The 224,073-nt window shown below is 42.6% G+C and overlaps 3 long non-coding RNA genes across 14 annotated transcripts, besides 10 other annotated features; 1 reads left to right on the top strand and 2 right to left on the bottom strand.

Annotated features, from left to right (window-relative positions):
- Positions 14,389-14,890: an enhancer, noted in NCBI's record as "H3K4me1 hESC enhancer chr6:14330461-14330962 (GRCh37/hg19 assembly coordinates)". NCBI's record gives its function as "activates a minimal SCP1, AML or CMV promoter by ChIP-STARR-seq in naive H9 embryonic stem cells {active_cell/tissue: H9 hESC(naive)}" and the evidence as "EXISTENCE:reporter gene assay evidence [ECO:0000049][PMID:30033119]".
- Positions 64,597-64,891: a silencer, noted in NCBI's record as "tiled region #8710; K562 Repressive non-DNase unmatched - State 21:Repr". NCBI's record gives its function as "represses a minimal TATA promoter and a strong SV40 promoter by Sharpr-MPRA in K562 cells {active_cell/tissue: K562}" and the evidence as "EXISTENCE:reporter gene assay evidence [ECO:0000049][PMID:27701403]".
- Positions 65,217-65,758: an enhancer, noted in NCBI's record as "OCT4-NANOG-H3K27ac hESC enhancer chr6:14381289-14381830 (GRCh37/hg19 assembly coordinates)". NCBI's record gives its function as "activates a minimal SCP1, AML or CMV promoter by ChIP-STARR-seq in naive H9 embryonic stem cells {active_cell/tissue: H9 hESC(naive)}" and the evidence as "EXISTENCE:reporter gene assay evidence [ECO:0000049][PMID:30033119]".
- Positions 65,759-66,302: an enhancer, noted in NCBI's record as "OCT4-NANOG-H3K27ac hESC enhancer chr6:14381831-14382374 (GRCh37/hg19 assembly coordinates)". NCBI's record gives its function as "activates a minimal SCP1, AML or CMV promoter by ChIP-STARR-seq in naive H9 embryonic stem cells {active_cell/tissue: H9 hESC(naive)}" and the evidence as "EXISTENCE:reporter gene assay evidence [ECO:0000049][PMID:30033119]".
- Positions 75,250-78,020, bottom strand: LOC105374943 (uncharacterized). 2 transcript variants are annotated; one of them, NR_187830.1, is made up of 5 exons: positions 77,960-78,020; positions 77,363-77,495; positions 76,463-76,541; positions 75,980-76,030; positions 75,250-75,663 (listed from the first exon to the last, which is right to left on the bottom strand). It is a non-coding gene; the product is annotated as an uncharacterized LOC105374943 (long non-coding RNA). The 2 variants fall into 2 exon arrangements; NR_187829.1 differs by having other exon boundaries at positions 75,980-76,064.
- A 26,812-nt stretch (positions 78,021-104,832) lies between these two features.
- Positions 104,833-146,095, bottom strand: LOC105374942 (uncharacterized). Of its 6 annotated transcripts, XR_926511.3 has the most exons (7): positions 135,656-136,011; positions 132,675-132,787; positions 116,341-116,425; positions 116,021-116,101; positions 110,817-111,173; positions 110,401-110,626; positions 108,416-109,543 (listed from the first exon to the last, which is right to left on the bottom strand). It is a non-coding gene; the product is annotated as an uncharacterized LOC105374942 (long non-coding RNA). The 6 variants fall into 6 exon arrangements; XR_926510.3 differs by having other exon boundaries at positions 104,833-110,626; XR_007059469.1 differs by lacking the exons at positions 108,416-109,543; positions 110,401-110,626; positions 110,817-111,173 and adding an exon at positions 136,413-138,159 and having other exon boundaries at positions 113,070-116,101; positions 135,656-135,820.
- LOC101928331 (uncharacterized) lies at positions 115,939-200,256 on the top strand. Of its 6 annotated transcripts, none has more exons than XR_001743997.3 (4): positions 116,096-116,233; positions 182,216-182,324; positions 192,982-197,029; positions 197,134-197,796. It is a non-coding gene; the product is annotated as an uncharacterized LOC101928331 (long non-coding RNA). The 6 variants fall into 6 exon arrangements; XR_001743999.3 differs by having other exon boundaries at positions 192,982-196,351; XR_001743996.3 differs by lacking the exon at positions 116,096-116,233 and adding exons at positions 158,423-158,760; positions 179,486-179,530 and having other exon boundaries at positions 192,982-200,256.
- Positions 125,575-126,273: an enhancer, noted in NCBI's record as "NANOG-H3K27ac hESC enhancer chr6:14441647-14442345 (GRCh37/hg19 assembly coordinates)". NCBI's record gives its function as "activates a minimal SCP1, AML or CMV promoter by ChIP-STARR-seq in naive H9 embryonic stem cells {active_cell/tissue: H9 hESC(naive)}" and the evidence as "EXISTENCE:reporter gene assay evidence [ECO:0000049][PMID:30033119]".
- Positions 134,116-134,706: an enhancer, noted in NCBI's record as "NANOG hESC enhancer chr6:14450188-14450778 (GRCh37/hg19 assembly coordinates)". NCBI's record gives its function as "activates a minimal SCP1, AML or CMV promoter by ChIP-STARR-seq in naive H9 embryonic stem cells {active_cell/tissue: H9 hESC(naive)}" and the evidence as "EXISTENCE:reporter gene assay evidence [ECO:0000049][PMID:30033119]".
- Positions 156,840-157,340: an enhancer, noted in NCBI's record as "H3K27ac hESC enhancer chr6:14472912-14473412 (GRCh37/hg19 assembly coordinates)". NCBI's record gives its function as "activates a minimal SCP1, AML or CMV promoter by ChIP-STARR-seq in naive H9 embryonic stem cells {active_cell/tissue: H9 hESC(naive)}" and the evidence as "EXISTENCE:reporter gene assay evidence [ECO:0000049][PMID:30033119]".
- Positions 157,341-157,841: an enhancer, noted in NCBI's record as "H3K27ac hESC enhancer chr6:14473413-14473913 (GRCh37/hg19 assembly coordinates)". NCBI's record gives its function as "activates a minimal SCP1, AML or CMV promoter by ChIP-STARR-seq in naive H9 embryonic stem cells {active_cell/tissue: H9 hESC(naive)}" and the evidence as "EXISTENCE:reporter gene assay evidence [ECO:0000049][PMID:30033119]".
- Positions 158,829-159,053: a silencer, noted in NCBI's record as "fragment chr6:14474901-14475125 (GRCh37/hg19 assembly coordinates)". NCBI's record gives its function as "represses an EF-1alpha promoter that drives an FKBP-Casp9 reporter gene in an ReSE screen in HepG2 liver carcinoma cells {active_cell/tissue: HepG2}" and the evidence as "EXISTENCE:reporter gene assay evidence [ECO:0000049][PMID:32094911]".
- Positions 192,598-193,797: an enhancer, noted in NCBI's record as "BRD4-independent group 4 enhancer chr6:14508670-14509869 (GRCh37/hg19 assembly coordinates)". NCBI's record gives its function as "activates an origin of replication core promoter dependent on BRD2, P300/CBP, MED14 and CDK7 cofactors, and independent of BRD4, by STARR-seq in HCT116 cells {active_cell/tissue: HCT116}" and the evidence as "EXISTENCE:reporter gene assay evidence [ECO:0000049][PMID:35650434]".
- Positions 200,257-224,073: the final 23,817 nt, after the last annotated feature.

Below are 224,073 nucleotides of genomic sequence, written 5' to 3' on the forward strand. Positions count from 1 at the left end.
TATTTGTCAACGACATTTTCTGCTAATTAGGCCCCTTAAAAACAAGCAGGGTTGTAAGTGAGGAACAAGGATCTATCCAGAAGGGTGGGTGGTCCATCCTGTGTAATGATGGGGCGCTCCAGTCTGTGAAGCGTGACACTCCCTTTATGTTCCTTCCCTCTGCCAAGAGTAACAAGTGTGTTTCCTACACGAGGATTAGAATTTACTGGAAGACCGTGGAAAGCCCTAGCACCAGAGACTGTCCGGCTAACATGAATTCCCTCCTGGACTGGTCTCATTTGGTCTTTTCTGACACCTGGAGCAAACTCTACCCCCACCTTTCCTTTTGTCAAAGGACCCTCTGTAGTCAGAAGAGCTCTGGACTGAGCAGGAGGCCTGCGTTGCAGGCCCCACTGTGCTACCAACAGGGGCTGTGTGTGAGGTGGGCTGTGGACGGTCACCTCGTGCTTCTGGACCAGATGCCTTCTCCCTAAAGTCCTTTCTCTTCGGTTCTTACAGCCATGGCATCAAGCATAAAGAGCAGGCATACAACGCATAGCCTTGTGCCATCACATGGGCACACCCTCACACATACCAATAAACACACACAAACACACACGCACACACACACAGACACATGCACACACACACTTCCTTTCAGTGCCCAAGTAAGAAGACAAACCTATCTTCAAGGTGAAAAATAAAGGCTCAGACTATCCTTTCCTTCAAATTCACCCAGGATGCCCTTTCTTGGGGCACATATGCTGCAGTGAAAGGAGAGCAGGCCGGGCTTGCTGGCTGTGTGGGTGCAGCTTCAGTGCCTGGCCCAATCCTTTCCTCCACGCCATGCTCCCTGCGTGTGTCCTTGGGCAAGCCACTCTCCAAGGGCCTCAGCATCCTCTGCAGTCCGGGTAGCAGCAGTTCCTGCCTCACAAGACTTTCGTTAGGATTGCTTGTGTCCATACATTGGTAGCTCCTAGAACAGGACCTGGCACCTGCTAGCAGCGAGAGTGATGTGGTGGCTCTCATTACCTCACCAAGCCATCTCTGGGTAAACCTCTGGCTTTTTTTTTCTGCTGAGATTTCTTTCCTTTTCATCTCAGCTCTTGGTCCTGCCAACTTAGGTTAAGAAATGTACTGACAAGAATCTTTGAAAATTCCTAGCAAAAGCCTCTTCCAGCACTGCATTAGTAAAATCACATTTCAGTCTCTAAAACAAACAAAAGCGGCCAGCCCAAACCTCCCCCGCCCCCAAAGTCACTTGGAAACACAAACATTAAGAGTGTGTACTCTGGTGTTGGAGGTGATTTATGATTTGGGCCTAGGGCTCTCCTCCCCCAATAATAAGCACAGAAGAGGAAGGGGTGATGGCTGGCAGGAGTTTCTGTTGGAGAAGTTTCTGCTAACAGTGGCTTTACTGTTAGGGTGCTGCCCGTTCCCCAGAACTGGGGGATGTCAGCCCATCACAGGAAACCACCAGGAGAAACTGCCTGGGACAGGCGCCATCTGTCTGCAGCTCTGTCATTTAGATAGTCGATAGATCAATCCACTGGGGCTGAGCCACAAACAGAGCTTGGCTTTGATATTTAGGAAGAGGAAAGATGCCTGACAGCTCCTTTCCAGGTTACATTTACACTCCTTGACTGTCCTTTGCTATTGTTTCTAGAAAAAAAAAATACTGATTGTGAAGTGTTCCTTTGGTGTTTTCTGTTAGCTTACAAATAAATTGGGTTTGAATCTAGTCTCACATTCACACACACACACACACACACACCCCCGAAAATAAAGCCCTTCCAACAAATTGCTTACATGCTGAGGCTCTGTGTTCCAGCAAGCCTTCAATTTATTTTAATGGACAAATAATAAATCCTTCCAAAGGGGGTATTTAGAATGGAAATGCTGATAGGTCCTTTAATTGTGACATGCTGCCAGGCACTGCTTTGACACGGAGTGCTGCAGTGTGCCCGGGGGATTGGATGGCATGCATCAGGACCACGGTGTTGGGGGGAGGGGGACGCAGAGCTCAGATGCTGTGCCTGGGCCCAGTAGTCTCACATTAGTGCTGGAATCAGCAGCACGGAGCTGTGGGTCCCAGGCTCATCAGAAACAACATGTTGTACAACTTGTTTTCAAGGAACTGACATTGTCATGGTGTTTGCAGTGTGTGTGCTGACTGATCCTCTGCCCCCCAGGTGGGTTCCTCAAGTCTTTCTTGGACTCTGTGGAACGTTGCTAATATTGCTGCTTCAAGTCATAGGATGTTAGGGGTGGGAGGTACCATCTGATTTCTAAAAGCATCAGGCTGTGGAGATAGAGTGGTCCAGAGAAACAGCACAATAGCCTGATGTCTCAGCTGTTGCCCCTCCCACGCAGGTAGGATCGCTGTCAAGGTCTCACCCTGTTAGGTCTGGACGGCCCCCATCTGTAGCGGTTTGTCACTAGCACCTGTCATTGTCTTCCTCTCTAGTTGCTCCTAGGTGGTGACAGCCTCTGCTCCCTAAGTTGCCTGAAGATTTCTCCCCACCTCCACTGCCCCCTGTTCCCTGGAGAATGCCACATCACCCAATGCTCCCTGAGGTCTGGGGGCTTAGGATGCCAGTGGGGAGCTCCCTCCCTTGCCTTCTACTGGGGACATGGACTGCAGGGTGTGTGCCCTGTGGTGTTACACAACTAACCTCTACCAACTCACGGCCACACTGACACAGTTGTGCACCCACTTATACCCTCACTTGAGTGCTGTATCCCCTGTTCCTTCTCTCCCCTTAGTTCAAAGCAAAACCTGTGCAAGTAAGATTCTGCAAATAGAATTATTTTGGATTTGCTCACAAGTGATCAGACACACTAAACTCTCCCTTTGGGTTCAAAATAGTATTCCTGAAACATCTGTAAGGAGTCCAAGGCCCAGAGAGGTGGAAATGTAATTTTAAGTATCAGGAACATCAAGTTTTTTTATTTGGACTGGTCTAAATATCCCTTTCCCTAAGCCCCTGGTGGCCTGCAATGCAGGGGGTGAGAATTAGACACCTGTGCACCCACTTGGGTCTGGTCTCTCCCCTCTGATCCCAGATTGACACATGCTTTGAGAGTGAAACCTCTTTCCCTCCTCCTTCAAGGTGGATCCCAGTGTACAGGCATGCTTGGGACCTATCTCCTAAGTTCCCAGCTTCCTTAACTTTTCCCTGCATGCTGAGGAAGGGGCATTCAACATCTCGGAAGTCTCTGGGCATTTGTTATTGGATTCTTGTGAGTTTCTGATTTAATCCATCAATAGAAAACATCACAACTGATGATGAAAAAGAGATTGTCCCAAAGAATACTTGCTATCTACAGAAGTACGAACGCTGAATGGACAGAGCACATGGATTGCACTGAACTAAGGGACAGAGGTAGGGAGTATGGCTGATAGACATGGCTTCACATCCCAGAATCACCACTTATCCAGGAGTATGGTCTTAGGCAGGTCATTTCTCTGAGTGCTAGTTTCCTTACCTGGAAACCTCTGCTCCAGGGTTATCACAGAAATCAGAGATAAGCTAGGTTTGTCCACTCACATACACCCATGTACACACATTTGTATATTCATATTCATGGTAGCATCATGCACAACAGCCAAAAGGTAGAAGCAACCCAAGTGGCCACTGGCCACTGACAGATGAAGGATGAACAAAATGTGTGGTCCGTACATACAATGAAATATGATTCAAATTCTGACATGTGCTGCAATATGGGTGAATGAAGAACTATGCTCAGTAGAATAAGCCAGTCAAAAGGACGAATATTGTATGATTCCACTTACATAAGGTGCCTAGAATAGTCAAATTCATAGAGACAGAAAGTAGGATGGTGAGTACCGGGGACTGAGCATGGAGAAGAGACAGTTATAGTTTAATAGGCACAGAGTTTCAGTTTAGAATAATGAAAAAGTTCTGGAGATGGATGGTGGTGATGGTTGCATAGCAATGTGAATGTAATTAATGCCACTGAATTGTAATTGAAAAAATGGCTAAAATGGTAAATTTGTTATGAATAGCTTACCGCACATATAATATACACTGAAAATCACTGTAGGTGGCACACTGAGAGTGTCTGGCACATGTCTGGAAGCTCAATAGATGGTTGCTACGATCATCATTTGCAGGAGATCGGACACAGGTCTGAGTCCACTGTGAACCAGCTGGAACCATTTATGATGCTCTGTGTTGCCCTTGCTCCATTTGTAAAAAGATGCCTGACACTTCTCCCATCTTTCCTTTGTGACCTCCAAATGAGATCGTTGATTCTTTATGGGATATTCAGGAAATATTTAGTTTAATAGACTCATTGAAAATAATGGAGCTAAGATCAATTTAAAACTGTCAATTTGCTCTTTGGAGAGAGAAATTTCTGCCCCTCTTCCGTCTGCCCCAAGCTGGATTTCTTAGACTTGCTTTAAGAAAATGGTAAGTAACATTGGGACCTCCAGAAGGACAAGTTACTCGGCCTGGGCTTGGAATCTACGGCCTCTCCTCGGACTGCAGAGGCCTTTTTCTCACAAAAAAGGTCCCCCGAAGTGAGAAAGCAGATTTTCTTCTGTCCTAAAAAATGCAGTTCCAGCCTGATCCTCCCTCAGAATGGTCACTAAGAAAGCAAAATGTGTCTAATGCTAACAGAGCCCCGATTCATTGCTTCCAGAGCCTGCAGCGTTTTATACTCACTCTGCAAGCATAATCAAGGGAGTGATTCTGAACCTTGTTAATCAGAAAGGGCCCTTTAAAAATGTCATGCTGTCAATATAAAACTTTGCTAAATTGCATTATAAATGCCAGATTCAGTCAACTAACACATTTAACACCGTTTCTTAAGTACAGTTTAGATTTTATCCATGCCAGGGAGAAAGAGAAAAATACCTCAGGAGAGCCCAGGCCTGCGGATTCATTGTGCTAAGCTCACTTCCCCCAGAGAGGGATTAGAAATATTTATTCCAAATCCAAGCTGTACTTCTGGCATTCTTGTCAATAAGGTGTCCCCCCAACGTTGCTGGCTTTAGAACTGGATGATTCTCAGTTATGAAGGTTAGAAGGGGTGAGCCCTTTACACTTGTTTTTTCATTAGCAGGCAATGCCTAAAGCTGTTGTTTTATACCAGAGGGGAAAGGTTTCTTGCAAGTCAAGAGCTAAACATCGTGTGCACACCTGTTAAAAATAAGACCTTATTTTTTACATCTGCAGAGTCCGAAATAGCCCTTCAATGTGAAACGACATTGTTCTTTGTTTTGGGGAGAATTCATTGTCAAGTTAACAGAGAACTAACCTTTCTCCTCCCCTCCCACCAAATGAGGCTATTTCTACACTATTTTGACTAATTTGATTATGTCTTTTTCTCTATGATCCTGTTCAGAATAGAAAAGGTTTAATTGAAAACTTATAGCTTGAAGTTTGGCTAAACAGCACTTTAAGGATCTGAAGATGGTGACCAAACATTGTGATTTCCTATTAAAAAAAATCTTAAGATAATGAGATGATTTTTTCCGTGTTACATGCGTAAGCTTATTCTGAGATGAAAGGGTCTAAGTACACACAGCAGGATAATATTTTAAAATATTAACCAATTTCCCCCCTTTCCTCCTGCCTGTTCTTCCTTTTACCTGTTCACCTCTTTCAAGCTAGACTGTTCCAAATTCATTATCTCAGGAAGCAGTGACCTAGGGGAAGCCTGGAGTTTTTTCCTGGCTTTTGAATTTCAAGTCTTGCCCTGAGAAAAAAATGCAAAGAACTTGTAAGCATTATAAAATAGCTGGCATTTCCTGAGAACTTTCTGTGTTATACGTAACATTTAAAGCATGCTTTTATGTGTGTGTGTGTGTGTGTGTGTGTGTGTGTGTGTGTGTGTTTGTTTTTCTCTACAACTCAGTAAGATAGGTACTCTTAATACCCCTATTTTACAGATGAGAAAACTGAGGTAGAGAGAAATGGAGTATTTTGCCCATCATAGCATCTCTGGTGAGCAGCAGAATTGGCTCACTATTCCAGCAGTGTGTCTCCAGTGCTCACATTTCAAACCACTGCACCAAGCTCCTTGTTAATGTGCAGGAAGTTCTTGGGAATGTACTCAGTATTTCCACCTGTGAAAAGGAAGGGACTTTAGCAGCATTGGATAGGAGAAGAAGTTGGGCTCTGGGGTGATGTCAAGAAAGCCTTTGGCTGACCAGAGGAGAGATCTGAGGCTGGAGTGACCCTTCAGAGCCATCTCAAACTGGGGCAACACATTTGGGTCTTCATATTCCTGCATGGACCAGTCATTGGATGCAGGCTGCCCTGAGACAGGTATGGCTTTGGATGGAGGTTACTCTCTTCAGTTGTGGGAATTCCCATGTGGGCGCCCAGCAGAGGGCCATCTTCCAGCAGCACTCCCAGTAGCTGAGGGAGAAGTCCTTCAGTCCTCAGGCCCAATCTGGATGGCACACCAGTGTCCTAGTACTACAGAAAGGGGAGAAGCCAAGCGGGGGTACAATTCCTCACTTCAGCCTCATCCCTCAAGGACATCTGAGTATAAATGATGCCTCAGAGTGTGTGCCAACCCGAGATAAGAGATCTGAGCTTTTAAACTCCCTTACCCATTAGTCTTAGGCTAAACATCACCCTGGGAGTCGGGAGATTTGGATCTAAACTCCGAGACACTTCAGGCTCTCTGCGTGTGCATGTCCAAGGGTAGAGCTCAGAAGAGAGTCACAGGTGCATGCCATTAAAAGCAAATGTACACAGAGGCCAAGGGATGGGCACAAAAGGGCAGTTGAAAGAATCCACGTGATCATCTGCTCCAGCTTCTATAAACCTGAGAACATTCCCTGAACTGGAGGTAAGCAGCGAATCGGAGGAGAGAGATGAGTCGCTAAGCAAAGGCATATGCATATGCATCTGCCAAGAGAGCACTGGGTCCCAGGCAGGCTTGAGGGACAGGAGAGCAGAGGGACTCTCAGCCTCCCTTTCACGGAGAGCCTTGTGGGGAAAGGGGACTCCAGAGGGAAGAGGGCTGTGTGGGGTCTACAAGGGACCTTGTGGAGCTTGTCAGAGAGGGGTGTACCCAAAGATTCCCATGTGCCTGGGAGAGGAAGAGAGGTGGCTGGGGTGTCCTAGAGTTCTGGACACCTAGGGTGGATAGGAGCAGCAGGACAATCCTGTGAATGGAGGAGGACAGAACATTAGAGCCACAGGGGAGGGTGCAGCCATCTGTGTGCGTGGATCTCTGAGGATGAGGCCAGGCAGTGGCACTCAGTGGATGCCAATGTGAACACAGAGCAGTGGGGACCCATATCCTGCCTGGCATCTTGGTAGAGGACATCATTACCCCTGAATTCACGTGGGAGATGACGGGACCCTGAACTGACCAAGAACACATTCAGTCACCTGTACAGATGGAGGCTGAGAATAGAAATTGAGTTCAAGGAAACTAAAGAAAGCTACATTTCTCATCCACATGCATTTATGGAATGAGTTTGCCACTGCCATAGGTAGTAACTATTAACACGATCTTGTGAAAATTTCTGAACTATATACACGATGCTTCTGATGACAGGTGTTAGCTTGGCCTGTTTTAGCTCAGCATAAGTACTGCTTTGTTGAAATTTTCTCTTTCTTACATAAAGAATGAATTAGACTCTGATACACTGTGCCAGGACTGAATCGACTGACGGAGGGATAGATTACGCAAGTAAAACCCAGGCCCCTAAGGAAGAGAATATACTTTACGGACTTCACTTTGATTCTGTGTCAGCGGTTTTGACATCATAACCCATGTGCCCAACACATAGAACCACAGGGGCACGCGCGCACACACACACACACACACACACACACGGACACTGTCTTCTGAGGCTTTTATTTCTTTTTCTTTCTTTTTTCTTCATGCTACAGTGAACTGGGAGAACAAAAAAAAAGCTAAAGAAATACATGCCCGCTTAGAGGCGTGTGTGCGAGTATGTGTGTGTGTGTGTGTGTGTGTGTGTGTGTGTGTGTGTGTGCGCGCACCGTGCCTTTTTCACCCAGGGTCTCCGAGCTGCAGTTTCCCTCTTGGAGCTTTTCTTGTCTATTTCAAAGCCCCTTCACAAGTTTAACACTGACAGGGAGAACAATGAAAAGTGAGCCGCAGCTTAGAAATGAACAGAAAGAAGTGACTGACTTTGGGCTACTCTGCTGGGGTAAATGGACTATAAAATGTAATTTTAGATTAAATAGGTGTTTTATGTACAACACGATATTGATTTTGTTTCTGCAGGCAGAGGCTGAAGAATTGTGTGCCGCCCATTTATGTGTATAACTGTGTGTGTGTGTGTGTCAGAGAACCTGGGCAGATTATGAGGGTGAGTTTTAATTTAACTTAACTGTACAGAAAGAGCTTGATGACTAATATCTTTGGCTTTCAATTCTTCTTAGTATTGAAATAATGCCTATTCTTCCTTCACCCTAACCTGTATGCTTTTATAGCCTTTGTCAACTCTTTTTAAAAAGTCCCCGCTCTCTCCCCAGCACTGGTGACTGTGACATCACCCATCAGCTCTATACTCCGCTGTTCCAGCCTCACACTTTCATCTTTGTCCTTAACGGAGTGGCGAGAAAGGCCACACTAATCTTCAGAAGCAGGAACATACGGGTGCTCTTCCATCATTTTACCGCTAATATCACTTCCACCTCTCCAGAAAAAAAAATAATAATAATAAGATGTAAAAGGTCACGTGGGATTCTTCCTCCAAATCACTGTTTGAAGGTCACCTTCAGTGATATATTGAAGAGATGTGGGAACACCCACATCCTCAAGGTGGAAGGGTCAGCAGGGCCGTAGGCACAACTGAGATAAGGGATGTTTGCCTTCACCTTCCTCCATGTGTATACTTCCTTAATCCTTGTAGCAAGTCCTGCGTGGTCCCCAAACTCAGGGCCTAATATTTTCTAGAATGTTCCATGGAGCAGAAAAAATGATCTGATCAACTCATTTACATGAATAACTTCATGCATTTCAAGTTAAGGAAAAAACCCTGAAAGATATTTTGTAGTTGTTGGCAAGGATGAGGAGAATAGGCATTCTCTTTTATACTACTTTGTAGGGGAGAATTTGGTCTACAAAAGTCTTAAAAATTAGTCCACCCATTGATTCAGTAATTCGCTTTCTAGGACCTTATCTTAAGGGAATAATTGGAAATGTGTACTAAAATGTATGCACTTGAATGTTCACTGTAGTATAATTTATAATGGCCACAAACTGAAAATAACCTATTGTGTCTGTTCTTCTTCATATAAGAACGCAAGTCATTGGATTTAGGGCCCACCTTAAACTCAGAACAATTTCATCTCAAGATCCTTAACTAATTACGTCTGTTAATACTCTCTTTCAAATAAGGCCACAGTCTGAGGTTCCAGGGGGACATGAATTCTGGGGAGGCAACACTCAACCCAACACAGGACTGAAACTGGAAAATGAAAAATTATAGGGAGTCCAAGGAATTTCTTTCCTTCCGTCTCTTGTCCCTGCTTCTCTCTAAAAATCTTCTCCAATTATCCGTATCTTAGCCAACTGTTCTGCTTCTTCTTTATCATGGGAGGATATGGCTGTTCCACACCTCCCCAAAATGGTTTATAACTCCACAAGAAACTGGGAGTCTCTAGGCTCCAAATTTCATTTCCTAGGAAGGATAATCTTCTTTGCTGAGCTTAGTTTATGGGTTCATTCCAGGCCAATATATTTTGACCAGAAGAATCGAGCCACAGTGTTATCATATCTTTGGAGCAAAGGCTATTAATTCTCTGGTTAGCTTGTGAGCTAAGTGGACACCCAAAGAATATCTTATACACAGAGAATGGGTTAAATTATGGCACAGTCATACCATCAGAAATTACTTTGCAGGCTGGGTGTGGTGACTCACACCTGTAATCCCAGCACTTTGGGAGGCCATGGCAGGTGGATCATGAGGTTAAGAGATGGAGACCATCCTGGCCAACATGGTGAAACCCCGTTTCTACTAAAAATACAAAACTTAGTTGGGCGTGGTGGCACACACCTGTAGTCCCAGCTACTAGGAAGGCTGAGGCGGGAGAATCGCTTGAACCCAGGAGGCAGAGGTTGCAGTGAGCGGAGATTGCACCACTGCACTCCAGCCTGGCGACAGAGTGAGACTCCATCTCAAAAAAAAAATTGTTTTGCAGAAGAAATGCAAATGTCAAGGTAACATACTGATAATTAAGTGAGACAAGCAAGTTATAAGACAATATATGTATATTATTCCCATGTGTCTAATATGCACACATACATACACATACACACACACACACACACACACACACACACAGAGTTAAGGATAGAAGAATGTACACTAGAAAATTTACAGTACTATCACTAGATGATAGATTATGCATAGGCTTTAATTTTTTTGTTTTTTTCCACCAATTTACTTTTAAATCCCATTTAAAATTCTTTTAAATAGATTTGATAAAGGATTTCTAACACAAAATAGTGACTTACCAATAGTGAAATTTAAGACATAAATTAAGTAAATTTGGAGGTAATACCATAGGGGATATTTATGGGGTTATTTGCCTAATGCACAAAGATTTCTCTTTCCCTGAATTTCAATGACACCATCTCCTGTAAACTCTGGATCCAAAGGGGTAGGCATATTCTACCATGTGGACCAGGGATGCAGGGAAACTCAATCTGCAGAGAAGAGAAATGATAATAAAACTGATGTCACAAGAGGTACAAAGACAAAACCACAGAGGGTCTGGACAACTCTTCAGATACGATTTAATCCCTTCCCAGATCTCTTGATATTTCTGCTCCTGGGTTCATTCCAACACTTCTTTATGTTGATAATAAATGTCTTTTTGTGTTTACATGAGCTTGATTTGATTTCTCTTTCTTGAAACCAAAGAGTTTTGACCAATACGAGACCCTTCACAGTTTCTGCAAAGCAAAACTTGCAGGTGAGCACAGAGAGGTATTTCCAGTTCTAAGGAGAGTTCAGTAAGCGAAATCCTCTGATATGAGGACCAACCTTCTGGAGACTGCTATGCCCCTGAGTGCATAAGGCACAAGCCAATGAATAAAGAAAAGTCATAAAAGTAAGCTGATGATGAGAAGGAAGAGGTGAGCAAGAGGCAGATGAAAGAGGAAGTCAGTAGAGGGGAAAGGAAGCCTAGAGGATGAGAGGGCCCTAGAATCTAGAATGTCAGTAGAAATTCCTTCAAAAGGCTCTCCTGACCCTGGGTCATATTTCATTCAGATTAGCTCACTGTTCACCTTGCCTTTTATGAAGGTCAAATTAGTTCCAAAATTAGAGAAGCCTTTACCGACTTGACCTTCATGGCCATTAGGTTGGCCAGCATACCCTCCAGTTCCTGGTTTCTGATTTCCATTAGGTACAGCAACCTTTTGAAGGTCCAAATACTGGGTTTCTGGAGGAGATGTTATCTCCTAATTCCACTTAGTATGGACAGCTGCAGGCTGGGCACGTGGGCTCAGTTTCCTTCACTGACCACAATCCAAACCAACATCTCACTTGTCTCACAACATCTCAACAGCTCCCAAGTTCCATTTCCCAGTTATCTCTAAGGAAACTGTATCCCAGGACTCTTCAAAAGTCAGGCAACGCTTCTGTACGGCCTTCCAGATCCCAATGTTTTACCGTCACTGTTTAAAAATCAATACCACATTAACAGATTATTATCTATTGAATAAAATCAGAATCTGTGGGTCCACATTGATATAAATAAAAATAAAAAATAAGAGAAAAGGAAGTGGAATGCCAACTAATAAGTGTCACAGGAATAATAAAATTAGGAAATTATCATTTGACAAATATCACGGTTATAGTGGATTGAGGGAAGAATTATCAGTGGGTGCTAAAATTGGTGAGCGAAAGTTTGATGACAAACAGGATGTTGACCTAGTTGTGAAGTATCTTGCAACAAGATTATTATTAATTACGAAGACCCAGTTGTAACTTTATAGTGGAGAAACCCGACAGGCTGAGCTTTAACCAAATGATCAAAGTTAACCTCATCACTTACCCAGCAAATAGGTGTCCTGTGCCTCCTGACCCAGCGCATGAGGGAGTCACATCTTGTGCGGTGGCCTCTCTGCCCAAAGCACATTATCTTAATCTAATCACAGGGAAAACAGCAAACAAATCCAAATTGAGGGACATTCTACAAAAATTTCAAGTTCATGAGAGACAAAGACTATAAAATACTCCAGAACTATTCTAGTTTAGAGGAGACTAGAAAGTCAAAACAATTAAATGTAACACACAATCCTGGACTGAATCCTGAGCCAGAAAAAAAAGTATTTTATTTTGCTATAAAGTATATGATTAGGAGAATTTAAAACTTTGAACGAAGTCTATGAATTACATGATATTAACTGAAGAATTTAGGAGTAAAAGGACATAATGCCCGTGTATTAGTCCATTTTCATGCTGCTGATAAAGGCATACCCGACGTTGGGTAATTTATGAAGAAAAGAGGTTTAATTGGATCACAGTTCCACATGGCTGGGGAGGTTTCACAATCATGACGAAAGGCAAGGAGGAGCAAGTCACATTCTCCATGGCGGCAGGGAAGAGAGAACTTACGCAGGGGAACTCCTTTTTATAAAACCATCGGATCTCATGAGACTCATTCACTATCATGAGGACAGCATGGAAAAGACCCACCCCCATGATTCAATCATCTCCCACTTTGTCCCTCCCATGACGCATGGGAATTGTGGGAGCTACAATTCAGGATGAGATTTGGGTGGAGACAGAGCCAAACCATATCAGCCTGCAACTTAATCAACAGTTCAGAAAAGAAAATTACATACTGCTTCTCGGCCTTTTGGCTAAGATCAAGTGCAGAAAAGAAAATTATATCTCTTAGTTGTATTATTAAAATTATATATATATGTATGCACACACACACAGAGAGTACGGCAAAGAAAATGTGGTAAAGGCAAAATACTAACATTTGGGGATGTGGGGTAAAGTTATTTTGGAAATATTTTGTTCTGTTGCAACTTTTTTCTAAGTCTGGAATTATTTCAAAATAATAAATAAATAAATACCACTCATTTTTCTTAGCATCAAGCAGCAGTAGCTTATTTTTCCAATAGTTGATAAACTGTCATTTTCTCCCTGCAGAGTTTTGACTTCAGCTTCTTCATGGGAGGTTCCTTCCCCAAGTCCCCTTCTTCTCTTCCAGCTGCTTGGTGTTTGTCACCGCTGGCCTTGTCTCGGGTTGTCAATGGGCCCAGGGGCCTTGCTGCTCTGTCTATGTAGACAGTCACCTGGGACGTAGCCATGGCTGGTGTGCATGGGGCTAGGCGCATCTGCGGGAAGCTGCGGGGTGGCTCAGGAAGCCAGGCTGTCTCCTTGCATCTTCCCAGCACTTTGGTGACAAGGAGCTGCCCTGAACTGGTGGGCACAAAAAGCACTCCCTACCAGTAAGGAGCTGAGTGTGACACTGAGGGAAGGAGAGGTGATGGAGGTGAGGGGACATCTCTGCTTTCGCTCTCCTCTCCAGGAACAGCGTGCTGACCTTCAGAACTTTTTAGGGTTTTTCTCCCTAATGATTGCTATCAGGTATGTCTTCGCCAGGGTTCCCTAGCCCTTCTGAAGAATTAATCCTTCCCTGCTAGAATACTACCCCTTCACACACACACACGTGTACCTGCACACACACACCACACACATATGCACACATACTAACGGAGACCATCTCCTTACACAAGATTTCCCTGGGCCTGTCTTGGTCTTACATTACTCAGTACTCAGAAACTGAACATCAACAGTTAAGTGTGACATCTGGGTACAATCGCCAGTCAGGAACACTCAGCAGGGCTCCAGGTGCAAGCAGGGCAACGCTGGCTTTCCAGGACATTATAAATGCCCAGTATAAGATATCTGTGTCTGGTTCTGTCAGACACATCATAAAACCTCGGAACTTCCATGCTGATGGTAAATGTCCCTAACAGCTAGTTGCCTTTCCGTAGGGGTTTCAATAGGGCATTCATTGAAGGTAGGAAAAAATATATTATTGATGTCCCTGAAGGGAAATAAATGCTTCAGATGTGATGCCAGACTGTGTGGTCATCACGTTGCGGCACACAGTTTAACTGGGGCAGTGTTGCAGAATGGTCAGGAGCCAGCTCTCAGATACTCAGGGATTGGAGTTCAGAGGGGACCTCAACGAAGTCACTGGCTGGAATGAGGATTGGCTTGAGATGGAATTGGCAGGGTGGTAGAGAGATGGTCACGTCTGGGAGCGCGCTCAGTCATGAGATGGAGCCTGCTGGTTGATGGGGACTTGGTCGTCTATAGTGCAGCAAGGAGGGGCTTGGAGACGCAATGCTGCCATTCTGGGTGGAGGTGGGAGGAAGATGCTAGGGGACCAGAGATCTCACAGGTCATTTGTGAGGGTGGTTGTTTTATAGGGACCTTTGAAGAAAATGCATTTTCTTCACTGAGCTCGCCTAGAACCGTGAGTGAGTGATGAATTAGCATGGTCCTCTGCCTGGAAGATGGCTGGGAACTGGGACAAACAACCGCCTCATTGGAAACCAACTACGGTAGACGTGGATGAAGAAATGCTGTGCTTGGCAGCTGGGAAAGAATTTGGTTTCTTCTGAAGACCAACAGGGAGAAACTGACTACTGATTAAAGCTGCGTGACGTACTGCAATTGCGTTCTCAGGAGGTTGTCCAAATCTTTTCCTAATTTAGGTTTGCATGGGTTTCCCTCCTAGTCATTCATTACATAAAAGCAGTTTGTTTCAAAGACAGACTCGGCAGGCCGGGCACAGTGGCTCACGCCTGTAATCCCAGCACTTTGGGAGGCCGAGGCGGGCGAATCACAAGGTCAGGAGATCGAGACCAGCCTGGCCAACACAGTGAAACCCCGTCTCTACTAAAAATACAAAAAATTAGCCGGGCGTGGTGGCGGGCGCCTGCCAGCTACTCAGAAGGCTGAGGCAGGAGAATTGCTTGAATCTGGAAACCGGAGGTTGCAATGAGCCGAGATCACGCCACTGCACTGCAGCCTGGGGAACAGTGCAAGACTCCTCTCAAAAAAAAAAAAAGAAAAGACAGACTCAGCAAAACTGCTGGGGTCTGCACCTTTGCCCCTGAACATCATAAAATCCCATCTTGGTGCCAAAAGTGGATGATGCTTTCAGAGGCTTAGATGAAGTTTCATTTTGAAACCTCGTTTTGAAATGCCTGGGAATGATAAGCCAGCTCAGGGCAAAGTTGGGAAATACCAATGCCGCTAGCAACTAAGCCAGATTTTGTTCACAAAAGTTTAGGCCCAGAGGTCTTCCTGGTGAGCAACTTATCCCTGAAGAGAGATCAAGCATTCGCCCAAACTGCAAAATCTCAAAACAGCAGGATACGAAGTGAATTCTGTAACTTAAGAATAATGTTTCAAAATGTTTGAGTAATTTGTCATGTATTTTTCTCATCTCACCCTCAGGATAATCTTAACAAACCTTTGCTGTCTTTCAACAAATATTTCTGAGTGCCTTGTAGAATTTGTAACTAAGCAAGGTACTTGGGACATCGTGGGAGAAGAGACAGGTGTGGTCTCTGGCCTCACAAATTTAGCTTGTGCTGGAAGAAGACACTAATTATAGATGTTACTTAATTCCAAGGTAGAATGACAATTTCTTTCCTTTATTTTACCAAGGAGAAAACTGAGGCTCACTGAGATTCAGGGATAATTCCCCATCCCCAGAACTACAAGCAAGAGCTACTGCTTTTTCCCATTATGTCTCCTATTTCTTATGATAAATAGTTTTGATTATTAGGTAACACTTCTTTGTCACACAAATGTAACTTCAGGTGAAAATCTGCTGTGCAATAATAACCAATAGGAATTTATTAAATCTAGACAATTTCCCCTACCTATTCTATGTTTTGGCCCATTTTCATTGTACTGGTAAATTCTGATAAAATATCAGAGTTTTCATTTCCTTTACATATAGTTGCACTAAAACTTTAAGAAGGCATGACTGAATGTGACTTCTCAAATCTATTTTTCTCTACAATGTGCTACCTATGTCAAAAATATCGTTACAAAAAAATTCACAAGATTAGATTGTTTTACTCTTTTCTGTCTACTCTGCACCTAGAACAATGCCTGGTACATAGTAGTTGCTTGATAAATGTTGAATGAATAAATGACTGGTTTTAGTTTTTTTTTTTTAATTGTGCACTTTCTCTCGTGCCCTCTCTGTCACGTGTGCCCCCTCTCTTCCTCTCTCTCTCTCCCTCTCTTCCTCTCTCTCTCTCCCTCTCTCTCTCTATATATAGCCTGTATAGCTTTACTATACAGAGTACAGATTTAGAATTTAGTATTGATCAAATTAGGTTTTAGTATTGTTTTAAAGAAATCCTATTTTCCTTCTTTCTTCACATAGAACATGAACTTAAATTACACAAACTGCCCTGCTTATTCACTTGAACTTATACAACCTATAAAACCCAATGTTGAGGTGAACATTCTTAATCTTATATAAGAAAATTTCAGTTAGCCAAGCTAATTAAGGAGAACTGGTTATCCAATAATTTCAGAAATTAATAGTACCAGAATTGTTATAATAGGATGTCTCAAAAGATCTTCCCCAAAGGGGATCGTTTAGGCTGGGCACAGTGGCTCATTCCTGTGATCCCAGCACTTTGCTTGGGCTCAGAAGTTTGAGACCAGCCTTGGCAACATGGGAAAACCCTGTCTCTACAAAAAATATAAAAATTAGCCAGGTGTGGTGGCACAAACCTGTAGTTCCAGCTACTTGGGAGGCTGAGGTAGGAAGATCACTTAAGTTTGGGAGGTTGAGGCTGCAGTGAGCCGTGATCATGCCAGTGCACTCCAGCCTGGGCAACAGAGTAAGACCCTGTCTCCAAAAAAAAAAGGGGGAATAGTTTAGTTGAGCATGAGTTGAATGATATGTAAACATATCTGGAGTCATCTTGAAGCATATTTCAATATGCCTGTTGACTGTGTGCCTTTTATATGGGCTTCATTTTCATTAGGCTGACCACAACATTCAGAATATATAGTCAATATTATCTGTAATGACAACAGTGCGATTAGCAAACTTCTTGCTTCTACTAGAGGAAATCGAAGACATGGGCGGAAAGGCATCAACTAAACAAATAGGAAAACTGTAAGTAAAGAGCTCCAACAGGAGCTGGACAAGATAACTGTGGGAAGAAAGTGATGAGTATATTTTGTGGACCTTTCAAGGGGTTCTGTACTTCCAAGTTGTCTCACATAATTGTGTATGAATGCTTGAGCATGTACATGGAGCTCTAAGTCATCTTCACATGGCTTTGGTCCATCCCAATGACATGCTTCTCTTGTCTAATAATGCCTTTCATGCTGTATGGTTGATCCACTTGGAAATCCAGGAAAGTGAGAGGATCAAGGTCCTGCACATACAGTGGTTGGCCAGACCTTGGAGCATCACACTGGGATTGGTCCCCACTGCTGGATTCCTTTTCACCATGGATGGATGGCAGCTTAAGACAGTTGGTGAAGTTGAAGCACCATGCTGTACATTTTTTCTAAATCTAAGAATTGGTTCCACTGCCAGCAGGGACTGCTTGGTGAAAGGTGACAAGAGTTATTGAAAATGACAGGCTGTATTTTGCAGAATGACCTTGTTTTCTTCTATTTATTTATTGCCCAGTAAATGGAATGTTCATGGGAAAGAATTTTTAGGCGCCTTCGTGTTTGTCTTTGGAATATATTTTCCTACATAGGATAGCACACAGCTTCTCCATAAAGGATCGTCAACAGAGATCATTTGTTGCAATTCTGTGGTTACAAGTACGAGGAAATAGGGACAAATATGAAAAATATGAGAACTTAAGTAACTTGTTCAAGGTCATCAGATCAGTTAGTAACCAAAGCTAAATCCAAGACTCAAGATTCCCAGTGAATTGCACATGTCCCCATAAGCAAATACAGACATTTCAAACCAGATTTCTCCCACCCTCCCTCCCAAAACTCATTTTTCATGAATTTCTTTTTTTGTTCTGGGACTAATTACAAACTTAGAGTTTAGGCACTGAGCCAAACCCGACTATTATTGCTTCAGGTTCGGTCAGGGTAAATACTTAAGGCAGAGATTTTCTGACTGTGCCCTGCGAAGCCTCCTCAAGAGCCACTGCACAGTTATAATCACATGTGAGTATGTGCTGTGGCTCATATGCACATGTGTGTGCATGTGTAATGGAGGCAAGGCTTAACATCTTGTCCCCCAACTTTGATAAGATTGCCTCTTTGTAACCCACTTACTCTGGTAAGATTTTGTTGGAAAAACAACAAAAATGCCTATGATGTCAGACATTCCTGGAAACACACATCATCCTATCCCATCATTACTTTTCTTTGAGTCCCAGAAGAAAAAAATTCTATTTTAATTGTAAAATTATCATTTACAGTATAGAGTCCAATACTGTTGACAGTTTTGTCACTTTGGGCTTTCTGGTTTTCATGCTCCATTCATTATTTATTGGCTGGTTTTTATTTGTTGGCTTGCTTTCTGTTTAATTACCAACATGACTAGCAGACATTTTATATGTAGTATCATTTTTTTTCATATGCATACTTGAAAGTCAAAACTTTGCAATAGAACAATATGCTGATGCACCAAATTGATCAGTATGGGCCACAAGCTTGGATCTTTCCAAAAGAATACAGATGCTCCTTGACTTATGATGGGTTACATCCCAATAAACCCATTGCTTCATAAGTTGAAAATGCATTTAATATACCCAACCTACTGATCATCACTGCTTAGCCTAGCCTCCCTTAAGCATGCTCAAACACTTACATTAGCCTACAGTTGGGCAAAATCATCTGGCAGCACAGTACACTGTAGAGTATCAGGTGTGTCACCTCGTGTTCACAGGGCTGACTGGGCAATGTGCTCACTACCACTGCCCAGTATTTTGAGATAGTGTCATACCACATATTGCTATCCAAAGAAAAGATCAAAAACCAAAATTCAAAAATCAGTTTATACTGAAGGATTATTGCCTTCACACCATTGTGAAGTCAAAAAACCAAAGCCGAACCATCGTAAGTTGGGGGTCATCTGCACAACTGATAAAGGCACATCAGAATATTACTTTTGATAATAAATGTACAAACTGTAGTATCCCCATGCCTAGTATGTAGACCTGAAATACTGTGGGGGGGATCCCCTCTCCTCCCTTCCACACCCACAATGCAGATTTTGGCCTGAAAGCAGGACATTTGGTGGAATAGAAAACGTAGAAAGTGTTAAACTTCAGACTTAGCTGCAAATTCAGATGGAAATTATTTGGTAGCTGTGGCTTACTCACAAGTAAATAATATACCTGAAGGTATCTGAAAATTATCTTTCTTTCATGAGCATACAGTTTTGCTGGCTTTGCCTCAAGGCAAATAACCACGGGAGAGTTAATACAGAAAGTTCTTATTAGAAATTCCTTATAACCAGGGTAGACTAATTAGCTCTTCCTAAGAGTTCATTTTGAGGTTGGAGAAAGCATGAAAGCAGTGGAAACTGGCATGGGAGATGGAATGTCACTGAGGGGGCACAAACAGAATCACATGGTGGTATGCAAGGGAAAGATGCTGAAGACCAGCTCTATCTGTGTTATAAACTAAAAAGAAGTAGGGGGAGCTAAAATTTGGAATCTAAAGCCATTATTTTTCTGACTTATCCAGTGCAAATAACCCAATACAGACATATAATATATGCTACAGGTTTTTAAAGGCAAAATTGTCTTACTCCTTTCTGCATATCCAACACCTAATATAGAACCTGACACACTGTAATTCCTCCTTAAATGTTTATTGTTTTTAGTAAATAAGTGAGTATTTAACACACATGTGTATATGTGTTTCTCTACCAGAGAAAATAATTTGTTTCTTAGATTGATGTATTCCATGGTAGTACATAGGAAATTAGATGCCCTTTTCATCTAATATGCATGCAATTGACCATTCTGAACTAAGAAATTGGACTTCTTTGAATTCTGATGCTCTCAGACAAAAATAGAGATAAATGTTTAACCATCCTTCTCTGTGCCCTCATGGAACTGTGTGGTCTCCCTGGGCTGGCTCATTTAACATTGAATGTATAAGTTAGAGTTCTCATCTCTCGGTAACAGAAGACACTAGAGTTAGTACAAAAAAATTCTTCCTCACCTGTAATGTAAAGCAAACAAAAATATGCAAGAATATTTTGAGATATCAGGTCTATAAAACCTTTGACATATGCATACTAATTTTGTGATGAATCTGTCATGTTTTTATAACTATGAGCTTATAAAGTTTTCTCAGAAACTGTTTAAGACAGCAACAAAAACCACACACACATTTTGCTGTTTTTTAAAAAATAGATCTGTATTTCCTAAGCCATGGAGCTTCCATTCACAGAAAGAGCTAAGTCAGGAGAGAAAAAGCCACAGAAGGAGATTATATCAGCCAAATGAACCAAATCAGAAAAAGAGAATACTATTTGCAATTTAACCAGCCAAGTTAAACATGACGTGATTAGAGCCAGTCTTTGGGGACCAAGTTAGTAGTAATTGTGCCTTGTTTAACTTGGCCAATTAAAGGCCAAACTTTCCTAAATTGGCTATTTTCAAAGCAATCACACCTTTGCACTTGGAACTTTTTTCAGATTGCCATTTTTAATTTAGGTATTTGACTAGTTAATGGATATATGTGTACATGGGCCCGTGCCTAAATATTTGCACATAATACAAAATTAATACACATTTGTATTGGGCAGAATAATTGGCTTCTGATTAATATGCTGTTTAATAAGATCAGGGTCATATGCATTTTTTCCTGTTCAATAACTTACAACATCTGGAGAAAGTATTGAAGCTAAGGGAAGAATTATTAGCTAAGTTAAGGGAAGAGTCCTAGAAAGTAACTATTATAACTATAATAGGAAAAAATAACCTAAGCAACTAGGGCTTTGATAGCAAAAGTACGCAAGAAGACTACATGTTAGTTTTTCTACCAACCCTGAGTACATCCTCATTTACTCATCACCATAGTCAGCTGATATTTATTGAATGCTCATTCTGCGCAGAGAACTGCTCTTGACTAGGCCCTGGATGACTCCAGCCAAAGCTCCGGAAATTATCCCTGTCTCAAGAAGTATCTACTCCAAGAAGAAAACAAGAAGAGACCCAAATTGTGTGAGACATAAATACAAGGTACAGAAAGCTGGAATCAGTTACCCAACTTTCCTTAGTGGGATAAAAGTATATAAATAAGTACTAAGACTTAGGACACAGAAGAACAGAAACGAGATGGGCATGGCTCTGTAAATGAAGCCTGATGGAGGTAGCCAAAAAAGGTTTTCTGGGGAAGCTTAGTAATCACTGGAAAAAAAGGGTAGGAGACCTCACAACTAAAGGAAATGACAGAACGGTAGCTTTGTAGAAGAAAAGCAATATGCGCTTTTCGCAATGCCACCAGGAAATAGGGGCAGATGTATTTTTACAGGAAATGTGGATTCATATATACAGGCTAGAGTAGACTTCAAGATCTAAGAACATTTTCTGCCTAACAGAATGAGCAGTTGCTTAAGTATTTCAACACCATGTTGTATGCATTATGGTTAATTTTGCAATCAGCTTTTCTTTTCTTTTCTTTTCTTTTTTTTTTTTGAGATGGAGTCTCACTCTGTTACCCAGGCTGGAGTGCAGTGGTGTGATCTCGGCTCACTGCAACCTCTGCCTCCCAGGTTCAAGTGAGCCTTCTACCTCAGCCACCTGAGTAGCTGGGATTACAGGCACCTGCCACCACGCCCAGCTAATTTTTGTATTATTATTATTTTTTTTTTTTTTAGTAGAGACGGGGTTTCACCATGTTGGCCAGGCTGGTCATGAATTCCTGACCTCAGGTGATCCACCCGCCTCGGCCTCCCAAAATGCTGGGATTACAGGTGTGAGCCACCACACCTGGCCGTGATTAGCTTTTCTACACATACATTCCATTCTTTCTCTGTGGAGATAGAAATCTTAACACTGTCACCTGCTTTGATCAAAAGAGGCACTTGCTTACAAAGGGAGGTAACCTGAGTGCATGGTAAAGGTATAGCAGAAGTAAAATTGCATTAAAACTCCTAATCTGAGGCAACATGGTGGGGATTGGTGCAAACTAAAAGGAGCACTCTATCCCATCTGCTTTCAGAAAAAGCTCAGAGCTCTCCCATTCCTTTGAAAACAGAGATATCCCCTTTTCTTTGAGTGGAGGAAAAATCTTCATTCCCAAAAGGAGGTGTTGCTGTCATTGGTCACATTTTGTGATATTTCATTGGCCAATGTAGGAGTGAGTGTCATGGATGAAGGCACTGTACATTAAAAGATAGGCTTGTCCCTGTTTTGGCACTTCCTTACCTCTCTTACTAACAATTCTAGATGTTTTTTCTTTCCCCATGGAATGGGAACCTGGCTGGCCTAAGAAAGCTTGGGGCGGAAAATTTAGGTCAGCTTCATTCTAGCATTGGGCCAGAGCTCTCATTCTCTGGCTCTCTCTGGAAGTTTGGATTGGCTTTTGGTCTCTCCAGGGTGATAAAGTTGAAAGCTTAGGTTTGGGGGAAGAAACAAATGACACCAGGACTCTCTGCTTTGATTCTAGGCAGAGCTCACTCAGGCAGGACCTGGCCCAGCTCAGGTAGGTGCATTGTGTTTTAGGGGCTGAAGTCTCAGCTAAAAACAAACTGTTGCTTGGCTTTGCATGTTATTTCTCCATGCATATATTGCTTCTGGGGGTCTTGTGGGGAGGTAAGACTACTTGAGGACAGAATGTGCACATTCTAAAAATTTCTGGCCCAAATACCGTCAAAACACCCAAGTGAATAATCATCTTTTCATGTCACTCCAATCTATAATTTCTAACAAGCATAGATTCTAACATTGCTTCCTCTACTATTTGCTGTGCAACCTTGAGCAAATTGTTTTTTTCCAAAAGATTTTATTTTCAATGATAAAGCTAGGAGATTGGCCAAAAATAATGTTGGCCTGATACTAATAGATATGTTATTTAGTCAACATTTATTTTAACAGACATGTATTAAGTCCTGACTATGTGCAAGGTACTGTGGAGAGTGTTGGGGTCACCAAAACAAACAAATCATGGCTTCTGCTTTCAGTCTAGGGAGAGGCAGGTCCACAAAATATGGTGCCTAAACACAACCATAAGCAAATTGACCCAATGGACCCGTGTCTCGTTATAGGGAACATTCAACAAGAGGTGGCTGAGTGAAGGGGGTCATGAGTTGGTAGAAAAGAGACCCTCTAAAAGAGAATTAGCTTTGTGACTAGTAAGAAAAAAAAATAGAGAAAGACAAGGATACCCATGGAGGAAAATGGTGTCCAATAAACTCTTTGTATTCCATGAAGAATATGTGCATATGAAGCATGTCCTTTTATTCTCGTGCTTTGGTATCTTGGGGCCTTGCCTGTCCTGAAGAGATTGCCCCTTCCAGGGCTAGCCAGCTCCTGGAGAGAGTAAAGGACTTGTCTGTATGTAAGTGCACCTTTCAAATGCAAACCAACCAATCCAGAGCCCATTCTCCCTATATTGGTCTATTACACTCAGGGCCACCTTCCACCTAGCCTGATCACCCCAAGACCAGCCACCAGACAACTAGGGAGAGCCCCTGTGTGCCAGAGCCCACTGGAATTATTCACACTAGCCAATCCTAATCCTGCTTACAATGCCTCCCACAAAACCATAGTCAAAGCTGTGATTTGTCACATTTCCCCTCACTCCCTCCTCCCCCTGACCCACCTGGTGCTTCTCTGGGTGCCCTCCTCTCCCACGGCATGGTGTTCCTCTCCTCTCAGGCTCTGACTGTAAAACAAACTATCTTTTCAATGACAGTTGTCTCATGATCAGTTGGCCTCACCATACGTGAATGATAATAAAACCTGCATCTTAAAACATCCAAGTGGAAGGTTATGAAAGGCCACAGGGAAAAGAAAACACAAGACACTAAAACCTCAGGAGAGAGAAAGAGTTTAACAGTGCAGCTGGAGAGAGTGTGGGCCAGGGGCCTGGTGGCAGGTGCCTGGACAACACAGGCCTCAGTTGCAGCCACTATGAATGAAGAGAAAAACACTTGAAAAAAGGAAGTTAGGTTTCAAGGGCAACTTCAGCTTTTATATCTCTTTTACTGCCTTATAGTTTGTTTTTTAAACTTTTAAAAGAAAAGTGTGATTTCCTTTTAAGTATGTTTCTATCTCCTAACCTTGTGGTCAGAATGCTGGCAAGAGAGTTGGCAGGCTTATTTGCACTATGTTCCAGATATTCCTGGGATTGTTAGGATAAAGAGAGGAGAAAGGGCTAGAGAAGGAAGAAGAATATGCTGACAATGGAAGTTTCCTGCCACCTGTCACTCTATCACACTAATGCTGTGTTCTTAAAAATGAAATCTGAACATGTGAGTCTCCTATTTTAAACATACTGATTCCCACCACTGCAAAATCTAGAATACAAAGGCATTTACAATTTAGTTGAAACCTACCTTTTCAGCACCTCTACCCACTGGACCTTATTGAAGCTTCAATGGCATGAAATTTCTTTCTACGTCTTAAGCAAACTATGTCTTTATAACCAGGCGAGCACTAACTCAAGAACAACAGAGAAATGGGAACGTAATCCTGTATTAATAGATGCACAAAATCCTGCTCACTGCAAAAGCAGGGCTCTCTGATAAAAGCATGACTGGAAAACATGGTTCCTTTTGGGGCTGAATCTACCCTTACCTTTCATTACAAATATCTGATTGGTAACTTACATACTCAGGGGGCACTTGCAGACAGAGAAGAATATACCTAGGCCTGCAGAGCCAATGCCAAATCCCTTTAAGGCAACCGCCTTTCCAGACACAGCCAACATCCTTCACCTAGTCACTGGCAGGAAGAGGAGGCGAGGTGAGGAAGATGGCCAGGCATGCCTACACGATTTGCTACAGGGAGGCTTATGTGCAAAAGTCGTTAGGACTTTACCTACAGAACTTTCACAGGGCCCAGGGCTAAGACACTGCTCAGGGAATGCCAAGTTCTGATTTATTGGGACAGAGAGGGAATTTGTAAATATAGCTGTGGTCCTCCATCCCCTGCGTCTGGAAGGTATGGTAACACCTTTCTTCGAGTCTAAGAGTAAAACATGAGAAGGAATGCAGTGTTCTTCCTTATCCTCATCAGATTGGGCTTTCATTATTTTTTATATCTGTTTTCCCCTATGGCTCTCCTCCTGGATCCACTAACGCATAACAGAGTTAATGGCTGGCAATAATAAATTTCCATTTAGTGAGCAATGAACAAATGAATGAACGAACGGATTTTGTAGGTGATAGTATGTATCTGGACTTTTACAGTTCTATAATAAAGGCTAAAAAATAAAACATAATGATAAATAACTCTTCACACATAATCTCATTAAGTCCTCATAGCAACCTTGGGAAGTAGGGTTATTCCCATTTTCCTTATGAAAAAACTGAGGATCAGAGAGATCAATCAACCACCCAACTAGAATGTGACAATATTAGGACCAAGGCTCCACATCTTTCAGTTCCAAGTAGACAATACCAGAGCTGTCTGTCTAGTCTCACAGAGAAATTCATCACATGAAAATGAGGAGACAGTTAGGGAGGAAAAGGCAGGAGTATTTATGGCTATCAGATTTTACTACACTTAAGAATGAATTAAGATTTAGTAGTCAAAGATATAAATGATACCTACTCATTAGTAAGAAAAAGACACATAACATAAAAGAATGACGAGCAAAAGGTATGAACATGCAATTCACAAAAAAAAGAAAGATTTTCAGCTTGTCTAGGAATTAGGGAAACACAAATGAATGAGATGTTCTTAACCCATGGTTGGTAAAAATTTAAGAAGTTCTATAATATCAAGTGTTGGTAGGAGAGGGCAGAAATGCAGTGGGTGCCACCCTACATTCTTGATGGGAGCATCATGTAGTGTAGCCCTTTAGGAGACAATTACCAGTTTCTATTAAAACTCTTTTTTTTTTTTAAATGGAGTTTCACTCCATCACCCAGGCTGGAGTGCAGTGGCACAATCTCAGCTCACTGCAACCTCTGCCTCCTGGGTTCAAGGGATTCTCCTGCCTCAGCCACCTGAGTAGCTGGGATTACAGGCACCCGCCACCACCGCCTGGCTAATTTGTGTATTTTTAGTAGAGATGAGGTTTCACCGTGTTGGCCAGACTTTAGTAGAGATAAGGTTTTACCACGTTGGTCTCGAACTCCTGATCTCAAGTGATCTGCCCACCTTGGCCTCCCAAATTTATAAGATTAGAGGCATGAGCCACCGCGCCCAGCCCCAGTTTCTATTAAAACTTAAAATGTATATTTTCTATATGCTCAGCATTGGTCTAGCCCAGCAGTAGTCTAAAAGGTAGATTCTGTATATCTTGGGAATATGCAAGATTTATTGATTATCAGAGAAGATTTGATAACTTCTGTGTATGTTTAACTTCATGCCAGCCCTTTAAAGTTTTTGATGAGGGTCTGTTTTTGAGGAGTCAGCTATAAAGCACCATCTAGATGCCCTTTCAGGACTCAGCTGGCGGGGCAGTTGGCTACCAATGGCTCATGGTTGAGCAGCTCATAGGAGATTGCCCTTGGCCAAGAGATCTGTTCATCCTGGGCAGTGTGTATGCAATGACTGGTCAGTGTGTGGGTAGAAAGCCTAGTCCTGGCCTCAATTCTGGACAGCTCTGAAGGCCATCCTGGCTCCTGTGCTCCTGAACTCTGAATCCTCTGAGCTCTCTGTGGCATCCATACTGCAGTTCACCTTCCTCTCCACCCCATTCCACTCTCCCCAGTAAAGTTTCTGCATACAAATCTCAGAGCCCCAATGTCTGTGCTCTGGAGAACTGATCTAAAGCAGTTTCTTAATGTACACATTAGTGCAAAAGCAAGTATGTGTAATTTGCAAATACTTAAATGCACATATATTTTGGTGCATGGGCAAACATACTTTTTACTGATAGCGTGGCAGGATCAGAGAAGTTTAGAGATCAATATCTGTCATAGGTTGAATTGTGCCTCCCTGCAATTCATATGTTGAAGTTCTAAGCCCCAATATCTCAGAATGTGACTTTATTTGGAAATAGGGTCATTGCAGACTTAATTAGTGAAGTGAAGATGACATCATACTGGAGTAAGGTGGACTCCTAATCCAATATGATTGGTGTCCTTATAAAAAAAGGGAAATTTGGGCATAGAGACACACATCGGGGTAATGGGAATATCATGTGGATGTTGGAGTTATGCTGCCACAGCCAAGGACTTACTGGAAGCTAGGAGAGAGGCTTGTAAATGACCCTTTACAAGCAGATTCAGAGGGAGCACGGCCCTGATAATACCTTGGCCTTGAACTTCGGCTTCCAGAATTGTGAGAAAATAAATGTAAGCCCCTCAGTTTGTGGTGCTTTGTTACAGCAGCCCTAGCAAACAAATACAATGCCTGAGAGCAACTCACATATATGCATAGGGATGTGTTCTTTGCAAACGTGTAATAGCAGAATACAATTATAAACAAGGTAAATGTTTATCAGTAGCCAAATAAAATATCACATATTCATATTATGAATATTTAGTTTAAAAAAAGTGGTAGATCCCATTATACTGACACTGAACATTCACCAGTAACTTACAGAATTAAAAAAGGAAGGTGCTGAATGACAAGCATAGAACAATATCATTTAACTTACGTTGAAGAAACGCAAAAAAATACTATATCCTTCAATACATTTGTCTGTGAATATGAATATATAGAAAAACCACTGGAAGGTTGTGCTCTAAATCTGTGACATTGTTTGCCTCTGGGGAAAGGGTTAGAAACTGGAGGGTTGTTAAAGGAGTTCTTTCTTCAATAGTAATATTTACATTTTCAGCCAGGTTTGGTGGCTCACAGCTGTAATCCCAGCACTTTGGGAGGCCGAGGTAGGCAGATCACGAAGTCAGGAGTTTGAGACCAGCCTGGCCAACACGGTGAAACCCTGTCTCTACTAAAAATACAAAAATTAACTGGGCGTATTGGTGGACGCCTGTAATCCCAGCTACTTGGGAGGCTGAGACAGGAGGATTGCTTGAACCTGGGAGGCGGAGGTTGCAGTGAGCTGAGACCGTGCCATTGCACTCCAGCCTGGGCAACCAAGCAAGATTTTGTGTCAAAAAAACAAAACAAAACACACACAGAGTAATATTTAAATTTTAACAAGAGAATATATTCATGTATTTATTTTATAATTAAAAATTAATTAAAAAAATAAACAAAAATCATCTAGGGACTGTAACATGTGATCCTGGAGGGAATTCTGGAACAGAAAGAGACATTAGGTGAAAACTAAGAAAATGTGAATAAACTATGAACTTTAATTAATAATAATGTATCATTATTAGTTCATTACTTGTAACAAATGTATCATACTAATGCAAGATGTTCATAATAGGGGAAACTGCGCAAGGAGTATGTGAGAATTCAGCACTAGCTTTTCAGTGTTTTTGTAATATCTAAAATTGTTCTAAAAAGTAAAGTCTATTCATTAAAAAAATTCATTTAGGGCAGTTGAGTTAATATGATGTAGATCTCTGGGCTTCGTCTCCAGAGATTCTAACTCAATAGATCTGGGGTGAAGCCCAGTCATTTTCATTCTTATTAAGCCTCCCAAGGTGGTTCATTGCTTTGGGTTACCACAGGCAAAGAAAGAATCAAAGAAAATGCAACCACACTCATTTGGTTAACACAGCTGATTACTAAAGTCTCTTCCCAGCTCTGATGGAGAAGAAAGGAAGGGGCAGCGGTGGTGAGGAGCCTGTTTCCACTCTGGGACGGCTGGTCCAGAAAACCCTAAGCCCCAGTGTAAGGCTGGGCTCAGGGGAGCAGCCCCAAGAAGCCGCCAGGACAGGAGGCCGCCGCCCTCACTACCCATTGCTATCATTTGGTGTATAGTTGTCCTGCGGTTTTTAGCTGTATTTAGGGAATTTGTATTACCCTAAGTTAAAATGTTTTTCTTTCCCTTAAAATTTTTATGTGTAACTTGAAAAGATGGCCTATTTTGACATGAGGTCTGTCTGCCCAGGAGGTAAATTCTGGCCTCTTTCTGAATTATGTAAATGGTCTTTCCCACCCTCCCCAGTCCACACACCACTCAATTCATTGATCCTCATTTGTGTTTCCAAAAGTCTTTACCCATCCACTATTATGATAGTTACTATAACAGATTGTAAGTGTGTGGTTATGTGGGCTTCCATTACCAGCCTTCTCATCTTGGTAAACCAAGGAGTTTGGCTTCATATGAAGCACACGTTATTCTCTTATTTATTCATTCTACAAGCATTTGTTGAGAGACTCTCATGCGCTGGCATTCAGGAGGTACTGAGAAGACAGTTTTCTAACAGTCTCTGCCCTTAGAAGTTTATACTCTGGTAAAACCGGTCATTGTTAGTTGGACTGAATTGTCTCTTCTGCCTCTACAATCTGATAAATGAAGTCGCAGTAAAGTGTGGTAAGTTATTTTAATTGTAAAATAAGACCCCTCTAGAACAGTGTTTAACATAGAAGGACTCAATTCCAAGAGTAGACTTTTAGATACTCCTCAAAACATACTATATTGAGCACTAAGATTTTGACTATGCCTAATGCCAGCCCTTGGAAACAACTGTTTCCAAATTGGTTTCGTGCTATCTGAACTTCACTGCCAGCTGCCACCATTGCCCAGCCAGATTGGGGATCCCATGGCCATAGAGCGCCTGGCGGCACTAGGACCAACATCAACATGTGTGTGGCTTCAGGGACCCCAGCCTCATTTTGGGAGAGTACACTGCACACACTAGGACTTTTGCTTTTGAAGCAGTTAGCATAGAGTTTCCAGAAGGAAGGAGGAAAAAAATCCACCATCTGTACTCTCATTTATCTTACCCTTAAAATGGAAGGAAGTTGGTAAACAAGAAAGAAAGCCAGAAAACTAAGGAAGGAGGAAGCAAGCTAGAATATTGATGTCAGGGGATAATTTTAGATGGACGACACAGCTGGAGTCTATGGGAACTGTTCAAAGGCCTGGATTCAGGAACAGAAAAGAGGAGAGAGGGGAGGAGGAAGGAAGAAACAGGGCAAAGGGGCTGGAGTGGAAAGAGTTGGAGGTGGATGATGAATGGTGGAGGGAAGGGAGCAATAGCTGGCACTTCTTGAGCAGTATGGTCATAACGTCCTCATATCTCACTTAATATACATGTCAGTCTTTGAAATGAGAACATTGAAGCTTGACTACTCTAAGCTGCCAAGTCCCCTGGAAGGCCAAGCAAGGATTCACCTCAGGTGTGCTCAATACCCGAGGCCACAGTCTTAAGGACTGCAGGCACTGCCCCTGGAAGGAGAGAGGAGAGCAGCTCCTATCTTTCCTGCTTTATGCTAACACGGACAACTTAGGGGCCACCTGCGCGCTGGAGCTCTGCAGTCCAGATGTCAGTTGCATTCAGGTATTTGCAAGGTCTTTGCAGCTATGACCCACAGAGTCTATGCAGGGACATTGCCTGGCCTCATATTTTCCCAAATTTTTTTACTTAGTAGCAAGACCTTTGCTAGTCTAGACAGTGACTTTGTGCAAATTTGAAAATGGCAGCTCCTAGGGGTGGACCAATTAGGAAAGACATCCCTTCCTTGGAGTCTGGGCCCTCAGCCCCAGGCAGGGCACAGGGCTGGGCTGGTCCTGACTGGGTTTTTATATTTATGCACAAATTGCACAGCCATTTATGGGACTGGTAGTACTCATTTGAGCAGCGAGAGGGAGAACACGGATGCCAGGTGGCTGGACCGAGATGTCCACCATGCTGTAGGGCAGCTCTGATTTTCTCTGTAATGGAGAAAGTAAACCATATCAGGCAGTAACGCTCCTCTTTTAATATCGGGTATTGCATTATTCAAAAGCACTTTGATTGGGAAGCTGTTCTCCCCCACTCCTATAAATCAGTTGACCAGAGCATAAATTGACCTTCAAAAGGTAGTTAGAAATGAATTTTTTCCTTTAAAAAGGAAGAAAAAAAGATGAAGTGCTAACCACAAATCTTCACAATGGAATACTAAGGAAAGATAGATAGTAATAATAAATAGTTAAGCCTTTGTATTGATATTATGCCTCTCTGTGAGTGGTTCCAAACCTCTTTCTGTATTTTTCAATGTGCTTGTGCCTCTCAACTGGCCTGTGAGACAGGGTGGGCAGGTATTATAATCCCCATTATTACAAGAACAGACACAGAAAAATGAAATGCCTTGTATAAGCTCACATAACACATTAGCCTCTGAGAGAGACTAGAACTCCAGCCTCCTCGTGCCCATCCCTGGAAAGATCGTGGTGCTGCAAAATGACCCAAAATGGCAGAGCAGAAACCAAGATCTAAGACCCTAGTCTGTTTGGGGATGAGCAGGTTTAGCAGCTGAAATGAATGATGTTCCCTTTATAATTATTAATAAACTCAGTGTGTCCGTCGTGGAGCCTCCTCTAAAACAGACTTCGCTGCTCACCCTACAGCACAGCACCAGCTCATAGCAAAAGCAGATGACACAGAGCAACGCGTCTCTCCAGGGAGGGCACCTCAAATGCCTCAGTGCCCGTTAATAATGATAACTATTTCCTTAGGAACTTACTGTTTCTGGGGAACTGTGCTAAACATCGCATGTAATTTACTTTTCAAAGCTCTTATCACAACCTTACGAAGAAAGCCTCATTATCCCCATTGAACAGGGACCTTAGAGGACTTGTCCACGTCTGTGCAGCTGCTTAAACAGCAATGCTGAGACTCAAACCTACAGCTATTGCTGAACTCCAAAGACAAGGGTCTCAACCACTGTCCTATGCTCTCTCTGATCAGTGTGTTGCTAAAATGTAAACACCCATCCTTCTCCATACCTTTGGGAATACTAACAAATGCTGCTGTCTATGAATGAAATGAATTTAGTTCGCAAGCAACATTTTAAATGAAACAGACCAGACTAGACTACACAGTATCAGTGCACCCCAGGTAATAAGGATAGTTATTATTTTTTGAAATGTGTATATGTACACAGACTACTGGGTGGTGATGTAAAGTGTATTTATTGCAGGTCACAACAGAAAAGTCTGAGAAGCACTGATTTAAGGGACCACTCCTCTATCACTTTGTTTCCTCAAGTTTGCCTTCTCCCCATTCACAGCCACTTCAAAAAGACACCCTGCATCTTGGGATAAACCTATGTGGTATTGGTGACATTTTTCCTAAAAGTGACAGCAAAAATGAAAAATCATCCTTTCAACTCCACATGCTTCCTGAGATTTAGTTTATTTAATTTTTGGGGGTTGCATGTGGGCCTTGTGTTGCTGGAGCTGCTTGTAGGGTCTGTGTGTCCTGAAGTTGAGGAGGCAAACCTAGAGTCCACACATAGGGTCTGTGGGCAAAACAGGGAGAGCAAGAGGCTAAAGCATCAGTAATGCAATTATTTTCACTTACAGAAGGCTAGGAACTTGCAAGAGTGGAAGGGGAAATTTTAAACTTTTAAATCAAGGCCATCAGAGGTATTTGTTTGGTGAGCAGATTTGTTTCTGAGCTAAGACTACCAAGAGCCCAAAATGCACTGTCAATGTGATTCAAGGGTGCCCAGTGTATGCCCCAAAGTTCTCTCTCCTACTATCATCAAGTTTAGCCACACTGGCCCCCAGCTGCAGATGAAAAAGGAGAAGCAAAAGTCCCAGTGTGAGGAAAGAGGCTAGGTTCAGACACGTATGTCTCTAAGAGGACACTCCTATTACCTCCACCCAGTCCTCCATTTTCAGAGTTCTAGGGACAGTAGGGACAGTAGGGTGACAGTAGGGAAAGAAATGTGAATGTATCAATATTGGGCAGAGGCAAGGATTTGTTGGGGGGCAGCTAGACCAGGTACAATACTCCCCACTCCTTCACGACTTCATTAGTCAGCTCATGTTACCATAACAAAATACCTCAGGCTGGATGGCTTAAACAATACAAATGTATTTTCCGCACAGTTCTGGGGGCTAGAAGTCCAAGATCAAGGTGCAAGCATGGTCAGGTTCTGGTGAGGGCTCTCTTCCTGGCTTGCAGATGGCCGCCTTCCTGCTGTGTCCTCACGTGGTCGAGTGAGTGAGCTCTCTCCTGTCTCTTCTTAAAAGGACACTAATCCTATTGGATCAGAGCCCCACCTTTATAACCTTAGTTAACCTCAGTTATTTCCATAAAGGATCCATCTCCAAATATAGCCACATTGGAGAGTCAGGAGAGCTTTAACATAGGAATTTACATAGGCGCTTTAACATAGAGCTTTAACATAGGAATTTGTGAGAGTCACAGTTCAGCCCATAGCACCCCATTTCAGAACATATCCTGGCCCACACTGACCCATTTGTCCTTTTTCCACAGCAGCCAAGATTCCTAGGTACCCTGCCTGCTGAAAGTAGGTATTTTTCTGAGAGGAGAAAGTTGTCACAGAGGCTAAAACTGTCCCCATTTGCAGGGAGGGAGGCTCAATGTGGTAGGCTGAGGAGAACTACCTGATTCTGTTTGTGGATTTCCTGTTGATTTCCCATCCAGACAGCCATCATTTTGTTTTCCCCGTGACTAAGATGGAAAATTAAAATAAAACCTCACACACATACATTACACAGGTGTTGGGAGGGTAGGATTACAGGGGTCTTTCAGTTCCTAAATCATACGTTTCATGAATGCTTGAATTTTTCACCAATGTCATGTATGATTTTGTGATTTAAAAAAAGGTAACACTTTATAACAACAGCATACAAACACGTGTAGTAACAGCACAAGGATTCACTGAGTAAATATACCAGGGTGATGAAAGCTCTTGGCTCACATTCTGTAAAGTGCTATCAAATGGTGGAATATGGAGAAAGGCAGACAGCTAATAGAGTTTCATTTCTGTTTGATTGCATGATTTCAGAAAGGAGAGTGAAAAGACAGCTTCTCTACACAGGAAAGTCTGGAGAAAAAGCTAGCTATGTTTTAAGGCAGGGAAGTAGCCCACATGGACTTTTGACTAAAGGTGAACTTGGACATGATCTGTGCTAGACATTTCTAGAACCTTCCAGACTCTGCAAAGTCCCTGGATGTGCTGTCAGTTGATTAGGTAGGAGCAGGGTTCTCAGGATGCAGTTCCACACCTGACTCTCTTTCCCATCCCACGAAGGGTGGCTGAAATCTGTGACCACTCTCAACTGCGTCCTAAGTACAAACAAAGCGTCCTTTCAGTTGAGAAAGCCATTTGCAGACACTGGGGTGGAAATGCAGCCTGGAACGACGAAAGGGCTTTATTAGAGCCCTAGTGTGGGTAGGGGGAGGCCGCTGGGCCCTGGCTTTATTAAACTGTAGCTCTTCCCTGCTGCCACCTCGATATTGCCAGGGCTATTGTTAGTCTGAATGAAGAGCACACAGGGCCGAGGGGAAAGCTTTAAAGAGGAAAGATGAGTCCAAATCAGGGAAGGAGAGCCTCTGCCTACCAATGCACAGAAATGCTTATAACTAATGTCATATAAAGCACACACATTACAAAGAAACACAGACCCAAGGGCTGGGATTGATGGGGTTGCTGGGGAACTGGGCCGCGCTCAGCTGCAGCCGGCACTTGAGTCCCATGTCTGAAAACAGGGCTCCCTTGTGGATTTTGAGAAATAACAAAGCTCTGGCTTTGAGGGGCTTCATTCCCTTTGAGGTTTCCAGCACTTATCTGCCAAGAGCTGTGGATCCTTTCAGCAAGGATACCACTGGCAACCCAAGGCAGCTCTTGGGTTCTGGGGTGTTTTCCTACAGAAAAATCCTCGCTCTGTTGCTGTGACCTCCTCACCAAGCAACAAAGAGCAAGAGCCCATCCAAGTGCACAACCCCAGGAGGGGAAAGGCTCTGCAAGTTCTGAAGGATCCAGAAGGGTCTCACCAACCATCCCATGCTGTCTCTGTCCCCTGGGCTCCTTTGACTCCTTTCTTCTGGTCTGTTGGCTCTGAGGAGTGTGTGAACTACATATAATCCAGGACTGTATGGTCTCAGCATCCTGCAACAGGGTCATGGATGGGCCAGGGCCAGTACCAGCAGGGAGCTTTCTCTGCAGGCAGCATGGCCAATGACAGCACAGTGGGGCCCCAGGGATCTAGCTGAGACTAGAAGTCGATGATTCCTGGACTCTGGCTGAGAAAGCCAAGCGTGGCCAGAGCATGTAGGAAACAGGAATGGAAACCATGAGCTTTCCCAAAGGCATTAGTTTCCTGAGGCTGCTGTAACAAATTATACCAAACTGGGTGGCTTAAACAACAGTCACTTATTCTCTAGTTCTGGAAGCTATTCTATTCTCTGGTTCTAGTTCTGGAAGCTAGAAGTCCAAAATCAAGTTGTCCACAGGGCCATACTCCCTCTTAGAGCCTCTAGGAGAAAATCCTTCCTTGCCTCTCCCAGTGTCTGATGGCTCCAAGGTTGCCTTGACTTGTAGATACGTCACTCCAATCTTTGCCTCCATCTTCACATCACATTATGCGTGTGTTTTTGCCTCTTCTGTGGGTCTCACAACACTCTCTGCCTTCCTCTTATAAGGACACTTAAGGGCAAAGATTGGAGTGATGAAGCCACTAGTCAAGGCGAGTCTGGAGCCACCAGACACTAGAAGAGGCAAGGAAGGATTTTCTAGAGAAAATGTGGGGAACCCTGCTGTCATCGTCCATTTGTGCTGCTATAACCAAATACCATAGATAGGTGGCTTGTAATCAACAAAAGTGTATTTCTCATGGTTCTGGAGGCTGGGAAGTCCAAAATCAAGGCACCAGCATATTTGGTGTCTGGTGAGGGTCCACTTCCTGGTTCATAGATGGCCTTTTGGCTATGTCCTCACATGATGGAAGGGTTGATGAGTATCTCTTGGGCCTCTTAGAGCACTAATCCCATTTATGGGGCCTCCACCTTCATGTGTCTAATCACGGCCCCAAAGCCCCACCTCTTGATAACATCACCTTTAAAGTTAGGTTTCCACATATGAATGTTGGGAGGATCACAGACATTTAGGCAATAGCACCTGGTACGGTCATTCTGTCAGAAGGCAGGGACTGTCTCCCAGCTTCACAGGGAAGAGAATCAAGTGCACTTGCTCCTACTTTTCAATGTCCTGCTTCCCAGGAGAGGCCACAGAGACAAGCGAAACCAGCCAAGGAACTCCAGGGGCCACAGGTGAGATTTCAGAAAGAGGCTGGCTAGAAGGGAATTTTCTAGGTCCATCTCACTGAAAACAGTCCAGCAATGTAAACACCCCTTTTCAAATCTCACTGTTATAGACTCCAGAGGAGCCTCCGTGAACCAAATGGGGTAGAGTCAAGAGCTCTGGACTAATTAGCAGTTAGCAGATCTTGGTTCTAGGTCGAGTTTTGCCACTCTGTCATTCGTGACTTTGGACAAGTCACTTTACCTCTCTGAGCATCAGGTTTTCTCGTGGTAAAATGGAAGTAATAATGCCTGAAAGAATCATGCTTCCTTAAGGTGCAAACGGGGCTGTGAAAGTGCTTGTCAAACTGCAAGTGCCAAGAAGACATGGGAGCATGGAGGCAGCATGGTTTCTAGGGTCCGGTGGGTGCATTGCAGCCTGAGTTTGCATCTTCCCTAAGCATGCGCATTTAACAGTGGGCTTCTGCCTGCTAGTAGCTACACAGATATAACTCTTCTGACAGGCTTTCCCTGTGGACTCGCTTGCTGCTGCAAACTGTTCCCTCTGCTTTGATTTTAAATTGCTTATTTGAACCCATGTTCGCAAATAGGGAAATAGTTCAAGCAGTTGCAGAAGATGGCACTTGGGGGTGTGGGTGGGATGAAGTTGTGGTGGGGTTGGTGCCTCAAGTATTACCCTGGTCACTGGGAAAGGAGTACCAAGCTGCTCAGAGGTTTGCCCCAGTGGGCCTGCCTTCCAAGCAGGGCTCCAGCACTGTAGCCTTCCCCCTGAGCCTCTCCTGGCCTGGGTCCCTACTGGAGACACGTGGCTTCAGGGCCTTGCTTCTAGACTCACACTGGGCTGAAAGGACAGAGCCATGGCTGTCCCTCTGGGACTAGAGGGCTGGTCCTTGACTCCACCAACTCTCAGTTTTCCTGATTGTATGGATTTTCAGGGACCTGAGCTGATGGAGCACCCAAAACCTGAAAAAAAAATTGAAAAGAAGCAAAAGGAAGGGAGAAATGGTGGAGACTGGAGACCACCTCCTGTTAGGTTTAAGGGCAAATGTGCTAGATTTGAATTGATGTGGGGAGGTATTCACAGTTTGCCGGAATATAATGTAAGATGAAGCTACTTCTCTGCATGCACTTAAAACCCAACAGGACCCTGTTTACACAATATCTCCTTTCTTTTTTGTCTCAGTTATATTTATTGAGCTCCTAGCCTATGCCGGGTACAGTGCCAAGCAATTAATAAATATTATCATGTAATCTGCATGAAATTCCATGAAATAGACATTTTATTCCATTTTACATTTGAGAAAAACAAAATTCAAAAAAGACAAGTAACTACTTGTTCTGAGTCACTGGGTAGGTAGGTGGTGAAGCCAGGATAGGAAACTCACTCTTCCTGACTACCTAGACCCTGAGCTTTCTACTTAACGCTATATCAGCCACCCTGTGCCCCACTTCCTTGCTCTCTTTCTTTGAAAGTTACCAAAAGGTCATGATCATTGCATTGTTTAAACTAACAAGATTTGAAAGTGTGCACTCAAAATTGGTTCAGTCAAGAGTCACTAAATTCTTGCTGTTATGTCAGGCATTGTGCTAGCGTGGAGACATGGTGAGCCACACAGAAAACTAGAGAGTGAGCCCCCCTTCCCCATTGCATGCATTTCCTCTTCTGTTAGGGCTGCCCCCTGAGGAACATAACCTGGACAAGTGCAGGCCGAGAAGATTAAACCTAAACTTCTTTCCTCTACCATCAGAATAGTAATGGGCCTTTTAGGAAAATATGTGATATCATTACAGATGAAATACAGAATTCTCCAGTGGCCAGAGTGCCAGAAAACCTGGGTAGTTGCACTAACTTTGCCACTAAATAAGTGGAATGACTCCCTGGGCCTATTTCCCCATCTGTGCAACCAGAGGTTTAGGCCGTATCATGTCTAGGTCCTTCTCATCTCCAGCACTTCATCAGTGCATCTGAGTTCCTTATTTCAATCCTGTTTCTAGACAAATGAATCCTGAGACCCATTTTGAAAGTTTAAGGTGTTGACTTGTGTTTCTCATCCTAGGCCCTAGGTTCTCCCAATGATATACTACTTAATCTATTGTGCTTGTTTCTCTGCCCCGATTCATTTGTCATTTGCAGACACTTTACCTTTGTCATTATTAGTAATATTCAATTCTGTAAGAGACATGCCCACATCCAAAATCTAGAGGTATACTTAATTACAAACTATATGCTTCCCTTGGAAAACAATAAACAAATCAAGGAACTGCAAGTTGAATCCTTCTTTCAATGTAGTAGGCAGCTTGTATTTTTATAAAGAGAGAATAAAAAAATGGATGTGACATATTTCTGTTTGGTAAATCTGTATTTTTATACATTCAGTTTACTTTAGCATGAGCCGCAGACAGTTTTTCAAAACCTACTCCAGTTGGTATAGTTTGTTTAAGATAGGGGCCAGGCCCAAAAGTTTTATTTTGTTTTGTTTTGTTTTCCTAGAAACTTGAAGAAAGGCATTTCTCTCTTCTTGGTGATTTACTGACTACATGTCCATACTCACTCTGTGCCAAGTATATAAATTAGACCATTTCTAATTCTTAAACAATCCTTCAGGAACAGCTATTGTTGCACCTATTTTATGGATGAGGAAATAGGAGCTTAGGGAAGGTACAACAGGCAGACATGGTCCTTTGGATGGAAAGCCGCAGATGTGAGATTCAATCTGAGTTCAGTCTGACTTCAAATAGTTACACTTTCTCCACCACAAACACTGCATGGAAGGGAGAAAAAAGATGGAATGATATCCAGATGGGTTAAAGCATGCCAGGGATACACAAGGAGAAAGTGGTTTCTGAAAGGCTTTCTCCACGAAACATGGAGGAAGAGTAGGCTAACACCAGCTCACATCATGATGCCTTTCTATGAATTAGAAAATGATACCTCTTCCTGGTAAGTGCAGCCTAACATGCAAACAGCTTGATGAGTGCAGAAGGGGCTGATTCTACCACCCCTCACCCAGCCACACCCTGACCTAGGGAACAAATTGTGCACAGCTACCCTATGGCTGGAGGAAGAGAGGCACAAGGACCTGAATGTGTGTGCAGACCAGAAGAGGATTGCATTATTTATTATTAGTAGCATTTATGATCTTCCAGTGTTTATACTTCTCATTCTCTTTTCTTTTGCAAATAGTGTAATGGGCAGGGGAAACTATTCCTACTGTCAAAGAGGTTTAACTCTATTTCTGGAGCCAAGTTCGGTTAGAGAGACTAACCGCACTTCCCAGGGCTGGCCTGGCTGAGAGCCAGTGCAGAAGTAATGCATCATTCTTATTGTGACTAACTTGTCCCAAAGAAAGTTCAAGTTGACTTATCTTAACAGTATTCACGTCTAATAACTTGGGGCCAATCTGATTTGCACCTTTGACTGGCTGCCGATTCTGTTTCTTCACCTCCACTGCTTTTGCCTCTTCTAGGTCTCTGTTTAAATTAATTAATCTGTGATATTGGACTTTGGTTAATAATAATAATATAAAGATAAAGATGAAGGAGGAGGAAGAGAAGAAGGAAACAAAATCATTAGGACTAAAATTATATAGCTCCATTACAAATGGGGGGATGAAAGAAGAGAGTAGGGAGTGCTAGGAAAGAGAAAGGTATTTTCTTTTTTTAATTTTATTTATTTTTTATTATTATACTTTAAATTCTAGGGTACATGTGCACAACGTGAAGGTTTGATACATAGGTAAACATGTGCCATGTTGGTTTGCTGCACCCATCAACTCATCATTTACATTAGGTATTTCTCCTAATGCTACCCCTCCCCCAGCCCCCCAGCCCCTGACAGGCCCCAGTGTGTGATGTTCCTTGCACTGTGTCCAGGTGATCTCATTGTTCAATTCCCATCTATGAGTGAGAACATGTGGTGTTTGGTTTTCTGTCCTTGTGATAGTTCACTGAGAATGATGGTTTCCAGCTTCATCCAAGTCCCTGCAAAGGACATGAACTCATCCTTTTTTATGGCTGCATAGTATTCCATGGTATATATATGCCACATTTTCTTAATCCAGTCTATCATTGATGGACATTTGGGTTGGTTCCAAGTCTTTGCTATTGTGAATAGTGCTGCAATAAACATACATGTGCATGTGTCTTTATAGTAGCATGATTTATAATCCTTTGGGTATATACCCAGTAATGGGATTGCTGGGTCAAATGGTATTTCTAGTTCCAGATCCTTGAGGAATCGCCACACTGACTTCCACATGGTTGAACTAGTTTAGAGTCCCACCAACAGTGTAAAAGTGTTCCTATTTCTCCACATCCTCTCCAGCATCTGTTGTTGCCTGACTTTTTAATGATTGCCATTCTAACTGGCGTGAGATGGTATCTCATTGTGGTTTTGATTTGCATTTCTCTGATGGCCAGTGATGATGAGCATTTTTTCATGTGTCTGTTGGCTGCATAGATGTCTTCTCTTGAGAAGTGCCTGTTCATATCCTTTGCCCACATTTTGATGGGGTTTTTTTTTTTCTTGTAAATTTGTTTGAGTTCTTTGTAGATTCTGGATATTAGCCCTTTGTCAGATGGGTAGATTGCAAAAATTTTCTCCCATTCTGTAGGTTGCCTGTTCACTCTGATGGTAGTTTCTTTTGCGTGCAGAAGCTCTTTAGTTTAATTAGATCCCATTTGTCTATTTTGGCTTTTGTTGCCATTGCTTTTGGTGTTTTAGACATGAAGTCCTTGCCCATGCCTATGTCCTGAATGGTATTGCCTAGGTTTTCTTCTAGGGTTTTTATGGTTTTAGGTCTAACAGTTAAGTCTTTAATCCATCTTGAATTAATTTTTGCATAAGGTGTAAGGAAGGGATCCAGTTTCGGCTTTCTACATATGGCTAGCCAGTTTTCCCAGCACCATTTATTAAATAGGGAATCCTTTCCCCATTTCTTGTTTTTGTCAGATTTGTCAAAGACCAAATGGTTGTAAATGTGTGGTGTTATTTCTGAGGCTCCTGTTCTGTTCCATTGGTCTATATATCTCTTTTGGTAGAGAAAGGTATTTTCACAAAGAGAAGGAGGCGTCTTAGAACTTCAAAGAAAACTCAAATTTGGCACATATTATCACATGTACTAGTAAGAACAGCCTTGTCAGATACGTGTTAGCAGATGCCCATTTTACAGAGGAGCAAACTGAGATTAGCAGGGTTAAATAACTTGTTCAAGGCACCTGGTATCCAGGTTTACACTCAAGTGTTCTGATTCCAAGTGCAATGAGTAGAGGAGGAAAGAGAATTCAGGGAGACTATGAGATTTCCTCAACCATATAAAGTTGAAGTATTGGTTCTCTCTCTCTCCCCATCTTCCTTTCTCTAATAATAGATCTGTTGTCCAATGTGCATGGCAAATCAATACAATGAGACACTGAGTTGCAGCAGAGATAAAGCTTTAAATGTAGGGCTGCCAAACGAGGAGACAAGATGAAACCTCAAAGCTGTCTCCCAGAGAAGCTTGAAGCTAGGGATTTTAAGGGTTTTGGAATGGGCTGAAGAGTGGTATCATTGATTGGCTGAAGAGTGCAAGGTGACGTCTTGGGACAGGGAGATGAAGAAACTGTATCCTCTTGCTGATTCAGTTTATCTGTAGGGGTTTCAAACAGATTGGTATCACCTGTTCCATGGGAATTCACAATCTGTTTAAGCAATTCTTAAGCAAAAGCCCTATAAACCTCATGTCAGAAATCCTAACTATAGGAACAATGGGATGCAAATGGACAGCATCTAGTGTATTGTGACTTTCAGTTACAAGGAAGTGTGTCAAAGTGCAGCCTGATTAATGCTTAATTATAACTATATTTATGTACAGAATTCTTGAGGGTGGCTTCCATGAGGATGGCTTCAACTGTACACAGCTGCAGAGACAGGAATCTGCAGTCAGCCCACCCAGTACTGAGGCTGATGACACCGCTATCCATCCACTTGCAGATTTTTAGCAACTTGGGGATAGGACCCAGTGCAGAATTTGGCATTGATAGGTGTTTCATAAGTGTTTGTTTAAGGAATAGGTGAGTAAAGTTATGCATCGATAAAAATAAATAAATTGTATTGTAAATATGGGGAAAATAGTTGTGTGGGTGCCAACAAGCAGGAAAGGGATTATGGGGAGAGGAAGGGGAAATTGGGAGCCATGAAGCCTACAGGGGAAATTAGCTCATCTGTCCAGCTGCAGAAAGTGCCTCCTGTAAGTAAGAGATAGGAAATAATCAGAAACTTTTAGCATCAAATTGAGACATGTGGAAAAACCTATCAAGGCCACTGAGTCAGAGTTGTGGCTGAGATGGAGGCACAGTTCTGATCTTTGTTAGAAAAATCCCATAAGTAGTTTGGAGGACACTAAGCAATTTGTTCCTTCCCTTCAGTTCCCAGTAGAAAGGGCCTCACCTTCTTATGTAGGAGGTGTGTGGGTCAGATCGCTGGGCAAATAAACTGTGCGGGAGGACACAGGCCTGGGAGTGGGGATGCAAAGAGGGTCCTCTTTCTCCATCCTTCAACTCTCCTTCTCATTAAGCTGGGAATTGAGACTGGTTTAAAAGGATTAACATAATTAAAATAAGGTACTTTAAAAAGCAAGTTCCAGCATAGAAAGCATTGGTTTTCTCTCTCTCTCTCTCTCTGTTTCTCTCCCCACCTTCCTTTCTCTGTTTCTGTTTCTCACCCTCACACTCCTCCTCCCTTGTATTCCTTTCTTTCCCATTTATCTGTGATCCCAGTGTGCTGTTTCAGCCAAAGCCGGAACCCTTCCTGATGGATGCATACTTCAGGTTCTATCTGTTTACAAAAGGCTGATTTTCCCATCCTTGATATTTCTCCTAGAAATTAGGTCCTGGAGAGATGGTGGGGGAATTCTAAGCCATTGTTATGTTCTGTAGGAGACAAGATCACTCCAAAAGATGCCTCTTTGGCATAAGGATTATTTTGGCCTGAAAGTAATTGAGAAGAAGCAGACGAAAAGCTCTCCGCCTCCCCCATTTGCCTAAAAGCAGGACATCCATTTATATAGACAACAGTGTCCCTTCTCCCCTCTCTGCCAGGAAGAACAAAGGTTGATCACTAAAGACAACTTAGGATCCTTACCAATGAGAGGATAAAAATAAGGATCACTTATCTGGAGACCACCACTAGAGGAATCTACATGACAAACTTCACTAACTAGCCTTCAGCTACCGTATGTAGTAATGCTCCCCATAATGATGCTTGGTCAACACTTATATAATGGTGATCCCATAAGATTATAATAGAGCTGCCCTATAGAGGTGTACCATTTCTTGTCTTTCACATGGTGTTTTTACTATACCATTTCTAGGTTTAGATGCATAAATACTCCCCGTTGTGTTCCAATTGCCTACGGTATTCAGTACAGCAGCAAGCAGTACAGGTTTATAGCCTGGGAGCAATAGGCTCTACCATACAGCCTGGGTTTGTAGTAGGCTCTACCATCTAGGTTTGCGTTAAGTACCTTCTATGATGTTCACACAATCAGGGAATTGCCTAGTGACACATTTCTCAGAATGTATCTCTGTCGCTAAATGCTGCATGACTGTATTTTCCTTCTCACACTTTGCTGCCCCTGGAGACTCAAGGTTCTTTTCCTTTGTCTTGCCACTTCTCTAAAAATCTTCTGTTCTTTGCTGAAGAGGCTATATAAGCCTAAAATCAAAGCTCTCTGTGAAAATGATGCATTCCTTGGGTATCTCCCATGCGTAGTTGAAAGACATGTTGATAAACTTCTGTTTGTTTTTTCTCTTGTTAATTTGTCTTTTGTTACAGGGGTCCATTCCAACTAAAAACTAAGGGTAGAGAGAAAATTCTTTTTTCCTTCCCCACGCTTTCTTTCAGTAGGATAGTTTATCTCTCTGTCCAAGTACAGAACTCACTGTCCAGGGAAAATGGGGCCATAGAAGAATGTGGATTGTGTGTTGTATATGCATTCAACATTTACGTGTGTGAGAGGCATGTTAGACTCTAGCACCTTAATGATTAGGCCATACACATACGTATAGACTTGATTACATGGTAGGCACTCAGGGACCAGTAAATAAAATGTTAAGTGGTCCCAGGGCAATTAGGGACTTCTGACACAATACAGCATATGCACAAAATCTCCCCCACTGATTTAAAATTTTTTTGATACCACTATTTTAAGAGGTCTTTCTTCATATTAGTACAATGTTACAACAACTCACCTCATTCTTTGCTGTATAGTAAAATTTCCCTAATTGGGCCCAGCATTTTGGAATTTATATTAATTACAACACAGTGATTGTATTGGGTAAGAAGTTTGAAAGAAGAGTTGTAATTTAGAAATCTGTACTTTTATGAGCACTATACATAAGCCACAGGGTTTTTATAAATTGTAATCTCAGGTTCGTTTAGGCAATTTTTCTTATTAGCACCCCATTTATTTCTGAGTTTATAGCATCTGTAACATGTAACATAATTATCGGTGTTTCTTTTAACACATCCTAGAGTTTGAATGTTTTATAAAAATTAATTCAATTGGGACTCACAGTCTCCCATCTTTCAAAATAGTAAGATTTTACTGTATTGGTTTTGGACCCCATTCCTCGGCAGCTTTCTTTAGCCATGGACAAGTGAGTCAGTGGAAGCTAATTCGGGAGGGAGGCGTGGTTGTTCAAAGTGTCAGAGTTGACTCGATATGGTTGTAGACTGTTGGCTATTACCCATGGACAGCCCCTTCTTTCCAGGCCTGCTATGGCCAAGAGATGCTTCACCTTTTCTCCCTACCGCAGCTGTCTCTTGAGCCCGCTGTGCCATCTTGCTGGTTATCGTCTTTGTTCCTTCCCTGACCTGGTTATGATTTTCCTATAGCAAATAAAGAAAGCTGGGATTGTCACCTTTCTTTTCCTACAACTTGGAAGTCTGGGCACACTGTTATGAGTCTTTGTCTAAAGAGTCATGGGGAAGGTAAGTCTCTCCCCTCCCCTGGGCTCTCTCCTCTTCCTCCTTATCTCCTTTAAAAACCTTCCCTGAGTCCTCCCTGAGTCAGGATTAGTTATCCTCACCCTCTGTCAGTGCATTTAGGAGCAACATGCAAAGAACAGGAGTTTTAGCTCCTTCAAGACCTGAGTTTAAATCCCAGTCCTAATGCTTGTAGCCTTGTAACCATAAGCAAGCTTCTGAATATCTGTCTATTTCCTTAGAAAAAGAGATAGCAAAACTTCTTGCAGCGTAGTAGGAGGATTAGAGATAATACACATCAGCATATGTAGTACCAAAAAAGCAAATGTTCAAGAATGGTAGCTATTTTTATTATTCTAGCACTTCCCACACTGTACAGTGATCATGCTCACTTGTCTGTCTTCCCCTCAGGACTGTGAGCTCTTTTTGAGACTATTTTTGTATCCCTGAACTTTGGAACAAAAGCTGGCATGGAGTGGACGTTACATAAATGTGTTTTGGATGAATGAATTAATGGGAATTAATGGACATCTTTAAATAGCCTGGCTTGGTTTGTGCATTATTAAGTGGGCCTGTTTCTTGGGACCTATTGGAGATTAGAGGCCATTCTAAACAATGAGGCAATCAGAACAGGGAAAAGAACAAAGTGAAGAAATTGGATTCAATATTTTGGTTCTTAAAACGTTGCATGCCTACAGATAATGAGAAAACTCACCATATGTAAGACTGAAGGTAACTGACATGCTTGGAATGTCGTATTCTCAACATTAGAATGATACATCACAGGTTTTCTTTCCCCCAACTACTGGGCCTTTCTCATTTATAGGCAGGACAATCACTATTTTCCTTCCAGGTACCACTCATGAGAAATATTCAGACCTTATAGGAGCTTGCAAAATAAACAGTTGTTGGTATCTCCTTGGGAAGAAGAGAAAACCCAAAGCTTTGATAGATATTAAACTGGAGCCCTCCTGGGAGATTCTAAATGGCTCATAAATACAACTGGTGGAATATTGCCTGCATGTATTTTCCACTTACACTCACCTTTGAGGTTCTGTTCTGGCCCCTTGAGAATCGATACACACAATAACAGAATTGCTGATATATTAATCTTTCTGCTGATCTTAGCATTTCTTTCTACCAAAGTGGGAATAAGGCTGGGAGAGGAAGTGAAATCCAGAGCACTGTGAAAGTAATGGGGGAAAAATTTCATTTCCAGAATTCAGAAAATATATGAAGTCGTTCTCTTTCTCTAACCTCAAAAAGGCACCTTGATAGAGTGCCCTGGCTGGACGAGAGCCATGGAATTCAGTTTATCATGAGCACCCTGCACCCTCCTCAGTCCTGGTTTTGTGACCTTTTAAGAACAAAGCCAACACTCCAGGTCACGTCTAGGCTAGAAGTTCCATTAGAACAATGAGCCACCCACTCCAGAGCCCTCACTGCGCCAAAAGGTTTTCATTCCCATGCTATAGCTTATCACAGTAAAGGGGAGGGAAAAATAATGCTTCCTCTGCCCTGTCTGAGTTCTTAATTAGGACAGACACCTGTAAAGACAGACTAACAAGAGAAAAACAAACAGAAGTTTATGAACATGTATATCTCATGTATACAGGAAACATGCAGGGAAAATGAGTGGGTTTCAAGAGTAAATCTCAAAGCTATGGCTTTGACTTCAGGCTTAAATATCATCATTTGCTGAAACAAGAAAGAAGCAGGTAGGGAAAGCCAGTTATGGGAAGATGACCAGAAAAGTACTATAAACAAGAGCAAGGTTTGTTATGCACATTTAACTTGGTACCTTCTCCCTTGATCAGAGTCTCTATTGACTTAGTCACTCTTCTGTTCCTTGTGCAAAGGGAGACACCTTTACAAATGGAGATTTCTCTTACACGTGAATTTCTCTTTTTTCTTTTTTTTTTTTTTTTTTTTGAGACCGGGTCTCACTGTCACCCAGGCTGAGTGCAGTGGTGTGATCATAGCTCACTGAAACCTTGACCTCTGCCTCCTGGGCTCAAGTGATCCTCCCATCTCAGTCTCCTGAATAGATGAGACTATAGGCATGTGCCACATTACTGGCAAAACTTAAAAAAAAAAAAAAACTTTTGTAGGGATGGGGTTTTGCTATGCTGCCCAGGCTTGTCTTGAACTTCTGGAGGCAAGCAATCCTCCCGCCTTGGTCTCCCAAAGTGCTGGGATGACAGGCGTGAGCCACTACACTTGGCCAAATTTATCTTATAAAAGGGTCACTTCTGCTGTTTCCAGAGCCTCTCCTGTGGCTACCATTTCTCAAAATAATGAGCTCAAAATAATCCTAATGCCAAAAGGACATTTTTGGGGGTGGCATATTCTGGTGCTTATTGTCATATTTTGGGTTGACACGTCCTGAACCCCATCATTAGCAAAGGGGTCGTTTTTAGGTATTCAGGACTGAATGCACTCCATAAGGTGAAACTGGTGGTGAACATCTAAGATTTACACCAGCTGCAGAAGGAGCCCCCGGGTTGGGGAGGTGGGAAGGGGATTTCCCTTGAAGATGAGCCTGAAAGACTAATACCATTACCTAAATTCTCCAAGTGAAGGTTATCAGAAGGAGGGAAAAAAATCAATTCCTTTATTTTTGTGTGGGTTTTTTCTCCTGCCCCCCTACTTAGAAAACAAATAAGATTATGATCCAAAAAACACACAGATGAATGGTGCGCAACTCTCTCCATGGCAGGGCGAAGAGTGGCACCAAGAGCTAGGAAGTGGGGAAGTACAGGCTCTGGGGTGAGACAGTGCTGGGTTAAATGGCTGGCCCTTGGCTTCCTGGGCAAGTCACCTCACCTCCAGGAGGTCCAGTAACATCTTCTTTAAAATAACAATTATAGCAGCCTTTCTGGTTTGGTGTGAGAATTAAACGAGATAATGAGAAGTGGTGGATGTTGTTTTGGATTCCTGTATTGTGTCAGTCCTGATGGGGATGTAGGATTCTGGCCACCATGGAAGCTGAACCTTTCATATTTCTTCTTCCAGGTTCTCCCTTCCAGGGGACAGCTGCAAAATTACCTGTGGTGTCTGTGTCGGGGCTCAGAATGCTGTACCCCAAAGTATGGCACCTTGGGGTGCTGATTATTTTTGAGCTGAAGGAGAGAGGAAGGCCTCAGAAGCAAGGAGGTCTCTCTGACCTTCTCCCACCTTCCTGTCTTCTGCCCCTCTCTCTCCTCAAAAGCAAGCCATAAAACACAGAAAGGTCACTCTCTGACCTACCGCTCCAAAAATAGGTCATAAGATCCTCATATGACAGGTGTCCTGCCCTATACCTGGAGGAAAGGAATGTTACACGGAGAGATTGAGAAGAATATGAACAAATAGTTTTGCTGGGATTCCCACTCAGTTTTATGTCATTAGATCACACCCTTCTTGTCCAGTTGAGTTTCTCCACACACTTCTTTCATCAGACTTAGCATCAAAATAGTTCTCCCTGTGTCTTTAGGCCTTCATTTCCGAGGGTTCGTATGTCACGTAAAACTTGATAAATGTGTTATGCATTTAGTCTGTCTTTTGTAATAGGGGTGTCAGCCATAAACCTTGGAATGGATAAGGAAGACTTATTACTTTTTCACCCACACAGCTGCGTCAGGGATCCAGGTTCTGATGGTGGTGAGGCTGGAAGCAGATCCTAAGCGGAGTGAACCTGTGACAAAATCCACACATTATCCCCACTCCCCAGCTCTTCTTCATGTTGACTCATGCTAACAGCTTGGTTTTCTAGCCCTTGGGTCAATTCTATGAATTACTGACACTTTTCCAACAAATTCCTTTTCTGCTCAAAATTAATAGGTATTGTCTTTTGCTTGAATCCAGAAGCTGTGACCATTATCGAGGGGAGAAAAAGTAATATGTCCTCTCACCTATTGCAAGATTCATGGCTAAGACACCCACAATAAAAGAGTAGCAAGAAAACAATTATACAAATGTATTTACGTTTTATGTAACATGGGAGGCTTTAGAAATGAAGATTCCCCCCCAGAAAAAAAAACAGAAAAATATGTATATTTTTATGCTTAGGTTTGGTGTTGGATGGACAGTTGTGCAGAACTGTGACTGGACAAAGGGGGTCTGATGTAATAAACAGGAGGGAACTTAGCAAGGCCTGTTTGTTCAGATTCTTCTCTGTGTCCTTGTGTCTTCAGAGTTAAGGACATTCCTTTCCTCTAGATATAGGGAGGGCACCTCTGGGATGAGCAGGGTCTTAAGACCTGCTTTAGAGGAAGCTCAGGGTATTCTTTTATGATCTGCTTCAAAAGAGAAGGGTGGGAGAAGGTCAGAGAGACCTCCTTGCTTCTGCAGTTTCCTCAAATGCCAAGGTGCCATATTTTTGGGTAGCATGTCCTGAACCCCATCAATTACAATATGTAAAGAGCATAATACTGCCAGAGCACCTAGCAGAATGCTCATGAAAGTAGGCACTCAATGCAAGGGAACTATGGTTATTATTAGCATTCCAGGGTTTCTACTATTAGCTTTGGCATTCCAGGATTTCACATTTGATTCAACTACAGTCATGCATTGCTTAATGGTGGGGCTGCATTCTGAGAAATGCATCCTTGTGGGAACATCATAGAATGTGCTTACACAAACCTAGCCTACTACACACCTAGGCTATATGATACAGCCTGTTGCTCCTAGGCTACAAACCTATATGGCATGTTACTGTACCGAATATCATAGGCAATTGTGACACAATGGTATTTGTGATATAAACATGGAAAGGTGAAGTAAGGATATGGTATTTTAATCTTATGGGATCATCGTCCTATATGTGGTTTGTTGTTGACTAAAACATGATTACATGGTACATGACTGCATTCAGTAATCCATGAAGTGTAATAATTTGCTGAAATACAAATTTAAATTGCCTTTGGAAGAATACACATCAGATTATTTCCTGTTTGCTTTTTTACAAGGAGCACATATTATTTGCAATTATCAGAAATAGTAAATATATTTTCATTTAAAAAAGAAACATGGCTTTGGTTTGAATTGTGTATACTCAAAGGCAAAAAAGTTTTTGTGATTTACTGATCTCCAAATTATTCTGCAATTGTATTCAAGAATGGTATCCCATGGATGGTCAGGATCTTCTATTAGAATAACCAACTGTAAAGAGACTTCATGGATAAAGAAACTCTAAGAAAATAAAATTTAATAATCTGTATTAAGGCCTGGATCATAATCTACATTCAAATAGTAATCAATATATTAATAGCCATTTGCCCCATTCACAAGCTTGACTATGCATGCTTCACTGCTAAAATATTTTGTCGGTCAGCAAAGTCTTTGTGACTCAAAGGATGGTCCCTGGACCAGCAGCATCGATATCACCCATGGAGCTTGCTAGAAATGCAGAATCTCAGGTCCCATCCTAGGCCTACTGATTTAGTATCTGCAGTTTACTTAGCCTGGTGCAGTGACCCAGGCCTGTAATCCCAGCACTTTGGGAGGCCAAGGTGGGAAGATCGCTTCAGCCCAGGACTTTGAGACCAGCCTGGGCAACATAGCGAGACCCCACCTCTAAATAAAAAAAGAAATAGAATCTGCATTGTACAAGATCCCCAGGTGACTCATAATAGCATCAAAGTTTAAGAAGCATTGATAAGTACCTTGGCCATTAGCAGTTGGAGGAGGTGTCAAGGCGTTTCCCCAAACCAGATTCGGATGAAATTTGTAAATCCATTTTCAAGTATCAAGGATTTACTTGTTAACCAAAGTGAGTACTATATTCTCTAAGGGAGTAGCCCAGGGAAATTTCTGTCTTACCTCCTGTGAAATTATCAAGGATTTTTGCTTGTTTATCAGATTGAGGGGTTGAAGGGAGCAGAAATCTCTTTTTCTGCTTATCTGCCTCTGGCTTAAACTAAGACTTTAGAGGGCAACAGGGAAAATAATCTTAAATTGTCTGCATTGCTGAAAGGTGGTGATTTCATCTTTTGGCGTGGGATTGGGTCAACTTGCACTTTGCTCAAGCCATTTGTTCAGGACAAGAAGTTCCTGCACCAGAAATAGCGAAGTGTAATCAGCAGAATGGATTAGATCCTGAGGAAGCCGTTATCATGGAGTGTCAGTGAGTAAAATTAACATGTATTTTTAATAAGTTTATAATTACTTATCCTACAATAGACCATATGACCTATTCACTTTTCGTGGACTCAAACACTTAAGCCCTCAAATGCCATTTAGTTTGAAACACACACACACACATACCCACACCCTCTTCCCTCAAAGAAAACAAAGGAATTGTGTTTTGAGCTCTAAAATAGTTTCTTAAGGAGGAGAAATTTGTATTGCTATCAAAGGCAGGAATTTTACACTTGTGTCTAGAAACACACAGTGACACATTTTTGCCCTACCTCGGGCCTTTCCTTTTAACTTGTTGGCTCAATTATCTGAGCTGAGGGGAGCATAGTTGTGCTGAGTTTTCAGCTTAAGTGTTGATTTCCTTGTTTTTGTGAATTTTTGCAGCAGACCTGGTATTGTTATTTAAATAATCATTGTACTTTTTTGTGTGTTAGAATTCCGTTAAATTGAGAAACAAAGGACCCTGTGCTGCTTTCAAGGGGAAAATGCCTCTATTTTCCCATTTCTAGGCTGTATTTCAGGAAGGTCTTTTGATGATATTCTTATGAACTTACTTTTAGAGACATGCATGCATTTTATGACTTCATTTGGGTCTTTAAAAACTGTCGATTAAGCAGTGCCCCTAAAAACAATTTTTTTTTCTTCACTAATAGGCTACAGGAAGTCTCATCTTGTTAGAGTTACCTTAGAGGGGTTCCACATAACATAAAATGACTATCTTTCAACACACTTTGAGGAATGGAATAATCTAAGCCAGGCTTAGGGGGACAAATCAGTCAATTCAAGATACCAGTGTATTTTTAAAATTTATTAATGGAATTTTTAAAAGTCAGCCTGGTCACTTGGAAAATTCTACCTTTTAAATAAGCAAAAGCTGTAGCTTTGATCCACAAGATGCAGATCACCCAGACTCGCAGCTTGCTCATCTCCATCTTCAACCTGCAAATTTAAGAGGAATTATCTGCAACTTGGAAAGGCCAGTTCTAGAAAAGCCACAGTGGGCAGGGCCTCCATTCACCTTTCCTAGCTTTTTAACCCAACGTTTTCTGCAATCAGTAAACGGAATTCAGACTTAGGCTTTCCTGTTATAAACTCCTTCTTTCCACTGAATCACATAACTCCCAGGTAGGAAGGAAACTAACTCTATGTATACCAACTCCTGGGTGGTGAGCACCTGGGGCCCTGACTCTTGGGCTTTGTCTTTGTGTCCTCAGCACCTGGGCAAGTCCGGGACTCATTGTGTCTATTCCCCATGAGCAGCTAGAGCATCAAAGCTGTAATCTTACTTTAGTGGCCTCCCTCTTGGACCAACTTTCACTAACTGAGCCTCTAACTTGATGTGTGAGCTTTGAACGGGGGTCTGTTCACCCAGCACAGTAAAGCCAAACGTCCACACGAAGGTTTTGCAGTGGGAGAAAGGAGGGCATTTATTTGTGGGGCACGAAGGAAGAAGAATCGAGCAGCTCACAGTTAAGACTCAGCCATCCTGATGGCTGACAAGCAAGGCTTTTGAAAGGCAGGGCTACATTTCAGGGAAGCAGAAGCTACCAGTAAAATCATAAATCAACACATGGAGGTTATATGTTGGCTTGAACTAAAAAGGTAAGATATCTGGAAGTGAGGATTTACAGGTCAAAGGTGGTTTCAAAGTTCTCTGATTTGTGATTGATTAAGGAAGTGAAAGTGTCTAAAACCTTGGGGTCAGCAGAAAGGAATATTAAGGTCTGGCCTGTGGACCCTCAGGAAGAAATTTAGTACAAAGAACAGCAGTCCGAGTTCAGTCATCGGTTCCTGTTGGTCTGAGGTCTATGTACCAGTGGATACATTTGGTGGGTGTCTAAGTTTCTGAAAGGCAAATCAGGAATGTATGTTAAGATGTTACGTTTAGTTTCTATATGGAACAAACATCTTGTGACTCTTTCTTGGTTACTGTTTTAAGCTATCATTACCTTCTTGCTTATCAGGTTGTCATTTCCTTCTTAGGGCTAGCTAGGTGCCTAGAATCTGCCTTGAAGGAACTCAAGGTTTTCCTTTATTTCCATGCTTGAGGGGGCCTGGAGGCCCCTAAGTGGGGTCCCTGCTCCATCTCAGCCTCCCTTTGTACCCAGGGAGAGAGGTTTCAATGTACCACTCAGAGAGCTGGACACAGCTTCTGTAACTGGGAGGTAATGAAGCATCTGTGACAGATTCCCCCTAGCACAGCTTTAGTGACCAGTGGTGCCCAGAGAGAGGGTTGTGTCATTACACTCCCCCAAAGGCAGGTCAACATTGCATGACTCCTAGGGACCAGCCCATTTTGGCAATATTGGCGTTGGGCTGTTTTAGAAGACATCCTGAAAGCATTGAAGAGGTGAGAAGAGAGAATACATGAAAGTGCCCACAAGACAAAGTCAACTTGAAGCATTTATAAGGTCTGGAGGCTGTGGTGTCATCTTATGGCAGCATCAGTCAATTAAGAACCTTACTGTCCCCTCTAGTGGAGGAAAAATCATTTTCTTTCTATCCTCCATGGTTCTTAGCTGCGACTCCCAGTAACAAAAGATAGGTTAACAAGAGGACAAACAGAAGTTTAATAACATCTATACCTCTTGTATAGATGGGAGAAAGCCCAGAAAAAAATGAGTAAATCTCTAGAGTAGATCTCAAAGAGTTATCTTAGACTTCAGGCTTAAATGCCATCATTCTCTGAAACAAGGAAAAAGGGGTGTGGGGACACAGGTTGAAGTGGCTGTGACTGGCACCTTAAACGAAGGGAAGGTTTGTTATGCAAATTCAAGTTGATGCCTTCTCCGTAGATTAAGGGTTTCATTTAGGCCTCCTTCTCTTTCTGGTGCAGAGAGGGAGACACGCTGATAATAGAGATTTCCTGTAGAGGTGTAAATGTTTCTCATAAAGGGGTTACTTCTTGGAGCTTCTCCTTGGTCTGCAGTTTCTCAAAATGACAGCTCAGAATAGTCTTTATATCAAAGAGGCATATTTTGGGGTGGCATGCCCTGAACCCTATCCCCTCCTTTCCATCCCTTTCTACCCAACCATTTTACCCGTCAGGTTAGAAAGTAGCTGGTGAGGCCAGACGCGGTGGCTCACGCCTGTAATCCCAGCACTTTGGAAGGCCGAGGTGCATGGATTACTTGAGTACTTGAGGTCAGGAGTTTGAGACCAGCCTGGCCAACATAATGAAACCCCGTCTCTACTAAAAATGCAAATATTAGTTGGGAGTGGTGACACACGCCTGTAGTCCCAGCTACTTGGGAAGCTGAGGCAGGAGAATCGCTTGAACCTGGGAGGCAGAGGTTGCAGTGAGCTGAGATGACGCCACTGCACTCCAGCTGGTGGATGGAGTAGAAGATTGTTGGGGCTCAAAAACTAACTCCAAAATAATGGTGCTTTGACATATTGAACTGAAGAAGGCTCAGTTTCCCTCTCCCACTGTTTCTTCCAAAGAAGTTGAAGTTCCTTTATCCGCCTAAGATCCATGCTCACCAAGGAGAACAATTGTTTTTCTCTTCTGCTTCCAAGGCCAAAAATATAACCATACCAGAGCAAGACTTTCACTGTCAGAGAGCTATTTACAAGTTAATCTCTTATTCCTCTCTTATCCCATTCCTTCTCCCTAGTAATCTTTTATTACCCCTCAGCAGAATCCTTCTTCTCTCCCTCCCATAGCCTGCTTTGTCAGGATGGTATATTAGCTTCTGAACCTCAGTGTGGGGTTGGGTCTTCATTCTGAAGCCTCCTGTATATACACATTAAATAAATTTGGATGCTTTTTCTCATATTAATCAATCTACCTCATGTTAGTGATTTTCAGCAAACCTCCAGGGCCCTCACAAGATTAGCCAGGAAAGCAAAAAAGCCAACCATATCCTCTTCCCCAAAGAAAGGCAGTGTGACTGGTGAAAATAGGGACACTGTACCTTCCTGAGTATTGAAGTTTTGCTTGATGTACTGGGCTGGACATCATTCATTTCTAAATTAATTGAGACATGACTGAGACTTCAAAGAACTGTTTGACTTTTCTATTGCTAAGACTGAACAGAAAGTTGTGGGGAATGTCCTATATTTTATTCCCAGACAAGGGAAAGATTCCCTGGCAGACAGTGTAAAAGAGAACGTGGGTGTCAAAAATATGATGCCCCATGAGGCCTGGATGATGGATGGGCTGGTTACAGTCTCTATTTTCCACTCAATAGAAACTCTTGGGCTGCCAGCAGATATTTGCAGATTCATTTAACAAATACCTGTAGTTGTTGACATACTTGGCACTTGACAGCACTAGAGAGCAACACTCAACAAACCTCATGCTTTACCCTCAAGGAGCTGATGGTCCACTGGGAAATGAAGACAAGTAAGGAGAAAATGAAAGTGACTTTTCAACGTGATAGGTATTGCTAAGGGTGCTGAGATGCACCTGATCTTGTCTCAGAGGCATTCCATGGGAAGTTAGGCTTAATTTGAGACCTGAGGGACCAGTAGGTATTGACTGGACAAAAAGAGGAAGAAGAAGAAGAAGGAAGCAGAGGAAAGAGAAGTGTTTTTCAGACAGAGTCAACAGCAGGGGGATAAAAGCTGCAGAGAGATGAACAGCGAGAAATTGGAAAGTGGAATTGAGAGTGAGAATCACAAGAAATTATAATTGAGAAATAGGGTTGCATCTTGAAGAGCTTTATAAACCACATTCAGTTTGCATTTTAATCTTAGGACAGTGTTGATTTTTAGCAAGGGAAGAATCATATTTGTGCTTCCGAACAATTTTCTCTAAAGTAAGGTAATAAGAAGAAACTATTAGATCCTTTAACTACATTGTTTAAAATGTAACCTTTAAAATTTTCTAATAGATTTATTACCCATAAACTTAATATAGTCGCAGGAGTACGTGCACATAATTTATAAATATACACGTATTTGGGAGTGCAGGGGTGATTGCTTTAGAAAAGTCACTCTGGCTGCAGGCTATGGCAGCATGGAACATGGATTGGAGGACAGCGAGGGCAGAGGCAAGGAGGCTGGTTAGGAGGCTGTTGCACTGACCCATATAGAAATGATAGAGTCAGGAACCAGCATAATGGCATTAAGTGTAGAAAGAAGTGGCTAAATTGAAGCAAGATGTTAATGTCACTCCATGTTTGCAAATAAGACTATTCCATTAGAGATCTCCAGCATCCACAGGCCAGTTAATGAGTCAGGAGAAAAAAGAGCACTGGCTGTCAAAAAATCCAGCCTTCAAGTCCTGCTTTCTTCACTTATTATGAGATTTGGGCAAATCATTTACTTGCTGAGGTTTGGTTTCCTCAATCATAAAAATGGGGCTCTCAATACAAGACCCTACCTGCCACCTGGGTCAAGTGCTGAGCAACTGAAGTAACAAAAAAGGGATGACTTTGAAAATTGTAAAGGATTAGGAAAATGATAAATATTTTTCCAACAAGGACTATATTTTTGTGTATAAGTTGTCACCAAAAACAGGATTTGACTTCATTTTTAATTAAAATGAAGAAGCTAACTATTCTTATGCTTAGCAAAAGACAGCATCTTTTCTTATTAATGTTGAAAACAGTAATAAATGGGTCAAATGGTTATGGCTTTTCCTCCTTGGGAAGCTTTGAGACTCAGTTTCCTTATGTGTCAATGGAAAATAATGGCATCTGTCCTATCTATCTCTTCACTGAACCCCTCAGAAGGGGGACATTAGTACTCACTGAGGTGGCGGTCAGGAACTTTGCTTTCCCCACAACTTCCTTATGTGACCTTGAACAAGTCACGTGACAACCTCTAGCCATGATTTCCTTATCTATAAAGTGTGAGTAAGGTGATTTCCAAGGTGATTTCCAAGCACCTTCCAGATATTGAATATCATTATCTACGAGATGTGAACGATGAGATGAAATATGAAGCATGCTTTGTTACAGTTGTGATTTTATTTGCCTGGTTGAAAAAGAAAGGAGGGGAAGCTTTAGGGGAAATAAAAAGTTTACCACTAGAATTATCTGCACATTAACCAAGTCATGGAAAATGGAAGAAGCTGTGAAGATTTTCTCAATATTGAGAGCCACCAGACAATCGCTGACAATAAAATTGTGAATTCAGCAATTCCATGCTGTGTTTTAATTTTCTGGCACTGGCGTGCCCATTATTTAAGCATGCATTTGGATTGGTGCCAGCCTGCCCTCATCACCACGGCTCAGAAGGGATGCTGAGAAGCCTCCCCCAGCTCACACCAGCAGGTCTGGGGCTCCTGCAAACCCTATTCCTCTGGAAGTTCAGGAAAAGGAGGTAGGACAGCAGACTTTATATAGGACAAAGGGAAACTGGGAGATAATTGGAGAAAAAATGAGGAAGAGAGTGGGAGAGGACAACTGGAGGAAATATTGGAACAGAATGAAGGGAAAAAGGGAGAGAAGGTCCTGAATGTAAATGTTTCATGGCCAACATGAAAAGGGGAAATTAGGCACCAGAATAAGGTAGGAGAAGAAAATAAAAGATGGGAATCTACAGTGACTCTATGTCCCAGATCTCTTTCTAGTCTCTGGTCAGGGGCATGGTGGGTGGACCACCTCCAGCTGCAGTGCCTTCAAGATCTGCTACAGCATTTGAACTGAGGCCATGCTCTTCCCCCAGATCTTCCTGGGTAGCCCCCAGGCAATGGCTGAGCATGGTGAGTGCTTCATGGCCTGGCCAATATTTACCTGATGTGGGACTCTGCTCCAGAGTTCCTCATTAGACTGGTTGACAGTCTCTCAGAGCTGCCCTGTAGGTGAAGATTTTTCCTACCCTACCTTCCTCCCTTTCCCCCTTATGATCGTTAGTTTTCATGGTAACCTGGCTAGGTGACAATGCACAGTCATATAATGAAACACTAATCTAAGTGTATCTATAAATGTGTTTATAGATGTGGTTAGCATTTATGGTCAGTTTGTTAGCAGTGGCGAATCTGTATGGGGCCGGAGCAACCTCAATTCTTGCCTCCTCAGAAGAAAGAATTGGACGGAGGGGCATAAAGGCAGAGTGAGAGACCGACATAAGTTTTAGAGCAGCAGTGAAAGTTTATTAAAAAGTATCAGAGCAGGAATGAAAGGGAGTAAAGTACACTTGAAAGAGGGCCAAGTGGGTGACTCGAGAGATCAAGTCCACTGTTTGACCTTTGACATGGGGTCTTCTACACTGGCAGGCTTCCAGGGGGTTGCATCCCTTCTCCTCTGATTCTTCCCTTGGGGTGGGCTGTCTGCATGCACAGTGGCCTGCCAGCCCTTGGGAGGGGCCGCATGCACAGTGTGTTTATTGAAGTTGCGTGCATGCTTGCTTGAGGTGTTTTTCCCCTAGCAGTTGAGTGTTCTTCGAAGAAAATAATATACCAGGTAAACCCCACCATTTTGCCTCTTAGGGTGCATGCTTGAGCCCACTTGCCCAACTCCTGAGATCTTATGGGGAAGCTGCTGATCACCAGCTTCAGGTATTTTCTTTCTATTGGGAGACTACTTTTCCCTGATGCTGAGTGTGACCAATTACCATTTCAGAGAATCAGTTTAACAACTGCCTGACCATCATCTGATGGTTGCCCAATGTCCCTGGTGGGATCACCGGAGCTCTCCTACCCTGCTCACGTCTGCCTGACAACCTACTGTAAAAACTTGACTTAAAGTAAAGGAGATGACCCTTAATAATGTGGGTGGACCTCATCTAGTCAGTTGAAAACCTTAAGAGCAAAACTGAGGGTTGCCAAAGAAGAAGAAAATCTGCTTTGAGATTGTAGCATTGACTCTTACCTGAGTTTCCAGCCTGCCTGTCCTGCAAGTTTCAGACTTGCCACCCCTCCACAATTGCATGAGCTAATTCCGTAAAATAAACAAACCATCTCTAATTAGTTCTGTTTCTCTGGAGAACGCTCACTAATCCATATCTTTTTTTTTTTTTTGGTGGGGGGGGTGGTCAGAGTTTCACTCTTGTTGCCCAGGTTATAGTGCATTGGTGCCATTTCGGCTCACCGCAACCTCCACCTCCTGGATTCAAGTGATTCTTCTGCCTCAGCCTCCCAAGAAGCTGGAATTACAGGCACCTGCCACCACGCCTGGCTAATTTTGTATTTTTAGTAGAGACGGTGTTTCTCCATGTTGGTCAGGCTGGTCTCGAACTCCTGACCTCAGGTGGTCCGCCTGCCTCAGCCTCCCAAAGTGCTGGAATTACAGGCATGAGCCACCGCGGTGGCCCATCCCTCTTCTTTCATAGACATCAGATCTGCATGATAGTCTGAAGGCTTTCCCTGATCACCCCTGCTCCCTCTTACTTTTATCCTTCATGATGTTACCTTCAATAAATCTCTTCACCTTCTAACTCCATCTTGCCCTCTGCTTGAAAGGAGCCAACCACACCGTGGCATGGCTTCATTTACACTTTTCAGACTATGTGTTCATTTTTACCTTAGAATATCTGAGCATGATTGATAACACCTTGGGAACTTATAACTCTTGAGTGGTAGGAAAAGAAGCTGAAGAAATATGGTGTAAAAACAGAAATGAAAGGGAGGTCGAAGGCTAGGAGAAATATGGGGTCACAGCTAGGAGAAGTATAAAGGAAATTGCCTTTCTGGAAATGTCAGATTTGAATGTTTTGTTTAATAGATCACCTACCAAGGGCTTTTTGCAAACAGTGGCATGGGAATATACCAGGCAGGAAAGCGAAGGAACAGACAAGCACACACTGATGTTTGCCTCATTTTTGCTTTTTGCTCATTGGAGAATCCATCACAAATGTGTATTTCCCCTTTGCCAATTGCCATCTCTTCAATTACCTTACTTAAGAACACACACAAAAACAGTATTCCTTGCATCTGCTCCAATTTTCTCCCAAACTTTTATAGCTTCCTCTGCCTGACTTTTTAACAAAATGAAACTACATTGTAGAAACTTCTGCTATTTCACTGCAGATTTTTTCCTTGGTTGCTTTACTTGTGGTTTATAGAGAGAATGACTGGGAACCATCTGAGGTGAGATGTGTGATACAATGATAATGTGACAACGTCACCCACCCAGTTCACTGCACATGGCTGAGAATGAAATGTGAGTGCCAATTAAAGTGGCCATACCTGTATCCTTGCAGGACATTACCTGACAGCCTCTGAAGTTGGATTTTCCTTTCCAAGCCTGTGTTGACTTTCCTTAAATCTGCAGAGCACCCATTCATTCTTTCTTTCATCTATTTATTTAGCATTTCTTTAGTTAACTGAAGTCCTAGTAGGTGCTGGGGAGTGTGCTGGATGCTGACGAAGTAATGGAATGTTAAACAACATCCCTGCCCTCAGAAGGCTTCACGGTCTATTTTTCAAGTAAATCCTTACCGGGCTGACTGTGTTTCTGGATCACACAGCTTTAAACTTTAATGAGGGTATAGCTTAAGTAAGCTTTGAGACCTTCTCCTGATGTGGCAGCCACGACTAGCAAGCACATCAAGGATGTCTGTTGCTCCACACAGCCAGGGAAGGGACCACAGGCCTTGCTGGCGCTGAGGTCTTTATTGTTGAAAGCCAATTGGCATCTGCCAGTCAAGTTCAGCTCTTATTTGACCCCATTAATTCAGTGCACCAGCCAAACCAGCAAGCACAACTGAGCAGCCAATCTCTCCTCAAATGGAAGTCACTTGAGATGAAGCAGGCAGCGTTGCTGCCCAATTCCAATCAATACAACTTCTGTGATAACTCAGTCACCAATGTTCTGTTTCCAGGGCATCAGAATTCCTTACGCAAATGACTTTGCATTAGCCTGGTGTATTGGTCAAAGTTGTCAGGAAAAAAGAACTGATCAATATGTGTGTGTGTGTGTGTGTGTGTGTGTGTGTGTGTGTGTGTGTGTGAGAGAGAGAGAGAGAGAGAGAGAGAGAAGAGGTTTATCTTAAGAAATTGGCTCCCATGACTATGGGAACCGGCAAGTCTGAAATCTACAGGACAGCCAGGCAGTCGGGAAATTCCAGCAGGAATTGATATGTTAGTCTTGAGTCCCAAAGTCCAAAGGCAGTCTGGAGGCAGAATTCCTTCCTCTTCAGCGTGCCCCAGTCTTTCCTATCAAGACCTTCAACTGATTGGATGAAGGCTACCCAGGTTATGAGGTGAAGAGTGCTGACATATGTCATCCCAGAATATGCCTCTTTGGCATATGGATTATTTTGGGCTAAAGGCCACTGAGAATCAGCAGACACAGAAAAAAACTCTAAAAACAGGTCACACGTTTTCCTTTTGTAAAGGAAATTTCCTTTTGTGAAAGGCATCCCCTTCTGTACCAGGAAGAGGAAGACTCTTAACAATGGTCATTAATGGTGAAGGCACTGATTTAAATCTGCGTAACAAGCCTTAATAAACAACACTTGCTCATCATACTGTTCCTGGTCACCTTCCCATAACTATCCCCTTTCCCCTGAAGCCCTAACCCCCTTTTCCTTTGTTTTTGCCTAAGATGGTATACAAGCCCAGGCTCTAACCACCCCTTTGAGTTCCTCATCCCTGAGTGCTTCCGTGTGTATGTGCGATGCACAGGTTAATAAACATCTGTTTGTTTTCCCCTTGCTAATCTGTCTTTTGTCAGTCTTATAGAGCCTCAGCTGGAGAACCTAAGAAGGGTAGAGAACAAAGATTTTTTTCTGTCTCCTGGAGTAGATAACCTGCTTTACTCAAAGTGTCTGATTTGAAGTTAATCACGTCTGAAAAAATATCTTCACAGCAGCATCTAGACAAGTGTTTGCCAAACAACTAGGCACCATAGCCTAGACAAGATGACACATAAAATTAACCGCTGTCTCTCATGAACTCCAGTTTTAGTGTTTTACCAAATGGTGGTGGAAGGTATCACTTCACATTAAAATTAAGAAAGACAGAAAAATCTAAGCATTTTTGGTATGGTTTTAATTATTTTCAAAGAATTACACAAGGAATACATGATTATAGCCAAAAATTTATGCTACATTGATTAAAAAAACAATTTAATTATAATACCACAATTCTAAAGTAATTGCTGTTATTTTTTTTACATGCAATATTCCCATTATTTTCTTACAATGGGGTCCTACATAGGGGAGAAAAAAGCTCTTCCTTCACCCATGTTAAGCTCTTCAGATGAGGCCCTATAAGTTAGACTGGCAAAAGACAGACTAGCAAGAGAAAAACAAACAGACTTATTAACATGCATATTATGCTTACGTATGGGAGCACCCAAAGATGAGTAAACCAAAGGCATGGTTAGAGGGCTTATATACTGTCTTAGGCTAAAACAAGGAAAAGGGAGGGAGAGACCTAGGAAATGTATGGTAAACAAGGATTGTTTATTGAAGTTTGTTATGCAGAATTAAGTCAGTGCCTTCTCCATTAATGAGAGTTGTTAAAAGTCCTCCTCTTTCTGGTACGGGTAAGGGAGACATCCTTTACAATTTTAAAAGGAAAACTTTTGACCTGTTTCTAGAGTTTTTCCTGTGTCTGCTGATTCTCAATGGCCTCTAGCTTAAAATAATCCATATGCCAAAGAGGCATATTTTGGGGTGGCATATCTGGCACCACCCTTCACCTACTCTACCTAATATTGTAGAACTTGCTTTTTGTACTTGATCACACACTGGGTGAATTATTTCAAGATAATATATATTCTTCTACTACAACAGCATTCTTAATTGTCATCATATATTCTATTGTGTAAATATACCATCATTTACCTAACAAATCCTTTATGACTAGACATTTAAAACATTCCAAATTTATCCCCATTATACACAAGTCTACAATAAATGTCTTTGGTCATTTGTCTAAATAGTCTTTGTTCATTCATCTATTTATTTCTCTCTGATAAACTCCAGAAAGGGGATTACTAGGTCAACAAGTGTGCACATTTTCAAGAAGCTTTTGATACATCTTGACAAGCTGCTCTTTAGGAAAATACACCAATTAATACAAGTACTATTGTTTTAATAGCATGTGTTTATCAGCTTATGTTACTTCCATATAATAATAAATACCTCTGAATCCTCTATTTTCAGAATTAAGCTTGCAAGAAAAATTCTTCACAAAAATACAAGTCTGAAGTACTAAGAAAAAGAAAAACTGTTTTAATCCTACCCTTTGGCTTTTAAGAAAATTCTCATTTTAGCATTTTTTAAAAATTAAATATATTTCCCTCCATTGATGCACCATTCTACTATAAATTTGATACTGCATTATCTAAGAGTAAGGTGATTTAAGAGACAGATGACTTAAGAATACATGTATGTGTATAAAAAAAGTAATGATGCTTAGTATTTGAGGATTGGCAGGCTGGGTGAAATGAAGGCTAGGTGAGGATAACCAGATTTTCCAGTTCCAGAATTCATAAATTGAATACTTTTATAGTAGGAATATACTCTCCACAATCACCCATACTGTGACCTTCCATCAAATCAGATCAGAGAAACCCTAGAGCCAGTCTTAATGCAAGTTAATAGACAGTAGGCTGATGCCCCCCTGAGTAGACATGGACCACAGGACTCTGAGTAGTTTGCTTAAATATATTCTTCAAGTGAAACAAAGAAGGACATGGGAAAGCCCACTAATAGGGCGTTATCTAGGAAAAGTAGGGTAAACAAGAGCAAGGTTGTTATGCAAATTTATGTGGGTGCCTTCTCCATTGATGAGTCGATTTAGTCATTCTTCCCTTCCTGGTACAGAGAGGGATGGAGATTACAAATGGAGATTTCCTTTATAGATGCAAATTTCCTCTGCAAAAGGGTAACTTATACTCCATTTTCAGTCCTGTGTCTGCAGCTTCTCGAAATAATCAGCTCAAAATAATCCTTATGCTAAAAAGGCATATTTTGGGGTGGCATATTCTGGTCTCCTACACTAGATATACTCATCAGCACCAAACGTCCTAGACACCACCAGCAGACATAAACACACACTCACATGGCTAACTGGAAGAATCACCTTGACTTTGTCATGAAAGTCACAAAAGCAATTTTGTTAATGACTCAAGACCTTCGATCAATTACAGTCAGAGGTTCAATAAATGTTTGTTGCATTGAATTGCTCAATGTTAATTGTCTGTCTCATCCTCAGGTGTTCACATGAGGGGCACTTTGCAAGCATAAAGGGGATTGACAAAGTGACATTTTTATTCATGTGCACCTAACAAGACGGAAACCAGAGGAAGCAGAATGAGAAGTGTGGTTAGGCACCAACTTTCTTCATGTTTATCAGGGGCCGAAGAGGTGGATGGGAAAGAAAGGATCGATGCATCAGAGCACAGGATTAATGCAACGTATTAAGTGCAACCCTGTAATCTAAGTGCAGCCCTATCTGCCTCTCCAGTAACAGCAACCACACACATTTCCTAGGAGCCAGGAACAGTAACAGCACACAAAAATTCCAACCAGGATTAAACTGGAGGTGAAGTCACTGCTGCCCCATGATGCCTCACTTCTGAGCTGTCACTGCACACCTCTTTACTGACTCCAACATGCCAATTAAAAAGCCTGGCTTGCAGCGGGACAATAGGCTAGAACGTGGGTTTCATTCTTTTCCATCTGAACAAAAGCAATGTCTTTGCTCCTCGAGCTCCAGGGACTGTGAGGCAGGGGAGCCCTTTTGAATGGTCCCTGCCACCACACACTTCCCAACTATCGACACCGGCTAGATAGGTAACAAAAGGGGAGTCAAAGGTAATGAATCAGAATTTGCAGAGTTTAGCTGCTATGGGTGTGGGAGGGCCCCCAGAGAACGGCCAACGGACCCGATCCATTTGTATCACTTGTTAACCAAAATTGTCAGTGACTTTGGAACAATTATTGCCTTCCTGAAACCAAAACCTGCACAGCACAATAACTCTTGAGCCTCCCTTCTCTGCATTAATAATCATGTTCATGGTGCTTTACTTAGCAGGTTACAATGTTGGCTTACTCTCAGGCTCTCTGCAGTGAACAAATTAAAGAGGCTTGCTCTGTTCCATGAAAATACTCCAGCTCAGCCTATTCATTTTCCTAAATGCTTCTCCACTTCAAATTGGCATTCCAGCCATGTGGCATATATTTTTTAAAAGCCATCGCATGGGTCAATAATGTTAAACCCTTACCCATGACAATAATTTACTCTCATCGACTGTGTACATACACAGAGAAGAAATACACACATAGTGTGTGTGCTCATACTCTGATCCCTTTGGTGTCTCTCAGCATTGTGGACTCTCTCTTCCTATTGTGTTTCAGTCTTTTTTTTAACTGGCGGTCTCTTTCTCCTGCAAAGAGAGATTACAAATACAATCCTAGAATTGTAAATAGAACGGTGGCTGCCTTTTGTTCGGCTTCCTGTCCAAGTTGTTACAACCTTTGTCATGGTAATGAGCCATCAGAATTTCATAGCCTGAATACCCTCTCCACTCTTCCAGTTTATTGTGTGCCTAAATTTGGATGAGTTTATGGTCTCCGTCAGTGCTGCCCGTGGATAAAGACAGCTGGAAAAGTTGACCCGCTTTAAGACGACCAAAGGTTCTTCATGGAAGTAAAAGGTTTACTGGCAACACAGGAAATCCTGAGAGCACTGTCTGGAAATTTGGACGGGGTAATATTCACCTGCCAAGGTTTTCCATCAGGTCTTGAGAAAGGTCGGTGGGTTTTCTACCCTACTTAACTTTTCCCCAGTTGTGACAGAGTAGCTTTTCTCTTTCATTCAAGGGATGTGTGTTGAAAATCTGTTCTGTACTAGGCAGTGGATGCACTGAGGAGAAAAAATAGGGCAGGCCAGGAACACCGAGGCACAGCTGAATACATATTTATGCCAGTGCAAAGAAACAGAAAACTGGGTTCATCTTCATACTGAACTTCATATGACTCAGATCAAATTTCCTCAGTGAGAGCCCATTTACAATAGCCATTATGCTGATGAACATGCCACCGGCTTCCCCAGTGAATACCCAATGAATACCCATTTCTGAACTTGCTCGATAAGAACACGGCTGAAGGTAGATTCCTACAAGGTAAATTCCTATTACTGTCACTTAGGTTGTGGCTTTAGGTAACTGATATGTACGTGACATCACATTATCTACGCTACAGTACTTTAAAGCAAATGACAGATGTTGTAACAGTTTACAAGATGACCCATCTATATTTGATTACTGACAGGCATGAATAATTTACTTCAATATTTCATTAAAATTGTGCCCTGTTAATTAGATGGAGGGTTTTTTGTGACAAAGCACAAACTGCTGGGGTGGGTGGTCTGTGAGGTTGTAGAACATAAAAGGGCTTTTTATTCCCCCAGCAGATGGGGCCCCGCAAGGATAAAAGAGACTTGAGAGCCACTTAAATTGGCCTCAGGACCCTCAGTGTTGAAGCTAAGTGCTGGCTGTGGTTAAATTTATGTAAAGCGCCTAGCACAGTGCCCGGCACCCAGCAGCTGCCGAGAGCTATTAGGATTTTTTTTCCCCAAGTGTTGGGTGTGTGTGGTTAGAAACTTAGTGCCATTTCCAAGCAGGTGTGACTTTCAGTTAAGTGACTTCCTGAGTTTGTATGAGAAATCATTGGTGAAACCCAGAATAGAACTCAGAGTCTTTGCATTCGATTTCCAATCCCATCCCTCTTCTCACTGGGTTGCCTGCCCTCCTTCTGCATGGGCACCTTTGCCAAGAGAGAATGAGATTCTCAAAGCAACTAAAGTCCTCTGGTAGTTTTCAAATGGCCAGTTCTGTCCTCCTCTCAAAATATACTTTGCTCTTGTATTTCCAGTTTCAAAGTAGCAAAATGCAAAGTCCTGTCTTCCTTCCTTCCTTCCTTCCTTCCTTCCTTCCTTCCTTCCTCTTCTTCCTTTCCTTTTTCCTTCCTTCCTTCCTCCTTCCTTCCTTCCTTCCTTCCTTCCTTCCTTCCTTCCTTCCTCCTTCCTTCCTTCTCTCCCTCCTTACATCCCTCTACAAGTATCAGGCCGTGGGGAGCGGGAAAGGAAAGAAAGAAAAGGAAAAAAGACTGTCAAGTGTTTTTTATCATGCAGATGTATGTTGGGGGCATAGAAGTGGCAGGGATTGGAGACTATAGCAGAAGGAGCCCAGGCTCATCTGCTGCTAAAAATAATAAAATTCTAACTTCAGAAAATGTTGAAATATGGCTGGCGTGGCATTGTTTTTGTTGCCTTAGGAAGATACCCTCACTTGACCAGACGATTAAGAAACCTGAAAACTGCGTGTTACTGAACCAAACTTTGGGTCACCCACTCAGTGAACAGAAAAAGCCAAAAGCCAAAAACGAACACCACTGGTATTTGCAGTGAAAGAGAGGCATGTATTTCAGGGTGCCAAGCAAGGAGAACTGGGCAGCTAACACTTAGGACTCAAACTCCCAGACGGATGACAAGCAAGGGTTTTTACAATTGCAACTTCTGCTTTCCTGAAATGTACTTTGAAATGGACATTTAAAGGCATTAAATGTATAGTTGCAGTCGTAACCAAGACAAGGAAGGCATGCAGCCAATACAAGGAATTGTAAACCAAAACAAGGAAGTTACCCATTGGTTTGGCCCTTCGTAGGGGGACATCTTGAAGCAGAGGCTTACAGGTCAGAGGTGGATTCAGAGATTCTTTGATTTGCAATTGGTTAAGGAAGCAAAGCTTTGTCTAAAAACTTGGGGTTAGCAGAAAGCTATGTTTAGTTTTGGCCTGAGGGTGTGACTTTCTCCAGGCACCTCAGGAGGAAATTTAGAACAAAGAACATCAGTTAGAGTTCAGTCCTCAGTGCCCCCTTATCTGAGGTCTATGTGACGGTGGTCAACATTGTCTATCTGGTGGGGCTCCTGTTTCTGAAAAATAGCTCAAGGATACGTCAAGATAATATCTTTTAGTTTCTATAGGGAAGCAAACATCTTGTGACTCTGGCTTACTTGGTGGCTATTGTTTAAGTTACTATTATCTTCCTGCTTAGCAGGTTATTCATTTACTTCCTTAATTGCTGGTTGTAGGGTTAGCTAGGTGCCTGGAATTTCCCTTGAAGGGACTCAAAATTTTCCCTTTGTTTTTTGCTAGGTGGGGAGGTGTAGCTTGGAAGGCTCCTGAGAGGGGTTCCTGCTGTTTCATACACTTTCTCTGACCAGGCTTTCCTGAACTGGGGATAAATAGCGCATCTGCAAACACAGTGATGCCACCAGGTCAAGGTCAACACTGATATCTCAATGGCTACTAGGCCCATGTCTAACAATTCCTCATGCTTTACCCTGGCCCGTAAGCTAAAAATGTTAGGCAAAACATTGCCCATTCTCCTGCCTGTCCTCTTCCTTCTCTGGTCTGCTCCCCTCTCTGTGGAGAGGAAACTCCTGATTTGCTGAGAAGTTTCTCAAAAGCTACAGTGCAAATCACCCTAATTGTTTGCTAGATGAACAATGATCACTCTAACCTCCTAATTAACATTGTTAAAATCTGCTAACAAAGGACATTTAACAATATCTTAATTAGGAAGGATTTCCAATTTGTGATATGGAGCATGTTAGACAAACAGAGCACAATTCTCCCTTTGTTCCTGGGCTCGGTAGCCAGAGAGATTACAAGATATGACACAACATGTTCTGCGTTTGCCATTTATCATTCTATATCCTTTACACATTTGCACTACATAATTAGTATCTTGGCTAATTTTACCTGTGTTATTGTTTGCACTGTAATTTGGAGAGAATAGAGTGGGTGATACGGGTGATTTAGATTGGGGCAGGCATCTGGTTCTCCAGTTCTCCCTCCCACTGACTGCGGCTCCCAAATGCCTGCTGGAAAATACCCCAGCTAGCAGAGAAAGCAAACTTCTTGGGGTCTCCAGTTGCAGATAATGGGGTATAAAATGAATAGCCTTTTGGGTCATTCCAAATAAATATGCAGATGACTAACCCCCATTCCTTTTCCAAGCTCTTACAGCTTATTTTAAAAGCTCCTATTATCTATCACTTAATTATTAAAAAGTGTCTACTCTGTTTTCATAAATTATCTATGTGTTGGAGATATTGGCATATGAGAGAGTCGTGGGGAAAAGGGAGGTTCCAAAGCCAATTATCCCAGCGGAGAAGGTTTTAGAATATAATGGGATCCCTGAATTATTTTATACCAGACCTTTAAGGATGTGTGTGTGTTTGGTTAGGGTGAATGGGAGGAGGTGGTAGGGGACAGGAAGGGTTAGGATTTGTAATAATCCCTAAGTCATTATTCTCATCTATTTTTTGAGGACATTCTTATTGTTGGGCCATTTTCTATGTGTCTTAATTTCTTTATGCTGAAGACAGAATAAATCTTTGAAAGAAATTAACATTGTATGTTATTTGGAATTGCCATTTAAATAAACTACATTATCTAAACTAAATGAGAAAACGTAAGAAAAATACATTATAGCAAGCCTGGTACATAGTTAATACTAAATCAATTGTAGCTATAATAAACTGTGTTATAGAGCTATATAGAATATATGATGACAGATGCATTACACTGTCAATGGTGCTATATATAATACATAGTATATTGCATATGTAAGGATGGGAGAGGCTTTCCCTCTACCCTCCTAGGTTTGACAGCTAGGCCTAGGAAATAAATTGACGACAGACAGATTAACAGGAAGACAGGTATACACAGAAACATCACAGGAAAAAAGCGACTACCTAAAAAGACAGTGAGATTTGGGAGTTTATATGCCATCCTCATAGGGGAAGGTGTGTAGAGTGGTGGTGTGGGTGACGTTGGGGAGAGGAAATGATTTTTAGGAAGATGCATGGGCCCTTAGAAGAATAAATGGGATGTGGTCCCAGCTACTCGGGAGGCTGAGGCAGGAGAATGACGTGAACCCGGGAGGCGGAGCTTGCAGTGAGCGGAGATCACACCACTGCACTTCCAGCCTGGGCGACAGAGCAAGACTCCGTCTCAAAAAAAAAAAAAGAAGAAGAAGAAATGGGAGATATGATAGTCGGTGACAAAGTTCATCTGGGGGTATATCCTCCCCCTTTTCGTGCTGCTAAAAAACTACCACAGGTAGGGTAATTTATAGAGAACAGAAATTTATTTCTGACAGCTGTGGACGCTGAAGAGTCTAAGTTCAAGGGCTGGCATCTGGTGTTTGGAGAGAGCCTTCTTGCTGCCTCCTCACATGGCAGAAGAGGGAAAGGCAAGAGAGTCAAACTCCTTCCATCCAGACTTTTTATAAGGGCACTAATTCACCAGGGAGGAGCCCTCATGGCCCACTCACCTCCCAAAGGCCCCACACTCTTCATACCATTGCATTGGCAACACCTGGATTTTGGCCTGGACACATTCAAACCACAGTGGGGCAATGTGGACTTCTAATCTCCTCTCCTGTGATAAGAGTTAATCTTCCTTGTTGATGGAACTCACCAGGATGGTGGTGGGGAACAATTGAGTTCCTTTTGGAGGTTCTGTCTTTAGGCCGATAAGGGAAGTACAGAGAAAGTGTTTCCTTGGATTTGCTGTTTTCAAGCGCCTTCAGCTTAAAATAATCAATGTACCAAAGCAGTCTATTCTGGGGTGGCATGTCTTGTACACCTTCACATTTAATATGTAATCTAATAAGATGCTCAGAGACAATTTCTAGTCTCTGGTCTGAGCTGCTACGTGGTTTCTTCCCTGAAGACATCGGAGAGTAAGACAAAAAGGGGCAACTTCCTCCTTTCAACTTGCTGGGCACAACCACCAAGAACTGTAAAGTGAGATAGAAACCAGAAGAAAACGAAGCAAAAACCACTTTTCAATTGGAAACTGTGGTCTGACTATATCAAAAAGCTGACAATCTTGAATGGACATCTATCCCTTCTCTCCTCTCCACCCCTCAAAACGCCAGGGCATGTCAGTGTGGTCCCCTTACCCTGGAAAGGGTGGGCTGCACTGATAAGGAGGCCACAGAGGGGTTCCTGGTGGACATAAAGAAGCATGGTGAATAGGCCTTTTTCTTTCACAACTTCTCACATCTGCTAAATGAAAGAAAATTATTCAGAGACTTGTTAAAGGCAGTAAGGAAGACTTTATTCAATGTTAGGAATAACGCTTAAAATTCTAAGGAAATTGAACACTTGAACAAAGGATTTTTAGTAAAGCAATTTTATTTTTGCGCAGAGGGGTGCCTCCTTGGCCAGTTGTCATGAGAGCACACCTGAACAAAGAGGCACAAGAGCCTTTATTTTTGATACAATTCTTGCCCCTGTACCCTTTCCCCATTGGCCGGGGTCGGGTCATACAATCTAAACTAATTTCGGTTGGCTAAACATTTGATATTTTCTAGATAGGGTGGGCACGTAAAAGAAAGTGGAGGGGAAGGGGAAGGGGAAGGGGTGTCTGTAATGAGCCAGAAAGTTAGTTGTTTTTTTTTTAATAAGGAAAGGAATGTGAGCTGGTACTGATAATGCTTGATACTGTGGCATGCCTGGGCATTTAACAAAGGCAAGAAGGAAAAAAGGAGAAAAATGTAGGGGGGGATTATGAATTAAAGAATAAAAGATTGATCAGATTATTTGAAGAGAAACCTCATCATATCCCACATTCAAGAAGGGAACTACTGTAAAGGGGTCTTGCAGTATGGGAGAGAGACTGGGCTCAACTCTGAAAAATGGGGATTTATTTATAGCCAAGGAGCATAGGAGTGGGATGGGGAGTGGATGGAAAACATGAAGAAGAGACATCCAAGGTAGGGGGAGTTTTGCTAAACTGACCTAATAGGATTCTTGCTGAAGACAGGCCAAGGTGATCAGATATCACTGGGGGATAATGGAAGATGAGGAATTTGGTCAGCTATAGAGGGTGATCTGACATTGAGAGTGAAGAATTCTCTCTAAACTGACAAGAGTTTTGCTTTTGCTAAAACTGGGTGATGCAAGCCCAACGAGGACAGATATTGAATGTCAAGGTCTAGAGGGCTTAGAGAAGCCTGACTAAAGTTTGGTTAAGATCAGAGTCTTTGGCCGAGCACAGTGGTTTACGCCTGTAATCCCAGCACTTTTGGAGGCCGAGGCAGGTGGATCATGAGGTCAGGAGATCGAGACCATCCTGGCTAACACGGTGAAACCCTGTCTCTACTAAAAATACAAAAAATTAGCAGGGCGAGGTGGTGGGCGCCTGTAGTCCCAGCTACTCGGGAGGCTGAGGCAGGAGAATGGCATGAACCTGTGAGGCGGAGCTCGCAGTGAGCCAAGGTCGCGACACTGCACTCCAGCCTTGGTGACAGTGAGACTCTGTCTGAGAAAAAAAAAAAGATCAGAGTCTTTGTCACATCATTCCCTCCCCTCTATCTCTGTTACCTCTGAAGACAAACATGCAAATACCAAGTTGACCTAATGTAATACTATTGGGCCATATGTAGGTAATCTTAACATTTTAGAGTTGGAAGAGGACTTTGAAACCACTCACTGCCTTATCTGACAAATTAAGAAACGGGGGTGGGGGTTCCTAGAGGCAAGGTGACTGCGAGATGGAGCAGGGACCCCTCTTAGAGGCCTCCAGAGAAATAAAGGAAAAATCTTGAGTTTTTTTCAAGGAAAATTCCAGGCACCTACCTAGCCTTGAGAAGTTAATGAACATCCTAATAAGCAAGAAGATAGTAATAATTTAAGCAATAGTGTCTCAAGCAAGTTAGAGTCACAAGGTGATTTGTGACTCTAATGATCATATCTTAGCATATGTTATTGAGTCGCTTTTCAGATACCCAGACCCCCATCAGGTGGAAAATGCCAACTGCTGTCACATAGAGCTCAGATAATGGGGCAGTGAGGACTGACCAGTGTTTGTTGTTCTAAATTTCTTCCTGACGGGCTTCAAGAGAGTCGCACCCTCAGGCCAAACCCTTAATTAACATTGCTTCCTACCGACCCTAAGTTTTTAGACGAAGCCTTGCTCCCTTCACCAATTGCAAATCAAAGAATCTCTGAATCCACGTATGACCTATAAGCCCTGTCTTCAAGATATCCTGCCTTTTTGGGCCAAACCAATGTTTAACCTCTACGTATTGATTTACTATTTTGCCTGTAACTTCTGCTTTCCTGAAATGTACCCCTGCCCTTGAAAACTCTTGCTTGTAAACCACTGGGGAGTTTGGATCTTAAGTGTGAGCTGCCCAATCTTCCTTGCTTGGAACTCTGCAATAAATGCCTCAGTTTCTTTTGCTGCAAACTTCAGTGTCAGTGTTTGGCTTTTTTTTTTTTTCATGTTGGGTAAGTGGACCCAAGTTCAGTTCAGTAACAACTGCCTAAGATCCTGTAACTGCCTGATGGGTTCATTTTACCCGCTGCCCAGATTAAGCTTATTTATCAGGACTGGGGAATTCTAATAGAGAAAGAGTTTAAGACAGGTAGAGCTGGCTAACTGGGAGACTGGAGTTTTATTATTACTCAAATCAACCTCCCTGAAAATTCAGAGGCTAGGGTTTTGTTTGTTTTGTTTTGGTTTGGTTTTTTTGGGATGGAATTTCACTCCTGTTGCCCAGGCTGGAGTGCAGTGGCACGATCTTGGCTCACTGCAACCTCCGCCTCCCGGGTTCAAGCGATTCTCCTGCCTCAGACTCCCAAATAGTTGGGATTACAGGCGCCTGCCACCACACACAGCTAATTTTTGTATTTTTAGTAGAGATGGTGTTTCACCATGTTGGCAAGCCTGGTCTCGAACTCCCAACTTCAGGTGATCCACCTGCCTTGGCCTCCCAAAGTGCTGGGATTACAGCCATGAGCCACAGCACCCAGCCAAGGCTAGTGTTTTTTAAAGATAGTTTGGCAGGCAGGGGGCGAGGGAATGGGGAGTGCTGATTGGTTGGGTCAGAGATGAAATCACAGAGGGTCAAAGCAGGTTCTTCCTGCTATCTTCTGTTCCTGGATAGGATCGCAGAACAGGTTGACCCAGATTACTGGTCTGGGTGGTGCCAGCTGGTCCATCAGAATGCAGGGTCTGAAAAATATCTTGAACACCAATCTTAGGTTTTACAATAGTGATGTTATTCATAAGAGTGCCTGGGGAGGTTAGGAATCTTGTGGCCTCTGGCTGCATGACTCCTGAGCCATAATTTCTAATCTTGTGGCAAATTTGTTGGTTTTACAAAAATGGTCTGTTCCCCAAGCAAAGAGGGGGTTCATTTCAGGGAAAGGGCTGTTATCATAGTTGTTTCAAAGTTAAGCTATAAATGAAATTCTTCCCAAAGTTAGTTCAGCCTATGCCCCAAAATGAACAAGGGCAGCTTGGAGGTTATGAGCAAGATGGAGTTGGTCAGGTCAGATCTCTTTAACTGACATAATTTTCCTATGTCAGATTTTTCTCACCGTCATAATTTTTGCAAAGGTGGTGTCAATCCCAGCATGTTAACGGGAGAGTAAGGGCGGAAAGCCTTGGAGCCTGATGATCCCAGAGTCTGCTCTCCCTGAAGGTAACATCCAAACACAGTTTTTATTTCAAAGAGAGAACAGGGGAAAAAGATGGTAGAAGGAAGGAGCATGAAGATCTCTTATACCTCAAACTCATCAAGCTTAGTCAATTCCTGCTCATTTCTGAAAGGGTGGAAACATTGAAATGATAGTTTCCTGTTGAAGGTAAGAGGAAAAAAGAGTGAGAGGAAGAGAAAGAAATGATTTAAATTGACATGCTTTGTCACGATTGCTTGCAAAGACCATCACTTTTTGATGATACTGCAGCCTTATCAGGAAAAGTAATTTATAGATACCATTTCAAATGGGAGGGGAGAAATCCTACAAAACCTAACAGCACACAAATGCAGAAGGAAATATTGCTTAGAAAAAAAAAAACCCCAACAAAACAATAAACTTCTCCTGTACTTTATATGTTGAAAATGTTTGACTGTAAATCCTGACTTTGACATTCATTCCAGATCCATTTTACAGGCAGCCCACAGACTCAACAGGGCGAGAGAAAACACTAAATCATAATTACCTCATAAAAGCCAAGCTTGTTTCTCTGAATGCTTGAGAACTGGCATAGCTTCTCAAAATATCATAAATTTATTGTGTTCTCTCCTGTTTTACTTAACAGCCAATGAATGTTACTGTTTAAAAGAATTAAAGCCAGGGCTTCGAAGGGGGTGAGAATGGAGGAAAATATTATAAAAGTCTTTAAACCTTGGCTAGCATGTAGATACTGTGTGTAGATTCAGCCCTCATTATGAAACGGCTCATTAAAAGACTCAGCTGAAGGAAAATCCTGCCATGATCCATACCCGTTGATATGATCTTGTTCTTATTAGCATCCTCAAAAGGAAAACAGTTTTCAACACAATCTTGAGTTGGTTTTAATGTCCTATAGGATGACACCAGAGGTGACGGCAGGAAGGCTTGCTCCTCTCTGGGAAGCTCTTCTGCAGGTGAAGGATCTGGGCCACTGGTACAGCCAATGCCATTATCTGGAGCAGCAGAATGGATCAAAACAAGGCAGACACACAATGCCCCCCACATCCCCACGGGGTCCTGAAGCCCCCAGTCACTCTGCATTCTGACATGGCCCTATGAGTTTGTCATACATTCCAAATGAAGACAAGACAATCCACATTTGTTCCAAGAGTTCACCTGCAACTTGTCATTCTCCTAAAGAGAGTCCCATAAATTGTCACTGTAAATTCTCAGCAAAGACTGAAGCAGGTGGGTTTGGGGATTCCTGGGCAGGGCACAAACATGAGCATGAAATGATATAGAATCAGGTGTGTTCAGGTCCCAACTTACCTCTTGTGTGGCCTTGCGCAAGGCACGCTGTTTGGACCTCAGTTGTTGGCTCTGGAAAATGAAGATGTCAGTGACCATCCATGACCTAAGTGGCAAAGCCATTCTAAAATTACTTAGAATGCTACTTTTGTTTTATATAAATCTCTCTTTACTATTGTATCAGGGTGACAAGGAATAATGCTTGGGCACTAGGATACATATCCCAACAACTGGAAAGGCAGTGTGGCCATTAGGACAGATGACAGCCTGCAACAGATGAAGGCCCAGTATGGCTGGCCCAGTATGAGCTGGCTCAATGTCCATCCTGGCCCCTGATGACTGTGAAGATAGCCCTGAGCAGAGGCCTTGGAAGAGAAAGGAAAGCAAGATGATGCAGACAGCCAGGAGATGGCCAAGAGGAAGGTGAGCGTCTGAAACTGGACTTAAAGAGAGAGCTGAACTGGACTTGAGCAGAAGGAGCATGTGCTTTGGAGCCAGACTCACCTGGCTCAGATCACATCTCGGTGCCGAATATATGGCTTGAGGCAAGTTACTCAATTTCTCTCAGCCTCTATTTTCCCACCTGTAAAATGGAGATAAAATGAAGTGTCATCTATGAGACAAAACTAAACATGAGGCAAGATATATCATGTGTCAAAATTTATTCTTTTTTTTTTTTTCTTTTTGAGACAAGGTCTTGTTCTATCACCTAGGCTGCAGTGCAGTGGCATGATCTTGGCTCACTGCAACCTCCGTCTCCTGGGCTTAAGCAATCCTCCCACCTTAACCTCCCAAGTAGCTGGGACTACATGCGTGAGCCACCACACCTGGCTAATTTTTATATTTTTTGTGGAGATGGGGTTTTGCCATGCTGGCCAGGCTGGTCTTGAACTCCTGAGCTCAAGCAATCTGCCCTCCTTGACCCTCCAAAGTGCTGGGATTACAGGCCTGAGTTATCATGCCCAGACAAAATTTATTCCTGATAATTCTTCAAAATGTTTATAAAGTTTCTCTCCTAAATCATCTCCCAGTGGGTATACACGGCCAGCTTTTCTTCCACAGTGAAACAGATCAAATTCTTGGCCTCAGTTTACAGGCCATTTTGGATGAAAAAAAATTAGATTGTAAATTGAATCATCAGAATCATTCTGGTGTTGTGACATGTTCACACCATGGGAAGCATCCCGGGAACAGAGATAGTTTGAGGGAACTCACATCTTGTGCATTCTTTGGGTCTAAGTTCACTGAGTGGAATTGGGAGCAAAATCACTTGTGCAAATTATATTAAATTCATCCTCTAGGTCCTCTTCCTCCATCCCTCTCTCTTGGTCAAGTATGCACAGTTGATTTTGTCTAGGTTGAATAAGCCAAATGTGTGCAACTCCATTATAATTGTAGACATACCTTGCATGCTTGTTGTGAAGAGTAGGAGAGTTAGTGCATGTGAAGTATACAGTGTAAGACTTGATATGTACTCAGTCAATTCATGTTACCATTGTCCTCCCTCACATTTGGAAGGCTCTATTTGTGACCACTCCTGGAGAGAATTAGACAGACACGCTATGACAACCTGACCCTCCTCTAACATCTTGATCCTTGAATAACCTTGAAGGTGGCAAGTAGTTAAAAAGGAGGAAGGAAGGAGGGAAGTTGAAAGAGGAGGAGAGGAAGAAAGAAGGAAGACCAGAGAATATCTGTGTCGGTGGAAAGCATTTCAGTAATGATAATACTGATGTCTGGTATCGCTGGGGAGATGTGACAGCTTGAGTCTATGTGTACTACCAGCTAATATTAATGAATTATTTATCGATCATTTTCCTCACCAGGGACCAGGCATTGTACTATGGCTTTTCATGTGTGACAGAAAAAAAAAAATCAGTAATAACTGTTATTAGAAGACCATGAGCTCTATGGACGAAAAAGGGAGAGTTTTATTTTCTATAAAAAACGATCTGCAGACTGGGGAGGCACAGCCTTCATCATAAGTGAAAGTGTGCTCACCAAGGAACAAAGGGAGGGTCTGGCTTAAATAGGGAAAGTTCTTGCCGTGGTTCTTGATCTGGCTTATTCATGCAAATGGCAGATTTAAACTTGTTCAGTTCTGATTGATCCAAACAGTGGAGCCCTGACTGGGCGGTTTCCAAGCCCAAACCCAGAAGTCTCTTGTCAGATGTTTCTTTCAAATGGCGTGTGTGTGTGTGCGTGTGTGTGTGTGTGTGTGTGTTGGGGCATAGTTCTGATTGCAGTTTATCTTGGCACTGACAACAGAAATTGGCTTGGCTTGATTGTAGAAAGGAGGTCCGGTGACACTTTTACATCTTTGTGAGCTCACAGAGTACATGACCACTCCCTCACCCAGCTATGGCTGCCTGGTTCTGTTTGAATCCTGAGCACCTCAGTTAGCCACAGGGAGTCCATTTTGTCTGTCAGCCAGGGGCATACTTTAAAATAACCCAGAGTCTCTTCCCCTTTCTGTCTGCTCAAAAAAGATTCTGTGCAGCTCTTTTGATCCTTGATTCTTTGCAGAATTGGAATATAGGGCAGAACTGGAACTTTGCATCTAAACTTGGAGGAAAACAGAGCTTGGAAGACCGACAAGTGAACAGTTGATAGTGTCCTGTTCTCCTGTTGTGTACACTGCCGAGGTACTAAGCGTTAGTGTCGTGTTAGGACACATATTGCTTTTCATCCACAGTTCCTGGCTCGTAACTCCCATAGCCCTTGTTCCAGTCTTTTGTTGTAATGTTGGGTGGGGTTAGGCCTCAGGGGCAGCCCTCTAACCTCCTGCCCTCCTTTCATGCTATGTTCCCCCACCTTTCTGACTGTGGGTCTTAAGACCCTTCCATGAGAGGGTCTCACCTTATATCCTAGGGAAAGGAATGGTGACTTCATGAAGCTTCCAGAAAAATCCAAGAGGACAGGTTTCGGGGAACTTCTGGAGAGCTGAACACGGGAAGGTTCCTGGAGGGTGGCGTCCCAGGGAGGGCATGGAAGCTCCGCCCCCCTTCTCCCATGCCTTGCCCTATGCATCTCCTCATCCATTTCTTTTGCTCTCTCTTCTATAATGGACCGGTAGATGTAATAGTGTTTCTAGGGCCTTTGAGCCACTCCAGCAAATTAATCAAATCCAAAAAGGGGGTCATGGGAACCCCAACCTGAAGCCAGTCCATCAGAAGTACCAGAGAGGGCCACACTTGCGCCTTTTTGGGGGGCAGTTTTGGGGACTGAGCCCTCAATCTGTGGGATCTTACAGCATCTCCTGGTAGATGGTGTCAGAACTGAATTAGAGGACACACAGCTGGTGTCTGCTGCTTTGTTTGTGGGGGAAAAAAACCCATGCATCTGGTCACGGAAGTCTTCTGTGCTGATGATTGTAGTGGTGTGAGTGCAGAGGAAAATCACGGTTAGAGAAAGTTTTCCCTACACAAGTAGGCTAGGAATTCCTGTGTGCACCATCTCCATCACCTTTCACGTGAGTATGTCCCTATCACAGCCCCCTCTGGGATGATGTGCCCGCCTCCACTTTCGAGCTGCCGTGTGTCCCATAGCCACCAGCTACAGATTCCTTCTCTGATGATGAAGAAAAATGGTGACCTAGGGGGTGGTATTTGTGATAACCATCTGTGTCCAGAATTTTATACTGTTTCAGATGTTTATTGCAGCATATTAAGAAATTAGGACATCAGATGCACCTAAAGTTTTTTTTTTTAAATGGCCTGCCTTATTTCCACTGCCCATCCATAGACTTCTGGCACGGGAACAGCAGGCAGCTGGGAATCTCTATTTGGATAGCAGAAGAGGCAGAGGCAGGGGCAGGGCATAGAAGAGCACTCTACCCAAACCTAGGTAACAGCCCTGAGGTGTGGGTGCAATCTAAGTGACCGTTCAATACACCTATCCAAAGTGACACCCAGCCTTCTCCTCCCTACCCACTATGACTCCCTGGGGAATTGCCTTCAGCCTCCACCATCTGGTGATGCTTGATGTTTTCTGAAATAACAGAGACTGTGAGTCTTCTGAGTTTATAACAATAGCTACCATTTCTCCCTGTCCTGGGCACTTAACAAGCGCTATCTCTAGTCCTTATAACTGCATGATCTAGAGGACCACCAAGGTCCATATCACCGTTCTACTGACTCTACCACACAAATCTCTCATGGTGCTTTGTAAAGGTCTATTCTTACTCTGTCTTCCTTGGAAATGAGAAATGTAGCACATCTCTGTTAAGAGACATTTTAGATTCCTGGAAAAAAAATTCACCTTTTTTGCCTTCTCTTCTCCAGGGTGAGTAATTCTACTCTCTCAACATTTCCTTGTGAATTTCTTCTCAAACTTTCTTGTCATCATTTTTGTTTCCTACTGTGCTTAGAAAACGAGGTCCATGTTTTTCAAGTCCCTTTCTAAAGCACAATGATTCATTTTGTTATACATTTCTGATTAGTACAATATGTCTGGTACAGTCTAAATTCAACTTTAAAGTTAAATTTTAAATTGTATTAAATGTGGTCATTTGATACAAAACTGATAATTTAATCCACATTATTGCCCCCATAGCTAATATTTCTTTTGCTATAAAATCATAGCTAGAAAAATTAAAAGATCTAATAAGCCAATTCTCAAACCCCCAACCATTAAAACCGAGAAACAGACGGAGTTCTGTAATATATTTCGGCTTTTTGTTTTAGTGTATATTCTTTCTTCCTCTGCAGGCTGTAATAGGAAAACAAAGTGAAACAAAAAAACACTGGACTTGAACCCTTAATTCATTACTTTTGTCTTCATGACCACAGGCAAATCATTGAACCTGTCTGTGTACTCATTTCCTCATTTATAAAATGATAGGGTTGGATTATATTGAGGGAGTTTTCAAAACTGTTTTTTAGCCATGAAAATCTTTCTTAAAAGAAATCTTATGTAGAAGCACATAACACACAAAGCAGAGAAGAAGCAGGAATGGTGAGACCCTAAGATTCACCCGCTTAGACACCCCTCACCCAACTCCCACCCACCCCCACCTCGTTTTCACAATTTATGATTTCATATACAAGCACAGCTTTTGTATGTGTGAACATTTACATTCATAGCACATATCTTGGATAGGATATACATGCAAGCGTGTGAGTTTATTTGTGTTTATATGAGTATATAGAAGAAATCCAAATCTCCCCAAGCTCCTTCAATCTGTGACTAGGAATGAGATCAGATATCACTAGCTCTGAGTCACAAAGTCACAAGCATAAGGCTGGATGGCAACCCCATGCATACTACCCCCAAGGATTCTGGGACCACCCCCCAACCCCGGGACAGTAGATGGTTTCTCTTGTGCTCATTAATAAGTGTGGGCTTGGCAGATACTGTTGCTTGTCCCCTGGTGCTCCCCTTGCCCCACTGTCTGTCCCACTGGATACCAAAATCTCTGCTCCTGCTGACTGCTGTCTCAACTGCTGCTCTTCCGGCTTGGAGTCGCTGGGTGATCAGCCTGGCCAGGTCGCCCCTTGCTGATTGACGGTTTCCTGCCCTCACTGCCCTGCTGAGCAGGTGGTGCGGTGCGGCTGCTCCATTGCAAACAGCGCCCCCAGCAGGCAGCGCTGCTATGCGACCTTGGCTATCTGAGCAGCAGCACCCCCAGTGCCATGAGTACTTTCCAAACCAAATTCTTGCAATGCGGTGGGAAGAATGCATCCTTCTTAGAAACAGTGTCACTAAACCCACAAGATTTTAAGAGTTTAAAGAAAGAGCTCTTTTAGTTTTTATTTACAACCTCCTTCCTCAATTGCCTTCTCCTCACAGGACTCAAACAAGTGGCCAGCGGGTACTGGGCCAGAAGATACATCTGAGTGACTGAGACCACACTATTCTTAGGACTGCCCCTCCCAGAGAATAATTATGACCATTTTACTGAGTCAGATTCATTGTCACTGGTTCGTTTCTCCCCTAATGCTCTCCCAAGAGGCTTCTCAGTTTCCTCTACAATATAACTTCTGTTTTCTAGAGTGTCCCAGCATGCTGACCCGACCTGGGCTCATCCTGGGCCCTCCATCACACAGAGCTGAAGCGATGCCTGGCTATGGTGTAGTCTCGTATAGATCAGGAACCGCCCATTCTTAGCATACCCTACACATGGAGGATGGGAATCTTCTAACACAATTTCATTTTAGGGTGCATATGGAAGCTCTTCAAGTATGGTAGATAGATAGATACCAAATACCTAAGTCTTTGGCTGGAATCAAACTGGAAACCTTGAGAACAATCAAACTATGCTTGGGAGCAAGAGGCTTCAGATTCAGTTCTAAGTAGAACACTATCCTATTCCATGATACTGCTGTGGATTTTTGGCAACTGGTTTTAGAAATAATACAAATAAAACCTATGACCAAGAAATCTACCGAGGTCAACATTTCCCAAAGAGTGGTGCTATGTTTCCTGAAAATAAACAAATATACAAGCAGGTCTGGGAAACCCCACAACCTATAGCACTATCTTACATGTTTTTTGGCATGCTCAAAATTAGAGAGATACTGAGTAAGGAGGAAGCTTTTGAAACTTTCTATAACACATTGTTTTAAAATATATTGACAATGAAACTCTAAAAATATCTAACACTCTGAATGTTCCTCAGAAGTCATGTTTTATGGAGTGTATTTTGAGAAAATTTAGCCTAAAACAGGGTGAGCAAACTATTTTTTTGAAATTAAAAGTTCAGTTTTGTGGGCCCCACATATAGAACCTACCACAATTACTCCGCTGTTGTAGCATGAAGGCCATTGTAGATGATACATAAACAAATAAGCTTCACCGTGTTCCAGTAAAACTTGGATTATGGCCACTCAAACGTAAATTTCATATAATATTCTATGTCACAAAATATTATCCTTTTGACTCTCTTCAACTATTTAAAAGTACAGAGAACATTCTTAGTGCAAAGACTGTAAAAAACAGGGGATGAGCTGAATTTGACCTGTGGGATGTACTTTGCTGATCCCTGTCTTAGAAGTACTAAAAGCTAGTGAAATCGCAGTGCCTGTACAGATACCTGAACCTGAAGTCCATGGAGCAGAAACCCTGTGTGTTTATTCTCCACTGAATCTCCATGCTCTGTCTGCTGCATGGCCAGTGCCTGTTTGGTGAATGCTCATAAATATTGAATGAGGGAATAACCAGCAGTTCAATTTACCTGTCAGTAACATGTGCAGAATTTGGTTTCTCAAAGTTGTTTTCTTTTGTCGCTGTTGTTGTTTTGGCCCTGTTTGCTGGGTATCTCAGTGTAAGTAGTAAATAGAATCCATGGCTCTGATGTTATTCAATGCCAGAAAAGAATTTCACACCTTTTGAAACACTATTTGATGGCAGGCAAAGACTGTTGCAGCTGCCTGGGGTATGAATTAAGGCCAATAATAATTAGACTGACTCTCTAGAGTAAAGATAAATGTATGATACAAGTTTCCCTGTCTTCACGACATGGGAATTTAGATGCAGTGGCAATACTTACAGCCAAGTAGATAACTGTTTCTAGGTATTTCTTTTATTCATGGCTGCCTTTGTACTTACATTTTGGAAAGGGCTTGCCTTGGTGTCACCCCTGCTTGTCTCCTTCAGTCTCACCAAAATCTGTTACGACAAGTCTGATTTCCATGCTAGGAGTCTTGTCCTTTGGAAGTTTCCATTGGTTTTACGGAGTTGTTGGATAATACCTGCTTACCTGGCGGTGGTCCCATCTTTTCATGAATGCATTCCCTACCCACTCCAGCTCTCTGCACTCTGCAGAACTCCTTCCTCTGGACATACTGATTGATTGATGGACTGATTAATTAATTCATTCATTTGACAAATGTTCACTCAGCAGCTGATATGTGCCCCACACACTGCCATGCACTGGAAATACAAAAACGAAAAGCAAAAACAAGAACTCCTCCCTTCAAAGCATTCACAATTTAATGGGAAAGCCAGAGAAACAGTCCACGAGGAAAACTTCAGAACTCGGAACAGCTCTCCACAAGCTCTTAACCACACACAGCCTGATAGCTTTCCTTCTCTTTTCAGGGGCTGATGCTGCAGCTCTCTGACTGATTATGGATTCTTGAGGGCAGACACCATGCCCTTGGTCTGTTTCACCTCCAAAATGCCTAACAGAGTGAATACTTTTATACTGATTCTCATGAAGTGTCTGATGATAGATTTTTGCACCACGAACAAACTAGAGAATCGACACTGAAGACTTTATTTTGCAGTTTTGACACTGTGCGCTTTGTTTCTTCATGATCTGGGTTCACCCAGACTTTTGCACTTTGGGTGACCAGTGGATCCAATGGGGGAAAAAGCAACAGTGGGATCTGCAGCCTACTCTGGTTGGTGCAGGGCAGGTAACAGGGCAGTAGTAAACAGGAGAGGGTAAGAAGGGATGAGCTGTTTCCTTGATATCCATCCTCCCTCCCAGGATACAGGCCAGAGTGTTTGGTGGACTCTTAGTAACTGAAAGAACCCACCTTCTAGGACTAGGTGTACCCCATCCCAGCAAGAGTGCCCCACCAGATCAGATCCTGTTGCAGATGACAAGGGGGAGGTGGTTAGACTTTGTTTCTGTAGCATTTTCAAAACAATAGAGCAGCTTAGGCAAAATGGCTGTGCCAAGGAGTGAAGCAAGAGCCTAGGCAGCATGAGCCCTACCCAGTCCCTGCCATCACCATTGCCAGGCATATGTCACCCTGGCCACCTATTCAGCATGGGTACACTGGGCACTCATGGCTCGGTTTTACCCAGAGAGGTGGTGGGGTCTAGTGGTAGGGCTTTGGAATTAAGGATACATACATTGATGCAGTGTCTTATTCTCTCTTTGCAATCTGGGACAAAAGACTTTTTCCCTCTGAGCCTTAGATTTTGCATCCATAAAAGGAGGGAAATAATACCTTTTGCTGTTGTCATGAGGATTGCATGAGAGAATGTTTGTAAAGAGGAAGAAAAGGTGCACCACAAATGGTACCTGGTGTTATTATCTTTCTACTACAGGGCTGTTTTCAGTTCCATGTTCACTTCTGATCAATGCAGTATGTGGATCTGTCAACTCTCCAGACTTCCCTGTTTTCCGCAGTGGGAAGTCAGCCTGATTCACAATGGTATCACCTCCTGGCTCTTGGGTTTGACTTTCCAGAGATCTAATAAGTGGCTCCCATTCCTCCATCGGTTTCTCATCTTCATCCATTGCAGTTCCAGATTACAGATGTCTCCTGCCCTTATAGAATATGGGTTTCACTATTGTTTCTCATTCTCTTTATTGTTTTGGAGCGATTCTTGAAAAAAGGAGAGTGGAACCATCTTTGCTCTGTCATCTAAAAACTTGGTTACCTTTTCAGATACATTGATAAGCACAACACATAATAAGACATGTTAGAATTCAAAAACAAATCCAGATCTTCCCCCTACTCTTTCTCTTTCCCTAGTCCCTTAAATATAAAAGGGACACAATAGCTCGCCTATTCAAGTGGCAAGGCCCGTTTCCTCACCATCAGCACATTCCTCCTGCCCTCTCCCACAGGCCCTGCTCATGGATGGGGCAGTCAAGGCTGGGATTTGACTGACTTGCAGGAATGTGGAATGTAACCGGAGGGAGGAGAACATTACAACAAACCAGCTGCTCTTCAGAGGTTGATTTTCATTTTGGAAAATAGCAGAAGCAATTATCATGGCTCATTAGGAGGCCTAGCATACCGGCTGCAAAACTATATTTGGAAAACTGTATTCACTTAGCTCTAAAGTGGTGAGAGGGTGAGGACAGGCGGGAGGAAAAGGAAGGACAGACCAGGGCCTGCCTGGGCTTAGATTCAGTCTGCAAAAAGGTGATCTGAATTGAATTCTGAGAGGGACAAGAGATGAATGGAGCTGGGACACTAGGCCAAGCATAGCCCTGAGTCTGGAGGTGCTGAACACTGGGCGGCTCCAGCCTTTTGGAAAATTGGGCTCGCTCAACGACAGACCCACCTACCAAGTGGGAAGTGGGTAAAAGATGTACTCTGTTCAATGTGCCTTGCTGGGAACGTTCAGATGTCCCCTCAGCCTCCCCAGGGAGCTGTGGTGTGTGTTTGGGGTCTACTCTGAAGTTTGCTACTCAGTTACATCAGGGGGCAAGGACCTGTGGAACAGGTTTCCATCTTGGTCATTCTGCTGCCTTCTGACTAGGAAGAGTTGACTCCACAGGCCACTAGCTCATGTCTTCTGTTTGCTCCTAACCAAAGGAAGGGTCTTGTGATGGGGATGACATAACCAGGTCAAGAAAAGGATGGTTTGGGAAGCTTATGGGGGTGAAACTACCCCAGAATGAACTTGAGAAAAAATCACCTCTGTTTTCTTTTGTTGGATGAGAACGTTTTGGGCCCTTCATATAAGTTGTGGGATGGACCTATTTAATTTGCACTTGAATATCCCCCAGTGTTGGTATGGTCCTTTATATTTTATGAAGTACCTTTACCAGGGCTGGCTGCTGAGAACTGCTTCCTGCTTAAAAAACAAACAAACAAACAAACAAAAACTGGGAGCTCCTCCAGTAAGGATAAAGATGGAGAAAATGATCTTTATATGTCAGGTATATCAGCATTCAGGTCCTTTGGGATCTGACAGCCCTGATAATGTGTATTAGTTTCTCCTGCCCCATTGATGACATCTGGCTTTCCCATAAAATATCTTACTTAAACTCGGGTAGATATGATTGTTTCCATTTTAAAGGGGAATAAAATGTTCAGAAGTTGTTGTTGTTGTTGTTGTTGTTGTGACGGAGTCTCGCTCTGTCACCCAGGCTGGAGTGCAGTGGTGAGATCTTGGCTCACTGCAAGCTCCGCCTCCCCGGTTCACGCCATTCTCCTGCCTCAGCCTCCCCAGTAGCTGGAACTACAGGCACCCGCCACCACGCCTGGCTAATTTTTTGTATTTTTAGTAGAGATGGGGTTTCACCATGTTAGCCAGGATGGTCTGGATCTCCTGACCTCGTGATCCACCTGCCTCGGCCTCCCAAAGTGCTGAGATTACAGGTGTGAACCACCGCACCTTGCCCAAGAAGTTTTAATGACTTGTCCAGGGCCACCCATCTACATAACAGCATGGCTGAGACATGAAGTCAGGTAACTCTAGTTATTTCTACTTGACCATAGGGCATTAGTCAGGAATGTGTCATCTGTCACAGAAAATCTCGGTGGCAAGAACTGAAACATGTAGAGATTGACTTATCTCTAATCTAGGGAACTTGCCACAAAGAAGCCAGCTTTTCTTGTCTTTCTGGTCTACTGTCTTTACTTAGGTACAGCATCTGCCCTCAAACTCATAAGATGTCTGCTGTTCCTCTCAGCATCCCATCCTCATTCAATGAAGAAGAAAGGAAGGAGGTTGAATTTGTTTCCTAAAGCTCCCCTAACAAAGTACCGCACTCTGGGTGGCTTAAACAACAGAGATTGTTCTCTCACAGTTCTGGAGGTTGGAAGCCTAACATCAAGGCATGGGCAGGGCCAGGCTTTCTCTGAAGGCCCTACGGGGGAGTCCTTCCCTGCCCCTTCTAGCTTCTGTAGGGCCAGCAATCCCTGGTGTTCCTCGGCTTGTAGGTGCAACTCCCCAATCTTTGCTTCAAATGGCCTTCTAACCTGTATGTCTGTGTGACTCCATCTCCAAATTTCCCTCTTCTTATAAGGATACCAGTTCTATTGGATTCATGGCCTGTCCCGGTACAGTAGGACCTCATTTTAACTTGATTACATTTACAAAGACCCTATTGCCAAATAATGTCACAGGTATAGGTGAACATGAATTATTTGGGGACACTATTCAGCCCATTACAAAGGGTTAGAGGCAATACCAGCAGACTTCTGTGTTGTACGGCCACCTCGGTTGCATAGGATCCTAGAAAACCAAGTAGAGGTTGGTAAGGGACAGAGAAGTTGCAATAGAGATTAGGTAAGTTTGACACACATTGCTATTGTTTAATTCACTTTTTTGTTTCAGATGAAAGGAAACTAGCATCTAATGAGATCACACAGTAGGCTTGCCTCATTTTTGCATTATCTAATTTACTATTGTAGATCCTTTCCATGCATCCTCCCTATTGGACTGTCAGCTCAGTGAAGGCAGGGGCTGCATCTTCTATTTCTTTTATATAATATACAAATTAGAGGTCAGTACACATAATGCTGGATAAATTACTGCCCAGCCTTCCTCATTCTGTGCTCACTCATTCTTTCCCAAGAGCCTCCTGATGTCAGCCGTGGACACTGACCCATGTTTGATATTGTTTTCCTCTCCAATTCCTCCTCCTCCTTTTTCTTCTGTTCCACCTCCTTCATCTTTGTTTTGTTTTGTTTTGTTTTTGGTAAAGGAAATGAGCGACATTATATTTCATAAGTAATTCAGTGGGCTGCTCCTCCCGTGGCTCAGCAAATAAATTCCTTCTAGGTTCTCCTGCCTTGGAGGAACTGTGGATGAAAATGACTACAGAATAAAGGATTATTACTTCAGACGAGATCGGGGGCATTCAGGGTGGTATGGCTGTAGACAGGATTATTACTTCAAGAAGCTGAATTCTATTAATAATCCTAAAATGAAATCCAGGCCTGTATGCTCTATTTTCTATAGCCCTTGATGGAATGTACACACTTACCCTCCCAGTTTCTAGAACCACTCTAATTTGTCTAATTTGTCTTTTGTTTTAGAAACAAGGTCTTGCTCTGTCACCCAGGTTGGAGTGCAGTGGTGCAATCCTAGCTCACTGCAGCCTCAACCTCCTGAATTCAAGCCATCCTCCTGTCTCAGCCTCCCAAGTAGCTGGGACCACAGGTGTGCTCCACCACACTTGGCTAAATATTTTTATTTTTTGCAGAGATGAGGTCTTTCTTTGTTGCTCTTGCTGGTCTCAAACTCCCAGGCTTAAGCAATCCTCCCAAAGTATTGGGATTACAGGCATGACCCACAGCACCCAATCCACTCTAACTTGTCTTAATCCTTGTCTTTCTGAAGGAGAAGGAGAGAGATACCAGAATCAGATTCAATATCTAAATATCATACCTATGAAGATATATATATATATATACCATGAAGATATATATATATAGATATACCTATGATATATATATATAGATATACCTATGATATATATATATATATATATGTGTGTGTGTGTGTGTATATACATATATATGTAGAGGGAAGAATGCACAGGTAGATGGAGAGATGGACAGGGTATGTGAAAGAATCCTGTGGGGTTCTGAGTGTGTCATTCTCACTCCCTTGCTTTGGACCAGTGATTCTGCCTCCCTGAAGTTGAGTGGACCAAGGCTGAGCACCTGGCCCAAAGGCAGCCAGCGATGGCAGTAGCAGTGGCCCAGAGGCGCACAACAGAAGAACTGCCTGGGGAGACTCTTCAAAATACCAGATGTCCAACTCAACACCAGATGGAGATTCTAATTCATTATCTATCAGTCAGTCTTCAGGAAGTGTATTCTGATAAAAGCTGCACGGTTGCTTCTGATACGCTGCCCTGTAAGGAACCCCTATGTGCTGATTTCAAAGCCAATTTTGCCCAAAAGGGGTTTCCTCTACTGGATAGTGGTTAAGTAAGCCAATCAAATCCTTTCTGGAAGAGTGTGACCTCAGGACACCCACGGAGAGTTGGTTACCCTGGAGAACTCAGAGCAACAGAAGAGGTCAGACCATAACTCTGTCTCATGAAAATGCAGACATGGCGTAGGGAGGGATGGGTGCATGATCTGAGGGGATCGTGGACGGAGTTGATACTGTGCCGTCAGAGGAGCCGTCAGGTTACAGGGCTTCAGCTGCATCCTAAATAGTGAAGCACTGTGTTTCATTTCTCAGTAGGGCCTGGTTGCGGGCTCCAGAGATTATTTCCTCCTCCCTTATTTGCTGACATAGCCCTCATAAAAGCTCACTCACTCAAGTAATCTGAATATGTCTCTCTGTTCAGACATATGGAGAGAACTTAACAGAAAAATCGCTGGATGTATTCATTTGACACTCCTCAAACATTCATGATATATGTATTCTTCACCAAAGAAGAGGCGGTGGACAAGACAGACAGCGTCCCTCTCTGCATGCAAGAAGGTTAATAAAACAACTCGAAAGAAATCATGAAGATGGTTTCAGATGGTGGCAAGTGCTGTATTAGAGACTGATGGGAGAGCAGCAATACTTTGGATTGCTTGGCCAGGGGAGACCTCGCTGAGGAAGTGGCGTTAGGGCTCCCTACCTACATATCTATGTCCTTACCATGAGAGCTGTGATTTTAGCCTTAAAAGGTTTCTTAGAGATCATCTTTTGAATTGTTTCATTTTACAGGCCAGGAAATAAGCTCAGAGAAGGATGTAATTTGTCCATAGTCACACAGCAAGTTAGGACCAGGACATAGAATTCCTGTGCTCTCCGGCCGGGCGTGGTGGCTCACGCTTGTAATCCCAGCACTTTGGGAGGCCGAGGTGGGTGGATCAGAAGGTAAGGAGTTTAAGACCAGCCTGACCAACATGATGAAAGCCTGTCTGTATTAAAATTCAAAAAAAATTAGCTGGGCGTGGTGGCGGGCACCTGTAATCCCAGCTACTCGGGAGGCTGAGGCAGAGGTTGCAGTGAGCTGAGATTGCAGCACTGCACTCCAGCCTGGGTGACAGAGCGAGACTCCATCTCAAAAAAAAAAGAATTTCCGTACTCTCCTCATTCCATGCACTGCCCACCACCCCAACCTCTCTCTCTGTGGAGGGCTCTGTGGGGGTTGTAATTGCTCTTCCCATGGATTATATCTGTGATTTTAAAAAGGAGATGGCTTAAGAGAAAGAGATGAGGCAGAGAGCATAATGCTACTTCCCTTCCAGTGAGTGACAGCGCTTCATTCTTTTCGTCACTTCAGGCCGCTTTCTTTCTTACTTGAAGTGCCCATGGGTTGCAGGACTGCAGCAAAGAATGGAGGGCCAGGCAAATTTTGCAAATTGCAAGGGATTCCTTGATGCAGAAGCATCCCATTATGGTCTGACAGCTGTTCTGAATACCTTCCCCAGAGATTGCAGGGGAGAGGAGTGAGAGAGGGAGGGAGGGAGCATGGAGGAAGGAGAGGCGATCCTCTCTGAATCAATTAGGCATGAACTTCCTCTCAAATTAAAATAATCAGATACTAAAGGCAGTTTGCCTTTAGGTCACCCTTAGATGCTCAGGATCTCCAACAGTTTAAAATTCCTTTCCCCTTCTCCCTTACTGTCGGCCTGGGTTTCTCTCCTCCCTCCACCAAGCTCCCCCACCCTATTCCTTCTCCTTTCTTCTCTCTCTCTCCCTCACACCATGTTACCATTATTGTCAGTAGAACGAGCTGCATGCATGCCAAATCAGGTCATTCACAAATATAGAACAAACGTCTGTCACTACAGATTTACCACTATGACTAAAGCATGGCCCTTCTGTCTGTAGAAAGTGTGCCCATTAGTTTATGTGGGATCCCAGCCCCCATAGACTCTCAACCCTCTACCTTAGCTTACCCGAGGTGAGCATTCTTCCAATAAACACCCGTTTGAGTGTCTTTAATGATTTATTGTGGTGGCTCCATTTGTGTTTCTAAAGCCAAGACACAGTGGAAAGGCTTTTCCACTGAAGCCCCACTCCACCTCCAGCACCAGCCACAAAGCCATTTTCCAGAGTTTAGGGCTGAACTGTAAATATTTGTTCTGGGGTGAAACCTGCTAGAGGATATTTGCCCAAAACAAGGTAGCTAACGACACTCCATTAAAGACAATGAGCATGAACTGAGACAACTTTTCAGGAAAAAAGAACTAATTAAACATTAAACTCTAGTTCCATTATTTAGAATTCTTTTCTGGACATTTTAAATTCAACATGAACATTTACAATGATACAATCAGATCGACTCTCCTTTCAGCTAGATATTAAATTATACTTAATGATAACCAAGAGTAGAAAGAAGTGAGAAGAGAAAAATAATAACAAGGAGAAAAAGGATAAAGTGAATTTTAAATGCCTATTTATCTTTAAAATGGTCTTGCTTTCAAATGGTTTGGTCCATTTTAAAGTACAAGTCCACTGTGAGTTTTCCAAAGAACTAAAGCAAAACCAAAGGCACGCATATGTTTAAATGAGAAAATGGTAATGGTGAATATAATTCAATACTGAATACAAAATCCCCAAGAATGAGTCTTTCTGGGTTTGTTTGACAATTACCGCAGAACAGTCCAAAGAAATTTTAAAGGACCTCCAATACCTAAGATGAAAAACAAAAATAAAAGTGCAACCTGCTATCGACACAATTTGTTTCTATTTTAATTGTTGCGCTGGGTCTATTTTCACAGTTCAAAATTTTTATTTTTTTAAAATAAAGGCAGCAGAAACCACAAATGTTAAAATGAGAAAATCAGACCTGTTATAGCTGCCTCACGACATTCTCTTACCCAATTGACCCCAATTGTAAATGCCTTTGCCAGTTAATTATTACACTATGATTATTGTTATCACCATTGTTATTATTTTGTGCTTTTCTTTGATTGTTAGTTTGCCGGTTCAAGCATCATACATGGGTTATAATAGAAATTCATTACCATGTGATGGCTGTTGGGCAGCCTATGGGAAATGACTTGATAGTCTTGCAAACACTGAATCATGCAGTAAATTAACACTCATTTTCATGCACGTTTGCCTGCATGTTGATGACCTGGAAACACATGCTTACACTCCATATTTTTCCTTGTTGCTCCTCATTTGTTTCTTCTCTGGTAGGAATAGAACAATATGGGCTTCCTCCAGGGGACAAAACAACACCTAACTCTGCAGCATGGAAGGGCGAGAGGAGCAGATGGATGAAGACTATACTTAGAGAGGGCCAACAGAGCACACACAGAGAGGAAACGCAGCTACCTGGCATCACACCTGGGCACTGCCAACTATCTTGGCAGTCAGACTGCCTGGGGAATGGGAAGGCATAGGCCAGGCGGAGAGTCAGATCCAACAATGGCTCATAGAATCCATCCCTGGAGACAGGATATTCTACAGTGCTTGCTGCTGGGGCCATAGGGTTTAACAGTTCAGTCTCTCTGCACCCCAACACATACGCCAAAAACGGGGAATGGATTTAAATGGATGTGGTTTCTTCACTTGATCAAAAGTCTCCTGACTTGCAGGAGTTTATGACAGCCTCTTACAGTCTTTTTTTGTTTTTGTTTTTTAGTTGGCAATAAGACAATCTAAAATAGTCCTTAGTACACTAAATGCCAAATCTTTCCTGGTGTCTAGAGTGAGGCCAGTAACAATTATTTCCTACTGTGGGTGGGCCTTTGGCAGGTTATCAGTATTTGCTCATCCAATAGAACCTTTGTAATGATAGAAATGTATATCTGCACTGTCCTATACAGTAGCCACTAGTCACACGTGGTTATTGAGCATTTGAAATGTGGCTAGTTTAACTGAGGATCTCTCTCTCTCTCTCTCTCTCTCTCTCTCTCTCTATATATATATATATATATATATTTTTTTTTTTTTTTTTTTTTTTTTTTTTTGAGACGAGTCTCACTCTGTTGCCCAGGCTGGAGTGTAGTGGCACGATCTCTGCTCACTGCAACCTCTGCCTCGCGGGTTCAAGTGATTCTCCTGCCTCAGCCTCCTGAGTAGCTGGGATTACAGGCGCATGTCACCATGCTCGGCTAATTTTTGTATTTTTAGTAGAGACAGGGTTTCACCATGTTGGTCAGGCTGGTCTCAAACTCCTGACCTCAAGTGATCTGCCCGTCTTGGCCTCCCAAAGTGCTGGGATTACAGGTGTGAGCCACCATGCCTGGCCACTATATTTTAAATTTTTATATGATTGTTAGTTGATTTAAATTAACTCTCAGTTCAGTTTACATTAAAATTTTCTACAACAGAAGTTTTTTAGTGACCCTGAGTACTCAAGGAAGTATATCCTAAAAGTACATCAACTGTTGTTTTTTTAATTCTAGTTAATCACGTGTGGCTAGTGGCCACACACAGCACAGATCTTGGAGTTGGCTACAGACTTCTCTGGCTATTTCTAGGTCAGCTCTGTCAGCAATGTACACGTCAAAGTCAAATTGCCTCAATCTATTGGTAAAAGACCTGGTGCCTTATTCTCAGGCCAATGCTGTCACACCTGAGTATACGATTACTGTCTATAATCTGTTGACACACAAATCAACTTTCTTCCCCTGAGATGACCTCTCTGGTTCATGTGACACTTTATCTATCCCTGCAGTGGGTCAAAACCTCACCCAGGGCATATCGAGTCAGAATCTTTGGAGGGGCAGCTTAGTTTAGAAACTTACTATTGTTATAAGCTTCTCAGGTGATTCTTATGCAGACAGCCCAATACTAATGCTTACCACCACTCTGCAGCGCAATTCAAACTGGCTGGGTTACCACCAATTCAGGATAAATATGACGAAGATAAAACTTTTAGTCTTTGTTCTCCCTACTTCCACCTTTCCCAATTTGCCCATACCCAGGAGAAAATGCTACAATTTCCCTGACCTGTTATAAACCTTAGAGTCAACATCACTCATCGATGAAATAAACCAATCCCAGAGCCCCTTGTGCATCAGAAGCATTCAACAAATATTTGATCATTGTGTCTTCCCTCATGTTCTTTGTTTCTCTTATGTGATTAATTATAAAGTAAGGCCCTTTTCCGACATCCTGTCTTGTGTGTCCATTTCCTTCTTTCTTTCTCCAACCTTCACAAAGTTAGCTGAAAATTTAATCATCTTCCTCCTGTAATACTACATCCATCACCATCATTATCATCCTCATTTTCAGGATAGCTTCTCTTTGTATTCAATCCACAAATAAACGCTGTGAGATTGAAACGATGATTCCCATTTTGCAGAGGGTTAAACTTAAGGAAATTTACCCAATGTTATTAGACTGGTAATTGGCAGAGAGATGTGAGTTTATAGCAAAGCTCATTTTCTTTTCTACTAACTGGAGCGAACTACCTGCTGGATGCTCTTGCTGCACATATGGCAATCTTCTCTCTGAACTAAAGTTATCTTCTCTGTTCAATGCTCATTGCAAAATAATAACAGAGTCGTCAATGGGAATTAAAACCCCTGGGTGAGAAACTCTTCAGAAAATAGGACATTCACACAGTCTCTGGCTAATCACACCACTCACAGTACAGTGACTGCCTAATCATAGGAAGGGACGGTGGCAGGCAACGCCTTAAGCAAATGATCAAAGTTACCTCCACAGTAATGGGACAAGTTGACATCAGGTGGTTCTTGATGTGATGCACCGAGAGAACCACATCAGTTATATATGATTTCTGTCAAAAATATTCCATTTGAATCTAATCAAGAGGAAAGAATCAGACAAGTCCAAACTGAGGTACATTTTGCAAAAAAATTGGCCTGGCCTTCTCAAAAATGTCAATGTCATAAAAGACAAAAAAGTTTGGTGAGAGGTTCTAGATTAAAGAGGGTAAAGAGACATGACAATGAAATGCAATTAAATTCAGAATTCTTAATTAGATCTTGATTTTTTAAAAAGTTGGACAAAACAGTTTTGAGACAATTGGGGAAGAGTGAATATGGACTATATATTAGAAAATAGGATTGTATCAATATTACATTTTCTGAGTATGATAGTTCTACAGTGGTTATGTGGGAGACTACCCTCATTCTCAGAAAATGGTATTTGAGATATGTAGAGGTGAAGGGTCATGATAGCTGGAACTAATACTGAAATGGTCCAAAAACAAACAAATGAAAAACAAACCACTCTCAGAGAGATAAAGCAAGTGCCCCAAATGTTAATAAATGGGGAATTTTGGTAGAGAATATAGGTGTTCGTTGTATTATTTTGCAACTTTGTTGTAGGTTTAAAATTTTTTTCAAAATAATGAGTAGGTTAAAAACAAAAATGAAAGTAGAAAAGAAATAATACTAGTAATACTTACGTAGCATTTACTATGTGCCTCACATTCTTCTAAGCACTTTATCCAGATTAACTGGATTTAATCCTCACGACACCTTAGACGGTATGTTACTATCATCCTCAGTTTACACTTGAAACAGTGGAGGCCCCGACAGGTTGTGATTTGGCCACAGTCAACCTCAAGCAAGATGTAGAGTTGGAATGCCACCCACAGTCCATGCTCTTAGCCTCTCTGCTGAACCATTTCATTGAGAGTATTCTAGTTCTAATCAGCTTCTGAGGGGCTGACCAGGTTGTTCATCACACTTCAACTGCTCTAACACTTTACAGTTTTTTCTTGCATTCATTTGAAATTTGTCTCTCTATGGCTTTTACCCATTTGTTCTATTTCTGTAGTTGGCCCATCCAGAGCAAATCACTCTTTCCTTCCTTAGAATATAAACTTTTCAAAAATTGGGACTTGGTCACATTTACCACTGTGTTCTCATGCTAGAAGAATGCCTCCTAGCACGTGACAGGAACTCAGTAAAGATTTACCAGATAAATGAATGAATGAATGGACATCAGCTTTTCGAATATTTGAGGTCAACTTCTGAAAATTTCCATTCTCTGTTGAAAACCTTCCCAGTCCCTTCAACTGTTCCATTAATATTCTAGCCACCATCCTCTAAAACAATTCCAGTTTTTCTAGTTTTAAAGCTTGTGCTCAGAACTGAAAAGAGTACTCCAGAGTTCACCGACCACCATCAAGTGACAGTAACATTTCACTGTTCTTGTTTTAGATGGCTTCCTTCTGCTAACGGAGGCTAGGAGAACACAACAATTTTTAAAATGGCATCGTACAAACTACCTAAGAGACTTTCTGGCAAAGATGATGAACGTACACATTTACTCTTGCGTCTTCCTAAGCCACACTAAGATAACAGTAAAGCATTTTGTTTGTTTGTTTACTTGCAGAAACCCACAAAAACAAAGATAATGAGAGAGAAGGAAATAGTAATAACATCCTGAAAGCTGGAAAGCAGGTACTCAAATGGCAACTGACTTATCTGACCTAAGAAACATGAATCTAAGCCAGTAGAAGAATCAGTAGATGTACAAACCCCATGACACTAAAAAACTCCCCAAAGACTTGGAAATTGGTGGCATCAGTTGTCTCTAGAAGTAGGGCTTAAGGGGCAAGGGCAAAATAGGAGGACTTGTTAAAATCCATTTAAAACTTGAAATCTCCTCCTCTCTGTGCAGTTTTCCTTCGGCCCAGCAGAAGCCTGAGGGTCTATTCTCCAGAGAGGATCAAAGAGAGGGTCTCCGGACAGGGTTCCACCAGACGCAGTTTAGGGCAGGGGTCATTTAATAAAAGGAGGACTAAGCAGGTTTGAAGGAGAGTTCAATACATATTTATATACTGACTGTCAAGACCTGTGCCCTCTTCCCTCACTCTGCTTCTAGCATGTTGGTAACTTGTCACTATTTTTCAAGCAAAAGTTTGGAAGGTCTTTCTCTGGAGAATACAACTAGTCCAAGAGGAAAGACTAAGAAATTGACAAGGAGGTGTCCCCAGAGAAATAGCTGAGCCAGATCATTCTACTGGACCTCACAGTGTGTAAACCATAGCCATGAGCTCAGAGACTCCAATTAGCTTTTTAAAAATGTTTAAAAAATTTTCTTATGTAGTAAGCTATACATAACACAACACTTAACAGTTTAAACATTTTTAAGTGTACAGTTCAGTGGCATTAAGTAGATTCACATTGTGAATCCACCACCACAGTTCACGTCCAGAACATTTTCATTACCCCAAACAGAAACTCTATCCTTTAAAAAATAACTCCCCACTCTCTCCCCTGAACCCCTGCTTACCTGTATTTTACTTTCTGCCTCTAAGAATTTGACTATTCTAAGTACTTCCTATAAGTAGAATCATATCATTCAATTGGCATAATGTCTTCAAGGCTCATCCATGTTGTAACATATGTCAGAATTTTCTTCCATTTTAAAGTTGAATAATTTCCCATTGATAAAGTAATACAGGACCAGAAACTACAGAATTATGAGAAAGACGTTTTGTTAACTCTTAAACTAGAGAGTGTTATATTCTTTTTGAAAACCAGGGTGATTTATAAAACCTGGCTACACAGTAGCACAGAGAAGCCACCCCAGGTACTAGTGGTCCACACAACAGCAGAGGGTTTTGTAGGCCTAACATTAGAGAATAACCTCTTTTTAAAAAATAATTTATTTTATTTTATTTTATTTTTTTAGACGGAGTCTTCCTCTGTCTCCCAGTCTGGAGTGCAGAGATCTTGGCTCATTGCAACCCACCTCCCGGGTTCAAGTGATTCCCCTGCCTCAGCCTCCCAAGTAACTGAGACTACAGGTGTGCACCACCATGCTGGGCTCATTTTTGTACTTCTTTTAAGTGGAGACGGGGTCTCGCCTTTTTGGCCAGGCTGGTTTCGATCTCCTGACCTCAAGTGATCTGCCCGCCTTGCCTTCCCAAAGTGCTAGGATTACAGATGTGAGCCACCATGGCTGGCCGAGAATAGCCTCTTTAAATTGCATGAGGTAGGCCAGGGATGGTGGCTCACATCTCTAATGCCAGCACTTTAGGAGAGGCTGACATGGGAGGATCGTTTGAGGCCAGGAGTTCGAGGCTGGAGTGATCTGTGATTGCATCACTGCACTGCAGCCTGGGTGACAGAGTGAGACCCTGTCTCAAAAAAAAAAAAAAAAAAAAAAAAATTGTATGAGCTATAGTACATAGATGTGTGCGAGAGTACATATGAACAAAAATAACTATCCAAGGCTGTACAAATATAGTGCAGATCCGAGGCCCTTAAGTCAATTGTGAACAACCATAAACAGAGAGAGAGAATGAATTTTACAGTGTTGGGAACAACCCCTCTGGTGTGAACCACCATGGGACACAGACTGTTATGTGATCGAGGTTCATAATCAGGTTGACAGTGGGCCACAGACTGAGGCCAAAGTGGAGATATTTACATGAGTCCTACTTCAGTAAGAGTTTCATTTGATTCCCACCAGAAGTACGAGGTTCACATGTGAAAGCTATAGTGGTTGCAACTTTATACTAACTGATGTTCTTTATGTGTTCATTATTTTGTTTTTTTATACTTACAGAATAATTCCTTCATTTATTCAAATATTTACTGAACACCTATGTGCCAAATGCTATACTGAGAACTTAGAATACAATGTTGAATAATCAAGATGCCTTTTATTATACAAGATAGATAATATCTTTTGTTTTCATTTTAACAATTTTTTTAGTACTTTGGTGTTTTAGGAACTATGCTAGAAGCTAAAACAGTGAACAAAAGGAAGCGATTCTTGCCTTAATTGTACATTAGCTATTACTGCATATGTTTATGTTAATAGTTTCAGGAATAATATGCAGTTTTATGCTACATACTGTGGGTTAGATCATTATCACTAACATATTTTTCTTGTCTTTTTTTTAATGACAGCCTACCCTTGAAAATTTTTCTTGTTTATCTGTGACATTCTAATAATGTTTATTTACTACTTAAAACTCTTCAATCTTCAAGTACAAAATCCTTACCCTTAGAAGTGAGGCCCTTCACATTGGTTTCTGTGCCTGACTTTCCAACTTTTTTCCCCCAGCATATATCCAAAATATAACTGTGTGAAAACAAAACAAAACTTCTTAAATTTTCCTGGGAGGCGCCATACCTGTAAATGTCCCATTTATCTGAAATATCCTTCCAACACACAGGTTCTCATCCTACCCTTCAAAGCTCAGCTCAGACTTGAGCCCTCTGAGAAGACCTCTCTCCTCTCCTGCACAGCCACTATGACCTAGCAGAATCTGTCACCTATCCTGTCTCAGAGTCATTTGACATGTGTAGCAGGACTCAATCTCAGTCTACTTGCTTAGTTGTGTAGGACATTGATTTGGCTCTGGGTCCCTACCCAAATCTCATCTCAAATTGGAATCCCCACCTGTTGGGGGAGAGACCTGGTAGGAGGTGATTGGGTCGTGGAAGCGGTTTCCCCACTGCTGTTCTTGTGATAGTAAGGGAGTTCTCACAAGATCTGATGGTTTAAAAGGGGCAGTTTCCCCTATGCTCTCTCTCTCCTGCCGCCATGTAAGATGTGCCTTGCCTCCCCTTCACCTTCTGCCATGATGGTAAGTTTTCTGAGGTCTCCCCAGCCATGTGGAACTGTGAGTCAATTAAACTTCATTCCTTTTTAAATTACCCAGTCTCAGGTATTCTTCATATCAGTGTGAGAATGGACTAATACAGACATCTCACTGTATTCATTAGAGCACAGTGCACTTTCTGCCAGGCTAGAAAAACTTGAAATTCAGTCACCCTTGGGGCCCTCTCTCCCCACTCCTGGACTGTGCCATAGGTCTGAGGCCCTGCACGGTACTAGAGTTGGGGTATTAGAGCCCTCTGTTTGGCAGTCCTCTGCTGACTCAGTTTACCCCTAAGTTCCATGGTCTCTTTCCACACAGCCCCTTTGGGTGCACTGGCATTCTGCTGCCTATGTGCTGTGGCTAGAACACAGACATCTTTGCAAACCTGCCTTTGGTTTCATCTGCTGCCTGAATGGCCAGGTATCCATCTCTCTCTGCAGACTTCCTACAGCTGCAGCAGCATACCCAAGAAGCCACATCTGGCCTCCTATTGCTCAGAGATGCACAGACCCCAGGCTCTTTCTCCCCTCCTCCTTGCTGCAATGGGAGGAGGGATTCTAGTCTGGTAGACAGTGGATGGAGGAAGAAAGAATCCACCCTTTAGCCCAATCCTCCAACCTTCATCTGGCTCCAGGTATTTGTTGATTCTGTGATATTCTCTCCACTCTGGAGCTTAGGCTTTTGAAACCAAAAGCTAGGAAGTATGTGAGCTGATTTCTGCATTCAACCCAGTCATTCTTCTCACGTGGGGATGTTAAAGCAATGGCTACTTATATGAGGGGTGAGGGAGGGCAATGAAAAAAGAAAAAAAATCTCATGGATTATTTCCACAAGATAATATCCTGCTTCACTCGTAAATGAATCGTGTCACACAGTGGGGTGTTTCTTGGTATTGAGCTTGCTAGAGGCAGGGTCATGGCTTAGTTATTTTTGTATTCCCTGAATCTTGACTAGCACGAGGTGTATAGTAGACATTCAGTAACTGTTTACTGAATGAACGAGTGAATAAAGTCATTGAGAACCCTCCTTTGCTTAAAATCTTCAATGGCTTGTCATCATCTATGTGATACAACTGCAACTTTTTAGCACAATATTTGAGGCCTTTGATTATCTGGCATCCGGACTGTTTTTCAGTCCCATGCCATCTTTTTCATTAATTTCTTTATTTATAGTTTGACTTCCCCACTAACCTCAGAGCCCCTTGAAGGCAGAGAGCATATTATCCTAATTCAAATGCAAATGTAGTAAAATGTGCTCAATAAATGCAGCATTAATGTATTATTTAAGCAGAACTATTTAAGCCGGGTATCCAGTTAACATTTGGTCAAGATTCTAGTACCCAGTGCAGGCAGACCTGGAAAGCATTAGCTTTAATGGAATGGCGCCTGTCCAAAGCCTAGGTATTTCTAAATCTGTCAAACACTATATATATTGTTATTAGTTTTGCCTGCTGGGAAGCAGGGGCACAAAAGTGTTTGTGAACATAAGATGAAGGGAGTCACAGGGTGAAACTGAGAGTGAGTTTACATCAAATTGTAAGCAGCTTCAAGGCAAGGATAATGTCTTATTCCTTGTTTTCTCAGTACCAGAACCTAGCAAACAATGTTTGCAACACAGTAGGCACACCTTTCTTCAGGGGCGGGGACAGACAGGGTAGCACTCTCTTGCCCAGGCTAGAGTGCAGTGGCAGGAACATGACTCACTGCAGTCTCGGCTTCTTGGGCTCAAGCAATCCTCCTGCCTCAGTCTTCTGAGTAGCTGAGACTACAGGCTTGAGCCACCATGTCTGGCTAATTTTCTGATTTTTTGTAGAGATGGGGTGTCATTTTTTTGCCCACAGGTCTTGAACTTCTGGGTTGAAGAAATCCTCCTGCCTTGGCCTTCCAAAGTGCTGGGATTACAGGCATGAGCCACTGTGCCTGGCCTCATACTTAAAAAAAAAGAAAAAAGAAAAAAAAATCAAGTAGTGTGTCTGCCAACTTTATTCTTTTCTTTTCCAAAATTGTTTCAGCTATTCTAGTTCTTTTGCCTTTTAATATAAGGTTTAGAATGTTTTTGTACCTACAAACAAAACAAAATCTGATGGTAATAACATTAAATCTGTAGATTAAGTGGTGGATGATTGACATCATAACCATGAACATGGTATATGTCTCTATTTATTTATGTCTTCTTTGATTTCTTTCACTAGCATTTTGTAGTTTTCAGCAAGCAGATCCTTTATAAGTTTTGTTAGATTTTCGCGTAAAAATTCCATTTTGGGGGAGTTTCCATAAATGGTATTTGCTATGGATTGAATGTCCCCACCAAAACTCATGTTGAAATTTAATTGCCATTGTAGCAGTATTAAGAGGTGGGGCCTTTAGGAAGTGATTAGGTCATGAGGTCTTCACCATCATAAATGGAATGATGTTCTTATTGTGAAAGTGGGTTAGTTATTTCAGGAGTGGATTCCAGATACTTAGTTTTAGGGAGCTTTTTGTTAGATACCATGGCTATTTCTATGTAGATAATTATATTGTCTTTAAATGAGGACAGTTTAAAATAATAAAAAATAATAAAGAGGTATGTGCTTTTTATTTTTTTCTCTTGCCTTATTACACTGGCTAGGACTTATAGTATGATGTTGCCTAAGAATAAAGATTTTTTATTTTGCTCCTAATCATAAGAAAAAACAAAGTTAAAAATTTCTCTTTTTTTCAGAGTTTGCTGAGAGTTTTCATCACAAATAGATGCTGCATTTTGTCAAATGGTTTTTCTGCATCAATTGATATAATATTTTTTAAATCTATTAATATGATGGATTACATTGATTGACTTTTTTTTTTTTTTTTAAGACAGAGTCTTGCTTTGTTGTCCAGGCTGGAGTGCAGTGGCTCGGTCTTGGCTCACCGCAACCTCTGCCTGCTGGGTTCAACTGATTCTCGTGCGTCAGTCTCCCAAGTAGCTGGGACCATAGGTACATACCAACATGCCTGATCGACTTTTTGCTATTGAACAAACCTTGGATTCCCAGGATAAATTGTAGTTAATTGTGATGTATTATTCTTTTTATATACTGTTGGATTTGATTTCCTAGTATATTGTTTTGAGAACTTTTAATCTATGTTTATGGGAGATATTCTTCTGCAGTTATCTTTTCCTATACTGTCTTTGTCTTGATCTTATGTCAGGGTATTGTTGACCTAAAAGAATGATTTAGAAAATAACTCCTTTGGCCGGGCGCAGAGGCTCATGCCTGTAATCCTAGCACTTTGGTAGGCTGAGGTGGGTGGATCATGAGGTCAGGAGTTTGAGACCAGCCTGGTCAAAATGGTGAAACCCCATCTCTACTAAAAATACAAAAAAACTAGCTGGGCGTGGTGGCGCACGCCTATAGTCCCAGCTACTAGGGAGGCTGAGGCGGGAGAATTGCTTGAACCCAGGAGGTGGAGGTTGCAGTGAGCCGAGATTGCGCCACTGCGCTCCAGCCTGGGCAATAGAGGGAGACTCTGTCTCTAATAAATAAATAAATAAATAAATAAATAAATAAATAAATAAAACCTCCTTCTCTTCTATTTTAACAAAAAGTCATATACAATTGGTATTATTTTATTATTAAATTTTTGGTAGAATTAAGGAGTGAAAGCATTTGAGTCTGAAGATTTCTTTTGTTGAAAATTTTTAAACAACAAATTTAATTTCTTTAATAAGCATAGAGCTATTTAGGTTCTTTCTTTCTTCTTGGGTGAATTTGATAGTCTGTCTTTCAAGGAATTGGTTCATTTTATCTAACTTGAATTTATGTCTGTAGAGTTTTTGTAGTATTCCTTTATTATCTTTTTAACATCTGTGAAGTCTGTAGTTATGTGCCCTCTTTTATTTCCAGTAGTAGTAATTTGTGTTTTCTCTCTTTCTTTGTCAGACTGGCTAAAAGTTTATTAATTCTATTGATCCTTCAAAGAACCAACTTTTTATTTCATTGATTTTTCTCTATGGTTTTATTTTATAAATTCTGTTCATTTCTGTTCTTATCTTTATATATTTTTTCTTCTGCTTCCTTTGGGTTTCTTTTGCTTTTCTTTTTCTAGTTTCTTAAATTGGAAGCTTGGATTTTTAAATTGAGGTCTTTTTTCTTTTCTAATAAAATCACTTAATGCTATGAATATCCCTTCAAGTACCACTTTATCTTCATCCTGTATATTCAGAGATGTTGTATTTTCATTTTTGTTCAATGCAAAACATTTTGTAATTTTCCCTGAGATGGTAGCTGACAGAGGTGAACTGAGTTGTTTAATAATATACCGGAGTGGTTTTTAGGTATGATTAACTGAGGAAGTTTAATGCTGTTTTCCTTTTCACTCTTACTGAAGTGGGACATTACAATGAAAGAAAGGTTTTAAGAAATAAAGCATGCAATAAGCTATTTACCTTGAACCATTTATACATTAGCAATTTAATACAGTGATTTCCCTGCAACTTAATTCTGGGAAGATCCTAGGAGGTTGCAAGAATTTGGTTCTAAGAATCAGAAACTTGAGTTATGTCAGTAGCAACTTATCTTCCAGAAATATGCCACATTTTTTCTTAAACTTTAATGTGCGTAAAGATCACTTTGAGAGCTCATTGAACACAGATTCTGGGCCCCCACTCCAAGAGACTCTGATTTAGTAGGTCTAGGATGGGCCAAGGATTTGTATTACTAGCAGGTTTCCAGTTGATACTTATGCTACCGGTCTGAGGACCATACTTTAAGTAGCATTATTCTACAGCATTAGAAAATACTGCCCACCAAATTCTCTTTGACATCCCTTCATACATTGCATAGTTTTCTGTTTACTTCCTCTTCTTGTCGTCTTCCTTTTCTTTCTTTTGCCCTCTAGATATAGGTATTTTCTAAGGGTATAACTTTAGCTCTTTTCTCTTCATCTTTCCTTCCATTATAAATTCAACAACTTCTTATTGAGAATCTACTAACTGTTAAGCTAGGCTGCTTCTGGTACCATGTAAGGCAGAACCAGTGGGGTCCATGCCTCTTGCTCCACTATTATCTTCTCTGTGAAAGTGTTCTCAGAACTTTCTCACAGACCTGACCACCTCCTCCTTTGCTTTCCCACAGCTCTTTATTTGTTTCTCTCATATGGATTTTATTTCATTCTATATTTGTTGGGAATTCTCTGAGACAATATCCCAAATCTTGTTTGAAAGCAGGATCTGGACTGGACAAGACAAGCTTAACCTCCAATTTTGATTTTGTCACCTATCTGTATTTACTCTTTCAGGTTCAATAATTATATCAGCCTGGGAATGGATTAGAAAATTGTGATGGCGGGCTTGATGGTGCACACCAATAGTCCTAGCTACTTGGGAGGCTGAGGTGGGAGGATTCCTTCACCCCAGGAGTTTGAGGCCAGCCTGGGCAACACAGTGGGCTCTGTCTCTAAAAAAGGAAAGAAAATTGTGACAATTTTTTCAACACAATATGCCTTATCCTGATGCAAAATATATATTGGAATTATGAAATTTTTAAATTAATATTTGGAAATGTTGCAAGATGACAGGAAGGATGAAATAAAATTCCTTTTTAAGCATACTGGCACAAGACAAATCTTCATAGTATTTATTTACTTTTATCTAGTTCAGTTCAAGGAACATATATTAACAAATCACAATAAGCAAACACCATTCTATTATACTTGCATGTATTTTTTTCCTTTAGGCTTCTCTCTATATATCATGCCTCTCCAAATTTTGTGGGGGAAAATATAGATTGGCCCTATTCTTCTTGCTTGTGGCAGCAATCAATGAAAATAATGCTCATTCTTTTGGAATTCTGGGTGTTAAAAAAAGGGGAGATGTGGGGGCTGGGGAGAATGCTTTTACATAATGTCTTTATAAATATTAGTGGAGACTTCTCTGAACTATCTCTGTCCTGCTCCCCAGACTTCCTTCTCTGTGATAATAAAGTGCTCATATAGGAAGTCACAAAATTGCAACGGAAATCCAAACTCAACTTGATTTACTAGGTCCTCAAATGTTGACCTGTTCTGGACTCATAAATAGAGTGGGAAGGCATTTGGGTAAGGGAAAGAGCAGGAAGCCATGAATTACCCAGTGGATCTTTGAAATCAAACAAATTTAACATAGAATGAATACAGGCATTTCCTGGGGAAGAAGGGAAGTGTAGTCCTGCCTGTCAATTACCCTGTAACTATATTAAATTTAGAAGATCACAGATATTCCGCCAGGGATCTCAAGGACCAGGCGGGAGAATGCCCATACCTTTTGCATTACAGTGGAGACAGATCCCAGTCACATCCAACTTACTCACATCCAACTACATGGTGAGCCATATTTTTCACACAACATGGCTCCTAAATGCATGCCAACTACTTTAGTGCTCAGGAAGAGAAGCAGAGATATGTTCCAATAATGGGAAAAACGGGCTGAATTGCCTCCATTGAAAGATGATGCACTGTTCGTTGTGGGTGATTTAAGGGATCTTCCTTGGTAGAGGAAAGCTGGTGCGTCAGTGCCTCTAAACATCCGTGGGCAGCTGTAGAATCAGGCCTCCCAGAATCTGCTCTTCTAGACTATCGGCAGATGAGAGCCGGAGGAAGGCCAGGTCTTTATAGAACCACCTTCCGGGGCTGGGTGCGGTGGCTCACGCCTGTAATCCCAGCACTTTGGGAGGCCGAGGCGGGCAGATCACCTGAGGTCAGGAGTTCAAGTCCAGCCTGGCCAACATGGTGAAACACCACCTGTACTAAAAATACAAAAATCTTAGCTGGGCGTGGTGGCGTGCGCCTTTAGTTCCCAGCTACCTGGGAGGCTGAGGCAAGAGAATCGCTTGAACCTGGGAGGCGGAGGTTGCAGTGATACCACCACTGCAGTCCAGCCTGAGTGAGAGAGTGAGACTCCATCTCAAAAAAAAAAAAAAAAGGAAAAGAAAAAAAGAAACCACCTTCCCCTCCCCTTCTATCCATCTGGACACTCCTCCTTCTTCCCTCTTTTCTCATTCTCTTATAAGAGAAGTTTCCTCTTTTTACAGGTGGGGCAGTGGAGGTGGTACAGCCAAAACTTCATTGAAAGGAAAATTTGGTGTAATGCATTTTGAATGAGACCTCTCACCCCAGACAAACTGTGTGACCCTGCATGGCTCAGGGGCCCCAGTACGCTACAATAGCTACATCCAGGAAAGTGTTACCATGGCTTGGTGATTTCCTAAGCATGAGAAAAATCAGGCTGTCCTCACTGTGAGATCAAGTTTGAGGTTACCGCTAGGCAGGATGTGATATGGAGAGTTTTTTTTTTTTTTTTTTGCCAAATGGTACCTCTTCTTCTAGCCTAATGGTTATTGAGTTTTAAGAGGAAGGAAATTATATTTATTTTTGGTATTGTGCAGAATTATAGAGGAAATGTGTAAATCAGAGGAAAAATCCAGATATCCTGAAAGAAAATGTGAGACGAGCGGCAAGGTGGGAACTCAGGGTACCAGGGCAAGTCGCTAAAACATCACTGGAGCAGTGCGATTGCTCCAGAGGAACTAGGTCACCAGGAAAACCTTTGCTTAGAATCTAAATTAAGAATAAGGTCTCCCCATTGTTTGTCTTACAGTGGCCAGAGTTCATGAGTGCCTTGCTTTGTCCCCAGGGACCCTGTTTCTCCACTCTAAGCCAGCTCTGATTAAGAGGAAGCCATATATCCTCTAAGAATATTCCTGTCTTGTGCTTTACTCAGTAACATTAACAGAGGGAAATGAGGTTATGTGAACTTCTCATGGATATTTTGATGGCAGTGACTCAGTTGATACAAAGGATTCCCTGTGAAGCAAATCCGCATAAATAGAGAGTGAAGTTTATTCTAGTGATTCCCCTAGGTTTCACCAGCTCAGGAAAGAGTAAAGAGCATCCTAAGAGACAGTAATTCCATAACCATATGCAGATGGCCAAAACTCAGGGTAGGAAATGACCCCGAGAAAATAAAACTGTGCAAAAATCTTCCACTGCAAATGGTTTAGGTATGGATTATTTAATTATTTATTTATTTAGTTTTAATTTTTATACCTTTAGGGAGTACAAGTGTGGATTTCTTACAGGCATATATTGCATAGACGTAAAGTCTGGGCTTTTAGTGAACTTATGACCCGAATAGAGAACATGGTACCCAATGGGTAACTTTCCGATTGTCAAGCCCCTCCCACCTTCCCATCTTCTGTAGACTCCAGCGTCTATTATTCCACTCACTGTGTATGTCCATGTGTACTCATTGTTTAGCTCTCACTTATAAGTGAGAACATGTGGTATTTGACTTTCTGTTTCTGAGTTATTTCACTTAGGACGATGGCCTCCGGTTCCATCCATGCTGCTGCAAAAGACATGATTTTGTTCTTTTCTATGGATGGACAAGTATTCCATGGTGAATAGTCTATCCCATTTCCTTTATCCAGTCCTCCACTGATGAACACTTCAGTTGCTTCCATGTCTTTGCTATTGTGAACAGCGTTGTGATAAACATTTGAGTACAGACATCTTTTTGATATAATGACTTCTTTCTCTTTGGGTGTATCCCCAGTAGTGAGATTGGGTCACATAGTAGTTTTGTTTTTAGTTCTTTGAGAAATCTAGGTGTGGAATATTTTAATGACTGAGTCAATTCTGATGCCAATAACTTCTTTTTTTTGCTTTCCATGTAAATGACTATTGCTTGGCAGTCAGTGGGCTAAGTTCAAAACCTACCTTATCTTCAAAATCTTCTAGAGCAGAAAATGGATTAGTAATAGGAAGACAAACTCAAAGCAAAATAGTTTAGATTCATTCAGAACTTAGCAAATGTGAAAATTATTACCTAAGAAAAGAAATTTTAGAATTCTAGAGAAAACGTCCTACACACCTACACACACACACACACACACACACACACACACACACACCGTTAGATTTTTACTTTTCAGGAGGTGTTCATCACAGTCCCCAGAGAAAATATTTAACCTTAACATGAAAAAAGCCAAGTCTTTTCCTTAAATAAAAATACCTTTCAGATCAGCACAGGGCCCATGTTACTGTTTTGGTTCCTAAGGAAGAACCAGTTTTGTTCTCCTCCCAGAAATGTAAGTGGAGCGTGAGTCCCTAAAGGGCCAGGTGGAGCCTTGGTGGTAGCTGAATTGGAGGAAGGGAGAACACATGTCTTTGGAATTGACTCGTAGACTCTCTCTGCCTTTGGAAACACCTGAGACAGAATCCTTGCCATCAGCTCTTCAGTCCTTCTTCAGTTACCATATGTTTTTATATTCATCTTTTCTCCTCTAATTTTTTATTCATATCCCAGAGTGATGAGCCAATGTTTTTAAAATAGACGATATCCAATAAATGTCCCACGCGTGAATGGATTGTTCTTATTCACTTCTGGGCTTCGAATGATTATTTGGTGCTATGTCTCAACAGATATTGATATGCAGGCAGTTCAGATATGCCAGCCACAGGAATGACTTCTACTCCATTAACAGCCTGAGAATTAAATGCTATAGTGGATTAGGAAATCTGAAGTTACTTACCTAAAAAAAAATGTGCATTGGGATCAAATCGAGATAGGAAGAAGGGAAAACTTTAATTACTGGATCTGCCTTGACATCACAGAAATGTTCTAAACATCTCCCACTTCTTTATTTCTTTTCTTTTTTTTTTTTTTTTGTTATTGGTGGCCAGTGAGAGTGAAGATAACTCACACACACAAAAGGGGAAAAGGCTTTTAAAAAGACAATTAGAAGCCAGGCGTGGTGGCTCATGCCTGTAATCCCAGCACTTGGGGAGGCCGAGGCAGGCAGATCCCCTGAAGTCAGGAGTTTGAGACCAGCGTGCTCAATATAGAAAAACCCTGTCTGTACAAAAAATACAAAAATTAGCCAGGCATAGTGGCACGGGCCTGTAGTCACAGTTACTCGGGAGGCTGAGGCAGGAGAGTTGCTTGAACCCGGGAGGCGGAAGTTGCAGTGAGCTGAAATCGAGCCACTGCACTCCACTTTGGGCAACAGAATGAGACTCTGTCTCAAAAAAAAAAAAAAAGGAAAAAAAATTAGAAACTTAGAGGAGTATGGCCATGATGCAACTCTCTTGAGATCACACGCCCCCTTCTTCCAGAAAGCCACCAGCTTTTGTTTTCATCAGTAACTGCTAGCAACAGGTCCCTTGTTACTAACATAAATTATGGATAAAGAATTGGTAACAGAGGTACGATAACTCCTCTGCATCTGATAAAATAAAAGGGGACCTGCCTTCCTGGATAGGAACATTCCCAGTAGCAAAAGTAGAAGAAGAAAAAAATATTTACTTCAATGCTCATCCCCTTCTCCCTCCCACTTTCTCACCTTGAAAACAACCTATTGAAAATGTTCACAGAAGGGAGGTTCTGCTCAGTTTTTGGAAGAACGCAGCATCTAAGTATTCATTCCACAATGACTTGAGCTGACCATATCAGTAAATATGTTGTACTCAAACAAAATTGTTCAAGGTGGAATAGAAATAAGGTCTCAGCTCTTGAGAGATAAGGCAAAGGAAGCACAGACTGCTCATCTGAATCTTCATATGGCTGACCTGGAAGAAACCAAAGACTTATTTGGCCAAAGTGTGGTTTTCTATCTGAACAAACATCCAATTATATGCGGAATAGACTCCAGAGCATTTCAGAGAGATAAAGTATAATGACCATGGTATTAGCCTTGCAGAGGCAGATCCCTGGGTTACTGACAAGCCAGAGGGCTTGTGTAACATCTCTGTAACCTACCTGTGTCCAAAATCAGCAGTAAGGACTTATCTGTAGTCTTCTCAGATGTTCTTGATCCTTTTTTGTGTGTCCTAGAACCACTTCATCCCATCCAACACAATGACAACACTTCAAAGAAGAATGTCACAGCCTTTGTAAGTCTTTCTAACAAAAGATGTATTGTCATTACTGGATCTCCTCTTGTTCCACACAAAGTTGTGTCTAGTATTCACTGTTCTGAACAAATCATTTGGTAAAGCATTTCATAAGTTTATTTGGATGAGGATAGCATGGGCTTTTTTGAACCACTGGTGAGAGACGAGTTGGTTATCCAGAGGCTGCAAGACCTGTGCTCCTGGGCTTTGCTGTGTGAAACACCTGTGCATGCAGAATGCAGGATAAATCTTTTGAGACCATTGGATCTACCATGCTCATGAAACTTATCTAAGAAAATCCTTGTAAGGCACAAAAACAGAGAAAGAGGATTGAAAGACCTGGCCGAGATCTTAATCTTTCGTGTTGATTGCAATGTGAGTTGCATTAACAGCAGGTACACAGCTTCTATCACATTCTTTGCCTTTAGAGTCAAGCTTTCATATAGTTCAGGGGGTGCCAAGCTAGGGCCCAAGAGCAAACTATGGCCTGTTGCCTCTTTTTTATATAGCCTGAGTCAAGAATGATTTTTACATTTTTAAATAACTGAGGAAAAAGTCAAAAGAAGAGTTATATTTTGTGACAAACTAAAATTACACAAAATTTACATTTTAGAGTCCACAAGTGAAGTTTTATGGAAGCACAGCCACACCATATTGTCTATATCTGCTTTTCTGCTATACCAACAGAGCTGAGTACTTGCAACAGAGACCATGTGGCCTGCAAAGCAAAAAAATATATAAAATAAAATATTTCTATTGGTCTTTTACCAAAAAAACAGTTTACTGACCCCTGATAAAGTTCAAGTTCATTCTTAAATTCAGCCTTGCTAATTAAATAGACCTGAAGTCTTGCTAAAATGCAAGGATTAGTTTTAGAGAATTATGATGTAATCTATTGGGAAATGAGCCACAAATTATTATCAAATAGGATATAAACTTAATTTTTATTAAAATGGAAAATGTTTCATAAAATTTATTTTAAAAATACAGTTATATAAAGTAGAGACCATCACAGGACATGTGGTATAAAAGAGACCTGACCTGGCCAGGCCCGGTGGCTCACACCTGTAATCCCAGCACTTTGGGAGGCCAAGGTGGGTGGATCATGAGGTCAAGAGACCATCGTGGCCAACATGGTGAAACCCCGTCTCTACTAAAAATACAAAAATTAGCTGGGCGTGGTGGCAGGTGCCGGTAGTCCCAGCTACTTGGGAGGCTGAGGCAGGAGAATTGCTTGAAACCAGGAGGTGGAGGTTGCAGTGAGCTGTGATCGTGCCAATGCACTCCAGCCTGGTGACAGAGCAAGACTCCGTCTCAAACAACAACAACAACAAACAAACAAACCTGACCTGCCTATTAGTCAGGGAAATGAAAATTAAAATGCAAAAGGATACTGTTTCATGCCTCCAAAATTGCCAAAAAATTTTAAAAGTCTGATAATATGAAGGGTTGTGAAGGTGCAGAACAATGTGCATGGGCAATATGTGTACTCACACAACCGCTTTGGAAAGCAGCTTGGCAATTTCTAATAAAATGGAAGATGGGTTTAATAAGATGACTTAGTGACTCCACCCCCAGGTTTATAGCCTATTCTAAAGCAATTCTAGCACCTACGCAAGAGGAAACATGTAGAAAGATGTTCTATGCAACACCAACACGGTAGGTTGTGCTTTCTGCTCCCCTGTGGCTGGGTGGAGCCCTGTGGCTAGTTCTGGTCATTTGAGTTGTGAGCAGAAGTGACACACATGGCTGGAGCATCTATAAGGCCAATGTGAAACCCTTCTGAGTTATAATAAGCCACAGGTTAAATAGAAATTGCAATGGAAAATACTTCAAATTAAATAATAATACTACATATCAAAGCTTACCATTATACTACAAATACTTATCATTACACTATCAAATACTACATATCAGAGTGTTAGCCTTGCTTAGAAGGGAATTTATAGCTTCAAATGCATATTTAGAAAAGAAGAAACACTGAAAAAAATCAATAAACTTTGAATCTTAGCTTGGGTTCCCCAGAAGCAGACCTTGAGCCAAGGATTCAAGGGCGAACAGTTTAATTGGGAGTGAATTAATTAGCTTGGGCTGCCGTAACAAAGTATCACAGGCTAGGTGGCTTAAACAACAGAAATTTATTTTCTCACATTTCTGGAGGCTGAAATCTGAGATCAAGGTGTCAGCAGGTTTGGTTTCTTCTGAGGCTCCTGCCCTTGGCTTGCAGATGTCTGTGTTCTCCCTGTGTCTGCCCATGGGATTCCCTCTGTGTGTGTTGTGTCCTAATCTCTTCTTATAAGGACACCAGTCATAGTGGATTAGAGTGTACCTTCATGATCTCATTTTAATTTCATCACCTCTTTAAAGCTGTATCTCCAAATAAAGCCACATTCTTAGGTACTTTGGCTTCAGACTCGAACAAATAAATTTAGGGGCTTCGTACGTTGAATCTGAGGGGCTCACAGTTCAGTCCCTCACAGGGAAATAGACAAGTAGGAACAGGTAGGAAGTGAGATACGGAGGGAAGACAGATAAATAATAAAGGGTATGTTATGAAGGCAGTCATCACAGCAGGAGACTGGAGCTTGATTGCATTAATTACCAAGAAGAACTCTAGAAAACTAAGTAAAATATGCTTCAGAATTATCTCAGCCGAAGGGCAAGAAGAGTATTTACACCCTGACAGCCTTTGGTCTTTAGTTAAAGGTTTCCTCTGGCGCTGTTAGTTCCCAGGCACCTCCAGCCCACTATGCCCATAGGCTAAGTAAGTTCAGGCAGCCTGGGGACGGCCCTCGGACAAAAATGCAGGTCCCGGCCCTTGGAGGTCTGGGAGTGCACAGGCCTGACGAGGGATCCCAGGACATACCAATGGAGCCCCGTTCGTGTCAGTTAAGAAGCTCTCTCCGGACATTACCAAAGGAGTGGCGAAACAAATCCAAAGAGAAAGCAATCATTGTAACTAATTCAAATGTATAAGCAGACAAGATTCTCAAAACCACAGGCTGATTCCTTAAAATACTAATAAAAGTGAAAAATTGCTGTCAAGATTGATCAGTTAAACTAGAGACAAATGACCTAGTGACAAACAATGTCAGGAATTTTAAAACGGGGCATCATTAAGGATCACGCAGACATGAGATCATTAAGAGAAGTAACAGAAAAAAAAGGGTGAATACCAATTTCACTCCTAGTTATATACTCAAAAGTATTGAAAACAGGCACTCAAACCAATACATGTACATATGTGTTCATGGCAGCACTACTTACAATTTACAAACATCAAAAGGTGAAACAGCCCAAATGTTCATCCATAGATAAATAGACAACAAACTGTGGTATATTCATACAACAGAATATTGTTCAGATATAACAAGAAATGAATTACCAAAACGTGATACAAGGTGAAAAAACCTCAAAAATATTACATTAAGTGAATGGAACCAGACACATATTATATAAATCCATTTATATAAAATAACCAGAACAGGTAAATGCATGGAGACAGGAAGTCGATTGTTGTTTGTGAAGGCTGAGGAGAGGGAAATGGAGAGTGGTTAAAGGGGATGCGTTTCCTTCTGGGGGGGATGGAAATATTTAGGAACTAGATAGAGATGTGATTGCACAACACTGGGAAAGTATAAAATGCCATTTAATTGTTCACTTTAAAATGATTTGATTTATGTTATGTGAATTTCACCTCAATAAAAAAGAGAGAGAAAGGGTGAGGAAAAGAGGAGAAACACCTGGCAGTTATACACTGCCAGCCATGTGCTAGGTCTACACTGCCATTAAAAATGCACTAGTTTTAATATTTTGATGAGCTCAGGCTGGGCAAGGTGGCTCATGCCTGTAATCCCAGCACTTTGGGAGGCTGAGGTCGGCAGATTACCTGATGTCAGGAGTGTGAGACCAGCCTGACCAACATGGCAAAACCCGGTCTCTAGTAAAAATACAAAAATTAGGCCGGGCACAGTGGCTCATGCCTGTAATCTTAGCACTTTGGGAGGCCGAGGCGGGTGGATTGTCTGAGCTCAGGAGTTCGAGACCAGCCTGGGCAACACGGTGAAACCCATCTCTATTAAAATACAAAAAAATTTAGCCTGGCTTGGCAGCATTTGCCTGTAGTCCCAGCTACTAGGGAGACTGAGGCAGGATGCTTGAACCCGGGAGGCGGAGGTTGCAGTGAGCCGAGATTGCCCCATTGCACTCCAGCCTGGGCAACAGAGCGAGACTCTGTCTCCAAAAAGAAAAATAAAAAAAATTAGCTGGGCTTGGTGGCGAGCGCCTGTAATCCCAGCTACTTGGGAGGCTGAGGCAGGAGAATTGCTTGAACCTGGGAGACGATGGAAGTTGCAGCGAGCTGAGATTGTGCCACTGCACTCCAGCCTGGGCCACAGAGTGAGACTCTCTCTCTTTCTCTCTCTCTCTCTCCCCCCAACCCCCCCCCTCTATATATATATGTATGTGTATGTATATTTTGATGAGCTCATTAAATACATTCACAATTGTCCCATAAGATAGGGATTAATAACACTTTTATAGAAAAGAAAGGAGTTCATGGAAAAGAATCTGATTGTTTCTCTGTTTTGCTGTCACTTTGTGTTTTGCGGAGTTAATCCAAAGAGTTGCTTCAACAAGCAGAACTCAAGGAAACACGGGTGAGGTTACTTTCAGGCTTGGAGACTTCTGAGCTAAAGGAAGTGGGCCAGGGAAGGGCTAGGTGCTCTGACATTCCAAATATAGTCTGCTTGGCCACTGAGGAACAGAGATTTGTTGCTAGCAACAAGTACTTAGAACGTGTGTGATTTGGCATGTCTCGAACTGTGAAGTAGATGCAATGCAGGCAGAAAATCGATGATGCTATGGGGAGGGGCTGTGTAGGGTGTTAATCGCCATCTGCAGTGCCTGGAGGTGGGGTGGGGAGAAGTGAAGAATCTCTTCCTTTTTAATAGATTTTCAAGATGGGAAAATCATATTGCAACCCACAGGCATTTGGAAACAATTTGTGCCGAAGACAGAAAGTACACCTAACGTTAAGCTGAAAAAACTGGACGCTCCCAGCAAACTCACTTTGCAGACTCCTGGTTGTCAGAAGAAAACGCCAGAGGATTTCACTTGGCATTGACCTCTTACTACTTCCAGCCACTTACCCTGGGCAGTAGAAAGAAGGAACAGAAAGCAGAGTAGATTAAGAGGAGCAAGTACAAATGGCGTGGGACTTCAAATCACCACCTAAGATTACTTCTTTGATTTCTGAAAAAGTAGGTCAAAGGAAGATGTCAGGTGAGATGGGAATGGGGGAATGGGGGTGGGGGAGGAAGAGTTAAGCCTGATTCACAACCCTATAGGCATGCGGTGAAGCAAATTCTTTGGCACTGTTTATAATTTACCTTAGAAGGTACACTTGTGAAATCTTTAAGAATCATGAATGTTGTCCCCGGAAGAAGTAGGTACATCTTGAATCTTTAATTCTGCCTGGGACAAAATGACCATATGAATGTTAAGTTGAAAGTGCAAATTAGCATAGAATCATCGGGCCAAAAGTTGAAAAGACTTTTGATTAAATCCTAGAAGAAAGATGAACGTAAAATTACAGATCGAAAACCTTAGATTCATATTTTATTTCTTAAAACTCTAAAACTCTGAGCTTTTATCCTTATCCACTAACAAATTGATCAGCACTTTCTGTTGAGTTAAACTCTGAATTGAGGGTCTTTTTGCCTCTTGCCTACTTTCATTCAGGCTGGGTTATTTCTTTTCCTTTTTTGTAACTGTGGTTTTTTTATTGTGGCAAAATACACATAAAATTAGTATTTTAAACATTTTTAAGTGTACAATTCCATGCATTTAGTACATTTGCAATATTGTATGACTATCCCCACTTCCTTGAATAGTTCTAGAGAAACAGAATGTTAAGGATGAAGGCCAGGTGCTGTGGCTTGTGCCTGTAATCCCATCACTTTGGGAGGCCAAGGTAGGAGGATCGCCCGAGCCCAGGAGTTTGAGAGCAGCCTGGGCAACATAGTGAGACCTCTTCTCTACAAATAATAAAAAAAAAACTAGCCAGGCATAGGGTAGTGTGTCTGTGGTCCCAGCTACTCAGGAAGCTGAGGTGAGAAAATTGCCTGAACCCGGGCAGTTGAAGCTGCAGTGAGCTGCGATAGCACCACTGCACTACAGCCTGGGCAATAGAATGAGACCCTGTCTCAAAAAAATTAAATGATTAAATTAAAAAGAAAAAAAAAAAGAATGTTAAGGACAGGTTTTCTGAAATGGTTCTGCGGTTTCTGGAATTGACTCTCTAATCTGATTAGATTTCAAGATGCTAATGACTTTATTTTTAGTAGTAATGAGAGCACTGGTAGTCCATGGCATGATCTGGCAATAGAGATACGTAAAACAGCACCTTTGGATACTCCTTAGCAACCCCTTGTAGGAAGCAAGGAGCTGCGGGGGCAATGGGCGGGGGGGCGGTGGGGAGCTATGTATATACTTACGAACACTTTTTGCAAACTAACAAGTATGAGATTGGCTGGTTGATCCAAATGTCACTGGGCAAAGTGGGGAAAGGAAAGGATGAGCTCCAGGATTTGAATCTTCAGCTTAAGCCCCATGTACAAGACCTGAAATCTTCTACAGGTGCCCTGCAAGATCATTATTGCCTTTAGCAGCAGGGCTATGATTGCTGAAAATCAAACACAGAATCTTATCCTGAGACTGGCTGAATGACTGCCCAGGTTAAACTCTCAGCCTCACAGGAAGTCAAACGTTGAAGTGAGGAAGATATGCACTTTGAGAGCTGGAATGGGGATATGTAGGAAGACCTGATGAAACTGGGGAAATCGAGCCCCTGGAATCTGATAAATATTTGCCAGTGGAAGAGGCCTCTCTAACCTCTGGGGAAGCCACCTTCCCACTCCCAGTGGTAGTGGCTTCTCCACCCCCTCACCTCTCAACTGGTGGGATTAAACTTGCATTGTCCTCGAAAACTGTAATGACCTCCTCTGTGGTAGATGCTATGCTAGACAGTGATTCTCCTCAAGATCCATTTATATCACCCCTCTGTGCTTCTAGACCTATAACTTGATTCAAGTCCTAGTAGGCTCCTAAAGGTAAGGTACAAAATGTAACTCACAAGGAAGCATACCACAGTTCAAAAGAACTACTGGAATTTTCTAATTTATACAGATAGAAATCTGGGAAACGTGTGGGAGTGGATATTGAGAGTATAGGATAATGGCAGGAGGAACATAAAGTTGGATTAGGTGGAATTCATTGATATGGGCTCACTAAGCAGAGATTCTGTATTTAACATTATAGCTCAGGCCGTTCGAAAGGGCTCTAATTGTTTGTGCTATACTTTAGTTTGTTTGTTCCCTCCAAATCTCATGCTGAAATTTGATTCCCAGTGTTGGAGGTGGGGAACAGTAGGAGGTGTTGGATCAGGGGGCAGATCTCTCAGGAATGACTTGGTGCCATTCTTGCAAGAGTGAGTGAATTCTTGCTCTATTTGTTCCTACAAGAGCTGGTTGTTTAAAAGAGCTCAGTACCTCCCTCCCCACCACCTTCCTTTCTTGCCATGTGATCTGCACACACCAGCTCCCCTTCACCTTTTGCCATGACTGGAAGCAGCCTGTGGCCCTCACTAGATGCAGATGTTGGCATCATGCTTCTTGTACAGCCTGCAGAACCATGAACCAAAGAAGCCTCTTTTCTTTATAAAGTATCCAGTCTTAGATATTCCTTCATAGCAACACAAAGGGACTAAATTTGGTTGGTTGGCTGAAACATGGACCAAAAGGTGGGCAATATTGAGTGAGTTCAAAATGCTAGACTGCCTTGGTTTAATATAGAGGAAGAGATGCAAAGGCTTAGGGAGATTGAAATGTTAGAGAGGATTTGTCATTTAGTATCTTCCCCCTCACTCAGGGAGAGTCCAGAAGACATATTTTTCACCATGATTGTGAGACATAAATTTGTGATGGAATCCCTGGTACCCTTGAAAAACTCCGTGATCACTCTTCTGTGTAGGTGAGACTTTACAGTGGGATCTGCAGTCACTGAACTGGGAAACCTAAATGCAATGGAGTGATTGGATCCTAGGGTGGCAGGAGCCATGTGGCAGCTCTTAACCACCAAAGGCAAAGTGAGTGTGGTTACCTTAAGGGACAGTAGAGTCAAAGCAGCAATCAGAATAGCCTGGCTTCCACAGACCAATGGCATTAGCTAGTTGATCGTGATGTTTTCAGAAGTGAAACAGATAGAAAGCCTACTAAATTATTAATTGATCTGTGTAAACAGCAAAGTTCAAGTGAGCAAAAGTCTATCTTGAATCATAAAAGCAGGGAATCATGGCCCCTAAATGAATTCCCAGACTTAAGCCAGTTTACAGAGCCAGAACCCCTTGAATGAAGAGGAAGTTGGGCCCCCTTGATAAAGGACCGTGGTACACTGCCAATAATTTATACTGTTACTTTTTCCCCAAGCCTCCCCAAAGGGACCTATAGCCTTTTACCAGGGTAAATGTGCCTTGAGGAAAAGGAAGTAATCAGATATTCTGGGTACTACCAGACAAAGGCTCTGAACTGACATGGAATCTAGGAGACAGGAAACATCACTGTGGTCCACTAGCCAGAGTAGGGGCTTATGGAGGTAAGATGACTCATGGAGTTTTAGCTCAGGTCTTGTCCCAGTGACCAGTGGGTCTCAGAAGCTTTCTGTGGTTATTTCCCGAGTTCTGGAATGCATAATTGGAATAGATACACTCAGCAGCAGGCAGAATCCCCACATGGGTTACCTAAACTGTGGGATGAGGACTATTATGGTGGGAAGGGCCAAGAGGAAGCCACTAGAACTGCCCTTATGTAGGAAAATAGTAAGCCAAAGGCAATACTGCATCCCTGAAGGGATTTCAGAGATTAGTGACACCATCGGAGATTTGAAAAATGCAGGGGTGGTGATTTCCACCACATTCCCATTCATCTTGCCTATTTGACCTATGTAGAAGACAGTTGGATCTTGCAGAATGACAGTGAATTATCATAAGCTTAACCAGGTGGTGACTCTACTTGCAGCTGCTGTACCAGATGTGGTTTCATTGCTTGAGCAAATTAACATATACTCTGAAACCTGATATGCAACTATTGATCTGACGAATGCGTTTTTCTTCATATCTATCAATAAAGACTACCAACAGCAGTTTTCTTTCACTGCAAGGCCAGCAATACACATTTACTGTTCTATCTCAGGGGTATGTCAACTCTCTCCAGCACTATATTATAATCTAATTCATGAGGGTCTCAATCGCTTTCACAAGGTATTACGTTGGTCCATTTGATTGATGACATTATGTTGATTGGACCTAGTGAGCAAGAAGTAGTAACTACTTTAGACCTATTGGTAAGAAATTTGCATGTAAGAAGGTGGGAAATAAATCCAACAAGCTTCAGGGGCCTTCTCCTTAGTGAAAGTTTTAGGCATCCAACGTTGTGAAGCTTATTGAGATATCCCTTCTAAGGGAGGGCTAAGTTGTTTCATCTGGCCCCTCCTACAACCAAAAGAGAAGCACAATGCCTACTGGGCTTCTTCGGATTTTGGAGGCAACATATTCTTCATTTGGGTGTGTTACTGTGACCCAAAAAGCTGCTAATATCGAGTGGGCCCCAGAACAAGAGAAGACTCTGCAACAGGCCAGGCTGCTGTGCAAACTGCTCTGCTGCTTGGGCCATAAGATCCAGCAGGGCCAAGCAATGGTGCTTAGAGTGTCAGTGGCACATAGGGATGCTGTTTGGAGCTTTTGTCAGGCGTCTATGGGTGAACTGCAATGCAGGCCTTTGGATTTGGGAGCAAAGCCCTGCCAGTCTCCACAGATAACTACTCTCCTTTTGAGAAACAGCTTTTGGCCTGCTGCTGAGCCTTCGTAAAGACTAAATGCTTAACTATGGGTTACCCTGTTACCATGTAACCTGAGCTGCCCATCATGAACTGGGTGTTTTCTTACACAGCAAGTTATAACGTCAGTGTGCACAGAAGCATTCTATTCATCAAATGGAAGTGATTTGACTGATTGGGACTGAGCAGGCCCTGCAGGCACAAGTGAGTTACATGAAGAAGTGACACAGATGCCCATGGTTCCCACTTCTGCTACACTGCCTTATCTCTCCCAGTCTCATGGGGAGTTTCCTATGATCAGTAACAGAGGAAGAGAAGGCTCAGGCCTGGTTTACAGATGGTTCTGCACAATATGCAGGCACCACCTGAAGGTAGACAGCTGCAGCACTACTGCCCCTTTCTGGGACATCTCTGAAGGATGCTGGTGAAAGCAATTCCTCCCAGTGGACAGAACTTTGAGTAGTGCACCTTGTTGTTCACTTTGCTTGGAAAGAGAAATGGGTTGGCATTTGCTTATCCTCATTTATGAGCTGTGATCAATGGTTTGCCTGGATGGTCAGGGATGTAGAAGGAGCTCCATTGGAAAACTGGTGACAAAGAAATTTGGGGAAGACATATGTAGTTAGACCTCCCTGAATGGGGAAAAAAAAGTCAAGATAATTGTGTCCCATGTGAATGTTCACCAAAAGGTGACCTCAGTAGAGGAGGATTTTAATAGTCAAGTGGACAGAATGAACCGTTCTGTGGATACCAGTTAGCCTCTTTCCCCCGCCATCCCTGTCATCGCCCAGTAGGTTCATGAACCAAGTGGCCATTGTGACAGGGATGAAGATTATGCCTTGGCCCAGCAACATGGACTTCCCACTCACCAGTGCTGACCTGGCTATGGCCACTGCCAAGTGCCCAATCTGCCAGCCTCAGAGACCAGTGTTGAGCCCCTGATATGGCAGCATTCCCCAGATGATCAACCAGTTACCTGTTTGCAGGTTGATTACATTGGACCACTTCTATTAGGGAAGGGGCAGCATCTTGTCCTTAGCGAAAGAGATGCTTACTCTGGATATGAATTTGCCTTCCTTGCCTGCAGTGCTTCTGCCAAAACCACCATTCATGAACTCACAGAATGCCTTATCCACCCTCATGGTATTCCACACAGCATTGCTTTTGACCAAAGAACTCCACAGCAAATGAAGTGTGGCAGTGGGCTCCTGCTCACGGAATTCACTGGTCTTACCATGTTCCCCATCATCCCAAAGCAGCTGGCTTGATAAAACAGTGAAATGGCCTTTTGAAGACTCAGTCTAGTGCCAGCTAAGTGGCACTACCTTGCAGGGTTAGGACAAGGTTCTCTATAAGACTGTATATGCTCTGAATCAGCATTCAATTAATGATGCTGTTTCTCCTATAGCCAGAAACTCACAGGTCCAGGAATCAAGGGGTTGAAATAGGAGTTCTACCACTCACTGTTACTCCTGGTTACCCACTAGTAAATTTTGCTTTTTGTTCCCATGACTTCATGCTCTGCTGGCCCACGGGTCTTAGTTCCAGAGGAAAGAATGCTTCCACAGGGAGACATAGCAATGCTTCCACTGAACTGGAAGTCAAGACTGCCATGCAGCCATTTTGGACTCCGTATTCCTCTGAATCAACAGGCAAAGAAAGGAGTTACTGTGCTGGTTAGGGTGACTGAATCTGACTACCAAGGGGAAATTGGACTACTACTCCACAACAGAGGTAAGGAAGAGTATTTCTGGACTACAGGAGATCCCTTAGGACGCCTCTTAATATTACCAAGCCCTATGATTAAGGCCAATGGAAAACTGTAACAACCCACTCCAGGAAGGACAGTGGCTCAGACTCTTTGGAAATGAAGGTTTGTGACCAGCTGAGGCGCTTGTTGAAGGCAAGGGAAATACAGAATGGATAGTAAAAGAAAGAGGTTATAACCACCAGCTATGTCAACACGACCAGTTACAGAAATGAGGACTGTAATTGCCGAGTGTTCCCCCTTTTTTGTTGTGTGTGTGTGCACCTGCGATGCTGTTTCTATCATGAGGACCCTAAATCCCAGGCCATGAGTTTCACTTCAGAAGCAGGAGTGAAAAACACTAACAATACTACAACCCCTCAAATACCTCGCTCACCTTCCAGGGAACTTCTGAATTATTTTCAGTAGGAGACAAAAATTATTTTTTCATCATTGAATATCAAACTCGTGACAGATAAAAAGAAATACCAGTAGAGGAGAAATATCAAATACCTGGGAAAATGATTAGCTTACAAACCAATAAAACATACACATTGAAACAAGATTCAGTTTACACGATCAACTTAATTGAAAAAGACCCTAACACTTAAGTTGCTGGTTAGGTTGTGTAAAATATTTGAAAGCAATCAAAATTGATTAGCTTCTTTGATCAGCAATGTTAAATGCTTATTAAAAACCACAAAAACATTCACATCACTGATAACGTTGCTCAGCCAGTGACCACCAGAAACATACACACACCAAGCTGGGTTTAGTGCTTACAAGGAACCATAGAGTTGCTCAGTAGGAGCTTAGAAAGGACTTGTGGTAGGATTTTGGCTCATATTAGGTATTTAGGGGGAAGATTTAAGGAAGTGGGGCTTTGTTCTGGATTGGATGCTATCAGGAAGTGTGAGTAGTTCTATGAATAAATCTAATCTAGAAGGCGAAAAAAAACTAGAGCAAGGCTAAAGCTTAAAATGGGTAAGAAAGCTGTGGCAGTCATTCATTTATCCAGGATAGGAAGATGCCTGGGTCATTTTTGTGGTTTGTGTATTTGTCTGGATTCAGACACGATTGTGCGGTGGCCTTTTTCTTGTCCTGACCCTTCGTGGCCTCAGAGTGGCCTTATCTGATGTTAGAGTTCTGTGAAATTGTTTGTGTTCAGCAGGAGAACACATGGGCTAGCTGTGAGGGCCAGGCCTGCTCCTAATGTCAAAGGCTGCTTTTCTCTTCCTAACCTTTCAACCCCAACACTGTGTGTATTCGTCTACTTGGGCTACCATAACAAAATGCCACAGACGGGGAGGCTTAAACAACAGACATTGATTTTCTCACAGTTCTGGGGGCTGTAAGTCCAAGATCAAGGCATTGCAGATTTGATTTGTCCTGAGGCCTCTTTCCTTGGTTTGCAGATGGCCGCCTTCTCTCTGTGTCTTCCAGTGATCTTTCTTCTGTGTACATGGAGGAAGAGAGAGATCTCGGCTTTCTCTTTCTCTTTTTATAAGAACACCTGTCATATGGATTTAGGCTGCACCCTTATGACCTAATTTAACCTTAATTACCTCTCTAACATCTGTATCTCCAAATACAGGGGGTTAACACTTCAACATATGAATTTTGGCACAATTCAGTTCCCAGTACTGTGCATCGGTCCAAGATTTCTGGAGAGATCTTTCACAGAAGGTTAAAAAGAATGCACGTGTTGATGGTGGTATTACCTTCCATAGTAAAACTTAGAAATAGGCAAATATTTCACAAAGCAGAAAGGAAAAAGCAGGTGAAGGCTCAGCGAACAAATGGGCTTAGGGGTACTCAAATGGTAGTAGGGTGGTGGGTTAATTGGTAACTGTTTTTAATTATTCATTTTTTATGTTGCTATAATACTGCTTTTGCGGCAATAATCATGCAAATACCTATGGGAAAGTTGATAAAGAGACTTAAACTTTTTCTCCCTTTGGAGTAAGTGAAAGCTAGCAAGTGCTCTGTCAGCATGTTTTAGTGTACTTCTGTGGGAAACAATCAGAAGGGGGACCAACAGGGCACTGAAAGTGGGGAGGGACCCCATTGCAGCAGGAGCATCAGCAAAAGCCCAGAAAAGGACAGCTTGGGAAAAACCTGTCCAACACCCCACTTTCCTGATTTAGCCTACTGTGGGCTCTGCTGTATAGCCTGTGATGACCCAAATCATTTTCCAGATTCTGCCTTCAGAACTGAGCTGAGTCCTTGTGTGATGCTGCTGCAGTGCCCCCAAACAGATGGGAAGGAAGCATAATTGAAGAAATAATCCTCTATGCTGGCCCCACTCCCCGCCCCCGATGGAACTCTCACTCCATTAGAGCAAACATTCCCAGAGGTATAAGATGATGAATAAGAGATTCTTTTGTCTGGTTTTGTTACTGCCCTCATAACTATTCTTTTAGTTTTTTTTTTTTTTTTTTTTAACCTGGAAGAATTGCCCTCAACTTATGTAATAGGTGCAATAGACCCTTGATTTAGATTGTAGGTCTTGAAGTGCTCAGGAGCCCTAAGCATGTGGCCCATACCCATTTTAGGACAGATTGTTACGGCGGAGAGCATGCTGTAAACTTCATTGGCAAAGCGGAGTCCAGCGCTACTATCTGGGCCAAATCTATTTATAGGATCAAGTCTCCAATCTCTCAAAACAACCAATTTCCCCTAATCTTTATGGTGAGCCTAAGTGCCGGCACAAGCCCCATAACCCCGAACCACTCAGACCTCCCCACAATGCTGTCCTCCCACCCCACTCTGTCACGCGGGGTCCTCTGGAGGTTAAAAGAATTTATTTTGAAATGAAATGGCAACTGGAAAAAGCTTTTATTTTCATATGGGAAAAACCTCATGAAACATTTTTCTCTTGATTAGTGTTCATAACAGCAGCCTGGAATGCTTTCTGCAACCAATTTGTAGATGTTCTTATAAAACAGATCTCTCTTCTTGATGTGATTTTTTTATCCCCCTGCACATTTGTTCTGCTTAAACCTTTCAGCACATTTGTTAACTTGAGTGACATCTAAAAAAATCACCACCCCATTAATGCGGACTCATCCAGTCCATGGGCTGTGCATCGCTCCTTTAATTGGGATGGCTTGGTTCCCTCCCAGATGTTCCCTCTCAGCAGATACCATTGTGTTTTGAAACTTTGGATAATTATAGCTCTGTAAACGTAGAGGAGATTTGTTGGCTCCAGCCAGCTCCTGCTCCTAATGTAACAGCTTCATTGTTCAGTAATCGCCCTATTCACAAAGCAAAGGGATCCGTGTCAGCAAAGACATCTATTCAAAGCACCTTCCCTGTGCTGGATAAACAGTGGCAGAAGCAGTCTACTGAGCGACAAAAACACTCACAGGGGACTAGGCCACAAGTTTGACCAGGGCTGCTTTTCGCTTCTCAAATGGGACCATTCTTCAGAAATGTCTTCACCTTTTCTTTTGCAACCAATCAGCCTGCAGGCAGAGTCTTTTGCTTTGCTGGTGAAATCCCCGCTAAATGCTAAAAAAAAAAATTTGTGGGAAAATTTTGTGGGAAACTCTCTGCAGCGTAGAAATGAGGCAAAGGGGCCGAGATGAGATGCCAACCAGTGGGGAGTGGTCCACACATGCTGTCACCAAGGAGGACAGGGGAAAGATAAATGTCCCTAAGCTGTCTTCTAGGAAAGATCCAGAACAATTTCTGGGAGTGCTGTGGGAGAGAGTCAACAGTGGCCACACAATGTAGGAAGAGGTAGAGAGGTTCTTTGATTCTTTTGAGAATGTTCGCTGGAGTTTAGACCCTGAGTTTTCTAGCCAGTGGGAGCCCAGTGAATATGAGAGCCCAGATTTCTCTGGCTCTTGCGTACACCCGCTAATGCAGGAGCACGCACTCTCGGAAAATTCCTCCGTCCTGTGCTGGTGTTTCTGAAACTCCCTGGGAAATCTACTTAGAGGGTAAAGAGCTTGAGCCAAGCATAACTGACTTGCACTTAGATTCACGGCGGACCTAAGAGCCTAGCGCTACCCTGTCATCATACTGAAGGCTCTCAGCAAACCACGCAGTCTACACATGCCACTTTGCGACTTCCTCATTTCTCCTAGATCTGGTCCTGACCCTGCGGGCATCAGGAGGGCAAGCCAGGATCTTGGGAGGGGGCAGAGATGAACAAGAGAAAAAGCAGGGAGATTTTAAAAATAATTGCCATAAGTGGTGTAAGTATAGAATATCCCGTGTGTGTATACCTATATAAATATATATTATATAGGTATACATAAATCATATGTGTATGTATATATACCTATATAATATATATTTACATGTGTATATGCATGCATATATGTATTAAAGGGATGACAGCTTTGGCATAAAGGTTGTTTAGAGGTGAGAATATTTAAAATCTTATCTGAACTTTCCTTATCTGACTAACACAGAGTCTTTCAAAAATACAGGCTGCTATTAACCCTGCTCTGAGGGGCTTTCCTGCGAATTCCAGGAAGTGGACAAATTGTCCCTTCCCATTGGCACAAAGAAAAACGCACTGCACCTTACACATTTTCCCATCGAATCCCTAAATTCCTGCTGCTCCCTTTTTTGTTATATTGGTACAATTCGAGCATCCTTAATCCAAAATCCAAACTGCTCTAAAACTCAGAAAGTTTTTGAGCACTGAGAGGATGCCACAAGTGGAAAATTCCAGACACATATACGAAAGGACACAAACTTTGTTTATGTGCAAAATTCTCTTTAAAACTGTATGAAGTTATCATCAGTCTATGGGTATAAGTTGCATGGAAAACATAAATGAATTTTGTGTTTAGACATAGGGCCTGAGATTCCCAAGATCTCATTACGCGTATGCAAACATTCCAAAATCTGAAAAAATCCAAAATCTGAAACACTTCTAAGTCCCAAGCATTTCAAATAAGGGATATTCAACCTGTATAGAAACCTTCACCACTGGGTATTCAGTGAGTTACTCATTAGTGACGTCAAATGCATGCGTAAATAAATCTTCTCTTTTCTTCTGCTAATCTGTCTATTGCCAGTTAATCTGCAGGCCCCCAAGCATTCCAAACTAATTGAATAGACGAAAAGTCTTCCTCCCAATAGTTAATATATATATATGAACACACATGCATACACATATGTGTATATTCTGTGGACAGTTCCTACAGGTTATAGACCAGGAAATATTCTGGCCACCTGTCCCAGGGGTACCTTTGTCTCCCCCATATCCCAACACACAGTTGCAAACCACCGCTCAGAGTGGGTCTCTCTCCATCGGGGTCTGCTTCTGTCAGGTGGGCATCAGCTGTGCCCATCCAGTCTGCTGGGCACTCACATCTTCCAGCTGAGGCCCATGGCCCTCCAGTCACCAGAGCCACTGAGCTGCCTATTGTTGACAGGAAGGAGGGAGGGGGCCTCTGTTCCTCTGTGTGATTTTCTGTTGGAGATATTTTTTTAAAGCATTCAAGCTTATGCACTAATGTTTTCTAGGGCTTTAATGGAACGCCATTTCTATTGTTTTGTTTTCTTTCCCTTTAAAAAGCTCCCCTTCTCCCCATGGGAATTACACCTGCATCCACCAGGGCCCCACGGGGGAACCATCCCTTGTTCAGAGCCTACCAGCTCCCTCAGGCCTCTGCTCTGGTCCTGTTAGTGCTATTTCCCCAGCATCAGAACACTGTGCAGCACCTGGCCCAGGCCCTATCCACAATTCTAAAATCCCCAAACCTCTGAAAACACAAAAATTTTTATAAACACCTTGGTGGCAAAACATGAAGTGAAGTAAGGTGGCATTTATCCCACTTAGTGTGAATATTCATACATTTGGCTGAGACAGGACTGTGGAAATACCGTGTTTGATTTGCAAAGTGTTGCCTCCAACCCCTCTAGGGATGTTATATAATATTTGGTTTATGCACATTGCCTTTCTCAAATCTGAAAATTTCTGAGTTCTAAAACACATCTGGCCTCAAGGGCTTCTGATATGTGCTTGTGGACTTAGGCACATGTCAATAAATACGTGCTGAATGCACTTCTGAACTCCTCCTTCTTTCCCACCTCCAGGGCTTTGTTACAGGGTCAACTTCTCGATGCTTGGCTCCTTCCTGTCTGATAAGAACCATCCCTCAGCCTTCAGACAAACAGGTGTTAAGTATCTTTTCCTCATCTATCCTAGGCTTGTGGCTTAGATCCCTCTAACACAAGACAAATTAACAAGGGTAAAACATACACATTTCTTTAATATAAGTTTTACATGACATGGAAACTTCAAAAATGAAGACCCACCCCCCAAACAGAGAAACCTGTGTATTTTCATGCTCAGGTTTGATGAAAGTGTGATTGGACAAAGGGAGTATGATGTCATGGTAATAAATGGGGGGGAACTTAGCAAGGTCTGTTTGTCCATATTCTTCGTGGTGTTTCTGTGTCTTCCTTCCTTTTCTCTGGGAGTAAGGAGGGCACTTGTCACATGAGGTCTTATGACCTGCTTCAAGGTAGAAGGGAGAATACATGTAAAAGTGAACTTCCTGCTTCTGTGCTTTTCCCAAATGCCAAGTTGCTATATTTTAAGGTAGCGTGTCCTGAACCCCATCACAGGCTTTTGGTAGGCCTGCCCAGGTTCAGTATGACCACTGGGGGTGATCCACACGTGAACCAAAGCCAGATCCCAACTACACATGGGAGTTTCCTAAAAAGAAATCCACCCTTAACATCATATTAGGAAAAAATAAGATCGAATATTTTCAGATCTGAGCAGGCATTCAGGTCTACTCAGCAGAAAAAATTTTTTTGAAGAAATGTAATCTAGTAGCAGTCATTTATAGACATCCTGAATACAGACATTTATCCACACTCCAGTCACACCGAATCAGTTTCAGATGGGAGTTCTAGAATCCTCTTATTAGTATTATTTTAATCTTTCTCTCTTTTTCCTCCTCACTCTTCTGCCCAAGGTCCGGAGTCTAGTCTCCTTGTATCCCAGAGGGACGTGGTTAGGTTTATTCTGCAGCTGAAGAAGCTCATGCTTCAGGGCCTGTCACTAACTGAAGCCTCTTCCAAGCCCTGCACCTCCTTTTGTATTTGAATTTATGAGTTCTACTCCTTCAAAATGACCTCCCGAGTTAATTACGCTCTAGATCACACAAAACATGACCCCTCCCCTGGGAGATGACAGGTATTGCTGGTCCCAAAGGGAAACCATGGGTAGCTCCCTGTAGTCTTTTCCCATCTTCAGGATGGAGCATCTATAAGACAACCCTTCCTCATGTTAATAATGATGGATTTCTCACTGCATAACTTGGATATTTCATGCTAAAATACTCCCCCACTTCCAGGAATCAGAGGCCTAAGAAAGGGAAAGTCTATACACCTCCCTGAGATAGGGATTTTTACCTCTCATTCGTAGATAAGAACAATGATGCTCAAAGAGCTTGACAAGTCATTTATCTAAGATCATGCAGCTGGTAAGAGATCCAGTCAGAATTTGAACCCAGGTCCTAAACTCCTAAACTGGTGTTTCTTATTTTATCCTGTGTTCCTAATTCATCAGAGGCAACCATTTGAAGAAAGAAATAATCTGGATCCTTCGTTTCAGAGTTAGGTAACTGAACATGCACTTGAGCCTTACAGAGTAACCTAGCCCCAATAGTGCCAACATTTTTAGTGAACACAAAGATAAGTTTTGAGGCTTTCTCCCCTTGAGTTTTGAGGCTGCTTTCTCCCCTTTCACTTTTTTTTTATACCAATGTATGTTTCAGCAGGAAACGTATAGGATAAAATCCTTATACTTCAGGTGCTGATGTGCTTAAGCCACTTAACACTTTTTGGCTTAATTTTTTTAAGAGGGCTTTATGACTTGGAGCTAGAGCAATCCTAACGTGTCTGTGTGACGAACATGCTAATATTTGTGCTAACGGCAGGGTGCAAAATCCAGAAAGGCCAATGACATGGGGCTGAGAGGCAGGACCTTCTTGTCACCCCTGTGTGACATAAGGGTTTCAACAAGGTGGGCTTCCAGGAGTTGATCCAGTGGGGAGTGCAATGCAGAGGTGACAAGGAAGGGACACTCTATGAGTTTATAGGAGCTGTCATAACAAAGTACCACCAACTGAGAGGCTTCAAAAAACAGAAATTTATGGTCTCATAGTTCTGGAGGCTGGAAATCCAAGATCAAGATGTTGGCAGGACCATGCTCCCTCTGAAGGCACCAGGGAAGGATCTAATGTTCCAGGCCTCTCTCCTAGTTTCTGATAGTTCCTTGGCTTGTGGAAGCATGAATCGAACTTTCACATGGTGTTTTTCCTCTGTGTGTGTGTCTGTGTCTAAATTTTTTCTTTTTATTTATTTTTTTTTTGAGACAGAGTCTCACTCATTGTCGCCCATGCTGGAGTGCAGTGGCACTATGTCAGCTCACCACAACTTCTGCCTCCCAGGTTCAAGTGGTTCTCCTGCCTCAGCCTCCTGAGTAGCTGGAACTACAGGCACACGCCACCACGCCCAGCTGATTTTTATATTTTTAGTAGAGATGGGGTTTCGCCATGTTGGCTAGGCTCCTCTCGAGCTCCTGACCTCAGGTGATCTACCTGCTTTGGCCTCCCAAAGTGCTGGGATTATGAGCATGAGCCACCATGCCCAGCCCAAATTTTTTCTTTTGATAAGGATACCCAATCATATTCTATCAGGGGCTCACTCTACTCCAGTATTACCTCATCTTAACTAACTATTATATCTGCAACAACTGTATTTCCAAATAGAGTCACATTTTGAGGCACTGGGGTTAGGATTTCAAAACATAAATTTGGGTCATGAGAACATAATTCAACCCATCACAGACCACCCTCTGGATCATCCTTTTCACATACAAAATGCATTCACCCAAACCTAACACTCCTGAAAGTCTTGACGTATTCTAGTATCAACTCTAAGTTCAAAATCTCATTTAAATATCATCTAAATGAGGTGTGCGTGACAGTCAGTGTGATTCATTCTGGAGCAACATTCTTCTCTAGCTGTGAGCCTATGAAACCAGACAAGTTTACTTGCAAGATAGAAATGTTAGGACAGGTATAGGACAGACATGCCCATTCCAAAAGGGAGAAATCAGAAGGAAAAGGGGACTCAAAAGTTCCAAGCAGGTTCAAAACCTAGCAGGATAAATTCCATTAGATTTTAAGCTTTGAGAATAATCATCTGGCTTGATGCTCTGTCCTCTGAGCTCATTTAAATTATGCAGAAAAAATTAATTTGCTTAAAGTCTACTGATTTAAAAGATTAATCATATCTAAAAAAAACACCTTCACAGCAACATCCAGACTGGTGGTTGACAAAGCAAATGAGCACAATAGCCTAGTTTAGTTGATACATAAAATTAACCATTGCAAATACTTTTTGAGAAATTACTAAAATATGTCCAAGATGGGAGAAAGTCAGGAAGAAGCTCTTAAGAGAGAAGGTGAAGACATGTTTTGGCTGCTTGTCTTAGGCTGTGTCCCAGAGGGGCAGGACTCAGAGGAGTCATCAGCGAAAGATTGTACAAAGCCTAGTTTTAATCTGTCACAATGCTTTAGATCAGAGGAATGCACAGAAAGAACTTTGTGCTTTCAGTTATGACAGAGCCAGAGAATTTTCTCTAGCATCCAGGGTGAAGAGCAGATGAGGTGACTAGGAAGTCAAGTGAAAATAGTGTCAGGAGTAGCCTGAGAGGTACCAGAATACGCCACCCCAAAATATGCCCCTTTGGCATATGGATTATTTTGAGCTCGAGGCCATTAAGAACCAGCAGTCTCAGGAAAAGCTCTAAAACCAGGGCACATGGTTTCCCCTAATAAACGAAATTTAGATTTGTGGAGATATCTCCCTCTCCCATACCAGGAAAAGGAGTACTCTTAACAACTCTTATCAATGAAGAAGGTACTGATTTAAATCCACATAACACACCTTACTAAACAACTCTTGTCTACCATACTTTTCCTGGTCACCATCCCATAACTTGCCTCCCCCACTCAGAAGCCTCAAACCCCTTTTCCTGTGTTTTATGTTAAGGTGGTATATAAGCCCAAGTTCTAACCACTCCTTTGTGTTACTCACCTCTGGGTACTTCCATGTGTAATCATGATGCACATGTTAATAAACTGCTGCTTGCATTTCTCTTGCTAATCTGTCTTTTGTCAGTCCAATTTATAGGGCTCCAGCTGGAGAATCTAGAAAAGTAGCAGAAAAAATAATTTTTTTCCTCCCTTGTAAGCTCTAAAAGACAACTGGATGATCTAGGGCTGGGTGTGCTGGGAGGGGGAAAGCTACCCGTGACCTCCTAAACGTGTATCAACAGACCAATAGTCTATTGTATTGTATTTGTCTGTCTGTCTGTCTGTCTGTCTATCTATCTATCTATCTATCTATCTATCTATCTATCTATCTACCTACCTACCTACCTACCTACCTACCTACCTACCTACCTATCAGACTTCAAGTGCCATGTGTTCGTCTTTTGCAAGGATATCTCCCCAGCAGGCAGCACAGGACCTTATGACTAGCAAGTATTCAAGTAAGAGCTATTGAATGAGAATGTCAATGGACTGCATCCAGCTTCCTAAAGCTCAGGTGACTATATATATATATATATATATATATATATATATATATATATATATGTATATATATGTGTGTGTGTGTGTGTGTGTGTGTGTCTGTGTGTGTGTATTTTTGAGACCGTCTCACTCTGTCATCCAGGCTAAAGTGCAGTGGCATGGTCACCACTTACTGCAGCCTCAATCTCCTGGGCTCAAGTGATCCTCCCACCTCAGCCTCCTGAGTACCTGGGACTACAGGATAATTTTTTTTATTTTTAGTAGAAACAAGGTTTCACTATGTTCTCCAAGCTGGTCTCAAACTCCTGAGCCCAAGTGATCCTCCAGCCTTGGCCTCATCCAAGTGTTGAGATTACAGGAGTGAGCGATTGTGCTGGTCAACAACAACAGTTTATAGCAGGGTGAGGAAGATGCAGTTTAGTTTGCAGAGTGCAGTGAACCTATCTCAAAGCCGTGTTTGTCAAGCCAGCACACTGTCTTTCCCTAGGTCATGTGGCTGTTTGCACAAGGCTGATAGCTGAAAAGTGGGAGATGTTAAAGCACCCCCAGCCACCCCTTGGCTGCCACAAAAGCCTGGTGGTTGTGTGATCCTATGTTAAGATAAAGTGAGTCGGAGGATGTCAGCCTGCTTTCTTCTGTTCTCAGTCTGTAACCAGAGATCCTAATCTTGATGCAAAGTTGAGGTTCACTTCTGGACATGCTTTATTCTAAAGGGCATGGGGGGAGGAGAAAGGGAGGAGCACATTTTGAGGAGGAGGGAGGCCTCTAAGAGAAATTCCTTCCTACTGGGCGAGGGCAGCAGCACATTACCCATATACAACCTCCTGGAAGCCTTCTGTTTGTCCGTCTGTCTAGGGCCCATCTTGTGTGCACTGAAGGGAGGGACATAGAGCAGGCAGCTGGGGTTTATGATGATATTTCCATATCAGCCTGTTTGGCACCAACGCACTACACAAAACATTCGACACGTGATATTCTTTTCCCTGGTATTGCTAACTTGCAATCTCTGTGGCTCAGGGGCCTCCTGCCTTTGAATAAGACTTGGGAGAGAACCAGACGGCGATCCGAGCCTCTAGCTTTCCATTGACAAGGAGGCAGCTCCAAACTGGGATTACTGATTTCCATTTCAAAACTGCGTTCAATTTAGTTGATTTAAACGACTTGACTTTCCTCTGTGAAATGACTGTGGCACGTGAGCTCAGCCAGTTGCTCTTTGAAAGGCATCAACACGCTCCCTGCAGGGACCGATGGAGCTCCGCCACCCATTGTTTATCTAAAAACAGCGTTTTATTATTGTCGCTCAATTAGGCCAGACAGCGGACACAAATGACTTTCAACAGCTACATCCTGATGCTGTGCATCACACATAAAATGCCAAAGACTGCTCTAATAGCTAGCTAATAAAATCAAAATGTGCCTTTGTTGACTCGAGATTACTCACATCGTCACTCTTTCTACCGAAGTCTCTTCTTAATCTAATTACATACAATGTTTCCACTTTAGTAAAAGAACATTAACCTCAGTAATCAACAATTCTGTCCTCAATTTATTTATGAGCAAGCAACCAAGGTTTTTCTGAACGTAAACTTTGGAGGAGAGTTTATTTTCTATACACAAACTAGCATATTTTTTTCCCTCTCAAGGTCAACATATTACTGCCTCTAGGGTTTTTCCCTTCAAGCTTTTTTTTCTTTCCTAAAAATTGCACAATCTGTCATTTCACAGACACCCACGAAAAGCCACTCCTAGGTTTCTCCCTGTTGATACTAACTGCTGTGAAAATGCTATTATACGCAAATATTTCAACTGTTTTGCAAACATATGCTTTCATACACACATACTCACTGCAGACGCCATTGCCTGAAATAGGAAAGGCCCTTTGAAAAAGAAACGAAATGCATTGAGCCTCTCAACATTTGCCATTTTTCAATTGCGTCTTGGAAGCATGGATGACTTTAACATTTAGAAATTACATTTGTCAGTGATTGCACTAGAACTTGGTTCTTTGAATGAAAAGATCCCTGACACTTGATTTATACCTCTAATTTAGAGCATGGGAAAAGCTGAGGATCAGAGAAGTGAAGAGATTTAGCTCAGGTGAGTAACCACATGAGGGACTGGAACCCAGGAGTTCCGAGAGCTCCCTGGATGGGCACAAACACAAAATACAAGAATCGGGGTAGTAAAGACTCCTCCTTATGGTGCGGTCATGAGGGCCTGGATTCTGCAGTGAGGGTTTAGTTGTTTAGCCGGATTGAAGCTGCACTTTGTGGCTGGCCGCCACCACCCACCCCATTACCTTCATCTCAACACACACACATGCGCTCTTTGGTAATATAACATTTCTCAAGTTTTCATTTGAGTTTAAGGTTGGACTACATCCAGGCCAAACATAAAGAAAATCTCAAGGCCGGCCCTCCCCTCCTGATGAGCCCTGCCAAGTTCCCTCAGGTTTCAGCATAGATGGGGAACCAATGTTACCTCACGTCTCAAGACTCCAACTCTGGGCAGGCTTGGTCTCGCCTCCTCTCTGCACTCTCCTTGGGGTGAGAAGAAAGGGGGTGATGTTGGCAGTGTGACAGGAATTCCTTGTTTTACCCATAAGCAAAGAAATTAAGTCAGGACTGAAGGCCAAAGTCAAGGAACCTGCAATGGCAGAGGTAGGAGCCTGTGAACGAACATGCAATTGGGAAGCCAGAGCTCTGTCCTCCTGAGCCCACTTCTTGCTGGTTACCTTGGACTGAGCCTCCAGCATTTTATCAGGAGAACCAGAAGCAGGAGGTCATGGCCAAAGAAGTGCCTAAGAGTCAAGCAACCTTAACTTTGCTCCACAGCAACATGCATCTGTCACTTAACCAGCTCTAAGCCATTTGGGCACAATTCTTTTTTTAACTAATTAATTAGTTTTAGAGACAGTCTTGCTCTGACACCCAGGCTGGAGTCCAGTGGTGTGGCCAAAGCTCACTGCAGCCTGGAACTCCTGGGCTCAAGTGATCTTCCCATCTCAGTCCCTTGAGTAGCTAGGACTACAGGCATGTGTCACCATGCCTGGCTAATTTTTTAATTTTTTTTTTTTGTAGAAACAGGGTCTCACTATGTTGTCCGGGCTAGTCTTGAACTCCTGGCCTCAAGCAATCCTCCCACCTTGGCCTTTCAAAGTGTTGGGATCACGGGCGTGAGCCACCACATCCGCCCATGGACACATCCCACAATTTTCTTCTAATTATGTTATCCTTACCTCTCGGTGGAACGGACTATTTGAAAAGCACAAGATGTCCTGTCAATGCAAATCCTTATTTGCCCCAATCTCGTATTTTCGTGGAATGATGATAAGTGCAAAGAAGAGGTAAGAGGTATCTAATGTCTGCAAATGAGTTAGAAAAAGAGTACTTTGGCAGGAACACAGAGTTATTTTATTAATTACGAGCTATTACTTAGGGATCATATGTCCTGTGTATGCCTTTAAAAGAATACTTTTTTTTTTTTTTAAATCATGCTGTTATCCTTCTGGCCCTCAAATTCTTTCAGATTGGTGACAGTTGGTCGGTTTCTCTTCCTTTGCCGCCTGCCCTCACAGGGTGAAATACCATCCCCAACTGGGGGCTGCCATCCAGCTAGCTGCTTGGCTGGGTGGAGGATTTCCTTTATTTCCACTGGCTAACGTCTCAACAGTACTGTGCTCTGGCTTTTAAAACCTTCCGCAGGAAGCCACACAAATGACCCTCAAAATGTGTGGGTTTTTCTGGAACTCCTCACCTTGAATTTTTAAGCCCTCACCCTCTCTTAAGTTCTGGCCTCTCCTGCCTTCTGAAACCACAAGGCAGTTAGAGATTGTAATCTCACAACACAAGTCATTTTGGCATCCACAGTCAGATGTCACCTGGGGTCACAGTCGCCTGTATGCGGTGGAAAGTTCTAAGCAGTTGCAGTTGCTTTTGTGATATGCCAGTTGACTTGGAGAGAGAGCCCCAAAACCCAACAGGAAGGTGGGTTTTCTGAGGCATGCTAAAAATATATTTACATTTGTTTATATGTGAATGATTAATTTTAGTCTGCGGAAAAGGATTTGACAAGGATCTAGAGGCTCAGTGGGGGCATGGCATAACTAGCGATATTTGTGCCCGGACAAAAGCAGTCATTTGGGCTCTTCTGGTTGTTGCCCCACTTTCTTTTCTCCTTGCCAGTCCCACAGTTATGGAGAAGGAGGTAACACTGAGGCCAGGTCTGCTACTCCACATCGTTTCTCTGTTCCTCCGTAGGCTGCCTGCCACCACCAGCATGCCATTCTTGAGCAGCACATAGTTGAGCTTCTGGCTTCGGGAAGCTCTTTCTCGCGTTAAGTGGCAAGGCTGTAACTTCAGAAGTCTCTGCCCTGCGGTGCCCTGTGCTCAGCATGGCCTGGGTGCTCAGTGGCTAGCAACCGTGAGCTCAGGTCTCACCTTTGGGCCACGTGAGCAGGTTGGCCGGACATCTATACTCTAGATAGTTCCTGCTTTGTTGTGGGATCTCCACCCACTAAGAGGTGGCCAGGAAGTTTAAAAAGACATGCTGGTTCTTTAGAATCTGGTTTCATGCATTCTTTTCAGATGGAATGATTGGGAAGTAGGGGAGAAAACAGAAAAGCACACTGGTGCCCTCCTGCGAACACAGCATCTGTCCCACCTTCATGCAGTCAAACAAAGCAGAGGGAATGTGAATCAAAAAATTTAAGGTGAGGTGAGGGGAAGACCCCAAAGGACCACTGGCTGACACTAACTCTGGGACCAATGGCAGGGCCCACAGCATTGACAAATCAACGGTGACCGCTCGCAGCCTTTGGTACTTGTGTACCATGGATTGCATCAGTAGAGTTTCTCTTACAGATAAATATACCTACTCTGTGTATGACTGACCCAAAGCAATGCCTGCCAGCCCAGAGCTATTTGGTACTGTCTTATTCACTTGGGCTGCCATAACAAAATACCACACACAGTCTTAAACAACAGAATTTTATTCTCTCACAGTCTTGGAGGCTGAGAAGTCCAAGATCAAGGTGCCAATTTGATTCCTGGTGAGGGCTCTCTTCCTGGTTTGCAGACAGCTGGCTTCTGGCTGTGTCCTCACATGGCCTTTCTTCTGAGTGTGCATGAAAAGAGACGGTGGGGGGGACATCCCTGGTGTCTCTTCCTCTCTTTATGAGGCCACCAGTCCAGTTGGATTAGGGGTCCACCCTTGTGATCCCACTTAGCCGTAATTACCTCATAAAGGCCCTATCTCCAAATATAGTCATATTGGGGGGGGGGCAGTTAAGACTTTAGCATACGAATTTGGTGGGGACACAGTTTAGTCCATAGCAAGCCCAGACAAAATATAGCTGACTCACTTAGTACTTGGACCACTCCCCTTACAAGCCCTTTATTATTTTCATACACCCAGGTCCAGGTGTGCCCAAGCAGCAGCTATATCTGTTTATCAGAGGGCTGCCCTCGGTCCAGAAACTATTTTGATAGTGCAATAATGAAGACTGACTTCCTTATAGAAATGACAGTCCTTAACCGGTGAATGACAGGTGAGAGGGAGGTGTAAATACTCTAGCTTCCTTGGCCCCTGGCCAGGACAGCAGTGACAGTACACAGGAAGATCTGGAGAGAGAGTAAGTCACATCTCAGCGTTTCCTTTCCTGGGGCTTTGCTCAGTGTTGCACCCTGTCCTGGCATCCTCCTTTCCTTTTGGGGCCCACTTCTCAAACCCCTAACCAGTTTTTTCCGGTAATATTCCTTAAATGAATCACTCAGGGTCTGCTTCTGGGGAGTCCAACCTCAGACAACACAAGACCCAAGTGGCAATATTTGTTCCAACACCCAGAATCAACCCAGCATCCCCTCAGCTTAGATGATTTCTCAACATTATGAAGTTCAGGCATCCTAGGTCATTTCACAAAGATTCTCAGAGTGAAAGAATCTATAATCCTGTTACATAAGCATAATAGGCAACTGTTCTTCCACTCTATGGAGTCTTCCAGAAGATCCCAGCTCAAAGTCAGTACCATGGCCCTAAGGGAAATTCTGCTTCCTCAGTCTTAATTCAGAACAACCTAGGCCTTGGCCAAAACTTGCAATCAAGACACCCACAAATCACATCATGTTCCCCTCTCCCTGTAGCCGAGCAATTATCAAAGCCAACTGGGGGCTATATATAGCATTCACCAACTTTGGAAAACTTTTCAAAAATTGTTTTAGTTTCTTTCTTATTGTCTCCCCAGAGTCTGGTAATTCTGGAAAGAGGCCTGTAGATTGCCACTTGGGGAGTCCAGCAGAAAACCAATCCTGCAACTCCAGAAAGCTGGACAGTGACCCTGCTTTTTCCTCTTCTGGGAGCTGTCAGCTCTCTCCTTCCTCCTGGCCCTTGGAGCCTCAGAATTGACTCCTATTGCTCTGCAGAGTGGGCTGCATTGGACACAGTGCAAAGAGTAAAACCAATGATTCAAATGGGGAGAACTGCAGTTACTAGAGCTTCTCCTGCCTCCTATTTACATAAACTTCAAGAACATCGAGTTTAGGGGAAGCATTCGCATTTGATTCAACATGACACACTCCCCAGGAAACTTTCCACAGTGCCCACATCACTAGAGCCTGGGCTTGCTATGATCACCATGGCTCTTGGGCCAACCCTGAGAACATTCCAAAGATACAAGCTTGGGCTGGAAGCCTAGAGAGAAATACCCAGAAGTCCTACAGTTTATTCCATCTCAATACATACTTCTCAGACAAGGGCTTGTAGGAAGGCAGATACGACAGGAAAGGAGGTCTCAGGAAAGCTCTCCAAGTCCCAATTCTTAGTCTTAGCTTCCCATGTTGAAGGTACTGATGGCCTTGGAATGGTGGACTTGGACCTGGATTTTCATGTACAGTTTAGTTTATACAGAGGGTGCTTCCCAAGCTTTGTGAAGGAAAGGAGAAGCTCTGTGGGAAGGAAAAAGACGGAAGTGGGGAGAGGAAAAGAGAAGCAGTAGGTAGCAAGGTTTGCCTTGTGTAGGTCATGACTTATTCAAGTTTTGCAGGACATGTGTTTCAGGGCCTTGTTTTCGCCATCAACGCACAGATCTGAGGGCGGCCTAGTGAGCACATCCCCCCACCTCCCCCCACCACAGGAGTGTTTGTGTTGGAGGCGGGAGTGTTAAATTCCAACCTCAGCACAACTCTTGAAGACTCTGCCAGTTCAGGTGTGGCAAACAACAAAATGTGTTTTTGCTTTTCTTTTCTCTTTCCTTTCTTGCCAATCAGAGTGAATGGATTCTGAGCTTTCATTGGTGTTTAAATTAATTTTTGATGAAAAAATAAAGTTGGGGGCGGGGGAGTGGGAGTTAAAATTACAGTCTGCTCTATAAAGGCAAAGTAACTTCTGGAAGGTCATGAGCTGCTACTGGCAAGCGTGGCCTGGAGTTAGGAACAATGTACTTGCTGTTTCAGGAGCAAATCCAGGCTGGAGAAGGCTCTCTCTGCATAACCCAGGATTGGATTTAGTTCTGGATTCATGCAGACCTCTCTGGCAGCTGATGGACAAGTTAGGGCTGTATGAGCATTGGCCTGTCGCTGGCCCAGACTTCATTCTTTAGTCCTGAGGCCACAGCATTTCCATGTGGACTTATGAATCCAGTGAGAGAGGGAGAGTGGAGAAGAAGCTGGCGTGGCCCCTTGGCTCTTTTATTACCTAGGATAGTGCTTGGCATGCCATAGGTGCTCATCGTGTGTGTATTGAGTAAAGAACTTACCAAAGCAGCCCTATTCTCTATAGTTGTTCACTGAGGAGGTGCAAGCAAGATACAGGTGGTGCTATTAAATGAGAGAAACATACGAGGATCTTCTTAATTTCTCTCTTTCTAAACCTAAAAATTAGATATGCCATTGAACTTTGTGAGAAAGGGGATGGAAGAAGCATTACTTGAAGTGAGTAATCCATGCTTTATTGCCTCTACTTTAGGGGCAAGAAACCAATTGGGTGTTGTGCCTAAGAACGTGGACCCTGTGGCCAGACTGCTTGGATCAGTGTCCTCCCTCCACCACTTTGTAGCCATCTGACCTCAGGCAAGTTACTTCACCTCTCTATGCCTTGGCTCCTCATTTATAAACTGGTGATATGAACAGAGCCTGTGTTCTAGGATTGCTGTGACAATTACATAGAAATGAGTCAACATGTACATAGCACACAGAACAATGCCAGGCACACAGCAAGTGCTATTTATGTTCTTCTTTCTTCCTCCTCCTCCTCTTCCTCCTCCTCTTCTTACTTTATGCCATTCTGATAAACACTATTTTATTTATTTTATAATTTAGGAACTGATTCTAAACTACATTAAGTAATTTGTTTAAGGTCGAGCATCTAGTGAGTGTTGGGCACTGTGTTGGAGCTTCAGTCTGTCTGACTTCAAGGCCTGTGCTCCTTTCAAGGTGAGGTGTTTGACACATCCCCTGCTTGCCATCCTGGTGGCATTCTCTCAACCACCAAAGCTTATGAAAACATGCCACTCAGGTTAGCTTCCACCGGACACTGACAGAGGAGCAATTATACCTCCGCCAAAGAAAATTCTCAATGCCAATAAGGGTTCTGGCTACTGTGGTATACTTAGAGGAAATGAATTTAGGAAGTTTTAATTAAGATTTCAAGGATGAGAAGAGGAAAATATGAAGGAGACGGAATAAATATTCTTCTACTTTGATTGGGAGGGTCAAAATTCGCTTTCGCTGTCTTATGAAGGTTGAAGTTCTAGGATTCAGGAATAGGATTCTTTGCTATTGGGTATTAAAAAGCAATAGAGCTCCAAATATATGCAATCAATCCATCCCATCTTTAGGGAAACCTAAATCTAAGCCACCTAGTATAGAGAGCCACTTGTCCTGTGAGTAAAGACTTTTACAAGATTTAACAGAGAATAGGAGCAGGAAAGAGACCAACGTAAGGCAGTTGCTAGAACAACAGAATTGCTTTACAGTTCTGACTTCACAACCTCATTTTCCTGACCTGATAGTTCTGAGACGAACTTCTCTGGGTGCATCTAGAATCTATTCCTTCTGTGAGGTGGTCACCAGGCCTGGTGACCTTTTAAGTTTAATGTATTAGAGCCAGCTGGGTCTTTGAGCCAGTGGAAGGAGACTGTGTGAACACTTGTAAGCCATGTGCCTTTGTCCAGTAGCGTTTCAGTGCTACCTAAGCATCTCTACAGCTATTGTGTCTGACCTGCTCTGGGGATTGAAACATATAGTTGGAACAGGAGGCAGTGGCTTTTTTTTTTTCTTCGATAGATTTCTAAAACCTTTAAATGAAGTACTGCATATATACAGAAAAGTACATAGAGCATAAGTATATAGTCCAGTGAGCTATCACAAAATGAATGTACCTGTGTAAGTGCCACTCAGGTTAAAGAATAGAGCATTATCAGCACCCAAGAAACCCACTGAATATTCCCTCCAATTTATCATGCTCTTCCTTCTCTCCAAAGGTTACCACTGTCCTGACTTATAACGCCATAGGTTAGTTTTATTTGCATTTGAGCCACATATAATTAGAATGATACATTCTGTATTCTTTCAGGTCTGGTGACTTTCACTTACTGTTACATTTGAAAGTTTTAGTAGATTTGCATGTAATAGGAGTTCATGTATTTTTACTGCTGAATAGTTTTCCATTCTATAAATATACTATGAGTTATTTACCCATTCAACTGTCCCTTTAATGGACATTTAGGTTGTTTAAAATTTGAGGTTATTATGAATAATGCTGCCACAAACATTCTTATACATGTCTTTTGTGTATATTTCTGTGGGAGTACATATCTGCAAGTGGAATTGCTGAGTCAGAAAGTATGCATGTAGTACTCAGCGTTAGAGGAACCTTGCCAAAGAGTTTTCCAAAGTGGAAATGTGCCAGTTTACGCTTCCACCAACAGTGTGTATGTTCAAAATCCTTGCTAACATTTGGTATTGTCAGGCTTTTAAATTATGATTGTTCCAATAGGTGTGTAGTAGCATGTCATTGTGGTTTTAATTTTTATTTTCCTGAAGACTGATAAAGTTGAGTACCTTTGGAAATGTTAATTGGCAATTTGGCTACCTTTGGTGAAGTGCCTGAACATGGCACTGGGTTATTTGTCTTCCTTATTAATTTGTAGTTTTCACTTATCCTGGACATGCGTTATATGTGTTGCAAATAATTTCTCCCACTATGTGGGTTGCCTCTTCGGTACTTTAATGGTATTTTGGGGTGAACAGAACGTCTTAAAATTAAAGGACCACAATGTATCTTTGCCTTTTTGATTAGGACATTTTGTGACTATTTAAAAATCTTCTAAGATCATAAAGATATTCTCCCATGTTAACTTCTAGAACAGGGGTTGGCAAACTATGGACTGTGATCCAAATCCATTCTGCCAACTGTTTTTGTAAATAAAGTTTTATTGGGATACAGTCATGCTCATTCATTTACACATCACCCATGACTACTTTTGTGCTACAACAGACCTTATGGCACACAAAGCCCAGAATGTTTATTCTCTGGCTCTTTACAGAAAAAGTTTGCCAAACCCTCTAGAAGATTTATTGTTTTGCCTTTCACATTTGGAATGGTATTTGTGTATAGTGTGTGATAGGGATCAAGATTTTTTTTCCATATGAATATGTAATTGAACCAGTGTCATTTATTAAGGGCTTAGCCTTTCCCCATGATTCCCTATGTCATAAATCAAATCAAGTATACATATATGTGTGGATCTGTTTCCAGATTTTCAATTCTTTTTATTGGTCCATTTTTCTATCCCATGACCAATACGACTCTGTTTTACTTGGTGCACTTTTAAAAGTGAGTCACGATATCTTCCCACTTCATTTTTCTTCAAGGTTGTCTCTGTTACTGTTAAGACTTGACATATCTGTATTAGTTTTTGAATAGGCCTGTCAATTTCCTCAAAACACCTTCCTGGGATTTAGATTGGCATTATATTGATTCTGTAGATCAATTTGGAGAGGTTTGACTTATTTACAGTGATGAGATCCTTCCAGTTCATAAAAGTGATGTATTTTTTAATTTATTTAGGTCTTCTTCAATTTCTTTCAATAATATTTAGACCTGACTTTGATATCCTGTACATATTTTGATTGGTTTATTTCTAGGTATCTTTGATGCTATGATAATTTATGTCAACACTAGCTTTTGTGTAAAAGAAAAAAACTACTAACTAGTCACCTACTGATATGGTTTAGCTCTGTGTCCCCATCCAAATCTCATGGCAAATTGTAATCCCCAATGTTGGAGGAGGGGTCTGGTGGGAGGTGATTTGATCCTGGGGGCAGATTTTCCCCCTGCTATTCTCACAACAGTGAGTTCTCACGTGATCTAGTTGTTTAGAAGGGTGTAGCACTTACCCCTTCTTATTCTTCCTCCTTCTCTGGCCATGTAAGATGCGCCTCCTTCCTCTTCATCTTCTACTGATGATTGTCAGTTTCCTGAGGCCTCCCAGCCATGCTCCCTGTGCAGCCTGCAGAATCAGGAGCCAATTAAACCTCTTTTCTTTGTAAATTACCCAGTCTCAGGTAGTTCTTTATAGCAATGTGAGAACAGACTAATACACCCAGCAAATGCCATGCTGTAGTGGAAATACTGTGGAGACCAAAACAATGTTACATGCTCTAAGAAATAAAAATTGTTGGGTGGTAAAGGGAAATGACAAGCCTGGCAGGAAAAAATCATCACACACAGCACATTTATATACACACACTCACTTAAGTGTCTGTCTCTTCCATGGGTTGAGAATGCATACTGGTATTGGCTCTTAAGACTCCATGACAGAATGGAAAGAGTGCTAGTGGAATGTCAGGACTCCTGGATCCTAAGCTTGGTTCTTCACAAACTAGTTGTGAAATTTCAGGCATAGCTCTACTTAACCTCCTTAGATCTCAGTTTTTACACCTCTAAAAAGTGAGTTGGCTCTAACATTGACTTATAAATAAGGAAAGGGAACCCTTTGGTTCCTGGTGAGTTCTGACATAGGGATGTCCTGGGCATGATTTGTATGATTTGGGGGGCGGGGTCTGCCTGCCAAGAGATTTCTTAAAGAAAAGCTATCTTCCTACTAGTTTGTGAATGCTTAGTAAATTCTTTGACAGAACAAATGTCTCTGAGAGAGGGGATCCCCTGAGGTGAATAAGCAGAGGAATAACAGATGCAAGAAGACATCACAAGGATCAGGCACAGGTGCCTTACCTGAAGTACGTTCCAGAGGTGGAGAAGGTTCAGGAAAAAGCATAGAGGCAGAAGTGCAATGAAGCTGGCAGTGTCCATGCAGGGACTTCCCTTTGAATCATGAAAGTTTCATAGAAGAGATGAATTGAGATTCTGCCTTAAAAGTCTTTAAAGAAAGAGTTACAATCAATGGACAAAAAGTGCTGCCATTTCTCTTTGTGTCTAACAGTGATGATGAGGAGTGGGTAGAGCAGCAAAGGCTGTTTGTCAAAATTCATGGTCCTCCTCACCTAGTAAAATATTCACCCTGGAATATTTCCTGATCTTTGATCCCTGATCCCTGCTGCCCAATCAGAGACTCCATTCCCAGCACACCCCTGCATTTGTGTTGAGCCAGTAGAATATATAGAATTAGTATTTGTTACTTCTGAACCACGACCATTAAGAAGCATGTGTGCCTTCTCCATCTTTTGTTTCTCTTTCCATGGCTAGAACCTAAGGACTCCCAGTTCCCAGGAGATAATGGAGCCTCAAGATGTAAGGAGCCCGTCTAAGCTTTGTGCTGCTATAACAGAATACCTGGGACTGGGTAATTAATTAAGAACAGAAATTTATTTCTCACAGTTCTGGAGGCTGGAAAGTCCAAGATCAATGCACCAGCATGTTAATTGCTTGGTGAGGGTCTAGTCTCTGCTTCCAAGATGGTGCCTTCAATGCTGCAACCCCTGAGGGGAAAAAGAGATGTATCCTCACATGGTAGATAGCAGAAGGGCAAAAAGGGATGAACTTCCTCTATCAACACCTATTATAAGGACAGCTAATATCATTCCTGAGAGTAGAGACCTTATGGCCTAATCACTTCTTCAAGGCCCTATCTTTGAATACTATCAATCACACTGGCAACACTCGAATTTTGGATGGGACACATTCAAGCCATAGCAGAGCCTCAATCTTTGAGTTATCTCATTGAGGAAAGTGGTGTGCCCACCGGGAATACTTCCACCAGACTGTTCTGTGAATGAGAAATAAAATTCTGTTGTTGTGTTAAGTCACAAAAGTTTGAGGTTTATTTGTTACAGCAGCCAATGTTAACCTAAAAAATGCAGTTTGTTTCCGAAACAATTCACAGTAGTGACAGGAAAGGAATAAAAGCACAATGTTCTTATATTACTGCCATTTCACCTAGGAAAAGAGAGAAAATGTGAAAGGAGGATAATTAAAAAAAAAAGTTTCCCCAAACTTTTTAAAGTTACTGGAGAATGTTCACAATTTATATAAAAATAGGATGATAATAATGTCAACACGTAATATCTGTGCCTAATAGATTTTCACTCCCCCAAGTTGCATTTTAATTTTCCTAAATTGGCTCATGACATATTCTTATGTGGGATTCAACATTTAGCAACAAATAAGACTTCCCTCTCTCTTGGCACTTCTTACTCCTCCCTTTCCCCCACGCATCCATATCCCTGCTGCCTTCTCCTTCCCACAAAGCTCATTTTTGGCAAAGTGGTTTTTATAAACCACACATTTTAATGAATTAAGTGTAGTCCCACGATCACACTTACATTCTCCTACAGTCCCCTGACTTCCACACTCCTCCAGCTATGGGAATTTTCCCTCACACCTCCAGAAAGGAAAAAAATGAATTGAAAATTTTGTCTATAAGTAGAAAAGTTATGCACAGAATGTGATGGCTCTCCCACTTTTCTTTTTTTCTTTTTCTTTTTTTTTTTAATGCAAGAAGGAAGATGATTTTCAAACATTGCACGTCCTCTGAGAAACTAAAATATTCAGTGCTGTTTTTCTTTTGGCAGTAGCATAATTGGTTGTGATCATAAACCCACATAGTTCCTTTTATCCTTTTTAGTGGCAGCTTCATGGATTGTCTTCTACCCTGTCAAAGAAGAGAGTTGGGGTGTTTGACAGCAAAGAAATTTAGGAGAATTTCAGAGCAGAAAAGGACTTTGTACATCATAGTTTCCAAACTTCTTATTTTACCGCTGTGGATACTGAGGTTCACAGGTGGTTTAACTTGCCGAAAGTCATGGGGTTAGCCAATAGCTTCTGCGAAATTAAGCTATACCCAACTTTTACAGTTTGTATCACATGAAGTTTCAATCACACAATCTTCTTGGATCCTTGCAACAGCTGCATGATGGTACTAGAACCACCCTCTGCTAGTGAAGTGACATAAGAATGCTCATCAGAGTGCTAGGACTTAGAATTGCATCCCTGGCCAGGTGCGGTGGCTCACGCCTGTAATCCCGGCACTTTGGGAGGCTGAGGCCGGTGGATCACGAGGTCAGCAGATCGAGACCATCCTGGCTAACATGGTGAAACCCCGTCTCTACTAAAAAATACAAAAAATTAGCCAGGCGTGGTGGCACATGCCTGTAGTCCCAGCTACTTGGGAGGCTGAGGCAGGAGAATGGCGTGAACCCGGGAGGCGGAGCTTGCAGTGAGCTGAGATCGTGCCACTGCACTCCAGCCTGGGTGAAAGAGCAAGACTTCGTCTCAAAAAAAAAAAAAAAAAAAAAAAAGAATTGCATCCCTGACCACTGAGTCCATATTCTCAAGTCCACCTAGCCTTTTTTTTTTTTTTTTTTTTTTTATGTTTTTGTGGTGTCACCAACAAAGCATTAGACGCTTGGCCAGGGTCTGGAGTTACCTAGACAAAGGGCATAATCTATGCTCTCTAAGAGCACACAGTTTAGTGAGGGCAGATAAATAAACAGGTGATTCCAGCCCAGTATGATCAATGCTTCTATCTTTTGCACTTGGCATGCAATCATTTCAGAAGCAATGGTTGCATTTCCCAAGAAAAAAAACAACAACAAAATAACTAACAGCAGTGGTGGTAGCAGCAGCAGCAGCAGCAGCAGCAGCCGATTGCTGACTCATCAAACGAGGAGGCACCAACAGCTTTGCCTCCCAACTAAGGAACATCTTACTCAATCTCCTTCCCACCCCCCATCACCACCTGTAGGCTTGGAACCAATAAAGGCTTTGGAAATGAAAGATAATGTGCTAATAGGATGTTAAAACAAAACCACTCTCACCACCCACCACCAGAGGTAGTTTGTGTAAAGGCGTTATTCCCGAGCCTCGTGCTTCATTTCATGACTCCAACTTGTGGCACTTTGCTAGGTTTGCAAGTGTTGCTTATCCAGAGAGCTCAGAGATTGTTTTTGGCAAAGGACTCAAAGCAGGCAGATCCAACCCCTCTCGCTGTCTCTTTCTTGTTGCCAAAACATAAGACTCTTAGTTTTATGGAAAAGTCGTGTGAATTTTGCTTCCAAGGAATAACCTGAGATTACAGTTAAAATTAAGTAGTAGAGGAAGATTGGGAATTAGAAAAACTAAGATCTGGTCCTGAAAATTAATACTGTGTATACCATACCGTTAATGCTGTGTATTAATTTTAACTCTTGAACAAGGCTATTCACCTCTTGGTTTTAGTTTTTCCATCTTTGAAATAAGAAGAGTGAACTAAATATTTTCTAAAGTCTCCAACAATTCTGGCATGTATGCATTCAAAATTTTGTTATTTAATTTTAGAGAATATTTATTGAGTTCAGTTACCATTAGTTATGTGCCAATCACTGTGGTACACACTGGTGAAAAGAGGTGAAAGGCCCAGCTGCCTTTCATATGGCTGAGAGACGAGCTAGGGAGTGGAGCAGTTAAAATTTAGCAGGAGGCGTGGGTTTGAAGAGGTGTGCACAGGAAGCTGTGGGGCACAGAAAAAGGGCACTGGGCACCTCCAGATTTACTAGATCTTTCTCCACTGATAGGAATCAGAACTTGCCACTCTAAAACAGGCAACTTTAGCATATTGATTATTTTGAGCTGAATGAACAGCAGCTGTAGGAAAGGCTCTCTGATCTCTCCCTTTCTACCCAAAAGCTGGCACAGACTTCCTACAAGAAAAGTGCCTTCCTTTCCCTTACCAGGGAGAAGAGAACATTCCTATTACTGAAGACAGAGAGTCAATGTCAAGATGAATCTGTACAAACAAACCTACGAAAACAACCTTTATCTTCCACTAGTTTCTCCAATATTTCCTAGTCACTTTCCCACAATTTGCTGCCCCAGCCCCAACTCCTTTCGCTCCACAGTTGATCTTTCACATCTCCACAGTTGATCATTCTTTGTTGAAATGGTATATACCCTCTCGGGCCTTTTCATTTCTTTTTTCTGTGAAGTCTCCTATGCCATGCAAAAATATTAACATCAAATAAAATGTCTATGCTTTTCTCCTGTTTCTCTGTCTTTTGTCAGTTTAATTCTCAGGCCCAGCTGCAGAACCTAAGAGGGTAGAGGAAAAAGCTTTCCTCCCTTACACCACCTTTGCTCTTCCCTGGGAGATTGGTCTACATGGACCACGTCAACAAGACTCCTGGGCCGTCTGGTTTCTTGTTGGCTTCAACTGACAGGCAGCACTTTAGGAGACTGGGGCAGAGAGGAGAGGCAGCTCTGGAGTATTTCTTTCTCTCCTTGGGAAGATGACTCCATCAAATATCACTGCTCATCCCAAACTCACCTACTGTCTCCCTTACCTTCTCCCTTACGACCTACAGATAATGAGAGCTCCACTGCTGCTGCTAGTCCAAAGTTTCTGTACCAGTTCCTGTAGTTTCACTTAACTACACCCACAACTTTATAATTAGTTGCTTGTAAATAAACTTTCCTCATATTTAGATTGATCAGAGGGTGTCATCTGTTTTCTGTTGGGACCCTGGATGATGTAGGCATGAAAACCACTTTTGAGGTGTGTGTATATTGGAGGTAGTGAAGGAGCAGTTAGTTAAAAGGAAAGAAAGGGCAGGAGAATGGGGAAAGCGTCCCAAAGGAAAACAGAGCTAAGTCTTAAAAGATGTCTTGAAAAGACACAATGTCTTGAAAGAAATAATGAGAAGGGAGAAATAATTTCAGAGAGAAACATGTGGAGGCTCAGAGACTTGAAAATGTCCTGGGGAAGGTGCAAATGATCAAGGTGACTGCAGGGAAGGACTGGTAGGTAGGAGGATGGTAAGCGATGAGGTTGGAGGGGAGGCGAGGGAGAGATCATGAAGGACTCTGTATGTTCTGTGAATGCGTTTGGGTTCTATCCTGAAGACAATGGGAAATTACTGAAAGATTTTTAAGCAGAAAAGTAACATAATCTGGTTGGAATTTCAAAAGATTCCTCTGGTATGTAGTGTGGGAGAAAGCAGGACTAGAAGCAGGGAGATTGTTTGGCATGTTCCTTCAATGATCAACACAAGAGTCAGTGACAATATGAAATTTGGCAGTGGTGGTGGGGCAGCAGGAAGTATATGTGAGAACTATTGAGGAATTTGGTGAGGAATTGGGTCCGGTAGTAAGTCTGAGATGATGCCCAGATGTTTGGGTTGGGCCAGTTAAAAGATGGTGGAATCATTCACAAACAGACGGGATCCTAAAGGGGGAACTGTATTAATCTGTTCTCGCATTGCTATAAAGAAATACCTGAAACTGGGTAATTTATAAAGAAAAGAGGTTTAACTGGCTTACAGTTCCACAGGCTCTACAGGAAGCATAGTGGCATCTGCTTCTGGGGAGGCTTCAGGAAACTTACAATCATGGTAGAAGGCAAAAGGGGAGCCAATACTACACGGCCAGAGCAGGAGAAAGAGAGAAAGAGGGAAGAGGTGCTACACACTTTTAAACAACCAGATCTCATGATAACTCACTCACCCACTATTATGAAAACAGCACTGAGGGGATGGTTTAACCTATCCATGAGAACTACACCCCCTTGATCCAATCACCTCCCATCAGGCTCTATCTCCAACACTGAGGGTTAGAAGTCAACATGAGATTTGATGGGGACACAGATTCAAACCATATCAAGAGCCAAACTCAATTAACTCCTCATTCGTTTTTTCCCAGTACCCTCAGGAACGTCCCCTGATCACTGGCTTTTTTTCAACATTCAGCTTGCATATTGCCCTTCAGTGGCCTCTGCTATTACGACCCAGCCAGTGGGGGGCCATATCAGTTCCTTCCTCACATTTAAAAACTACTGAGTGAATACATGCACAGTTCCAGGCACAGAGTTAAACATTGAATAGAGGTTACTATGAAAACCAATGTGTAAACTCAGTCCAAAATAAGTATGGTTATAAAACGTCTTTGCTCATTCAATAAATCCTTTTTGAGTGCCTACTTTGTGCCTTTTGTTGTTTATTCCTTATGTGGGCAACTGTCAAAAAGCTGTGAGAAAGGGCTTATGCTATTTAAATAATTTCTTCTCTCTCTTTGTATTCTTCTCCATTTCTCCTTTTGTTCTCCCCCCTTTCTCCTCCTCTTCCTCCTCCTTCATTTCCTTCGGCTTTCTTTTTCCTATATGCATACAGTTTTTGTGTCCGGGAGAAAAAAGGTCTAGAGAGCTAGATTTTTAGAGAGCATTAAAAAAAACTTGCCTGAATTATTGATTCATAGCTTTATAATGCACCCAGTATAGTAAGGACATTTATAGATTTCATGAGCTGTTTAATATCTATTTGTGGAGTACCACCATGTGCAATCATCTTGGACTCATTATGTTTCTTTGGCTGCCCAGTGAGTCATAACGAGCCTCTGAAAAAATGTAGAATAATGGTTTAGAACTAGAGGGAATGAAATAACAGTCAAAGTCAAATATGAAATTATTAGTACATGTAGTCTGTAAGAGCAATCAAGACAAGGAAGGGATAGAGGGCCTATTATTACATGCACATGTGTGCACACACATGTGCATGCACAAACTTTAAAGGGTTTTCAGTAAAGGGGGAGGTAGCTGGGGAGCCCTATGAAGAAGATTCTTAAAAGTGAAGGGTTGCAGCTCTATTTTTCCATTAAGATTCAAGCACGTGGGGGTAGGGAGCTCAAATTATGGGGAGGAAATAGAAAAGCCAATGGAGGCCCTTCTGAGAAGAGGGAGCCCTGTACTGAGAGGATGAAAGAGACTTTATTCTCCAGCAGTTAAAATGAAGAGGAAGAGATCATTTCTAAACAGGGCACAAGAAATGGCTTCATTTCTCCCTATTAACCTCTGTTCCCCTAAAGAAAGCCAGTTGAAGCAAGCAGGACAAAAGAATTCTATGTAAGCCTAGTGAAGAATACCTTCTATGATGGGAGCCATATTTTGAAAAAATATTAATGTAATTTTCTCTTTCAATTGTGCAAGTATAGATCTTTATTTCTAATTGGTTCCAAGGTCATCAGCCCAGAGGTCTGTGGGTGTGTTCTATGGTGTGCAAAGGGAAAAAAAGAGGATATTCAGCATTTGATATTTAAAACAGGATTTCAAGCAAGATAATAGTCTTGAAAGAAGACTTTTTTTTTCTTCCTGAGACCCATCTGAATTGCTTTATCTCCTCCTTTGGCCTATGTACTGAATTCTTATCATTTTATGTTATCTTTGCATCCATTTTGAATATAAATTGGACTTTCTCATACAGAAGCAGGGCTTTATCTTCTTCGACACAGTTTCCAGTTTTCTGCCTCCTCCCAGTTCCTCAAGCTGGTTAATCCAGACATCTGCCCTATACAACTCCTTTCCCCTGGCAACCACCTCCCTAGGGAACAGTTAGACACAGCCTACTTGACTTGCCTCACTGACCCCCACACCCCATGTGGACTGCACAGATGTGCACCAGTGACCACTTCTCAGTCACAGCACAACTCCATGGAATTCGTGTCTGCTTGCTCTGAACTCACCAGTTAGAACTCCCCCAGGGAAACCTGCTTAGATAATGCTCTGGACCCCAATAAAGGCTTTGACCCACAGGTTTTTCTCCCTTCCTTGCTCTCTGCCCACTGAGTGAGCACATATGTCCCTGAAGGTTCCTCTGTTCTGCTGGTCCTGCAAAACGTGCTGCCCTCCTTTCTCTGGGATCTGTAAGTAATAAACTGCTTCTGGTATTTCATGTGTTTTGTGGAGTTGCCTCCTCTGTGTCTCTCCTGACCAACACACGTGAACCTAACTTCTTTCCAAATCATGGTTCTCCTATAGAATGGCTATCTTGGCAGGAGTAAACTGGACACAGTCCAGATAAAAGCCACAAGGGCATCTGATAGTATAAACAAATTTTCTGTGAGAGGGGCACCTGGTCACAGGTTGAACACTTAGGCATGAGGCTGTCCACCAAGATAAAGAAGCACCCCAAGAAAGGCACACTGTAAACATCTACAGGAAAATCCCTGGAGCCCTGTCAAGTCAGCACTAGAGTTTATATTCACTGTCCGGAGAGAGACCTCAAGAACAAATTAGAAATACAACAGCCTATTCAGCACCAACAAGAATCACCCAGATCTACAAGTTTCCCTGCAGGGTAGAAAAGTTATTCTTTTGGAGACAACAGGTAGGCCATGAAGCTTGCTGGTCCATGGGAAGAGGAGATACCACAGAGGAAGACAGGCAAGCCCTACTCTTCCTGTCCCAGGAGATGATGAGAGGAAAAATGAAGAGAGAGTGAAGGGGAGGGGGCTGATTTAGGACTATCCCAAAGGAGTTAATGCAAACACCAAGGAGGCACTGAGACAAAATAGAGGAGCATTGTCAAGGGGATGGATTGGGGTTGGGGAGAAATTTGCCCTTCTGGAAGACTCCATCAGTTGCTATCTGGTAAAGGAAGATTGAATATACAAATGGACAATGACCAGACCATACTTAAAAATAGAACTCTGGCCGGGTGCGGTGGCTTGTGCCTGTAATCCCAACACTTTGGGAGGCTGAGGCAAGTGGATCACCTGAGGTTGGGAGTTTGAGACCAGCCTGACCAGCATGGAGAAACCCTGTTTCTACTGAAAATACAAAATTAGCTAGGCATGGTAGTGCATGCTTGTAATCCCAGCTACTCGGGAGGCTGAGGCAGAAGAATTGTTTGAACCTGGGAAGCAGAAGTTGCAGTGAGCTGAGATCACGCCATTGCACTCCAGCCTGGGCAACAAGAGTGAAACTCCGTCTGAAAAAAAAAAAAAAAATAGAACTCTGACCCACAATCTGCAGGAATCTGCCCACCTTATCTATATAACACCCCCCTTATCTACAATAACCAGCCTAGGAAGCCAGCCTGCCTGAAGTCAGACTTGCAGGAGGCCAGATTGCTGTCTCTAGTAACAATCAATGAAGCTGAATAGTAACTTCTGTAATAATCTGCAAAAAATGACCAGAACTTTATGAATAATGGACAGCTTCCCTAATTTTTGTCCATGCTTCCAACGTAGGGCCAACCAGAGAAAGGCAAATATTCACCCCTAAGTAATCACTTAGGATGCCCCCGCTCCTAGTGAGCCAGCCACCTCCAGCTTCCCATGCCAACAGCCTCCAATCAGCATACACCTGGAGCCTTCCCTTCATGCCACTCTAAGGCTCCTCCACTCCTCTGCCCGCCTTTGCATTGCTGCCAAAAGTGACAGTGGCAGACTCCCTTGCTATAGAAAGCTCTGAATAAATAGCCTTTGCTTTTCTCATTTGGTTGGTCTTCGTTTATTTCTACAGTAGAGAAGCTTAGAATAGAGTCAGTTGGTCTAACATGAGGGCCTCTATGGCAGGAAATAGATTGTCTAGGCTGGAGAATTGAATGAGGAATCAGAGTGTGTTACAAATGGCTATTGCTGAGGGAAGATAAAGTCACCCAGAGAGAGCTGTCAGGCCTGACCAAGTGAGAGGAACCAGAACAAGTATTATCCTGGCTGTGAGCTTGAGCTATGAACTCCAGTGGGGTAAGTGGCAAGCGAGAGACTCCAGGAACCAGACCCTGGACCTTGACCTGTCTATTCTTCCTTCTGTAAGAAGACACGTAAGTCACATCCCTTCCCCTATATACCAAGAAACTATCTGGGAGAGGAGCTGCAGAGAAAAGTAGAAGTGTGAAAAATTGGAGTGATTGGGCATTTTTACTTAAAGATGTGGGGTATCCATTAAAGGGGCTGTTTAAATGACTGCATCATCAGCTTTGCTGTTACTTCCCCACTAACCAGCTCACCCATAAAAGCATATCAGTTATGGGAAAAATATTAAAACCATATTTTCTCTGCATGTTGAAGTTGTAGTTAAGCAAATTTTGTAATTCCATAAGAACTGAAACTAATGTATTTTCTTGTTCCTTAGCTAAACAACTCTGGGATAAAGAATAGGCTTTTAGTTGAACAATGCTGAGATCAGGCAAAAACAACTCAGCTACTTGCTCCAGTGGATACCCGCTCCTGGAAAATAAGACTGTGGAGCTACTGAAACAGCTGACTTATCAGGACTAACGGGTCACTCATCAAAGCTCACTTTCATATTCTCACCTTGTGGTGCCTACCAGTCCAAAGCTATTGTGCCATAAATTCTGCCCAATCCCAACCAGTTCCCTGCCTTTGAAGACCCACCTAAGAATCACCCAGCCTAGGCCCTAAAACCCTAAATAATCCTCCCCTGACTTCTCTCTTCTGAGATGCTACTGGATTCTGTATCTAGATCAAGCTGATGTTCTCTCTTATTGCAATAAGTCTATTAAAAACCCAGCTTTGCTTAACCAACACTTTTTCTTTTCTGGTGGTCTTTTTGGACACTCCATAGCCAGTGCCATTATGCTTTAAATTGCATAGTCTGGCTATGGAATACTAGGGGAAAACAGCCACAGGCAACAAGTTAAGCTCATAGCTACAGGAAACAGATGAATTCTTTCTGAGCAAAAGTAACTACAACCCAGAAGACCAAACGTTAGAAGTGTACATCCAGGAGAAGCTATAAACACCTATCCTAGTAACAAAGACATAAGACATGTAGTTTCTATACACGGAGTAGACCAATCACACCACTTTTATTTTCAGTGATTTCCTGTACACACAAAGAGCATCAATTAAATTTAAGAAGAAAACAGTATACAAAAGAACATATAAAATATCTACATAAATGTATGCACAGATATGATGCATAGTTGGGACCATGCAAGTCCAGGGGTTCTTTTTCCATACCTTGTATTAAATTCACCCAGTATTTAGGGAAGATGACATGGTTTGACTGTGTCCCCACCCAAATCTCATCTTGAATTACAGCTCCCATAACCCCCAAGTGTCATGGGGGGACCTCTTGGGAGGTAATTGAATAATGGGAGTGGGTTTTCCCATGCTGTTCTCATGATAGTGAATAAGTCTCATGAAATCTGATGGTTTTATAAAGAGCAGTTCCTCCACACACACTCTCTTGCCTGCCACCATGTAAGACGTGCCTTTGCTCCTCTTTCACCTTCCACTATGATTGTGAGGCATCCCCAGCCATGTAGAACTCTGAGTCCATTAAACCTCATTTTCTTTATAAATTACCCAATCTTGGGTATTTCTTCATAGCAGTATGAAAATGGACTAACACAGAAGAAAAGGAAGGAGGAAGAGAAGGAGAAGAAGGCCCTGATTTTCCTAAGGCTCCTGTAGACCAGATTACTTCACGCTCTCCTTTTCAGAGCTCTCACATAGAAAAGCTAAAAGGACAGGCCCATGGATATGGAAAAAGCTGGACAAGCACGTACATCCAGTGATGCCTGCTTAATATGTTCACTTTGCACACCCTCTTAGCCCAGTCCCTTCCCATGGCCCCCAGGCTCATGCTTCATGTTGTCCACATAAGCATTTCTATTGTGTCTTGACACCAAGCATCAATTCCTCAGTTACCACAATTTGCAATTCTCATCCATGTCATCCTCAACACATAATGCTTTATTCCCTCTCCTTGGCTGTCAGTGAGAACTTGGAGGGCACTTGCTTCTATAGTTAACTCTCAGATGAGGGTTGGCTGAATCTTGGAAGCGGCTAGAACATTTGCTCAGTGCCGCCTCAGATGAGTTGTCATCTCCCTGCTCTGCTGTCAGTTCTGATTGCACCGCCCTGGTTTCTTGGGCTGCCGCTGCCTCATGTCAGGCCCTCTGAAAGACCTCGTCCTGCAGCTGGTATCTCTTGCTTTCTCTGGACACGGTGTCTGCCCACCCGGGAGGCCCAGAGAAACTAAACCCTCCAGCGTGACTCAGCAGAAAAGAACTGGGTTGCTGTTGCTGGCCGACACCATCCTGTTTCTATTTTTCTCCTCATACAGCTGTGACTAGCCCAGAAAGTCACTTTCTGTCCCCAAACATCTGTTCTCCAAACATCTCTTTGCCTGTCAGTCCTCCCACCCTATAGATTTTCATATTTCATCACCGTAGTACCATCTTGTTACAGCAAAACTGGTTGAAAGGAGTAAGATTATATAAGATGGGGGACAAAAAGATTTCTCATAGGAAAACAAATATGTAACTTTAAGTGCTTAAAAGTTAAAAACAAAAACAAAAACAAAAAACTTTTCTTTAGAGATGGGGTCTTGCTCTGTTGCCCAGGCTGGTTTTGAACTCCTGGGCTCAAATGATTCTCCCAAGTAACTGCGACTATAGGAATGAGCCACCACATCTGGCTCTAAGAAAGTTTTTTTGTTTGTTTGTTTTTTAAAGAAAATATTGCACTTATTTTGTGTAACTTCGTAGCACTGAAACAGTTGGTGGAAATTATAGAAATGCAACTCTTCACTATAACAAGGACGCTCTGGTGATAGCTCTCGGTTATAGCAGCTAGACGTATTAAGTGAACAAACCTACCTGTAAAGTTCCTAGACTTCAGTGCAGAATATTTCTGTGTGTTCTCTTTGTGAAAGTCTGTTGAGCTTATGAACTACTTTTTTGTATGTATGTTATTTTTCAGTAAAAAGTGCAAAAAATGAGAAGAACCATCCCGTCATGCATATGTGTTCTATTGGTGGGGATTTTGAAGCAGAGACCAAATGACTTTTTTTTTTTTTTGAGATGGAGTCTCACTCTGTCACCCAGGCTGGAGTGCAGTGGTGCGATCTTGGCTCACTGCAACCTTCACCTCCCGGATTCAAGCCATTCTCCTGCCTCAGCCTCCTGAGTAGCTGGAATTATAGGCACCCACCACCATGCCTGGCTAATTTTTGTATTTTTAGTAGAGATGGGGCTTCACCATGTTGGCCAGGCTGGTCTTGAACTCCTGACCTTGTGATCCACCTGCCTCAGCCTCCCAAAGTGCTGGGATTACAGGTGTGAGCCACCGCACCAAGCCCAAATGACATCTTATTTGGACAATCATAAGAGAGTCATACCCAGGACAGAAAGCTGGATAGCACCTCAGTTTCTTTAGACTTCATGATTCTGTTTTCTGTTTCTTCCTGAGATGGAGAATTAGCACAACATACAGGCTTCTGCTGCCAAAATCAACCCTTGAGAAACCATAGAAGCAAGAGGGAAAGATGAACTCCAGGAACTGACAACACTTGCAACAACACAAAACCTTGAGAGATCTCTGGAGTGACAGCAGCTTGTCTCATCTGGCATGAGGTGGGGGACGTAGTGGCTGCAGTGGGGGGCTGAGGGAAGAGGCCCAAAGCCGCCTTTGGAGAGGAGGTTGGAAGTAAGCTTTACAAATTCTGCTCTGGTGTCCCCACATCTGCTCCACCCAGGAGTTGCCTGAGGACCAGCCTTGACTGCCCCAGCACAGAAATGGCTACAGTGGCTCAGTGCTGGTGTCCTATTGTCTGAGGGTGTGGGGGTGAGGCAGCACTTATATCTGGCAGAAGAAAACCTGATGGAAGGGGGAGTTGATGAAAATAGAGGGTGCCTGAGCAGCTGCACTCAGGATCTCCCTAACCTTCACTCTTAGCCCCCAGGCTGGTGGGTGGCCACCTTGGAGACGGCCTCCTACATGTGCTGAATCATTCTAAGGGTTTCAAGTTAAACCTCCCCACAGAGGTTTCTGGTGAGTGATGGACAGTGTCTTGGGTGGTGGGGCTCCCACCCTGCCCTGGGGCTTATGCCCTGCCACTCCTGTGGCCCTCTGGAATGTGCAGCACTGGAACCCCTCAGTGGTATTCCGGGGGACTGCAAGTTCACCTGGGCACAACCATGTTCCTGCTGAGTACTCCTGCTGAAAAGGGCCACAAACTGTGCAGAAGTGTTGCAAGAGTTGGGATTCAAATGGATTCTGGTTAATATGAGTGAAGAAATAAGGGAAGGTAATATCAATATAAAATACAGGGAAGAAATTGTAAGAATAAAGAACTGGAAGCACTAGTTCTGAAAATAATGTGAATTCAACTATGCTGCTCTCCCCTGTGCTCTGTGAACATTGCTCATTTACATACTCACTAGAATAAGACAGGTGCTATTATTAAGCCCATTTTGCAGATGAGGGAAGTAAGGCACAGAAACGTTAAGTAACTTGTCTGCAATTATAGGCAGAGCTGGGATTTGAACACAAGTAATCTATCTCTGTGTCCAGCCCTTAGCCATTCCACCGGGTCTCACACTTGATTAAGGATCTCAATGGCAGGCATGGTGGTGCACACCTGTAATCCCAGCTACCTAGGGGTCTCAGACAGAATGATCCCTTGAGCCCAAGAGTTTGAGTCTAGCCTGGGCAACACAGCAAGACCCTGACTCTAAAACAAAACAAAACAAAACACAGCAATGAATGGGGAAAATGGTAGAGTGAGTATAGCTAAAGGAACTTATGGGTTGCAATATTAGACTAAGGAGCTTTTCTAGAAAGCATGAGGAATGTATGAAGTAACAGAAAACGAAAAGAAAAGGTAAGAAATATGGAGAATAAAGTAGAAGTGCCAATATTCAGATTATCAGACCTAGAAAGAGAGAAGGATTAGAAAATAGGAGGCTCTATGATTCTAAACCAAATTGCTCAAGGAATGTTTTTACCTCACTCCTGAACTGACAACAGGGGTGGGTTTCAGCACCTTCAATATCTATCTTTCCCATTCCTGCCAGTGGTGAGGAATTTGTCAACGAAATCAGGAAATCTGAATTCACCATCCCTGCTGGCTTTCCCTGAAGGAGGCCATTCTGTCCAGGTGAATAGCCAGTTACAGCATTTGGGGGTTTTTGCAGACAGAGTAACAGGGTGTAGAAATCAGAGGCACATAAAGGTTTGGGGAACGGGGCGGCAAACTGGTCTCCAGGATATTGTTAGCTATATGGAAACATGGACAGAACCAATGGGAAAGGGTGTTCTTTTAGATCTTTCAGTCAGAAAACTACAGCCAATGAGCCAGATCCAGTAGCCGCCTGTGTTTGTAAACCATCTTTTATTGGAACACAAGACACGCCCGTTCGTTTATTTATTGTCTGTGGTTGTTTTTGCCCTACGATGGCAGAGTCAAGTAGACAGAGACTGGATGGCCCACAAAGAGTACAAATTATTTACTATCTGGCCCTTTACAGAAAACGTTTGCTGACCTCAGACCTGGATTCATGCTTCTGGGTTAAAATCTGTCAGGGCATCCTGCTTGTCCCCTCATGCCTCCCTCCCTCCCACCGTGTCCACAAGGGACTCTTCCTCTACCCTAGCCCCCAACACTGGGCTCAGTCACTGGAATTCATCACTCATGGGTGGGCTCCCGGTGGGATGGTTAGCTCCTCTGCTTGCACCTGAGTAATTAGAAGGGTCGTTTCATATTCTTCTGTGTTCTCGGAGGTGCTGCCCACTTGTGCATTTGGGCAGGGAGGGCTCTGCTCCCTCAGTGGTGGTTGGAGTGAAGGAAGGATGAACCATAGACCAGAGGGTAGTTCCTTCGGCCGCAGGCAGCACTCACAGCTCACTTAATTTGCACAAAGCATACAGAGAGAACCTGACCTCTTGCTCAAGAAAGAAAGAAAGAAAATACAGCTGGAGCTGGGACTGGGAGGGAGAGAAAGGGCTCTCTTCTGGACAGGCAGCTGCTTGTGTTGCGTTGGAGTCCTCTGTCTGTACCTCCATCTGCCCTGGTGAGATAACATTTCACGATGAGAGCTGAGGAGGTGGCTCCCTCCCGCAGAGGTGCATGACTTGGCTGGAGTGTTTTGCTTCGCTGGCACACGTCTTCTCTTTTCAAGTTAGCTGAGCTCACACATCCCCCTTGCTTGTTTGCAAAGTCCATATGGGAGATGAAGGCGAGACAGTTTGACTAAGGGCAGAAGGAGGGAGTGAAGAGGAGGAAATGTGGGAGCGGGGATGCCTGGCCAGACCGAGCCTTCCTCAAATTAGGTCACTGTTTATATAAAAAGTTAAAATTAAACCGAGGACTATTTTCCAAGGTTTCTGACACTGGACATGGCTCTGTGCAGCATCCCTGGAATGCAGTGCAATAAACATCACAGAGCACATGACGTCACACTGAGGGAGAAGCCAGGGAATGTCACTAGCAATGAATCCCAGGCTCTACACAATTATGCTGGAGACAGACAACATCCTTGTTCTCTCTGACTCTTTCCTCTGAGTTTTCCTGCTGGCTTTTTCTGTTCTTCTAATTCTCACGTTTTTATCCACGAGGCAACCATGTCCCCTGAGAGTTACCACACACAGGGCTCTATGTTTCTGTTTGGCCAATAGCATAAAGCTCTTCAACAAAGCTTTGACCTTCCTTCTCCTTCCGACAAATTGTTACGGCCTTACCTTCTCACAGTGATTCCTCAACATGAAACAGCAAGGTAGGTTTCATTATCACCAATCTGCAGATGGAAAAAGCAGGCTCAGCGAGGTTCAAGGACTTCCTTAAAATCACAGAGCAAGACAGCGGCTGAGAGGCACTCAAAGCAAGGTGGTCTATGAGCTTCCCAGTATACCACACCACCCTTCTGACTGCCCTTGTCCTGGCACACCTCCGTAGGTTTGCCATGTTTAAGTGGCAATTAGAAGGGATGTTCCCTGAGGGAAGGGACTCCGGCATATGCCTTAATGCACCTGTGGTGTCCAGCACAGTGCTTGCTACATCATAGACATTCAAAAGTCCGTGTTCAGTGAAGATCCTTATATATGCCCGTTAGCCATGTGTTTGACTTTTTCTCTTGTAGTCTGGAAGGTCTTTGGAGGCCTGGGTTATGATTTTTCCTTAATATGGGGCCAAGTCAATAACCTCAACCTCTGCCTCCAAGAGATTTAAATGGAAATGAAACATTGAGTATAAGATGAACCCACCCGATCCACCAAGCAGTATTCTTTATATGGCTTCCCTAGTGTCAAAATACATCGCTTCAGGCCTGGCCATTGTTGACTCCATTGTTGACATCCTGTCTCCTTCTGGTAGTCAGATTCCTCTTCCATGTTTGAATTCTGTATCTATGTTTTTAAATAAGCCAGGAAACACTCACCCCGCCAGCTCCAAATTAGTTCTTCTTTTCATGCCTTTTCTGTTTCCTGGCTCCATGCCACAGTCTCCCTCCATTAGAATTAAGAAATAGCGCTCAGAGAGTCATATGTCTTCACCTAGTTAGCACCTTTCCTTCGGGACAGCTTCTCTGAGGGTGGCTCCCACATATGCCAGGCTTTTCTCCTAGCAATTCCTAGGTTGTCAGTGTCAGGGGCAGGGAGGAGCATGTGTGAGGATGGGTGTGGGTAGGGGAGGAGAGGGGAAGGTGCAGAACACTGTTACACGAGGCACTCTGTCGTGGTGATTGAAGGAAGCAGTTTCTTGGCCATGTGTCCAGGATGTGCTTTAAGGGAGCCAAGACAGATCATTCATATCTTATGAAGAGTTGTATTTGGAATCTTTAAATAAATAGGAAATGCTTGTCTCTCCTTATCTAACTCTCCATTTGTCTTTTTTAAATCCTAAGTTTCATAAAGATACCTGGAATTAAATCATCCCAAGTTAGGTTTCCATAAAAGTCCTTAGCCAGCAAAATCTTTCTCTCTGGGGCCACCTTTTTCTGGGAAGTTCCCTCAGCTCTGCCCGTCCTCCTACCCTCCGCTGTACTCCCCACAGCCGTCCTTCACAACACTTAGCACACTGTGCTGGGGTGAGATGAGCTCCCTCGTCTCTCTCCCTTTCCCTGTCTTCTCTATTCACACGGAGCCTGGCTCATAACAGAAGGCCAACAAAAGACTGTTGAAGGAATTAATAAATGAGTAAAATTTTCTTGACATTTAGTTTGAATTTTTATTCTCAGATTTCAACATAAGACTATCCTACATGTATCACAAAAGCAGAAATTCCCTGAGGGGAATCTCATATGTGATTATTGAATTATTTTCTAGATTTTAATTTATTCTGCTTTTGCATTCTTTTTTTCAGCTGTCTATTACTTGGTAACAATCTCCTCCCATTATTTAAGAGTTGGTGGTTGGCAGGGCTCAGGTGGCAGTTCTTCAGCATGAAAGTGCAATAGCTCAGGTCACTCATCAGGTGCATTCACCTGGAAGTTCACTGAGACTTACACATCCTTGACGGTCTCTTATTCTGTGGGGGTCTTTCTCTATGTGGTTGCTCATCATTCAGTGATCTAGCCCGAACTTCTTCATAGAATGGCAGGTGGCTTCCAAGAGGAAGCATTTCAAGAGGACAAGCCCCGATGTGCAAGTGCTTATCCAGCTTCTGTTCGGTCACATTTGCTGCTGTTCCACTGGCCAAAGCAAGCCCCATGGCCAAGTCCTCTACCAATGCAGAAGGGACCGTGCGAGGGCATGTCATAGTCTACCACTGTTACAGAACCCAGCTGGGTCTGTTTGACCATGCAGGGCAGAAACCCAAACACTGAAGTGTTGAATTTTTTAGAAAGAAAGTGTTATTGCAGGGCAGCCAAACAAGAAGATAGGAGATGGGTTCAAATCTATCTGCTCATCTCAGCTCACAAGTAGTATATTTAAGGTCAGCAATTTTAGGAGGAGGATTTGGGGGCTGGTTAAGGACTTGTAGAAAGGAAAGGGAAGTTAGGAAATTCTCATTCAAGAAATAAACAAGTGAATAGGAACAGCTCCGGTCTACAGCTCCCAGCGTGAGCGACGCAGAAGACGGATGATTTCTGCATTTCCTTCTGAGGTACTGGGTTCATCTCACTAGGGAGTGCCAGACAGTGGGCGCAGGTCAGTGGGTGCAGCGCACCGTGCTCGAGCCGAAGCAGGGCGAGGCATTGCCTCACTCGGGAAGCGCAAGGGGTCAGGGAATTCCCTATCCTAGTCAAAGAAAGGGGCGACAAACGGCACCTGGAAAATCGGGTCACTCCCACCCGAATACTGCGCTTTTCCGACAGGCTTAAAAAACTGCGCACCAGGAGATTATATCCCACACCTGGCTTGGAGGGTCCTATGCCCACGGAGTCTCGCTGATTGCTAGCACAGCAGTCTGAGATCAAACTGCAAGGTGGCAGCCAGGCTGGGGGAGGGGCGCCCGCCATTGCCCAGGCTTGCTTAGGTAAACAAAGCAGCCGGGAAGCTGGAACTGGGTGGAGCCCACCACAGCTCAAGGAGGCCTGCCTGCCTCTGTAGGCTCCACCTCTGGGGGCAGGGCACAGACAAAAAGAGAGCAGTAACCTCTGCAGACTTAAATGTCCCTGTCTGACAGCTTTGAAGAGAGCAGTGGTTCTCCCAGCATGCAGCTGGAGATCTGAGAATGGGCAGACTGCCTCCTCAAGTGGGTCCCTGACCCCTGACCTCTGAGCAGCCTAACTGGGAGGCACCCCCCAGGAGGGGCAGACTGACACTTCACACAGCCGGGTACTCCTCTGAGACAAAACTTCCAGAATAACGATCAGACAGCAGCATTTGCGGTTCACAAAAAAACCGCTGTTCTGCAAACACCGCTGCTGATACCCAGGCAAACAGGGTCTGGAGTGGACCTCTAGCAAACTCCAACAGACCTGCAGCTGAGGGTCCTGTCTGTTATAAGGAAAACTAACAAACAGAAAGGACATCCACACCAAAAACCCATCTGTACATCACCAACATCAAAGACCAAAAGTAGATAAAACCACAAAGATGGGGGAAAAACAGAGCAGAAAAACTGGAAACTCTAAAAAGCAGAGCACCTCTCCTCCTCCAAAGGAACGCAGTTCCTCACCAGCAATGGAACAAAGCTGGATGGAGAATGACTTTGACGAATTGAGAGAAGAAGGTTTCAGACGATCAAACTACGAGCTACAGGAGGAAATTCAAACCAAAGGCAAGGAAGTTAAAAACTTTGAAAAAAATTTAGACGAATGTATAACTAGAATAACCAATACAGAGAAGTGCTTAAAGGAGCTGATGGAGCTGAAGGCCAAGGCTCGAGAACTACGTGAAGAATGCAGAAGCCTCAGGAGCTGATGTGATCAACTGGAAGAAAGGGTGTCAGCGATGGAAGATGAAATGAATGAAATGAAGCGAGAAGGGAAGTTTAGAGAAAAAAGAATAAAAAGAAACGAACAAAGCCTCCAAGAAATATGGGACTATGTGAAAAGACCAAATCTACGTCTGATTGGTGTACCTGAAAGTGATGGGGATAATGGAACCAAGTTGGAAAACACTCTGCAGGATATTATCCAGGAGAACTTCCCCAATCTAGCAAGGCAGGCCAACATTCAGATTCAGGAAATACAGAGAACGCCACAAAGATACTCCTCGAGAAGTCCTCGAGAAGAGCAACTCCAAGACACATAATTGTCAGATTCACCAAAGTTGAAATGAAGGAAAAAATGTTAAGGGCAGCCAGAGAGAAAGGTCGGGTTACCCACAAAGGGAAGCCCATCAGACTAACAGCGGATCTCTCAGCAGAAACTCTACAAGCCAGAAGAGAGTGGGGGCCAATATTCAACATTCTTAAAGAAAATAATTTTCAACCCAGAATTTCATATCCAGCTAAGCTAAGCTTCATAAGTGAAGGAGAAATAAAATACTTTACAGACAAGCAAATGCTGAGAGATTTTGTCACCACCAGGCCTGCCCTAAAAGAGCTCCTGAAGGAAGCACTAAACATGGAAAGGAACAACCAGTACCAGCCGCTGCAAAATCATGCCAAAATGTAAAGACCATCAAGACTAGGAAGAAACTGCATCAACTAATGAGCAAAATAACCAGCTAACATCATAATGACAGGATCAAATTCACACATAACAATATTAACTTTAAATGTAAATGGACTAAACACTCCAATTAAAAGACACAGACTGGCAAATTGGATAAAGAGTCAAGATCCATCAGTGTGCTATATTCAGGAAACCCATCTCACATGCAGAGACACACATAGGCTCAAAATAAAAGGATGGAGGAAGATCTACCAAGCAAATGGAAAACAAAAAAAGGCAGGGGTTGCAATCCTAGTCTCTGATAAAACAGACTTTAAACCAACAAAGATCAAAAGAGACAAAGAAGGCCATTACATAATGGTAAAGGGATCAATTCAACAAGAAGAGCTAACTATCCTAAATATATATGCACCCAATACAGGAGCACCCAGATTCATAAAGCAAGTCCTGAGTGACCTACAAAGAGACTTAGACTCCCACACATTAATAATGGGAGACTTTAACACCCCACTGTCAACATTAGACAGATCAACGAGACAGAAAGTTAACAAGGATACCCAGGAATTGAACTCAGCTCTGCACCAAGCGGACCTAATAGACATCTACAGAACTCTCCACCCCAAATCAACAGAATATACATTTTTTTCAGCACCACACCACACCTATTCCAAAATTGACCACATAGTCGGAAGTAAAGCTCTCCTCAGCAAATGTAAAAGAACAGAAATTATGACAAACTATTTCTCAGACCACAGTGCAATCAAACTAGAACTCAGGATTAAGAAACTCACTCAAAACTGCTCAACTACATGGGAACTGAACAACCTGCTCCTGAATGACTACTGGGTACATAACAAAATGAAGGCAGAAATAAAGATGTTCTTTGAAACCAACGAGAACAAAGACACAACATACCAGAATCTCTGGGACGCATTCAAAGCAGTGTGTAGGGGGAAATTTATAGCACTAAATGCCCACAAGAGAAAGCAGGAAAGATCCAAAATTGACACCCTAACATCACAACTAAAAGAACTAGAAAAGCAAGAGCAAACACATTCAAAAGCTACCAGAAGGCAAGAAATAACTAAAATCAGAGCAGAACTGAAGGAAATAGAGACACAAAAAACCCTTCAAAAAATTAATGAATCCAGGAGCTGGTTCTTTGAAAGGATCAACAAAATTGATAGACCGCTAGCAAGACTAATAAAGAAAAAAAGAGAGCAGAATCAAATAGATGCAATAAAAAATGATAAAGGGGATATCACCACTGATCCCACAGAAATACAAACTACCATCAGAGATTACTACAAACACCTCTACGCAAAGAAACTAGAAAATCTAGAAGAAATGGATAAATTCCTCGACACATACACTCTTCCAAGACTAAACCAGGAAGAAGTTGAATCTCTGAATAAACCAATAACAGGAGCTGAAATTGTGGCAATAATCAATAGCTTACCAACCAAAAAGAGTCCAGGACCAGATGGATTCACAGCCGAATTCTACCAGAGGTACAAGGAGGAACTGGTACCATTCCTTCTGAAACTATTCTAATCAGTAGAAAAAGAGGGAATCCTCCCTAACTCATTTTATGAGGCCAGCATCATCCTGATACCAAAGCCAGGCAGAGACACAACCAAAAAAGAGAATTTTAGACCAATATCCTTGATGAACATTGATGCAAAAATCCTCAATAAAATACTGGCAAACCAAATCCAGCAGCACATCAAAAAGCTTATCTACCATGATCAAGTGGGCTTCATCCCAGGGATGCAAGGCTGGTTCAACATATGCAAATCAATAAATGTAATCCAGCATACAAACAGAACCAAAGACAAAAACCACATGATTATCTCAATAGATGCAGAAAAGGCCTTTGACAAAATTCAACAACCCTTCATGCTAAAAACTCTCAATAAATTAGGTATTGATGGAACGTATCTCAAAATAATAAGAGCTATATATGACAAACCCACAGCCAATATCATACTGAATGGGCAAAAACTGGAAGCATTCCCTTTGAAAACTGGCACAAGACAGGGATGCCCTCTCTCACCACCCCTGTTCAACACAGTGTTGGAAGTTCTGGCCGGGGCAATTAGGCAGGAGAAGGAAATAAAGGGTATTCTATTAGGAAAAGAGGAAGTCAAATTGTCCCTGTTTGCAGACGACATGATTGTATATCTAGAAAACCCCATTGTCTCAGCCCAAAATCTCCTTAAGCTGATAAGCAACTTCAGCAAAGTCTCAGGATACAAAATCAATGTACAAAAATCACAAGCATTCTTATACACCAATAACAGACAAACAGAGAGCCAAATCATGAGTGAACTCCCATTCACAATTGCTTCAAAGAGAATAAAATACCTAGGAATCCAACTTACAAGGGATGTGAAGGACCTCTTCAAGGAGAAGTACAAACCACTGCTCAATGAAATAAAAGAGGATACAAACAAATGCAAGAACATTCCATGCTCATGGGTAGGAAGAATCAATATCGTGAAAATGGCCATACTGCCCAAGGTAATTTATAGATTCAATGCCATCCCCATCAAGCTACCAATGACTTTCTTCACAGAATTGGAAAAAACTACTTTAAAGTTCATATGGAACCAAAAAAGAGCCCGCATTGCCAAGTCAATCCTAAGCCAAAAGAACAAAGCTGGAGGCATCATGCTACCTGACTTCAAACTATACTACAAGGCTACAGTAACCAAAACAGCATGGTACAGGTACCAAAACAGAGATATAGATCAATGGAACAGAACAGAGCCCTCAGAAATAACGCCACATATCTACAACTATCTGATCTTTGACAAACCTGACAAAAACAAGAAATGGGGAAAGGACTCCCTATTTAACAAATGGTGCTGGGAAAACTGGCTAGCCATATGTAGAAAGCTGAAACTGGATCCCTTCCTTACACTTTATACAAAAATCAATTCAAGATGGATTAAAGACTTAAACGTTAGACCTAAAACCATAAAAACCCTAGAAGAAAACCTAGGCATTACCATTCGGGACATAGGCATGGGCAAGGACTTCATGTCTAAAACACCAAAAGCAATGGTAACAAAAGCCAAAATTGACAAATGGGATCTAATTAAACTAAAGAGCCTCTGCACAGCAAAAGAAACTACCATCAGAGTGAACAGGCAACCCACAAAATGGGAGAAAATTTTCACAACCTACTAATCTGACAAAGGGCTAATATCCAGAATCTACAATGAACTCAAACAAATTTACAAGAAAAAAACAAACAACCCCATCAAAAAGTGGGCAAAGGACATGAACAGACACTTCTCAAAAGAAGACATTTATGCAGCCAAAAAACACATGAAAAAATGCTCACCATCACTGGCCATCAGAGAAATGCAAATCAAAACCACAATGAGATATCATCTCACACCAGTTAGAATGGCAATCATTAAAAAGTCAGGAAACAACAGGTGCTGGAGAGGATGTGGAGAAATAGGAACACTTTTACACTGTTGGTGGGACTGTAAACTAGTTCAATCATTGTGGAAGTCAGTGTGGCGATTCCTCAGGGATCTAGAACTAGAAATACCATTTGACCCAGCCATCCCATTACTGGGTATATACCCAAAGGACTATAAATCATGCTGCTATAAAGACACATGCGCACATATGTTTATTGCGGCACTATTCATAATAGCAAAGACTTGGAACCAACCCAAATGTCCAACAATGATAGACTGGATTAAGAAAACGTGGCACATATACACCATGGAATACTATGCAGCCATAAAAAAATGATGAGTTCATGTCCTTTGTAGGGACATGGATGAAATTGGAAATCATCATTCTCAGTAAACTATCGCAAGAACAAAAAACCAAACACTGCATATTCTCACTCATAGGTGGGAATTGAACAATGACAACACATGGACACAGGAAGGGGAACATCACACTCTGGGGACTGTTGTGGGGTGGGGGGAGGGGGGAGGGATAGCACTGGGAGATATACCTAATGCTAGATGACGAGTTAATGGGTGCAGCGCACTAGCATGGCACATATATACATATGTAACTAACCTGCACAATGTGCACATGTACCCTAAAACTTAAAGTATAATAATAAAAAATAAATAAAAATAAAAAAAATTAAAAAAAGGAAATTCTCTTGGGCATACAGTTATCCTTCATAGGTCACATCTGTAAATTCCGGGGTTGGGGATTGGTATAAAACATGTGGTGGAAATTTGGGATGTGATATCAAAGGTCACGCAGCCAGCAAGCTGATCTCCTTTGCACAAGCTCCAGCCAGCCATATTGGTTCTGGCTGGTTTTAACTGGCCCTGTGGTTTAGTAAGTGGACATCCTATAAAGAAGCTCATACATTTTGTTAATCACCAAAATCCCTTTTAGCCCTGTTCTTTGGTCCGTTTAACCCTGTGAGGCACAGTTTTACCACACTTCCTATACCTTCCTAAGTATTTCCTTGTCACATATTTTAATACTTCCAGTGAGCCTTGTAGATGGACTCCCTTATCTTGAGTTGATTCATAACATACACTGAATGCTGACTAGATGCCAAGTGCCCTGAAGTGATAGAAAATAGGCTCCTTGCCTCAAAGACTATATATTTTATTTGGGGACTTACACTATACAGATTTGAAAATATCTTAAGCCATCTACCAGTGCTGTTTTACGCATATCATATAAATATGAGTCACTGAAGCCACTGAAGTAAGCACAGTGAAAATTTCAATGGTCAGAGTTGCTATGTGATCTAGGTTGCCACCTCTATCCCTGTCCAGAGAAGCTTGTTGTCAATTGATACCAATTCTAAGAAAGAGAACTCCAGCAATTCCTTAGGAAAAAAAATATAAATCTCATGAATGAAACATAGTTGTAGCCCTTGTGATGGCAGCAGCGGGCCGTCTGGAGCGGCCACTGAAATCACACTGACCGCAGCAGGGAGGTGCTGCTGGGGCTACGTGTTCTGTGGAGCTAGTGGGAGCCTTCCAAGTTGGGATGGGAGCTCCCTAGGTGCCACTGCAGCCACCCAAGCCACAACCCGGGCATCCCTGTGCTCTCAAGGCCCAGGAGCAGGGGGAAGCCTGCCCTCCTGGGTGCAGCTACAGCCATCCAAGTTGCAGCTGTAGACCTGGGCCTCTTGCTCCACAGAGCAGACAGGAGCCCCACCCTCCTGAGTGCAACTGCAGCCGTCCAAGTCAGGGCTGTGGACCCGAGCCTCCCCGTGCCCTTGGGGGCCTGAGAAGACCACCCCTCCTGCCCTTGCAGGCTTGGGAGTGCCTACTTCTGCTTCCTGGGTTCTCTGTCAGCACCTGCTCCGATTTTGGAGCAATGTGGAGCCAAGCCAAGGTGTTGTCGCAGCCCGCCAGGAGTGCACATGCTCAGGGCAGCACTGACACACCAGCCCCCTGCTGCCTTGGCCCCCTTTGGACTTTTGGCACCAGCAAGCACAAGAGAAAGGCCAAGGTGGGGCTGAAGACAGCCTGACACTGGCCTGCAGGTGCCCCTTGGCACAAGCAGCCTGGGCACCATGGAGGGCAGCAGGAGGCAGACAGGATCCTGGGCATAAGAGGGTGGGTACCTGATGAGGCCCCACCTTCAGGCCTGGGAGAGCCTGAAGGCTGGGGGCTGGCCTGCCCATCCAGCAGACCAGAGGAGGAACTTGTGGTGCCTTTTCTGGGCCCACCTATGGCCACCTCTGGACCAATTGGCATGTAATTCCTCCCCTCTGAGGCCCATAAAGCCCTGGGCTCAGCCGGAGCTGAGCAGACATCGGGACGACCAGCTGCAGAGAGGAGCTACCCACTCCAGGGCCTCCTCTCTGCTGAGAGCTGCAGATGTCAGGATGACTAGCTGCAGAGAGCACAGAGAGACAACATTGGGATGGCCTGCCTTCAGGGAGGAGCCACCCATTCTTCTCCTCCACTGAGAGCTGCAGACAACAGGAAGACCAGCTACAGGGAGGAGCTACCCTCTCTGCTGATAGCTAAACATTTGTCAGGATGACTTGCCTAGCAGAGAGGAGCTACCCTCTCTGCTAGGAGCTGAACACTCACTGGGACACCCTGGCTGTGGAAAGGAGCTACCCAGTGCGGGTTTCCTCTGAGCTGTTCTATCACTCAATAAAGCTCCTCTTCATCTCGCTCACCCTCCAATTGTCTGCATACCTTATTCTTCCTGGTCTCAGGACAAGAACTTGGAACCCGCCAAATAGTGAGGCTAAAAAAGCTGCAACACCAACAGGGCTGAGACATGCACCTTGCTTGTCACATTGTGGGCAAAGAGAAAAAAAGAAGAACTAGGGCCCTTCAGGGACCCCAGACCTGGGAGCTGCCTAAGCCAGGGCTAGACTTCCTCTTTGGGGCCCCACAGTTCCTGGCATCTCCAAGCTTCTGGGTGCCACTGTATTCCCAGCTGCCAACTGTGGAAGCTGCTTGTGATGCACCTGGTCCAGCTGCAGCTTCACAGAGAGCCGCCACCCATGCTGGCACCTGGAGCTGCCTGCCCTGCTGCAGTAGCTGGCATGTCTGACTGCACAGTGGCCAGACCCCACACTTGCTCACACACCCCTTGCCACTCCACGCAGTCTCCCTTGGCAGGCATGGGGTCCAGGCCAGTATCATGAGCCGAACGCAGTCTGCCAGGATGAGTGGGCAGAACAAACCCAGTGGGCCTGAGCAAAACTCAGGCACAGGTGCCACCAGCCACAGAGGTTTCCGGCCTCTGTGACACCCCAAATGATCCTGTGACACTAGTATGGCGAGCTTTTTATCATGATTATCACAATTTATGTAGTTGTTGTGTTTATCTTTTAGCTTCCTTTCTCTTAATCCCTCACCTAAATAATCATCCAAAGCTATTCGGAGGGAGGAGGGTGCAAGGTGTTCTCAAGGAAGGCAGTGGTTCTCATAGTGCAGCCCCTTAACCAGCAGCACCTTGAAAGTTGTTAGAAATGCAGGTTCTCAGGCCCTCCCCACTCCTACTGCATCAGAACCTCTTGGTGTGGGGCCCAGCAATCTGTGTTTTCACAGCCCTCAGTGATTCTGATGTACAACTAAGTCTGAGAGGCACTGATTTGGGGGCCACATGATTAGGCCATGGTTGTTACTGAGGTGACTTAGCTAGAGCAGGTCATTCTAATTACCTAGGATGGCTGTTCACATACCTGCTGCCAGGTCAGTGCTGCAGCATCTGCCCTAACAAGCAATGAGGGATGAAATAGGATGCTTTTGGTAAAATCACCCAGTTTCTCAGAGAGAAGAAAACTCTCCAGAGAATTTCTACTGCAGAGATTTGGCACGTTATGTGCACTAATTTAGACATACCAATTGAAAATTTCTTTTTATTTTTTTCTATAGACATTGCATAGAAATTCTCTAGAATTTCAAGTACAAGTAACTGCTAGAGGAGCTCTTTGGCTCAAATGTCTGCTGTTACTCTATTTTCTTTTCATTTTCCTATCACATCCCGGGCAAGAATGGCAGATGAGATATACAGAAATCAGGTTAGAAAGAAAGTAATCATACTTCTCTGAAAAAAAGTTTTCGCCCAGATCCAAGATGAAAATTAGAAAGAATTTCATCTTTCCAGAACTGTCAAGCCATCTGGCAAAAGAGCTGACTGATACAATTTTTATATTATTGACCAAATTCTCACACCAGTTTCTCCTTTTCTCATAAGTGTAAATATTTTCCAGTTAAATCTTTGGGGTTGGCAGTGGTGGTGTGGGTGGTTCTTCAGTGAAGGACTCTTGACTTTTTCCATTTCAGACTAAGTGGAGGCAATTTAGAATTATGAATTAAAAGCCTCACGCATTCCTGTCTGATTCAACAGTATCATATCTGTAAATGTATTCCCATTGAAGTAACTAAGAATGTGTGCAAAAAATAGCCATAAAGTATTTATTTCATCATCATTTTCAATAGGAAAAAAACTGGGAGCAATCTAAATATTTAACAATAGAGGATTATTTTGGAAAGTATGCATGTTCGTACATACAGCTAAATAATACACCGCCTTTAAAATGGCAATTCATATGGATTGTAGAAGACTATTACCTGACATGGAAAGATATTCAGGATATGTCATTAACCGGGAGAAGCAGGTTCCATATAGTAGGCACAGACACTTCACATTCAGTAGAATGGCTACTATTAAACAGGGAAAATAACAAGCACTGTTGAGACTGCAGAGAGATTGGAACCCTTGTGCATTGCTGATGAGAATGTAAAATAAGGCAGCCACGTGGAAAAAGTATGGCAGTTCCTCAAAAAGTTAAACATACAATCACCACTGGATCCAGCAATTCCGCTTCTAGGTATATACGCAAAAGAACTGAAAGCAGGGCCTCAAAGTGATACTTATACACCAGTATTTATAGCAGCAGTATTCAGAACAGCTGAAAGGTGTAAACAACTCAAGTGTCCATCAACAAATGATTGAATAAACAAAATGTGACACATTAGCTTAAAAAAAGGAATGGAATTCTGCTACATGTTACAACATGGATTAACCTTGAAAACATTATGCTGAGTGAAATAAGCTAGACACAAAAAGACACATATTGTATAATTCCACTTATATGAGCAACTATTCAATTCATAGAGACAAAAGTAGAATAGAAGTTACCAAGAGTTGGAGGGAGAGAAGAATGGGAACTTGTTGTTTAATGGGCAGAGAGTTTCTGTTTGGGATGATGAAAAACTTCTAGAAATAGACAGTGGTGATGGTTACATGACATTGTGAAGGTACTTAATGCCACTGAATTGTACACTTAAAAATTGTTAAAATGGGCGGGGCATGGTGGCTCATGCCTGTAATCCCAGCACTCTGGGAAGCCAAGGCAGGCGGATTGCTTGAGTCCAGGAGTTTGAGACCAGCCTGGGCAACATGGCGAAACCCCATCTCTACCAAAAATACAAAAACTAGTCTGGTGTGGGGGCATATGCCTGTAGTCCCAGCTACTCGGGAGGCTGAGGTGGATGAATCGTTTGAGCCTGGGAGGTCAAAGCTGCAGTGAGCTGAGATCATGCCACTGCACTCCAAACTGGATGACAGCAAGATCCTGTCTCAAAAAAAAAAAACAAAAAAAAAAAACAAATGGCAAAATTTATGTTTACTATTATGTATATTGCCATTTATGTACACTTTATCACAGTAAAAATGGAAAACATTGTATGTACAATATAATATTTTTACAAATATGTAACACCCACATATTTCCTTAATTTTAAAATGTCATTATTTGTATGAAACACTATTAACTTAATAACAGTTTTTTCAGATGAAAGGAAATACTGTCATATTGTATGCACTCACATATTTAAACTGATTCCCAAAATACCAAACTTTGGAAAATTTGCATCTTAGGAATGAGGAAATGTGTACGTAGGCATGGAAAAAGGTCTGGAAAATGCTCACCACTAGTATAGTATTTTGAGTGGCAGAATTATGGGTATTCTTTATTATTCTATTTTTCCTATATGCATTTTTATATTTTTCTATATAAAGCACTATTTTTGTAACAGTAAGTTTTTATTGAAGGGCATATTAAAAAATATGCCCTTTCTAGAATGGTTTTTTTGAATCTAAGAATTTACAGTTTCACCTACAACATACACTCCCCCCCAGAAAATAATGCCAGGGGATTAAAATCACCATGAAAAGACCTTTCTGCATTCAACCAGGGTGCGGGAACGAGCCATCACTAAGCTCTGTTTTGCTTCATCCAACTTCCCTGTGCCCAGCATCCACATCAATATTTACACACTCCATCATTCCTCGGGTTATTTATTTTCCTTGGTCCATTTTGCACAGTGACTAAGTTTTGCAGCATGGAAGTTGACAGAATTTGTCATTGATATCAATCTTTATTAAGTTTACTGCTGAGAGCTCAGAAAATGGCGGTTCTGGAGCAAGGAACAGGGTGAAAGCAGGAAGAACATCAGGCACTAAGAAAAGCTGTGTGTGTGTGTGTGTGTGTGTGTGTGTGTGTGTGTGTGTGTGTGTGTGTGTTTAAAATGTTTGTCATTGTTGCTCCAACCTTAATTTGCTGATGATTGCATTTCTCTGTAATACTTTTTATTTTTTACAATCAAACAAAATCTACAATTCTGCTACTCAGCAGCCACCACCAGGAAGAGGCCTCTCCTCTCTTGCCTCTTCCTGGCAAGACTCCTGGCCGAGCCTAGGTTCTGAATCTCATGGGCTTCCTTCTGCTGCACAGCCAGCCTCTCACAAAGAGCTGGGTTCTGTAGAGAAGAATCTTCAGGCAGCAAGTCTTCTTCTGGATCTTCTGAAACTAAAGAAACTAAGACCGTGTGTAGCATGACATTTATTGCTTGTGTATTATATGGTGTGTTTGGAAAGAGCAAGGTGAAACTGCCCCTATAAACTTTATAAAATTAGTTAGAGAAGAAGGGAGGGAGAAACAAAAATAAACTAAGCTTGCAGCACGTTCCACATTAATCATTAAGTGAGCTTACTCTCTGCCCTGCTTCCTCAAAGCTGTTTGGTACCTATGGTCCTAGAATCATATAGACCTTAGACGACAGTTCTCCTGAACAGCTCTTTAGATAACAACTTGAACATCATGAAACGTTAAGTTTTCCCTTTGAGATATTCCTTCAGGTCCTGCAAACTGATGTAACAACTGACTCAACTGGTCTGAAGGGCCCACAAGGAGCTAACTCACCAATGGATGCAGCTTCCACAGCTCCATGATTTCTTCCTCCCTGCCCCAACCAACCAACAACCTCAGTTTTCAAACCCTTCACCTTCCACAGTCCCCTTAAAAGCCCCAGCCCAGAACTCCTCAGGAAGACAGATTTGGAGGTCTCCTCCCATCTCCTCACACAATGCCCTGCAATCATTAAACTCTTTCTCTGCTGCAAACCCTACTGTCTCAGTGTAATGGGTCCGTTACTGGGCAGCGGGCATACAAACCTGTTGGTTCTGTAAAAAAGAGCTCTAGAAAGAACCCTACTGCTCGGCTTCACTGCTTCTAGCTGTGCGATCTTTGACAGATTCCTCGCTGCTCTATGCCTCTAGTCCCTAACCTGAAACATAGGGCAAATAATACTCCCTAGCTCACAGAATTGTTATGTTATTAAATAAGTTAATATATATATAAAGTACTTGGAATAATTCCTGGAGCATAGGATGCACACAACAAAGGTTAGTTCTTTTATTATAATTTGGAGCCAGTTCCCACTAAAAGCTGTAACCCAGGCTTGGGGGCTACCCTTTTACTCTCAACAGAAAGATCTGTGTTGAGAAGGGTAGCTCTTTCCCACTAAAGATTCATATAGGAAGGAAGAGACAATTCTAAGCTGGTCTTCATGCTGTCCTTTATTTAGTGTGGGTTGGCAGCCTCAAGCATGAAGCCAGGCTACAGAATGCTAGGGAGCCAAATTAATGCAGAAACTTGCCTAGTGTGAGACTGAGGAAGATGGAGCAAGTCAGTTTAAACAGAGCCACAAACAACAGTAAGCTTTAAATGTCTCAGCTACAGTCTCAGACTCACATCATCTTACAGGCAGAAGAACGTGGAGTAAGTAGTTGTGTCACATCAACCTTTTTAGCCATTCTGCTAAGCATGAAAATTAGTCCCGTAAGCAAAATACCTGAATTAGCTTTTGAACTTTTCTTTATTGAATGAATTTCAATAAAGTGAACACACCCATGGACTTCCTACCCAGATAAAGATATAGGACATTACCAGAATGTCAGAACTTTCTAATAATTGCTGCACTGCAGTGTCAGCTTTGTTGTAAATCAGGGGATTTAAATGTGTATGTTCAGACTTCTTAGTCTGTTCCAACGGTCTACTAGCCACCAAGATTGCACTGTTTTAAATTAACGTAGCTTTATGATACTTCCTAATATCTAGTATTTTATTTCTTTTCTCTCTCTCTTTTTTTTTTTTTTTTTGAGACGGAGTCTCACTCTGTTGCCCAGGTTGGAGTGCAGTGCTGTGATCTCAGCTCACTGCAAACTCAGCTCCTGGGTTCAAGCTATTCTCCTGCCTCAGCCTTCTAAGTAGCTGGGATTACAGGTGTCTGCCACCATGCCTGGCTAATTTTGTATTTTTAGCAGAGATGGGGTTTCACCATGTTGGCCAGGCTGGTCTCGAACTCCTGGCCTCTGGTGATCCACCTGCCTGGGCCTCCCAAAGTGCTGGGATTACAGGCATGAGCCTCCGTGCCCGGTCAGTACTTTATTTCAACTTTGTTTTTCTTTAAGATTGTCTTGGACACTTTTTGTCCTTAGCATTTCCATATAAATTTTGTAATCAGATTGTAAATTTCTAAAAAAAAAACCTGCTGAAATTTTTATTGGGATTACATTGACTACACAGATCAATTTAGGGGAGAAAATGACACCTTTATCAACACTGAATCTTCCAATCTATGAACACAGTATATCCCTCCATTTATTTAGGTCTTCTTTAATTTCTCTTAGTAAAGCTTCATAGAGAGGTAGGGGTCTTGAAAAACAATTTCTAGGTTAAAGGGCATCATCTTAAAATTTTGTTTTCTAATTATTTGTTCCAATCTAAGAATACAATTAATTTTTTTTGCACCCTGACCTTGAAGCCAATGGCTTTGGTAAATCCACTTATTAAATATCATAGTTTATCAGCAGATTCTTTTTGAGATTCTATATACATAAGCATATTTTCTTTATACAGTAATAGTTTTTAAAGACTTTTTCCCAATTCTTATAACTCTAATTTTTTTATTCTTTATTGCAGTATGCCCTCCAGTAAAATGTCATATAGAAATAATGATAGCTGAAATCCTCATCTTTTCCCAAAATCAAGTGAAAATATTTCAGTACACTACTGTTAAGTAGGATGCTTGCCATGGATGTTTTGTGTATACTCTTTGTTAGTTTAAAGAAGTTCTTTTAATTCCAAATTTACTGAGAGTTTTCATCATGAATAAGTGTTGAATTTTATCAAATAATTTTAATGCATCTGGGGAGATGATGATATGATTTTTTGCCTTCATCTGTTGTTAATGTGGAGAGTTTCACTAATTGATTTTGGAATGTTAAGCCAACCTCGCACACTTTGAATAAAGACAATTTGGCCATTATGCACTATCTTTTTATACATTAATGTTCAGTTTACTATTTTTTTGGTTAGAATCTTTGTGCCTATTTATGACAGGGATTATGTTGTATTTTTTTTTTCTTGTAATATCCTTGTCAAGGTTATGCTAGCCTCATGAAATAAGATAGAAAATGTTTTCTCCATATTTCAGGTTAATTGGTGTTATTTCTTTCTTAAAAGGATGACTTCATGTTGAACTTAACTGGACCTGGATTTATCTTTGAAGTGAGGTTTTTCATTTTAAATTCAATTTCTTTAGGAGAAATAAGATTGCTTATGTTTTTCTATCTCTCCTTGTGTTCATTTTGTAAGTTGTATTTTTCAAAGAACTTTTCTACTTCTAAATTTCTCCACAACTTATTTTAAATATTTGTTGAAACTGTAGTGACTTCCCATTTTTCATTCTTCATATTGAGAATTTGTGTGTTTTATTTTTTTGTTCTTGATCAGGCTTGTTAGAGTTTGTCAACTTTATCAATCTTTTTTAAAAAAGTTTATCAATCTTTTAAACAACTTTTTGTTCTGTTGATTTTGTCTATTTTTGTTTTTCATTTCATTGATTTCTGCTCTTAACTTTATTATTACATTCCTTCAATTTTCTTTAAATTTTTTCCTCTAGTTTCTTGAAATAGATGCTTAATCTCAACTTTTCTTCTTTTTCCATATATGCATTTAAAACAAAAAATTCCCATCTTGGCATTATTTTAGTCACATAACACGAGTTGTTTTGTTTGTTTGTCTGTTTTTTGAGACAGAGTCTCGCTCTGTCACCCAGGCTGGAGTACAGTGGCATGGTCTCTTGGCTCACTGCAACCTCCACCTCCCAGGCTCAAGTGATTCTCCTGCCTCAGCCTCCTGAGTAGGTGGGAATACAGGGGCCCACCACCACACCCAGCTAATTTTTGTATTTTTAGTAGAGATGGAGTTTTGCCATGTTGGCCGTGTTGGTCTCCAACTCCTGGCCTCAAGTGATCCATCCACCTCAGCCACCTAACGTGCTGAGATTACAGGTGTGTCTGGCTTCTATTTCTATTGTCTATGTTATTATTGTTCTCATAAATATAATGTGTCTTTCTCTGGCTGCTTTTAAGATTTTACCTTTGTCTTTGATTTTTGCAGTTTTACCATGCTATTCTAGTATTTTTGTTTGGTATTGATCCTGTTTTGAAAAACCATTTTGAAAAATTCTCAATCAGAATGCCTTTGAATATTTTCCTGATTATGCACACATTAAGCTACATGAAGTTTTTTCACAGCTCACTTATACTTTTATCATTTGTTTGAGTCTATTTTTTCTGTGCTTCATTTAGGATATTTTCTCTTACTATACATCTTCAAGTTCACTAATTTTTTCTTCTACTATGTCTAATCTGCCATCAATCCCATTTATTATTTAATCTCAGACAGTAAAGTTTTTCTCCAGAAGTTTCATTTGGATCTTTTAAAATATTTTCCATATCTCTACTTCACTATCTGAACATATAGAATAAAGTTCTAACAACTGGTTTGTTCTTGTCTGCTAGTTCTAACTAACCTCTGTGCTGGTTCTGGATTGCCTTCAATTCACTGATTATTCTCCTCACTATAGGTCACGGTTCTTTGAATGCTTGATATCTTTATTTGGATGCCAAACATTGTGGATTTTTACCTTGTTGAGCTCTGAATATTTTTGTTTAAATATTCTTGTATAACTATTCTTGAGCTTTGTTCTGGGATGTATTGGAAATGATTTGATTCTTTCAGCTGTAACTTTTATGATTTGTTAGGCAGGTCCATAACTGCTTAATCTGAGGCCAATTATTCTCCATTACTAAGGCACAACATTGCTAAGTATTCTACCCAAATGCCTCATGAATTGAGTTTTCCAGTCTGGTTGGTGGGAATAGTCACTATTCTCAGCTTTGTGTATGTGTCAGGCACTATTCTCTCATTCTTCCAGATTTTTTTTCTTGCCCCATTCTTGGGTAGCTTCCTCACATGCATGTGTTGGTCTGTACTCTGTTGTGCACACAGGGGGAACCTTTGCAGACATCCAGGGTTTTCCCTTTGTATGCCGTCCCATGACCTCTGGCCATGGTGATCTCCTACATCCTCAGCCCCATCTCCTCTGCTCTACCTGGGTTTCCCCTCCCTGCACTGCAGCCTGGAAGTTTTCTGAAGGCAGTAAGCTGGAGTACTCCTAGGACTCCCCTTCATGCTCTGTCTGAATCACTGCCCTTTGTTTCCTGCTGAGAAGTCTTGAAAATCATTTTTTCATATATTTTGTATGTTTTTCTATTGTTGTTTCGGAAAGGAGGATAAATTCACGCCCTTTTATCTCACCTTGGGCAGAAGCAGAAGTTGGTGCATTGTATTTTAAAAATTTAGTTGACTGGGGAACTCTTTTTCATGGTGCACATTTTGGGAAATTTTAGGTTAAAGTTAATCTGACAGGCACTGGACACTCGATATTTTTTGAACTAAGAAATGGAATTTACCTATTAAAATTCAAATCCCTTTGAGAGGTAAACCCCTTAAATCATTAACATCCATTAGCACTGATTAGTTTATCTGAAGATTGGCTTTCCATTTATTTCTTGTCTAGCAGAGAAGAAAAAAATGGAAAAAATAAAATTACAGAGTCAGAAAATTAGGTTGTTAGGAGCGGATAAAGATAAGGGCCAAAGCTTAATAGTACCAAAGAATCTTTTTTTTAATTGATTTTTTTTTTTTTTTTTTTTTTTTGGAGCATCTTCTTTCTACAGGTGAGGTGAGGTGAATCTTGCAGAGGGTAAGTGTCTTACCTGAGGTCATGCAGCTTGGAATGGAAGAGCTGGGATTACAGCCTGGTTCTAAACTAGGCAACACATTTAAATGTGTTATATAGGAAATGATCAATAAATACTAATTTTTCTTTCCTTCTCAATCTAGTGCTGGAGCAGAGGTACTGAATGAGGAAGTGGAGTCTTGGGATACCTTTGGAGGGATCCAGTTAATGGACTGGCTGCCATAATTGGTCTGAGACACTGGTGCAAGCATGGTAGGTATGAGGGACTAAAAGGAAGGAAACAGCCCACTAGAGGACAATAATCCGAGTACAGAGATAGTATGGGAGCAAGTGACACATATGGTAAATTAAAAAGTCACTGCCCCTGTAATCCCAGTACTTTAGGAGGCCGAGGCGGGTGGATCACGAGGTCAGGAGATCAAGACCATCCTGGCTAACACAGTGAAACCTGGTCTCTACTAAAAATGCAAAAAATTACCCTTGGCATGGTGGCATACACCTGTAGTCCCAGCTACTCGGGAGGCTGAGGCAGGAAAATTGCTTGAACCTGGGAGGTGGAGGTTGCAGTGAGCCGAGATCACGCCACTGCACTCCAGCCTGGGTGACAGAGTAAGACTGTCAAAAAAAAAAAGTCACTGCCAACAACTGAAAATACCTCCAGGTATTTCCTTCCTTCCTTCCTTCCTTCCTTCCTTCCTTCCTTCCTTCCTTCCTTCCTTCCTTCCTTCTTTCCTTTCTTCCTTCCTTCCTCCCTTCCTTCCCACTTCCATAGTGGGAGCTCGGAGCCACATGTAATTTCATTTTTTTTTTTTTAAATAATGAACTGCCATGTTTCCTACTTCCAAATTCTAGAGTGCAATTCGTACCTGCTACACTCTGATGAGAGGGTGTAAGCTTTATTTGTAGAGCTGGAGTTAGTTTGGGCATTGCTATCATGATGATAGGCATTTTTAAGAGGCAGAGAATCAGGCAGGAAAATAGCACAAAGTAAATGCAGGGAACAGTTACAAAATAAATAGAAAACTTGGGCTCTTAACTTCAAGAAGCTTAATCTAAGCAGAGACATCAGGAAAACACACATCAAAGGACTTAGTAAAATGCCCCAAGTCAAATCACTGCTGTGCACAACACATACACTTGTAGGAATGATAGCTATTATTATCATAATTTGTTGAGTATCTACTATATGCAGGCATGTAGGCACTTTTTTTAAATTTAATTTTATTTATTTTTTAGAGACAGGATCTTGCTCTGTTGCCCAGGCTAGAGTGCAGTGGTATGATCATAGCTCACTGCAGCCTTGACCTAGCAGACTCAAGCGATCCTCCTGCCTCAGCCTCCAGAGGAGCTAGGACTACAGGCACACACCACCATGCCTGGCTAATTTATTTTTATTTTTTGGAGAGATGAGGTCTCCCTATGTTGCACAGTCTGGTCTCAAACTCCTGGGCTCATGTGATCCTCCCACCTTGGCCTTACAAAGCGCTGGAATTACAGGCGTAAGCCACCACACCTGGCCCACTTAGGAACTTTCTATATGCTATAGCATTTAATGTTCACTTTTAATGAGGAAATTAGGACCAGAGAGGTGAAGCAACTTGCCCACAATCACACAGCTAGCAAATGACAGAACTAGGTCTCAAGGTCAGGTCTGTCGTTTCCATCACCTTTGCTCGCATCACCACCCTTCTAAAGACAAACAGAGTAGTGGATCCTTAGATGCCAAGAGATAAACTTGGGATCAACACAGCTGGGAGGACCCAGCAAGAATTGGCAAAGTAGAGGGCATATTTTATAATTTAAGAAGCAAAATGCTGTCACATGTCAGCAGAGTCAAGGGGGAAAAAAGTGCATAAAACTAAAAAAATTAAGAATGATAAAGAAAAACCAAGTAGGTAAGGATGAGGGTGTGTTGACCCTTGTTTCAACTCCACTGGTTTCTTCCCCACAAAATCATTTAGGGAATAGAGAGACAATAACAGGAGGGCAGAGGCACTTAATCAGAGATTTTACAAACCACTAAATCAAAAGAGACTGTGAAATTCCCGCCCGGGGAAGCTAACAGTGAGATTAAATGGATTAGTCTACTGTACAGGAATCCGGGGAATGCAGGCAGCATGTGCTTTTGTTGTGGATTGCTCAGCAGCAACACGATAGTTTTACATCTCCCAGAAACATATGGGCATGTGCCCTTCTGCAAACCAGCAAGCAAGAGCAGCGCCTGGCGAGCTGCTTCCCCTACACCACACGTCTCGTTTCAGGAGGTGGCAGATAGTGACATTTTATGGAGAGCTTGCGCAGGGAACGTGTGGGAAATGAAAAGGCAACCCAGCTAATCGCACCCATAATTTCTAAGCTCAGAGCTGGGTTCACTACGGTTGTGGGGAATAAAAAAAGAACTGGAATTAGGAGTTCTGGTATTAATCCTTGCAAAGAAAGGGAGAAGAGGCTGGGTGCAGTGGCTCACGCCTGTAATGCCAGCACTTTGGGAGGCCTAGGCGGGCGGATCTCTTGAGGCCAGGAGTTCGAGACCAGCCTGGTCAACATGGTGAAACCCCTTCTCTACAAAAAAAAAAAAACATTACAAAAATTCGCCGGGCATGGTGATGCGCACCTGTAGTCCCAGCTACTCGGGAGGCTGAGGCAGGAGAATCACTTGAGCACGGGAGGCGGAAGTTACAGTGAGCCAAGATCGTGCCTCCATGCTCTGCTTGAGTGACAAAGCGAGACTCATGCCCAAACCAAAAAAAAAGTGGGCTGGCTGGGAGCGGGGGAGAAGAAGGAGGCCTCTGACAGTGTGTCTCCCAAACTTTGGAGGCAACTGCTACCTGAAGATAGCCGAGAAGACTCCTTAGCTCCTTTCCTTTTGGTGTTAACGGCAGCAGTGGTAGCACATGGAATTAAACTCACAAAACACACAGATTGCTAGTTTCCAGAAATCCACATCCAAACTCCAAAAAGCCAGACATTGGTTAGATATATGTACAAACTCTGACCCGCCTGAGTTAACGGTTGACATCAGCAGTCTATAATAAATAATTAATATAGCCCTAGGAGACATAAAGCCAGCAACATGGTATCTCTCCCTCAGCTCTAAATGGAATGCCAGATAACCTACTTTGAAGAGTAATGTGTTCACAGTATGTGGGAATTAACTGCTCAATATAATAAGTACTATTGAATTTCCCATCTCCATGCACATGGAGGGCAACTGCCACCAAAAACACAGTAATAACAGTAACTGAGTGATGAAAAAAAGAGCCCCATTTTTTATTACAACCTTAAAATGTTATAGGTTAAAATAATCTTAAAGGGTTTAAAAAACAGCAATTAAATCTTTCCATTTCTGTTTTCCAAGACTGCAGCTGAGAACACGAGGGCCTAAGAGCCATACGGTGCTAGCCTTGCTAATAACGCTCTGTGAAAAATCTCATTAATTCAGTCTGGCTCTTCAGATCAGCCGCTAAATCCTTGTATTGTCACTCATCCTCTGGCCTTTTCAGGATTTCCATAGCCTAACTAGAAGTATCTCCATGGAAACCAAGCAGTCCTGCTTTGCACATCCCGGAACTTTTTGTTCCTGACAAAGCTTGACAAATCACATGCAGCATGGAGAGTTTAACATAGCGAACTAAATCCTGACCCGCACTTAGAAATGATAAACCCAAGCATACCAGCTTTATTATAAATGATTTCCTTACAAGATACTTAACCAAGCCAGTGAAATGCTGAACCAGACAAGTTTCAAGAACAAGGTGCTGGGGGGGAGAAGGGGGGGGGGGGAAGGCAAATAAATAAATAGATAAATAGGAACCCCAGGTGTGTTCAGCTGTAGGTTCTGCGAGCTCATTTTCTGTCTAATTGACTTAAATTGAAAGCAACTGAAGGCGAGAAAGAGCGAGAAGGATGCTGTTTCTGAGAAGGCCTTCCTTTTTTTCCTCTGGAGAAAGTGAAATCCTAAATCCATTCCCTCATTTTCCCTAACTCCTGAAGAGAATGGGAATCTACAGGTCTCTATCCCTGGTGAGCCCGGAGGTTGAGTTTTCACAAGGGCAGCAAGAAGAATCCCTTCTCCTCTTCCTGTCCACCTTCTGAAGAGGAGGAGACAGAGCCGGGTTGCAGATCCTCACCAAAGTGGATGCTGTTCCCAGAGGAAGGAAGGCCCCCCCGGGGCAAGGTTGCCAACATGACCCCACAGAGACCAGGAACAAACGTTCTTGCCTTTGGACTTCACTTCTTCACAGAGCCAGAGTTACAGGCCAACCTGAAGATGGTATCATGACTCACACACACTTATTTCTCAGCCTCAGCCAGGCTCAAGAGCAAGACTGCTGAAGGAGGAAGGGCCCTTCATGGCCTCCTCTGCCTCGTGACTGCTTTACCTGCCACTGATGAGGCTTCCCTGGGATGAGATGGAGACGAGGGCACTGAATGACTTTGAGTTAGGGGGACTCAAGAGGGTGAGGGCACCATGATCATTACCCCTTCAGTCTCCTGTCTCCCTCTTGGCATCTCTGCAACACAGAAGGCTGGCAATGGTGAGATATTATATTGTCAATTATTCAAACTTTAGAATTTTCTGATGCCTCAACATCCCTGCAAATGGGCTGTGAGCACCTTGCCCAGGTGACCAGGTGCACCAGTGTGCTAAGGCTGGTCCGGGCCACAGGTTCCCCACTTTGTGCTCCCCTGACTGGGACCTAGTGACATCAACACCACCAGTGCAATCCCCTCACACCTTTTGCTTGTGGATTCCCCTCTGAAGTCCAATAAAGGCGCTTGTCTGAGTCCTCTCTCTCTCATCTCTTTCTCTCTCTCTCTGTCTCAACTCTGCACTACCTTGGTTGAGTCAGCTCCCTTGGCACTCCTCCAATGTGGCCCCACGTGGCAGGGTGCTCTTCACGACCTTTGCTAGCCTCCATCCATCTACTTAATATGCTCTCCGAGTATAATTCCCATGGCCATGTGGGGTGATCTTTAAAGACCCCACACGGGATTGCTCCCCCATTTATAAGAAGCAAGTGACAAGAGAAGGCCCAGGGCAGTACAGGGAGGCCTGGGAAATGCCACAAGTCCTCCTTATATTCTGCCTCCTTAGCCTGAGCCTTGATTCCACTTGGAATCACACTAGGGGTATCTTCAAAGGTCTGAGACAGAAGTCTTCCTTCTTGGGTTCTTGGTGTGGAGGCTGGTGATGTTTTTGAGACACCATAATATTTGTAGCATTGGCGATGCCTTGCCTAGACAAACCACAGAAGACTAGACTGACCTCTGCATGGGCAGCAGTGTCTGAACTCTCATCACCCAAGAACTCGCCAACACAGCGCTACTGGGTATTTACAACAACAACCAGTTCTGGACACATTGTACACGGTCTACAAATACTTGCTGATTAACTGAATTGGGGCCTGTAAGATCCCACAGCTCCCTCAGATTCTTCAAAGCAAGAGTAAATGAAGCTTAGTCTCATTTCAACCTTCAGTGAACACTACTGTGCTCTGTGAAAGTTGAGAATCCATATAATAATAATAGTAATAATAATAATAATGGCAGTTAGCTGTTATCAAGTTCTTACCCTGTAATACCAGGCGTTCTTCTGAGTGTTTATTATATACATATATTAGCTCCTTTAATCCTCCTAATGATCACCTGGAGAAGATACTATTATTATGCCTATATTATTACCTTCATTTTATCAATGAAAGTACTGAGACACAAAGGGCTTAACGAACTTGCTTAAATTCACAGAGCTGGGCTTTGAACCAAGGCAAACTCTAGCATTTATGCATTTAACCACTACCCTTTGCTGTCTCTTGTGATACTATCAATGCTAAGTGCCTCAAACCAAAATATTCAGTAAATTATAATAGCTACTGTTGGGGCTCAGAAAACAACACCCCAAAATGAAGACCTCAGAAGTGGCTTCAGAAGCATCCTCAGGGCCAGGCAAGGTGGCTCACGCCTGTAATCCCAGCACTTTGGGAGGCCGAGGCAGGTGGATCACATGAGCTCAGGAATTCAAGACCAGCCTGGCCAACATGGAGAAATCCTAAAAATATAAAAATTAGCTGGGCATAGTGGCACACACCTGTAATCCCAGCTACTCGGGAGACTGAGGCAGGAGAATTGCCTGAGCCTGGGAGACGGAGGTTGCAGTGAGCCGAGATTGCGCCACTGCACACCAGCCTGGCCGACTGAACCAGACTCTGTCTCAAAAAAAAATAAAAAAGAAGTATCCTCAGAAGCAAACATTTTTCTTCGACCTTCTCCTGTCCTCCTGTCTCTCAGTCCTATTGTCCCCCAAGACTAGTCATAGAAATTGGGATTCCCTCTTTCCCAAGTGGAGTCATACAAACCAGAACCTCTTTTCCCCAAAGCTAGGAATGAAACCTAAAAGTATTACTCTAATTTCCCTTCCACCTTTCTGTGTAAAAACTGGACATTCAGAAATGATCTGATCTACCTTGTTTGACTGTCAGTCATAAGACCTCCACTGCCATTCCAGAGAGAGTCCTGTGCCATTCCAGAGAGAGTCCTGTCCCATTCCCAGAAGGAGGAAATGGTGCACAGAGAAGCCAAGAAGAATCTAGAAAGGCAGGCCTTGCTGGGTGTCCCCACTCAGTCTATTAGTATTAGATCATACCCTCTTTGTCCAATCACCTTTCCACAGGGTCGTCCATCCTTTGTGAAACCTAAGCATAAAAATGGACAATTGGCCGGGCATGGTGGCTCACGCCTGTAATCCCAGCACTTTGGGAGGCCAAGGCGGGCAGATCGCAAGGTCAGGAGATCGAGACCATCCTGGCTAACATGATGAAACCCCGTCTCTACTAAAAATACAAAGAATTAGCCGGGCGTGGTGGTACGTTCCTGTAGTCCCAGCTACTCGGGAGGCTGAGGCAGGAGAATTGCTTGAACCCGGGAGGCAGAGGTTGCAGTGAGCGAAGATCCCGCCACTGCACTCCAGACTGAGCGACAGAGCGAGACTCCGTCTCACAAAACAATAAAGGACAATTTTCCAGACTCTATCTTTGAGTCTTCATTCTGAAAGCTCCTGTGTTTACCTGTTAAATACGTTTGTATGCCTTTTCTCCAGTTAATCTGTCTTTTGCAAGTTGATTTTTCAGTGAAACTTCAGAAGGCCCCTTGACCCCACCTTAGCAATTATGAAATGCTCGCTCTGTGTGGGGTACTACTCTGGCTTTATACACATCACCTCATTCACTATTATTAGCACCACTTTTCAGATGAGGAAACTGAGGCACAGAGAAGTTAAGTAACTCACCCAAAGTCATATAACCAATAAATGACAGAACCAGATTCTAACCCAAGCATCATGGCTCCAGAAGTTCCCATCAGCCAGTACCCTGGTTTCCCTGATCATTCGAGAAAGATGTGGAGTAATATTCCATGGAACACCTGTTCTAGGCAGGGACATTCTCTTTCTGAACGACCCCATCCAGCCCATCAGACGAGCTGGGTATTGTTATCTTTTTTCTTACAAGACTTCCTTTCAAACTGCTTTTTTAGAGGTGCTCAAAACAACTTGAGGCCCAGAGTGAGCCGGTGGGAAGGGCTGCCCTTTGCCCTGGTCCTGGGAGGACACACCTGAGTGGACATAGCCTTTTGACCCCTCTCAAGGAGCCGAGAATAAAGTGCCTGTCACGCTCACACACAGGACTGTCAGTGAGTTCAGCTGAGTCCCGCTCTACATGCAGGCTCTGGAAGATCAGACAGCGCTCATTGGGTAGAGGGACAGTGCCAATGCTTGGGAACCTAAAATTAGGCCTACCAGCTGTGTTTTGGGTTTGCAGGCACGTGCACATCTGATCCATTCTTGAGCACACTGGGTATTGAAATATATATGAAACCTGCTTTCTGAAGTACAGAGAAAGCATAAAATTCTTGCACCTTTTATTTTATTTATTGTTTCTCTTCTGAGGCCCTAACTTCTTCTTTACAGCCCAGGGAATGACATTTCTCCCCTGTCCGTTTTCCCCTCTGGGCTGCTTCCTCTGAAGAAAACATCAACCCTCACCCTTAAGAAACCCGGGCGGTCACTTTGGGGCTGGAACACGGGCATGTCATTTCTCCTCTCAGCCTGGGCTCTCTGTTTCCTGGATCACAGGCTCTTCTAGAATCTTCAGCCTGCTACACTTAGCAAATGGGGCCCAAGGCTGAGCCTAAGGTGGTCCAAGAGCTGGTTCTTGGCTTAGGAGTGGATAGGCTGAAGTGCATGGCGCAGAGCCTTGGAGGAGAATTGGAGGAGAGGACATGGGTTTATATCCCAGGTGAGGACAAGCTGGGCACGAAAGAGAGGGTAGGACAGGAGGCCTAAGACAGGGGGCAGAGAGCAAGCATACGGCCCCAGACAAAAGGGTTAGCCACAGAGAACCGGCAAGGTGGAACTAAGATTGGCAGGCACTGCCCGGAAATATTCCTGGAGGTGTTTGCTCCAACAGAGTGAGAACTTTCTATAGCAGCCCTGCCCGATAGGACTTTCTGTGACAATGGAAGTGTGCTACAGCTGCACTAACGGATGAGGTAGCCACCAGCCACATGGGACAATTAAGCATTTGAAATGTGGCTTATGTAACTGAGGTACTGAATTTTTAATTTAATGTAATACTTTAGAATTTAAATGGCCACATATGGCTAGTGGCTACCATATTGGACGGTGCAGTAGGAAGAGGAAGGAGCTCTGCCAGTGTGCACAGTAAAATGTCACAGATTGGAATCAATGCCTGGAGCAATGTCAGCTCTTCCACTCTAGCCACCTGCCTTTATGCAGAAGCACACCTCAGCCATTCAACCTATGGTTGGCTCTCTAGTCTCTTTCCTGCCGCCCTCCTGGGAAGATGCCCCCATTTCTCTTCTGTAGCCCTTTTCAGAATGAAGTAGTCCTTGCTGTCAGGAGCGCCTTCCTGGCCCAAGTTCAATTTTACCTGTTGGGTGTACGCCCATTTCCTTAGTGCAGTCTTTTATGTCCTGAGCAATTCTTCCTGCCCCCGTGTTGACGGCATACACATTCTTCTGTCTATGTTACTTCTCAGACTCCCAATTCCAACTCTCTGTTTCTGGACTGTTTTTCCTCTTATCTGGGCCACTGCAGCCTCCTAGCTCACTTCCCTGTGCCTACAATTATTGTTTGCACAACAGGCTGAGTGATCTTTCAAACACATGAATGGGAACCTCTCTCTTTTAAGCATGAAATCATTCAGGAGCTTCCTTCCCAGGCATGAGCCAGTCTCTGCCTACCTCTTCATCTCATCCTGCACTGCCCTTCCTGAGGCCTCCATCAGTCCCTCCCTACCCGTTGTCACCCCAGCTCTTCACATTCTATCAACTCCCTGCAGGCAGGGCCTTTGTCTGTTCATGCCTAGGGATGTAGTGCCTGGTGTATAGAAGGTGCTCAGGAATTATTTGTTGAGTGAATGAGTGAATAATGGATTAGTACTCCAAGGACATAATAGGTGGATACCATCACTAATGTATTGTTAATAGCCAACTGTAGTATATCCCTTAAAGTACTCAATATGCTTGAAAGATGTTTTTACATTGATCCCGAAATAAAAATGAAGAATGTGTTTCTTAAGTCCTGACCCATACACCAGAATAAAGACTATCTATCTCAAGCGTGTGACTCCTCCCAGGCCCCACAGTATCTTGGGCTTGTCTCAAAATATACTGTATTGGGTGAAGTGTGCTGGCTCACTCCTGTAATTTCAGCACTTTGGGAGGCTGAGGTGGGAGGATTGCTTCAGGCCAGGAAATCAAGACCAGCCTGAACAACCTAGCAAGACTCCATCTCTACCAAAAAACAAAATAATAATAACCCAGCATGGTGGTGTGCACTGGTGGGGGTGGGGGTGGGGTCTGAGGTGAGAGGATTGCTTGAGCCCAGGAGTAGCTGCAGTGAGCTATGATTGCACCACTGCTCTCCAGCCTGGACCGCAGAGCAAGACTCTGCCTCTAAATAAATAAAAATAACATGAAAAAATTTAAAAAGTGTACCATATATTCCTTCCCCAGCAACTACACATTATCATGTACCATTCTGGAACTAAAGTCTTAGCAGAGAAAATAGAGTTTAGAGTTTGAACAGCAAGATCTCAGGTGAACTTATAAAAACTTTTACAATTTTTACCCTTATACAAATTTTTTTCAAAACTAAAAACAATAAAGATGGCATAATAAATCAATGGGCTATCACTGGTGCTTATGAGTTCTTAAATGAGAATACACTGCAGGTACAATTTGCATTTACCATTCCTCACACACTCCAAACCCTTTCAAATTTTTATGTCCCACAGTTTCAACGATATGAAGACTATGAAGTGGTTTCCTTGTCCCGGGTCTTTCTGAACACCTTGTGCCTTTCTGACCTTGTGTCTTGAGGTTGCAGTTGTCCACCAGCTGATTCCCATCCCTCAGGGTTCACTGTGGTTGCAAAGATAAAATCATCTGTTTGATCAAGGTGGATAAATCTTTGAGAAGCCTTTAACTAATAAAAGTGCATGACAGCACAGGGGATTTTCCGAAGCCACTCACCTTCAGTTCTGCCCACAATGGCTCTGTGCTCGATCACAGCGGAGGATGATGGAACACTCCACCAAGCTCTGTCAGCCCCTCAACCCACTGGCCTCCACCCAGTAGCCCTCAGGGTCTCATATAAGGCCCTGCTTCACTGCCCTCACCTTCTTTTGACTCCCCCAGGGCCAACATTATGACTGAGTTGTGCGCTCCTCAATTCATACTTTGAAATCCTAACCCCTAGTACCTCAGAATATAATTCAGAATGTAACTTTGAAGATAGTTTATTTAAAGACGTAATTACAGTAGAGTGAGGCGCTATGGGTGAGCCCTAATCCAATATGACTAGTATCCTTATTTTGTTTTTTTAAAAAAGGAGATGACGACACAGATACTATCCAGAGGGATGACCAGGTGAAGAATGACCAGGTGAAGACACAGAAAGAAGACCCCCTTCTACAAGCCAAGGAGAGAGGCCTCAGAAGAAACCAACCCTCACAACTCCTTGATCTCACACTTTCAATCTCCAGACGGCGTGGAAATAAGTTTCTGTTCTTTAAGTCCCCCAGCCTGGGATACTTTGTTATGACCACCTCAGCAGATGGACACAACCAGGTTGCAAAAGCTACTCTCTCTGCCCTACCCTCCCTTTGCCTGTCTTTTGCCTTCCTTACTACCAGCTTCTTTTAATTGATTTTTATCAGGGACCAAGAGACGTTTGTGAATATTCAAATTAGAATTCTTAGACGTGAGAAAAGTATACTGGAAAAAAAAATCTATTAGGACTTCCCATAAGGCAGACCTGCGGCAGGGGCAGGGAGTGGCCAACTTAAAAGACCCTACAGGCATATCCAAACTGTGTTATGCATTGAGCAGGTTTTCAGGATAAGCCCAGAATGAGATCAAAATCCTCCTGCCAGATGACCTGATGGGCCAATGGACTGTGGGAATCTTTTAGAGTGTTAGATTTTCTTGAGGACAGGATGCCCGTGAGGAAGACAGCTTGTAGAGGGGTATCTGTAGGAAGAGAGAGAAAACACAAGAGGATCAGATGGGGTCTGCCGCCTTCCTCATCTGAGCCCTTGAAAGAGAGAGAAGCTGAGGGGGTGGTTTCCGTGTGAGGCTTTGCTTCCAAGCCAGGTGACAAAGTGGCAGGCAGAGTGAGGGAAGGGCATTTCTCCCTGTGCTCGATCACAGTGGAGGATGACAGAACACTCCACCAAGCTCTGCCAGCCCCTCGACCCACTGGCCTCCACCCATTGGCCCTCAGGGTCTCACATAAGGACATAAAGAACATATGAACATAAAGAACACTATGTCACATTGCCGGCACACGGGTTTTACGGCTGTGAGGATGCCAGAAAACATGACTGTGGGCAAGGGATCTAGAAGTGTTCATAGATCCATACAGTAGGCTCCTGGGGCTGCCCAGGTTTAGCTGGGGAGACTGGAGGTCTTATGGTCTGTGCTGCTGGTGAGGTGGCCTCATCTGCTCATACATGTGGGTGAACCTGAGGAACTTGGGACCATAAGCTCAGCTCCAGTTGAACATCCAGATGAATACTACCTTTTATGGATTCGAATGTTCTTGTCCTTCTCCCGATGAAGTATCAAGCGTCTTTCAAAGAAGGCTTACCATAACAGAAATATAAACTTATTCAAGACTTGGGTGAAGGAGACTGTTTTGATAACTCGAAAAGGCAGAGAAAATCTCAGGGAACTACATTCCACTTGGGAAGTGGATTGTTTCTTCTGTTTTGCTCAAATCAGTTCTAACGCACCCTAGTGGGCATGAATGAGCTGGAAGGGTTCTCCAAATCTGCTTTAGTGCATCGAACAATTAACAGGCTTCAACATACAGACCTCAAAATATGCACTGTAAGATGTTGTCAGGGAGACCTCTTATCAACCTTCCCATCACGGCTTTGCTTCCTTTCCTGTCTGAACCTGGGATCTAAGGTCCATGGCTCCAACCACTGTCTGCCTTCAGTGTTCTCTCATGTCTTCACGCCTTGCCTTTCCACAAATCCTGCTCAGCAAACCCCACTCTTAGACCAACTGGATGGTCCACCACTTCTGTGCTGGTATCTGCACTGATGAGTGCTGCCTAACCCCTACTCCTCTTTCCCCGGAAAGATGCTTTAGGCATTTATTCTGTAGGTTCAACACTTCCCTCTCCACTGGCTCCTTCTCCAAAGCCTACAAACATGCTCGACACTCTCCCTTTTTGAGAAGACAGTCAACTTTCCCTTAGCTACAGTCTATATAGCTCCCTCCTTTAATACTCAAACCCAGGAAAAATCAGTCTATATTTCATCTCCCTATCTTCAACCAGAGCAATCTGCTGTCCTGACCCATCTCCCTGGAACCTGCCCTGCACTCCACAGAACCCAGCACTCCACGGAGCCCGCCCTGCTGAGACAAAGGTTATCCATTCATGTTATAAATCCAACTGAATTTTTCTTTGGGACACATTTTACTTTCTCTTTCTGAAATATTTGACTCTGCTGCCTACCCCCTCTATACCCATTTTTTAAAAATATGAAATTTCCCTTTGCTTTATACACATATTTTAATCTGGCTTCCACGACACTGCTCTCTCCTGAAATGTCCTCTGTCTCTTGCTTCTAGGTGAAGCTTGCCTCATCTTTTCTGATTCAAATATCATTTCCCAGTGAATCCTTTCTTGATCCTCCCAGATAAAAATGGCCACTCCCTCCTTCCTATCATTTAGCAGAGACTTTCTTACAGTCCCCATAGCACATCACTGACTGTGTCCACGAGCCTCTGAAAGGAGGCAACTGGAGATTGCTTGTGTTATTTAAATATTCTCAAATGCACAAAAGCCAAAATGTGCCCAAGTGAAACAAAGTGCATCTCAAGGCTGGCTTTATCCTAGGCGTTGCTGATTTGTGAGCCTGATCTAGAAGAACATCCAAGCAACAGTTGGGAATAGGCCCAGTGCCCTTTCAAGGGTGGAGCCTAGGAATCCCAAAGATTGCTTCAGAGTTGCTAACTTTTTTTCTGGCTGGTTTTATGAGCAGAAGACTTTAAAGGTAGCAGTTCCTGAAATATGCCATAAGAAAAAGAGAGTGCCAAGTATATAAACAAGTGTAACTTTTTAAAAAGTTATTTGTAATCAAATATTTTAGAAGACACTGGGCGAAACAAAACAGCTAGATCCATATACGGAGAAGGTAGCTGTATGTGTCTTAACTCCACCTGTCTCTTGCACCAGTCTGACTTCAGACACAAGGTTTGGAACTGAATGAATTACAGGTACAGTTTGCAGGTGATTTTGATGCTCTAGATCTAGTTCTTTTGGAAAAACTTGTTAAAGAACATATATTCGTGTCACTCCAGTTCGAACTGGTTTGGTGTGTGTGTAGTTTGTTTATTGAGGGGGGAAATGTGCTTTACTTTATAGTTCAGTCAAAATTAATGGATAATGAGGATAATAATTTGAGCCTATTAAATCCATTTATTTTCATCTGCAGTAGCCTCATTCCTCACTGCACTGCAGCTCCCAAACCAAGAGCACAGCCTGGCAAACCTGCACAAGGTTCCTTCCACCATATAGAGAAGCCGCTGCTGCCTGTGACTGACAGGTTGGGAGGTCTACTGCCCTGGGGAAGAAGGCAGTCACGGCAGAAAAGGAGTTTCCAACAGAAGAAGTAGAAATCCTGGTCAAGCCTCCTATGGAGTGTAGAAAGAAGAGAGGCAGAGGAATTGCAGCAAATGATCAGGTACGTGTGTCCTGACCCTCCAGCAGCCCAGAGCAGACGAGAAAGCCCCCAGCAGAGGGGTTTAGTTCCCTCTCCCTCTCTGGAACTCCACAAGGGTGATCTCTCATGGAATGAGCCTGAGGCTGCAGTCGAAAGAAAAAAATGATGGTGTGGTACTGTTCGTGTGAGTGTCTGAGGTGGCAATCCTGACATTCCCTTGGCATTCATGCACCATGGAAGAATCCAGAAATTTCCTGTACCCCATGGGAACAAGAAAGGTGGTCAAAGAAGTGAACTGGAACACTGCCAGAAAGGTTGCAGAAGCCTTGGCAAAGTGACCAGTAGCCCTTGAAGGCTGCAGGGCAGAACTTCCAGATCAGGGATTGCTCACGAATGACAACCTGAACCCAGGAATGGGTCTGCAGTGCTGGCAGGAGCTGAAGGGGAGGCCTATTGAGGAGAGCTGCCAACCCTACTTGAGCTAAGAGAACAAACCACAAAAATAACTGATAGGGGTCTCATCAGCAGAAAGCAGCTCAGAGACCAGATCCAAGCAGTACACAACCCTACCCAGATCACCAAAGAGACCAGAATATTCCAGGGACACTACACAGGCCCAAGATCCCTGTCCTTCACCACTGAGGTCACACAGGCTCCTGGCCCTGCACACCAGACATCATGGAAAGAAGAGGGAGCGAGGTAGAAACAGCTCAGATATTGTATGTGTTATCTGTCGCTGTGTGACAAATTAGCCCAACAGTTATTGGCTTAAAACAACTCTAAATATATATTATCTCCTATAGCTTGTCCGAGTCAGAAATGTGAGAGTGGTTTAGCCATTGCCTCTGTCTCGAGGATCTCTCATGTGGCTGCAGTCAAGATTTGGACCAGGGTGACAGTTATCTGGAGCTTTGACTGGCATTGGAGGATCCACTTTGAAGGTGGCTCACTCACTCGTCTTCCAAGTTGGTGCTGGTTGTTGACAGGGAGTTGCTGCTTAAGTGTCTTCATGACATGACAACTGGCTTCCTCCAGAGAGGGTGATCCAAAAGACCAAAGTGGAAGCAGCATTGTCCCCAGAATTCTGACAGCATGACTTCGGCCATATTCTAGTGGTCACAAAGAAAAGCCCTGGTGTCACGATGAAGGGGATCCCGCAAGGGTACGAATCCCAGGAAGTGAGGCTCATTGGGGGCCATCTTGAAACATGGTTACCACAGTGAGGAATTCATTTTTGAACTGACTGAAAAATCACCAGAAAAGTGATTGATTTAACCAGAAGAGGTTGGAAAGTTCCTGACTATGAAAATTCTAAAATTCTGTCATACGAAGACACTTACATCTTTAACTTGAAATTTTTCATTTTTCCTGATCTACCCAGGCTTGAGAAGCAAAATTGATAATGGTTAGTTGGAGAACTGTAAAAAAAAAAAAAAAAAAAATTAAAATGTAATGTTTGCCCAGTGCTGAGTTGTGGCTGTTCAAGCAAATCTATTTCAGATGTTAATTTGGGTGAAGTTCCATTTTTGACAAATGAATATAGTTTTTTCTAGTTTGGGGTTTGTGGTTTCTTTCAGTTCATATCTAGTAGGCTTAGTTCTTGATTACTTTTCTTAAAAAATGGATAAAGTATCTGATCTTCCCCTAAAGGAATTTATACTATGGCTCAGAAGAGAAGAAAAGAAAAAGGAAAGGTGTAGTTTCACAAAGACGCATCCTCAGAGCAGCACACTTTTTGGTCAGAGGTGAATGGTGTCAGTTGGTGGTCAGACGAAGCAGGCTCTCTGATGTTGCCAGCTTCAAGCACCAAGAAGGAAATCTCAAATTCCTCTTACTTCCTAACCACCAGGCAACCGAGGCCCCATCACATCAGGATCCCACTCCTCACTAGAAAAAGCCTTCCATGAAAGGGGAAAAGAACAAACCACCTCCTGAGAAGGATCTCAGATAACAGTCTTACCCCGTGACTTCTGGAGAAAGAAAAATCTCCATAGGACGTGGGGGCTTGGGAATGTGTTTTCCTGAAACAGGATTCTAATAACATACCAGAGCTCAGATTTCCAGGATAATTGAAACCTTTGGTATTAATTGGAGAAGGGGAGGGAATGGGGGAGCTGGGGAATGCAGAAACTTTTTCCTGCCATTGCTGGAAAACTTCATGCTGTGGTTTTGGGGAACAAATAGCCCAGTGTTTCACTGCTTTGGGTCCGAAGGGTGGAGGGGAGGTGGGCACTGAGTGGGGAGGGAGATATGCTCTGTTCAGTCCACCTTTCAGGTTGGCAAGGGACGGCTCAGCTTGGTGCACTGGAGAAGGAATTCCTAAATCCTTATTATTTCTAAACTTGTGGCTTTGCACCAGAGGCACAAGTTTTGGTCACATGCACATGTTGTAAATTTGTCCATCAGCAGATATCATGATTTTCAGAGGCAACTGGCACATCAAGTAGAAATCAATAAATAGTGTTCAGTGACAATGAAAGGTAATTATGCAGCTTTTTAAAAAGTAGCGTTATCGTTGCTACACCATAAGGAGAGAAGAGCAGTCCAATGGGCAGAAGTGAGAACTACAAATAGAATTTTTCACTTAGCATTCATTTGGTCTTCTACTTGTATCCACTTAATAAACACTGTGTCTCTGGCCAGGCTGGTCTCGAACTCCTGCCCTCGTGATCCACATGCCTTGGCCTCCCAAAGTGTTGGGATTACAGAAGTGAGCCACCGTGCCCGGCCCTTCCTTCCTTTTAAATAACCTCCATAGGCCTGAGAGTTCACATTGGAGGACACCAGGACCACTGATTCAGAAAAACTTGCAGAAAGACACTCGGGGGAGGGTGTAGGATCCAGGGTATCTTAGCCTAGAGCTGACTTCCCCAAGGAACTGTGGTGTGGCGAGGATCTTTAAACTCTGCATTTAGGAGCCTTCATACTGATGTTCATCAAGTTGATAACTATAACCTTTTTGAATTATTCCTGAACAGGACAGCTGCCTCAGTTTCCTCGTCTGTAAAGTGGATATAATTTGATATCTTACAGGGCTGTAAAAATTTAATGAAAAGATATCTAAAGTGGCCAGCACAGTGCGCTTTATGAAAGTGTAACTTCCATCCCTGGCCTAATCTACGATATGAAGGAAATGCTATTTGCCTCATAAAGTTATGAGAATTCAATGAAAAACCTATAAAAGTATTAAATATTGTATCTGGGATATGGAAGATTTAGCAGTATTAGCTCAGAAATTATTATTTCTATTATTAGTAGTATTAGTAGCCTGTCCTATAATTTCAGAGAAGAATAAATGTCTCCCTGCTCTTACTTCTACACTCCACCCTCCCCACCCTGCCCTCACTTGCACATGTCAGTGAATCTTTGTGAAGCTTTGGGACCTAGGCTTCTGCACTTCCTTGCCCCACGGGAATGTGAGAAGCTTTTCATTTGTTTCAGGGGCTGCATTTATATAATGGATACCCAGATGTTTGCTTGGCAAGTCAAGACTCAGCTAAGGAAATTCATTTTTGGGTTGAATAGGCAGACAGGACCGATGCTAAAAACACGAGAATGGGAGCAAAAGGGGGTTCAAGTCACTATAAGGCTGGCAGAGGCCAGGGTTCTGCTCCAAGGCAACCCCTGGGAGGTGGCGAGACTTTATAGGGCTGCAGCTGGGTGGCTATGCAGGAGAACCGGCTCCATGATGCACGGCCCAGGGTGCCTCCATAAAGGTCATGGCACCACCCAACTGATGTGAAGCACAACATTGCATAATAGGTGGCCAACAACAAACCTGGTGATCCTCATAGACAAAGAACCAAGCCTGTCTGTTGCCTGCCTTCCCTTTCAGTCCATTTCTACCCCACCTGGACCCCGAGACCATAAGAACAAATCATCCAGCAGTCTGAAAACTTCTGTAATAAAACGAGTCTACCATGTTAGAAGAGCCTTGTTATTTCTGGTGGGCGCAAGGGTGTGGGAGTGGGCGGCATGATTTCTTGCTCTGCTCAGACTTCATCAGGTAGAAAACCGTCTCCCCAGTTTACCCTCTTCTTAGTTCTCTTCCCAAGCTATCTCAGGGATAAATAAGAGACAGAGCATGTCTCCTAGGGTCACATTTCATGTCAGCCCCCTTCCCATCCACCTGAAGTCCAGCTCCCCCTTGGTTGAACCTTCCCCTTCCATGGGGACTATGCATGTTTCAGTAAGGCAATGCTGGGAGACCCTTCAGAGTGTGTCCTGAACTGTAGATCAACTGTTTCAAATTACAACTCCAGTTCCAGGCCGGTGTTTTTTTGTGCCAAATCCTAAGAAAGAGATAAATGGAAGAGGAGGAAGAAAATGGTATGTGAAGTCTTAATTGATGTTGAACATCTGATGGGACTTCTGCGAGGGCCCTGCTTTTGTCCAGAATACTTGGGGGTCCTTGTTTGTTTTTGCACTTATAGAATGCTTCTATTTATATCTGCTATGTTTTCAAAAAATCAAAGGGGAGATGCATTGTTAAGAACACAAAGATCACCACAGAGCTGGATGGTCTATAAGGGAGCAAAATGAAGTTTCTATCAATACACAGAAAACAAAATGCTTCAAGCAGAAACGGGTGCTGGTGGCCACAGGAAGGTGCCTTAGTCATTGAGCTCTCGGGCTGGGGAGGTGTTTAGGGTTTCTTTGAAGCCTCCACGGCTGTTATTAGATTTGTCTGGAGCTTGTTGAATACTATTTATTAGAGGCCTTCTTGATGCTTCTTCTGTCTGATAGGTCATAACTTTTATGACACAGAAATAACCAAAATGAAGAAGCAGAGACAACTCAGAGATTATTTGCCAGTTCTCCAAAGACTGCCAGCCATTTCCACGAGGAGCATGCTGGATAATTTATGAAAACAGAAATCGTCTGTGGGAGTGAAATACAGCCCCATGCGCTGCAGCAGTCATAATGAACAAAATAAATTCCATCGTTATGCAGATGTTGCACAAGGGCTGTCAGTGTGTCGAGGAAAATTTACTCCCTGTCCCCGAGGCAGGAGACAAACAATTCCACGAAATGAAAAACAATGCGGAAGGAGAACGTAGAACCTGGCTTTCTGTCTTCTCGAAGAAGTTTTGCTGTACGTGTGGAGCAGTGAACTTGGACAACAGTAGAGTCCAATGAACCATTTATTTCCTGCAGCATTAGACAGGGAAACTTAAAAAAAAAAATTCTGGTATTTTGACCTGGAAACATTAATTAAACACTAGGAAAATAAGGAAAAGACGATCCATTTGAGTGACAGGTCTATGTGTCTGCAAGTGAAACTAAAATATTGGTTGTTTTGAAGAAACCAAATTATTCCCTTCCCCTTGGCGCATATGACTTTAAAGAAATTCAGAAATCATTCTCTCCAATGTCTACAGTTACATGTGGCCCAAACACTGCCAAAAGTCTCTGATTTCTGGCATAACCTGGAAGAGTAATCTCCCCTCACCTCTGTGTCTGGTTTTGCTAAAATTTAGAAACTGCTGTGGTTCCTTAGCTAGTGCCAAGGAGTTATATATTCTGGTCTCCAAGCTACATGCAATTACTTGTCTTGGCTGTAATCTGTCTGGTACTCAACCTCCTTGGTAACTTTGCCATAAACCATATCTCTCTCTTTTTTATTTTATTTGGGGGAGGACGGTATTTCCTCACCAGGAATTACGTTCCCATTAGATGGCTTCATTATTCGTTATGACTGCCAATTTGCCTTGCTCCAGAAACCTTTTATGGATCAGGAGTGGTTGTGCCCTGGCCGTCCAGCCCTGTGGATTCCCCCTTGAATTCCATTAACCAGGCCTCCCCACCATCTGGAATGCACCTGACTTGTCACCCGAATAGTATGTGTTGGCTCTTTTTCTTGGCCTCTTTTTTTTTTCCTCTTAATAATCGCCACTGAAAAGCAGAGGTAAATAGTAATTTTACTACGGAATATTCTGAAGGAGAAGGTGGCTTGCTTTTCCTTTTCTGAATTTTCAGGAAATCATAGAGATCAGTAGGTAGATAGAGCTAGTCTATCATTCTACGATACTTTCAGAAGTATGTAATTTACACTGCAGATATCACTAACAAATTATCCAGCTCAGATTGGTTGGAGGGTAGGTAAAATGTCTTTCCACATTTCCTAAAACAAAGAGAATCGTGCTAGGCAATGAATCTGCAGTGGGCCTAGACCGGTGACCATTTATTTAGAAGCCAAATAACTTCAGTCCTGCAGCTTTGCTTAGCTCCGGGTTCTCTCACAGTTTCTGCATAAATTTACCATAAAATCATAAAGCAAAACATAAAAAGAGAATGGTAACAGTAAAGTAGCTATGCCACAAACTCAACAACGATTATATATTCTATCTAGGGCACACTTAACTCTCTAATTGCTAATTGTAATTTAAATGAAAACATGTGTTTCTTGTTAAATTCATCAACTACATTTTTAAGTGCTGCCGAAGAGAACTGTGATTAAGGCTGAATGTTCACCTCACGGTTTTGACAACCACAGGGCTCAGGCGTTATCAGGATATCCTCTGAAGTTAGAGGCCCTTGATGGCCATGTGGCTTTCCAAAACCAACAACTCTGCAGGACAGAGAGGAGAGCATCTGGGAGAAATTACTCAGCTGGGATTCTTTGCACACCGTGTGATGCTGTCTCCCATGTGTCCAATTGTGACGACCCTGAGAAGTTCATCTGGATCCAGCTCTATTTGGAATCCAGCCCTTTGCTTGCTAAAGATACTCTGTGGATTTATAAAATCCTGACAAACTGGAGCAGCCTCCCAGCAAAGGAGCTGATTCCCTTCTGGTCTCAGGGAAGCCGTCCATCCCCCATGGGACCAAGAAACGCATTAAATAAGGCGATGACTGTAAAGATCGCCTGTGCCGAGTAAGGATTTCAAGCCACTGTCTGGCACAGAGCGATCGCTCGTAAACACTGGTCTCATCCTTTTACCTGATAAGCACGATTTGATATTAAGAATGGAAAGAACAATGTCTTTTCTCTTCCTATGTCCAATAATTCATTTTTAGTTAAATAAATAACTCTATATATTATGATGCAAAAAAATTGAAAGAAACATTTAAAAGCTCCTTCATTCAGCTATTTTAGGGAAAAGCCCATCTTTTTTTTTTTTCTTTGAGATGGAGTCTCGCTCTGTCACCCAGGCTGGAGTGCAGTGGCGTGATCTCGGCTCACTGCAAGCTCCGCCTCCCGGGTTCACACCATTCTCCTGCCTCAGCCTCCTGAGTAGCTGGGACTACAGGTGCCCGCCGCCACGCCTGGCTAATTTTTTGTATTTTTAGTAGAGACGGGGTTTCACCGTGTTAGCCAGGATGGTCTCAATCTCCTGACCTCGTGATCCGCCCACCTCGGCCTCCCAAAGTGCTGGGATTACAGGCGTAAGCCACCGCGCCCTGCCGGGAAAAGCCAATCTTAAGTCATAAAAATCTAGGATAGAGGACATTTTTTTAAGAGTGGTACAGTAGTTCCCCCTTATCTGCAGGAGATATGTGCCAAGACCCTGGAGGAATGCCTGAAACATCAGGTAGTACTGAACCCTATAGATACTGTTTTTTTTCTAAACTTACACATCTATTCATTTCAATATTAGTTTTAGGCACAGTATGACATTAACAACAATAACTAATAATAAAACAATTATAACAATAAGCCAGCATCACTACTCTTGCATTTTGGGGCCATATTTTAAAAATTGTTTTGAAATAGGGGTCTCACTCTGTCACCCAGGCTAGAGAGTAGTGGCATGATCTCAGCTCACTGCAACCTCCACCTCCTGAGCTAAAGCGATTCTTGGGCTTCAGCCTCCCAAGTAGCTGGGACTACAGGTGTGCACCACCACACCTAGCTAATTTTTGTATTTTTTATAGAGATGGAGTCTCATGTTGCCCAGGCTGGTCTCCAACCCCTGAGCTCAAAGCAGTCCACCCACCTGGACCTCCCAAAGAGCTGGGATTACAAGCATCAGCCACCTCACCCGGCCTGGGGCCATTTTTAAGTCAAACTAAAGGTGACTGATACACAAGCTCTGCAGTGCTGTGACAGTAGACCTGAGAACCAAGATAGCAACTAAGTGACTCACGGACAGCTGGTGTCTGCAGTGTGGAGACACTGGACAAAGGGATAACTCACATCCCAAGCAGGACAGGGTGGAACAGCCCAAGATTTCACCACCCTACTCAGAACAGGCACTCAATTTAAAACTTATAAATTGTTTGGTTTTGGACTTTTCCATTTAATGTTTTCAGACCGTGGTTGACCACAGGTAACTGAAACCGTGGAAAGTAAAATGGCAGAAAAAAAAAATGCAGATAAGTGGGAAATATTGTACTGTTGTTTTCAATTAGACATAGCAATTGGAATGAATCAAATTGCTTTTCCTTTTTAAAAATTGAGCTAACAAGAATGATTTGTGAATAGCTTATTGATCCATGTGGAAGAATATTAGCAAAGTGTTTGGGAGTCTGTAATAGTCTGGGCTGTGGAGAGGAATAGGAGATGTATCTGTCAATCATTCAATCGAGATTTATTATGAGGAATTGACTCACTCAGTTATGAAGGCTGAGTAATAAGGCAAGAGAAGACCAATGCCCCAACTTGAAGACAGGCAGAGAGAGCGAATGGTCCCTTACTAAGTCATTTGTTCTATTCAGCTCTTTGATGGATTGAATGAGGCCCACCTCCATTAGGAAAGGCAATCTGCTTCACTCAGTTTACCAATGCAAATAGTAATCTCACCCAGAAACACTCTTACTGACACACTCAGAATAATGTTTAACCAAATATCTGGGCACCCAATAACCCAGTCAACTTGACTCATAAAATTGACCATCATAGAGACTAAGATGATTTCATGAGATATTTAAAGCACTGTCTCTACAGCATGCCATGGAAAATGCATGGCTTTGGAGTTGGGCAGATTTGCACTGAGTTCTGGCTCCTCCACTTACTAAGTCTGGGTCTCTAGAAAGCCATGTGACCCTGCTGAGACTCCGTTACCTCAGTGGCCCAATGTGGACGATAATAACTGTCTGCTCAGTTCATTGGGTGTGTCACTTGAGTGGTTCAAAGTGCAACCAGTATGCTTCAGTCCATCAGTCCACTCGGGAGCATAGCCCCAGCTGTGATTCATGTGGGACCTGGGGAATTAGGGTCTGTTTTTTCCACCGTGACAATGATGAGAGCATTGGTGGCCAAAGATGAGTAACTGAGAGGGTTGGTCCAGTTGGCCAGTCTCCATTCCAGCCACTTCTTGTTCACGTATCCACATGTTCTTGTTCACTTGGTGGATTGCACCCTGACCCTAGAGTACTGGATCAGAACTGCCCAGGCATGTGCTAACTCACAGACCCAGGGCAACCCTAACCTTCTTTCCCCTCAGTCCCCTCTTGAGGTCTAGAAGCTTCTCCTTTGGATCGGTTATGGGCTGAATTATGTTCCCCCTCCCCAAATTTATTATTTGAAGTCCTAGCCCTCAGTACTTCAGAATGTGACTGTATTTGGAAATAGATCATTTAAAGAGGTAATTAAGTTAAAACAAATCCATTAGGCTGAGTCCTAATCCCACTGGACACACAGAGAGACACCAGGAGTGCATGCACAGAGGAAAGGCCATGTGAGGGCACGGGGCTTCCATCTGCAAGCCCAGGAGGGAAGTCTCAGGAGAAACCAACCTGCTATAGGATCTTTAAAATATCACGCATGTAATCCCAGCACTTCGGGAGGCCGAGGGGAGTGGATCACGAGGTCAGAGATCGAGACCATCCTGGCCAACATGGTGAAACCCTGTCTCTACTAAAATACAAAAAAATAGCCTAGTGTGGTGATGCGTGCCTCTAGTCCCAGCTACTCGGGAGGCTGAGGCAGAGGAATCACTTGAACCCAGGAGGCGGAGGTTGCGGTGGGCTGAGACCGCGTGACTGCACTGCAGCCTGGGCAACAGAGCAAGACCCTGTCTCAAAAAAAAAAACACAAAAAAAACACAAAAAAAACAGAGGTCTGTTTATGTCCCCTTTCTCTGGTAGTAGTTGGCTGCCTGTAGGCAGCAACATTCACTGTTTCAGTGATAACTTTCCTTCTGAACACCTGAGATGGTGACTTTCTAATACTTCATTAAACCGAGCAGAGGAAGAAAATACAAGTTCACTCTAGCTCAGCTACCTGCTATACTGCAAAACACTTGCCAAACTGTGTGCCACAGAGTCGTCAACTGACACGACTCCTTCTCTGGGTTTAACCTGTACTTTATTTTTTCTCCCCGCTGCAGCTAGGCAACCCCTTACTACTCTCCTGAGACCTGATGGAAATGATCTTTTTTTTTTTTCTTGAAGTTTCCTTTGGGGGCCTCAAAAACACAGAATTGAATTCATCATAATTCTTGGGTTTTGAAACACTCTGGTCATTGGCTCAGGTCCTCCTTTTAAGGAAGTAAATAATTACAATATAAATAAATTCCCTTGAACTTCTCATCCAACATGAGAACCAAAACCCTGAGAGTCATTTATACCTTTTATATCCATCCTGCCTCCCCACTTCCTCACCTGGTAATGGCAGTAGTGAAGCTTGTGCTTATCATTGTTTACTGTATTAGTTAGAGTTCTCCAGAAAAACAGAACCAATAGGATATCTATCTACCTATCTATCTATCTATAAATAAATTTATTATAAGATATCTGCTCATGCAAGCGTTGAGGCTGAGAAGTCCCACCATCTGCCATCTGCAACCTGGAGACTCAGGACAACCAGTGATGTTGTCTGAAGACCTGAGAACCAGAGAGCCAATGGTGGAGATTCTAGTCCGAGTCTGAAGGCCTGAGAACCAGGAGTGCTGAGGGGCAGGAGAAGATCAATGTCCCAGCTCATACGCTCAGGCAGAGAGCGAATCCAACCTTCCTTCATCTTCTTGTTCTAGTCAGGCCCTCAGTGGATTGGACACTACCCGCTCACGATGCAGAGGGCCACCTGCTTTACTCAGTCCACTGATTCAAATGTGAATCTTTCCCCGAATCACCTTCACAAACACACCCAGAATCTTGAATTAGATATCCGGGCATTCCATGGTCCAGTAAAATGGACACATGAAATTAAGCATCACATTTACTTTTTAAGAAGATAGTTTTTATCCTGTATTCCTAAAAAGCATATTGTTCAGTCCACTTTGTCTACATTTCCAATTTGTTGGCATAAACGTGTTCATAGTTTTCCCTACTTTCTTTTTAGACCTTACTTTATCTGTCACTGTGTCCATTTTCATTCATGGTATTAGTACTTCTGTCTTCTCTTTCTCTCTTGATCAGCCTTGCCAGAGTCATCGAGTTTGAGGGTTGTTCACTCACTGGCATGCCCTGGTGAAAGGCACAGACACTCCCTCTACGGCATGGGCACAGTTCCCCTGTGGTTAGCCCCAGCCCCTGCCCTCCACAGGGCTGCCCTTCCACTCAGACCTGGGCCCAGGTGCCCAGCGGCCCCTTCTCCCTCTCCATGGCCAGCTTCTCTCCAGTATGGACAGAGGCTCCTGCATCTACCCATTGCCATCACACTTCCTACCCTCAGTTCAAGCTTCTTTTTTTTTTTTTTTTTTGAGACGGAGTCTCGCTCTGTCGCCCAGGCCGGACTGCGGACTGCAGTGGCACAATCTCGGCTCACTGCAAGCTCCGCTTCCCGGGTTCACGCCATTCTCCTGCCTCAGCCTCCCGAGTAGCTGGGACTACAGGCGCCCGCCACCGCGCCTGGCTAATTTTTTGTATTTTTAGTAGAGACGGGGTTTCACCTTGTTAGCCAGGATGGTCTCGATCTCCTGACCTCATGATCCACCCGCCTCGGCCTCCCAAAGTGCTGGGATTACAGGCGTGAGCCACCGCGCCCGGCCCAGTTCAAGCTTCTTTACGCTGTATAAAATGTCCCTCAAAATTAGAAATAAAAAAGTTTCCAGATACTTGATCTGTTATTCCTTCTTTCTTCTAATCAATTGAACACATACTTACTGCAGGTTCATATCTGTTCTGGGCACTGTGCAAAAACACTAGGATATAGCAAATGACAATAATGTCCTCCAGAAACTTACAGACTGCTGGGGAGAAACAGCTAGGTGATCTGATGATTTCAATGCAACGCGACATGCTCTAAAACAGTTAGACCTGGCCCTGTGTTTCTGAATGAGCCACTATTCCCTAAATGCGTCAAACCTTGGCAGACATATCTCGATCTCCCTGGAATGCTCTCTCCTCCACAACTCAGCCTTGTGGGTTACACATTCTTGAAGACAGAGCCTGGAAGTCCCCTGTCACGGCAGCTTGCTCAGTTTTCCCAAGCAGAATCTGTCATTGCCTTTGCACAATCCTGTAGCACCCTGGACACACTGCTTTTGGCCCACTGACTGCACTAGACTGATTGTTTATGCATGTTCCCCATGAGACTGTGAGTTCTGGAGAGACAGAAGAAGTCTTGATCAGCAGTATATGGACAGTGCTGAGTTCATTTCAAGAGACAGTCATTGAGATAAACACATGTAGAAATGAATAAATAATTGAATAAAGCTGTAGCAAGTGAAAGATAAGTTTTGCCCCCAGCCTCTTCCAAATATTGTGTAACTTAGGGAGTTTGCTTGAAAGTGAAAATCAAATAACTGCCTTTGGAAATTAAGGAAGGAAAATATACCCCTTAACATTCCAGTGTCTTTTCTAAATAAGTTAAAATTTGGGAAAGGGAGTTTTTGGCAGCAAGTGCATAGCAGAACAAATAGAGAATTTCAACTTGATTATTTAAATCAATGGTTAATTTAAAAAAAAAACAGAATTTGGGCAAACATTATGAACACAGACATATTTTTCTTGGAGTAGGTGGAATTTCAGATGGTGGATTTGTTGCTCAGGGCTGCCGCAAAACAAAGTACCATGAATTGGGTGGCTTCAACAACAGCAATTTACTTATTGCCTCACAGTTCTGAAGGCTGGAAGTCCAAAAATCAAAGTGTGGCCAGCGTTGGTTGTCCTCAGGGCCATAGATGGACTGATCTGCTCCAAGCCTCTCTCTTTGGCTTGTAGATGGTCATCTTCTCCCTGTGTTTCTTCCCTCCATTAGTTGTGTCATGTCTCTGCTCAAATTTCTCCTTTTCATAATGACACCAGTTACATTGAACTAGGGCCTACACTAATGACCTCATTTTTTCTTTATTACATCTGTAAAGGCTATCTCTGAATAAGGTCATATTCTGAGCTACTAAGGGTTAGGACTCTAATATATGGTTTGTTTGGTTTTTTTTGAGTCGGAGTCTTGCTCTCTTGCCCAGGCTAGAGTGCAGTGGCACCATCATAGCTCACTGCAGCCTCGAACTCCTGGGCTCAAGTGATCCTCCACCTCAGCCTCCTGAATCACTGGGATTACAGGTGTGAGCCACTACACCCAGCTAGGACTCTAATAGATCTGTTTTGGATTCAAGGACTATGGTCTTTAGAAGAAGAAAAGAAATGTATTTAGGAGTCCCTGAGCAGGACCAAGGAAGGTTAAAGTATACAAAGAACAGGCAGCACCAAATTAATAAACCAAACCAATGGGAAATTTACCCAATTAAATTGGATTGAGCAAAGCAGGCTAATTGAGGTTCGTCAGCTTTTGGCAGAAAGAGCGACTCAGAAGCTCAGTCTTATCAGTCAACATATAATTTCACATAAGAGTTTTATAAATATATTTCTGTGGTTGAACATAGTGATTTGAACACAGGCTTTTATTTCTTGCTTTTCCTGAAGCCTGCTACAATTATGGTAGAAGTAAAAAAAATAAAAGGTATTAACACATAGTAACCTAAAGAATGCCAGGTGATGCAGGAATAGACAAGAGATGTGAAAAATATTTGGAAAATTGAAAACAGGTGGATGGGGGATGTGATACCCAAGTATGCTCCCCAGTGAAGCTCATTGATTCACACGGTAAAACCCCGGGGAGACTCAGGAATTGGAATGTTTGCTCTCTTGGAAGTTAAATCTTTAAATATCATTTCACAACCCTCAATTTAAATCAAGTTCATAACTTGGCCCTAATTTCCAGACTTGAGATAGAAATCTCAATGGCTTCTTTGACATCTCCAATTGGATGTCTTTAACGACACCTCAAAACTTCACATTTCCAAACAAAATTCTGGTTCTATCCTTCTTAAAACCCGCAATCTTCTCACCTCACTCTTCCACAACTCCTTTTTCCCCATGGTTTAGGCCAAAACCTTAGAATCAGGAATTTCTGTGTCATTCCTACTTTTCCTGCAAAGTACAACTGAAAACCCTAAAAACTGTACGTGAAACAAATATAAGAAGACTTTGAAAGGTAGAGAGAAGAAAGCAGACTGTCTAGGGACCTCAAAACTCAAGGAACAATGTGATGGTGAGTTTCCTGGGTTTTTATTTTTGCCCCATGTATTCTAGACTTGCTGCTGAAGAAGGCTACACTAAGAAACACCGAAGACACAGACATAAAAAATATCTTGAGTCAAAGATTGAGGAAATGGGCAGCCTACCAAGACAGAAAATATTTAGACAAGAACTGCTCTGCTCCAGGCATACATCACAGGAAAAACTGTGACCCACCTTCACCCACACAAGAAAAGACCTCGTAGACAGCCTAGAATTTCACCCTCACAAAGCTGTGAGGTGACCCTCTCCCTGCCTTCAGGGTAGTATCAGAAGAAGCCCAATAGCAAGTGAGCCCTTTTACCACCACCCACTGAGGCCACCCTGAATACAATATCAGTAGTAATTGGATGTGAAACTGGAGCTCCCACCCTTGCCCAGTAATAATGAAAATGGTTTATTACATTTTAGTAAAGGTGAAGATAGGCAGAGGGGATTAAAAAACACAATCTAACTATATACCAACTACAGAAACTTGCTGCCCATATAATATAAATAGGTTGACAGTAAGTGGATGGAAAAAGATTAATCAGGCAAATATTAATGAAAGAAAGTAGAAATGGCTATACTAATACAAATGTAGACTTAGAGCAAATAAAATTCCTAGAAATAGAAAGAGACATTTTATAATGACAAAAGGCACAATCTACCAAGAAGACACAGCAATTCTAAATGTGTATGCCAAATAAAAGAGTTGTAAAATATGTGAACACAAACTGATAGAACTGAAGAGAAATAGACAAATCCACAATTATAGTTGGAGACTTCAACACTCCTCTATCAAAAATTGATATAAGACACAGAAGAATTCAACAACACCATCAACCAATAAGATCTAATTGGCATTTATAGAATGCTCCACTCAACAAGAACAGATACAAATTCCTTTCAAGTAGTCATGAAATATATAGCAAGATAGACCACATCCTGGGCCATAAAACAAACCTCAACACATTTAAATAATTGAAATTATACAGACTGTTTTCAACCACAATGGAATCAAAGTAGAAATCAATATCAGAAAGAAAACAAAAATATCTCCAAATACTTAGAAACTAAAGTACACACTAAATAATCCATGAGTCAAAGAGTAAATCTCAGGGAAAATTTAAAAAATAACTACATTGAACTGAATGATAAATACAACATATCAAAATTTCTAAGATACAACTAAAGCAGTGCTAAGAGGCAAATTTATAGTACTAAATACATGCGTTAGACAAGAGGAAAAATCTCAAATCAATAATCTAAGCTCCAAACTCAAGAAACTAGAAAAGGGAGAACAAAATAAACCCAAAGTAAGCAGACAGAAGGCACTAGTACAGAGCAGAAATCAATTAAATGAAAAACAGAAAAAACAGTAGAGAAAACCAATGTAACCAGGATCTAGTTCTTTGAAAAGCTCAATAAAATCAATAAACCTCTAAGAAAACTGATAAAGAAAAAATAGAGAAGACACAAATTACCAAAATAAGAAATTAAACATGGGAGGCCAGGTGCGGTGGCTCACGCTTATAATCCCAACACTTTGGGAGGCCCAGGCTGTTGGATCACTTGAGGTCAGGAGTTCGAGACCAGTCTGGCCAACATGGCAAAACCCCATCTTTACTAAAAATACAAAAATTATCCAGGTGTGGTAGTGCACACCTGTAATCCCCAGCTACTCAGGTGGCTGAGGCAGAAGGATTGCTTGAACCCAGGAGGTGGAAGTTGCAGTGAACCAAGATCACACCACTGGCACTCCAGCCTGGGTGACAGAGTGAGACTCTCTCTCAGACAAAAGAAGAAGAAAGAAAGAGAGAGAGAGAGAGAAGGAAGGAAGGAAGGAAGGAAGGAAGGAAGGAAGGAAGGAAGGAGGGAAGGGAAGGGAAGGGAAGGGAAGGGAAGGAAAGGGAAGGGAAGGGAGGGGAAGGGAGGGGAGGAGAGGGGAGGGGAGGGGAGGGGAGGGAAGGGAAGGGAAGGGAAGAGGGGAAGGAAAGAAGGAAAGAAAAAGAAAGAAAGACAAGAAACAAAGAAAAATTAAACATGAAACATTACTAGGAACCCTGCAGATATTAAAAGGATCATAAGAGAATACTATAAACAATTCTACACACATAAATTTAACAACTCAGATGAAATAGACGAATTTCTCAAAAAATACAAACTACCAGCCATGCACGGTGGCTCACGCCTGTAATCCCAGCACTTTGGGAGGCTGAGGCAGGCAGATCACGAGGCCAGGAGTTTGAGACCAGCCTGGCCAATGTGGTGAAACCCGGTCTCTACTAAAAAATACAAAAATTAGCCGGGCATGGTGGCACGCGCCTGTAGTCCCAGCTACTTGGGAGGCTGAGGCAGGAGAATTGCTGAAACCTGGGAGGCGGAGGTTGCACTGAGCCGCACCACTGCACTCCAGCCTGGGCGACAGAGCGAGACTCTGTCTCAAAAAAAAAAAAAAAAAAAAAAATACAAACTACCGCAACTTACCCAATATGAAAGAGAGAGCTCATATAGCCCAGTAATTGTTAAGAAAATAGAGTTTGTAATTTTAAATCCTCCCCCAGCCCCAAAATATCTCTAGACCCAGATGGTCTCTCTGGAGTTACTTACAAAGGATCAGGAATGAAGATCATGGGTGGACTTCTGAACAGCAATGCTGGAAGCTGTAAGACCGTGCAGCAATGCCTTTGAAAACTGAGATGAAATTTTTCCTACTGAAAATTCTGTTCCAGCTAAATGATCAACGAAGTGTGAGGATTAAATAAAGACATTTTCAAATACGCAAGCCTGAAACTTTACCTCCAATGCCTTGATGAATATGCTCCCCCAAAACAAGAGAATAAATTAAGAAAGGAAGACATGGGGTCCAGGAACAGGGGATCTTTCAAAGGAGAGGGACATTTACAATCTCCTAGTAAGTGATGAGACAGATACCAGGATGATAGCTGTGCAGCAAATCTAGAGAATGAGAAGGAAGAAGCCCCAGGGAACATATTTCCAAGAAAATCAGTGGATCTCTTTTGTTGGGAAATCTGGTAAAAGTATTAGTTATAGGAACACAGAAAACAAGACAAATTAAAAAACAAACAATGACTAACTCCAGGAAAAACAAGGAGTCGTACTATCAGAAAGAAAATATAATCATAATATGCTATGTATCCTCACTGTGAACAAAATTTCCACAGTTATAATAACATAATCATCTAATTATAATTTAGCTATGTATTTTCATGTAACTATATTGGGAGGATGTAGGATGCAAACACAAACAGGTGTGTATGGCTAAAGGTATCTGTGAAATTTTCCATATAAAATTTCCCAGATATCTTTTATACAAGTCAATAGAGAATATCCAAATTGGAAAAATTAATGAATAGTAAGTGTGTCACTTAGACAAGTGGATGTAAATACAAGAAATAACACTAAAAGAATTAAAATGGGTTGTCTCAGGGGTATGGTACTCAGGGGTATGGATGACAGGTACATTTTTTTTTTCCTTATATGCCTTGTAATACTACTTGGCACTGTAAACTGTGTATATGTACTACTTTGATAAAAATTAAAATTATGATAACATCTATTTAGATACTTTTTTTTTTTTTGAGATGGAGTTTCACTCTTGTTTCCAGGCTGGAGTGCAGTGGCACAATCTCAGCTCAGTGCAACCCCCGCCTCCTGTGTTCAAGCGATTATCCTGCCTCAGCCTCCTGAGTAGCTGGGATTACAGGTGCCTGCCACCATGCCCAGCTGTTTTTTTGTATTTTAAGTAGAGACAGGATTTTACCATGTTGGCCAGGCTGGTCTTGAACTCCTGACCTTAGATGATCCGTCCACCTCGGCCTCCCAAAGTGCTAGGATTACAGGCATGAGCCCCTGTTAGATAAGTTTTGAGTGTTCCTTTGTTCTCATTATGAACTTTCACAGCTCTGCCCACCAGCTAGCTCTGCTACCCACACTCCGAGATGTGGAGAGCAACAAAAGCAGAGGGGATTGACATTTCTTCACCTGGTGAAATGGGTAAAAGGTTTCAATTAAGCTTCTGTGAAACAGTCAAACAGTGAGTACTGTGAAACAGTGAATGGGAACAACTCACAGCCCTCTCAATATCGTGGTTCTCATTTGCCTGACTGAGTAGCAGGAAGTTTATAGTTCAGGATATTTTTGTTGACCAAAAGGTGAGATATTTGGAGTTTGTTTATGTATAATCTCAGCATATAAACTCAGAAGCTTTTCAAGCAAATCCCATTATTGACCTTGGAAATAAAACGTCTAGGAAGCTCAGAAATGATGAAGGTGTTCTCAAAAACAAAGGGTAAAGCTTTCCTCCATCTGGGGTTTTGACAGTGTCCACCTGAAGAAGGCCAAGGTCCATCACTCGGACAAGCCCTCCCTTCAAGGTTGTGTGGGCCTCCAATTCTGCAGTGTGGAGCTCTTGTTAAATATTTTTATGGGCAGAAGCAACGCAAAAGGCCTGCCTGGAGAATTCTCTCTTGACAGGAAGGTGAGCTGCAGTGGGAGAACTAGGGCCTTTTTCTTTTCCATTGATGCTCTGAGCAAACTCTGATAAAGTATAAATAATAATAATAAAATAAAAAAACCATCTAGGCTGAGCATTAAAAAAAAAAAAAAAAATCACGCCTGTAATCCCAGTGATTTGGGAGGCCAAAATGAGAGGATCACTTGAGTCCAGAAGTTTGAGACCAGCCTGGGCAACCTGGGGAGACCTCATCTCTACAAAAAATAAAAATAAATTGGCCAGGCATGGTGGTGTGTGCCTGTAGTCCTAGTGCCTCAGAGGCTGAGGCAGGAGGATCACTTAAGCCCGGGAGGTCAAGGCTGCAGTGAGCCATGATCAGGCCACTGCACTCCAGCCTGGGTAACAGAGCAAGACCTTGTCTTAAAAAACAAACAAACAACAACAACAACAACAAAAAACTCTCCAAACATACACCTTTCCCTACCAGGGTGAAGAATCCGAGGCTGCAGGCAGGCCTGGCTGCATAATGTGCAGAACCCAGTTCCCACACAATGATAATGCAGGGCCTTTTATAAAAAAAATTAGTAAGGACTTCAAAATGGTGAGAGCAGAGTGTGAAACCAAACACAGGACCCTGTGAGACTGCACAAGTCACAGCCCAGGGAGCAGCCCTGGGTGCATGGTCTGATGAAAATGTTGTCTGGATTGAAGTAAAGACCCATGTTTCTATTTGTTCATTGGAAGTTCATATCATGGTTACCTTCTTAGAGGTAAGAGCTCCACTTTGGGAGGCCGAAGAGGGTGGATCACTTGAGGTCAGGAGTTTGTGACCAGCCTGGCCAACATGGTGAAATCCCATCTCTACTAAAAATAAAAAAAATTAGCTGGGCATAGTGGTGGGCACCTGTAATCTCAGCTACTTGGGAGGCTGAGGTAGGAGAATCGCTTGAATCTGGGAGGCGGAGGTTGCAGTGAGCCAAGATCACGCCACTGCAGTCCAGCCTAGGCAACAGAGCAAGACTGCATCTCAAAAAAAAAAAAAAAAAAAAGCTCCAGGTGTCTGAAACCTAGGTATGCTCTTTTTCTACCAGAATGACCACAGTGAAAGGTTGTGACCAGGGAGGCGGTGCAATCAGAGCAGACACCATGTGTCTGTCCAGCAGCCGTCTTTATTCCTATAGATTGGGAGGTTTAGGCTGATGCCATCAGCACTGCTCTACATGCCCTCCCCTCCTGCAAACCCAGAAAACACTTCTGAGAAGATCAAGTGCCTGATAGAAACGATTCCGTATCCCCCAAGTAAACAGCATGCATAAAAAGAAGCAGAACCCTTTATCCTTTAAAGAAAGTGTTTTGACAGATTTTCCATGTAATGTAAAGAAAATAAAGAAGAAAATTAAGAGTCTCTGCATATTCATGATATTTCCCCTGTGGAGCATTTTGGTGCTATTTCGATAGCCGTGGGTGGTACCCTCTCTGGGGAAGTTTCTAGCTCTAAATGACATGGAACATATACATGCTCGCATGAGCACATTGTATCTGCATTTATACCAAATCCTGGGCAAGATGGGGAGCTGAAATCATCACTGTGAGAAATGGACATTGACTCTGAAATACACCAAACTTTGGCCTGTGTTTGAGTTCTTCCAATTGGCTCATATTCAAACACAGAAATGTCATTTTAAAGATAAATCAAAGCTAGTAAATAAATATTAGACATTTTGGTGGTCAGATTCTAAATAACTAAGTGAAATTGCATCCACTTAAAATATTAAGTAGTTTTTCCCAAGGCTAAAAAGCATCTGTTTTTTTGCTATGAAAAAAAAATGTCAGTCGATGTCTTAGAAAAATGTCATTTGCTAAGTTTCCACATCTCCAAAGTGGGTCAGCCGTGATGCTTGTTTGTTTGTTTGTTCCTGCTCAGATTCACAGGCTTCTTGGGATTAACCATACGGGGTAAGTGAAGATGAAGCAAAAGGAATCTGATCTGAGATCCTGACCAAATTGTCCCTGTCATCTTCGAGGAGAGAACGTACGTCTATTAAGGGATACTTTGATCCCTCTCATCCCTTCAAAGTTTGGCTCCAATCTTACCTACCTGGAAAGGCAGTTGTGAAGATGTATCCCACACCCTTGAAATTAAATCTCCACCATGTCCGTCTTCTTCTCTTATATTCTCAGAGAGGATTATATTTGTTTGCAGTTAATTATCCTTTTGTTTATAAGAATGGTTTCATTTTTCTCACAAGTATACACATCATTCGCCTTTGTTGGAATGCAGTCTTGGAGAACAGTGTGGGTCTCCCCAGAGTATGCAGGACAGAACTGTGTCCCCAGAGCCCCCTCACATTGCTGCTGCTGTCTAACTGCCTCTCTCACTGTGTCAATGTTTGGCACTAATCACCAAAACAAATGCATCATTTGATCTGCTACAGGGAAACCTCAATTAAAAATATGTGAACATTTTATGCTTGGAGAAATAACTTATGTAAGGTTTTCTTCATAATACCTGATATCTCTTTTAAAGGGTATGCTTATTCTATAAAATATGTTAGATAAATTCTCGATAAGCCGCAGTGGTTGTTAAACAAACGCAACTACGATTAAGATAACAGCTGTGATAAATGGCTTAAAATAAACAATGAAATTCTTAGACATTTAAAAGGAACGTGGTAAGTGGAAAGAGCATAAATAAGATGGGAAACCAGGACATTGCTGTTCTTGATCCAGGCTAGGGCTCCAGTGTCCTCATCTTATCTGAAGGAAGTAGTTATGGTCTTTATGAGTTCTGTAAGGTTTATTAGTCTCAGTTACTTTTCTTTTTAAAAATTGTTTTTAAGCTTACAAAAGTATTCTTCCAGCTGGGGCTGCAAGGTAAAAAAAAAAAAAAAAAAAAAAAAAAAAAAGTATTATTAACCCCCTACAACAATGTCAAGCAATGTGGAATTTTTGAGTAAAATGTAAATGGTCTCCTTTTCCCTCTTCTGACTCCTCCCTGCCAGATCCTTGTGCAATTTCTGTACACCTCATGTGTGCACACATGCACATGTGAACATGTGGATTTTTTGGTATATAAATGATACCACATATACATATTGTTTGGAGTTTTACTGTTTTCATTTAGTAACTGACATTTTTCCAATCAAATTCAAATCCGTTTCATCCTACTCATAGGCTGTATGATATTCCATAAAAGAGTCACATCATAATTATTCTTCTGTAGAAAGCCACTTAAGCTGCTTCTTATTTTTGATCCTACTTGTAATGCTTCCATGAACATCCTTGTACAGGTATCTTTGAGTGTGTACATGAATATCTTTGTAGGAAAGTTTCTAGAAGAAAAGTTTCTGGGTCAAAGAGTTTGTGCATTTTTAATCTTAATGGGTATTGCCAAACTGACTTCCCAAAGGATTTTTATCATTCCAGAGATAGTCCATGAGACTGTCCATTTCCTCACAGCTTTACCAACACTGGATGTTACCAGATTTTTTTTTTTTGACTCTCTAACAATATGGTTTAATTGGCATTTCCCTGTTTAAATTTGCATTCACCTTATTATCAATAAGATGAAAAATCTCATTAGTTATTGATTTTTGTTTCTCTTTCTATTTCTTCTCTTTCGTACCTACAGATTTCATCAAATATCTGATCATCCTTTGTTGATCATACTGTTTACAAACAAATTAATAAAATTCAACAAAATTAATAAATTCAACAGTATTCATAGTTGGGTTGCATTTCTTCTGCAATTATTACTCTTATTTACTCTTTCTTTCTTCCATAAAACTTTCCTCAGAATTGGAGGGCTTTGGTGGAAGTGAGCAGTGCATGGTAGGGAGCCAGTACAAAGGCTGGAGGCCTCATCAGTTCCAAGGAAGGAAGGCTTTGTTCTGGGAGCCTTCGTGTCACTTCTGAGAGGAGCTGCATTTGGGGGATTTTCCTTCCATCCAAGCTATTATAGACATTTCAGGCTCAGCTTCTCTCTCCAGCCTCAACATCTAAAGTAGAAGCCCCCCGTCCCCAGATCCTTCCTAGACTAAAACCGTAGTCTGGGAGCTCTGGTTTGGGGACAAACACCTCGAAGCTAGCCAGTCCCCTTGGGCCAGGCGGGAGAAGGTTGTAAGAGTCCCAGCCGTTCTGCAGACAGCCCTTCTTCCACTGCTCACCTTGTATATCTCCTTCACAGCCCACTCGTGCTCTAGGTATTGGTGACTTGGGAGTTTCTGAAAGGCTCCCACCTCTGTAGCAGCCTCCTCCTGCATGGGTTTTGGATTTCAATTCTCTCAGTCCATCAAATTAAGTGGGTCTCTGCTGGGGGCATCTGACAATGTTTGAAGATATTTTTGGTTGTCACAATTTAGGGGGAGTATCGCCGGTATTTAGTGGGTAGAGGCCAGGCATGTTAATAAACCCCCTACGATGCATAGGACAGCCCCGCAACAAAGAATTATCCAGTCCAATGTCTCAGTAGAGCCAAGTTTGAGAAACCCTGATCTAATCCCACCTATTTTCTTTCTTTAATACACCCTTTCCTGTTTCCCAATGCTTATATAACTTTATTCTTTTGAAACATATTTCGTGTAATTTCAATGAGATTGGGGGAGAGAGAGGATGTCTTAGACAGTTCTGGCTGCTGTCACAAAGTACCGTCAAATGGGTGGCTTATGAACAAGAGAAATTTCTTCCTCACTGTTCTGGAGGCTGGAAGTCCAACATGGTCAGGTTCTGGTGGGGGCCCTCTTCTGGGTTTCAGACTGCTGACTTCTCATTATATCTTCACATGGTTAAAAGAACAAAAAACCTATCTGGAGTCTCTTTTATCATGGAATGAATCCCATCATGAAGGCCACCCTCATGACCTAATCATTTCCCAAAGATTCCACCTCCTAATATCATCACCTTGGAGGCTACCATTTTAAGATACAAATTTTGGGGGACACATTTAGTCCATTGCAGAGGACAAGCATATTGATGAATTTAGTCTGCTGTCACAAATGAGGAGATGCAGTTTATTATTTTACTAATACACCTTGGGTAGAGATCAATGAGCAAACATTTCTTAAATATGCACCACGTACATGCCACGCGCATACACTCTGTAGTCTGAGTCAAGCTTGAGGACTGTGGAAATGGGTTCAGATTTCATTCTCAAACTCTTCTCTTCCTATTACAGTTTTTCACAAGTCACATCTGACTAAAATGAATGCATAGTGCAGTGTTAAAGGGCCAAAATTGTAAGTGTCAACATATACAAAAAGGCTGTGTGTCACAAGGGAAAAGATCATCCCCTACTCTACTTTGTTGTCTTGGTGATAGTGGGGAACTTGCAGGCTGCTTGTGGTGTTTCTAACTTGATATCCAAACATGAGAGCTCATGTTCCCAGGAAAACAGAAGGTTGGAGTTGAAAGAACCTTAGAGATCATATGGTTTGTGGTTGACTGTTACATTCATGGCCTCCATGAAGTACATCCTGTGTAGTCTCCTTTCCCATTGACTATGGGCTCAGCCATGAGACTTGCTTTGGCCACCAGGATGGCAGCAAATATAATGCCAGGAAAGGCTTGATAAATGCTTTTGCTTCAGGTCTTCCTCCTTTTGGAACACAGCTGCACCAGTCAGAAACTCAGTATCCTGCAAGACACAGGGCATCCTGGCTGGCAGCCCAGGCTAATTACCAGACAGGTGAGTGAAGACACCTTGGACTACCCAACCTTAGGTGAGCTGCTAAAAGGCTGCCTCTGAATGAGTGAGCACTGGTAAGACCAGCAGAAGAACCAACCAGCTAATCCCAGCTTAACGGCAGAATTGTGAGCAAATAAATTGTTGTTGGTATAAGCCATTGATTTTGAGGCTGTTTGTAACATCAGTAGATACACATAGTACAACAACTTCCTTTTAGAGACAAGACAATTAAGAAAGTCATGCTATACATAGTAGCCAAATTCTCAGGCCAGCTCCACAAAAGCCCACAATAGGCCTGAAGGTGGTACTAATAATATTCTTTCAATTACCTCCACACCATGTCACATTATGTAAAGGGTGAGTTCTTGGTCTCAACATTGCATGTCAAGTTTATGTTATGCACACACCCTCTCTCTTATACTCCTTAATACTGCCACCCCCATTTAAGTTGGGAAAGAGGGAGTAGACTGTAGTAGCTACTTCTAAAACTCTCCCAAGTGCTACTGCATTAAAGAAACATCTTTCCAGACTTTCCACATTCCAGATGTTCTGAAAAAGGAAGCCAGTCAGGTGGTTGGTTGCACAAGGACCCAGATCTCAAAGGGAGTAGGAAATTAATTCTGATTGCTGTTGAGTATAGAAAGGCTCAATTTTATGTTCTGATTTGTAAAATCGGGCACTGCCTACCTCTGAGCACCAAGTGTCCCCAGTCTGGCAGCTCTAATCACATGGCACAGAATCACAACTCTTAATTGAAGGATGACTCTTGGCTAAGTTCCACAGGACACTAAGAAGTTTAACACATAATTCTAGACCTCAAGGGATTTTCTGTCTAGATGAAAAGAGAGATCACATGCCTACAGGAAAATGTCATCAATAGAGCTTAAGTTGGTTTAAACAATTGTTATCATACTGGTTATGAAGTTGTTGAAATAATTCCCTATTAACAGACTCAAGTCTCCTGAGATCCCCGAGCCCTTGCACCGGTGTTCCTGGCTCCTCCTCCAGGTTCCAGAGCTCCCAAAAACTCTCCCAGGATCAGCAACTGAAGCACTGAAGCTTTCCACTACAGGCAATCTCCACAACCCTGTCTATCATGGCCCTGTCCATTCCGATTGGCCAGTGACCATCAAGTATAGGTTATTAAATATTCTGAATATCACTGTGGAGGATAGGCAGTAAACTTTAATTTCTAAACGAGTGGCAGAGATGCCAGGTGTTGCCATGTTAGGTGAGCTGCTAAAAGGCTGCCTCTGAATAAGTGAGCACTGGTAAGACCAGCAGAAGAACCACCCAGCTAATCCCAGCTTAATTGCAGAATTGTGAGCAAATAAATGGTTGTTGGTATAAGCCATTGATTTTGAGGCTGTTTGTAACATCAATAGATAAACATAGTACAACACCTTCCTTGAATATGTCCAAAGGGGTAGATAACATGCACCGCTATATTAGCATACTCAGAGGGGAGGTTTATATGATCTGGAGAGATGGGTGGTACACAAATAATGAGGGAAGACCAAGGCCCTTGCTATGCCCAATTCATAAAACATAATTAGAATAGTGTAAGTACAAGCCAGAAGTTGCCCAGTTAAACGACAGAACTGGGGATGCAGTTTGGGACTTTATAATCCCTATATCCATGCTAATCCCCAGAAAAGAGGGGGACAAATTATTTTCTAAAATAAGTAACTAAAATGGGATATGGAGGCAGGATGAAAAAGGTTGTTCCAAGGCTAGGGTTCTTCCAGGGAGTGAGATTTTTTTTGAAGACTAGCAGGTGATATGCTTGAAAAGGAAGAAAAGAGCCATAAATAAAAACACACACACACAATTCTAGCAGACTCTGGTTTCCCATGAACGCAATCAACAGAATAGATTTTGTAGTTTTTTTGTAGCTCAACATACTTACAGTTGCCAAACCATACTGTTAATATTTTACCAGATGAGTATCTTTTTATGATCTGTGTTCAATATAATTGATAGCACTACTAAGTATACTGAACACTTACAACGCCAAAATAAAAAATAATTTATTCTAACACTATCACAACAACAAACATCATTAACATCACACCAACCATATCACTTTTCACTGTTTCATTCATCTCTAGCCATTCCACTGCCCCAGCTCACCAGAGGAGTCAAGCTTAGAGTGTGGCCCAAGCTGTTGAAAGAGGGTGACCAGGATGCTGGAGCTCACGGTCATCAAAGGCCTGTCTGCATAAGCCCCTCATTTAAAAGAGAGAAATGTGGGCTAGGCATTCCCTGGAATCCCATGACATTGACAGTCTTGGAAGAATGAAAGAGTTTAAGCCTTTCTAGTCTAATGTCTAATTTGAGAGGACAGCCGACTTCTCAGAACGGAAGCCAGAGAATATTTATGACTAATCTAGTCTCCCCTTTCCTTCTGTAATGCTCTGCAGTTCTAAGAAGGCAAAGGACATTTCAAGAAGGAGAAACAACCTGTGCAAAGGCTCAGAGAAAAAAAAAGGTGGAACGAGGCCACATTTGAAGGATGATGAGGGGTCTCAAGAGGCTGGTGGGACCTGGATGGATTTTGACCAAGAAAGGGAGGTGAGTTTACTCCATTTGTATGTATCCTTGAGGTACATTAGCTACTTCAGGGCCAGAAATAGATGTTCTGGACTATGTCTTGATTAAATTAATAGAATTCACGTGATAGGATCCTCTCTATCTCATTTTATATAGTAGCTATGAGCAGTGTCCCAATTCTATTTTACACTTAATAAATTGGGAGCACACTAATACCAACGAGTGAAGACCTTTCCTTAGAAGGCTCCAGTCCTTGGAAAAGTTGATGTCTCCTCGAAGCCCTAAAACTTCTGAAGTCCTGTGATTAAAGTGGTAAATAATAGGTCATTTTTTAGGCAGAACAACCAAGGCATACTGTTATGGACTGAATTGTGTCTCCCCCACAACCCTCCCAAAATTCATGTGTTGAAGTCATAAGCCTCAGTATCTCAGAATGTGACCTTATTTGGAGATAAGTTCTTTAAAGAGGTAATTAAGTTAACGCGAGGTAATTAGGATGGAGCCCTAACCCAAGAGGACAGATGTCCTTATAAGAAGAGGAGAGGAGGAACAGCCACACACAGAGGGAAGACCACGCGAGGACACAGGGAGAAGATGCCACCTACAAGCCAAGGAGAGAGGCCCCGGGAGAAACCAAGCCTG

The sequence above is a fragment of the Homo sapiens genome, chromosome 6 (assembly GCF_000001405.40).
Source record: "Homo sapiens chromosome 6, GRCh38.p14 Primary Assembly".
Taxonomy (NCBI): Eukaryota; Metazoa; Chordata; class Mammalia; order Primates; family Hominidae; genus Homo; species Homo sapiens.